Source organism: Coenobita brevimanus, chromosome 51 (genome assembly GCF_032717465.1).
Source record: "Coenobita brevimanus isolate Jiangsu-jjx chromosome 51, ASM3271746v2, whole genome shotgun sequence".
Lineage (NCBI taxonomy): Eukaryota > Metazoa > Arthropoda > Malacostraca > Decapoda > Coenobitidae > Coenobita > Coenobita brevimanus.
Genome location: NC_137004.1, coordinates 40,099,566 through 40,367,003, shown reverse-complemented (window position 1 = coordinate 40,367,003; position 267,438 = coordinate 40,099,566). Strand labels below are relative to the sequence as shown.

General features: G+C 41.6%; 1 protein-coding gene across 1 annotated transcript; it reads right to left on the bottom strand.

Moving 5' to 3' along the window:
- Positions 1–23,865: 23,865 nt before the first annotated feature.
- On the bottom strand, positions 23,866–165,906 carry LOC145400271 (uncharacterized). Its single transcript, XM_080272828.1, has 6 exons — positions 165,391–165,906; positions 56,318–56,466; positions 51,158–51,368; positions 36,738–36,898; positions 29,315–29,453; positions 23,866–25,196 (listed from the first exon to the last, which is right to left on the bottom strand). Exons 1-6 carry the CDS (start codon positions 165,479–165,481, stop codon positions 24,481–24,483), a joined length of 1,467 nt encoding a protein of 488 aa, XP_080128954.1. The 5' UTR covers positions 165,482–165,906; the 3' UTR covers positions 23,866–24,480.
- Positions 165,907–267,438: the final 101,532 nt, after the last annotated feature.

The window sequence follows — 267,438 nt, the reverse complement described above, 5'->3', positions numbered from 1 at the left end:
TTTTTTTTTTTTTGCTTATCATTTTTCCCTCCTCCCGTCTCATTCGCCTACACTTCTTCATTCCTTTCCACTTCTCTTACTCTTCCCATCCCATTCACCAGAGGTTCCTTTTTTTCATCTTTTTTACCTTTTCCTGTTCCTCGTCCCATTCCTTCCTTTCCCTCCCTCCCCGCCTGTATTACTCACAGGCAGTCTTTCCGTCAGTCCCGTGTTAATAAAGTAATAAACATTCGATCCTTAACTATTCCTGTTTTCTTCACAGTTTATGTCCATTTCTCTTCCCCTTCCGATCCCATCCACTTACTGATTTTTGTTCTTTGCCATATTTCTTTCCTTTTTCCCATCCCCTCTTTCCTCTCCCTCCCGAAGCCTCACCCTGGCTCCCAGACAGTGTTTCCGTCAGTGCCTCCTTAACACATCAGCCACCTCATTACCAATTCATTAACTCCTCTTTTTCTTTCCCCGTCACACCTGTCGACTTCCATCTTCACCCCATCCAGAGTTGGGCTGTAAATATTCCACTGTGGTATCAGGCTTTTAGAGGAACCGTAGTTATAAAGTCTCTTAATTCCGTGTTTAACTCTTGATGCAGTTGTCTTCACTTATACATTAACCAAACACATTTCAGACAAATATAGTGAATATGGAAGAGCCAGCATAAAAAGTACGATTTGTGATTGTGGTTAACTTTTATGAATATTTGTATAATGTAAAAATTGGATACGGTCTTTTATAAATAGGTACGACCCCAGGATCCCGGCTGACAAACGTTCCTCTCACAGCGACTGGGAAACATTTACCGCGACCCCGGGCTGGCTTAAAACGTTTCCGATAACACACATTGAATCTCAGTTTAAGTTTTATTGAAGAGGATGGAGGTCGTGGCGTATTTCATGGCCTGAGTGGCCTGTGGGAGATATAGTGGGTTTATTTGGCTTTGTGATACACGAGGGATAAGAACATGGGATTGGCTTACAAATACTTCCGGGATTTGGATGCCTTACGAACATTAACCCAATAAATTCCCTTATATGAATGTATGTTATGTGCTGAATTATTTTAGTGTAAAGAGAATTGTTGATGTCATATATCATTGGTAAGGATTATTTTGTTGGATATTTTAGCTTTTAAGGAGAGTGATGTAAATTAATCCTGTCATGGTCAAGACAACTCTAGTGTTCTGTTAGTTTCATCACCAGGTAATTTTTTGCGGCTGAGTCATTGCTGCCTAACATGTATTAATATTCTCACCAGTAACCATCACACGGTCGGAACAGTTCTAGTATTCCATTCTAGCCATCACGTGACGATTTTAGAAATGCTGAATGAGTCATAGGAGCTAGGAGTATTGATATGGTGTAGTGTGAGAGATTGTATTACAGTGGGAATAGGGTAGATTGTGTGCAGGTTATATTTGTGTTGGTTAAAGTATAGAGCTTTGTGATACATTTAAGTGGCAGGGTAAGCTTGTGTCTCTCTGGCAAGGGAAGGGTTTGCCAGATTACATTCAGAGTGATTATGCATGTTTATAGACTCAACACGCAATTGTACAACCATAGCACGTTTGCAAAAACATATAATATATAGTCTCAAAACCCGTAAGTAATAACATCTCATATATAGAAACAAATATGCAGAACCAAAGCAGGTCTACAAGCACATCACGTACAGGACTCACACCTCAGCACGTACAGACACACATCCGCATGCATGAAGCTGCCAACACTAGCTATCCCTGGACCAGTGTGTGTTCTCGCCAGCAGCTTTTTTTTTTCTTCTCCTGTGGGTTCAGGGATGCCGTTGTCTCCCTCTTCCCTGCTCTTCCCCCTCTCTGCTCTCCCTCCATTCCCCCTTCCTCTTCTTCCAATCTTCCCCTTTCCCTCCCTACTCGCCACTCCTCCTTCCCTCCCTCTGCATCCTTCCCCTGTCCTTCCTCCCTCAACTCCCCCATCTTCTTCCTATTGCGTCTTCCCCCCCTCCCCTACCCTTATCCCCCATGGTCTCCCCTTCAACCCTCCCACTCCCTCCTCCACCCGTCCTTTCTTACTCCCTCCAGTACTCTCCAATTCCTCCACCTTCCCTCCCACACAGGCATACTTCACCTCACCTCAAGGGTGTCTTCCAGTTTTTTGCGTTTTTTCATCGCTGACGTTTACGCTTTTGTTCATGCTTTGTTTTGTGCTGTTTTTGCGTCAGGGTCTTCATGAAGTTTATATGACGTAAAAAGCTTGCGTGAAGGATTGGTAATGGTCATGGTAATTTAGCACGTGCAGAGGGAGCTATAAAAGATTAAATAAGTGATAAATAGATTGATAAATAGAGTGTCATGATATAATTAACATCTTCATTACGTGGCTTTTTCTGGAGTTGAATAAAATCGTCCGTCGATATAAGAATAAATTGATGCCGTGATTTTGTGAATAAGGTTAAGGGAGAAATTGTTAATAATTCGTAAAATCGTAAAATATAAGTTGGTATGGTAATTGGGATAGATTGTTGTTCTAATCCGTTCGTTCACCTGTCCTGGATAAATCGTCTAGCATTGGCAAGAATAATATCCTTTCCTCTATCAACCCACCCACTCCCATAGCGGTATTCGGAATAAATAATGCACACCTGGTTCTAAATGGGGTAATATTGAGCGGCTGACAGTACCGTATGGAAAGGGTACGAGACCTGTAGCGTATAGGCGAGGGTGTTGAGTGTTGTCAGAAGGGAGGAGGTTTGAGGGTAATTGAGTGTGTGTGGGCAGGGGGTGAGGTTGGAGGGTGAGTGGGTGTGAGGGCAGGGGGAGTGAGGGAGGGTGGGTGGTGAGTGGGTGTGTGGGCGGGGGGAGTGTGATTTATTGTATTGCCGGAATGAATAGTGGTGTGATGATCGTGATGGAGGGCAGTGGGCGTGGTGATGGCGTAGATTGCAGATATGTGGACCGGGAATTGATATTATTTCATTTGCATACAACTAGCCCAATAAATTGAGTTCACGGTAATAGATCGTGACGCTGAAACATGTGAGTGAGTAGAGATATGAAGACAAGAAAACTGTGCCATGAAAAAGTACAAGAGTGTGTACGGAGAAGAAACAAGCTAAAAGGAGGTTGGAGTGAGAAGGAAGAAAGCTGTTTTCATTTATATATTTTGTTTCTTTAAATACCATTCGGTCAAAGCTGCAGCATTAGGAACCGATGTCGTAGAAAACCAAGGAGGAATGGGTAAGTAGAGCAAGTTAATATTAAATGGTGAAAAAATAACGAAAATAACTTGGTGAAACATTGTATATTTTCTCTGCTCCAGTTACCTCTCCTTCCTGCACATCGAGTCCTCCCCCCCCCCCTCATCTAGTTTAACCTAACTTAATCTGACCAAACCTACCGCACTCTAACATAACCTTACCTGATCCACCTTACCCGACCTACCTTACCCTACCCTAAGCTACCCTACCCTACCCTACCAACCCTACCCTACCCTACCCTACCCTGCCCAGCCCAGCCCCCAGAATACACCCTGTGTCAGATCTGTAAAATCATCACGGGGCCGAACCTGTAGCATTCATCGTCGTGGGATCAGTCGTGCTCAGAGAGACAATTTAGGTTTCCAATTTCCTTTACTGCGAGGCGAATCTGGCCAAAGTACCAGTGATATCGGGCCACAAGTCGAGTCCCCACCGGCCCCATGAATCTGTGTAGTGGACTTAACCTTTGATGGGATGTAAATTTAGGATATATACATTGATTTACTGTCCAGGCTAAATACATGAAAGGGCTGTCATAGTTATGACTTATGTAATGTTATTATTGTGAATATATTCATGACGTGTCCGTAGGTCGTGTGGAAGACCAGTCAACTCAGTGTTTTGACGATATTTAAATAATTATATTGTTCCCATCACAAGGCTAGGAATGAATCTGAGGTATTTCAGATTAGCAGCTGCATTTACGAGTATTCACTGTGTATTGGCGGCTGTTGATGAAGGAGTGGTCAGGCATGCTATCGTCATTTACCTGCGTGAGAAAATATTAACCCCTTCACTAGGATAACGAAACAGTTGGGTATATTCTCGCTAACAATGCCGGTGGGTAATCGAGTGATCACAAAAACGCACTATATTTCACAGCTGTAAGGTGAATGCAGAGCCACAACCTTCTGTATCGCTTCATCATTTTCTCTGCTGGCTGGTGGAAATGAGCCAATCAGGCAGGGTCACTGAAGGAGAAGGAGCCAATCAGGCCACACACTCCGGCAAGCGTCTCACGTGCTCTAATGATCCTCTGTGTGTTCTGTTTGCCTGGCGATGCCGACGGGCCCTTTCCTGGTCAGCAATTTTTTTTTTTTTTTTTTTTTTTTTTTTTTTTTTATGGACGTAATCCTCTTTCCTCTAGGTCTGAACTTAATTTCTTCTCAAGGTTTACTTAAGGCCTGAATATATATATATATATATATATATATATATATATATATATATATATATATATATATATATATATATATTTTTTTTTTTTATTTATTTTTTTTTTTTTTGAAGGAATCTGTTCGATTCTTCCTTTTCCCTTCTGTGTTCTTGTGAGGTCTGGTGTTGATCTTTCCATTTTCTTTTTCTGAAATTTATCTTTTCTTTCTTTCCCAACGGAGTCTGGATTTCATTTCTCGTGTATTTTTTGACAACCCCTAGTTCACGGACGTGTATGTGAACCACACACACACACACACACACACACACACACAAATCAGGTAGAATAATGACAGACAAAGATATTACCGGTGATCAGCACAGAGCCAACTGGAAAGCGACTAACACAGTCACGGTTCATCTCACCGGCCTTGCTCTTGCCTTGATATCTTCCATCCCTCTGATGGACTGTAATTCTTTCACTATTTTCTTTCCTTTAAAACAAATCCCCTATTCCTGCCCTTCACACGTTAATACATTGTCCCTCCAAGGTGTGGCACAAAGTGAATAGAATGGTTTAGTGGAAGCAAGAGTAAAATGTAAGCACGTCATCATAATATAAATGTTATAAGTCCCGGCAACATTTATAATACATTTGTTGAAACTCCATATTAGGAAGTACAGTACAAGACAGTGTATCTTTGTTCTCTTACGTATGTGTCATGTTAACCACATTAAAATATACTAAGCTGAAAACCATTTCAGGTACTCCTCATACTTTACTTTGTAAAAAGTCATTAAAGTTTTGTTTTATTTTAATTGTACTCCCCTCACTCTAGGGAACACCCCAGAGCCAAGAGTACACAAGAGAGAGAGAGAGAGAGAGAGAGAGAGAGAGAGAGAGAGAGAGAGAGAGAGTACATACACGTAAAGAGAGGCAGAGCCGTATTCAGATTGACTTGGGAGCCTTCTTAACAGTTACTCTTCAGCAATTGACTTTACTTATTACAGTTGAACCTGGGGTGTATTTTTCATCATACAATTACAGTCTCCTGATGATTTTATTCAGCTGTGGATTTTTTTTTTTTTTTTTTTCTGGATGGTTTCTTTCAAGCGATTACTATTTTCTTATATCTCACTAATCCAAATTATGCTGATATTAGAAAGGTATAGATAAAATACAAGTGGATATAAAGGTGTAATGCTCAAAGTAAGTTGCGAAGGAAGAGTTGCTAAGTAAATTAACACAACATACGGTCCTCCGCGTGTACTGAGGCCCACGAGGCAGACAGGCAGGCGAGTAGGCAGGCAAACAAACAGACAGACAGGCAAGCAGGCAGGAAGGCAGGTACTCTCTTTGATGTAAGCAGGTCAGCGTTAATAATGTTTTCAGCCTCACAGCGTTTATTCTACAGCATATATGAACTCCTCATTGTTCCCTGGCATTAAGTGTACTGTGTGATGGAGGACACGGACTCGAGTTCTGATGATATAAGTAAGGCATATATTACACACATACAAATCAACCCATCCAGTCCTGAATTAATGATGTTTTACCCTCACACTGTGTAGTCCTGAGCCGTACTTTGGCCTTCCAGTTATGCCCTTCAGTTTGGGTGGAGAATTGAGCTAGTGTGTGTGTGTGTGTGTGTGTGTGTGTGTGTGCGGGAAATGTTAAATTCCAGAAACAAAATGTTTCCTCACTACGGGCAGTACTGTTTGGCGGCGGTAAAATAGAACTGGAGAATGTGTAGAACGCGATGAGGTTTAGTATATTTTTGCTGCCTCCAGACAGTTGTAGATTTGGAGGGACGATTTGTAATGATGGGATTAGAAGCTGTCTCCTTCAACTCTTTCATAGGTTGATTTCACTCTTGAATATGAGCAAAATCATTTCAAGGTAACAAAATTAATATCATCAAAATGAAGGAGTTAATACCTGGAGCATAATATTTCCAGGCCGTGAAAAATGCTCACTGTTTTGTTCTTACGAGCTTCTGGTGTTTGTATTTAGCGTAAGAATGGCGTGTCGTCCTCACAGGTCAATGGTGCCTTTATGCTACCGGCCCTACCTAATTATCACACTGCTCTACTAATTATAAACCTTAAGGATTTTTTTTTTCTTGAGGGGGTATGCTTTGTTGGGTGTTGCTTAGGTTCTTTAGTGTCCCTCTTTTGTCTGCTTTCCCTTGTCCATTTTGTATCTTCAGTCTTTGTGAGAAGCTTTACGAGAAGATATACTTTTTTCCCACCTTAGTGTCCTCGTATTCCATCGCCGCTTCTAGTAGCTATTTTTTTCAAGTGTGTGTGTGTGTGTGTACGAGTATGTTGATTTTGTGCTTCTTTCCTGTTTCCTGTTTGAAGATAACACAATTTTCTTTCCCCTTTGCACCGAGCCTGTACCCAGGAGCAGGGAAGACGAGACAAAGGTAAATAGTGAGGGTGGTAAATGAGGTTGTGGTGTTGTAAAGTAGTGATGTTGGGTGAATAGTGTTGTGATGTGTGCTTGAGTTGATGAGCTGTGGTGAGGTGAGGTTGTGACATGTAATGATGATTGAGGTGGAGTTGGTATCTGCCTGAAGTGACAGGTGATGTTGTGGTGAGGTGGTGCAGTATGAGATGGTGAAGCAGTCTGTAGTGATGAGTGAGTGGGGTTGTAGTGTGTTTGTAAGGTGATGAGCTGTGGTGTGGTGAAGTGATGAGTTACGATGTGGTGAGGTTGTGAAGTGGTGAGTGGTTGAGAGTGGTGATGGTGGATGAGTGAGGTTGTGGTGTATAATTGAAACGATGAGAGGTGATAGTGCTTAATGATGGATGTGGTACTTACTTGAAGTGGTGAGGTAGTGAACTAATGAGACGGTAGAATAATGAAGCATAGTGGTGGGTGAGGTAGGTGTGATATTTCCTAGAAGTGTTGTGTGGTGAGTAGCGTGGTTGATGGGGGAAAATAGCTAGGTGATGAAGTAATGAGAGGTGATGGTGCTTGGTGGTGGGTATGGTGTGATCTTGGGGTGATGAGTGATGAGTTTGAGAGTGCTTGAAGTGATGGGTAATGGTATAGTGAAGTGAGGTGGTGACTGATGGTGTGATGAAATGATGAGTTGTGATGTATTGAAAATGGTGGAAGAGCTGGTGAGTGATGAACACTGAAGTGGTGAATGCTTGATGTAATGTAGTGATTAGGTGTGTGTTGAGTAATAGAGAGAGAGAGAGAGAGAGAGAGATTGGTTCCCCCTCACAGAATAGACAGCCTTTTGTACTGAAAGTTTATGCATCCAATTTGTTTTATTTGCGCCGTATCTGAAGTAACGAATGTATTTCTCATTTTGCTCCAGGTAATCAAAGTTGGAATGGACGAGATAGACTTTCAGTGCAGCTGAGAAATAGAAATACAACTATCCAGTTTCTGCCCGTGTGTGTGTGTGTGTGTGTGTGTGTGTGTGTGTGTGTGTTATACTATTAGGATTTTGTAGGTTTGTTTCTTTGATTCATAATTTGCAGTCATATTTTGCATTTAATAATCTACTGGGAGTATATAATAGTTTACAAACGCTAACTGTTTATTAATCAGTTCTGTATAGCAAAGATATTTATTTCCCGTCCTCTGGTTTCACTTTAAGGGCACACTGCAGCAGCGGGATACATCATCGCATCATAATTTCCTTGTCCCGGGCAATAACTGGGGGTCAGGAGTCGAGTTGTGGTGGTGGGGCGAGTGAAGGTCCAGGTTTCGTATTTATCAAGAATCGTAACCATTTCAATCCGATGACTTACTTTGAATTACGTTTTTGTAACCCTGAGTCGATTACATTCTGCAAAAAGTGGGAGGTCAAGTTCTGAAGGGGTCAGTAGAGACTGTTTCAAACCCCGTCACTGCCAGTATTGTCTCTGAAGCAGGGGATAAAAATCGTCTGGAGCTAACATGAATAAGTAAATAAAAAAAATGCCTCATCATTATCGACCAGACTCTTATCAGAAAGTTTCCTTTTTCGTAGTTCTTATATTCGCTCTTGTTTGGTTATGAATTGCGTGGCCGCTGTATGAGTGAAGACAAAGCATAACAAGCAGTAAGGCTCAGGAAAGTTATTGAATGAGGAACCAAACTCAAGACACGCCCAGAATAACGAGGCCGAGTCACGAACACCCGTCACGCACCCATCCCGACCCAGCGACTCGACCTGACCCATGTTCCCGTGTTCTGACCCGTGTTACCAGAATAGTCCGTTGCAGCCGTAGTATACTGCTACTGAATTTATTTCTTCTATTTTCCCGAACCACACCTGATGACCTGACGCGACCTGACCTGCCCTGTTCTGACCTGACCTGCCTGCCCTGCCCAGCCCTGACTTGACTTGCCGTCTTCTCCTCACCATCCCATGATCTGATCTCATATCTTCTTTCTATACACCTATATTTTCCAACCTCAAATACGCTTCTAGCAACCCGATCCGACCCGACCCTCATCATTCCCTATCCTTCCATGTTTCGACCTCACTTTCATTCAAATACCTCATTACACCTGTCCCTGATCCCAGATTTGTCTGTATTATGATCCTGAGTATTAATTTTCCTATCCAGACGTAATTTCATTCCCGTCCTGCATTTCATTCCTGCTAAAACCTCAAATATTTATGCCTTGAGCCCCTGAAGTTTGTGTATTATTTTTTTTTTTTTTCTGTCCTAAAATCACGAGCGAATTTACTCGAAGCCTGTAAAGTTAGTATGTTTGTTTTTACCTTTTCTGTTACAACCCTGCACATTTCCATCTTTAGCCTATGAACATTGTGTATGTATTTTTACCATGATTCTCGCTGTTTGCTGTTAGTGGCCTTCTTCGTTACGCTGCAGCAAATCACGTCCTTTATCAGTCAGTTATTTTACCCTGCTTAGTCCTACATTTATCCACGCTTCGCCCATGTTACTACAAATAATCCTGCAAAGCAACCCAGACTACGGTCTTCTATCCCATCGTGTAATATTAGGCTGGTCAGTCCTTAGGCAGGTGTTATTTAAGCTGTGTGGCATTGTGACCTGCACAGCCACTGCCAGTATAGCGTGACCTGGGGCCGTATTTGACCTGCCCTGTGCCTGTACATTTGACCTTGACCCGACTACCAATTGACGCTCAGTTTAGCCTCATACGAACTCTGCTGTATTAGTTCTTGACTTTTCTGTACAGTTGATCTTCTCTTGCCTGCCTAACTTATGACAGTCAGGCTAACCTCAGTGGACCGTGCTGTATATTTTCTTGAACAGTATAATTGACTTTCTCTGGTCTTTGTCAAACTGTCAGTATTGAAGTAAAGGAGTGGGTTGTACAGTCAGGGACAAAAGTTCATCTACAGTTGCACTGCGTCTGCTTCCCACGTAGCGAAAGTCCGTTATTTTCCATCCTAAACAATCATATCACACCTTTGGGCAGAGAAGCACCAGTTCTTATCAATTGAAGTCTCACTTCAAGTACCAGAACTTCTTTTTTATCAAGAACCATTGCTTTAATCATATCTGCAGTTCCTTTCACAACACGGCGCTCACAGATATCAACAAATCCCTGCACCTGCCTGCAAAACTCATATTATTAGAGAAAAACACAACATCATTTACATAGATCATATTCGAGTGTGAGATGTGAGATGCCTTCCCCATTCATTACTATCCCCACCTCCCCCTCCAAAACTGGGGATTTATATTGTGATTTTACATCTTGCTAGGAGACGGCAACATGGCCATGATCTTCCTGAGAACCTCCCTCCTTCAGCCATAGTGATGTCTGAGTATTAGGGCTGTGTTGTGAGTGGCACAGGAGGTTTAGTAACATCATGTCTTAGCGATTTATCTTTCACATTCCACGTCATTATCCTCTTGTATGTTGTAGATGCCAACTGTGTCGATATTAAATCGACATAAATAAGATGAGAAAATTTTTACATACCATAGATAAAATAAATCGCTATGGAAGAGGTAACACGAAGCCTTGTATGCCACCGAGAACACAATAATTTTTACCAACAATTTCCCCTTATATTTGCCGGTAAGATTCCGTTTTGTGTGGAGGAAGTGAAGGGCAGGGTCAACAAGGGGGCAGGCGAGAGAGTTCCCCGTAATTCCACGTCGCTCCTCCACATCCTTTTACAGCGTCCGTGTTGACTTACCCGTAATGGTTTTCACCTGCACACTCCCTCGGTCCCTGGGGGTATATTATGACGGGGGGAAAGTCAGGGGGGGGATATTTAGGGTACGTGGCAGGGTGGTTATAGGTGTGTGTGTGTGTGTGTGTGTGTGTGTGTGTGTGTGTGTGTGTGTGTGTTCTGGTTATGAAATAGTACGTGTGTGTTAACTAGATCAAGAAATATAAATAGATATAAATAAGCTGCTTGTCTTCACCAGCTTTAAAACACGTGGATACTTTGTAAACTCAGCGTAAGTTTCTATCACAACCCACTCAGTCCAGTTGCATGGAACACATTAAACTTCTGACCCATTAAATCAGGTGCTTATACCACAAAACGATGTTTTTTTTTTTTTTCCTTAAAAGATCTACACCTGCGTCCCCTACTTCGAAATCCTTTACGACGCTGAACAAAATTATAGGGAAATGGCAAGAGTAAAATGGAATGACGTCATTGTATTACCTCAACCCCTTCGCTAGAATTACTTTTTTTTTTTTCTTGTTACGAAAGACGTTTTCGAACTGTAGGGGTTAGATACAGTCATCATTAACCTTCACAATACTCTAAATCTTTCTTAAGGTCTACAAAATCGTCTGCAGTTAAGTAGAATAAATTGTATTGAGACACCAAAAGGCTGAAGGCGTTAAACTGGTTAACTTCTATCAAAGGATTCTCTTGAAGAGTGCCGCCAGGCACTTGACAGCTTGATAAAATATTAAAATAAAACACTTGGACAGAACAAAATTATTCCTGGTAATAATTAACTATTCTGAAGACTTGTGTATCGCAGAAAATGGCCAAGATATTTTATACGACCCAAGCCTTCTTTTCCGGCATGAAATTTAAGAGGATAAGCAAGAAGTGGGCGGGGTTCACGGGAACCTGAGTGAGCCCGATGAATGACAGATCCAAGTGCGATTCCTGGAAAAACCCTCGTGACCCAGGGAATGCTGGGTGTTGAATGGAAGCCCTTGAATAGCCTAGGTCGTATTTATCAAGAATTTTAATATACTGTATTTATTGGATGAAAAGTCTGCCCTAGTTAAATTTTCGATTTGGTTTTCGTATTGCGTCATGTTAATATTCACCTTAATTGGTTGTTTTTGCCAGCTCTTTGGTGAAGACAAAGGTATTTACAAGCAGTCTTAAGCTTAGGAGTGTTTATAAGTACACCACAAACCTCAGCTGACAGGATAAAGTGAACTTGGCGACCCAGTGAATTCTGGTATTTCCTTCTTTACTTCTATTTTCATCCTTGTTGCTAGGGTTTTGCATCAGTCATTTGTTTTGTATATTCGTAAGCGTTAACCCGTTCATGCTCGCGTCTTCTTTAGTATTTTATGCCAGCGAGCGCCAGACGATTTTATTCAGCTGAGTGACCTATAGGAGACTGGTTGATAGTGCTGTTACCATTAACCTGTTCATGGTACATTTTCAGCAAGCGCCAGACGATTTTATTCAACTGAAAGTGAAACCAAGAAGCCTGAGAGTGTTAACAGTTATGGGATTTACCCCGAACACTTCCAGCTTTATCGGGACAACATTTATTCCCGCCAGAAGTTGCTGTTTCACGTGGCCATTGCAATACTTAGATCGGCACAGAGATAAAGACATTCTCGTTCCGGATAAGCTTGCCAGTTGCACCAGAGAGAAGAATCACCGAAGTAAATGCAGAAGCAGAAAAAACTGTCCAGAGGCAGAGAAATTCACACAAATATACCACCAAAACGCGACGGTAAGTGTTCATTAACTGTGTGTGTGTGTGTGTGTGTGTGTGTGTGTGTGTGTGTGTGTGTGTGTGTGTGTGTGTTTTGGTAAAGAGGCTATATTTCTGAGATACATAGGGCGAGGTAAAAAAAGGGACTGTAGCAAGCAGTTATTAACAGTAACACAACACCGAGACGTGAGGGGGAAATGCTCCTCTAACTACGGATGTTTGCGTCTTGGAAGAAAGTTAGTGAGGGTGTTAAGGGCAGTAACGAGGCTGGAATATTTAGCCTCAGCGCTGCAGTGGTCATTCCCGCTGCCGTATCGTTGGCGTTAGTACTGGGGGTGGGGGGGAGGCGCTGGTACTGCCCACGCTGTTTTAATGCGGGGAAATAGAGGCGATGCATTTATTTACCTTTCCAAAAGTTATGGAAAACATTTGCTGGTACCTGTATATACGCAGTGTGTCCAGGCATCACGAAGTAACGCATCTTGGCATTCTCTCTCTCTCTCTCTCTCTCTCTCCTGGAGAGATGACGCTTTTATTCGCTTGAAGCCTTTGATTGTTTTTTTTTTTTTTTTCACTGGGGGGGAGGGTTAAGAAATCAATTTGGCATCACTTATACAGCTGCCGTTTATTTCTTCATCGTGCTAGTGGCTATCAAAGCTGCTGTTGTTATAGTGCCGGAAAATACCACACCAGAGACTGTATGTAACTTATATAAGGTTAAGCCATTTGATTCCATGACGTGTTTTTAAAGTACAGTATTATACTATCCAGACAAATTTATTCATTTTTGGAGGCACTGTATGAACATTAGGGGTTAGACGTAGCTCTCATTTATACCTTCATTTATAAGCAGAGATAACACACACATCTATAGTTTCCTCTTTACCTCGTGAATGGAACTTCTGACTCGGAGAAAAAGTTGTTGCAGTTAGCATTATACAGTTGCTCTGGCCTGGGATGAAGAAATAGCGAAGTTAATTAACCTGTATACGAAATTTAACCTGCCCTTGACCCTGAAAAATAAGTATATGAATAAATAAATGAAAATAAAATCTGCATTCATTATTTAACTCCTTCATCCTGAAAAAGTAAATATGTTAAGAATTATTCTGCATACAAAATTTAACCCTTCCACTTTCCCTCTACAAAAAGTAAAAATAAAAATAGCTAAATATAACCTGCTTGCGAAACTTCACCCCGTGCTGAACCTCAAATATAAATGTCATTATCCCGTGCATCACAGTCTTCGTCAACAGGGTGGTTTACTTAGCAAGCTTGTTAGTGAGCCTCTCTGATGTAGTTGCCAACCCGGACCCACACAAACACCACGCTGCACACACACACACACACACACACACACACACACACACACACACACACACACACACACACACACACACACACACACACACACACACACACACACACACACACACACACACACACACACACACACACACACACACAACCTTGCTACCCACCAGATTTCCCCAAAGACTTCCATGTGTGCAGTCCTTTGAGACGCCATGTGTGCTGTGAGGCTGGCTCGTCAGGCACTGTGGAAATTTTTACTGCAGTTTATTTAGAAGGACAGGTGTGTGTTATTTTTTGTTTTTTTAGATAATTAGTCACGTAAAGTTAAAGGAGCATTGGTGTTTGCATATTAATTGGTTGTTTGGGATCCATTTCCTTATTTGTATTAAGGATTGCGTTTTTGTAAACATTTGCTATGAATACTTATGATAAATATATAAAGGCTATTCGATGAATAATATCATTCTACACTCTGAGAATTGAGCGTCTTCCTTAGGTTTGGTGAATACATGGATGAAAATCCGACCCTTGCGAGATACGTGGTAGTTCAGCGTAGACTACTGGGGACGTTCGGTATATCCTTCGTTAACTCCTTCACTGCAGATCATCTCTTAAGTTGACTGAAAATCGTCTAATGCTAGCAATATACCTCACCCGGCTGAAGTTGTTAATTTATGTGCACAACATATTCCATGCTGCAACGAGATATGCCATAATTATCTTGAGAAACTGCACAATACTGTGTTTAAAGTTATAGTGATCGTGCATTGTGGTGCAAACAAGGCAGTAAAGCTGGCTGGTAACTGCCGGTATGTCAGCAGAGGGTGGGAGGGTAGGTGAAGCAGGGGATGGGAGAGAGAACTGCTGCCAGGAGGAGGTGATGTTGTATGGGATGCTCCTATTACCTCTTCATAGATACTGAACCCACCGATGCCTGTCCTGGGGACTCCTACAACCACTCATACACCCCCACTAATAATTATGTTCTTTTCACGGACACTAATACTTCATGTCCTGTCTCTACTCTCACAGATACTTATCGTGTCCCAATACCCAGACAGACATACAGATACTTGTCCCGAGTAGCGATACACCTACACAGACATTTGTCTTGTCCCTGCAGCAACATACTGTACATAACATACTTCAAACAAATAAATGGAAGTTGAGCTGTTGGGATTAGGTGATGTTGTTTAGGGACCTCCTACATCAGCACCCTCACAGGTAGTTGTTCTGTCTCTAAACCCACACGTATTTATCTTGCCCCAAACACGACAATATAATACCGTCAGTAGGAGACACCCTTCCGGACTCGGGAAAATTCGTCTGGATGCAGCAAGAATTTATTAAGTACATTACATCGTCGTGGATTAAAGGAGTTAAAGCTGAAACTTCGGCCGACACGTTACCCTGACCATGAGTTGGGGTCATGCAATGGATCATGAAGCCTAAACCTTTACCTTACCTTACCTTACCTGTCTTAACTTACCAATGAATCTTGAATTTGTTAATACCAAGATAAAAAATGTCATTGCATTGAGGCGTTTGAAGACCACACATTGGCCGCCTAACCCCGGCCCTGAGTGGGGGACATGCAGTGGTCCGTGAAGGCCCCGGCGGTGGGACGTAAGGGGGTAAATATCGGCGGGAGTTGGCTGTTGACAGAGTGTGGTCGGTGGCTTCACCTCAAAGTGGCCCTGCCGGCGATGGCCCATTTTGTGGCCGGCAGCGGGGAGGACACAGACGCGGAAGGTTAAATAAAACGACCGTCTGTGACGTAATATCCTGAATGATTAAGGTTTTTGTTCCTTTATTAGTACAAAAAGTGATGTGCACAGCTATTTCGTTAGCCGGATCGTCTGATAATTTTTCAAAATGACCAGGGGAGTCGGGAAATTTCGGTGGCCTTGTACTCCTGTGAGAGAAGATATCGTATTGTCACACCGCTACAGAAGGTGAAGTGCACATTTATCAGTCTCTTACATATGATGATGTAATATTACGTGATATCTGAGAGAATTGTGACCTGTACGCGACCTTGTATGGCCCTGATATAAAATATACTCCCAGCGCTTCATATCCTTCGTTATGTTAACATCAGCACGGGTTGAAAAACTGTGACGGAAAATATTTTGTCGTTGCAGCCCGGCCCGACGACTGATACGATTTAGTAAACGTAACCTGATGACACACTCCATCACGGCCCATCAAGGTACTGCAATATTTATACTGAAGACTGCTGTGTCGGTATATCGACCCCCTGGCAGCGGAAAATAATACGTTCGGGGACTAAAGTTCGCCTCTTATTTCAATTCTTCTGCAGCACAGTTCTGTCTGCTGGCTAATATTAAAAAACAAGAGAGGGTTGGTATGTTTCCCTTCCATAGATAAGATGCATCAGGGAGGAAAGTGATTGACCTGTCCCAAGTGTGAAGTAGACTCACTGGAATAGTGGGCCAACTGTCTCCCAAACTGTGCAGCAAATGTGTTATCGAATCTACCACCCAACGTTGAACATTGTGCAGTTACGGAAGGTAATATCGCTCCAATTTTTTGTGAGCATTAAAGAAACTCATACACAATATTATCAGGTTTGTTGGCTTCCGAATATCGCATCACTTGCATTTTTTTTTTTTAAGCTGTTCTCTGTCTCGTTATCATTAAATGTACTAATCAATACTTACTGTATATCCGGAACGGTACGTTAACATTCTTATGTTAAACCCGTGCAGTACGGTGAAGTGTTTTCTTATATTGTTGCTGCCGCCAGACGATGTTATTCAGATTAAGGGAGAGATCGTGTAGTGAAAGGGTTAATGAAAGTTATCTTCAGCGGCTCAGCATACGGTTTGATACTTCTATTCAGTCGGACACAAGCTCGTCTTCCATTCCTGTGCAGTGTGCACCTACTTCACACATTTGGCATGTCTGTGACTCTTCCCTGACACATCATAGCAACGAAAATCATTATGGACAGAGAAACACGACAAGTCTCTCTCAGTTTCCTGAATATTAGTCGCAGAGGAAGTTGGAAGCAGAATAAGTAAAATATTAGGTGAACTTTAGCGCCTTCGTGTACCCATCGCTAATCCATCAGTGTAATTGGCCGCACGCAAACAGTAGTAATTGAATGTGTCGCCATTTGTTGGTATGGGAGGCAGGCAGATATAAAAACACTGGTGTACCCTCACGCAGAGTCTGAACCTCCAGACTAACGGGCGTATTTTTAAAACTTAAATCTCGAAAGGGAACAATACATCTAATTTTTGAGGGTCATTTTTAGGACGCCTGTGCAGGACCTTCGTCATACTTGCAAGAATATGTAAGATTATCAAGGATCGTGAAGTTACATACTGTACCTTCTTACACACACACACACACACGGTTCTGCTGACATAGGGAAGTATTATAGGTGTCAAAAAAGGTCTCGTAGCACCTAACTCTGAGCGATTTGTTTACTTAGGCATATTATTTTGCGTGGATACTAGAAATCTATAAATAGCAAAAGAGAATGCTGGTGTAAAATGCATAATAAATCACTAAGAATACTGTACATACTACCAAAAATCCACCGTCAAGAGTTCCCCATCCTTGGTCGGTCTGGGTACATCATTATTCGTCTGTCCCTGCCACCATCCATCCCTCTGAAAAATTTACCGTCCCCTCTGTTTCTTTCCCCCCCCCCCCCGCTTTTCTTTTCTTTTAGAGTGCCATGAATTGATTATATGAAAGATATCCTACCCACTTATTGACACTATGCTTTTGTTGAAGATGAAACAGTTTTGACCCCACTTGGACCCTTTCTTGTTAACGTTGCAATAGCTGAATAAAATCGTCAGGCGGCGGCAGGACTGAAACATTAAAAACTTCATCTTATTGCAGGGATTTCAAATATCTCTGGGTCAGATCAATATCATGCACATATTCGCTCATAAACCCGTTTATCAAAACATTGTACATACTGCAGTAAAAATAAATGAGGATCCATATTTATCTTTTGTTATGAGATGAAAAATTGCTTCATTAATTTAGGATGTGATGGATATCTTTATTTCTAACCTAATATATATAACCTAACTGTGTGCGTAGGCTAAAAATCACAGCTTTTAATGAAGCCTATTGGAAGCGTTGTTTTTTATTGAACGAATACTATTTCCATGTTCAATTATTTTTGTATTATGAAGGTCAGTAGGAACAGGATTAATACGTATTATATGAAACTAATAAACTCGTGTGATGGTCGCGACTTGTGTAGTGTTCTATTCCAGCAAACACCAGACGATTTTGTGTACCTAAGAGTGAGTCCCTGGTGCCACAGAAGGTTAATACTGGTACTATGATGGTGCCACAGAAGGTTAATACTGGTACTATGATGGTGCCACAGAAGGTTATTACTGGTACTATGATGGTGCCACAGAAGGTTATTACTGGTACCATGATGTGCCACAGAAGGTTATTACTGGTACCATGATGGTGCCACAGAAGGTTAATACTGGTACCGTTAGCTCTGTCAGTGTCAGGACACCTCTAATATTATGCCATCGAACCCCAGGCGATTTTATTCAGCTGAGAGCGAGTCACTATTAATTATTTCATGAAGGGAACAACTCATAGTCATTTACTTCAACGCCTGGTTATTTATTCAGTCGGGAAAAAGTCATACGAGTCTAAAATGATTAATTATAGCTTGTTCATTTCTGAAATGAGATCTGTATTAACTGAATGAATTTACTGGCCTTTTAGTGGATATTTTATTTACGTTATTAATCTACCTGGTAATTCATGTGATTAATAACTTACCTTAGCTCACATATTATCAACACTGATGCCAAAAAACTAGGATCAGTGTTGGCAAGTTCTTAGAATTCCTTACATAAGATATTCATCTCAGAAATAAGACCAGTCTCTGGGTAAGAATTTAAATGAAGCAGCTGTATAGCAACGACGGGTCTTCATAATTCTATTAGAATAACTTAATTTTATTAATTTAAATTTTTCTCTTTCACATCACCAAGGATTTTTTTCCTCTTCACACTTTTTGATGTGTTTATTTAATTTTCAAGGCAAAATGTAATAATATTAGGTGGGAGAAAATTTCGTAATGACTAGCCTGTCAAAGGTAATGAAATCTGTTAAATGCAAGTACTTTGCTCATTTTGGTTATTTCAAATATATCATCCTGCAGACACCTGACACCCACCTCTACCCAGGGGACTCTGGACAGTCACGGCAAATTCTGATAAAAATGAAATGCGTTATTCCCTTCTTTACTTTTTTTTTTTTTTTTTTCTCATTTTAAGCACTCCACTTCCAGACGATTTGATTCCACTTAGGAACGCCCCCAAGTAATGGAGGGTTTCCTGAAGGGTGTTTGTAACCCCTGTAATCGGAGAAGTCTGTCCCAGGCTGAACAATTTTGTTTGGAGACAACACAATTAAGAGACCAATGTTTTACTCCTAGTGTGAAGGAGTTGGAGATAGTATACAGTGATTAGTTTGTTTTACTCCTAGTGTGAAGGGGTTGGAGATAGTATACAGTGATTAGTTTGTTTTACTCCTAGTGTGAAGGGGTTGGAGGTAGTATGCAGTGATTAGTTTGTTTTACTCCTAGTGTGAAGGGGTTGGAGGTAGTATGCAGTGATTAGTTTGTTTTACTCCTAGTGTGAAGGAGTTGGTGATAGTATACAGTGATTAGTTTGTTTTACTCCTAGTGTGAAGGGGTTGGAGATAGTATACAGAGATCATTTTGTTTTCACCTGATGGAACTGGCCCATACAGACAACGTGAATACAGTCATGCTTGCAGGAAATTCGATGAACGTTCCTCATGACATCAGATCGACCATCCAGTATGACTACACATGATAATCAACTCAGCTTCATATGATTCGTGACCTTGGTCGGGATAAAACATGCATTGCCTTGTCACATGGATACAACTTATTGTGGATGCAACTTACCGTACAGTCTGTTGCAAAAAGTCCTCTGTTTTGACCTCTTCGCTGACTAGGAAAGCTAATAATGGCTTGGTATATTTTTCTGCCCATGATTTTTTTTTTTTTTTTTTTTTTTTTTTTTTTTTTTTTTAAATAGTAAGATCCATTGGGAGGACAGTGCCACTGGACATGCCCTAAGTGTTAGGTAGACGCAGTGGAATGGTGGGCATAGTGTTATCACAGACTACAAGAGTAACCAAACCAGAGGAACGGGAATGAGTCAAACTTCACTATTTTGGCGTATCCCATTTATTATAAACAGTTCTTTTATATATACAAAACATATAATTCATAATATAGTGAACATTTCTTTTTTTTCTTCAACCTTTGCGGTGTACAGACCTATTTTACTTACTGCTGGGGAATCGCTCGCTTACCCTGTCAGCAAAGAAGAAGGATAACTATGGCCACGTACACGCTTTGGTCAGGGATTTCGTAGCACTTTTCCCTTAGCGATTTACTTTTGGTTATTTCACCTTGATATTGGCTTGTATGCTACTTAGGTCTGTTAAATTTCGGAAAAAAGTACTTTAGTTAAAAGCATTAACACGTAAGGTAGGAAGTAATTATGTCGTCCTAGGATGGGCATGATAGGCTGCAGTAACTTAAAGGGGTAACGAGGTGTTAAGTAGGAAATAAATCGCCAGGGAATAAGTGCTAGGAATCCTGTCAGGTCAAGGAGAACACGTGGCACTGCGTGTGACTGTGGTGCTCTGTTGCATCTATACACCGGGTCCTTCGGCACACCATACATATATATACACACAATTATACATACAGCTTTTGGTAATCAACAGCGGTTTCTTGAGGTGACATGGGTTCCTACGTGAGGCTATGGGAGGAGGAGCAGGAATGAGCGTATGGTATAGCGCCGTATTCTGCCTGGCATACATCCCTTCGCAACACCTCTTCCTTAGCGATTTATTTTGTATATTATACCATGTCATTCTCTGGTATGTTATTTATGCAGTTGTAATATCAAGACAGTTTGTATCTGTAACGCACAAGAGGATATTGATGTGTAATGTACAGAATGAGTCGCCGAGGAAAAGGTGTTAGGGAATTTCCAGAGCCACTTAGAATACAGCCATTAGTCTTGTATCCCCTGCCACGGTGACGATTATTTTATTGTATTCTTGTTCTGCTTACGATTTTATTCAGCTTGGGAGTGGTGGAGGGGTTATAGGAGAGGCTTTTAGAGGTGGGGGGTTATAGGAGAGGCTTTTGGAGGTGGAGGGGTTAGATACGGCCTTCATTACCTCTGTGGAAACCTTTGTATTGAAGAAACCGTCTCCAGTAACCCCTTTGTAACCTTATTCACTCTGTAAGCTGAATATTAACCTCTGAAAATACCAAGAAAACAAGAAACACGTCATCGGATGGAAGGGGTGATTTGTTGGGCCATTTTTGGGAAGAGAATTAATATTGAGGTGAGAAGAGATCCATTGATTCTTTGATTTTGATATGACCTCGTTTATAAAGCACTACTTCAGTCCCTTCACCGCGAGGACATGTTGTGTGGGGTTAAGTCTTGCTGCCTCCGGACGATTTTATCTGGTTTCGGGCCATGTCCTTTAGTGAAGGGGTTAATGAAGGCTGTAACCAAGCCCTCCAGGTTGAAAAGTCTCTTGAGGTGAACAAAATCTTCTGTAAATAGTAATTGTATTGAAGGGGTTTATCGAGTATCTAGAAGATCATAGGACAACTTTTTAAGTGCCAGGATACAATTTCTACTCTGTTTATGCTGTTGAAAGACGATTTTATTCAGCTTAATGTTTATACCTCCTCCAGGTCAATGTCTTCCCCAGTCTGAATAAAATCGTCCTTTGGTAACAAAAATAAAGTATAAACGACGTTACCGTACTGAGGGCGTTAGCCACTTCACTCCGATGATTTGTTATGTATTGCATTACTCTGACAACCTGAAGATTCTGTTTAGCGTCTGAGCGTCTCATCGAACTGGAGGGGTTAGTGACAGCCTTCATTAACCCCGCCACTCCCAGCGTCCATTCTTAATCTGAAGGAAATTCTTTGGTGTCTGCAAGATTAACATAAAACATGAGTCATAGTAGCTATTGAAGGTGTTAATAATTACCTTTACTTTGCATGTAAGGTACTACTTGAGCATTACATTTTAACTAATGTGAGTTCTGTTTTTACACTTATATTAACAGATTTACATGGTTTTCATTTTGGTTGGTGAACAGTCATAACCACTGCATCCTATGGTTGTAATTTCCTCATACATTTATTATAGAAACAGGAAACATAACAAAATGCTTCTACATGAACATATACTTTCCAGGTACTAATATATATTTGTTATGTATCTACAGAGAAAGTATTTTATTGTGGCTTAGCAAAGGATCCGATAACTTTGTCACGAGTTAGTACATCCATGGTTTTTAACATTTATTTTGGGCCTAGACAGGAAAGTATTTATCAGCAGGGAACATATTTTTCAGAACAGGAAAGAATACATCTTCATCAGCAGGAAAGTAACAGGTTTATCAGCAGAAAAGTAACATTTCATCAACGGGAAGTAACATTTGTACCAGCATGGATGTAACATTTCAATAAGCAGGACAGGAGCATATGCTTATTCGGAGGAAAGTAACATATTCTTTGCAGAAAAAAAGTAGTATTAGTATAAGCAAGTAAGTAACTTATTACAAGCGCCCAGACATGTTCATTTCGGTAAAGCATTGAGATTGGTGGGTGTGGAGGAGATGTTCGTTACCAAGAGGAGTGATGTCTGATTCAGCGCTGTGCAGATGTAAAATGCGGACATAAATACTCATCCACTTCATAACGATAAATAACGATACAGTGAACAGTGATTTCCAAACCCAATAATGGGATCGTCGGAGACCAATAAACTTATTATTATCATGTCGTATGGTAATATTTCAGGCATAAAGTGGATCGATATTATTGTCCGTAACTGTACATAGTAAACGATGTCGTTATACTGAAAATCAGAGTGGAAATAAAAGCGAACACAAAGCGACGCATGACATGACTCACGGTTGTGTAGAATGTAGGAATGGTTAGACATATGATTAAGCTCGTCTTGTGAGAAAGTTGCTTATTATAGCAAGTAGACCTGTAGTACTGGGCATGTATAAATGAAGAACATTACAGTCTAACATAGAATGATATCATTTATTAACATCTCATGAATATCACATGATATATATTTGCTAAACTTGCACCAGTTTCCTATAAACATAAAACATTTTCCTCATGGTCCATCATGATCGTTTTCAGTGGCTGTGGGAAGTGTTGTTTTATGGCCGTATTAATAAAACTGAGTACACAAAGGTGTATCCAGCCCTCTTATTTTTGACGGTTATGAATGGAACACCTGTAATTGTTAGATTTGATATGCCTACATCCCACATTACAGAATGTAGTCAGGAAAGATACATAAGGATTAGCCATGTTGTATCATTATCACAAGGCTTGTCCACACCTTGCCACTCACTGTGTTAATAATACGGCTTTCAGTCTCTTCAGTTGGACTCTTAGGCTCACTTGTTTACAGTGGCAAGTTACTGATTCCCCAAATAGGGTGGGAAGAGGAGATTTTCAGCACACCTCTATTTATTGTTCAGAATGTTCAAGTTGTTCCTGTATACCTCAAGAAACGAATGCCAGTATTTAAACATCTATGTAGTCTACACAGAAAGCTGAATAACAAGTGCCTTTTATATATTATTACCTCACACTTTGACCTCCGAGAGAAAATAGTAATTATATTTGTACACTGAACACAGAATTACTTAACTTATTTGGTTAAATACTTGACGAAACATTGAATCAGAACGGAACACTCAAGAGCCATGTGTGTTGCCATGACACCTTGCACTTCCTGAATTTCATCCACACCTTTGCATTGTCTTATATTTCATCTGCACTGTGAACACAGAGTTGCGAAAGTGTTGAGGGAAATTATTTAATACATGCACAGGTTCAGTGTGAGATAGCAGTTTCAGCTTGGCTTTCCTTGCCATAAATTTTCAAACACTGCTGTGAATATCGCTATATTTCTAAAAATGTTCTCTTTTTAAGTTCAGTGAAGATATGCCAGCAAAATATGGAATTTTCGTTTTCCAAGTTGTTTGACGAATATTCCAGATTTACTTTCAACAACACACACTGTCACATATTCCCATGTTCAGTCTCAACGGATGGGATTGGTTGGGATTGGATAATATCTGAAATACTATCTGTAGGTATTACTTTAGCTAGTCTTACTCTTGTTTAGAGATTGATCCGAGAGCACAAAGAGAAGTGGATTTCTGCTTGTCGGTCCTGTACTAGAGATGCGAGTTGTTTGAAGACAAGCCGATGAGTTTATTGATCCCTGGGTCATTCTAGATGCATAACAGGCCAGACTCCGGTACTCAGGTCAACACACAAGACTTGGCTTTCAGTTTCTCGGTTATACTTCCAATGACATAGAACACTCATTCGTATACATGTTTCTAGATAGTTTGGAAATGAAAGTAACGCAAACTAAAATAATTATGGTTCATCTCTAAACACATATAATCAATCATTAACACTGGAGCAATATTCTGGAGCAGTTTCAGTTCGGTTTTCGAGGACACAGGCTTTGTTAAGTAAAAACGAAGCTGGAAAGTTTATTTGGATTTACACCAAGAAATGGAATTCTATACATGAGCTGTGTAGCCGTACCAGGGCGTCAGACTTGTTCGACTTGGGCGTGAGTTTTACAAAGGTCTACAAAACAACACTTGTCATTCTTTAATCAATGCTATGCTACTAGGGAACGATATTTTTGTACAACTCTATCTGTACACATAAAAAAATCATATACTTATGTACAGAATATTTACACCAGTGGCTAGGAGACGACGCAGCCCAACTGATCACCGTTGTCTGGCCAACAACTCCCTCAGTTCCAGGCTGTGAGGAGTTTTGATCTGCGTCACGGAAGAAGCTGCTTGTGTCTGCTGAGAAGTGGTGGTGGGGAGGACGCCAAGTAAACAGGATCGCAGGGCCTCGGACGTGATTCCAGAACCAGTTTTGTTCTTTTCCATGCAGACCAGATTTTCAGCTTCATTCTTGGCTTCTTCAACAGCGTCGTTTGGCTTTACTAAGTAAATTAAGGATAGACTGTGCCCGTCCAGGGTCAACTGAGCTTTATTCAGATACCTCAGAAGGCTTAACTCCCAGGGGCGGCCGCCATCGTGAAGCACAGTTTGTCGCAGTTCATCCTCGTCCTTGTCGTCTAGGTGAAGCGCATCAATGTTAACAAGCTGCCATAGAAGCTCAACAACCTTTTGATTATCATGATCGGCAAAGAAAGTAGCGGAGGGGAGAAAGCGGCCAGAAAGCAAAGGCCAAGAAAATTCCGCACTTGGGATGACGTGCGAAGGTGCGTGAGTTGGCGTGCATTTATGATTTGGTGTGCACTTATGCGTTGGCGTGCATTTATCATCAGCGTTTGTGGTAGCCTGGTCGTGGTTGCCGAGGGACAGGCTCCAGACCAACACACACACCAGCAGGGCCAGGGTGAGGCTCAGCCCCGACTCCGGTGAACTGGCTCCGTTTCTCTCGCCCTGCAGACCCGCTGGGTGCTTCTCTGTGGAGGAAAAGAATCGGATGAAGCACAGATAAACACATCAGTGAATTAGACAACATGGGTTTATCCTGTGTCGTGGTTACCACAATGCCGTGATTTGTTCAGGTGCAACAATTGTACCCACATTTGGAAGAACTGTCTGTTGAGGTTATGTAACAATTGTGGTTCAACTTGGGACCCTCTTCAGGTAAGTCTGGCCGAAGCTGTTACGTCACTCTAGTAAACAACTTTTCCAGTTGTCGGTATTATTCATTAAGGGATCTGTTCTCGATTACACCGTTCACCTCGATAACATCTTTCTCAGTTTTATTCCTGTTTTCTCTGAGCGATTTCACTGTGCTTAAAAGTGAATTTCTGAAGTGGCATTAGATGTAGCTTTCGATCACTTCTCCTTTACCAGGATGCTCTGCCAAGTTCATTAATAACATCGGTTGATTACCGAAAGAACCTATAAAATACCAAACTGTAATGAACGGGTTAAAAATATCCCTTGTAGCTGTTTTTAATTATCTGGTCTGCACAATGTAATTTTGTTTTGTTTTTTTCAGTTAGCCATTCATAATCTACATGCTTTAATCCATCACCTCAGGACTATTTCCCACTGACATCTCGACTGGTAAATTAACATCGGGTCAGGAATAAAAGAATAAGAAAGTATTAACCCGCTCTATGCAGAAATAAACTGGTTAGGAAGAGTGTGGAAACCAGCAGTGCGTACGGGAATTGGGCTGGTCATAATATTGGCCATCCACATTGCGTACATTATCTAGCCCTAATTTTCCCGAGCATTAGGAGTTGGATGTCAGTTAAAATACTTTGTGGCGGTAATGATCCCTTCCAATGATGCCTTTGCCAGTAATGAAGAGAATGAACTCTTTGTAATACGAATATGCTGTATCCCCTGCCCGTATACCTCGCTCTGTCAGGATATTCACACGTGTATACCTACCTACCTCCCACCTTACCTACGCACCTACCTACCTGCATTACCTGTCTACCTACGTACCTACAGACCTGCCTATCTACTACCTTCATACCTGCCTACTTACCTTCCTACCTTCCCTACCTACCAGTTTACCCATGTAACTTACCTACCTACCACAGTATATACTTTACCTGCCTTCCTGCCTTATCTACGTACCTTATTTCCCACGTACCTACCTACCTTCTTGCCAGCCTACCTCCCTACCGTCCAACCCATCTACCAACCTACTGCGTTACTTTCCTCCCTCCCTCCCTCCCTCTCTACCTACCTACCTGACTATTTACCTACCTTACCTACCTCCCAGCTACCTACTACTGTACCTACCTACATATCTAACCCACCTTCCACTTAACATGTCCACATACCAAGCGTAGACTGCTTTGAACATGTACTACCTATTGTATTTCAAATGAGATCTGACCCTTTTATTTACAGAGGAGATTCAATTCCCGTGATACTCGATGCTTAGCACACACAGAACCGTTACGAAAATACCAGTTAATTATCTTTGTGGGTGTGGAATGTAATCCATCCATTTGGAGAAGAATACCGAAATTCTACCTGGCCCTGAGAGCGTCGGAGTCCTGTATTACCCCGATGAAAGAGGGATATTAGTATTTGTGTGGCCTTTCATTAGATATTACCCAGATCAAAGAGGGATATCAGTATTATTATGGCCTTTCATCAGATGCGCCCACCAAATGTCAGCCCGGCATTTAGCACTGCCATATTTAGAGCGATAATGCTTTCCTTCATTTGACTTACTACTAAAATAATAGCATCTTAATGTAAATATAAATACACCTGACCCAACACAGGTGACTGACTGTACACCCGTGACTGCCTGCACACCTGTCCATTCCTCCTCCAAGCGATGGAAATGCCAGCCCGTACCCATTTTTGCCAACACGTGGAAATTGTCGTGAGTGAGGCAGAATGCAATTACGCAAATGATGTTTGTGTTGATCACCGTTGTCTGTCTGTCTGTCTCTCTCTCTCTGGAAGCTGGCTTTATGCGTGGTGATGGTGCTGATGGCGTTTGCGCTTTTACGTTGAATGTGTGTGTTGGAGGATTGTGATGTGTGATGTGTGAAGGTGATGTTTTTGGCATGTCCTTTGAATATGGCTGTGTGTGTTGAAGGGTTGTGATTTTATGTTGAGTAATTTGTGAGCTGATAATAACAGAAAAGTGCAGATGCTGATAGTAGGTGTGTGATAAGTACGAATTATGTAGGCAGTAGAAAGCAGGTGCATGAGGTAAAATACAAGTACTACTGTATAACCAGATACACCAGTATACCCAGACATGAATGTATATGCAAAAGTATGTGTGAGGTAAACACGAATTTTTATACCGGTAGGCAAGAAGTGCTAGTGTATATGCAGTCACGTAATATTATGCATTTGATGAGCACGAATTTAATGCATTGAAGGGAAAGTATGCTATATGCACATATACGTATCTGCGCTACAGATAGACATGAATTTATACTCGTATAGCCAGTAAAAGAAAAACATTGGTATGCAATTGCTGCCCAGTGCATTCTTGTTTGCACAGACACCCAGTTCATAAAAGATAACCACTTGATTTACTGATGGATAAAGGAGAAAAGTTCTGTGAGAAGAAAGAGAACCAAAAGTGACTTTGGAGATTAAAGGCAAAGGCGGAGGAAGACTTGAAGGCACCTGAGCACGAACAGAATGAATGATAAGATGGGTTCGCGGAAGAAATGAAGTCTGGACGAAGTAAATGTGACTGAAGTGAACAATAAAATTGAAAATTGTTGGCACAAAAGGTGGAGTGCATGAAGTGCTTTTCGACATTACTGTATATAAATGCAGTGATATACTGAAATCAACTGAACACCGAGAAAAGAGAAAATTAACCCCTTCAGTATTGTTCATGGTTTCATTGTGGGTCGGAGAGAGCGAATTTCCAGACGATTTTACTTAAGAGACTCTTTTTCCAACTAAATATATCGGCTATGGCGTTCATTAAGCCCTTCTGTAAGGGGAACAGTTTTTAAGCTGAATAAAGTAGTCTGGAAAAAGGAAGAATGAACTACACAGACGTCAGCAGATTCAGTGAGTAAAAAAAATGTTACTTCCGTAACACCTTCAATCCGTTTGTTTTTCTCCTTAGCTACGAGGTATATATCATAGGACAGGCCAGTTTGTATGTGAATTAAACAAAAAGTGAAATTCAAGAAATTATATAAGTAATAGATGTCCCACGAAACAAAGTTAACATTTTAACCTTACAGAACTTTTCACATCAGTTTTCCTCATCCCTCCTTTCCCTTTCATGCATTCCTTGTTTACCTCTTAACCAGAATTGCACATCATCCTCATTATGTAAATCTACAGTATTATGCTAATGTTTTTGACGCTGGCTGGAATGATATCCTGGCGTAGCTTTTTATCTATGCAAATGCGTTCCCAGGAGTTTACAACAGTGGGGTCAGCGGAGGGATACAGCCAGGGTCAAAAGTACGCCTGCTATGCCATTGTGTCCACTTTACATTTAGTACGTCCGGTACTTTCCTCCTGACGCACAAACTCAGAAGAGCAGCCAAGGGTAAAGAAACATTCAAAATCTCTCTCGGCTTAGAAATATTAATTATCAGAGGAAAGTGAGAAGTAGAAAAGGTTAAATAATAGGCAGTGATGAAGAGACCCAGGTTTACAAGGAAAGGATATAAGACGGAAGATGCGAGCTTATTGGGAGTGTAAAAAGAGAGTAGAAAGTTCTATGGAGTAATTTGATTGAGAAGAAACATTGTGTAATTTCCTGTCAGTGAAGGGTTACTGTAGGTCGACTGATGTAAATGAGGTGAATAGTTGCAGGAAATGAAAGTGTGTGTAATTTCCTACCCGGTAAGGCATACTCTAGAGCGTTCAATGTACCGGAAGTGAAGCATATGTATTGGCAGGAAATGAAAGCGGGCATTACTGCTATAAGAGGATGCCTTGAACATACAGTAGTGAGACATTGTAAAGTGCTACAAGTGAGGAAGATGCTGAAAATATTACTACTACAACATCACGAAGCATTGGATGAAAAAGTAAATGAAGAAGTACAAGTCTACATTAAACAGAGTGTCTGTCGTTTAATATATACAAGTGAACTCACCATTAAGTACGTGGAGAGTGACGGATGCGGCGTGCAGGTTGGATGGCATGCACGTATAGTTGCCACTCTGCTCCTGCTTCACCTTGTGGATGGTCAGGGTGGACTTCATCGCCTCCACGTCGTTTTGGTTCACCGTCACCTGCACACAGATTCATAGTTTACCTTGACGAGAAAAATAGTGACACAACAAGAGACACAGTAAAATATGAACCTAAGCCATGTCATTTTTGGCCTACCGTCACCTGCAAGTAAATCGAAATTACTAAAACACTAAGTAGAGCCATGAGCCACTTCAGTCCGGTTCACCGTCACCTGCAAGAGATGAGGTACAGAAAAGAGGAAACCTAGACAATGCCGATTCAGGTTTCCCATCACTTGCGCAAAACTGAAAGTACCTGGACCTGAATAATAGGAACAGTGAAGTAGAACCGTGGATCATATTTTACAGGTTCGCCTCCGCTTGCTTAAGATGAAAATATTTTAACGTGAAAATACAGGAGAACAGATATCTGTTCCATAACATTTCTGTTTCACTGTCACTTGCATATTACAGTGAGGTGAAAAACAGAAATTGGTAAACGAAGTATGACTCTGAAGATATCGGAAGTTGTCATAACCCCCTCAACCCTTAAAATGTTATATGTGTTTTATTCTTGCCATATCTCCTGGCGGTTTTATTCTTCTTAAGAGATACTTCTGGAACCGGAGGGATTAAAGACAGTCTTCCCTAATCCTTTCAGTACGAGAAGTCTTTCCTAAGCTGAATAAAATCGCTCGGAGATAGGAAGAATAAGCAAAATATAACATAACCGAACTGATGTGGTAAAGCAGCAACAGCTAAGGACAGACTGGCAAAACTATAACCTTTTGAGAGAAGCGTCCTACCTGCCCTGGTCTGCCTGGCCGGGGGAAAGAAACACTACCGGGAAAAACAAGTGGATCGACTAACACAAAGTTGTACCGTGGACTGAATATGCAATGAGCCGAGCCAGAGTGTTTTTTAACGATGCCTAAACTAACATTAACACAAACTACCAGACTATAGCCACGGTATGCAGATGAATGGAGGCGTGTTTTGTGTTGGTTAAAAAATGAAAACCACGTAATGATATACCACACCAGCCATTTATACCTTGTCAGTTTACTAGTGCATGATGCCTTGTGCCGTATAATTAAATGGCTGATATTCAGGAGATAACATTTTGATGGTCTCAGCTGTGAAGGTAGATTTCATTATGCTGGAAACTTATTTTCTGGTTGGAAGGAAGAAGGTAATGGTTTTCATGGTAGTATGAAAAGTGGAAGAAGAATAAACATCCAGAAGGGGGATAAGGGTAAATATAGGGGATAGGGCGAAGAGTTAATGAAGGGAATAGGGTAATGTGAAGGAAGAAGGTGGTGGTTTCAGCGTATAGAATGGGTAAGCAAGGTAAGAATAAACAGGGGGAGGGGAGTAAACACAGGAAAGAAGTTAAAGGTGGTGTAGAGTATGAGGTGGAGGAGTGTAATGTATTCTGAGTGTCGTGTGCTGTAATTCTATCCCCACCAGCCACCCGCCCTGACACCCGCCTCTATATTGCCACTGGGGTCTGGCCTCGCTCCTATTTACAGTTTTTTCTTGGCTCCTTTTCTGACATATCTTGGCGGCTTTCTTTGTCGTGTGTGTGGTGGTCTGTGTGTTACGTATTGTGTAGTGTATGTGTGTGTGTGTGTGTGTGTGTGTGTGTGTGTGGGTGTTCCATACTCTTGTGTTTTTTATTACATATGTGTATCTGAAATACCTTCTCCTTACCACTTTCAGTGTTTTCAGTCTTTGAATTTGATAAGAACTGTGCATTCAGATACTGAACAGGACCATACTAAAATGTAGAATCCAACTGTCTTTCACCAGTCATTGTGTTAAACCTGGTATGGCTGCATCAGCTTTATTCCCAGTGGAAAATACTGTAGGGTTGGGGTAATGGAGTGATGGATGGACACCTGCCAGTCAGGTTCGAACAGGTGGGGTAAATGCAGCTAAAAGACGAAGGTATAAGTTTATGGCCATAGGTCTGATATTAAGATTTACAGTTGGACGTAAAATGACTATGTATTTGTTTACTATCCAAGCCTTTATTGTTTCATCATAAGCACAGGTGGGGGGGGGGGCGGCAGGGCTGTTCAGTTCATACATTAGAGGTTAGAATTCCTAATAACCTGTACCTGAGTGTCATTATGTGAGTAATAAACACTATCCATCTCTTGGATTGAAACCCTTACAAGACATACTCTTGGAGCTTGTTAACCTACTAGACCACCAGGCGTCAGTTTATTTATATGGTTACCATCCAGCTTCGAAAAACGTTATTTAGGTTATAGGAAGCCATTAGGCTTAGCACTCAGTGTAGAGTTATCTGACGGCAGCACTACATAAAATGACTGGGTGGTGGGCGCCCCACCTGCCATGGTTATTATGTGTTCCGTATATATTCCACTTTAAAAGATTGAGTAAGAATTTTTAAAAGTTGTTCTTTCTAGGCAAGTTAACTTAAAGATTGAGTAAGATTTTTTTTTCAGTTGTTCTTTCTAGGCAAGTTAACTTGACCCTACCACTGTACACCACGACCCCAACTCTCTCCCTCTCACCCTCTCTTACATGCACCTCGTTATCCTCCCTTCTGCCTCACCTCACCATTCCCTTCTAATTTTTTTTCCCCCTCGTGCCTTTTTCCTTGCCTTGGCCCTCCCCTGCTTGGGCATTACTTCTCACTTTACACCGTCTTTTACTGCGATACTCTCTGTCCTGTTAATGTCTGTTTTCAGATCCCGGTGCTGCTGGTGTCATTTGGGCAAGGGGAGGAGAGGGAGAGGAGGGAGGGGAGAAATGGGAGGTATTAGAGTGAAAGGGAAAGGGGAAGAAAGGAGGGAAGGTAGGGTAGGACTGGGAATATGGTGAGAGGGAAGGAGAGAGGACGAAGGAAAAGAGAGAAACAGGATGGGATTGCAGAGATACTGGAAAGGAGGAAGAAGAAGGACGAGGAGAAAGAGGAAAGGAAGGGAAGGAGGGTGGGAAGGAAAAGGAACGGGGAGAGGGAAAGGAAGGGGAAACAGGAAAGGAAAGAAAGGGAGGACAGAAATGGAAAGGGAAAGGGGAGGAAAGGGGAGGGAGGAAGGGGAATGTAAGGATTATGATGATGAGGAAGATACTGTTTCACGTATTGATTGTGTACGCGTATAAATGTTGCGAACCGAAAAACAGTTGCGAAAGGAATGTAATCGCTTTACCCTAAACATTCCTGACCTTTTTTTCGCCAAAACAACGCACCTGAGGCAGCCATTCCTCAGGCAGATTTATGTCTCCATTACTCCAGGGGTTTGGCCCATTAATCACCTCAGCCCTAGGACGTATTATTCCACTGTGTTCTTGCTTCCTTCAGACGATTTTATCCAAATTAGCAAGACAAATTAAGCTGTGAATGGGATAATTGTGACAGTTTCTCACCCAGTCACTACAAATGGTCTCTTTAAAGCTAAAATGATAATAATAATAATAATAATCTGGAGGCAGCAGGCAAGCATATAGCATAAAAAGAGGTCATCGTAGTGAAAGTGTAGGCGACCACTGGCCTAAGCAAAAGACGTCTTTATGACGGGCTGCTGTGAAACCATTAATTCCTTAAATCCAGTATCGTATTTTATATTTTATCTTGATATTAGGCCTACCAGACCTTTAGAACTGGAGGAGTTAGATATAGCCATAATAAAGTCCTTCATTACTAGAGATGGATAAAACCTTCGTCTGTTGGTCGTGTGAGTACAGTGAAAAAAAAAAAAATCTGCAGCCAAAATGAGAGATTTCTTTTTCATTATTAGAGATGAGTAAAATCATTGAATAAAATCGTCTGTTGGTAGTGTGATTAAAATATTAGTAAGGCACCTTTATTACCGGCTGGTGTGAAACCATTACTATCGCCTCTAATGCCCGGTGTATTAAAGGCTAAAGTGTGGGGTGCGAGGCTGTAATCCCCCCACCCCGCCTTAATCACCATAATCACATAAGAAAGTAGAATTTATCGGTTCTCACAATAAAATCTCTCGCCTAATTACACGTCAGACTGGGACGGCGATGACAGAGTGGGCGAGATTTGAATTTCTACGTATTTTCTCAAATATTACCCTTTGCTCCTTCAATACTGTCACTTCCTTGTTAAATGTGTGTTGTGTTACCGCGAGATTATTTTATGCAACTCAGGATATATCTTTCGTAGTAACTGATGTAATTTAGTTTTATATTTGCCACCGCTTGATGATTTTATCCAGCTTCTATAATATATTATCCAATGAAGGGCTTGATATCCATTTATTATGTAAAGTCAACATCATGTTCGTACAGCTGCCACACACGAATGACGTTTTAGTAAAGAAAACTCGTATTTTTCACTTGTGTATCAAGAAACAGTTTACTAATAGCGTAACATCTCCGTGTGTGTGTGTGTGTGTGTGTGTGTGTGTGTAGGCAAGATCATGCTACATCCTTAGCAGTGGATGTATATAGATAATGTATATTGTCATAAACACTCTCGTAACTGTGTATACATTCCTGGCTTTATGTGTGTGCTAAAGTTTATGTTGGCAAATACACAGGCAGCTGGAGTGCCTTTAATAATGTTAGTGCCAGGAACCCTACCCAGCAAAATATATTACGGCACAACTGTACTTTAAGCACAGTGTTGTTGTGTAAAATGTAATTCATGTGAGTAAGAGTTTTTATGTGTTGAAGAGGAGGAAGACCATCAGAAAAGTCAGAGCTGTAGGAAATCTGTTAGGAAGAAGAGAAAATTATAGCAACTAACGTTAATATCGCGGTCATTCAGATATTGAAGTTAAGATTGGACTATGTTTAAAGACAGATGCTCTTGAACTACGTGTTATAAAACGACTGCAAAGTGAGACGATGTACATGAGGAAAATAATAGTCGGTTTATTTTTACCTGACGGAACTGGGCCATAACGACTACAGGAATATTAAATCGTGGTTGCTTGAGTGCATGAGATTTGATGTGTCGTAAATTTTTAGGTAAGAATGAGTCCCCATGGTTACTTATCAGATCGACCCCCCCAGTCTGGGCACAACGGATGAATACCTCTGTTAGGGTAGAAAAATCACGCTTTAGTGTAAAGACCGGGCCTGCCTAACAACCCTTATCGAGCTGGGACGTCATGCCAAGACTTCAAAATCTGACGCAGTTCATTTTTGAAGATAGTTACGGACAAATCACTTTTTCAAAACCATATATTACAATACCAGCTTTATATTAGTTTTAGTTGAACAGCATGAAAAAAACAACAACGTATTATACAGATAATACAGGAAGAGTATTTCTCTATTTCCGCTTCCTGGTCAGAACTGTTTTATTCAGGAATATTGCCAGAAAAAAATTAAATGTAATGTAGCTTTATTATTTTTTCTTTAATGTCATGTCCATCGGCAAAACAGAATCATTTAAAAAGTGGAGTTCTACCTTGGACATTACATACAAATGGTACAGTCTGATCCTGTACAAAAAACTGTTAGATAATAGAGTTCCTCCTGGAAGTTGCCGGAAATATACCGTCCGCGGTACGATGAATTTTAATTAAAAGGACTGATAGACAGACATGCGCTATCGACCTGACCGCTGCAGGGTTAATTCACAAGCAGGTGTTGTGAAATACCAGTGAGAACCGAGAAAGTAATCTCAGAGCCCGAGTAGGACACCAAGACGCCAGTGAAAGATCAGTCACCATGACAACAAAGGCCCAGAGGTCATTAGCTCCCGCCACCCTTAGCCCCACCGTCCTCCACCTTTTATTCGTTGCTCTGACCCGCCGCCATGTTCTTAGTGGCACAGCAGACTCCGTAACACATCTTCCGCAGCGACTTAGTCTTCGTATTACATATAGATAGTCTTATATGTTTTCCGTATTTTCTAGCATCGACGTAGTTTACCTTAGTAACGTACAAGAGGATCAAAAAGCGAAATATGCAAAATAAATCGCAGAGGAAAACATGTTCCGAAGTCTCATACCACCTAGAATACAGCCCATTAGCTCCCGTCCCTCATCCCTGGTGCCTTCCCGCCGTGATGTGTGTGTCTGAGTGGGCCGGCACGCTGGCTTATGTCCGCTCGTAAGGATCAACGAGAAATGTCGGGAGGAAACTACGGCAAGGGCAGGCGTGAGGGGGAATGGAGGTGGAGGTGAAAGTTGGAGAGGCATAGGAAATACCGGTACATTAATAGTTAAGGTAAGAGGACAATTAAGTCTGGTATGGAAAGTCTGGGATAATGGCAGTGCTAAGTTATGACAAAATTAACTAAACTATTCACATGGGGCAGTATATACACTGCAAACTAGAATGCCGCCAGTATGGAGAAAATCCGTCCACTCCCGGCAGATTACTTAACCATAGACATATCCAATATCGACAAAGGTACAATAATGACTTAATTAAATCTGGACTTTATAAAACTTAAATCTCAAATAGACTGGCACACAGACTCAAGGACGTGACCGGAATTATACGGACGGTAATGACAGAGCCATTAAATTAAAGCCATAGTAATTTAGACTGCACCTATTTTGCTGTGAATAAAATGTTGCTTACTACTTCAGCTTGCCGTTATTATTCATCTGTTTTTCTCAGCACAGCTCTAAAATGTTGCCCTTTATTTCATTTATAACCATTATTATTCATTTATATATGTCCACGAAGCTTTGTGCAGATCTTTATTTCGCCTCACGCCCGTGGTACATTCACCTCCCCATCTCCCATTATTATTTTTATTTCTCTTCCATCCATTATTCTTTATTTAATTCTCGCTACCCTCCCCTGTCAGGACGCTCTCCATACATCATTCCGGATCCTGACACCCCAGCCTCATTCCTCATCCTAAAAATAAATATTCCTGTCCAGTCTCCCCTAGCCTCTTCCTTCCTTCTCTTCCTCCCTATGTGTTCCGTCCTTTACTGTGGTATTGTATTTTCCTAATCATAGTCATTATCTTATCGTATTAATTTTTTTGGCAATTAGCTTTGTTGGTGTATCTTCTTTGTATTGTTTATTTCTTCCTTAGTATGTGTCTCCAGTGAATGTTATTCTCCTCTTCAACATCGCATCTTATATTTATAAGTCAAGCTTTGTTAATGTTTTTATGTATAATCAGTGTTGTTAATTCATTTCCAATACGTCCATCCCAGTAGATAAATTGATTAGTGTCGTCTTTCTCCTCCCCTTTTTGTGCCAGTTAGTCAGTTCATTCGTTTTCTGCTCTACATCAGTCTATTTATCTTCGTCTACAATACCAACCATAAGCCTCAATCACATCCCCTACCATATTCAACCCCTGCCCCTCTTCCTATATGCTCACCATCTCTCCAGACATCATCATCATTCATCACTCACCAGCAGGTTAGGATCGAGCCTGTCCATGACCCTCTTGTCCTCGTGGTACCAGAAGATGTAGTCAGGCAGCTGTACAACGTTGGTGATCTGGCAGTCCACCCTCACCGTGCTGCCCGCCTTCACGTACCTGTCCCCCACTGGCACGATCATCACCTTGGGTACTGGGCAAGGGGGACAGAGAGGGAGGGGGGTGAATTATGAGTTGTGTTTGTTGAGTTATTGTATCTGTGAATAGTTAATGTGTTTTGGGTTATTCATGGTAGGAGCATAATGCAGAAAATTATGTGGTGACAGACACACCGGTATGATCACCTTGGAAACTGGTCAGGGGAGAAGAAGAAAGAATGAGGGGTTTAAATGGTTTACTGAGTGAAGAAGAAGGCTTTAAACTGCATAACACTTTCGTTTAGGAACAGTATATACCTTGGGAATTATTTAGGTTATATGAGGGGAAGGGGTGGATAGAGAATTTAGATGATTTACAGGGTTTACAAGTATGATTAGTTAATAGCTCAAACACTGGCAGGATAATTGCCTTGGGAACCGTGTAGGGCAGAGAGAGAGAGAGAGAGAGAGAGAGAGAGAGTTAATTGTTATTGGGATATACTGGTTTACTGAGTGAATTAAATATACTATTGTGTTTTAAATACATACCGGTAGCCATTCACATCACACACACACACACACACACACACACACACACACACACTGGGAATCATTAAAGGTGACAGAGAGAAGTGAAAAGAAATTACGGTTTTGGTATAACTTAGATTTTGTACTTATGATTTTTTTAAATTCATTAACCAGTGAAAAAGAGTATTGCCTCTCTCTCTCTCTCTCTCTCTCTCTCTCTCTCTCTCTCTCTCTCTCTCTCTCTCTCTTTCTGTCGATAATTTATATACCCAGTTGACTGCATAGGGAAGGGGATGAAAATTGATGATGGCTGGTGACGTCGGCATATTATAAATTCCAGAGATGTACCTATTAAATAACTAACGAGCCTTAAAGTGGCGAGAATGATTAATGGAGGAATTATGCAGTCTGTCTCCGCTTCCTACCCACACTACGACGGTGCTTATTTTTATTTTTGCTTCTGCCAGACGATTTTATTCAGCTTTGGAGAGCACCGCAGTAATGAAGGGGCGCATCAAACCCGTCGAGGTTGTGGAGCCCCTCTTTAGATGAATAAAATCTTCAGGTAATAACAACAGCTGAAGGGGTTGGAAGAAATCTCCCGTAAGCTGAATAAAAATATCAGGTTATACCAAAATTAAAATACAAAAGACGTGATAACGGTGAAGGGATGTGTAGTAAATATGATTAAAGAAGGTATTATAACTGACTGGGCTGCTGCCAACACAATTACCGCGTGGGGGCCTGTTAAGGAGGCAGAAATGAGGAGGATACACGGTGTTAATGAGATGATGATACCTTTTTAATTCAGCTAAGGTAAGGTTAATTAACGCCTGTATGATGCCATAACACCTGACTCCTTCACTACGGTCAGATGTATTTCGTGATACGCTCAAAGGATTTTTTTTTTTTTTTTTTTTTTTTTTTTTTTTTTTGACACTCGGTCGGACATATGGATTTAAAAGTTACTATTAACGACGGATACCATGTTGGCGAGTAAATACAGTGTACGTGAGAATGTGTGAATGAGTAAGCAAAGGATCGAGAAAGGTAGGGAGTGAAACAGAATAACAGATACGGAGCCGGCTAATATGTTGCAGAGTAAATTCTGTGTTTGTTAGGGTGAGTAACTGCGTGAATAAAAAGTGAGAGAGTGAGAGTGAGTGAATAAGTAATCGAGGGAGCAAGTAGAATAAAGAGGGAGGGAATGAAGGAGAATGGATTTAGATGGAATCGGAAATCCTTTAGTCGGGTAAATTGAGAATATGTGCTAAGCTATATTTGACGAGGACCCTCCATCTGGTAACATCATCACCAGGGAAGGAGGGAGGACGCAGAGCCGGAGCCAACAGATAATGGACGGCCAGAGTGATACTGTATGCTGGTACGATTAATATTATTTGGATGTTAAAATGTAATTATTACGAGGAAACGAAAATTCCCATGATAAAAGTATGAGCTTGGGAAATAGAGGTGGTTGAAACTTGTTTGATATAAACTGTAAAACACTAATGACACTTGCTGCAAAGAGCAACAAATGTAAAGAAAGAAAAACGTGAGCAGCGAAAGAGCAAGATTGATGACTAAAATCGGGGGAGTGAAGGTCTGAAATCGGCTTGAGTATGCAATATGTCTTAGGTCGAGTGTAATGGAAAAATAAAGATAGGCAGTAAGACAAGATTGGTGTATGGAATAACACAGGCTTTACTTAGGACTTGGAGAATCGGTAAAGAGAGAAAAATACTCAGTCATGAATAATATTAAGACCTGCAGTAAATGTGTCTTAATGTGTGAAGTTGCTGTATAATTTTCAGAACTCTTAAATCATGCATATTTTTCAAATGGAAAGAGGTGTGACATCGCGGAGAAGTACTATTGATTTTGACAGTCGTACAGTTCAAGAACGAGGCATTTGTCTGCCTGAAATATACACTACAAACTTGAATATGTGTTGGATCGCGATATTCCCTCGCTGGTGGACCCAAATGTGGCCAATAAATCAACGTTTCTTCATTGCATCCATTACCTTTGGCTAGTACTGGCGTTGGTGATATTCAGGCCGCACACAGCAGTCAGGCGAGCGAGCCATACAAATAGGTATTAGACGGAGTGTTTCTGGGATCGTGGGAACTACTTGGAGATCTGTTTGTGAACTCTCTTAACCTTCAGATGACTACAGAATCTTTATTATTTTTATTACTGCCTCTTGATCCTGTTTAGCTTACGAGTGGGTTATCATCGTCAGAGGGATAAAATAATGTCTTCATTAACCCTTTAAGGACGTACCAGGCCATTTTTTTCTGGTTGTGAATAGCCTGTCGCCGTCCAGGGATTAACTATTACGATGAACATCTACACATCAGTCTGGTATTATCACGACTCACTTATTATGACCTAATTTTATACTTGAATATTCCTTTCATTTTGATTGTGAAGTGTCTTGAAGATGTATGATTGAAGATGAAATGTGTGAACAAGCATTTTTGTGCACTCCCTAATGTTCAGCAAGTATGAGGGGATAAATATAAACAAAACATTGAAGCACAGCTTAATCTTTAGACGACGACAGGCCATTTCTAAGCAAACCAAACTAGTGTGGCAAGAGTAACACGGATTTCTGTCGCTCTGAAAGGGTTACGCACAAGAAAGTTCATGCATATGGGACTCTGATGTAGGTAGAGACGATCTTGCGGGAGTCAGAGTTTTCACACAGCACTCACACGCAAGGCTGCTGAACACTGGCATTACTGGCAAAGAATCTGTGTCAGGTGTGTGGTGCTGGGATTGATGAGCTCCATTGGTAGCGGTACTTTACATCCCCTCCTCCGGTTTTGGTTTTGTTTCTTGTTTTTTATTCCGTTTCCATTTTAAGATATCTTGCTGCTTTGGCCTATACTTTTTCGGTGATATTCATTCCAGTTCTTTATGTCATTAATGTTGCTTTGGCCTCAAGTTTTGCTGTTAGGCAATTTTTTTTTTTTTTATCCTGTTTGGGCTAAGCTTTTGTTGCAGAGGCAGTGAATTTTTCATTGTTAACCAGTTGGACACAAGAAGTCGCTACGAACCAGGTTAGAATAATTTTAAGGTATTAAGAATATTCTAAAGGAAAGTCAAGAATTAAAGACAAATAGATATACAGACATAAAAAAGAATTAGGCCACCACAGCGGTCGACATCAGAAAACAGGTACTGAATGTGATCGTGTGGAGGCAGCAAGAGTTAAACCCAGCAGACGTCACCGTACTGAAGGGTAAAAAAAAAATTACCTGTTTCAAGTCCTTAATATTTGTCGACATCCAAAAACAGAGCATCAGCACAACTCAGTGAAGCACAGTTGGCTTCCGGGAAACTCCACCTCCTCATATATATTCCGTGTCCGGCTTACAGCGAGGGGGACTAAAGGCGGGAGGCTTTCATGACGCTTTTTATTAAATTGTGGAATAGTCTCGCATATAAATTTACCTGAATCCAGACGATAAGTTTGGATTTAATATTTGAATAACGAGACGCAGGATTTTCTCCCTCTCTTCTCGCTAAATTTTGGTCGTAATTTTTTCCCGTAAAGGATAATAATTCTGTCACATTCGTATCCCTCCGGAACACTGAAAATTGGACAGACTTTTGCTGAGGGTAGGAGTTCTAGAGGTGTACAGATTTCCAACCTGAAAGAATTGGCAGGTGTTAGTCAGTTGGTGTAGTTGATGGATAGAAATGTACAAGACAAGAGAGCGATTGAGAGTAGGTTGTTGGCAGTGGTGGGTAGATCAAGAAGAGTAGATGATCTAATAAATGTGTTGGTCAGACCGATGACCTACTGTATATTTTATTCTTGCATACCTCCAGACGCTTGAATTAAATTTAACTTGAACCGCTTGAAATTCAGATTTTTAAATACAGTATAATCATCTGTCGGTAACACAAATAAAAACAGGAAATAACGTCCTCGATCTGAAATGGCTGACTTCCTGGTGACCCTTTAGTATTTTTTCTACCTCCAGCCGTGTTGTTAACGTTAGAGAATCATTAGTTACGACGAGGTTAGAAACAGCTTAACCCTTTGATGGCCAGATTTCCAGGAAGTAGAATAAGCTCGTCTTGAAGCAGCAAGAAAATAAGATAATACGCCTTTCTAGTGTAGGGGTTAATTAAGAAAATAGGAAAATATTATACGTCCTTGTAGTGTAGGGGTTAATTAAGAAAACAATCAGATAATACGTCCTTGTAGTGTAGGGGTTAATTAAGAAAAGAATCGGATAATGCGTCCTTGTAGTGTAGGGGTTAATTATTCTTGAGAGCAGGGGTGATAAACGACTTAGGTAGTAACCCGTCTTGCCATGCCAAGCCTCACCTCTCCCACCCGCCCATACATCTGCATAAAATAGTACTTTCTAAGGATAACTAGTTCTCCCGAGCACGAATGATTAACGACTTGGCTACATACTCCTCTCTAAAATCCAGGTCCCCCCCCCCTCTCTCTCTCTCTCTCTCTCTCTCTCTCTCTCTCTCTCTCAGTACAGATATTTGGCTGGAATAGAAACTTTTAATATACAATTTTCTCAAAAGTAATATCGATGTACACCGGTAACCTCTCCTATAAAGCCCTCCTCGTCTCCATTTTTTTGGATAGTAAAGCAGCTCTTAATGATATGGTCCTTTGTTCTCAAAAGCAACAGTATCATTCTTCATTCTTAAGTATATTTGCACCAAAGTGTACATTTCGGTGAAGACTGACACGCACACAAACATGGCCAACGCGACACTTTTCGTTAAACGTGCACTACCCTTCTTACGAGCACCCCTTCCATTCTCGTACTTTTCCGGCATGGGGAAGAGTTAATTCTGGCTCTCACTTCCCTCCGATAAGGTGGCCCGGTCCTGCAGGGGAGACTCACTGATGCAGATATAGCTTCTTTAATTATACATGATAGACCAAAACAAAGATGAAAACCAAATTTGCTGGTAAACTAAAATAATTTGCTATTTACTTTTCATTTTAACTCCTACTTTCCACAGTGATGGAGCTGTTAATTCATTTCCCTCATTCTCACCTTCACGCTTACGAATTCGTCCCTTTCCCCTCCCCCCAACATTCTCACCCTCGCCTTCAGTAACCCCTCCGTTCATTCTCTCCCTTCCCTCTCCCAGCCTCAGTTTCCGAGCCTACATCCAGGAGCAGGCCAGAGCATATGTAAATTTGGGTAGCCTGGCACTAACCTCATCACTCTCTGTCGGACGAACTCTGCACTGGGCGCTGCGGGAATAAGTGTGTCACGGGCTCACTACCCACTATTACTGCTCACTCTGCTGGCTTTAACCATTCCACTGCCAGAGTCGCCGTTTAACTATATACAAGCGTCTAGCGGTGCCAGACATATAGGACATTAATTTACTGTACTAAATCTTAACTATAACTGTTCCATGTCTAATGTGGTTTATACTTGCTGCTTCCAGACCCTGATATTCAGGTTAGGAGAGTACCCTACAAGTGAAGAGATAATGCTGTTCCAAATTCCTCCAGTTCGATAATTCTCTCCTAAGCATAATACTGTAGAATCGTCTGGAGTTAGTAACAAAAATAAGTAAATATATAGGAAATTCGTCATCGTAATTAAGTATAAAATTTTACCATATTTTTGTCGCATTTAGTGACAAAATACCTCAATGTAAATTCATGTCAGGAAACTCTGACGTGTAATGTCGCCAGGAGACGCTTGATGGTTGGTATGAAACGAGACATTAAAGTGAATTATGTGTGGGAGGATGTGCCGTGTGTTGATGCTTTGTTTGTATTTATGGTGGTTCACAATTGACGAATTTCTGTTAACCTTGTACATTTTGCTGATTTCAACTTATCCTTTTTGATTTCTGAAGGGAATAATTTGGCTTAGTGGTTAGAATGCCCTAGTCGAATTGACGGCCTTGACACCGTGTAGGTTCGATCCCCAGGAGGTGACAGGAGGAGATTTTCCTGTTATGTGACATCATTAAGGGAAATGGCTGACAATCCACTCGTAAATGTACGGAATCTCATTGACCTGGTCTTGGGCTTCTACACCTCGAAGACGGTCATACGATTTTTATATTTTAAGAATTATTAACGAAATTATAAATACAAACCACAAACTTTTTGCACCTGAGTCGACTGACTTTAATGCTCGTGGAAGTGAGCGTATAGAAGTGAACATATTTTAATTTTGTTTTGTCGTTGTCAACCAATCTCTCTCTCTCTCCGCACCCTCTTTCCCCTCCCCCACCCAACCCCTTCTCGCAAACACACTCTCTCACCTTCCCACCCTTTCTCCCCTGTGATTTCGGCACCATCTCTCATTTGTGCATTACCGGTGAAGGAAGGGGGAGGGGGCGACCGACATAAAGTTGAGGAGAGTTGGAAGCATAAAACTGGGAGAGAGGGACATAAAACTGAGCCAGGCGAGGGTACGGTGTGCTGTAGCTCTTTGAGCACGAAACCACCCAAGACCATTCAATCTTCGGGGAAACAACACCTACAGGATAAAGTAACATGAAGAAGTTCAGTGATATCCTAAGTGATCAGCATATAATACAACACTTACCAGGAATAAGATTTAAAAGGGTCACAAACGAGCGATATACGGTAGTGCTTAATCAAGAACCGGTAGGGTAGTATCAAAGGACATTTTGTAGGACGGTATTCTTCGTCTGGTATCAGGATGTTTAGCGTGGAATGTGCACATATGCCATTGTTATCGAGGAAATGACAGATATCCCCTTCAACTTGAGGACGACATTTATATCGGTAGCTGCACTAAGACAGCCCAGGCTTTTCCCTGTAAATATTAACCCCTTCTATACACAGTGCTAGTTCGAAAGGACTCACAAAGGCTGGATAAAATAGCTAGTTGGTGGCTAAAACTGAGAAAAAGCCTTTGTCGCGTTGAAAGTCTAATCTTTATTTCCATCAGAGTATGCATGTAAGTTGCTTCAATATTGCCAAAAATCTCTCCAACTGATTCTCTATACCGGTAGTTTGTTGTACTGCCTGTAAGATACTTTATTTTTTTCCCCTTAGTAAATGCAGGTCAGACGGGAAAAAGTGAACCTAAAAGCATTACACGAAATCCTTTTACTTTTATATTTAAAATCTTTGCGGTGATATATATTGCACAGGGATTACAGTATTTGTGCTTTTGTTTAATCTCCCAAAATTTCCTTCTCCAGCGATTTTGTTTTGAGTTTAATAACATTCATGGAGCGTACCAAAATGATTTTATACAAGGATCACAATGTGGTATTGTTTTATTTTTCATGAACTTCCTCCCCGAAGCGACTGTGTTTTGGGTCTAATAAAATTCACAACACCTTTTCTCAGGCCAAGTAAGTAGACAAGTTGTGTAGAAAACAGCTAAGACTGCAACAATATACACGGAGAAAGGCCAAGGCAGAATGTTAACTCGGATATTGTGTTGCATCCTTATCGTATTATTAAGGACAGCAATTCCCATTATCAGGTGCTAATCGTACAATTCCTTCCATTAGCGATTATTCATTGATACGTAATTCACACGACTACTTTTTCTTCCTACAGGTAAGCTGCCTCTTGGGTCCTGTATTGTTGCCGAGCCTGGTGCCACAGTGGGTAAGTGCCAGTCCCATTCCTCCTGGGTGAAGTCCTGTGGCTGTCTTTCGTGGGTGGTGTCCGTTGGCTGTCTCTCTCGTGCATACACTTTTCCTTCTCTCCTATCAGACTAAATTACCTTTATGGCGGCTCCGTGTGTGTGTCGCCACGTTAGTATTGGCCTTCATCAACTTTCATACCGTGTCCGCCATTACGTTTTTATCCAGACTATTCCGTAATTTAATCACTTAATGGGAAGAAGGAGGGGGGGAAAAAAAATCATTTCCGAGCGTCAGTATTGGACATTGGACCCTTTTATGGGACCGTATTTATAAACTTTCCTAAGACCAAGTTGTGAATGATATTGCTGTGACCGTGTTTATAAAGCCTATCAACTTGAATTTGTGTATTATATTGATTGTATTGTATGTGCTGTTGTCTTCACTCATTCGGCCAGCACTGACATCAGTGAATATTAAAGTGCCAGAATACGAAAAACAAAGCTTTTCAGCCATGGACACTTCTCGTGAAAATTGGTTACGATCCTTTATAATTCCGTGAATACGGAGGGAAGTTTTAATGTCCACCTGGTATGCATTATATTAAATTGATAACATAAGAAAATCAAAAGGACCTCTGAGTTAACTGTTATGTTGACCTGTTTATCGTCAAAATTGGCCACTACATTGTAACTAAGGCTTCATGAATATCCTGAAAGTTTTTTTTATTGGCCATTGGGTGTTCATTATGATACTGTTACGGCTTGGCGGCCATGTTGGTGGTGTGGCTCGTGTGTCCAGCTTATTACTTCCCTCACTCTCGTGTGTGTGATGGCCGCCTGCCGTCTTCCTTTTGCTTTTACTGCCCTCGCGACTGACCCCAAGTGACGCTACTTGAGTTTCTGACGGTGGGAGAGGGGATGGTGGAGGAGGAAGGAGGAGGGCGAGAGGAGAAGCAAGGTGGGGTAGGGAGAGGAGAGGGAAGGTTGAAGGAAGGGGGAACGGGGGACAAGTAGGGAGGAAAGGGGGAAGGGGAGGGGGAGGGAGGGAGGGAGGGAGGGTTGAGGCGTGGAATGGGCCATTTATTCGTTGTAAGTCCTCTACTAGAGAGAGGCATAAAGTCCACCTGCTCTGGCGGCAAGTCATGCGAGGTTTAGAGGGAAGTGGATCAATGAAGGGTAACTTATAAATTCCATTCTAAGTGCGTCATATAAACTGACTTACTGAAGATACGAAATTTATAAATTGACTAATAAGCGCATCCAGAAGGACCAACGTAATTTCCATACCCAATTACCCACTTAATAAAAAATAAATTCTAAGTTGAGCCCAATTGCCCTGAAGTTGTACCAAACTAAAATTATTTGGAGGCGATAAAAGCAACTTAGTAGAAGACATCATCTTACTGATAGAACTGAAGAGGTTGAAACACACACACACACACACACACACACACACACACGTCATACCATAGTCGAAAGTTTCAGAATATTTGCAGTTTTACCACAGAAAGCCTCAAAAACTTCAGTAATGCTCGGCGCCTCACATATTCGTGCACTAATTTTACGACGTGGCTATTTTCGTGTGTCCAATCACTTCCTCACACGAACTACACTTTCTCTCTCTCTCTCTCTCTCTCTCTCTCTCTCTCTCTCTCTCTCTCTCTCGTCGTTTTACATTTATGCCTTTTTTTTTTTTTTCTGGTGCCGCGACCATTGATTCCGGTAGTTATTGTGTTTAAAGCTTTGTGTGTGTGTGTGTGTGTGTGTGTGTGTGTGTGTGTGTGTGTGTGTGTTATGATTACTTATGTTTTGCCAACTTTTTAGTATGTCTGTCTGTTGTGTATTGGATGGAGGATATGTGTACACGTATATAGATAGATAGATGGATAGATTGATTGATAGGTACAAACACACACACACACACACACACACACACACACACACACACACACACACACACACACACACACACACGAAAGTCAAATGGGGACAAAGTTAATGAAGGCTGGAAACTTGACCTAGTTTCCTTATTGGGAGTTACATAGAAAACGTCCAGGTTGTCCTTACCTGGGGCTAATTAGTTTGTCATCTGAGTGCAGGTGGGTAGTGCAGGTAAGGCAGGGAAGACTTAGGGGGTGGGAATGGGAGGTAGAGGGTGGGATGCTGGAGGGGGAGGGAAGTGGACTGAGTTTAAAGGGGAACTTCCTCTTTCTCTCGTCTCTCTCTGCTTCCCTCTCTGTGCTTGTGTCCCTTAGTGTTGTGCATGAGAGAGACAGACAGACAGAGAGAGAGAATAACGACATGGGGAGTGTAGTGCAATGAGAATTAATAATGTGCAGGGAGAAGGGAACATGTGCAGGGGTGGAACAAATGTTTATATGTAAAGTTGCAGGAGCAGAATCGATGTGAGTGCCATGTAAAAGATATGAGGGAGAAAAGTAAATATGCGGAATGGAAGAAGAATATGTTGACAATGAAGGAGAATGAGAGAATAACAATGATGAAGAATTATGAGAAGCCAGAAGAGAAAATATGAATTATAAGGTGAGGGAGAAATACCTTTGTTGCATGTTCCGTGTTCCTGTATTCCTTATCAATCAATTATTTTTATATATGACACGGAATTATTTATTGGTACAGTACATAACTTCTCCAGACTTATTCATTATAAAATCGCAAAAACTTTACCACGGTCTTTTTTTCTTTTTTCTTTTTTTTTGGGGGGGTAACTTCATACAATTTTATTCAGCTTAGGAAAGTTGTTTCGGACTGCATGAATTGAATATATGCATAATTAACTTGAATAAAAACATCTCGAGGTAGCAACAATAAGGGGAAAAAATGAGCGTCACCGTACCCAAGAGGCTAAGATGTACTGTAATAAGAAAAATGAATATACAATGACTAAGTGCTTTGGAGTAACCTTAGCAACGGGAAGAGTCCATGAAATAATAGAGGAAATTGTGGGGTGGTAAGAGACAGGAGAGAGTGGGATTAGAGATGACAGGGGATGAAGAAGGGATGAAAGGGCCAGAGATCTGAGGGGATGGGAGGGGAGGATAAGGGAGAGAGGAGGAAGACTGGGCAGGAGAGACGAATGAGGTTAGAGGGATGGGGATAAAGGAAAAAAGACTTAGATGGAGAGAACCAAGAAGATGAAAGACGAAACGATTAATTACATCTTATTGCCTCTTCTTTTATTACCCTTCACCATCTATATTTTCACCAGGAGCTTCGGGGCCTCTGGCTAGGTTACTCAGACGTTATTTTTAAGGCGAGGAACGAGTCGCTCTTGCGTGAGTGGCAGTGTGTGTGCCTTGTGGAAGAGTAGTTAAGTTTGTTTCAAGTATATTATTTTAACTCCTGAACGACGATGGGTTTTTAAAAATTCAGGTTACCGTAAGACAGTTGTGCTTAATTAGGAAGGATCTTTATTAGTGAAGGGGTTAATGAAGGCTGTATCATTCTCTCCTAATTGATACACGTGCCCTCAACTAAATGGTTTTGTCAGGGGATGACAAGAATTAAGAAGACGTCATCGGATTGAAGGGGTTTAATCTCACGTTGTTCCGGGCTCTTGTTTCATTTTCAGTCGATCAGGTAATCTTAATTGGTGCCCAGAAACTGATTTAGTGGACTGGTGAGTGGTGAAGAGAGAGGCAGCGTGGATGTGAGATAGTGGGAGGAGGGAGTTAAGACGGATACGACTGAGATAAGAACCGAAGAAAGAGTTACAGAGCATAAAGGCATCGAGCGGAGAGAGAGAGAGAGAGAGAGAGAGAAAACGGAAAGGAAATTGGTGAGAGATGAGCAGAGAAATAATGAAGAAAGGTGGCGGACGAGGAGAAAGCTGGGAAAAGTGAACAAAGACATGAAAAGAATTTAAGAATATGTTGGAAGAAAATGTGAAGAGTGTAGCGAGAAAAGTGAGCCAAAAGACTGGGGTGGAAGACAGGTGAGAGACAGGACAAAAGCCTGTGAGGTGAGAGAGGCCCCAGCATATTATTAAGTATAATAAAAATAATTGGAATGGAAATAAGAATAAACGTAGTAGGAATAAGGACAAAAATAATAATGATACTTGTTATATAGGTATTGTAATTATAAGAAAAACAGGAGAAAATAATGATAATAAAAAGTATAAGAATGATAAAGACACAATAAGCGCAATAATAAGATCTGAATAACAACACAATAACAACAGCATCAGTAATAATAATAATAATAATAATAATAATAATAATAATGATAATAATAAAAATAATAAATGATAATGATAATGTGTTACAAAGGTTGTATGAGGAGTCTCAGGGCGGAAGTTGAATTATTCAGAGACAGTGTTACGTCAAAGTTGGGGGAAAGATGAGGAGGAAAGAGAGGCTGTTTAACTAGGGGTAGAGAGAGAGAGAGAGGGAGAGAGAGAGATGTGAGGAGGAGGAAGTATACTGGAGGTCAACCTCATTGGTGTGAGAGGGATGAGAGGTGGGGCATGGTAGTGTGCTGAATGGGGGAGAGGGATGGAAAGGGAACGGAGATGAAGAAGAATGGAGTGTACAGGTTAATGTGAGGGAAGAAAGCGAAGGATGAGAGGTGAAGAGAGGTATGAGAGGAGACGAAGGATGGGAATACGTTGGAGGTGTTTGGGGTGAGGTGGGTGTGAGTGGGGTGGTAGGGTGTAGGGTTGTGTGGGGAAATATGATTATGGTGTTAGGCGGGAGTAGGGTGACGAGGATAGTGTGAGAGGAATGAGTGAAGGTTCAGGAAGGTATAAAAGAGAAATAGGAATGATGAATGGTGTGTGTGGTGGTAGTAGTGTTGGTGGTGGTGGTGTAGGGGGTGCATGGGGGAAGAGGGGTGTGAGGAGGGGGGAACGGTGTGAGTAGACAGAGTAATGTGAGAGGGAAGGAGGGATGGGGTGCAGGGTGATGTGAAGGAGTTGGTATGAGAGGAGGGGTGAGAAGGGATGTGTGGTGGTGTGAGAGGGGTTCTGTTGGGGAGCACTTGGGAAGGGAGGGGGAGGGAAGCAGCATCAGTGGGAGGTAATGTAGTCCATACGCGTGTTCTCATCCCGCTGTTTTGTCCACATGACATTAAAAAAACATTTTACCCTTTCTTTCTACGCGCATTTCCTTTCTGGTTAAATTTTGCATTTTTATGCTCTTTATAGTCTATCTCAATATATTTAGTGCAGACCCTCGTGTATGTGTAGCGACCTTACAGCCGAGGAAAGCGTATTGCAAGCCGGAATCGTTAATATTTTTTTTAGTGTTCAGCAACGTAAATGAATCGTAGCACTGCATTCTAAGTTGTAAACAAAGTGTTGTGGTCTCCGGTAAGCAGACGTACATAATATTAGCCACCCCGCCATCGGAGTAACATTTTTCGTATAAGTTCCGGACGTAAATGAGTCGCGCCGTTGTATTCCCAGCGTGTTTTGGCCGAAGGTAAATACTAGCGGTGAAAAACTCAGGTGGGCCGGCAGTCAGTTTAATTGGCTCACAGACGTGTAAAAAACAGGTGCGGGAATTAAAGTGTGGTAAGTACATAGCCTCTGATGCCATCCATTAAGCCATCGTCGTGTGGAGAAAATGACGAGGACAGTATTCCGCCGCCGCGTTGTGTGGCCGCCAAAACTGCGCCATGAAAAATATTACCACATCAGTAACTGTAAAAGTTTGGTGCTGGCTGCTCCACCTCACTACCAGTAAATTACCAGAGAACACACACACACACACACACACACACACACACACACACACACACACACACACACACACACACACACACACACACACACACACACACACACACACACACACACACACACACACACACACACACACACACACACACACACACACACACACACACACACACACACACACACACACACACACACACACACACACACACACACACACACACACACACACACACACACACACACACACACACACACACACACACACACACACACACACACACACACACACACACACACACACACACACACACACACACACACACACACACACACACACACACACACACACACACACACACACACACACACACACACACACACACACACACACACACACACACACACACACACACACACACACACACAACAGAATTAATCCCCTTTCCAAACATCATTTAGAAACGCCAACTAAAATCATTTCAACTCACTGACGACTCTCAGGCTGAAGAGTTGGCTCATCTTGGGTTCAGTTGACACTTGGCACTCGTACTCTCCTGCGTCTCTCTCCTGCACGTACTTGATCACCAGGCTCCAGGTCTCCGTGGCCGTGGAGTAGTGGGATTCGAACCTCTCGTCCCCCACGAAGGTGTACCGGTCCACCGTGAGGATATCCGCATCACGTACCCTCACCCACGACACCTGACGGAGAGAGAGAGACGAGTGAGAGATTGGGAGAGGGAGTAGAGAGAGGGAGAGAATGGGAAAAGTAGTAGAGAGACGGAGAGAATGGGGAGAGAACATGAGGAGAGATTGGTGAGAGGGAGGGGTGAGAGAATGAAGAATAGAGACAAAACTGAGAGAGAGAGAGAGAGAGAGAGAGAGAGAGAGAGAGAGAGAGTTGGGAAAAATAGGAGAAATGTTGTGAAATGGACGTAGTTTCAAAGGATGAGGGAAAAATGAGAAACCAATGAGAGGGGAGGGAGGGAGCTAATGAAAGAGATGAAGGGGAATGAATGAAGGCGCAGTAGCAGGTGCAGATTAAGATGGGGAGAAATATAAGTGAGCAAGACACGAGGGAGATATTAGGGACAATGCTGGACGAGAAAGAATTAAATTAGATGAGGGAGACATAGATAGGACGAAATAACGACGAAAGGAGTGGAAGTTGGCTAAGGAAGATGAGATATTCGCCATTTTTTACTGTATTATTATTATTATTATTATTATTATTATTAATTGGTCGTCGTCGTCGTAGTAGTAGTACTAGAAGTAGAAGTAGTTGTAGTAGTAGTAGTAGTAGTAGTATCTGATTCCGGTACAGTGAATTTAATATATTGATACGAAGGGGTGAAGGACGAGGAAACAGACAAAGTAAGGACGAAAGGAGGTGGGAGAGGCAGTAATGCAAGATGAGATGCAGGCCATTATCATATCGGATGCCGGTACACTGAAACTAAGACCATGAACAAAGGGTATGAACGAAAATATTGGAAGACGCAGTAAGGAACAAGGGAATGGAAGTGGTTGTTGGAGATGAGATGAAAGGCATTATTATAATTGTTGTTGTTGTTGTTGTTGTTGTTTTTGCTATTTAGTATTAGTATTTTTATTATTATTGTTGTTGATACTGGAGGCGTTGCAACTGTGATCGAGTCCGTTTTTATGGTCGTGAAAGGTGAGATAGAGGGTAAGAGGAAAGGAAGAGACGTTCGTGGAAAGCGAACAGAAATAAAAAGATGGGAAAAAGATGTTTGTAGGAGGCAAGTGAAGGGAATAGAGGTAATGAAGAGATCGTCATGACAGTGGGAGTTAAGGTCAAGATGAGAGGGAGATTTTGAAAGATGAAACTAAGCGTAAGAGGTAAAAAGGTATGCGTACAAGATGTGACAATGATTTAAGGCACAGAAAAAGTGTTTGTTGAAGACAAATGAAGGGATGACAGAGATAAGGGCAGTGTAAAATATGTTTGTAGAAGGGGTGACTGCGACTGGGGGTACAGGAAAAGGTGTTTGCAGAAAACAAGGGAAGGGATGACGAAGATTTAGGGGTACAGCGATTGGTGTTTGTAGAAGGCAAGTGAAGGGAATAGGGGTAATAAAGAGATGTTCTTGGAAAAGGGTGATACAGACCATAATGATCTCAGGTGCTGTGGGGGACTTGTTACTGCCACAAAGAGCGAGCTGGCAGAGGAGGAAAGTCTTGTTATCCCACCGTAATAACACGGCCAAACTCGGAAAGTGGGGCTGTGTTGTCCGTACTGCGTGACTTTGTTGTCTGTCTGTTTTTGTTGACGGTAAAGAAAGCTGTGGACTTGGTGCTTGTTATTGGTTTTATTTTCCCTGTGTTAACGTTTTTGATATTAAATCTTTCCTTAAAAGATATAAAGATTACCATGCGTTGCATTCATATACATTGCACCTTGGGACAACGTGTGTAATTATATGCAACAATATAGAATTATTTTTTTTTTATGATCATGGAAAGAAAGGCGGGAGAGGTGACAGGACTTTCCTTACCGATAGTACACTGCTCAATACGTCCATCATTATTAGATTCATGATAATAAAGATGCTCGTAAATCAAGCTGCTCTATTCCACGAAAAACATTGAACGATAAATTGAAACAGTACATGGAAGCCTCGTGTCATATTTCATTCTAAAATCTGTTACGTAAATGTTTTAGCAGTATTACAAATCTCCCTAGCTCGGTAACTTTTATTTCTATTGTTATTTCTACCAAAAGACTTTTTTTTTTTTCCTTCGCTTAGTATATACCTTCACCTGTTTTCCCTCGGGGTGAAGGGGTGAGGCCGTCAAAACAAGTCGTGGAAGCAGTTTTTTGCCTCCCACTACAGCTCAAGCGGCGAAGGAACACGAGCAACCAAGGACAAACAGTCATAAAAATCCTTTCACTCTTTCTCTCCCACATTGAAGCATCCTTTTTTGAAAGACGTGGGGTCATCTTCTGAAACACACACACACACACACACACACACACACACACACACACACACACACACACACACACACACACACACACACCTTTTCTCCCGAGGAATACAAATAGACTCGTTCTTCTTCCTCTTCCAAACACCCCACACAACACCTCGGCGTCTTCAGTAGTGCCGGGGCTCCTTGGGACTCACACTGGGACGTCTTGAGAGCAAACACGGCGCCTCATAAACACGGTGAAGCGCCTCCACCTTCAAAAACAAACTTATTCCTTAAAACACTCCTTCCCTTTCTTTTCAACACGTTCGCCTCCTTCCGTTGCCCTTACACACACACACACACACACACACACACACACCTTCCCCGGCACATTGTTCTTCTCCTTTCCTGCCTCTTTCTTCTTCTTTTCCTTTCCTTAGCGCCCCTTTGTGCTCTCATTTCCTTCTCCCGTTCAGTGTATCCTCTTAAGGCGTCTTTCTTCTTATATTTGTGAGCTAGTAAACAACGTATTTACTGGCATGTAAGAAACACACACACACACACACACACACACACACACACACACACACCTTCCCCGGCACATTGTTCTTCTCCTTTCCTGCCTCTTTCTTCTTCTTTTCCTTTCCTTAGCGCCCCTTTGTGCTCTCATTTCCTCCTCCCGTTCAGTGTATCCTCTTAAGGCGTCTTTCTTCTTATATTTGTGAGCTAGTAAACAACATATTTACTGGCTTGTAAGAAACACACACACACACACACACACACACACACACACACACACACACACACACACACACACACACACACACAGATTGAGTATTTAAGAAAGGGGGCATATAATAGTCTAATTTAAATATTCCGTGATTTTATGATACACACAAGCAACAGCGGGTTTAATATAGTGTGTAACGGAGAGCAGTAACACGGGGGGCGAAGGAGACCGTATGATAAAAATAATTTTTTTTTATATGCCCCCGGAGGTAAATTTTATGTTTTAAAATACTTTGATGCTAATGAGCTCAACCAAGAATATAAATCAGCTTTGTAAATCAGCTCTGTGTAAGTCTGGTAATTCGTTACTAATGGCCTCTTCCTCTTACGTAACTGCTGCTTTTTCTTCATAATCATACAAACTTTGTGAAATATTAGAGGCACTTTGTGAAGGACCTATATTTCAGTACTTCCCTCTTGCGCCAGTGGGTGTATATATTTAGTCTTTTGGTGTTTACAGTTATGATCGTTGTATATATATCTTAATTCCTGTGATATATGATTTCATCCTAAAATTTCCTCTTTATACGGCGACTTAAGTAGCCTACTGGTATTTTTGGCAGCATTATGCCCACTGCGTATGCCTTTAATGTAGTTTTTATTGTTACATGATTTAGTTTTTATTGTAGCGTGCCCTTCCAGTTATAATCTTAATGCATTCCAGAACACCAGTATTTAGTTCATTCTTTTGTAGCGTTATATTTCCCGTGTTGACACAAAAGAATCTTAACCAACTTAGCGACGCAACGAATGGTAAAGACGCTCGCCTGGCCTTGACGCTAAATTCTCTTGCTCATTTCGGTAACATACACTCACCTAAGAATGTCTGTGGCTCTGGTAACTTTTTACCGGCGAGGTACGTACAGAAAAGTCTATAAGTAAGGTATCAGTTCTAGTCAAAGATACGATGGATTACGGACCGACTTATCCAACTAAGGTATCTATTTTTGGTCAAAGATAAGATGGATTACGTACCGACCTATCCAACTAAGGTATCAATTCTCTGAGTCAAAGATAAGGTGGGTTACAATATCTGCCATGTGAGTCAAGGATAGGGTGGGCCACGATATCTGTCATGTGAGTCAAAGATAAGGTGTCATACGTACCGAGAACAGGAAACTTTTGGATTTAGATTATGCAGATGATATAGTTTTGATTTGTGATGGGCCAGAAGAGATGCAGAGAGTGTTGGACTGTTTGGTGAGTGAAGGTCGCAAGGTGGGTTTGGTTATTAATTGTGGAAAAACTGAAATAATCAGTATGAATATGGAAAATGCGCAGGAATGTGTAATTGGAGGTATGGTTGTAAAGCAAGTTGATAGGTTTAAATATTTAGGTACTTATTTAGCCAAGGATGGTTCTTTGAACCTTGAATTCGAGGAAAGGTTAAAGAAGGCTAATCAGGCAATGGGAATGCTTAAAAATATTTGGAATAATAACAATTTCTCTGTGCATACAAAAATCAAACTTTATAAGGTAATGGTTAGGAGTATCTTAATTTATGGACACGAGTCTTGGTACAGCACAGTGACTATGGAAAATAAATTCTTGGTGTTTGAAAATAAAGCACTTAGAAGAATATTAGGAGTTAAGTGGTGGGAAAGGATACCAAATAATAGAATTAGAGAAATAACGGGAGTGCAGCCGATCGATGAATATGTTAGATTCTCACGATGGAAGTGGCTAGGACATGTGTATAGAAGACAGGGAATAGTACGAGGTACACCAGGGTGGGTGGCACTTGGTAGGAGAGGTAGAGGAAGGCCAAAAGAGACGTGGGTGAGGACAATGAGACGGGAAGCTGGAGATGAGTGTTGGGGAGATCTTGAGGAGTTAGCACAAGATAGGATGTGGTGGTGTGAGTTCATCGAGGCCCTATGCATCCCCGAGGGTGCCACAGGAAATGATTGATTGATTGATTGACGTACCGACTTGTCCCCCAGCTGTCGCACGGTGCACGGAAGTTTTGCCTCGTCGCCCACGTGTGCCGTCATATTTCGGGGCGTGAGGGGGTCGAAGTAGGGCCCGGTGTACAGCCCCGTGATGCTCGCCTCGGGGTCATACGCACCACAGACACCTGCAATAGACACACAAACATAATTACATACAACGTACACCATGGGCAAAAATAAAAGTACTATGTTAGATAAAAAGAGTTATATATAAAGAGCTACCCAGTATGTGTGTTTGTGTGTGTGTGTGTGTGTGTGTGTGTGTGTGTGTGTGTGCTTTTGCTTTAAGATTTTAATTGTCATATTTTAATACATGTGGCCTCAGTATCGTTAAGGGCACTTTTTTGTGTGAGAGGGGAGGACAGTCGACGTCTTCAGTGATTCATGGCACCTATCAGTGGAACCTCAGCATCAGATATCTGGTATAAGTTCTTGTTTACATGAATTTCCATAAAATTAAATCTTCTACCATAATAATTAAATCTACCATAAGCTCAGAGTCGGACACACACACACACACACACACACACACACACACACACACACACACACACACACACACACAAAATGTAAATACGAAGCTCCTTGTTCTCGGCCAGAACTTGGCCTGCGAGATCAACATATTTGGGTACCTCAGGCATCTGTTGAGCCAGTAAAATCCTCCGACGTTCTCCGAAATAAAATTTAAAGGGAAGGTTAAAATCATCAACCTAGGAAACTAAAATTCCGTCCGTGGCAGAAACCGTAGATGGCCTGTATTCAGTGTGTCAAGTTGTCATGCGTGTCAGGTGAGAAGCAAGTGGCACATACGCTTTAGGCGGCTGGCAGTACTAGGGTGTACGCGAGACTGGGTGTTCCTTCCTATCGAACCCCTGAATTCTCTAAAATAATAAACGGAGCTTGGTTTTGAAGATTATAAAAAAAAAAATCTAGAGTTGACCAAAAACGTTGAAGAAGCAGTTGAAATGAAAATAAAAGAAGGTTGATTTTTCTTTAGACTACACCCAGCGACTGAAAACCACAAAGAACACAGAGAGAACAAAAAGAAAAAGGTGGAAAGCGGATGAAACGCCGCCGCCCTTGACTTCAGAGGCAAAACATTCAGGACAAGTCGAGGACGCTGTGGATGTACAGACGAGGGAGGGGAGGGAGAGGGGAAGTGAAGGACGGTGAGGGGATGGATGAGGAGGGAAGGGGAAGCCGTAGAAGGAAGAGGTGAAAAAGTAGAGTGCCGGTCGTAAAAAGGAGAGACTGGGAAGGAGAGGGGAGGTGGGGACGTGAAGGACCATGTGCGGAAATGAGGAAGATGATGGAGGAAGAGATGAGGATGGGGATGAATAGTGGAATGGTGAAAAGATAGATAGGAAAACGGGATTGTTCAAAAAAAATAATGATAATGATTGATAAAGAAGAGAGCAAGTGAAGGAGGGTGGGGAGAGATGAGGAAGGGGGAGAAAGAAGAGGGGAGTGGGAGTAATAAGAAAGGTGAAATTACAGTAAGTGAAGGAAGGAATTAGAAAAGGAATGGTGGAATAATGGTTAATAAACGATGAGAGAAGAGTTAAAGGATAGTGAGAGGAGATGAGGAAGGGGCTAGAAGGATAGAGAGGGAGGGGAAAGATGAAATAGTAGGAAGGAGGATGCGAAAGAAACTAGAGAAAAATGTTTGAGACTGGACACTACACGAGAGAGAGAGAGAGAGAGAGAGAGAGAGAGAGAGAGAGAGGGTGATTAAGGAGAAGAGTGGAAGTGAAGGACAGTGAGGGGAGGGATTGAAGAGGGAACTAAGGGAAAAAGTTTGGAGAGAGAAAGGGGAAGAAACGATAAAAAGGGCAAGATTGGACATAAGAGAGGAAGAGGGAAAGAAGTGGTGAAGAAGAGGGGAGGAGATTACGAGAGAGGAGAGACGGGAAAGGAAGATGGAGGAGAGATGGGGAAGGGGAAAGACACAGTGGGAAAAAGGGGAGGAAAGGGAGATTGGGAAGAGATGTAGGAGAGGATAGAAGAGAATAAGAGAGAAAAAGGTGGAAGACAGGAGAGAAGTGGAGAGCAGAGGAGACGAAATTTTTAAGTTAAACACGAGAGGAGTTGTAATAGTAGTAGTAGTAGTAGCAGCAGGAGGAGGAGGAAAGAGCGTAAGTGAACCAGTAAACACCAAAGGAACATGAGGAAGAGGGGGAAGGTGGCTAGAAAAAGAAGTATGAGAGGAGGCGAGTGGAGAGGAATTGAAGGACAGGAAACATGATTAGATATGAGTGATAACTATGAGGTATAAGGAGGAAGGTGAAGTGACGTACGAGGGAGTATGAAGTATGAGGAGTGTATGAAGCGGTATGATGAGGAAGATTGGATAATGTATGAGTTATGAGGAGGAAGGTTAAATGAGGTACCGGGTATGAGGAAGGTATGAAGTGGTATGAAGTATGAAGGGAGAGTGAATGATGTATGAGATATGAGGCGGAAGATTAAATGAGGTACGAGAATATTTATGAGTTATAAGGAGAAGCTTATAAAGAGAAAATTAGGGAGGGGAAGGAGACTGACTGAACCCGGACAGAAAAAGATGTATAGGGAAGAGGGGGAGAGTGAAATTAAATTAGAAGTATATTGAAGACGAGAGATTTGGAGATGAAAAATAAGATAGCTTTAGTGAAGAAATATGATATGAAAAAATAAATGAACGAGATGAGGAGAGGGAAAAGGAAACGAAAAGAGAAATGAAGATGGAAGAACAGAGATAGGAGAGGAGAAGGAGAAGACGGGAGAGCAGGGAAAAATAAGGAAAAGAAGTCAAGGGAAAGGAAAGGTGGAAGAAAACGACAGACCAAGGTACAAGAAAACACGGAAGAAGGGAAGAAAAGAGAGTGTAAAAACAAAGGACAACTTAATAGCACTCAGGGAGCACATACCTTCGCCAATGCCATTGCCATTAAAAAGGATCCGAATCTGGATCCGCCCCCAAATTTAATCAGTTCTTTCTTGGCTCATGTCCCACCCTTCCACAAAATTTCATTGAAATTCATTTGGAATTTTTGGAAATATTGTGCGGGATGATCCGGATCCGGATCCGCCCCAAAATTTAATAACTTCTTCCATGGCCCATGGCCCACCCTTCCAAAAAAATTCATTTAAATTCATTGAGAACTTTTGGATATATCGTCTAAACAAACAGACAGACAATCATATGTGAATACATAACCTCCTCCAACTTCTCTGGCGGAGGTAACAAAAGAAACGTGGAACAGCAGACAGGAGACATGCCGAAGAATGAGGGAAAAACAGCGAGAGAGAGAGAGAGAGAGAGAGAGAGAGAGAGAAAGAGAGGGAGGTGGACGACATGAATAAGTAAAAAAGAAAAAATAAAGACGACAAAAATGAAAAGAAGGAAGAAGACGGGGGAAAAAAAAAAATGGAGGGGACGTTCAGCCATCCTCTGTGCGTTTTTCCGAGCAGAAATATTTGGACAAAGAAAATGGGACAAGGAAAGAAGGAAGAGAGCGAGGGATGAAGACAGCGATATGAATGGAGGAACCCGGAATGAAGAGTGGACGGGACAGTTACCCATGACGGTTTCCATGTCACTATTTGGAGGCGAGGTTGATTGTGTGTGTGTGTGTGTGTGTGAGAGAGAGAGAGAGAGAGAGAGAGAGAGAGGGAGGGAGAACTTTGAGCACGAGGACTTTTTTCATTTTATACTTCCCAGTACCTGGCAGTTCCATCCATATGACTGTCAAGGGATTAATGAATCTTAATCTGACTCCTCCAGGTTAAAAAATTTCTTTATGCTAAATAAGATAATGTGGCAGCAGCAAATATTAAAAAAATGGAATATGTCCTCGGGTGGAAGGAATTGGAAATAAGGATCGTCAATAATAATCGTAAATTTTATCATACAGTAATTTATGTATAAGACAAACTGCCTCTATACAAAATTTCTGGTTACCTGCGCCAGCGAAAGTTGGAAGAGGCTATGTATTTACACCTGTTTGCCCGATAGTCGAGAAAATATTTAACAAAAATTATATTGATGGACTTAGGGAATTTTGTGGATATGTGGGTCATTTAGGTGGTGATCTGAGGTGTTTGATGCAGGCGTTGGTGGAGTTAAGCGCCTTCTGATTGCTCTCTTTCTTGGTCTGTCTGTTCTACCTTTGTGTTCATTTCAAGACCAGGTTGGTGTGAGGGAGTGGAAACTCTCTTTAGAAAGTGAAAATTAGATGCTATTTATAGACTTCCCCGAGCTGAGGTTGTGAAGGAGAGTGCGTGTTTATATCCCATTTCTTTCAATTTCCAAACGAGGTTGAGGGGGAAAAAAAATCTCTTCGACTGCTTTTCGCGTTAATATATCTTTTTTTTTTTCTTTTTTTCACTTTTTTTTTTTCTACCAGACGACTTTATTTAGCTTTGTGATGTCCCTTAATGTTAGAGAGGACTGATGAAGGTTGAGTCTGACAATTTCCATTACGAGAATTTTCCCCAAACTTTAGAAAGATCGTCTGAAGGTGGGAAGAATATATTGAAAAAGGTCAGTCATGGGGGAAATATTTAAAAACTGAGACTTGAAAACCACACTGGTAGATTGTCAAAAGAAATCGTAGAAGAAATGTAAGAAAATAGTCAGTTACGTGAATAAAGAAAATGCACAACAAACACGAGATGTGAAATTGCTGGAAACGAAGTGATATCAGGAAGGAAGGGAGAGAGAGAGAGAGAGAGAGAGAGAAGCATGCAAGTGAGAGGTAAGAAATTCAGAGAAAAATAGAGGTGGAAAATCCAACAGGCAAAATGAATGGAGCAGAAAAATAAAGTGGAGGGAAAGAATACGAGGCGCTGAGAGAGAGAGAGAGAGAGAGAGAGAGAGAGAGAGAGAGAGAGAGAGAGAGAGAGAGAGAGAGAGAGGAGGGGGAGGGGGGAGTGTGAGTGCAGCATCGCTCAATAGATGGCGTGGAGGCGGTGTGGGAGCGGCCAGGACTCCACTCACCAGGCACTGCTTCCAAGGGTGACAAAATTAAATGATCTAAGTGGCACTGCAGTTTTGTGTGTGTGAGTGTGTGTGTGTGAAAGAGAGAGAGAGAGAGAGAGAGAATTCCATGGTAATTCATAATCTTCTTTAGTTGTGTACCAAAAAAAAAAAAAATTTAATCTAAATGCACGAGGAAATAATTTATAAACATATGTACTAGTAGGGAGAGAGGCATACATTTCAGTAAGCGCAGTATCACAAAACTAATACTTCATAAAAGCCAGATCGTAACATTGGCACAAATATTTCATCACGTATAGTAGCGAGGCTCATGATTGATTCTGCACCTGTTAATAATTACCAAGGCTCATGATAGATTCTGCACCTGTTAATAATTACCAAGGTGTGTAGTCTTCCCAGCAAAACTCATATTTTTTCAGGCGTATCAGGTTCACAATTCTTTCACTTAAATTTACTTGCTGTCTTACTCAGACATTTTCCTTCCTGATCTAAGGAGAAAATAATGACTGCCTTTGACTATATATATATATATATATATATATATATATATATATATATATATATATATATATATATATATATATATATATATATATATATATATATATATATATATATATATATATATTACTCGAGCATAAATACTGTTTTTTTGAGATATGTGATATTATTATTATTATTACCTCCGCCAAGGAGGTTATGTTTTTTCCGGCGTTGGTTTGTTTTGCAGGATTACTAAAAAAGTTATGAACGGATTTTGCTGAAATTTTTTTTTAGAGGGGTAGGGTATGGCCCAAGGAACAATCCATTAGATCTGGTGATGATCCGGATCATCATCCGAATCCAGGAATTTTTTAAAGGATTCTAAACCATTGCCGGATGGTGGCAATTTCAACATCGTTGCTTGTGACTCGATAAATAATACCTCCAGTGCTTACACTTCAGCCTTGGCAGAGGTTTGCAGTCTCGGATTGCTCTTGTCGAAGATGTTTTAGTTGCCCTTGGGGAGTACTGGATGAGCACCTACATTCTTAAACATATATTTAAAGAAGTGTTCAATATTTATGATTTTGCACATGACTGTTCACTTTAATATCAGAATTATATATATATATATATATATATATATATATATATATATATATATATATATATATATATATATATATATATATACAGAGAGAGAGAGAGAGAGAGAAGCATTCAGGTGAGAGGTAAAAAACAAAAAAAATAGAAAAATGGAGGAGGAAAATACAAACAAGGGAAGATGGAAGGCGATGAAAAAAAAAAAATAGTCGAGGGAAAGAAAACGAAAGTGAAATAGAGAGAGAGAGAGAGAGAGAGAGAGAAACAGCAAAGGAAAATAAAGTAGGGAGAGAGAAGGGTGAAGGAAGGAAAGAGAGGATTTAAGAAAAACGGGTAGAGATAGGAAGTAGGGAGAGGGGAGAGATGATAAAGGAGAAGGAGGGAAAAATGTGGAGGGAAGAGAATGGTAGGAGGGAGGAAAGAGGGATGGGGATTGTGTGGGGAAGAGGAGGGAGGATTATGTGTTTGATAGACGGGGTAAGTGAACCATAAAAGAAGGATAAAACGTAACGAGAGAGAGAGAGAGAGAGAGAGAGAGAGAGTGAGTTTCAGTCTACACACACACACACACACACAAATTTTTCAACAAACTTTTTCAATACTATATGGCTTCAATTTTATTACCGATATTTTTAGCCGCCCCCCTCTCTCTCTCTCTCTCTCTCTCTCTCTCTCTCTCTCTCTCTCGAAACTTTAATTTTCACTTGGCTTCCTCCATTCTTCCTCCACTCCTTTCCGCTTCCCTGTTCGTTCCTCTCGCCAACTTCCTTCTTTCTGCCATGTATTTCTTAGCTTTTCCTTCCTCTTACTTTTCTCCTTCTCTTTCTTCTTCATGTTTTTTTTTTTTTTTTTCAGTTTTCTCGTCTCTGCAATCTCATTTTTGTTTTCACGTTTTTCTCTCTCTCGCTTTCTCCACGCATCATTTTCATCGTTAACTTAATTTTCTTCTCTCGCACCATCTCTCACCTTTTTTCATGTTCTGCTATTTTCCTCCTTCCTCTCCACTATCTTTTTTTTTTTTTTTTGCTCGTTTTTTCCTTCTCTCTCTTCTCCATCTCATTTTCTGGTTCTTTCACTTTTCCACTTCTCTAGGTCCATCTCGCCATTTCCTTGACCTCTCGTCTCTCTCTCTCTCTCTCTCTCTCTCTCTCTTCCTCCTCCTCCTCCTCCTCCTCCTCGAGAGAGGGAGAGAGAAGGGCTTTGACATCCTCGACACCTTGGGGATCTGGGACCTTGATTGAGGCGGTTCTGCGTCTTTGACCTTCAACAGTGCTTGGAGAGAGAGAGAGAGAGAGAGAGAGAGAGCGGTCGAAGTCGCCATATTTCATCAGGTCCATTGGGTTGCAGCAGGAGCAGCAGCAGCAACAGCAACAACAACAACAACAACAAGAAATATATGAACGTTCATTACATTACTATATTAATTGTATGGGTAGAGGTCCATAGCTTCAAAATTCTTTCCTGAACACACACGAGAGAAAACACACACACACACACACACACACACACACACACACACACACACACACACACACACACACACACACACACACACACACACACACACACACACACACACACACACACACACACACACACACACACACACACAACCAAGTAAACCAGGGGTGTAGAAATAAGACAGAAAAAAAAAAAAACACTACCCAGACGCTAACAACAACTATACAAACCCTAACTACAGCAATAACTTTATTTTCACTGTCACCATCTGTATCTTCTTAACCCAACCTAATCTTTGCCCAGTAACCACCCTATTAAAAAAAAAGATTGTATCATGACCTGTTTACAATATTCACATTAGACCTGAACACAGTCATTTGGGAATAGAATTGAATATAAAAGACATCCTTGGGCTACAGAGGCTCCCAGTTGTACAGACAGACAGAAGTTCGCCTACTATTCCACTGCATCAAATTTACACCGTGGGCATGTCCGTCACTTTCCTCCCTGACGTATCGTAACAAAAGGAAATCATATATACGTCTAGAATCATACCAAGCCTCTCTTAGCTTGAGTATGTAAAGAAAAAACGAAGTTAGGGATAGAAGAGTTGAAATATTAGGCAAACTTTCATCCACGGCTGTACAAGGCCTGCATACGACATCGGAATTGCTTTGTGAAGGAGAGAGAAGGGAAGGGAGAGCCTGAAGAGTCAAATCTAGAGGAAACTGGAGGAAAGAGAGAGAAAGGAAATTGCCATGGCTGGAGTGGAAAGCGAGGAGAGAAGGAGGGAAGTGGAGGGAAAAATGAAGAAGAGAGAGAGACGAAAGAGCAGAATGCAATCGGTGAGTAAGGGAGGAAGGAAAATGAAGGGCATGGAGGTGGAGAGGACGAAAATGTGCAGGGAATGGAGGAAATATGAGAGAAGAGAAAAAATAAGAGGGAGAGGACGAATTGTGTGTGCGCGTGTGTGTCTGTGTCTGTGTGTGTGTGTGTGTCTGTGTCTGTGTGTGTGTGTCTGTGTAAGTATTTTTTTTTAACTCACTTCATCGGCTGTGGCAGTTGGTCTTTCTTTCTTTTTTTTCTTTTTTTTTCTTTTTTTTTTCAGTTTTTCATCAACTCCGTCTTCCCATCGGCCTTTCCCCCTCGCACCATTTCCTCTCCCTCTCCCAATAACTTGCTTCTTTATCACCAATTTCTCTCTTGCCGGCAGTTTTTTCTGCCCCATTTGCCATATTTTCCCTCTCTCTCTCTCTCTCTCTCTCTCTCTCTCTCTCTCTCTCTCTCTCTCTCTCTCTCTCTCTCTCTCTCTCTCTCTCTCTCTCTCAGCACCACGAGAGGTCTCCAGTAGCCAGAATAAAAGCGTCTGATGGTACTAAGAATTTATCTGTATGTCAAGAAGACTTCTGTCATCTGAAAAACTCACATACTCACAAAAGACGCTTAAAGACTCACATACAAAAACTCTACCCAGAAAATACTCGCAAAGACTTATATATTCACTATATCTCACATGCTCAGAAAACTCAGAGAGACTCACAAAAGATCACGAACACTCCCGGAACACTCTCCATCCCCTCCCCCCCTCCAAAGAAAAAAAAAATAAGTCGTCTTCCCACTTTAGATGATTCATTCCCTTTCCATGCTCTTCCATCCCCTTCCATCCTCATCCGTATCCCTTCCAGCCTTTCCCCTTCCAACCCCATCCACTCCACTCACACCCTACGTTTCCATCCTCTCACACTTTTCCAAGCCCCATTTGCCGTGGTATGGAGCCGTGACAGGCCCATCCACCTATCCTTCCTACTCTCATTCGCTTTTCCCTTCCCTTTTTTTGCTATTTCAATTTCAATATGCGTTTCCATCATCTCGCACTTTTCCAGCCTCCATTTGCCCTGGTATGGAGCAGTGACAGACCCATCTACCTATCCATCCTACTCTGTCTCGCTCATATCACCCTCCTCTCTTCCACTTTACGCTTCCATTAGTACCTTCATTAGTAGCTTATGTGAGCCACTCAGGAGCCTGGGATGGTGCCAGGGTAGCTTAAGCTGTAATATACATTACACTTACTATGGCCTGCAGGTTGTCGTGTGCGGATTATTTAAAGTTGATTTCGTAAAGTTGGAAAATTAATTGATATCTAGTTTATGCTAGACCATCCCCTTTTTTATGTACTTTAGAATAAAAAAATAAAAAAAAAAACGAGGGAATCTTGCCTTAACAGGAAGATGACAACTAAAAAAGAATTCAGTAACAAAATCTCTGTGGTCATTGGTTAAATCGAACTACACTTGTCCATCAACTGAGCTGAAAGGGTGACGGATTTTTATCAGGTTTAGAACAAATGCATTGTAGTTAATCATTGCTACCACAGAGTTAGGAAAGATGAAGACTGTCCCTAACCCCTCCAATTCGATGTCTCACCTCTTCTGAATAAAATCGTCAGTAGGTTGCAATAATAAATTTGGAAAACTCGAGTGGAAGGGACCTGTGTCGCCTTAGGAGTGCCATGGAGAGTCCAGGAGCAAACACTCAAATTTTCCTGGCCGCTCAGAAGTTTAGAAAAATTGTGTTTCAATTTGCTGCCCGGTGCAGGCAGTCACGGTGCTCGACGTGTGGACTTTCAAGTGTATTTATCTTTTTTTTTTTTTTTTAACCTCCCAACAAAACTTTTGTATCATGCAGAAAATTTAAATGTTTGTGAGCTGGCGGTAGATAGATAAATAAGATATACACCGTAGATATTTTATTCACTTGTTATTCACTTAGTCAAACTTTTTTTCTTTTCCTGTCCCGAAAAGTCAGGTATATCCTACAGAGAATATTCATTGTATTTGTAAGCTACCGTAGTTTTCATTTTACTTTGTTATTTTTTTTCCTTCGTGTTCGTACAAGTCAATTAAAACATGTTATCCTTAAAAGAGTATATATTACAACAACAACAACAACCTTACTTCCTTTTGTGGGGTACACACATCAATTTAATACCGACGAATCTTGCTGCAGGAACATACAGGACGTTTAATTTGTTGAGAAGTAAAAAATACATCGCTTAGAGCAAGAGGCGGTACAAACTATACGGAGCCAGCTAGAAATTTGGACCCCAGGTGTGCGATATTTTCTTTCAATGTCTACATGTACCCAACATCTGTATATAGGTGACCAGATTTTCAGTGCTGAGTTAAAGCTATAAGTCACTGAGGAAAATGGTCCCGGGAATTACAGAGCGGAGTACAGCCACGTGCTATCGATTTCTCTCGCCCTGCCTCATGTTTAATGCAAAGTAACTCCCTCAGGCACCATTAACTCTCTTAGGCTCCATTGACATAGTGTTGGCTGAGTAGAATCGTCTCACGTTAGGCAGAATAGAGGAGTAGAGTTGTTTCGACCGTGACAGGGTTTTGGTCATAGTTGTATCACTGAGACTTTTATGACTCACTGTTAAAATCGTCTGTTGTTAGCTGTAATAGAGGACTAGAGTTGTTTCGACCATGTTAGTGTTGGCAAATGATGAACGTTAATTAGCTTGCAAGGGTAATATGAGTGACTTTGTTTGCTTTACACGTCAAAGCAATTTACTGCGTTACCTGCTTGCTCAAAGTCAGATCCTTAGAGCAGAGAGAAACACGCACACACACACACACACACACACACACACACACACACACACACACACACACACACACACACACACACACACACACACACACACACACACACACACACACACACACACACACACACACACACACACACACACACACACACACACACACACACACACACACACACACACACACACACACACACACACACACACACACACACACACACACACACACACACACACACACACACACACACACACACACACACACACACACACACACACACACACACACACACACACACACACACACACACACACACACACACACACACACACACACACACACACACACACACACACATACACACACACACACACACACACACACACACACACTCGTCGCTCCCCAAAGTTTACACTCACCAAAGTAAAAAGATCTTTCATATTTCCTCCGCTCGAGTTTCTTATTTGCCTCGGCGTATTTGTGTGTAGGGAAGCGTGGGCGACTCTCAAAAGGAGACGTTCCCTGCTATTTCACGGGGAAGAACGAGGAAGGATTATTTCGTTTTTATTCCATTTACCTACGGACGATTTTATTCACGACGATTTATTTTCCAGTGCAATGGGTTTTTTTCTGATATATTCTTGGTGTACGGGGCTATTTTATTTTATTTTTTTTTTTACTGAAGAGGTAAGATACAACCTTCATTAACCTCTTCATTCAGAGATGATTCCTGTGCTGAATGTAATGGTCTGGTCGTAGGGAGAGAGAGAGAGAGAGAGAGAGAGAGTCACGACATCGAAGTGAAGGGTAAAAATGAAAAAAGTCGCCACGGTATGTATGGGGTGAACTAAAGAGGGAGGCGAAGGGATAGAGTATTGTATAACCCTCTAGACGGAGACCAGCCACCCCTTGGAGAAATTGGTTTTCGCTCCAGTAGACTGTGACCTTCATATCACAGCTTGATGTACAGTTGGCCGCAGAGTAACCTGGGACAGCATCAGTGTGTAGTTGTAGTCTAGGATTTTGTACCCCTGACAGCTTTGACTTAATCACATGTTTGTTGGTGACACGGACATGAGTGAAAGCAGGTGTCAGATGTTAGTTGTAATGACCAAGTACCTGTGATGCATGAACGTACGAAATTGTTGCTAGACGTCCACTTCACACAGACGTTGTCCCAGGTTCATGTGTGGCCAGCTGTACATTATGGTCGGTAGTTATTGGTTGAACTGAAAATAAGGTTGCTGTGTCAAGGTTTCCAGTAGCAGTAGCACCAAGAGATGGACAGTCAAACACACCGACGGACACACACACACACAGACAGGCAGACGCACATGCAAGCAGAGACAAAGACACACAAAAAGGCAAACAGATATAGAGGCAGACACAGACACACAAACAGACAACTAGGCACAGAGAAAAACACAGCAATGAAAAAAAAATTACATACCCCTAAGCAAGTGGCATAGTGGGATATAAAGGAAAACGAAAAAAGTCAGGAAACATCATACAATTAGCAATGAAACGGCTTAGAATGGCAAGTTAGCAAGGTATGAACAGAATAGCAGGGGAAAAAATAAAACTGGATAGAAATGCAAAGAAATACACAGCTAGCTTTATGTATGCCTAGAATTCTACTATACGAAGAGAAGAGCGCAAGGACTGAAATATACACGAGAAAGAGGCGAGGAGAGAGGCAGACTACGAGGAAGAGAAAAAGACTGAGACGAGCAACAGCAGCAAGTTGGAAGGAGAGGAAAGAGTGGAATGTGACAGGACGTGTTTCCGAGAGAGAGAGAGAGAGAGAGAGATGTGGGAAATGGGCGGAAGGCATGGTGAGCGAATGTCATGAAATAGAATTGATTGTGTGGACCGAGAAGGGGGAAAGAGCCGGCCAGAGGATTGGGATGACCGTGGGTGTAAGGGATTGGAGGTTGTTGGGGGAGAAAATGAAAGAAGCAGGGTGGACTGCGTGGAGGTGGGTGGTAGGAGGTTGATGCTTGTGTGGGGGTGGGGGGAATTAAGAGGGTGAAGGGGAAGAGAGGCTTATATGTGTGGGAGGGGAGGGTTTATGCATGTGTAGAGGTGAGGATGTGTGTGTAAGGGGAGTGAGTGTGTGTGGGGATGGTGTTAGAGGGAGTTTGTGTAGGGGTGATTGTGGGTATTAGATTCTGTGTGTGTGTGTGTGTGTGTGTGTGTGTGTGTGTGTGTGTGTGTGTGTGTGTTTATGGAGGGTGAGAGTGTTACTGCAGTGGCTGATCACTTTATAATTACATCAACACATACTCTGTATCTATTAACTCACTAATTCATTTCATATAATTCAGCATCCTACGTCTCCCTGCACTAAATAAAGGAGGAAGTTTCCTATCCAGGTCAGAGGTTAACACACACACACACACACACACACACACACACACACACACACACACACACACACACACAGCAGCGAGGGCGGTGTATCGTGTCGTGTTACAAGAGGCAGTACAGAAGCACTGGGGGAGGGGGAGGGGGATGTAAATCGCACCCGTACAACCAGACGTCTTACACGCAGCATGGTACTCTGATATATTGATGGTTCTGTCGTCAGAGTTGATATCGTCGATTTGGGTGGGAGTTGTGAGTGGTAATATTTTGTGTGTGTGTGTGTGTGTGTGTGTGTGTGTGTGTGTGTGTGTGTGTGTGTGTGTAAGTGTGTGTGTGTGTGTTGAGGGGGACGGGAACCACACCCGTGCACCCAACAATGGCGTATTTCAGTACACACGCTACAATACCCCGGCAAATTGTTGGTGCTATCGGTGGGATTAATCGCACTCCTCCCTGCTCGGTGTTGTGCTGTGCTGAGTTGTGCTGTGTTTTGCTGTACTGTGTTGTGCTGTGTTTTGCTGTACTGTGTTGTGCTGTGCTATGCTGTGTTGTGTTGTGTCATGTTGTGTATAGTGGTGCACGCACAAAACTCGCTCAGTCTTTCCGGGTATTGATGTTTACTCTCGTCGGTTGGCGGAAGTTCAGGGTCAGGTGGTCGAAGGTTGGACTGCCACTCGAAAGAACGCGAGATCGGTCACAGGCTAGGACAAGGAACTCTTTGGGGATCTAGATTTCTTGAGTTCTTAGTCGTAGAAGTTTCCCGGTGGCAAATAAAATCATGCTTAAGTCAGAGGAAGGTATAAAAGTCGTCATATAAAGTTGGAGGTTATAACAGTTAGTATTGTTAAGCAAGACTCACCATCATGTCATACAACTTTCCTGCAGTTACAAACCCATACCAGTCCTGAATGAGATAGCCTTGGCATATATTCAGCATGAACGGTGGGTATCAGTGCCCAAGTAGTGACATGTGAAGGTATGTGACGCCATCTTTGCTGCGTAGGAAGATTGCAAGATCCTGATGGGGAAGGGGGAGGGAAGAGAAGGAAGGAGGGAGCACGGTCCCTGTGGGGGAAGGGGGAGGGAAGAGAAGGAAGGAGGGAGCAAGGTCCTGGTGGAGGAGGGAGAGGGAAGAGAAGGAAGGAGGGAGCAAGGTCCTGGTGAAGGAGAGAGAGAGGGAAGAGAAGAAAGGAAGGAGCAAGGTGCTGGTGGAAGAGGGAGAGGGAAGAGAAGGAGCGAGGGAGGATTGTGGGGTGCCTCCTCTCCTGTCCCGGGTGTGTCAGTGTCTCCTGAATTAGCGGACTCAGCGGGGTGGTGATATCAGGGGTCGGCCGCCACCAAATTGCAGCGGGGAATGGAACGATTAAAAGCAATTCCATGGCGGCGGGAGAGACACGGCCTGGAGATGTATCGGTGGGGATTTTTGTGGGATAACTTTTATTTTTATTCTTGTAGCCGACTGACTTTTATTTAGCTTTATAATGGTGTTTGGTAGCTGACGAGAGGTGAATTCAATCGTCCTTAAGGAGAAAGAATATATACCCCAAAATGTTATCGTAATGAAATTATTAATTACTGCACTTCGATGTCCTTTACTTTGTTTTTATTACTACAAGGCGATTTTATTCAACCTGTTTTTTTTTTTTTTTTTTTTTTTTTTTTTTTTTTTTGAATGGAAGATATCTGTAATCTGATGTATAGATTTTGTAACTTGTTTTTTCCCTCCTCTGTTCATCTGTTAAAAAAAAAGGGGGGGGGATTCCAAAGTTCAATAGTATCGTTGGAAGGCAGCAAGACTTAAAATAAAATTGCATCTGGGAATATCTTGAATTTGTGAGTGGATGGTGTGCGCCCCCATTTACCACACTGTTACCAGGGTACAGAATATATTGCACCTTGCCATCAGCACCCTAAACACACACACACACACACACACACACACACACACACACACACACACACACACACACACACACACACACACACACACACACACACACACACACACACATGTCGTCCATCGTTACCTTCCTTTCACCGCTCATGACCCTCTCATCATACGCTTTCAGGGAGCACGATTTTTCAATTCTAAAGGGGGGTCCCACACTGCACCGTCCTTTGGGTCCAAAAATTTCTGGACATATAAACAAACACGGAGACATTTGTACAATATTAGTGCAGATGTATGCCCACGCACGCGCACATACACACACAAATACATGCATCCCACTTCACCACACCACACCACACCACACACCCCCACACACACACGGACAACATGCACACTGGTAAATGCCATGGGGTACAAATAAACAGAGGCACGCACACGCACGCAGACTAATAATAGTGCCTGCTTCCCATGCATATTCAGGGAGGCGTCTCGGTAAACTACATGCAGTCTCACACGACGAAGGGAACCTGTGTTTTTACCTCGGGAACCCGTGTTTTTATGGTCCCCCCTCTGTCACCAAACGCTAATCGCCATCCCCCCGTCCCCTATCCTTCCCACCCCTTCTTCCCCTCACCCCGCTTCTTTCCCCACCCCTTCCCCCTCACCCCACTTCTTATCCACCCCTTCCCCTTCACCCTACTTCTTTCCCACCCATTCGCCCTCACCCCACTTCTCTCACACCCATATCCCTGTCACCCTTTTTCCCGTCCCTTCCCCCTCACCCCACTACTCTCCCACCCCCTCAGCTTTCTCCTTTCCCACCCCACCACCCACACACCCTCCCCTAACATGGTAAATACTGGACGTTTCCTATTTTTACTTCTATCAGTTAGGGGACGTCCTTTTTTATTTAGTTATTTTTGTCGTCATTCAGAAGGTACATGGCAACTCTTAATCTCTATACGACCAGAACTTTTCCTAAGCTGGCAAAATAGTCTGTTAAAAGCAAAACCAAAATAGCCCTGGTTTCAGTCGTCGTTTAGCTAGTTAACCCTTTCAATTCGATTTCTTTTTTTTAATTTATCCTTGCTGCTACCAAACGATTTTATTCCGCTTTGGAGAGAGTTTTCGAGCTGGAGTAGTTAGATACAGCCTTCAGTAACCCTTTCAGTGCTACAGATCCGTCCAAAGCGTAAGAAAATTGTCTGGAGATACCAAGAAGTATAAAAAACAACACTCAGACGGAAAGATCTTATCATTGTGTCCCCTACTGTGGCAGGTAATACACACTCCCTCTTTTTCACACGCATTCTATCTGATTCGTCCCATCATACACGAAGGTATCCTGGCACGAAACTACCTAAGTGAACTTGTTTGTATGGTCTTATCGTAGTTATGGGGTGCTGTGTTTCCTTTACGATGTTTGTTCTTGTGTGCTTTTTTTTCCTGTTTTGCAATGTTGTACCCACTTGCATGTTAGGAGAAATTCTTGAAAGGAGGATTATTTGAAGGAAGGAGTTTGAGTTTTCCTACTTCATGCCGTTCCTTTCTCTCTCTCGTTCCTCTTTCGGCCCATCTTGTAAGTTGGAGAAGGGATGAGACTTAAGAGTAAAATGTCCCTTGGTAGTTTACCTGTTTTTGTGTTTTGCCTTTCTTTGTGTTTGGATCCTGCCTCATTTCTTCTAGGTGCAAAATACTAGGAGGAAGATGACAACAACGACGACGACGATGATGATGATGATGATGATGATGATGACGGTACCCTTGTTGCAGAGAGTCAGTGGAAGTTAATTTTCTCCTGTTGATGAGCGACCACGCCAGAGAGGAGTGCTTGAAAGAGGGACATGGAGGTGGGGGAACGGGGGGGGGGAAGAGAAAATGAAAGGAGAGAAGGGGAGGGGAGAGGATGGGGAACGGAGGAGAGAGGAGGGGAACGGAGGGATGTAAAGAGGAGGGGAGAGGGGAAGTGAGGAGAGAAAGGGGGAATGGGAGAGGATAGTAGTTGGTGTGAATGGAGATGGGGCACGGGATCTGAGAAGGGCGCGGATGGAGAGGATGTAAGGAGGGAAGGGGAATGGAGGGGAGGGGAGGGGGGAGTGTCTCGTGTGACTGTGGCTGTTTACTCCGACATGCGAGGCTTGATGAATTCGCCGTGGGGACTCATTTATTCATGGCTTCTTACTCTGTGTTTTCCTGCTCCTGACTTTACTTATTAGGTTATGGCTCTCCATTGCTTATGACTGTTGTTTATTTCGACTTTGCTTTTCTTATGGCCAGCTTCATTTCCGCGTTTGTGACTTTCCTTTTCTGATGACCTTCTTTAATTCAACCTTTGTTTCTTACCTTTGATTCAAAATTTTTCTTTTGTTTTCCTGATTCTGACGTTATAAAGGGCCCTTGTTCGCCTCTAAATGTGTATCGCATTTTATGTTCTACAGCAATGAACCTTACACCTTCAGCCCGAGGACGTCATTTTTACTTTTATCCTCATTGTTACCAGACTAATAATAATAATAAAAATAATAATAATAATAATAATAATAATAATAAAATCAGATAATGGCAGCAACAGGTATAATAAAAAATAACAACAGACTAACAACAGACAAATCAATAACAGCAAATAATAATAATAATATTAATAATAATAACAATAAAGTAAACATATATTTTGGTTATTTCCTGCTCGTCCTCTTTCAATATACTGTCTGCCTCATTTCACCTTTAACAACAACGTACCCAATGCCCAGAGAAGTTTATTGAAATCCCTTGTAGAGCTGCCGTCAGGGTTAATACATGGATGAAATTGAGAGAGAGAGAGAGAGAGAGAGAGAGAGAAATGTGTTATCGCCGCCCTCCCATACTCTCTCTCTCTCTCTCTCTTAATGGTGGGTGTGGGTGACGAAGGAGTTCCCAGCTGGCTTATTGTCCTCCTTTATAACCACACTTGACCCCGCCCTAACGCCACATGCTCTCTCTCTCTCTCTCTCTCTCTCTCTCTCTCTCTCTCTCTCTCTCTCTCACACACACACACACACACACACACACACACACACACACACACACACACACACACACACACACACACACACACTCGCTGGTGCAGTGGTAACGTTCTCGCTTGCCAACTGGTGGACGGGAGTTCGCGCCTCACTCAGGTTGCGAAAAGTTTCACTGATGAAGTGGGTGGTTACTGTCCCCCTTGAGCAAGGGGATGGGTGTGTGTGTGTGAAGGTCACAGCCTTGCCCTTAGATCGGACTATACGAGCTCTCAGCTCCCTTCCGGGAGGGTAAAAGCTGACTATCACGACCATCAAGTGATCCTGACCCACCCGGTGAATTACACACGCATACACACACACATTTAATCCACTCAGTCACTTTCCTCTCTCTTAACCCCTTGAGCCATCATCATTATCATCATCATCATCATTTCAGTTTTTATACTACTACTACTACTATTACTACTACTACTACTATTATTATTATTATTATTATTATTATTATTATTATTATTGGTACTACTGCAGACGATTTTAATAAACTTATGAAGACGTAACGAGGTGGGGGGGTTAGAGCTAATTTCATAATCTTCTTCACTACAAGAGAGCTTTTTTTCAGTTGACTAAAACCATTTGAAGATGACAGTAATAGCAGAAAATACGTCGTTGTCTTGAACTGGTTAAATAGGCATTGCTCACTCTCATTGCATTAAACTCTACGGAAAGAAAACTAATACCACACGCACACACTGATTTTGGCCCATTGGAGTAAGACACTACTACTTGAGCTTGAGTTTCTGATGTTCAGCCATATTTTACATACTTATCCCCCTTACATGAAGTTTTTGATGTTGGATGTTTTTCTTTGACGTTAGACATCATCAGATATCATGATAGAGGATTCCCAGTGCTTAGTAAAATAATATGGCTGGAAGTACAGTAAAATAGAAGACATCTTTCTGAAGGGGTTAAACAGATACGGTACTCCCTCAACAGCCAACGACCCTCCGTCCATATCAGAATAGTCGCGTTTTTCCTGAGTCAACAAAGTATCTGTTTTATATCATGTATTTCGTGTAACCCCATATCTTTCTTCTGATCGCATGTCTCTCCTCTTACTCCTTCTCATACATATGCATATTTTATCGTTTCCATTTATCATATATGGTTGTAAATTTTGGACACGTAGAGCAGTCATAAAATCTCCCTGCTTCCCTATTCTCTTTCAGACCGACTTATTCAGCACCATAAAATTTACTCCCGTTGAATGCCATGGCTGTCAGAACTTCGACTGCCCCACTCAAAGTTTGCCTCTGTCGCTTTTCTTTTATTCCTGAAACCTAACACCCACTTTACAATGTGTGTGTGTGTGTGTGTGTGTGTGTGTGTGTGTGTGTGTGTGTGTGTGTGTGTGTGTGTTTTACTTCCCCCTCACAGTTGTTGACTTACGCTCACTCCCCAGTGTGTCATTTTCCTTTCACATTCATAGCCCAGACACTGACATGCTAATATTTTCGCCACTTTCCCTTCAGATTCGTTGCCTCACATTTACATCCCCAAACATTCGTCACCTCAACACCCATAGTCCCAAAATCACAGTACAACATTTTCATCACCCATATTCACTTCTCATTCGTAGCCTCCCTCACACAGTTTCATTCTAATGTTTTCATCACTTTCTTTCATCACTTTCCCCTCACATTCGAAGCCCCGCACCCACTGTTCAACACTTTAGTCACTTTCCCCTCATATTCCTTGCCCCAATTCACTGCTCCTACTTCCTCTTGCCGTTCCCTTACACTCGTAACTCTACCCTCGCAGCAAGGACGCAAACCTAATGTACCGTCCCCTCCCCATATATTCTCCATTACCATACCAGCTCAGCCCGTTCAACCGGACCCATAAACTTGTGTCCTCTTTGTACTATCGCGTCATATCACCAACTCTATATCCCTCTCACGTTTCCTCTGTCCCTACCATTACACTCAAATACACTGTGTCCCTTCGTAGTCACTCTTCCTCCTTTTGCACTTAATATACATGCATCTACCCTTGCCCTGAACTCCCATACACTCTGTCTGCTACCCTTTCATTCTCCTTTACATACCGTACACATCCACACTCTGTACCTATACATTCATATACAATCTGTTCTAAATCTTACTGTCACTTTCAGCCCTTACACTCACACTCTTTAACCCATCCTCTTCACTTATGTTCTGTTACTGCACTCACGTACTCTGCCTCTGCTGTACAGTCACACTCCCTGCTCCTATCCATACACTCATACTAAATGCTGGTATCCTCACACTGACATACTGAACGCTCGCCGTCAGTATACGGCACTTATATCCTTCCCCCTCTCTCTCTCTTTCTCACTCTCTTGCCTTCCCACGCACTCGTATACCCTCTCAGTTTTGTTACAAGGACATCTCTCTCTCTCTCTCTCTCTCTCTCTCTCTCTCTCTCTCTCTCTCTCTCTCTCTCTCTCTCTCACACACACACACACACACACACACACACACACACACACACACACACGCAATTAACTCAATTACACACAGACTTATCTGGTTTCTCCGTCTACACTCACACACACATAATTCCCCTCGCTCTCAGTCCTACACATCTGCTCAGCCCACACCCACGCCAATTCTGCCACTCATACAGACGCATCCAGTTTTATTATCTTTCCTTTTACCCTCACTTACTGTTGTTGTCATAGCGTTTTCTTTTATCACTTTGTATTATAAACGTATATTCTTACATAAACACGGAGAACAAAAAACACCTCTTTTTGTTTATATAATAACAACATTACATTAGGAAGGAGAGCAACAATCCCCTAATTTTGCATGAAATATTAACAACGTGTCTTTGTGCACTAGGGTAGAGAGAGAGAGAGAGAGAGAGAGAGAGGGAGCAAAAACCTCCTCACGTAATATAATACCATGTCATCATCTTACATCAGCAGAGAGGGCAAAATCCTCGTCTTTTTATACAGTTTAATTCGCCAACAACAGAACAAGAGAATGTAACACTAGAGGATGTGTTCTGTTTGACATTGGAGACCGTAACGCATTTTCTTCAGCGATTTATTTTGTATATGACATCTTTTTACCATCCCTTGAGGTAACTGTGTCGATTTTAGGAATATGTAAATACCATAAAATAAAAAAAGTACGTCGTGGTATCATCGTCGTCATCACCATAATAATAATCATCGTCATCGTCGTCACCAAGACCAATTTGTGCAACCTAAAGATGCAGAGAGAAAGAGAGAGAGTCCAAAAAGCAAGGATGAGAATATATATGCAAAATAGCAGAAAAACACACGTCGCAGCTTCCAGTGCCTCTTAAAACACGGCCCTTGCTTTGTTAAATGCTACCAACGTTGACGACTACAGGGGAGAGTGATGAAGCTGGTAAATAGTCGTGCAAATGCAAGGTGACACGGGCAATTGCTGTGTTAAGTGCTCTTATGCAAATGCCCCGTGTACCAGGGAGACTTTACCATATATATCCAGTTATGTAAATGTTGGGGGGATGACAGGCAAACACGGGATTCTCATGTTTTCGTTGAGAGAGAAAGAGAGAGAGAGAGAGAATTTCCTTTGTGTGTGTATAGATATGTGCACTGTAAGGGAGAATGCTTCTATCTGTGTGTGTGTGTGTGTGTGTGTGTGTGTGTGTGTGTGTGTGTGTGTGTGTGTGTGTGTGTGTGTGTGTGTGTGCCCAACCTTACACCCATTTCAGTCATACAGTTTTTCATACGCTATAACCCTGGAATCCGCGTCCCCTTTCCTTCCTTAATTGAACTTTAATCGGAGAGAGAGAGAGAGAGAGAGAGAGAGAGAGAGAGAGAGAGAGAGAGAGAGAACATATCCACTTCTCAGTATTTAACGCTTGCCTCATGAGAACAACTTTATATTTACGGTAGATAGGTAGATCGATCCGTAGATAGATGAAGAGAGATGACAGAATAGATAGCCAATGACAGGAGACGAGACTGTATTAATTTAGTAATTAGATATAGCCTTCATTAACTTTTACATCTCTCTCTCTCTCTCTCTCTCTCTCTCTCTCTCTCTCTCTCTCTCTCTCTCTCTCTCTCTCTCTCTCTCTCTCTCTCTCATCCAGTCTTTATAGAGAACCACCACTCTCCTCAATAAAGACTCGCTGCTGATCGTCCATAATTAAGTCGCTATGGGTTTAATATTAGAGGTGAGGCAGGTTAAGCCAAGAAATGCCTCTTTATATCGGTCAAGAGGCTGTATTTTGCCGTAATTCTCCCATATCTCCTCAATTTATGGACTCAGGCGAAAGGCAAAGACAGCTTAATATCTTGCGCTTACCTGGTTGCCTTTTTTGTGAATCTTTTTTTGATTATCGAAGGGTGAGGATGAAATATAAGATGATGTTTTTTTGCTAAGGAGTTATTTGCCGTTACTTTTTCATCTTTGTGTGTTTATAAATTTCTTTGTCGTAGGTTATTGTTGATAAATTTCTTTGTAATACGGAAAATTTTCCTTTTATTTTGTTTGTGGTTTCCATTTACTGTTTTTTGTTACCTTTGAATAGAAGTTTTGAATTATACGGGATTTTGTTTAAACTATGAGGGAAGGATATAGCCTAAATCAACTTTTAGAGTGTAGGTGAATAACAGGTATTCAATTGTCATCTGAAGATAGCAAGAAAAGAAGACAAAACACATCTTTGGGGTGAACTGCTTAATGCCTCAAAAAAAAAAAAAAAAAAAAAAAAAAAATCTTTAACTCCTTGGCCACTAGAGTTAAATAAAGTCGTAGAATAAATCTTTTGAAAGTAGGAATAAAAAAAATTACCTCGTATGAGTGAAGTTAATATCTCAAGAAACTCACTTTCTCCACCTGCTCACTCTAAGCAGTTTTCCACACCACTATCCCCTTGTCTTCTTCAATCCCTCATCCTCTCGCAATATCCCCGGCGTCTTTTTTTCTCGTGATCTGTCTTGGCATGATCGCGTTACTTCCTCTTGCGGGACCAATTTCTTAATGGCGTGGTATGTTGGACCCACTTTGCACTTCCTTTATACGTACATACCTAGTTCGCCCCTGTCTGGAGTACAAATCATAAATGTAGAAGTAACACATTATTTACAGCACGTCTAATCAGGATGGAGGCTCTTCTCTCCGACTCCCGTATCTCTTCCCAGCAGCGTTGCATCACTCTCACTACAGTCGCTACTACATTGGACACAGTTCTTGTAAAACTCCCTGCCTCTATGTTTTCTTTACCATAATTGAGAAACTACGTTCACTTTTGTAACTCTCCAGCACAAGAGTTGGCTGGTATTCTCAGCAGCGTGTACACAAAGAAAGGTCAACTCTGGAGCTGTCTTCCTCAGTCTGTCATCTCTCATGTCTTCCATCCAGTTGTTTACAAAGTTTCTAGTCGTCTGGAAAATAGTGAATATTGAGCGTGATTTTCTTTAGTTGAACACTCTTTGGATGGTGGGAAATTTAGAGGCGATCCGAGAAGGAAATGTAATAAATGCTGATTTCCCCCCCCTTTTTTTGTTTTTTGTTTTTTTTTTTAGAAATATTTTGCTAGGTAACATTTTCCCTTCAATGAGTCGTTTAATGGGAGAATTTGAGGAGATAAAAGAAAAATCCATACATCGTGTAAATCAAGAGGATTTTAATCGCAAGGAAGTCCGTTTTAATACCGAATTTTAGCATCAACAAACTTGGGCAAGAGAACTTCATAGTGCATCGCGGGGCTAACCACTCACTCCAAAAGATTTTCTCTACTCCTTTGTTGAACCCTGCTTTGTGGCCTCTTCCCTCTCTCTCCTGTATACTTCCACTCTGCCTTTCATCAACAAAGCGTTCCTTCTCGACGCTGCCTCATGCATCGCTTTCGTCGACAGTTTTCTCTCCTCCTCCTCCTGCCTTGCTTTCGTCAACAGTTTTCGCTTCGTCCTCGTGTCGTACTTTCGTCAGCAGGTTCATTCGTCCATCTGGCGTTTTTTCGTCAACGGTTTCGCCCCTCCTCCTTCCGAGCTTTCAGCAGTTTTTGTCCGTCTTCGTCCGTTGTTGAACAGAGAGGCTCTGGGGCAGGAAGCACTCAGGGTATCAAGGGAGCTCTTTGAACAAGCCACTTGAGGTGTGCGCAAAGTCCGGCCACAATGTAAGCATAATGGTCCACTGCGTCGACTTCACACTTGGTGCTGGAGGGGGGGGGGGATTCCTTCGCTTGGTGGCACAGGTATAACTCCTGCTCGGTTACGCAAACGTCCCTTGGCTCCCTCCCTGTCTTTCAGAAAGGAGGCTAGTGGACTGGGAAAGGGCAGTTTCAGCCTGCATTCCACTGGGTTCACGTTCAGATGAGCCCGGGGAAACAAAAACAGCACTGGCTTCATATTTGGGGTAGGCCTACTGCCTGTCACTTTCCTCCCTAACGCATCATATCGAAGAGAACCATCTGTTTGCAGAGACATACACCAACCCCATCACTGCTTCACAATTAATGCTTGTCCTTCACCTTCCTCGCTGACGCTTCATATCAGGGAGGATCATCTATGGACAGAGTAACATAACAAGCCTGTCTCAGCTTAGGAATCTTAACAATCAGATGGGTAAGATACTGGGCGAACTTTTTTCCCCACTTGTATATCTTGGTCTCAATCCTTGCCAGAAATTGAGGAAAGACGTTGTGATTCAGCGTCGGTAAGCATCTTACTATAAAGTCAGTTTTGCACACATACCTACTGGACACACACACACACACACACACACACACACACACACACACACACACACACACACACACACACACACACACACACACACTGGGATATGCTAGTAGATTGTTTCTAACTCACTACATGAACTCTCTTCTAAGCTGAATAAAATCGTCTGGCTGCAGCACAGACGATCTACACAAGACATGAAGGTACTGAATGGGCTAAGCATCAGGGTTGAGGTGTAAGACGAGACGTGAGACGAGACGCAAGCATTTATTCAATTTAAAGTCACATTCAGACGTCTGGAGAGGTTGACGTCTACAGGCGGGTCCTCCTTGCTCTTCATTTGCATACCGTAATCGAACTTTTTCTTCATGTCTGGAGCGGCCGTTTTTAATTAATTCCGAGCATAAAAAGGGAAAATGAGATCCGGTTATCCTGCGGGAGGGGAAATACTTAATATACATAGAGAGAATATTGAAGTGCGTAGGAGTAGGAGCGTGTATTTCATCGTTTTTTTTTTTTTTTTTCGTATTTCCTGCAAGAGAAATATTAATTGCTTATATATACAGCACGTTTAAAAGACGTAACTAGGGAACATCTTAGAGTGCTTAAGGAATGGGAACGCATATTTCAAGGGTTTACTTATTTTCTGCGGGAGAAATCAATCAATCCATCTTTATCAGGCTGTCTTTTGTCTGTTCTGTCTTTTAACTGTCCGTCTCTGTCTGTCTGTCTGTCCGTCTATCAGTCTGTCTAGCTACACATCTATCTACCTGTGTGTATCTATCTATCGGTATCTATCAGTCTAACAATACAAATAAATGGCAAAATTATCGTAATCCCCAAAATTCTAAACAGTTTCCTTACCCAGCCGTTCCTCTCAAGGAGCCTGGGCTGACAAGTGACAAAGCAACCAATTTCTGGCCTTCTCAACCCTGCCTGCCTCTCCCTGCACCGCCCCTGCCCTCCGCCTCCTCTCCTATGCATTGCCTTCCCCTGGCTTTGTGCTTCTACCTGCCTCGCCATTTCTTTTCCTGCTTTTTGCCCGCCTAACCTCTTGCCTCTTGTTTCTCTTTGGTCTTCCTCCTGTTTTTCTCTGTGGCCTCTTGTGTGTTTCTTTACAGTCTTCTTCCGTTTCCTGCATCGCTGTCCTCCGGTTTTCTCTCTTTCCTCCATGACCCTCCGTTTCCTTCATAGCCTTTCTCCGTTTCTTCCACGCCCCCTCCGCTTCCTCCAGGGCTTTCCAAATCCTCCCTCTGTCTCCGTTCTGCCCGTGCCTCCGTCTCATTAACCTTGACTCCCAAAACTTTCACAGTGGACAAAGGAGAGAGACCACAAGTTAAGCGTCCCATCGTCCCCTTGGAGACAGACACGGAACCTTGACTTTTTTTCTTTTTTTTTGTATATTATTGTATTTTTGCCTTTTTGAGACGAGTAGATTTAGTTTAGGAGAGATTTTTGTATATTTGGAGTTAGATATAGAATCCTTTAATTTCCTTATTTTTTTATTCTTGCTTTTTTTCAGACGATAATTTATAAATTATTTATTTGATAGGTTAGATGTAAAATTCATTAACTCCTTCACGACAAGAAATCTTTCCAAAGTTGAATATAATCATCCCTTTACATATTTTCTCTATGTTTTATTCTTGTTTTTACTGCGCGATTATAGTGATTTTAGATTTTTTTTTTTCATTGGTGAGGTTAGATACAGAATGCATTAAATACTTCAGGACATGAAATTTTTCCTAAGATAATCATCAATCAATAGTAAGAAGAAAGTGAAGTATGTCATCGAACTGAAGAGGTTAAAGTTTACTCCACCACCTTTTTTTCTCTCTTTCCCTTCCTACCTCTCCTTTCCATTTTTCTTTTTCCTTCCTGTTACCAATATTTTTTTTTTTAATCCCAGACACCTTAAAATATTATCTGTGTGTCCCGTCGTACCATATTCATAATCAGATGAATTACATTATTTCGAAATTATATACATCACATTAATAAACATGGATGTATTATAAATTATTATTTTTAATTTACGCGTACCCGGTGTAAAAATTTAATATAAAGAGATGTAAATGCTCACTAATGGAATTAACTTAACTCGGGGAATGTGATCGATAAAATGTAAGAATTAATTTGGACATTTTTAGCGGTTCGGTGCATTTTTTATTTATTTATTTATGTATTTTTTTCCCAATGGTTCTGTTAACTCTTACCTCTTTGTGGTGCTGTCCTATCACGCTTATTTATATGTTTGGCAAAAATCCTGAACACTTGGGAAATGAGCAATTATGCCCTCGTGTGTTTGATGTCGATGCAGAGAGAGAGAGAGAGAGAGAGACGGCAGTGAAAAAAATGAAATATTGGCGTGCGGTGAGAGAGAGAGAGAGAGAGAGAGAGAGAGAGAGAGAGAGAGAGGCCACAGTGAAAAATTGAAATATTAGCCTGCGGATATTAAGCTTTTGGGGATGTAAAGTGATAGGTATTTTCTCGACAACAAAGCCTGGAAACGATGCCGGTGAATTACTGAGTCTTAAAATAATGATGTATAAACACGGGCGAGGGGAAATATTTCGCCAGCCTACGGCAAATAGACGAATTTTTCTTCAGTTTACCCAAATCGTGCGGGTGGGAAGGAGGAGGGAGTGGAGGGGGGAAAGGTAGCAAGAAAAGAGGTGGAAGGGAGGAGAGAGAGAGAGAGAGAGAGAGAGAGAGAGAGAGGGGCAGGCAGGCAGGCAATAAGTGAGATGGAAAGGGAGGCTTAGAGGACAACAAGAGAAGTGACAGGCAGAAGGAGGGGAAATAAGAAAGATGGAAGGGATCAAGATGAGACAAGAGAGAGGGCAATAAGAGAGGTGGAAGGGGTGTGTGGAGACTAGAAGAGAAGTGGAAGAAGTGGAAGGGGGGTCATGGGGGGTCGATAAGAGAGGAAGCAAGGGGGGCGTGTGTGTTTGCTGAGGGATGTGTGTGTGTGGTAGCTGGGAGGAATATTTGCACTTATTATACTTCGGGTTTGTGGCAAGAATGCAGGGCTGGATTTATCACTGGGGTACTCGACTTGTAAGTGAAGTAGAATTAAGTATGTTTTGAGCTGTTTTATGCTGTTTTTTAAGAGAGATTTTGGTGTATTTTAAACTATTATGAGCCGCTTGTTATTGAAGGAGAATTTAATGTAGTACGAGCTTTTATATGCCGTTTATTGAGAGAGATTTTTGCGTATTCTAAGCTGTTACGGGGTATTTACGTTTTCATACTGACGAGGAATTTAGTGATTTATAAACTGGTTTCGGGTGTTTATTGAGAAAGATGAAAGCAAAGTTTAAACTGTTATATCCAATTTTGTTTTCTCTGATGCGGAAAGGAATCATATTTGTTTTGTGATGCAAGTGTTACATAAATTAACCCCCTGAATCCGAGTGACGTCCTTTCCAGTTTATTCTTGCTTCTACCAGACGATTTTATTCAGTTTAGGAAAGGATTCTCGTACTGAAGGGGTTTACAAAGGCTTCATCTAACCCCTCTTGTTCGAAATGTTTAAAATCGTCAGGTGATAACGGGAAAATTATGATACCAAATTCAGAGTTAAAATAGGATGATGAAATAATATCTGAATCAGCATCTCGTCTAACAAAGAAATATCGTCAGAGGAAAAATAAAAATCTGCATGAAAAAACAAGAGGCCGTGTGTTCAAGAAATCTCGAGGGGAAAAAATAAGAGAGACTGTGTGCATGAAACCTCGACAGAGAAGATAAAAACAGTGTGCAAGAAATATGAAATTCAAAGAGCCTGTGTGCAAGAAATAAAATAAAAGAGCCTGTATTCAAGAAATCTCAGCAAAGGAAAAATGGAAGAGCTTGTGTGCAGTCTTTATTTATTCTGTAAATCACTCCAATTCCGCAGTTACTGACCATTTTATTCTTCCCCTCGCCCCTCTCTTTGCCTCCAAATAATCCTTTCCATATTGACTTTTCCAAACTCTCCCATTGCCCTAAGAGTTTCCCCTTCCTCTACTCAAACCCATTTCCCAACTTGCCAGCGCCCCTTATTTGTTTTTCCAGCCTCCCTCCTTGCCTCCCCCTGCTTCTCCCTGCCTAACCCTGCCTATCTGCTTCACCATACCTCTCCCTGACTCCCCCTGCCTCTACCTACCTCATTGCCTCAACCTGCCTCATTTTCTCACTCCGCCTCTCCCTCCCTCGACCTACCTGTTCGTGCCTTCGTGTTAACTAGCCACTTCGTCCTCTCTCTCTCAGCCTCTGTATTTGTACTTCTGAAGGATCTTAAGAACAAAATGACGTCATCGGATTGAATGGATCAGTATCGACACGGTTTGTATCAGTGCCTTATGAGAGGACGATTGATGTGTGTTAGTGGAAGTTAAGTCGCTGAGGAAAAGGCGTGACGATACCTCCGAAACCAGCTAGAAATACGGGCATTGGTGACACTGGTACTCCTTCCCTCTGCAAGGCTCGTATACTTCCCCCATTCTCTGTCTCATTCCTTTCTCAGTTCTCATTTTTGTCGCTTCCCATCCACAGTATTTCACCAGTTTGATTTCGTCCCCATCCCAGCTCGTCGTTTTTTCACCAGGTCGCATTTTTGTTCCCTCGCCTCAGTGTCATTTCTTCTTGAATCGTCATTTTTTATTATTATTATTGCTATTATTATTATTATTATTATTATTATTATTATATTATTATTTTGCAGAGACCCTTTCATACCATATCGCAACTTATGCTTCGATTTTGTCTCTATTTCCTTTACATTTTTTTTTTTCGTACGGACATACACTCTACCTCTTACGCCCTATTCATTTGTGTTCTTCTTATTTCTTTCTGAGGGTCCATTTTTGCCACGTTTACTGTATTTTGCCGTTTTCAGTTCCTCACCTTTACAATTGCCTCTTTTCACCGAACCTCGCAGTGTCATTTCACACACGCGCACACCCTATTTATATTGTCCTTCTCTCCCATTCGTTCCTTTCTGAGTGTTCATTTTTGCAGCTACCCTTTCATTGCTTATTGTATTTTGTCCTTTACCTTCGTCCCCATCCTCTTTTATTTTTTCTTCCTCACCAGATTCCATAATGTTACTTGCAGCACTCACCCTAGCTCGTAAATCCAGCTCATTTCTGCCACCCTGGCTTATTGCTTTCTGGGTCTTCATTTTTGCCTCTTCCTTTCCGCTGTACGCTGCAGTTTTGAGTTCGGTTTCATCCCCATTGCCCTTTGTCACCAGATTCAATAACAGTACTTCAAGGACAACCATTACCTCTTTGGTCTAGCTTATTTCTGCCTCCCTGTCTCCTTCCTTTTTTAGTCTTTATTTTTCTTCAACCTTTGCTCTGTATTTTGCCCTCTCAAATTCATCTCCATCACCATTGTTCTTTGTCACCAGCCTCCATAATATTATATCACACGCGCGCACCTTCCTTCCAGTGCCTTACTCATTTCTGGCTCATTTCCATCTGAGTCTTCATTTCCGCCGCTACTCTTTCATAGCACATTGTATTTTGTCCTTTCAACTCCTTCCTCATGTTCCTCCTTTTCACCAACCTTCATGATATTTCAGCCACTCACCCTTTCTCTTACACCCTCTTTATTTCTACTCTCCCTTCCCTTTAGTTTTTGTCGATACTTTTTCATGCCACTAATCCAACCCAATTTTCCCTTTTCACTAGCCTCCATAATGTTAATTCGAGCGTCCTTCTCACTCCTGTCTTTCTGTAGTGTTCATCTGTGCCGCTATCTTTTCGCTGCATTTGGTCGTTTAAGTTTGTCCTGATCCCAATTATTTTCCTTTTTCATTAGATTACACACACACACACACACACACACACACACACACACACACACACACACACACACACACACACACACACACACACACACACAAAATATCCCCTCTCTCAGTCTCTGCCTCCCTGCCTTTGTACTGTCTCCTCCTCTCCCTCCCTCCCTCCGTCCCTCCCTCCTTTCTCCCTGTCCCTCGTTCTCAGCACCTAAGCCTCCTAAGTCTGCCCACTATCACCTCTGACCACACCTCCTCAGCCCCGCCCTCACCTCCTAAATAACACCCCCAAGACGTACGCCTCTCGTGGATTAGGTCTGCTTCTGAGAGGGTCGCTCCAGAGGGGGTCATTACGGAGGTCAGTTCGGGTCGTCAGGTCAAGAGGTTAGGAGAGTGTAGGGTCATTTCGGCGACCAAGTTAGGTGAAGTAAGGTCAACAGAAGGGGGAATTTATATAGGGTAAAATGGTGGTCAGTGGCAGTAAAGGTCATTTCGGTAGTCAGATCAGTATGCAGAGGGTTGGGGACTTTTATTTGGGGTCACGTGGTGGTTAAGAGAAGTTGTAAGGTCATTTCGGCTGTCAGGTTGGGTCAAGTGGGTGGGGGTCGTGGAATGTTATGTCAGGCTTACATTTGTGGTCAATTGGTGATCGTGGGGTCAATTCGGTGTCAAATAATTTTAAGTTAGGTCAAGAGAGGTCAAAGGGGGAGGGGGGTATGGGATATAATATGAGGCTGCTTACATTTTAGGCCAAGTGTTGCTCAAGGGGTTATGTCTATGGTCAAGTAATTTCAAGTTTGGTCGAGAGAGGTCATAGGTTGGGTGATGAGATGTAAATATGGGTTATATATGTGAGGTCAAGTGGTGATTAGGGAAATTATTGGGTCATCTCGGTGGTTAGGTTAGGTCATGTGAAGTTAAGAAGTGAGGAGTGGGCCCTGGGGTTGTATTACTTGTATTGAAATCTAAGCGTATGTATAAAATTACTTCCTTGTTTGTATGTACGTTTGTCTTCAATCATACACTACTAGATATTTCACAGGCAAATTGCAGTGTACGGATACGAAAAAAAAGGTAATAATATATATTTTCAGTGTTACGGTATATTGTCTATCCTGTATTTTGCTTATTATCCTTTACAAATACGGTACGACCTCAACAGTGTTATGTGGGGCCTACGTTTGGGATCAGTTGGTCGTCAGGGAAGTTGTGGGGTCATTTCCGTGGCCAATTGGAGGTTAAGGAGGGGCGAGGGGGTCGTGTAGTGTTATGTGGGGTGTATGTTTGGGATCAAGTGGTGGTCAGGGAACTTATGTTTAGAGTTAGTTGGGTGCGAAGGGGACGAACGGACTGGATTGGAACTGAGATGATTGTGGTACGTGTGTGTGTGTGTGTGTGTGTGTGTGTGTGTGTGTGTGTGTGTGTGTGTGTTTTGCTTTCGGAGGTTGTAGGGGTCCGGTTCAGCCTTCATGAACACCGTCAATAGTAGAGGTCCTTTTTTAAAATGAATAGAACCATATGGAAATATTTAAAAAAAAAGAAAAAAAAAAGAGAGGTTTGAAGGCGTTGGGTGTACAGAGGACTGACTGACTCGAGTTCTTTCTTATACCCCTTCATCCTGAGGACGTAGTTCCTATTACCAGTATATGTGTATTACCCACAGATTTTTTTCTTCCCTTTAGTTAGGGGAGGTGTCTGGTACTGATGGAAGCTAATCAAGGGTATTTCTAACACTCGAACCTAGCAGCTCTCCCTTAACCCGCCCCGTCCCGACGACGTATGGGTACGTCACCACGATTTGCATTTGCCAGTCCCGGCGACGTACCAGTACGTCGTGCAATTGCAATGTGCATAATTTCGACAATTTTCAAATTTCGCGCTTGATTTGCGGTACGTACCCTCGCCTGACCTTCCCCTACCTGCCACCAGGCGGGGACACTCGGCGACCCCGCGCGACCCGCGCTAGCCCGCCGCTCGTCCACTCACCTGGTAGCCACGGTCCTGCTCAGACATGGCTAAGAGAGGTCTCTCAGAGAGCGAAATTCAAGTCGCCCTGGACACCTTTACCGGCGACAGTGATTCCCCACTGGATGACGAGGAGATGGACAAAGATTATGTGCAGCCAGATGAGGAAGAAACCACCAGCAGTGACGAGGAAGTTCCGTCACCAAGGAAACGGCAGTACGTGACTTACCGTGCTGCTAGAGAGGGGCAGGAGGCAAAGAAGGCACGTGGTATGTCATATCCCTATCCCCAGCGTGCCTTGGAAGCCGAATTCGAGGTCGAGGACGAGGACGAGGACGAGGACGGAGACGTGGGACGTGCTGCCACGTGGTATGGGCGGGAGGTGATTACGCATCGTGGCCCAGAGCGCACACCACGTCGTCTAAGCAGGTATGGGCCAAGCATTCTGTTTGGGGCGGTAGGAAGTGAAGTGGAGGGAGTGGGGAGTGAAATGGACATTCCTGGGATTAGGGAAAGTGAGAGTGAGGTGGGTGAGTCATTGCTCTCCCTACGCAGTGTGAGGCGGCAGAGTGGATCACGTGGGCCAGTGCGGGTGCGTTCCTTATCACGTGGGGTTGTGAGGGAGGGGGAAGGTGGGGAGGAACCACTCCAAAGCACGTCTTATGCTCCCCAATATCCCCTAACACGTGGTCGAGCAAGGTTGCGTGAGAGAGCACGTGGTGTGGTAATGGAGGGGGAAGGTGGGGAGGAACCACTCCCCAGCACGTCTTCTGCTCCCCAATATCAAACTATTTCATCCCCACAGCCCCCTAATGTTCCTCAAGGCCGTAAGGGTAAGGGAAAGGGAAAGGGTAAAGGCAGAGGGAAGAGGAGTGACAGTGGGGAAGCCCTCCGTACTCCTTCTCCCCAACCTCCCCCAACCAGGATCTCCTCCCCACCCAGACGAAGGCGGTGATGGGGACGAGGGATTTGTGTCGTGGGATTGGGAGGATGGGAGTGATTTTTCTCCCCTCATTCACCCCTTCACTGAGCAGGGGCGATCTGGCTGCATTGCACCAGGTATTCACTGTAATTCAAGCAGGTTGGATTTTTTCCACCTGTTTTTCAGTGAGGCCTTCGTTGATCAGATCGTGCTTCAAACAAACCTGTTTGCAAGCGGCCAGCGGCTAGAAAGTGAAAGATTGGGAAGAAGGAGTAGGCATTCAATGATTTATGATTACCCTGTCTCCATTCCAGAAATGTTCTTATTTTTTGCCCTTGTCCTTTTGATGGGTATAATAAGAAAAATAGAATTCCTGCTTACTGGACTAGGGACCCTGTTATGTTTACCCCCATATTTGGTCAAGTGATGAGCCGTAATCGGTTTCAACAAATTCTAAGTCGCCTCCATTTTTATGATGCTAATGACCCTGCAAATACAAACAACACGGACAAAATGAGGCGAATTAGGCTGGTCTTTGATCACCTCAGGCAAACCTTTCGATCCTCATTCTATCCCTATAGAGATCTCGTCATAGACGAGAGTCTCGTGTTGTGGAGAGGCAATATTTCATTCAGACAGTATATACCCAGCAAAAGGCACCGTTTTGGGTTCAAGATCTTTGTTATGTGTGACTGTAGGACTGGATACGTGCAAGACATAGTCTTGTACACCGGTGCACAGACAGACATAATAGAAGATCGAAGTATAGGACTTTCTGGAGCAGTGGTAAAGACGATGATACAAGACTACCTTCATCGTGGTCACGTTCTCTACCTCGACAACTGGTACACTAGCCCTCTTCTCGCTCGTTATCTTCACAGACATGAAACGGGAGTATGTGGAACTGTAAAGGTGAACCGGCGTCACATGGTCAAGGTAGGGCGGAAACTTGCAAGGAGTGAGGTTGTCTTCTTCAAAGCAAACAACATCCTTGCAACAATGTGGAACCACAACAGAGAAGTAAGCCTCTTGTCCACGGTTCACCGCCCCTTGATGCACCGTACTGATTCTGTTGATTACCATAGCGAGAGCAGGCGTCGTGTTTGGAAACCTGAATGTGTCATGGACTATAATATAAACATGCGCCTCGTGGACCAGTCAGACTCCATGATATCGACGGTAGAGTGTGCCAGGACCACGATGAAGTGGTATAAGAAACTGTTCTTTCACTTGCTAGATATCACTGCTCTGAATTGCCACCACCTTCACGCCATGACCACAGGAGTTCAGGAAACCTTTGAAGGGTTTGTGAGGGAGCTCACACGAGAAATCTTTGCAAAATATGCGGTTGAAAGGCCCCAACAGCGCCCCCGCACTGCCCCTATTACCCACACTCCCCAGAGAATATCCGCCCGCCATTTCCCCACTCCTATCCCGCCCCAGCCCAACAGACCTAGGCCCCAGCGCAGGTGTCACGTGTGCAGTAATTCCCAGGTGCGACTCACGACACAGAGGAAGGACACCCGCTATGAGTGCGTGCAGTGTGACGTGGGTCTGTGTATTCACCCATGTTTTAGTGAATACCACACGTTGCTGCAATTTTAGCATGGTGTGATTGCGAAAGGACGCAGAAATTATGATGTAAATGCGACAGACAGACGCTCTGTGAAAAAATCAGTCATGTGGATCGCCAAATATTAGTATAAAGTGCCTACGGGTAGAACATAAGTGCAAACATTGGGTGTAAGTATATAAATCTGCCCTAAGTTGAAACTTACATAGAGAGGGTTGTTTGATGCGATATTCTGTCGCTCAGTGCAATAAATACGGCCCCTTATTATATATTTTCTATTATGTGACATTCTTACTGGTATAATATAAGTTCAAATTATTGTATATGATGATGTATTTCCTAAGTCAAATATTCATAGCGTGTCTATAAAGATAAGATTTCCTGACGCCTAGTCGAATGAATAAGGCACGTATTAGTCAAAATAAAAGTCAGCAAGTGATAAAGTGAATAATTAGTATATAAGTGTGTGCGTGAATTAGTATATAAGTGTGTGAGTATTATGTATGACGTAACATTCCTTGCGAGGGTATTTTCAGGCGATATTCTCACGCTCACTTGAATAAATAATGGCAGTAAGTATGTACAGTGCATTGGAGGTGTAAACGTGTGTAATGTAAGTGGCAAAATATAATTGGAGTGAATAAATAAAGTAGATGATGAAACACGAGTGTTTGAGATCGTGGTTGCTACATGAATAGGCGCTAGCATATCGCTAAATGCCCTCGTAATGAATGAAAATAATTGAAAACCTTCACAGTGGTGGGGGAAAGGTTCTATGTAAATGGGAAAATAATTAGAAAGTGATAAAACAATTTGGTATGTTGAAATACGAGACATAGCGAGTGCGCTTACTAAGCTGATGTGCGCTAAACTTATGCTGCATGTCATCAAAATGAATGAAAACATCTGAAATCACTTACAAACAGTTGTAATTAGTAAATTGTCATTGAAACAGAAGTATACAAGTAGAAAAATGATCGGTAGACTCATAACAGAAAATTAGCAGATAGCATGATACGACTCGGACCTAACTCGCTATGCTCGCGCGATGGTACAATGCTTATTTTTCCTATATATGTGTCTGAAATCCATTATATTGTTACTGTTATTGTTTATTAGTACAAATTCAATAAATGTAGAGGTGTTGTGTGTTGTTTGTCCCATTACTCCTTACCATAGAAAACGTTTACGCATATCCAGCCCATTACAGAATACGATACCTGCGGGGGGAAACCGCACCTGTATAGACCACTTATAGACTGCAGAGACAACTTTCTTCAAGATTTTCCATAGTTTCTCGACCTAAGCGGAAGTTTCATAAGAAAAAATTTTTTTCCAAAAAGGCTCGGGACTGGGGGATGTCATAGGTGCGGAAAGGCTCGGGACGTGACGGGTTAAACTAAATATAAACGTGTAAAGCACAAGAGGAACAATCAGACCATTCCATCACATTGAACATTATCTCAGGTGACTAACATGACCTAAACGATGCCTGAATAAAATAATTAAGTACGTCTACGGCAGGGAAAAGGTTACACTGATCAAACTATGGTGATATACTCTGTTTGTTTCCACCTGGCGAAGATCCCAAACCCTTCCATATCAGCTGGTGGCCATAATACAGTCAGTTCGGAGGGTGTATGTGACCAGCAACCAGGGAGACTCATTACTGCCTTACATGTAGCTCGGTCTCCTGGAATTTCAAGCAACAACTACTGTGTATTCATGTTGCAAGAGTTGTCCAGTTCCGTCAGATGAGAACAGACCGAGGATAGTGGTTGCTTGCGTAGTAGGGTTGGTCAAGTAGCTATAAAGTGTACAGTCAAATGACATCTCTGACTATATGCGTGTTGCTGTGTTTACATGAGAGGGGCTTCTGGTGAGTCCTGTTTTATTATGCCGAAGAGAAAAAAAAAAGGAAGGAAGAAAGAAAGAGAAAAAAGAAAGAACGAAGGAGTGTCTGGGAACATTCGGTTGTCCTCAGTTGCATCTTAATAAAATAATGATAGAAGTAAATAACGTTATATTAAGTAAACAAAAAATTAACATCGGTTCGCCTGTATGTGATTATCTTCCTCAGTAGAGTTCTTCTCGGTACTCTGAGGAGTATGGCAGTACAGGCTCCCCCCCCCCCCAATTTTCGATAACGCTGTATCAATTTGCTGATAAACAGGAAGTAAACGAAATATTTTGTGTGCATATGACTCTTCAGCATGAGAGAGAGAGAGAGAGAGAGAGTACCGTTTTAGAATTAAGAATAGTAAAATATTTCTGATTGAAGTATGACAGCCTGTTGGAAACTGTGAAATATTGACGGCTTAAAGTTGAACTGTCCCGCATCATGTGAGGGGAGTGAATTGACTCGGCCCTGTCTGTCGATACCGATGGCTGTTGCATATTTCCGTATTGAATGCAATGTGAGTATCGCGTGCTTAGTTTTCTCTCGCAAGTTATCACTTTTTAAGCTATTTACCCGAAGCTCTAACCGTAGCAGATTAACTTAACCTAGTCAGATCAAAGTAAACCGGGTCAAGCACTAAACCTGACCTAAACCTTTAATAATAGTCTAACCTAACCTAATCCGACTTAACATAGTCTAATCCTAACAGACTAACACCAAACCAAGCATAACCCTAACAGACTCACCTATTCTAATCTCACCTAACTTAATCCAATTTAATCTAGCCTAATCCTAATAGACTAAAACCACACAAACGAAGCTAACAGACTAACCTAACCTAATCTAACATAACCAGCCTAATCGTGGGAGCTAACCTGCCTAACATAGACTTCCGTTGAAAAGAAATGTGGAGAAATCGACAACCATTTGTATTTTTCTTTTCTTTTATTGTTATTATTATTATTATTATTATTATTATTTTTGGCAGGTGTGATGTATGCTAAATCCCTGGGGCTCTCGGAAACAGCCATGAATTTCCCTCTCCTGGTCTCCCCTCCATGCTAAAACTTTCATACATCAAAGCAAGGGGAAGGAAAGTACATGCTGTTCTGTGTGTGTGTGTGTGTGTGTGTGTGTGTGTGTGAGAGAGAGAGAGAGAGAGAAAGAGAAGAATATTGTACGTCCTTAACACAGTCAATTATAAACTCCTATTATCATAACAGACTAACTTTACCTCCGCTTTCCGACGTATAACTCAAAAGACTAAGATCAAAGCTGTCCGGGAAAATGGAAAGGTGTGACTTGCCTCTGTTACCTGCTGTTCTAATTAGCGCGTCACCTGCCATTTCATCTTCCTTTGGTGGAGAAAGAGAGAGAGAGAGAGAGAGTCGGTTCTCATAATGACCCTCTAATTAGATGAAGGAATTGTTACTGGGTGCCTCTAATTGGGGTCAAAGGTTGGCCTAATATTTCTATGGTTCTTGTCACTTTCCGTTTCAGGTTAATTTTCTTGCGGTGGAAGACGTTTGCTATGTTTCTGACCATATATGATTTTTTTTTTTTATGCGTCAGGATGGAAAGTGACAGATTAATATTACAACGGTTCTGATTCTCGCTTTACCTTACTGGCTAATATTCTGTCGTGGAAGACGTTTGTTATGTTTCTGCCCATATGTGATTTATTTTTTTATTATTATTATTTTTTTTTATGCGTCAGGGTGGAAAGTGACTGACATCCCCCAAGTGTGGAGTAGACGCAGTGGATTTCATGGCAAGCTTTAGTGTCTGTATATCACTACGTAATGTTTCATAAAGGATGTTGGTACTCCGGTGATGCTGTGTCAGTGAACAGCGTAAATAAACAAAAAGTTGAAGTAAATGCTCAGAGTACAACAGAAAGTAGTGATCGTGTGTGTGTATACGCATATAGAAGGTTTAGATACATGCTCATAAAACAATAAACCAATCACACACACACACACACACACACACACACACACACACACACACACACACACGTTCGTCCTCTGCTCATGCTCCTCTGCCATTACCATTACAGGGAATCACCACCATCATTCCACCTCCCCACCAGAATCACATCACCTACTCCCATTCGCCCATGATCCACCCATCCCTTCCATCACATCCCTCTCCCGTCGTCCCATTTCCAGTCATTGCTTACACTCCTCACTGCTCAGGCCAGAAACAAATAATGGCAGCGATTTGTAGCGGTCTTCTTTACATTTCCTATCATCTTTTCTTCCATGATCCATCCATCCCATTTCAGTCTCCTCCCTTCCACATCGCCAGTCACTGTTCAAGCCAGAGATAAACTGGTGTATTGATTTTTCTAGTTAGTACGTGCCTTTCTTCTTTCAATCACCTATCTCATCCATTTTCCAATGATCCATCTCACCCTTTCCCTCACCCACCTCCATTTCTCTGCGTGGCTTACATCCTTCTTCGTCCAAGCCAGAGACAAGCAGATAGTGTGGCTCAAATGCGTGTGTCTTTCTTCCCATGTACCATCATCTTTTTCTCCCCTGATCCACCCATCCTTTCCATCATACACTACTCTCATTTCCACTTATTTCTTTCATCCGTCACTTTTAAAACCACAAACAAGTAGTGGTACAGAATGTTTCTTTTTACTCGATGAGAAAGCCGTCTCCCTTCAGTTCAGATATCGTTTTCAGCTCAGATGGTGGTCGAGTGCAATCATATTGGTGGGTAGCCACATTGGAGAGTCAGTTTTAGTAACCAAGGACAGTCATTTTTAGCTCAAACTAAGGTTCAAAGAATATTATGCCAGTTCTCTTCCGTGAAAACAAAACACCTATACTACCCTATCCAGTAAAATACTTGTTTTTGTCACAGAACAGAGATTCATCAAATTTACCATGCATCCACGACTTCAGTATTCAGGTTGTGAGAATGGGTTAGTTGCGTCAGATGAAAAAAGACCGATGCCAGTGTCTTCTCTTTCGTCTCCCATCATATCTTTGATCCCCTGATTTCCCCTATCCGTTCATCCCGCATCACTTCCCACCCCTATTTCCAGTCATTGCCCACATCCCTGAGAGAGAGAGAGAGAGAAAGCACAGAAACTCGAATACAAAATGAGAATGTTATTTAAATGAAGATGGACAGGTCAAAATGAGTTCAGCTTGGAAGGCTAAGGAGCTGAGAGACAGAGACGTGGATGAATAGATAGATAAACAGATAGACAGACAGATGGACAGATATAAACAGATGTACAGGTAGATATACATCGATAAATAGATGTATACATAGATGATTGGTGTATTGATAAGCAGAAAGGTGCATGGGTACAGACAGACAGACAAATAGAATAAAGAGGAGGAGAGAGACAAGCTTTAGTTCCCTCGGTAATACGTACTTGTTCTTTCCGTACATAACCTTTAAGCATGGGAAACAGAGCCACTCCTGGTCCCACTGCCACACTTCCTACCCCTTGTGTTTCTCTCTCTCTCTCTCTCTCTGTTTACCGTTTTTTAATTATCCCTGTCCTTGCTCCACTTCTCCCCACATTTCATTTTCTCTTCCATATATTTTCCTCATTCCTACTTCTGTTTCCAGCATTTTCCCCCACTTTTTTTATCTTTACTTTTTCGTCCATTTTCGGTCTTATTTTTCCTCATTTCGCTTCATCTTCCTCCAATCCCTTCCCATTTTTTTTTTTACCACATTTTTGGCTCTACTCCTCTTTCCCCTTTTCTACGTCGTTTTCCCCTCCTCCCTCTGTTTTTTTTTCTTTTCCGCTCCATTTAATAACTCTTTCCCTTCTCTTCTTTTGCTGTTTCCCTTCTCTTTTCCTGTTGACACTCTGCCCGATTTAATGTCCCGTCTCTTCACATTTTGCTTCACTTCCAATCCTGCCTCTCCCTTTTTCAGTTTAATAATTTCTTCTTTCATTCGTCTCTTTTTTTTGCCATTTTTATTAATTTTTACCTCTCTTCTTGCTTATTTATATTGTCCTATTCCCTGTTTCTCCACTTCGTCTATTTCCACTCTTATCGTTTGTTATTTCGTCATTTGTTTTTCTATCCTTCTCCCCCTCTCTCTCCTCCTTCTTTCCATCATCATCATCATCATCATCATCCCTCTTTTTATTCTATTTCTTCTTTGCTTCCTATATAACTTCCTTTTTCCCCTCATCTGCTCTCCCTATTTCCTTTATCCTCTCTTAATCCGTTACCCTTCTCTCTCTCTCCCCCCATCCCTCCCACTTACAATCTCTTCCTCCACCATTTCCTCTCTTTTCCTCCCTTCCGCAGAATTTCCTCCTCCCTCCCCCTCTCCTTCCCTTCCCTCAGTATCCCCCTTACCTCTTTCCTCCACTCTCACCCCCCTTTCAAGCCCCCCCTCTTGCATTCCATCCTCCATTCCCTTCCTTCCCATCTCCTTCCTTCCCTCATTCTCCCCACCACCGTTCCTTCCCTCTCCTTTCATGGCCCCGTCCTCCCTCCTTCTTCCCCCTTCCCTCTCTCATTTCCCCCTCTATTTAACCCCTCTATCTCCCTTCTCTCCCTCGTTCCCCTCCTCTCCTCCCCCCAAATACCCCTTCCTCCAATCTCTACCTCACATCCCCTCTCTTCCTCCTCCTCCCACCTACCTCCCATCTCAGCTCCCCCCTGCACTCCCCGTTCACATCCCAGACCATCCCAACCTCAAGTCCAATTAGCAATAACAATCATATTCCCTTTGTCTTCCTCTCAACAATCCTCTTCCTCCTCCTCCTCCTCTTACGCCTCCCTTTCTCCTTCTCCTCTTACCCTTCCTCCTCCTCCTCCTCCTCAGCGCCATCTTGAGATACCCACGCATTAAAGCAGCTCCGCATATCCAAGTGTTTCAACCACAAGCTTGAGTGAAGATCGGTTTGAAAGTGAATCAGATAAGTGTATAAGAGTCGTAGACATATTTCCCCCGTGTAAAGTATTTAAATAGATTTCATGTAAAAGTTTTAGAGCGGGTTAAAGGTGTAAAGCGTTCGCGTGTTCCTTTGTTTACATATACCGCCACCCTCCACTTCGTATTCCTGCCCTTTCTCGCCGTTATTTCTGGTCTCAGACATATTATAGTTTATTTTCCCGCAGATCAAGGTCAGTTAGAACGATATCTAACAAACAGATTATCTTTTCTCACTAGTACAGTAAATGGTGTAGTGAACCGAAAGTGTATTTACCTACCAGCTCTCTTTGTTTTTGTTCCCACTGTCATCCTTGTACGTCTTACTTTAAAGTCTAACGTAACAAATACTAACTAAGTTGCTTGCTAGTTTAGTGCAAGTGAATAGCATTGTCTTCTGTATAGAGTAACAACTGTGTGGTTGATGTTACACCAGTGAAATAGTTTTTGCACTACAAACCATTGTCCACTGAGTGAAGCTAGGTGTTTATTTTGATTTCTCCCCAACATTCCATTGTTATTTTCTTTTTTCCCTTTTCTCCCAGTGAATCAGTTTATGGTGTACTTCCACAATACATGGTAAGCTAGATCATACCATAGCAAGTAAATTTTCTTTACATTTTACACAGTTCATGGTAAGTTAGGTTGGACCATAGGAAGCAGATTTTCTACTGTTTTTACACTGGTAAAAGAATTCATGTAGGTTGGCTTGTGCTACAGCAGGTGGATTTTCTATTCTTTTTATACTGTTAAAGGAAGATAGTATACAAAAAGTAAGTGAATCTCCCTAAAAATTCAATTTTTCATTAATAGAGTAAATTGTCCATTTTTAACAACATCCCTTAACCAGTTGTATATTATTTTTATTTTCAGTTGTTCACTGAGAGAAGCTAGGTTTTTATTTTGATTTTTTCCCCAACATTCCATTGTTATTTTTGTTTTGTTTTTGTTTTTCCTTTTTCTCCAGTGAATCAGTGTATGGTGTATTTCCACAATTCATGGTAAGCTAGATCATACCCTAGCAAGTAGATTCCCTTTTCATTTTACACAGTTCATGTTAAGGTAGGTTGTACCATAGCAAGCAGATTTTCTGTTCCTCTTACACTGGTAAAAGAATCCATGTAGGTTGGATTGTGCCATAGCAGGTAGATTTTCTATTCTTTTTATACTGGTAAAGGAAGATAATATATAAAAAGTAAGTGAACCTCCCTAGAAATTCAATATCTCATATATAGAGTAAATTGACCATTTGTAACAACATCCATTAACCAGTTGTATACTATTTTTTATTTGTGTGGGATTGTGGAAATACTGCTGCAAAATGCCATCTACCCTAAAGGCCTGCCAGGAGTGTACTGGTCGCTTTGCGGCTCAGTATTTTTCAAATTACTTTTCGACGCCTGTGTGCAAACTATGCATCTTGAGAAAAGATCTAGAAAATGGTTTAGCTGAATCGCAGAGAAATTACAGGGAACTCAAGGCAGAGTTTGAGACACTGAAAGAGTTTGTAGTGGCAAATGTAGGAGTCAGCAACAGCACTCGAGAAGGAAGAAGCGTACAAACCGAGCTCGTACAAGCCCCCGCCCATCAGGCAGTCACAAATAATAGTGTATCAGTATCTTCCTCACCCAGCGATTCAGTACGTTCCTCGCCAAGCGAAGTCCCCTTTACTATGGTAAGAAATGGCGCAAAACCCGGAAAAGATTCGAGGAAGCATCTTCCCATAACTACGTATAATCGCTACCAGATCCTTGCCGAAGCGGTAAATGAGACAGAAGAAACAAGGCTTATTGGGGACTCTATTGTACGCAGTCAGCTGGAGGAATTTTGTGGACGTGCCCCCATCAGCAGAAAGAGGTACTGTTTTCCAGGAGGTGGACTAAGTGATATCACAGAAGCCTGCGATGAGGTCACAAAAGACGCAAATGATCAAACTCTATACGTTATCCATGTTGGTACAAATGATCTGAAGCGCAGTAGATCAGAGGAATTGCTAGCAAAGTATCATGAAATGATCAAACGATTCAAAACTAAGTCCACAAATGTGATAATATCTGGTATACTCCCAAGGATCAAGGCAGAAAATAGTTTCTATGATAAGGCCTTCAGCACAAATAACCGGCTCAAATCTCTCTGCACGCAAGAGGAGTCGACTTTGTCAATCTGTGGGACCAGTTTTATGAGCAACATACTTTATTCCAGAAAGATGGTCTCCATTTGAACTCAGTAGGAGCGGCACGGCTAGGTAGACTTCTACACGATAATGTTGCCCTCTTCAGATCAAAAAACGCGGCACGTCCAGGAACAGTAACCTTAACGTAAATACCCACAAAGTCAGATCACCAACTGTTCGGAACGGAATTAGAGTCTGCTATGCTAACGCACGTAGTCTACGTAACAAGTTTGAGGATTTAGAATCTCTAATTTACCTAGAAAATTATGACATCATTGGCATCACAGAGTCCTGGATTAACACATCTGACCGTGACTTTCTAGCGGAATACTCACTAACAGGGTACAATATTTTCAGCTGTGAGCGACCACATCGAGCTGGTGGCGGTGTTTTACTATATGTGAAAACTAGTCTCCATCCCCTTGTGCTATCCAAACCCAGTATTACCAACATAGATGCCAGTTATGTTCAGCTAAGTATTAATTCACACAAAATAAATATATGTCTCATCTATCGTCCGCCAGCACAGTCAACTGAGACAGATGAAAAACTTTATGATCAAATTGCGGAAATTTGTTGTCAAGAGGATAGCGTAATTTTTGGAGACTTTAATCTACCGGTAACAAAGTGGGGTGAACCACTGACAGCACACTCAGGACAAGAGCTTTATACGAATCTTCAGGAAAGCGCCCTTTCCCAACACGTAGAATACCCAACGAGAGGAAACAATATCCTAGACATCATCTTGACTACAAATGATAACCTAGTCAACAACGTTGAAATAGGACCTGAGTTTAGTTCCAGTGATCATCGAACTATACAGTTTAATATTACTACTGAAAAAGTAAAAGAAACGGAGAGCAAAGAAAAGGTCCCAGATTATCGTAGAGCTAATTTCAACAGGCTCAGAGCGCTACTTGCAACTGCAGATTGGAATCAAATGTCTGAAACCGATAACATAAACCAAGCATGGGAAATATTCACCGAAAAATTTAATGAAGTGGTAAAGTCATGTGTGCCACTACGTAACAGACGTCCAGCTGGAAATAGTAAACCAAAGTGGTGGTCCAGTGAAATAAAAAGTAACTTAATAGCCAAAAAACAGGCATACCATAAATATAAAGCTACACAAAATAATGATGATAAATTACAATACGATAATCTACGCCGCACATCGAAAAGACTTATTAAACAAAGCAAAAGAGCACTGGAGATCCACATTGCTAATACGTGCAAATCAAATCCTAAAGAATTTTACAGTTACATTAGAAAGAAAAAAGTTATGACTACATCAATAGGTCCTCTAGAAACAAACAATGGCAGACACACTGAAAATGAGGTCGAAATGGCAAACATTCTTAACGATTACTTTGCGTCTGTTTTTACAGTAGAAAACACCACCAGAAACCTACTGTTACCCACAAACCAAGCAAATAGCACAGTCCTTAGTAACTATGCTATCCATAATAATGATATCCTTTCAGCCATAAATAGTACGGACATAAACAAAACCCCTGGCCCCGATAAAATATCACCGAGAATTCTCAAAGAAGCAAAACATGAGTTACTGCTGCCACTCTCTGTCTTATTCAATAAATCATTAAGTACTGGGAAAGTTCCACGCGAATGGAAACTAGCAAATGTAACACCAATTTTCAAAAAGGAAATGAGTCGCACCCAGGAAATTACAGACCAATCAGCTTAACATCAGTAGTGTGCAAGTTAATGGAAAAAATCATAAGAGATAAAATAGTTAATTATCTAGAAGAAAATAATATAATTAAAGACTCGCAACATGGATTCAGACATCGTCGTTCATGCTTAACTAACTTACTGGACTTCTTCCATGATGTTTACAAATCATACGATGACTCAAGAGCAGTAGATATAATTTACCTCGACTTTCAGAAAGCATTTGACACTGTCCCTCACAAGTGTCTCATGAGAAAAATAGAAGCACATGGAATAAAAGGAAAGACGCTAAAATGGTTACAAGACTGGCTGTCAGACCGAAAACAGCGAGTTGTGATAAACGGAAAGGAATCCAAATGGCGTAATGTGATCAGCGGCGTTCCCCAAGGCTCAGTACTTGGACCGATACTTTTTATTATCTATATAAATGACATTGATGAGGGTCTAAATTGTAAAGTATCCAAATTTGCAGATGATACTAAAATAACCAGTAAAGTCACTTCAAAATTACAGTGGCAGCAGTTACAAAATGACCTTAATACTTTAGCAAGCTGGGCAGAAAAATGGCAAATGAAATTCAACCCAGAAAAATGTAAAGTACTTCATATTGGAAGTAACAATGTCCATGCAAATTACAAAATGAACAATATTCAGTTATCAAGTACAGACAGTGAAAAGGATCTTGGTGTGATAATATCAAATGACCTAAAACCAAGCAAGCAGTGTACCGATGCGGTAAAAATTGCAAACAAGCTAGTGGGTTTTATTGGAAGAACTTTCGAGTTTAAATCGGAAAAAGTCATACTTGCCTTGTACAACTCGCTAGTGCGCCCCCATCTTGAGTATTGTGTGCAATTCTGGTCTCCGTACTACAGAAAGGACATTGAAAAATTAGAGAAAATTCGGAGAAGAATCACAAAAATGGTACCACGACTTAGAAACAAACCATATGAGGAACGCCTTGAAGAACTTAAATTATTTAGCCTAACGAAGCGCAGGTTAAGAGGGGACCTTATTGAAGTTTTCAAGATCATGAAGGGATATGACAACTTAGACATGAATAAATATTTTGATATAGACCGGTCGAGTCAAACCAGAAGTAATGGCTGCAAAATCATGGGAAAACGATTCCAATCCCACGAAGCAAAATACTTCTTCTTTAACAGAGTTGTAAATATCTGGAACAGATTACCCTCAGATACCGTGAACAGTATCTCAATTGAGACATTCAAAAACAAATTAGACAAGTATTTGCATGAAAATCCTCAGCTGACTCTTTTTCTGTCCGAATAACTTGCTTTTATAGCTACGGTACATGTAAGTTCATGCCCCCTTAGTCTACAAGACACCCCGTAAACAATGTACCCGTACATAGTGTTGCGTCACGATATTATACATTTCCAATTTATTCGGTGCAAACAAAGCAATATAAGCACAGATTAGGATCTGCACAGATAACCCTGAGTTAACGGTCACTACTCTTACTTTCGACCTGTGATGGGCTGTGGATCACTGAGGGTCCCTGTTAGTCAAGTGACCACCATCGGGATTTTTTTAATGTACCAGGGGTCACTGCTTCAGGATGAAACTTGTGTACTTGTCTCACATGGGAGAGTTCCTTGTCTCAGTGGAGTGAACGGAGCTGTTGCCTGATTGACTGCTGCCTACCTAAAAAGCGCCAGGAAGGTTGCCGCACCACCCCTAAACATCCACTCTGTGCATTGCACATCCACACTGTGCACTGTGCAGTCCCCTTTTATCTGAGACACCCGTCCTATATACTTTTCAGTCTCCCCAGCGCAAAGAAAGCAATATAAGCACAGATTAGAGCTGCACAGATAACCCTGAGTTAACGGTCACTACTCTTACTTTCGACCTGTGATGGGCTGTGGATCACTGAGGGTCCCTGTTAGTCAAGTGACCACCATCGGGATTTTTAATGTACCAGGGGTCACTGCTTCAGGATGAAACTTGTGTACTTGTCCCACATGGGAGAGTTCCTTGTCTCAGTGGAGCAAACGGAGCTAGGGCCTGATTGACTGCTGCCTACCTTAAAAGCGCCAGGCAAGGCTGCTGCACCACCCCTAAACATCCACACTGTGCAGTGCGTAGCTTCCACGTTATGTCCACAGACTTCCCATTAACTCAATGTAACTGGTTTATAATGTCATGCCGTAACTATTATTTTATTTGTTTACTTTCTCTTTCAGGTTACTCTATCGGGTAGCTTATAGATAAAGTATTATAGAATGTGACTTTTCCTTTCCAATGTTTCCTATAAAATTTCCATGTCAGTTTTTCCATGCTGCATGGTGGTTTTTCTCACTTTTTCCTGGAGGGTTTGGTGGTGGGGGGAGCCTTCTTGCTTTCCTATCCTTATCCTTCAACATGTAGAGTTAGATCTTGTAGTCATAGTTTTCTCTAACAAGCAGCCTCGAAAGGACCATAAGGTCTGTTGCTGTTTGCTTTCCTGTGTAATCCTCCTCCCTCGAATGCATCACCCTTTCTTCCACCTCACATCCCTTCCTCCAACATCATTAATCCATGTCACTCTCCTGGCGCTCTCTCTCTCTCTCTCTCTCTCTCTCTCTCTCTCTCTCTCACGATTTTTCATGTTTATTTTCATTCTCAGTCTTTTCCGTGCTGTTAACTTTCCTTGGCAAAGTCTCTCTCTCTCTCTCTCTCTCTCTCTCTCTCTCTCTCTCACGATTTTTCATGTTTGTTTTCGTTTCTCAGTCTTTTCCGTTCCGTTAACTTCAGTTGGAAAAGTCTCTCTCTCTCTCTCTCTCTCTCTCTCTCTCTCTCTCTCTCTCTCTCTCTCTCTCTCTCTCTCTCTCTCTCAGGTTTTATGCCAAGACTGTACTTAAGGGCATGCTCGTAAAACTGAGAACTGCTCTAAGGAGGGATACGTTGAATATCATTCTCTTATCACATGCAGACACGCACATGATCTTTAAGGATAAGCACGCACGCACACGCATTCAGGAACGCGCATGCATACACACGTACACACGTACATAATGTTTTTCATTATGCATATATTCCTACAAGTGTACATATACAATCATATGCAGTTGCGCATGCATACACACACACACACACACACACACACACTTGATTCACACCAGACATTACCTACTTAAACTTTTTTAAGACATACGTACACGGTTAGGCACACACACAAATAAACGTACAAACACACACATAGCACTTAGAGACATAGAGACATGCTGTACATTCGCTCTCACCCCCGACACACACTTATCCGCAAACGAGTATCTGTGCCAGTAAACATTTATATTTTTTATACATATTTGTTAAGGTTTTGTGATATTGGCTTTTCTGAATGATAACACTGTGTAAGGCCTTGGTATATTACACCTAACATCCCTCTCACCCTGGAATATACGCCCAACTTACACCCATTACCCCCTCATCCCTAAGCCCCTGAACCCTGTCACCCTTGAACCCCATAAGCGCCTCCCCTTCCCCCTTCCCTGTAGCAAGCGCTGCAGCACTGTCAGCTAGGAACGACCTGGCCCTCACTCACACACACACTCATGCCTGGTACACCGCGGGGTCGATGCGGCTCATGGCGATATCACTGTCAGGTCACACTACCACCTCCCACTCCACCCCTGCAGCTGTGTGACCCCCAGCCTCCTCCATCTCCCTCAAGCAGCTGCCTCTCCTATCACTCCACCACAAACTATCTTCTGACCCCAACCCCCTTCATGGTCTTCCCTCATTCCAACAATACCTCTCCTTTGTCCTCATCAGAACGTACTCTCCAATACGGTTCTCTTCATTTCCCTCATCATCTCCCTTACCCATCAGCTTTTTCATTTTCGACCCCCACTTTCTCTACTCCCCTTCCTCCTTTTTCCCTCAGTACAGTCTCCTCACATCTCTCCTTTTCCCGTCTTCTCCACTCTCCCTCTCTTCTTCTCTGCCCCACTCTCCATCACCTCGCACATTTCCTGCCCATCACTCCTCTCTCTCTATGGCCTCTAGCTTAGAAATTACCATGGCTTGCAAAAATTTACCGTCCCAATTTTTCCCACAGCCGCACACAATGGCAGAGAGTAAAAAAAAAAAAAAAAGGAAAGGAAAGAAAAGGAAAAAGAAAGAAAATTCACGGGTATAGTCTGACAAATCTAAACATAGGGTTTGGGTGGAGTCACCCCCTCCCTACACTATTGCCATGTTTCCTAACCCTACGATGTATAACGCCTTTGGTTTGTGTAGTAGGAATGATACATAAACATAACTCATACTAATATAACTGTAATGAAAGTGCTGACATGTATCAAGGAAGAATAAAACTATTCTGCATACTATATTATACGATAATAGAGAAACGTGGCATAAAAATTTGCCAGTGTTGCTCTAAAAATATTCTAATTATTATTTACTTCCCCAACACTTCTAACATTGCTAATTAATTTAGCAAGTATAATTGCAAGAAAATTTGAAGGGATAAAAGTGGGAAGAGGCGATCCTTTCATAATTAAAATAAATATATCAAACAGCTCTGGGGTGGCAGCACTCACGCGACACGTGTTTGTGTGTACGCTATGGGAGGTCACCAACCCCCTACAGGATTTAGGCCTATTGGGGAAACCTCTATAAAAAAAACGCGCCGTGACTTTTACCTCAAGAGTGGTGCGGAAATAAAGTCAAAATTATAATCCATACATAAAAATGGAAGTAAAAAACCATGGATGACACATAACAAAATCTAGCGAGAGAGAGAGAGAGAGAGAGAAATAATAATAATAATAATAATAATAATAAAACTTTATTTCCACTAAACAGTGGGTATTCTTATACCCATATACACAATATAATACAAGTTGATACATATGGTGGAGAATAGTGACAGAGAGGTAAATGGTTTAAAAGGTGTGGGGAAACTTAGGTTAAAAATAGATCAATTAAGGGATTTAGGAACGAAGGCAGTGGGATGGATTAAGACAGATGGGATTGTAAGATTAGGGAGTTTGAGCAATAGGGTAGAATGTATGCTCTCAATAAAAGTATAGCAATTATCAACGGCTAATTATTATACAGGTGTTGATGGTGGGGGTCTATATTTATAGGAGGTGTTGGTGGTGGAGGTATAGCGGGTGTTGTTGATGGGGGTGTTGTTGGGTGTATGGGTATGGGGGGTGTTGGTGGCAGGGGTATAGGGGGTATTAGAAAAACGGAGATCACAAGAGGGAAACAGTGTCAAGGTCATCGCTGATGGAGAGGTCAGCTCGGAAACGTGGCAACAGTGCAGGGAGGGGGTGACTCCACCAAAACCCTACGTTTAGATTTGTCAGACTATAGGCTGTAATGCGACTGCTTTTATGGCTCTAAGACTTGACATATCTGGATGTGAAGCACAGGGGGTTTTGTGTGTGTGTGTGTGTGTGTGTGTGTGTGTGTGTGTGTGTGTGTGTGAGAGAGAGAGAGAGAATTAGCTTATAGATAGGTAGGTAAGCTGGTATTTAGTAGATGGACTGGTGGGTAGATAAGTAAGTGGACAGGATGGTAGTAGGTTCGTAGGATGGTAAATAGGTCGCTCCACTTTCACTCCCTTTCCTTATGGTAGGTAGGTAGAACGATTGTTACATAAGGAAGGTTTATTGGTAAGTAGGTATGCAGGCAAGACGGTAAGTAGGATTTCGTACTCTCCGGATAAAAATGGCCATGTGGTAACTAATGGGCGGTCACTTACAGTATAGTATGATGGTTGGTAGATATTTCGTTTGGTAGGTAGATTAGTAAGTAGGTAGGAGGGTAGGTAGGATTTTGTATTTCCAAAATGAAACTCGTGTGGTCGACTGGAAGTATGATGGTAGGTAAATATTATGTTTGGTAGGTAGGTAGGAAGGTAAGTAGGTAGGACGGTAGGTAGGATTTTGTATTCCCTAGACGAGACTCCCCGTGTTGCGACATATGGGTGTTCGATTTTGATGTATGTGGCCATCGTCTGGGCGTATGGAGATTTATATGAGGATTAGCATAGAAATGGGCATGAGGCGTCGGGATTTACATAGGGCATAAGCGGCCTGTTATGGGATTACCACAAGAATAATCACTGGACGAGGGATTACAGGGGATTTACGAAGGACAAAGGAGAGAGGGCCTGGTGTGATTTATTGCCTACCATCTGTCCTGTGAGAATTAATTAAAGTGTTGTATTTGAGGGATAAGACTACCATAATTTCTGGCTCATATTGTGATGATATGATTGTCGTTTATAAATTCTGAAAGCGACCTAACTAGAATTCGACCACTTCACTACGATGCCGCATTATTTTGAGCTGTTCTTGCTACAGCCAGTTTATTCTGCTTCAGGGGTAATTTTTTGTAGAGAGCCTTCGTCTTTGCTAACCTTGTCTTATTTTAGTAGCTTAGTCACACTTATGGTTACCTACTGTAGTTATCCTCTCTCTTTTTTTATATTCTTATGTGTTTAGTGTTTACTGTTATTTTATATATATATTTTTGGAGACGCCTTACTAAAATTTCAGTATCATTTTACTAACTGCTCTTTTCATTTGGGATTAGTATTGTACGTATGAGCTATTGTCGCCGCTTACAATATTCTCAAGTTTTGAAATATACAGAAATAAAAGGACAACAAAAAGAAGGAACAGATGCGTTAATACAGTATTTACAAACATCTGATCCATTAATGCGAGAAAAGAGACACTTGGAAAAATGGAAGGGGAGGGGCGTGAAAGCTATTGTTATGGGCGTGTGAGGAGGAGGACAGTCAGACAAAAGGTGATTGATGAGAGAGAGAGAGAGAGAGAGAGAATTACTTTTTTCCTCTCTCTCTCTCTCTCTCGACGACAGGGCAGAGACACACACACCATCATCCAGGGCCTAATGACTTCAGTCTTATCAGCCAGAGTAGACCAGCCAGCCAGCCCATCCTCATCAGGCCTCCCTTTCCTCCGTCTTCTCTCCATTTCCCTCGCACTGTCTCTCCTCCCTCCCTCTATCCTCAAACCATTCCCTCCCTGCCTCCCTCACTCCCTCTTTTCCTTCCCTTCATCCCTCCCTCTCTCCTTCATTCCCTCCTTCCTCCTTTCCCCACTTCCTACCATTGTTACTTCCTTCTTCCTTCTTCCTCCCTCTTTCATTTCCCCTCCTATAGTGCCTCTCTCTACCCTGATCTTTTCTCCTCCCCCCTCCACTTTTTTCCATTTCCTTCCTGTTGCCTCTCTCTCTCTCTCTCTCTCTCTCTCTCTCTCTCTCTCTCTCTCACCACCCCTCCAATTTTCCCTAACTGTCTCTCTATTATCAGCTGTCATCATCATCACTAATCATCTCCACTTTTCTCAACGCCTTTGTATAATTGCTGTTTTGTCAGTCTTGTTTTGAGTCATGTAATATAGTTTTCTCTTGCCTCAGTTTTTCATTGCCAAAAAAAAAAAAAAATCAATTTGTCAGTCATATTTTCTGTCGGCACCTATTTACTTCAAACTTTTTTTATGGTTCCTTGTTAAATCTAAGTTTTTCTTGTTACATATTTATCCTGGGACACTTCTTCCCTGACTGATTAAATTTTCACTCGTTATAATCTTATTCTCAACTACATAAACTTCCTTCTCATCAAGGGCGGTATTTGCGTCGGTCAAGGAAACTCCCTAGCACCTCTTCCTTAGCGATTTATTTTGGGTTACGGCTTGTTGGTATTAATATGTATGCTATTTATGTTGAGTATGGTGATATTTGAATGCTTTAATGAAACAGAAGAGGATAGGTAGGAATAATTAGCAAAATAAATCACTTAGGAAGAGTAGGAAGAGGTGTTAGGGAGCTTCCTTAACCGACGAGACTATGGCCCTTATTCACGTTGGTTCAGGAATCACCCTAACACCTTTTCCAAAGCGATTTGTTTTGCTTATTACACTTTACTGTCCTATTCTGAGTTACGTAAATCCTTCAGACATTACCATACTCTGCTTAAATAACGTAATGAAAGGATATCAACCAGCTATATCTAAAAATAAATCGGTAAGGAATAGGTGATAGGAAGCTTACTATTCGACGGGAATGCTGGTTCAAGGCTTATATATATTTCTTCCCTTATTACCACACCTCTCTGATGGCTTCCAAATACCTATCGACATTCAAGCCCCTTTTCCAATCTCCTCCCCATCCACTTAATCCTCCTCACCCATGATTAACCTTCCAGCGTCCCCTCCAGCCCATCTCTCTGACCCTTTCACTGCGATGACGTGCTAATGTAGTATTTTCTGGCTGCCTCAAGACGATTTTTTCAGCTTATACGAGACTTGTAATATTGAAGGGGACAGTGCAGGATGCCATATACAGTATCTAATTCCTTTAATACATTTTTTCCGAAGCTAGATAATAATAATAATAATAATAATAATAATAATAATAATAATAATAATAACAACAACCTGGAGACATAGGAGTAAACTAAAAACGGCGTCATTATTTTGTACGGGTGAATTCTCTCTCTCTCTCTCTCTCTCTCTCTCTCTCTCTCTCTCTCTCTCTCTCCTTCCCTTCCCTTCCTCCATCCCACCCCTTCGACCCTATATATATAAACGGATTTAGCTTATCGCCAGAAACATCGGCTGACCGTAAGATAGGCCAGGGTAGGAGGGCCCATCTCTATCCAATTATACAGGGATGCGGCTCTGTCACCATCGCGTCTCTCCAAGGGCATTAAAAGATCCAGTTTAGATTCAATTGGGCGTCGGAGCCTCTCATTTGGATTAGCATCTTAATGGAATGTCGAGGTGAATATGCCCGACGTTAAGGAGGAGGCCTGGGGTAGGCGTAGGGATGGTACTTTGGATATGTGAGGATAGAACGATGAATATGACTTAAAATTTTCACCAACTTTAAATATTTGAGGATAGAAGTGAATATGACTATACCATTTTCTTCACTTTAACTTGGCCCTGATTTTCTTCCTTCTGCCAACTATTTTCTCGTAGCTCATTTGCATATAAAAAAAAGAAAAGAAAAACAATACTGTGGCTCTACATCCTTTCCATAGCACTCCCTCGTAACTAACATCATATTCTAGTGTAAATATCCTGTTTGAACTCAGCAGTCGAGATGGAGAGATGGCAATTTTAGGCCAAGTTAGAGTGAGAAGGGTATAACAGTAAAGATTGTATCAGGAAAAGACGTGTGAGTGGAACTGTGAGAGAAAATCTGTTTATACTCTTCAGATGTGTATTGTGATAGGCGGGATGGTGAGTTGGTTCATGCATTTTGATCCTTACCCTCTCCAGACGGTTTTTTTAAGCTTTCGAGAGAGATTTTTTTACAGACTAGAGTTATAAAATGACTCCATAAACCGTCTCACAGGCATTTACTGTGTTTCTCCCATGCTGAATAAAATCGCCTCAAGTTGGCAGAAATAAAGTAACTCATCGGATTGAAAGTGTTAGCCCGTATTTGTGTGTGTGTGTGTGTGTGTGTGTGTGTGTGTGTGTGTGGAGCCAAATCAAGGTATTTAAGCTTAGATCCTCCTAGTAGTTAAAGAGTATTGAAGGCTATATCGAAACCAGTTCTTGCAGACTGTTAAAGTCTCCCCAGACTCATTATCATCTTAATCATCAAATCATTTTTGGTTAACGAGAATAAGATAAAATAAACGATACTGTTCTGAATATTTTAACACAATAGCCCCCATTGTCACTCAGCATATTCATAGTAAGTATACCATTCTCTCTCTCTCTCTCTCTCTCTCTCTCTCTCTCTCTCTCTCTCTCTCTCTCTCTCTCTCTCTCTCTCTCTCTCTCAGACCTCCAATTTCCGTGTGTATTGACTTTTTTTCTTTTTCCCCTTCCTCCCTAGGCTACAACTTCCATTGCCTTTCTGTCAGTAGTGCAATTTGCTCTCTGCTTTATTTCCCTCGACGTTTGTTTCCTAAGCTTCCCCTTCCCCGTCTCTCTTCCATCAATGTCCATCTCTCCCTGATTGTGTGTTATGTGTTTGTGAACGCTTCTTTGTGTTGCAGGGCCCTCTCTCTCGTCCCACCCCTGTGTGTGTGTGTGTGTGTGTTTGTGTGTGTGTGTGTGTGTGTGTGTGTGTGTGTGTGTGTGTTTTGCGAAATTATTACTTCCTTATCAGTGGGTGTTTTTGAGTTTGGTTAGGTTAATTTCTCTCTCTCTCTCTCTCTCACTCTCTCTCTCTCTCTCTTTTTTTTTTTTTCTGTAATTTCACGAAAATATCCATCTGTTTTTCCTTCAGCATCTGCCTCTGTCTATCCATCAATCAGTTTTTTCTGTTTGTATCCTTGTCATTTCCTTTCTTCCCTCAGATAAGCAGTAGCCTATATCTGTCCACAGTCATTCACTCCAGTCATCCTTTTCTGTCCCTCTCAAACCCTTCTTCGCCATGTCATTCTCCCATCGCCTTGTCAGGAGCAGCGGGGCAATACTCGGTTTAAGCCCACCAATAATACGCTATGGCATTGCGTTCATACGATTTGATTGGCAGTTGTTTTAGGTCGAGGGTTGTTTTACACTGATAGGCAGGTAGGTAGGTAAGTAGGCAGGTAGGTAGGTGGGTGGATGGGTGGCTTGGAAGATCGGTAGATATGTAGAGATAGATTACTTAATAGATTTATAGACAGCCTGACTGGGAGACTGATAAGTAGATAAAGATAGATATAGTGATGATGAAGATATAGAAAGATTACTGTATTGATAGGTCAATAGATAGCCTGCCTGGTAAACAGAAGATATAGATAGATTTATGGATAGTTTATAGATAGATGTATGGATTGCCCGACTGGTAGACAGATAGACACAATAGATACACTCAGCCAGTATGACGGGCAGGTGTACGCTCCTCTCTTGTTTAAATAACGAGTTTGCGAGATTGTGGCAGATGATTGGTTTTACAGTTTTCATATAGGTTGATAGAAAGACAGACAGATTGACAGACAGGCACAAATAGATACGGTAGATAGGTAGATTGATACGAGTAGATAAACAGATGGATAGGCAGGTACTTGTAGATAGGTAGAAAAATAGGCAGATATATAATTCGATAGTTAGTTCGGTGGATAGGTATTGAAACGTACGTACATACATACATACATATATACATACATACAGATCAGTAGTAGATAGGTAGAGTTGAACAGATAGATAGATAGATGGGTGGGTGGGTGGATAGATAGATAGCTCCAGGTGAGTATGATGGACAGGTGAGGTTCGTTTCTTTTGTTTTCATGTGGAGTACGGGGGACACGAGAGAGATTGTGGCCGATAATTGCTTGTGTAATCTTCACGAGTGCTGGAGAGGGGCGCCTTCACGTGGTGGCACTGATATAATTATTGCTGTAGTTACAATATTTTCAGCATTATTTATTTACTTATTTTTGACATCATTCTTTGCTTTAGGTATGCTGTTATTACCATGATTTGGGGAGGGGTATTTTTTTCATAATTGCAGGTATATTTTTCTTTTCCTTTTTTTTTTTGGTTTTAGGTTAATTGTGGTAATCAATGTCCTGTGTGTTTTGTAAGGTCATCATTTTTCTCTAGATATTATAGTTTCTTTGACCATTTTAATTGTGTACGTCTGCTGCATATACATCCATTATTTTTTCCCTTGTTATTTTTTTTTTTTTACTTTTTTTTTTTTTTTTTACCATACGTCATCCAGTCGCAAGGTAAGAAAAGAGGTCTGGATGATGATGATGATGATGATGATGATGATGATGATGATAATGATGATGATGATGATGACTAATATACAATTTCCTTTTTTTCCAGGTAAGAGGAAACTTCAAAAGATTGGGTGGGATGTTGGGAAGGATAAGGAAATATGGACGTCGTTTTTTGTGTCTTCGAAAGGTATATACTGTCTCGCTTTGTATTTTTTTTTTCTATGTTTTCCATGTTTTTCTGTGTTTTTATCTTATTTCGAGCAAGGTGTGTGTGTATGTGTGTGTGTGTGCATGTATGTGTGTGTGTGTGTGTGTGTGTGTGTGTGTGTGTGTGTGTGAGAGAGAGAGAGAGAGAGACCTATGGAACTGGAAATTGTGTTCGCTTTTTCATCAGGTTTAAAGCTTCCGTCTGCCCACCCAACCGGGGATTAGGAGGGATGTGACCGTGGAGGTCTCTCTCTCTCTCTCTCTCTCTCTCCCCCTCCTCACCCTTCCTCCTTTGCCCCCACCCTTTTCCCTTCCCCCACATCCCTCTCAAGCCCCTCTCGCCCTGTCCCTCCTCTCTGTTCCCTCTTCCTCCATTTCTCTCTCCAGTCCCTTCACACTCTCCCACCCTATAGCCCTCTCAAACGCCCACTCTCTCCCGCACTCACCCTTCTCTTCCTCACTCCCTGCCCCTCACTCTCCAGGTTCCTCTCCCTCCCTCTCAAGGCCCCTCTCCTCCTCCCTCTCAACGCCCCTTTCCCCCTCCCTTCTCAGGCTTTCGCTACCTGGCTCAACCAACCGAGTAACAGATAGCAGGTTTTTTCTATGCAAATGGACCTCGTGATTGGCTGCCTGGACACTGGTACTCCCCATCCCATCCCATCTCCCCCATCCACTCCCCTCCTTTCCATCCCCTCTCCTTTCTCGTCTCAGTCTCTCTCTTCTTTCTCTCCGCTCCCCTCTCGTCTTCCTCTCTGCTTCCCTCTCTTCTCCATCTCCTCTTTTCCTCTCCTCTCATTTTTTCTCCCCTCTGTTCCCCACTTCCCTCTCTGTTGTTCCCGTTTCATATGTCATCCTTCATCTCATCCCAACCCTTTCAATTTCCTCCCTATCCCTGCATCCCATGTCATCCCATCCCTTAGCCCTCTTTCTTCATTCTTTTTTTTTTCTGGACTTCCTTTCCTGTCTCCTTCACTTCTCGTCAGTTTCCAAACTCTTCCTTCTCCTCACTCCTTTTTAGCCTCCGTTTTTTTGTCTTATTCTTTTCCGCTTCCCTTCCTTTTCCTCAGCCTCCCTTTCCATCTCATTATTTCCTCCAGTGTTCACCATATCCTCCTCCTCCTCCTCCTCCTCAAGTCCCTTCTTCACCTCTCTTTCTTCCTCGTATCTTAAAATCCCTCCCTCCCATTCGCCTCTCCATTTCTGTCGTCTGCTCCCATTCTAGCCCCTCTCATCCCTTCAATCTCCAATCCTCGTCACTTGTGCTCTCCTCCATTCCATCCCTAACTTCTTCCCTCCCACTCCCCCTCCTCTCTCTCTCTCTCTCTCTCTCTCTCTCTCTCTCTCTCTCGTCAGTGTTCTTCCAGTTTCCATTTCACATTTTCTTTTCTTTCGTTCGCTCCCCTCAAAACATTTTCTAACTTTTCTCCAGTTCTTTATTTCCTCCCACTTTTTGTTTCTTTCTCTCTCCTCTGTTTTTCATCTTACATTTTTCCCACCTTCGTGAAATTCCTCACATTTTTATTCTTCTTATTTTACCTTTTTTGTGCATCTTTTCTTTATGTTCTGCTTGTTCCTTCTTTCCATCTAAATCTCTTCTCTTACTCTTCTTCATTACTGTTATCTCTCTTCATCCTATTCGTCAGTCCTTTTTAGTTTCTCCCTCAATGCCTTCTTTCATTTTCTACTTTTTTCCATTTTCTTTTTCGTCCAACATACCGTTTTGTCCACCCTGTTTTCTTTTTCCTTTCTTTTACTCTCTTCCCCGATTCTTTGTAGTCTTTGTTTTTATTTCTCTTATTCTTTCTGTTCTTATTTCTCAGAGTCTTTCTGTTATTTCTTTTCTTGTTCATATTTCTCTTCGTCGATTTGTTCTTATTCTCTGTTTTTTTTTCTTCCTGTTTTTATTTCACTCCCTCCTTTTACGTCCTCGTTCATTATTACTTTCTCCATATCTTCTTCTAATATTGTGCAATTCATTTGATATTTATTTCTAGGCTGCTCTTACTCCCATTCTCCCTATTTTCCTATTTATGTTCCTATTACACCTTCTCGTCCATACCTGTCTACATTTTAAACTTTTTTCTTCTACATCATTTATTATTTATTGTCCTGTTCTCTGATTTTTTTTCTTTAAATTTATATATATAGTTTGCATTACACTTGTTCATGACTTTTTTTGGTCATCTCTATTTTTTCTTTATTTATTGCGTTATTAGTTAGCATTTCTCTTTCTCTCTCTCTCTCGTGTTCAACCTCCTCAGTTAACCCATTAGTACCCTGTCATCCCTTTTTCCTCCTCCATTCCATGCCTTTCCCCTCGCTTACTTCCCCCCTCTCTTTCCCCTCGTCCCTCTTGACTCACTTCCCCTCGCTTTCACTGCCCCATTCTCTCTCAATATCCTCACTTTTCCTCCCTCGCTTGTCCTCCTGAAGTACCAATCTCTCTCTCTCTCTCTCTCTCTCTCTCGAATTCTTTTTTACCCCTTCCTGTCGCTGTCTTTCGCTTTTTTCACTTTCCCTAGACTTACAGATTTTTTTTTTTTGCGTCTTTTTTTTTTTTTTTTTCCTCAGGCAACATTCCCAACTTTCGTGTTTCTCGTCTTTCCTCCATCTCACTTCCTCTCTTGCTTTCCAGAACTCTTTCCTCTCTGCTTCTTCCTCACCGTTATCATTCTCTCTCTCTCTCTCTCTCTCTCTCTCTCTCTCTCTCTCTCTCTCTCTCCCCCATATCATTACATTTCCTTCCACCTCCCGATTCCATCCGTTTTCCTCTCTTTTCATCCATATTCGTTCCTTCCCTCAGTATCTCTCCTCAGCCAGCCTTTAGCCGTCTCCTCGTCTCTGTCCCTTCATCCTCCTCTTGATCACAGTCTTCCACTCATCCACCTGTCCTTCACATCTCCTTCACTCCCAGTCTCCTCACGTCATCGTTTTTCGCCTTCCGCCTCTTTTCCACCTCTTCAACACCCCATTCCTTCTCTTTTCCAGCGCTTCGCCTGCCTTCCCTTTCCCAACTTTGCTCCTCACCCTCTCCTTTCTCCTTCCATCCTCTCTTCCCAAGTTCTTCACCCATCCATCTTATGTTTCTCGTCTCCCCACTTCTTAATCTCATCCTTCCTCCTTCTTCTTTGTCAACACTCAACAACTTGTCTCTCTCAGCTTCTTCGTCTATACCCCTCTTATTTTCCACCTCCTCCGCATCCTTCTTCACACCTCTCTGTATTTTCTTCCTCATCTTACTCGTTCCTACTCTGTCTTGTTACATTTTCGTCGTTCCCCCTCCTTCTTTTCCCCCTTCTCACCTCTTTAGCGCATCATTTCTCCTCACCTCTACGTCCCCTCCACTCATTTTCCTCTTGCCACCTCTCCGTTCCCCTCCTTCCCTTCTCAGCTTTAGTGAATCCATCAAATCCTCGTCTTCTCACTGCGCCCCATATCATCGTCTTCCTCTTCCTTTCCCCTCCTCTCACATCCCACCTTAACTCATTCTTTCAGTCTTTTCTCTCATACCTCTCTCTCCGCTCCTCTCCCTCCCTCCTTTCTCTACCTCCCTCCCTCCCTTCCTCCCTCGTCTCTTCTCCTCCATTAGAGTTGAGCCTGATAACCGGCTGATCGTCCTACTCTCCCCGTGGACCTGATTTGCTAAGGAGTGTCGCCCATCAGTGTGTGTGTGTGTGTGAGAGAGAGAGAGGGGGGGGGGAAGGCATCATCACACCCCTCGCCTACCATCCCATCATTAAGTGTGGCGAGATTGTGAGAGGCCTCGGGATGCCAGCGTAATCTGATGCGTACGACTTAATTTGATTGCTTCGTACCTGCATTGTTTCGTACCTGGGAGACGCGTAAGATTTTTTTTTTAGCCTGATTGCTTCGTACCTGGGAGACGCAGATTTTTTTCATTCTTTTCTTTTCTTTTTTTAGTTCATATTTTAAAGCTGAAAATATTTAGCTGGTTTAATTTTCAAGTGTATATTATTTTGCTGCCCAAATTTTTGAATATGAACATAATTTCATTCATATTTTTTGACTTCAAGATGGGAAACGTTTCTTGATTTTATTCCTTAATTAGGGCACGATTTTTTTTTTCTTTTTTTAGTGTGATTTTGATATAGCAAGCTTAATAAGATTGTAAAAAGACCCGGGAATGCTTATCATTGTTTTTTATGTGGGAGATTTAAGGATTTTTTTTTAAGCTGGTATTTTTTCTGGTGTTTTTCGTGGATGAGATTTTATTGCCATGAGTTTAACGAGATCGTGAAAGTCCTCAGTAAAGCTTAATTAATTTGATGCGTCAGACTTTATTTGATTGATTTTTACCTGCGAGATTATAAGAGATTTTATTTTCATGTTTTTTATACTTTAGAGCTGATAATTTTCGCAGTTATGATTGTTGCGTTGATAGAGTTGTTAGAGAGAGAGAGAGAGAGAGACTGGATTCTGCTAATGGAGCCCGCCAGAAGAATGGGATAACAGGGACGATAAACGAGAATGCAAGATTATCCCTAGACTTCTGAAGGAGACGATGAAGGAGGAGAGGAGGAGGAGGAAGAGGTGGTAATTTTCCCTTGCTATCACGCATTCACTTTCTTTTCCTTTCCCTCCTCTCTCTCTCTCTCTCTCTCTCTCTCTCTCTCTCTCTCTCTATTATTATTATTATTATTATTGTGTATTTCGTTCTATGTACCACCAGACGATTTTATTCAGCTTAGGAGAGACCACTTAAGTGACGGGCTTAGAAATAATCCTCATTATCACCTTCACTTTTTTATACCCCTCCTTAAGCTTAATTAAATCGTCTGAAGCCAGCAAACACACACACACACACACACACACACACACACACACACACACACACACACACACACACACACACGAAATCGGATTGAGGGAAGAAAACGGAAACCATTTTTTTTTTTTTTTTTTTTTTTTTTTTTTTTTCCCCCTTGATTCTGTGACTCTATTTGACTCCCCCCGATTCCTTTCTCTGCCTCTATTCTCTTTCCGGGTTCTGTTGCTCCACCATTTTTGGCCAGTTTCTTTTTTTTCTCCTGACTGCTGCTCCGTTTTAGTCCGAAATGTTCTCAGTTTTTTTTCACTCACTTGATTCTACCAGCCTGTGTGTGTGTGTGTGTGTGTGTGTGTGTGTGTGTGTGTGTGTGTGTGTGTGTGTGTGTGTGTGTGTGTGTCGCCCAGCACTATGGATTTCACAGTTTTCATTTACTTTTATATCTCTTCGTTTTTGTGCCATTCATATCTGATTTTCACTTCCTGGGTCTTACTGATTGGCCAAAACAGTTCTTCGTTATTGCTCACCTTTGCATGAGAAACAGAAATTTATTTGTGTAATCCATCCTTGTGTAATAGGAGAAATATATGCCACTAAGATCTGTATTATGTTCCCTTCTTCGTTTTTATGTTTGTTCACACACACACACACACACACACACACACACACACACACACACACACACACACACACACACACACACACACACACACACACACACACACACACTCTCTCTCTCTCTCTCTCTCTCTCTCTCTCTCTCTCTCTCTCTCTCTCATTATATCACACACGGGGCGAGTAAATGATGTTGACGCTGCCTCAATTATAATTTTTCTCCTCTTGTTAGGGGCCACGCAATTAACCTGTTTCTAGAGTAATGAGAGTGTCCTTACCTGCTACCATGGAGACGGCAGAGCACTTAATAGATTTATTGTAGCAGCTTCTAACATGGCATAGCACAACATAACATGGCTTTACCCATCCAGCCTAACCTTACCTAGCCTTAGTTAATCTAGCGCCTAACCTGACGTATTTTAATCCAGTCTGTCAACCTAACTTAACCTAACCTGATCTAACCCAGTCTAATCTAAACTGCCCTCATTCAAGCAATACTAACCTATCCTAAGCTAACCTAACCTAACTTACCGTTACCTGAGAACCCAACATAACAGCGTAACGTAATTTCATCCGGCTTTGACGTGATGAGTGTATCGTTCCTTCATACCTTGGAAACAGCTTAGGAATTTATAAGGTAGACCTAGGTTAAGAGCTGTCGTTTCCTGTTATATTGGAGACAGCCTAGGAATTTACAGGGTTAATTTAGGTAAACAGAGCTGTCAGTCATTATGCAGCCCTCTCTAGCTTACTTTGTCGTCATCAGCCTGACCTGTTTTTCCCACCTAATTTACGTGAATCAGCCCAAGAATATGCTGGGAGGCTCTATATTAGCAGGGGTATTTTATGGAACTATGATACCCACTAAGGTTAGCGTCTAAGTACATGAATGCTCAGTACAGTAGCTGTCCATGTGTATTCATTTAAGACGTGGCAAGCTAGCGTCTTGGTTAATCTCTTAAGAGGAGTTCTTTACAATTATACTAAACAACGAAATTTCACCAGATAATTGGTTTATGGGAGGAAGAAATAGAACAGACAAAATAATGTAAATGAATCTGAGTGTATATTTTCATCCCCAAGCTAATATACCGCACTGTTTTTACTCTTTACCTAGTCCAATTTTCCTCCTTATGAAGCTTATTTCATGCAGCTCAGTGGCAGAAAAAGATAATCCTACGGCTCTTCATCCTTTCCACACCACTTCTTCGTAACTAGCATCATATTCTAGCGTTAGGCTCTCGCTACAACTCAGTATTCAAGATAGAGAGACTGCAGTTTTAGGCCAAGTTCCAGTAAAAAGCTAAAGCCAGACACAAAAGGTCGCCTACCATAGCACTGCGTTTTCTTCACACTTTGGGAATGTTCGTCGGTTTCCTCCCTAACTCATCAATCAGGGCGCTTCATCTAGGGCAGTGAAACTTACCAAGCGTATCTCTGAGCTTAGAAATGTTAGCCAGCAAAGCAAAACAAGAAGCAGAAATTATAAAATAATAGACTAAATTCATTCCTTGACTCTACATATCAAGTTTCTCTCTCACGTTATAAATATTAGCCAATAAAGCAAAAGCAAGACGCAGAAACGGTGAAATATTATACCAGATTTAGTCCTCGACTCTGTGTGTGCCAGATTTCCAGCATATTATTCATCCAGGCAATGCCACATGGACGGGAAATTATTTTAATAAACGTACCCAGATGCAGCCCCGGCCAAATCGATTACGTGCATTGATTTTTATCTCGACATCACAGGCAGGAAGTGGCGGCGTGCAAAGGTCACATGGCAGGTCTTATTACGTTACCGTCACTGGTTCCGTAAAATGTGGTGGCAGTTCACGCGTAATTGATGGCACGATAGTATGCAGCGAGAGACTCATATTCACACGCTAAAATGACTATCACCGGGGGGTTAATGGTGGAGAGGTGGAAGCCATACTTTGACCTAAAATTGGGGAGAAGTTGACCTAAATCTAGGTGGAACTTGACCTAAATATGGGGGGAACTTGGCCTGAAATGAGGAGAACTTGACCTAAAATTGGGGAGAACTTGACCTATAATTGGGAAGAACTTAGCCAGAAATTGGGGAGAATTTGACTTAATATTGGGGGGAACTAAGCCTAAATTTGGGGAGAACTTGACCTAAAATTCGGAGAACCTGACCAAAAATTGGGGAGATCGTTCCCTAAAATTGGTATCTCGCCATCGTGAATGTTCAGCCGTAACAAGAGATTAATACTAGAATACGGTACTAATAATGAAGAAGTGTTGTGGAAAGGATGTAGAGTCACCGAGCTACGGAAAATAAGCTGCAAAAGGACGAAGATCAGTTTTATAGTGTATATTTTGTTTCTGCTGTCTCCATACGCTTTCATTCAATATGGAAATGTCCCCAGGTTTTGAAAAGATTAAAGAAGGCTATACATAACCCCTCCAGTTCGAAAATTTCCCATCACTCAGAATAAGCTCGTGTGGAAAGAGCAGCAATTAACGTAGAAAGACACCACCATATAAATTAAACGAATCTCTCTCTCTCTCTCTCTCTCTCTCTCTCTAACTGAAAATATCTCTTGATTGACATTTCCTGCCCGAGGGACGCGCCAATTTTACTGGGGTAATAACATGTTTTTATTTCATCAACTGATACTCTATTTTTTCCATTCATTTTTTCAGCGTATCTAAATGTTTTATTTGAAAGAGGGAGGACATAGAATTTTTGCGAATGGATATTTTTTCATTTAAAAAGCGTTGACATAGGCTTTTTTACCCTTTTCTTTTTCGTTCTTTTTTCCAAAGGCGAGTTCAATAACCTAATTATTATAATAATGAATTCATTAAATGCACGGGGAATAATTTGGTGCCGGACCCAGAACAGTTTCGATTTTTTTTTTTTTTTTTTTTTTTTTTTTTTTTTTTGAGGTTCAATAGTCATTCCACGGATGCCAAGTCGAATTTGCTGCATAATACCGGTGCTCCCTTATTACGAATGCAATAAGGCGATAATTACTGCGTTAATGGCTTTAGAAGAGACGGGTGGGTGAAAGCTCGCGTGTAATAATGGAGAGTTGGTAGATGGGAAGGAGAAGAGAAGGGAAGAGAGGTGGTAGGGGAATGGAAGGAAATGGGAACGAGAGGAACGGTAGGAAGGAAAGAAAAGTGAAGGGGAGAGAAGGGATGGGAAAGGAAAGAGAAGGGATGGGAAGGGAAAGGAAGGGAACGGTACGGGATGGATATCAGAATAGGTGGGAATGGAAGGGGATAGGGAAGAAAAAGGAGGGGGAAGAGGAAAGAAGGAATAAGACACGGGAAAGAATTACACAATAGATAGAAGAGAATGGAAAGAGAGGGGCGGGAGGGAAGGAGGAAAGATTATAGATATGAAGAGAAGGATAGGGAAAGGAGAAAATAGGCAAGAGGGAAGGAAGGTGAAAAAGAGGTAAAGGAAAAAGAAGAGACTACATTGTGAAATCTTGTAAGTAATAACTAATGTAAATTATAGCAATGGTAATAACAATGTAGGAAGCGATGAAGACAATGCCATTAAGTTCTGTATTTCGTAGTTATAATATTTTATCGTTTTGGCAACGACAGTCTTTTGCAATCCGTACAGTTCGAGCATTTTTTTGAAGAGATGTGTATATTTTTATCGAGCTGTCTATATCTTTGTCAGTCTATCTCCTTGTCTGCATTTTTATCTATGTCTCTATGTATGTATGTATCTATTTATCTACTGTATATCTATCTATCTATCTATTTGTCTCCATCCCCATATCGATCTATGTATCTATCTATCTATCTATCTATCTATCTATCTATATATATATATATATATATATATATATATATATATATATATATATATATATATATATATATATGCTATCTCTGCGTCCGTCAGCCTCAGCTTATTGCGTACCATATCTCGCTAACTATGTATTTCTGTCTACATCCATCCACCCATCCAGGTCTCTCTCTCTCTCTCTCTCTCTCTCTCTCTCTCTCTCTCTCTCTCTCTCTCTCCACAAATGAAGACTTTACCTTTCCAGCGCAGTAGAGATAATTTCGCCAGACATCTGATGACATACCTGCAAATAATAAACAAACACATTAATGTCTTATAATTCCTTGCCATCAAAATAAATGAGGTAACATTAAATATAATGAGGCCGTGGCAGGAACTAGATATATCGGTACAGTTTTCTTAATGTAAATGTACGCTCGTATGTTTGCTAATTACACATCTAATTAGCGTAAATAACAGTGTGTGTGTTGTTCAGGATTGCAGCAGTGCCTTATTATCCATGTAATTAAATGGAGATGTTTATTGTTTGGTAATTATCCTCTCTCTCTCTCTCTCTCTCTCTCAGTACTGACTCATTTTCAGGTGAGAATTAGAATTGGGATGATGTTGATGATGATGATATGTTAAGCGCATTACACCTAATATTCTTTGACACAGGTATATTATTAAAGCAAACTGTGTTCATAATAACAGTTCTGAATAACATGGAATGAACAGCAGGGTTCAGTATGCAAAATAGATCACTCAGGTAGAAACGCTACGTAATCTTTAACAGTATGAAGTGTTCTCGTAGATTAAGAAGGCTCCCTCACACCATATTTACCAGTATTTTTCAGCATATGACACGCTGTTATTTTCGTCATTGATATTTATGCAATTTATATCCGAATTTTCAAAGAACGATAAGGTGTGATATACCAATTGATAAAGGAGTTAAGGAAGAGTTGCCAAAAGCCTGTTCAGACGAGGAGAATTAAGTCTTTTGTGGGAAGGACTAGGGCGTGTTATTTATGTCTCCCCTCTACAAGGACAGCGTAATAGCAGGGTTGTTGTGGGAATAGGATAATTGCCGCCTCTACAAGACATATTACCCTTAGGCTACTGTTGTGTGAAGGTGAGTTTGTCGCCATGTGTACTGTTGCCTCGTATACTTTAATTCCTTGTGTAGAGACGGTTTTAGTCAGCTTGAGTTATTATTATTATTATTATTATTATTAGTAGTAGTAGTAGTAGTAGTTGTTGTTGTTGTTGTTGTTGTTGTTGTAATGGTATAAGGGATTTAAATATCAGAGCTAAAAAGGTTAATAGTAAGATGTTAATGCTGTCAGGCGATATTAATCACTCTGAACTGAAGTGAATCATCTGGTGTTAGCTGGTATGAAACGCTAGAGAAGACATGACCATTAGTGCGTTAAATGCCAGAGCTGCCCCAACCATGAAGGGGCTAATGGTTACGGTATTAACACTCTCAGACTGCTATGAGTTCGGCTAAAATAAATTGCTTGGTACTAGCTCACATGAAATCCTTAAGAAGATATGACCGTGAAAAAGTTGAAGTCTTGACATGTGAGTTTACTTTTTGCTCCGAGTAATTTTGTCAAGTTCATGCGCCCTGAGGTAACTTCTATTTTGTGTGTGTGTGTGTGTGTGTGTGTGTGTGTCCTCGAGTTAAAATAGACATTATACTCGTTTTATATTCTTAATCTTTCCCTTTTTTTTTTTTTTTTTACGAGTCAAAGTGGCCATTATACTCGTTTCATGTTCTCTTCTTGTCTTTGCTAATCTTTGTTTGTGCTGGTTCTGAGTTAATGTGTCGGGGTCAGGTGCGCTAAAGGAAGTCTTGGATGACATGTGTTTGGAGCAGCAGCTTTTTTGGAGTTAAAAATTAAATGTGTAATTATTGTTATATTTATTCCTAATTTTGATGTAAAGAAAAATGATTCAGATTGTAATATTGGAGTTTAGAATTAAACATAATAGTATTGTTACTTTAAATGCAAATTATCATGCTGTAAAATATTCAAATGATATTGTAATATTGAAGTTAAAAATGAAAGAGCTTACTATTTTTATTTTTAAAATTAAATGCGATATATAATAAAGGTATTCATATGATGTGATGTTATTTTGAAAGAGTAGGTTATAGCATAAATATAAAACACTGATAATAGAGAGAATTAAAAAAGTTATTGCATACTTAGCATTAAGTTTCTTATGACTCCGACAGCTGATTAAAGCGTCTAAGGTTAACTAGAATTTAACAGTAGAGTTGCCCCGATCATTAGAGAAATAAAAGAACAACTACTTTATGTAAGCATTACTGATTAACATGTGTAAGTGCTTGATGATGGCGATTTAGTAATGTTTGACAAGCACCATACACATCGACTCATTTTTTTCCATTCAGGCGATGCTTCAGTTTCCATTTTTTTTTTTTTTTAACAGTGCCACTAATATAATGAACGCATATATTATTTTGAATTTTCCGTATATGACAGTTCATCCATCCTGCTACGCGGTTCTAATAATTATGTATTAAGTATTCATGTTAAAATATTTGTGAAAATATACTAGGGAAATGTTACCTCACCTTTCAGAGAATAATAATAATAATAATAATAATTATCATAATAATGCAGTTTTGGTTTTATCGCTACAGAGACGAACGATTACAGGTGCAAATACTACCTGACACACACACACACACACACACACACACACACACACACACACACACACACACACACACACACACACACACACACACACACACACACACCTGCAGACCATAAGTCAGACATAATGAACTCTCTTTCTGCAGCACCACAACAATATGGTCTTAATTAAGGTGGTGGCGCGAAAGAAAGCAGAATACGACTTGCCTCTCTCTCTCTCTCTCTCTCTCTCTCTCTCTCTCTCTCTCTCACACACACACACACACACACACACACACACACACACACACACACACACACACACACACACATTTATTTTATACACACAGATATGTATATAGACAGATAGATATACTGATACATAAATAGATATAGCGTGTATTTGTGCGAGCGCGTGTGTGTGTGAAATAATTTTTATCCTTCCCGCAAAAAATGTATCACTCCCTTCACAATCCCGCCACGCCAGCAACTCTTGTAGCCATAAAGCTGACCCGCATCCCATAAACTGCCGTGAAAACCCGAGGAGTAAACAGTGATGAGCTGAGTGGGACGTGATGTAGGGGAATTAGAGCCCCGAGTTATGGTAATGAAGGCCAGTTATTAGGTGGATTAGACTAGGAAGGGTGAGGAAGGGGAGGTTCATCTTTGGAGAGAGAGAGAGAGAGAGAGAGAGAGAGAGAGAGAGAGAGAGAGGATATATTTATGTTTTGTAAGGGGAAAGATTATTATAGAAGGTAGTTAGAGGTAGGAATTATGGTAATGTTGAGCTGTTACGGGGTGGATTAAAAGTAGAGAGAGAGAGAGGAGATATTCATGTTTTGTAAGTGAAAAAATATTTGTAGGGAATTAGAGGTAGGAATTATGGTAATGCTGAGCTGTTATGGGGTGGATTAAAAGGAGAGAGAGAGAGAGAGAGAGAGAGAGAGAGAGAGAGAGAGAGAGAATATATTCATGTTTTGTAAGTGAAAAAATATTTATAAGGGAATTAGAGGTGGAAATTATGGTAATGTTGGGCTGTTATGGGTTGGATTAAAAGTAGAGGGTGGAGGGAAGTCCATGTTAGGGAGAGAGAGAGAGAGAGAGAGAAATTGAACATAAGTAAAAAAATATATATAGTTTTTCAGAAAAATGGCAGCGAGGGGAAAAATGAATAGAATAAGAAATATGAGATGGGAGAAGGAAGTAAGAGAGAGAGAAACCGGGAGAGTGGAGGAGATATATGAGGTGAGAGAGATAGTGGCAGGTGAGAAAAGAGTCCTTGGGGAGGGGAAAGTGAAATGTGGAAAGTAAGAGTGAGAGTTGTGGCGTTGAGGAGATATGAGTTTGATAGGGGTGAGGAGGATGAGAAATATTTACCCCTTTGGTATTATGAGATCTTTTATCCTTTTATCCTGGTCAATATCATGAGATTTTTTATTATTTTAATTTCTCTTCATTAATTGCGTCATGGCTGTTTGTGCCCCCCACTGGACCCTTTGTGGTGTATAGACTTATTGTAGTCTCTTCAGTCGGACTTAGATTTAGTGTCTTGTATAATAATAATAATAATAATAATAATAAGAGTAATAATAATAAATTGACACCACCAGATGATGCTATTTAGAGAGCCCACTAGTAAGAGCTGTACCTAATCCCACCCATGTAAAAAATCTATCCGAAGCTGACCATTCAGTTAGAAATACTGTAGTAGAGAAGAAGTTTATTAAGACTTTTTGTAACCACTTAACCTCTCCAGTTCGATAAAGTCTGCCCTAAGATGTGCTAGTCGTCTCCTGTGTATCGATCTATTAAATATTTTGTTCTTAATGCCGCTAGAAATAGTGTGAATGGGGATGACTTTAAGGCCGAAATATTAATGTTTTCAGGTTTGTGAGGTACTGTATTTTTTTTTAGTTCATTCATGCTACTTTCAGACGGTTTTATTCAGCTGAGGAGGGATCGGTTTCGAGAAGCTAGATATACCTTTAATTAGGGTGAATAAAAAGGTTTCATGAAATTGTCTGCAGCAAGTTGAGGAGCAGCGTACTCGTATGTATCCTCTGCATGTGTGTGTGTGTAGGGGGGGGGGAGGCTTCATTTTACCCTCGGCAGATGAGATTCAGGAACACTCAAGCTCCACTCCTGTCTCTGGTCGTCTCAGCTTCACATCACTCAGGTCACACAGCTCATCTCCCACAAGAATAACTCAAAACTACTTAAATACGATGACCTAACTACTTCACTACGATGACCTCTTTCCTACTAGGGGGCTCTGAGTATAGCAGCATTGTCTAGTAGTACGAAGAGTAAAATTAGAAGCACGTGTATGTCAGTGAGTGGAAGGGCTAATTTTATTCCTGCCACACTTAGGCTATTATATTCAAACTTAGACCTCTTGTACCAAAAGGGTTAATCAAGGCTATAGTTAACCCCTTCAGCTCGGAAACCCTTCTTAGCTGGATGAAATTGTCTGGAGATAACAAAATATAGCCCTCTTAAAAAATAAATAAATAAATAAATAATAAGAAAATTGTCTTACTGAAGGCCTCACATTCCCCACCACTCACCCAAGTAGCCATCCTCGTCCCTGGTAAACCTCTTAACGACACAAACTTCCCCCTAACTCTGGCTAATAAGGAACAGTGGCACCGACGAACGGCCAGGTGTTATAGATTTGTAGGATTGTAGTTGAGGAGGGTCTGGGGTAAGCCTTTCATTAGTATGACATTTTTATATTTTATTGTTACGTACAGACGATTTTATTCAGCTTTGAAGAGGCGTTTCGAAATGGAGGAGGTTGTCTTTATTCCACCTTCCCCCCCCCCCATTACTATAGATCTGAAGATGATTAAAATCGTCTGGAGGCAGTGAGAATAAACTATGAAAACGGTAATCGGAGGAAGTTAAATCCATTAATACTAAAGGGCAAATGGCCCCTGACCTTTTATTTTTAGCCCTACATACGTTATCCTCTGTATACTGGACATTGTCTCTCTGTATATGGTTTTATCCAGCTACTCTTTCTTGACACGTGGACCGATTTTGATGAAACCTTGCAGGAACACTCCCTAGGGCCTCAGATTTTGTTGAAAGTATTTTGGTTTAAAAAAAAAAATCAAATTATTTTATTAGAGAAATTATTACATTTACCTCTCAATATATATATATATATATATATATATATATATATATATATATATATATATATATATATATATTTTTTTGAAGCTAAGTCCATTGTCTTCGAGACTTACCACATACCTGTTTATTCATACATATTACCTCAAAGTTCGAATAATAAACAAATGGTGACGGACCAAACAAACGTAGGCCGCCTTAAGTGAGTTATGAAAAAAAAAAAAAAATCTTGCCTTTTTAGCTCTACATGCACCAGCTCCATTATGGTCAAAGGCTAAATGGTAGACCTTTAATTTGTAGCCCAACCTGTGTGAGTTCCATTATTGTTAAAGACTAAACCGGGCCTGACCTTTAATTTTTAGTCCTACATGAGTTGTTTGTGTAGTGATTTTTATCCCCTATTAACCTTTTCGACACGATGGCCTCGAGTTAGTCTATTGATGCTAAATCCAGACGACTATTTTGTTTATTTATTTATTCACTTATTTTGAACTTAGAAAAGACCTCGTATTCAGCGTTGTCATCCCTAACGAGAACGGAATATAAAAAGACGATTTATTTCATCTTAAGACCTCTCGTACTGAAAGAGTAAAGGAAGACTATCTAACCCCTTCGTTCCCTAATCTCCGGTACGCTGAATAAAATCGCTGGTACGTATAAAGATTAACATATATTAGACTGAAGGGAGCAAACTTAACATCATCAGTGCAGGGATTCATGAAGGGCATGTCTAAGCAGAGAATTTCATTTTTAAATCCAGCTTTCGACGGACGATTTTATTCAGCTGAAAAATTTTCCAAAGTCAGTGGTTTAACCTTCCGAGTCATGGACAGTCTATTTCCATTATATTTTTCCATCTCCGGACTATTTTATTCAGCTGAGAATAGACTTTTAGAATTGATGGTTTAGGTATAGTCTTCCTTTACTCCTTACGTTGAAGAAAATAATAAGGATGTGCCAGAAATAAATGAAAAAAAAAACCACAGCGTTGGTTTTACGGACAAGAGCACAACAAACCAAGCCAAATCGCCAACGATATGGAATAGCTGGTGTGCGTTGTTGTGTATTATCTCTCTATGCGATGTACCGGTGTTTTGATGCTTACTGTATTCTTGGTAGTGAGTCGTGAAGGGGCTACTGCATATCTTGACCCGTCCTGTTCGTAAAATGTCGTAAAATCATCTGGACATAGGAGAGAGAGAGAGACAGAGACAGAGACAGAGATTAATAATTTCACCACATTGTCTTTATAACTTTCATTCTTAATATAGTCACACGATTTTAGAGGACGGCTTAGATACCGATATCTGAAGTGCACTGTAGTCTTACTAGCACCATTTTCTTTGCGTTTTATTGTGCTTATTACATTTTGGTGTTCTCTCATGTACGTATTTTTATAGGTGAAGTTTGCATCAGTAACATTAATGGGGATATTCAGGTCTAAGTACCGGAATAAATCGCTAAGAAAAAGGTGCTAAGAAGCCTTTTATGCCACGTACAACACGGCCCAGGGTGCGCCAAAACAAAGCCGAGTCGCCATTGGAAACGAACAGCGGCGCGATCGTACATTAAGAACGGGGAAGCAATTTTGGGCCAACGGCATAAAAGTCGGCAGTAAAAAGCCGAGTTTATGAAGCGTAATTGAATCCAGGCCAGTGTCAGTGCTATCGCTTCCTGCATTTCAATACCACGCTCTTGGGTTCGGACGCCTGATGGCCTAGTGGGTTACGGCGCTCCCAAGTTGATGTGACCTATAATGGTTTGGTGTCTTGAGGGTGTACTGCTTAAACAATGATATTCAGGTTCGAGCAACTGGCCTTTCATGCCTTAAGTGTCTGGTGTCAGTAGCCTAGCCCCGAGCCCCTACGCTTCTTAAAGGGAAAGAAAATAGACTGAAAAAGTAGACCAGTCACTGAAGGAGATAAAATCCTAAGCTGGCATTGATCCAGGTGGGAATCTCGTATCGCGGTCTAATGGGTCTGCACTTGCCCAGTCCATCTGCATTTGCCGTACCATTCGGGGCTGCTTGCGCCACATTCATCTTAGTTTAGTGGATCTACCCCCACTCCACATTCAGACAAGTGGATCTGCGTCCACTCCACATGCAGCTTAGTGGATCTGCGCCCGCTCCACACGCATCTTGGTGGGTTTGTATTCGATTCACATTAAGGTACTCGCATTGCATTCACCTTAGTGGATCTCTCTGGCTTTACATCTAGTTCAGTCGGCGTGCGTGTACTCCACATTTACCCTAATGAGTCTTTCCTCACTTCACATTCAATATAGTGGATCTGTGTTCACTCCACATTCAGCGTAGTGGATCTGCCTTCATTCCTCATTCAGCATAGTGGATCTGCGCTCGCTCCACATTCATCTGACTAAATCTACACAGACTCCACATCCAACTGACTAGATCTGCGCCCGCTCCACATTCACCTGCTCTGGAGAGGGACACTGGGGTGGAAATTGCAAACGGTGGGTGATGTGGTTTGGCGGTGCAAGGGACGTAACTCGTTTTCATGGCTCCGACTCGATGCACACCGCCATATCGACCCACCGTGGGGTAATGGAGGTAATTTATAGCAGGGCGTTCTTGCAAAATGCATTTCCCTTGTATCCCACTTACTTTTGATTACCCGCCTGTGTTTGTGCAGCCAGGGACACTTAACGAAAGTAAACACAAATATTATGGGTGAATGAAAATTGGGAAAGAATAGCATTACACACACACACACACACACACACACACACACACACACACACACACACACACACACACACACACACATGGTTCTCGTATCTCACTCGTAACGACGTGCATGTATGTATTTGTTTCGTCAAGGGTCCTGACGAAAATTTTAAGAATCATAATATTTGGGTAAATTAAAGTTGAAAGATACGATATCATGTAACAGAAAGCAAATAAAACCATTACGGGTGAACTGAAGTGGGAAATATATAGCTTTCTTACGTAAAATAATGGTAATGGAAAATCAATAGTATCCCTTTCTGGCCTAGGGAAGAGGAAGAATTCTGAATAGACACCCGCAATCCAGATCAGTGAAGCTGCAGGAGTCCACACTATGTCCATGGCAAGCTCTATATGATTACAAAAATCCCTGTCACCGCTTGGATTAAAATAATTGCACGTTTACCCGTAGTGTAATAATCTTTGACCTCTACTACCATGCCACCGAGGCGTCAGGATGTTAATTAATATAAAACATTGTCTATATCGTCATGATGAGGGACTGTTAAGGACATAATGAGTAGACTGATTTGTTACATAACGATATTCAACGAGACAATGAGCAAAGATTTTTAAATCCCAGTAATATACTTTTCGGAGATCACCAGACTCTTCAGAATAGTGTGTAAGTGTTTCATGATTGTTAAGCTAAAAATGGATCGATATTCTTGTCTGCAACCGTACAGTCAAGGTATCCCGTGCTGCGCTGGCGAATCGACTTCCGAGTACGTGCGGTCATCTTGTTCCGGGTAACCAAGACTGCCAGCAGTTTACGTAAACCTGCAGCAACACTGAGACCCTGACGCATTAGCTGCAGGCACGCAGAGCAACATGCAATGAAATTCTCCCCGTCAAATTTTAACTTCTTGTAGCCGTTTTCTCGTTGATATCTGGAACATCGTAGTACATCCTTAGTAGTGGCTTATTTTTCCACCTTAAGTCGTTTTCTCTTTTGTATGGTACTTCCGCATGACATAGTGTTTTAGAGGGACGCCTTCACGTGGTGGGACTGATATAAATAGGCTTCTCCACTGCCCTATCATACAGCATCTAACCATTTCCTTTTTACACCTCGAAAAGGGAGTTATGGGCAACTTTAAACTGCAGTCCACCGGGTTCGTGTCCGCATGAGGTTAAGTTTACTGTGCAAAATAAATCCCCGACGAAGAGACGTCGCAAAATCCCCTAAGGAAATGTGGATTATGTAAATGCAGGCAAAATGGCAGCGGTGCACCTCTTGCCATCAGAAATTACTCCCCAGTCAGAAATTGCCCTGGGTCAGCACCAAGGAGGGTGTTACGGCCGCCTTGCGTGTCTGCCCGGGTCGGCGACTCAGCAGACCACAGGCAGGCGTGAAAGGCAGATCAATAGTGGGAGTCGTCTGTTTGGCCCTAAGAGGACGTTGGCCGCGTGTTTGATGTGTAATGTTAGGTGATGCGCGCGCGCGCGCGCGCGCGCACACACACACACACACACACACACACACACACACACACACACACACACACACACACACACACACACACACACACACACACACACACACACACACACACACACACACACACACACACACACACACACACACACACAAAACACCACCTTCTCATCCTCCACTTCTCGGTATGCAAACTCATTAAATTTGCGACAGTATCTTCCGTGAATTTATATCATTAGAGTAAAGCAATTTTCCACAGCAGTCCTCGGGAAGTCAACGGAGGGGAAGGCAATATCTCCTTGGACAGCAGGACAGGGAAAGAAGCTTACGTATTTTGAACTTCTTGGATGAGTATTTTGTGAAAGCAAGTTAACCCTTTCAGTGTCATGACGTATTTTTTTTTTTTTTTACCATCACTTGATTTTTTAAGCTTAGAAAGGTGCGTTGTATTAAGGGATTGGTCTATGAAGGCAGTATCTAAATACTTACAAATAGATTAATAAATAGATAATAATGCGTAAATGTTCTGAGCTGCGTGGATATGTTTCTGAAAGCACACTGACCCGTTCAGTGCGGTGACTCTTGCCTGACATTTTATTATTCTCTCAAATTTAATAAAACCATCATAAGCTAGCTAGATTAAAATTTAAAAAAAAAATTCTCCCCAAGGATATTATTATGTTTATTTTTTTTGCTGTATTCTAGCAGATTTACTCATCGTAGGATAAACTTTTCGAACCTAATGATACTACTGAGGACTCAAGCTGAATGCTGTAAAGTAAGAGCAAGAACAAACGACAAAAAAACTTCATGGCGTTGAAAGGATTTAAATAAAGCAAATGTCACAAGTTTTTCCTTTCTCCACTTCTGACATTGTATACAAATATATGACCGTGACCGACGCAACCAAAAAAATCAAATCCTACTTAGAATGGAGTATACTGTATATGTTAGTGGTAGTTATTCGTGCACCTACCAGACTTTTTATAACACGGGAACACCATGGTAGTGAAAGTTCAGTCGAAGCTTTGTCCGTCACAGTACAAAAAGTCTCACCCGAAGGAAATCGTACGGAGATAACAAGAAAAAGGTACCGTCTTAAGGTTGAAAATTAATACAATAATGTGTGGATCTCTCTCTCTCTCTCTCTCTCTCTCTCTCTCTCTCTCTCTCTCTCTCTCTCTCTCTCTCTAACCAAACACAGACTTATTATTACCACAGCAGGCAAAGAAGAAAGCGACTGTAAACTGGAGAGTAGGTCATTAGAGAGATCATAAATTACCCTGTGCGTGTGTAAGACGATAGGCAAACAGACACCTCATTAAAGTTTTATTCTCTGCTTTGTTATCATCATCTTGAGAATGCCAAGGATTTTCGGAGGTCTTAAGCAGTATATCTTGGCCATGGCTTTTTAGAAATGTATCAGAACTTTGATTATGAGAGGGCCTTCTTGATGTAAATAATAAAAAGTATATATATGGATGGTGGTAGCGAGATTTAACTACAAGAGTCATAAGTAGCTATGTTGTTTGACTTTGCCTCTAGTGTTGGCGAAGGATTTTTTTTTTTTTTTTTTTTAATATGCTTTTTCGTTTTTAACTCCCCTGGTCTTTTAACTTCTTCAGTTCAGTGATGTCTTTCATATTCGTGCTTCCCAAAGACGATTTTATTTGGTAGAGATTTTAGAGGTGGAAGGGTTTGATATAGCTTTCGCTACTACACATTCTTCCTGACCTGGGTAAAAACTGTTTGTGGCAGCAACAAGGGCAAATAAAAAACACACTGATTCAAGGCTGACCCTTTAACTACGGCGGGTTAATTTGGAGTGAGTAAAATTGTTTGGTGTGAATTGGAGTATAATGCAGATATTATAATTCAAGGCCAAGATGATAACAGGAAACGTTTTTGTTTTTTATTTATTATTTCTTCCGTGGTAGAATTCTCTGAGCTTGATTTAATACTCTAACGTTACCCGGAAAACAGAGCAGGGAATAATACTCGTAAAGGTAAGATTAATGTGTCACGTAGATGTATAACTTTTTTTTTTTTTTTTTTTCATTCAGAGTCCCGCAAGAATATAGAATGCATGTCCTGAATTACATTATTGTCATCCTTCCGTGTTTTTAGCCTATAATGTTTGAAAAGAAATGTGTCCTGATATCTGAAAACGAATGGATCCGTAGTTTTGTCCTTGCGTTTGTCAGATTTTCTTGGGAAGGAATAACTTTTGCGGGCCTTATCCTGTGCCACTACATTTACTGCATAAAAATACCAGTCATTGTACCACTCTACAGACTGATTGACCATAATTTCTTGTAGTTTGTATCTAAGTGCATACTATATTTATTTTGGCTAACCTTTCCTTTTTTTCTTTTTTAAGCTCTAATTTGTTAATTGCTGCAAGAAGACTAAATTTTTTCATTGCACTGTCATAGTTATTAAGAAATCAAGTACACGTAATTTAGTCCAAATGTTAGTAATTTAGCTACAAGTAATTCATGCAAAACAGTACAAAATATTAATGAATTAGGTACGAGCAGAGTTAGACACGTGTAATTTATGCCAAAAATTAATAACCAAGGAACGAGAAATATTAATAACTTGGCACATGTAATTTATGCCAGATATTAATAACTTAGATACGAGTCATTTATACCAAGTATTAATAGCTTAAGTACCATTAATTTATGCCAAAAATTAATAACGTAACTACGAGAAATTTTTCCCAAATATTAAGAAACTAGGTATGAATAATTTTTGCCAGATATTAATTACTTAGCTACGAGTAATTTTTGCCAGCTAAATTCAGGCTATTAAAATCAGCTTACACAAAACCGCCACAGCTAAAGCTTTAATGATATCTAATGTCATGTATTAGGAGCCACGCCACGGCAGCCAGTGGGAGAGCTGCGCGGAACACCTCTTCTTTAGCGATTTATTTTTGGATATGGCAGGCTAATAACCTTTCATGTGTAATTTATGCAGATTATGGTGATACTGGATTTAAATGACGTAGGAGGATAGTAAGGCTTAATAAGCAAAAATAAATCACTTACGGAGAGGTGCTAGGAAACCTCCTTACCCAGCGAGAATACGAACCTTGCTGTCTTCACATAATAAGCAAAATGAATCACTTAAGGAGAGGTGTTACGGGGCGTCCTTACCCGGAAAAAAAAAAAAAAAAAAAAAGTTTTGATTTAATGAGCAAAATAAATCACTGAGGGAGAGGTGTTGGGGAGTCTCCTTACCCGACTAGACTACGAGCATTACTGTCTTCACGCCGGCAGGAGACAACCCCCCCCCCCTCGCGCTAGAGACTGTTAAATCCAGGTTATGTTCCGGGGAAGGTGGTACGGGTCTCAGTTTACGAGCATACTAAGATTTCCGTTCCACACGTACGGTTGCCTTGAGGTGCTGGGTAAAGTCTAGAGCCTGAATTCATGTCAGTTGAGGCTCCCTAACACCTTTTCGTAAGCGATTTATTGTATTATACCTTCCTGTCCTATTCTGTGCTATATAAATCCTTCCAATATCGCCATACTCTGCTTAAATAATGTACAAAAGGATATTAACCAGACATAATCTAAAGTAAATTGTTGAGAAAGAGGTGTTAAGGTCTCTCTCTCTCTCTCTCTCTCTCTCTCTCTCTCTCTCTCTCTCTCTCTCACGTGTGTGTGTGTGTGATGCCTCCATGACTCTCTTGATATGTCACATCCCTTCTTACCTTCCCTGTAGAGTTTCATCCTCCCCATAATTCTTATCTTCTTATCCTCTTCCAGATTTTCTCTTTTCCTCCCACATTTTTCATCTTCGCCTTACACACACACACACACACACACACACACACACACACACACACACACACACACACACACACACACACACACACACACACACACACACACACCAAAACCACAGATTCTTTTGCCATTTCACTGGACGATTTTTTTTTTTTTTAATCCGTTTGGCATTTCGGTTTTATCTTGTGGATATTTCTGTGTCTGCTGGAATGGTCATATTTTTCTTTAGTAACGATTTTATTTCTCTTCTCGTTTATTTATAGCAATACATCAAGATTATCTCTGTTATATTTGTTCTTCTATTCTTTTCATACCTGTTTTTTCCAACGTATGAGTTTAATTTTGTCTTTTAGTAGTAGTATTAATATATATTAGACCCAGCTTTCTTCTTTCCTCCGTGTTCTCTTTCGTCTTTCAACTTTCCTTACCAAGTTCCCTAGTTTTCATTCTCTCTTTTTTTTTTTTTTCCAGCTTCCTATTTTTCTTTACTTCCTTTCTTTTATACATTTCTTTTTTCTTTGTCCTCGTTTCCTTTCTGCCTCCAGGTCATCTCGTCTCCTCATTTTCCGAAGCAGTTTCAACAATCCAAGTTGACTCAGTTTCTGCCTCCTGGTTCCTCGAGTTCTGAAGTCTATTTCTCTCTTTCCCTCTCTCTTGGCCCGAGTTCACCAATGTCTTGTCTCTCTGTCTTTCTCTTTCGCCTTTATCGTCGTAAATATATCGTGTTCCTCTTTCCCCTTTTCTTGGTTTGGCTGGGTGATAAATTTTATTCTGTCGCATTTTTCTCCGTAGCTTGCTAGAATTATGCATATATATATATATATATATATATATATATATATATATATATATATATATATATATATATCTTTGGGGAAGGGGTTTCTTCCTTCCCACTCGTTTATTCTGTTTGCGAAAATAATTTCAGTTCATTCTGTCAGGATAATTTTTTCTTGTTTTCTGGATAATAACTTGTTCATCCTTAGCTTTCGTCTTTGTGGTGTCTCGGTAAAAATTGTTGTTAATTTTTCGTTTTTCTCCCTTTTGTCTGTCTGAAGAGTAACTCGTGCTCGCGTTCATCCTGTCAGAATAATAGCCTGTTATCGATCATCCTGTCAGAATAATGACTCATGTTCTTCTTCATCTTACCAGAATAATAACTGGTTCTCGTTCGTCCTGTCAGAATAACTTTTTTTTTTTTTCCATCCGTCTCTCCATAGTCTGTCAGATAGTTTATCACCAGCTTTCGGTTTTCCCTCAGCGGTCTGCTAGAATTATAACTTTCTCTCGTCCTGTCAGAATAATAAGTTTTGTTCGTTCTCCGTTTTCCTCTCCGTACTCTGCCAGAATAATAAACTTTCGTAACGACGGGGAAATGCGTCCGAAGTACCCAAGTCTTGAGGAATAAAGAAGTTTTGGCCATCGAGGCTTCAGATAAAATTAGGTTACCGAGAGCCGAGTTTTAGCCTTGTCCTAAAATAATTCCCCCGAGATGTTCAGCTGGCCTCACGTAAACCTGGGATAGCATCAGTATGTGTCAGAGGTCTAGCATTTAGTACACTTGACACCCTGGACACAAATACATGCTTGTTGGTGGCACTGGCATGAATGAACGGAGGTGTCAAACATTAGTTGAAATGACCAGGTAACTATGACGCATGAATGTCGGGAATTGTAGATAGACCCCAGCTTCATACAGGCACAGTCCCAGGTTCATGTGTTGCTGACTGTATTTTGTAGTTTACTCCAAATTAGGTACGGAAGCTGGAAATGTTCTGGTCGTCCCGGAATTTTATAACAGAACTACTTTTACTCTGGAGTAACCTGGCCTGAAATTGCCTTCTCTCCATATTGAATACAGAATCGTAGCAAGTGATTAACTCTGAAATACGATGCTAGTCACAAAGAAGTGGAATGGAAAGGATTTAGAGCCATATTATTGTCTGTGTGAGCCACATGAAAGGGAGTTGCAGGTGGAGAAAAATATGGGCCAAGTTAAGGTAAAATGACTATAACTTGCTGTGTGGGTTTGATTGATGCTCCTGTATCCAGTCTTTAGGTCTTCTTTTTTGTAGTTTTATTTTGGTTCTGCAAATTAGTAATAAGGAAAGTATAGAGAAACAGACTTAACGGGTCATTTCACGTTCGTGGTTGACTAAAATATTTGCCAAAGCAGAGTATGGTGTTCAGTATTGTCCGTTTTATCTTTCAGTATTTTATTGGACATTAAGGATTTAAGTATTATTCTCTCTCTCTCTCTCTCTCTCTCTCTCTCTCTGTGGAATTTGCTTTTTCTTCCACTCTATACCATTCCATAATGATGTTTTCAAATGTCATGGCCATTTACGTACAGTATATAAAGGACATTTAGCTAGCGTGGATCGGCTGTGTGTGTGTGTGTGTGTGTGTGTGTGTGTGTGTGTGTGTGTGTCATTAATGGTTGTGGTGGTCGTCGTTATATGATAATGTTGGTGACAATGGTTGTGCCTTTGGTAGAGGTGGTGGTGGTGGTGGTGATGGTAATTGGTTTATTGGTGGCGGTGGTGGTGGGGAGGCGGAGGGAAGGCATCTTTATTGTATCTTCATCGATTTCCCCGAGTGGCAGTGTCGCATTTGCTCGTCAACATAGACAAATCGCCTGTTTTCTCAAATTACAGTCCTTCATGGTAGGTGATAAAGGGCGTATATCAAGTTTAAAATTGGTATTGTTCAGTCTGGAGTAAAAGTTGGCCTGTTATTCCACTGCATCTTCGCCTGTGTTCTCGTCGGAACTTCTTTTCCTAAGCGATTTATTTTGCTTATTAAACCTTACTGTCCCACTTTGTTATGAAAATCCTTCAGCCCGCCATACTCTGCATAAATAACGGTCAGTAGGATATTAGCCAGCCATATCCAGAAATAAATCGCTAAGGAAGAGGTGCTAGGGAGCCTTCTTTTCCGACGAGAATACGGGCCCTGCTTCACACATTGGGCATTTGCGTCCCGTTCCTCCCTGTGACGCATCCTATCAAAGAGAATCGTCTACCGTACGTCCAGAGGTGCATGCAAAGCGTCTTTCACACTTGGAATATTACCCAGCAGAGGAAAGTGAGAAAAAAAGACGTTCATGCCAAGCCTCTCTTACCCTAGGAATATTACCCAGCAGAGGAAACCGAGAAAAGAAAAAAAAAAAAAAAGTGAAATATGACGATATTTTCCCCTCGACTCTATCCCAACCTTGAATAGCGTATCGTGCAAGAGGTTCATAAGTCACAGCTGGAGTAAGGGTGAGAAAAAATCTAACCACACTCCCAGGTAAAATTAATGTTTATACTTTTACAGTCACTATTAATCACAAGAGAAAACCCTTCCTGACATGAATACAAGACTATCATAAAAATATAAATGAGTGTTCGTGGACAGTTTCATCACACTGTCTAGGAAGAAATATGTTTATGCTTTTACAATCGCTGTTAATCACTAAAGAAAACACACCCTGACTTTGGATACTGATCTACGTGATAAAAAATTAATAGGTAGATAAATGAAGGTAAAATAAAAAATGAATTATTAAATGAACTCATGGACAGTTTCACTTCGGTCTGTAAAATGATGCGAGCAAAGACTATTACATTAATCAAATAAAACGCTGCAGCCAAGGTTAGTCCGGTTCACTCTAAACCCATACAGGGAACCCAAAGTCAGACGTGGGTTCTATCAGGCGTAGTGACTGGAAGGAAGGTGGTGATTTAGTTGGTAAATTGGGAGGCGGAACTGCTGCGTGGACTTGAGAGAAGGAATATTTTAGAGGAAATCGGGGAGCGGGGAAAAGAATGATAGGGACGAAGAAAAATCATATGTATATAGTAGTGAAATATGAAATAATGAATGTTAGAGAGACGAAGAGAAGTTAAACAGCAAATAGAGACACGAAGAAAAACTGTAAATGATAAAATAATGAGAGAATGATAAATAGTAGTTAGAGAGAGACGAGAAGAGAAACAAATAGAAGAGAATAAATTGTAGTGACAGTGTGGGAAAGGACCTGAAGATGTAGTTATTATCGACACATTTTTTTTTTTTTTTTTCGAACCGAAGGAGGTATTTATAGCCTTTAGTAACTCTTCGAATAAGATGATTTCTCCTTAAGATTAAATAAAATCACCTGGAGGCAGCAGTTTTCTCATGCTAGTGTTAACCAGTGATCTTAGTTTTATTTTTTCCTCTGCCTCCGAACTCAAGGCTTGTCATCAAACGCAGTGTGTCCAAGCGGCCTGAAATGATAAATATATAGTACGGCTAGGGAACTGGCAAGAGATCGAGTTGGCTGGATGAATGTTGTGAGAAGTGCATTGTGGTACCTCTTTGTAACGTGACAGCGTCCGGATTGACTCCGTCGGATACGGGTATGTAAAGCTACAGAATGAGGTGAATGTTTTTGGCGTATCAGGTAGAGCTAGGATTCCGGGGGCTTGAATGATGAGTGAATGGAAGCGTGGTCCATTGGACTGGGCGAACTCGGGCTGTCTGGACGTGCTACTCCTCACCCTGCCTTAGGGTGGGAAAGGAGTTCCGGATGGTTATGATGATGATGATGACATATTGTGTGTGTGTGTGTGTGTGTGTGTGTGTATTCAGACATCCATTAAAATCAAAGGGCTCTAACTGAATTCTGATTCAGATTACCTGATAGCGTGTTTCGCGTTAATGGCTTTCATCCTCCATTTACTCAGCAATATATATTTATGGTTTTAATAACGAATACAAATGTGTCCCAGCCCGCATCGTTACCAGGAGTGAAAATACACTCCAAATATTCATAACGCAAGAGAGGGATGAAACAACACATGGGCAAATTCGACATCCAACTCTCACAGAAAAAAAAAGTTTTCTTGTAAGCCTGAGATGCTCCTATCCGTCAGCACACATGCATAAACTTTTGTCTCAGGCGGGGCTGTGGTAAAGTTGGCGAAACTCTGCGAGCAACACAAAGGCACACTCACTGTACTCTGTCAACGTAGTCTAAAATTGTCATTCTTCCATCATGAACAGGCTGACTCCGGCGGTTCCTGAGGAGCGCTGACACACTACCAAGCTTCATCGAGGCTGGAGTGAGGCGTATACACAAGGGGACAGACCATCTAATCTTTACCTCGCTGAGCTAAGAACCCTTGCAGGTCTTCCACCACAGCGCTTCTTGATCTGTACACGACAGGTCAGAGCTGACTTCCCTAGACTAGCAGCGCAGCCAGAGCGGGACTCTATTTCGGTTCACTTGAACTGGTAGGTGAGTGGTCTTCCAACCGAGCCACCAGGGAGGATAATGATGATGATGGGCGACGGGGATGATTGATGATGACGATGACGGAGGATACTGGTGATGATGGTGACATATTCGTCACTATGATGGTAGGAAATAGAACCAGCATTTATCAGCGATGTACCCGCCCCAATTTCCGACTATCCTGGAGAATATCCTTTTAAATATAAAGATGTCGAACAGTCCTTGTTTGGTGGGATCTTTTACCAACGATTTACATGCCTGACCAACTCCTATTTTTACGTAGCGTCTCAGCTCGTTTTCGGACTGCGTCAACATCACCTTTACACATTCCCCTGCCATCCCGGTGAATAGTTTGCTGCCGAAGGAACTGACTATCTTACCATTCTCTTCGGCAATCAAACCTTCCACCATCTTCGTTATGGCCCAGGCACTCCCACGGCTAACGGTTAGGTACACCATGCCCAGCGCCAACCCCAATTTGAGCACCATTATGAAACGTTCCCGCTGCCTGGGCAGCTTAGCGGTCAACTGTCCTACTGTAACGCCTACGAGCGTGCTCACTGCCCTTCCCACTGTCTCCCCCCAGCCAGTACCTAGCCCTGGAGCAGCCCAGGCTAGGAAACTGTCTGTACTAGCCCACACAAGGCGGCCCAGACCCTCTCCAATTACTGTAGCTACTATAGGAGGGACCACAATGGGAAGAAACTCCCACAGCAGGCCCCCTTGAGGCCACCCTTCCACAATGGGAGTGGGTGAGTTGGATTTTTCCTCACTAGAAGGGGGAATGGTAGATGAAGTGCCCCTGTCTCCGCCATCTACAGCTAAAGACGAGACATGCAGATCTTCAGCCGTAGATCGGGAGGCAGTGACATCCCCGTCTACGTGTCCTACAGGTAGTTTGACTCTATTTTCCTATCCTACAGAGTAAGAGGCCTTGTCACTCCAGGCACCGTCCCCTGTAGATCGAAGGGTAGCAGTGTCTCGCTTACCTGTAGGAAGCGAGGCGCCCTCTTCTGCGTGAGGGACAGGGGCGGCCTCTAGTAAAGGTGAGGGCATCGGAGAAGGCGCTGAAGGGGGCGCTGAGGTGGGGGCTGAAGCATCTAGTCTATATGCAAGTCTATTAGTGTAGGTGTAAGTTGGTGAAGTGGAGGTGAAGGTAAAGTAGGACGAGGTGGAGGCACGCGAGAACGAAGTAGAGGCAGAGGTAGGGAACACCCACCTCGTCACTCTCCCCCCCACCCTCCTCCACGCCTTACTCACATTCATCCTCATCCACATCCACACACGTCTGGCGATGAGGGAGGCCACTTTGAACTTTTTTTAAATTTGAATTTCAATATTTCTTATTTCCCCAACCCGATTCTCCCACCTTATTGCCGGACAGCAGGTCTTCATTTGGCGTGATAATCCGGTTTGTGGCTGTCCTCCCCTCATGGCTGGGAGTAGATGAACAGAACTGTGACTTGCGAGTGTACAGTGTTAAAATATTTGTTCGGCAGTGATGACTGAGTACAGTCAAGACAAATTCTACCAAAATAAATGACTATAAAGAAAATGACAGTTTTATGGTCCTCGGGAGAACACATTAAGTAACCTTTACTGTTCTCTTCAGCCTGAGGACGTAATTTTTTGTAGTTCCTGTTGCTAACAGATTTTTTTTTTCGACGTAGGAGAGCTCCTTAGTGGTGAAGGCGTTAATGAAGGCGGTATCTATCCCTTCCAGTTCGAAAATCTCTCCTACGTTGACTGAAATCGTCTGAAAACAGCAAGGAAGAGTGGAAGGACGTCATCGCTTTGCAAGAGTAGATGAAAACTAGACAAGAATTTCACTTCGTACAAGGTAGAGAGATAAGATTCTGGGAAAACGTGGTGTGTCTTGGTATTCTGTTGTTACTTGCTGGGTAGGGGAAGGAATGGGTAGAGGTATTGTGTCGAGGTCGCTTCCCTGTACATCCAGATTACCTATGATCGTAATGAAACCGGAATTGGGTGTCACTTTCGGCCCAGCTAGCTATGCAAACCTCTGCTGTTAACCCTGCCAGTTAGCACCTCACCTCACCTAAAGGCACCTGAGTAACCAAGAACTCGCTTTCCCAGATTAGTTTCCCCCCAGACTTCAACCTACAGCAGTTCAGGTACAATTGTTAAAGATTTCTTGTGAATGGAGACACCTACACAGTAATCTGCTGTAAGGATTTATTTTTTATTTAATTTGTTGTTCATTCCTCTTCATTTTCCATTAAAAAGCATAAAACATCTCCCTCTAATAGTGTATTTACGCGAGCATGGGGACTCCAGGTGAAGGACGATAACTCATCCATGGAAGTCGATTCACACCCAGTCATTACCCAGTTGTAAGTTTGCTTTTGCAGGAAGGAATAGTGCATATTATCTTCCCACTTCTTTCGTTATGTTCTTCCTGCAGAAAATAGATTTAGTTACGACAGCGAATGCACTGTAAACTTATAATATTTGTGAATTAACCCACAGATGACAGGCCTGTATCAGTCACGCGTTTGTTTAAAAGACAAGGGAGAAATTATGTGCTGGTGAAACTTGATAATGGAGAGCCAGCGTCGCTTGCATCGAATCAACACGCCATCTGTTTCCACCAAGGCTTTTACAGCGCCTGGCTCAACACAATAGTTGACTCAGTGTTATGACTTCCACTTGTAAACTTCGTGCTTGTGATGGCGGGCGGGCAGGACATGCACAGCTAACATCAAAGCAAGACGGAGGGGGCTAAAATTGCATACCCAGGAAACTCGGGAGGTCGCACAGGCTGGAGTTTACCTTTGAGAAAGTCTAAAGAACAAGAAGTCTGAAGTTCAAAATGTACGAGGAAACTAGGAAGAGGGAAGAAGCACTGTCGTTGTGTGTGTGTGTGTGTGTGTGTGTGTGTGTGTGTGTGTGTGTGTGTGTGTGTGTGTGTGTGTGTGTGTGTGTGTGTGTGTGTGGTTCTTTATTCTGAAACTTTCCTTTATGGTACGTGAACTGCGGCTTCTCACAACGCTTTGCCCGGTAGTTTTTGTCAGTTTGTGAAGCCTTTTGTTCCTTCTCTTGTGTCTTTTCTCCTCCTCGTAGTTCTTAAAAGTTTTTGTTTGGTTTGTGTGTTTCATTTCGCCCAAGCTCTCGGTCCCCCCCACCTCTCTCTCTCTCTCTCATTGTATTCTTACCATGGTCCCAACTCTAAACTTTTCTCTCTGAGTTTCCAGTGTGTGTGTGTGTGTGTGTGTGTGTGTGTGTGTGTGTGTGTGTGTGTGTGTGTGTGTGTGTGTGTGTGTGTGTGTGTGTGTGTGTGTGTGTGTGTCTTTCCTCCCACTCACTTCCCTTTCAGTTTACACAATCTTGGGTCTTTGTTCTTACTGGACGGTCTTCATTTCCTCTCCTCTTTGTCTGATCTTATCAAGTGCCTCTCTGTCTATTTATTTATCTATCTGTCTGGTTGGTTGTCTGTCTATATATCTATCTGTCTGTATGTGTGCCTGCCAGCCTCTATATCAGTATATTTGTGTTTTAGATATCTATGTATGTTTGTATCTGTATTTGTCCGTCAGACTCTTTGTTTGTCTGTCTGTCTGTATCTGTGGACGTATTTTTGTGTATGTATGTATGTATCTCTGTATGAACCTAAATCCATCTGTCTGTTCATATACCCATATATCCGCCTATCTATCTGTAGGCTATCTACTCTCCATCTATCTATACCTATCTGTCCGTCGTCCAATTATTTATTACGGGTACACCATCAGGAGCTTAGGGGCCTGGGGATAGCCAATTTATTCCATACATTGAAGGCGAGCGTGACCAGTCTCTCTTCCCCGAACAGTAAATTTGTAAGCAGTAAAACCCAACCATCCCTCGACCGTATACCTTTTGGGCTACATCTGATTGGAGCTTCTTAAGCCATTGGTCTATCAGGTGAATGTTTGATAAATTATATGGTTACCACCCAATGTAGTGGATGGTGGCGTGGGCTATAAGAAATTGTTTGGTTTATCGCTCGGTGTAAAGTCACTTAAAGATGGCACTACATCAGGTGAATGGATGGTGGGTACCTTTACCACTATAAATTTCACGTTAATCTCTTATGTCCTACTTCCAGTTTTCTTTATACACAGCTGATCCTTCCCTCTCCTCTTCTTTCACCATTCTCTCTCTCTCTCTCTCTCTCTCTCTCTCTCTCTGTCGCTGACAGTTGATTCTTCCCTTTCCTTTTCCTTCATCTTTTTTTCTTTCATGTGCCTCTCCTGTCTCCAGCTGTCATTTTTCTTCTTACCCAGCAAATCCCCTCCTCTCCTTTTCCTTTCACGGCCCGGGCTATCTTCCATCTAGGCCTGATCATCCCGAGATTAATCGATTCTCTCCAGCCTCCTCCACTCCTTTCTCTTTTATCTGCCTCCCTGGTGCTGGAGAGGGCGCCTTCAGTAGATGGCACCAACATATATCGGTGGTGGAACTGCCTGGTTATACACATGCCCCCTCAAACACACTCCCTATCCCCCGAAAGTAGAATGGTGAGCTTCAGGAGGACAGTTTCAACCAACAGTCGACTGGGTTCACATTCAGATGAACCTGGTACTAAACGACCACAATATCCCACTTCCCCACAAGTCACTCTTCCTCCCACACATCGTCATAGGCTCTACTTCTTGTGCTATTATTATTACTTTTCTTTTAACACTCGCAGGCGTCCGTCACTACCTCTCAGCTGAGTAAAATCGTCTACCAGAATAGCATACAAGAGTTATCCTGACCATAAGACGGTTATTGATGAGTTTGACTTTCAGGCTCCTATAGCTCAATCTAAACTGAGAGAAATCGTCTGGGGGAGCTGAAATATAAGCCTAGAGAATGAGCGACCATGAATAGGTGGATTTTTAGAAAGCATCCTAATGTTGGCATACGTCCGTGTTCTTGTCAGGTAAGAAAGAGCCCTAACACCTTTTCCTAAGTGATTTGTTTTGCACTCTGAGCTGAATGAAATCGTCTGGGGTAGGTAGAATATATCCCGAGAGAGAGAGAGAGAGTCTTCCGGTTCCTCAGGTTTCATGTGTATCCCTGTGTGTGTGTGTGTGTGTGTGTGTGTGTGTGAGAGAGAGAGAGAGAGAGAATCCCCCAGTGAGTCAGTTCAGCAGCCTTATCTCGCTCTTCAATTTCCATCAGTGTAATCCTTGTTTGTCTTCGTTACACAACCCATAGTAACTTGCCCCACATTCTCTTCTAGTCAGTCTCTACGCCTTCCCTTCCACCGTGCCCCACCCTTCATCATGTCTTCACGGATGTCTTCCTCTGTTCTTAGTTTCATTTCTCTTCATTTACTTTCTACAGTTTTGTCATTACTTCTCGGAAAGAGTATTTGCTCTTTTGTTTTTTATTTCGTTTCATTCATTTCCATCTAATTTTCTCATTACTGCTCAAAAATATATATATGTTGTATTTGTATATTTTTCATTTCTCTTCATTTATAATTTGATTTCTCATTACTTCTTGAAAATATGTATGTTCTTTTCTTGTTTTCATTTTTTTCATATTTTTCCATTTAGTGTTGTCATTACTTTTCAAAATTGTCTTCTTTTTCACCTCTACTTCTTAATTAACATTCTTTCTTGTTCTTATTTCTGTTTAAACGTATTATTCTCTATCTTACTACTTGTCAAAGAAAAGGAAACTTATATTCTTCGGTCTTTTCAAACGATCTTTCTCTTTCTTGCATCATTTTTATCAGTCATTCATCCTAACCACTCCACCCAAGATTGTCAAAACTTGTCCCTTATCCTTCTGCATTATATTTTCTCCATATTCCTTTTCAGATATAGTTTCTACAGTCTTCTGTCTGTATATATCGTTTTTTTTTTTTTTTTTTTTTTTTTTTATATAACCTCTACCCTCCTGATCTAACCTTTCACCATCTGTTTCAGTCTCAGTCAACTTGCCCATTTACCCTGCACATGACTGCTCCACTGTTATCTTTTTTTTCTTTCTTTCCAAACCTTCGTTCTCATCTTTCCACCTTACCCCCTTTCAACCTCTTATCGTTCATCATTTATCTACATCCATCTCCATCCCACTCGACAACCGACCCCTCCCCACCTCTATCTATCTCTCTCCCAGTCGACGGCCCTCTCTCCCATCCTCCAAGGTCTCCCAAATTCTATTCTCCATCCATCCTGACCCGTGTCATACCATCACCTCGCAAAGTGAATTACAGTACTTCAAAGAACCTTTTTACCCTCCGCTTCACTCTTCCCTTTTCTACGAAGACTCTGACTGTAACTTTGATACTAGTACAGTGCGTAGGTCTGCAATGGCGTAGTTATAGAAAAAAAAAATCTTGGTTACAGCATATAGATAACTCAAATACAGACTCATAGCAGTTGTAACGTTTGTGAAATATTATGTTAAGGTCGCTCATCTTAAAATCGACTGTCTTCATGGATCTTATTGTGATAGAGTTAAAACAATAGCTTTATATTATGTCAAAGCCAGTTTTATCATTACAGTATTTTTTTTTACCAGGGAATAAGAGTATCACACGTTGGATATTGAGTAATTATACGTGAAAGCATTGTGAATCTGATGTAGAAATTAATGAGTTTTGGTGGCAAGAGACTATTATCTGGCCAATATCCCATAGTAATTATTAACAGGCGCAGAGTGAATCATGAGCCTCGCTGTTATGGATGTTAAATGATTGCGTCCAGTGCTACAGTTTAGCTTTTATATAGATAGTGGTATTTTGATAATATATTTACTGAGGTGTGTGTGTGTGTGTGTGTGTGTGTGTGTGTGTGTGTGTGTGTGTGTGTGTGTGTGTGTGTGTGTGTGTGTGTGTGTGTGTGTGTGCGCGCATAAAACAAGGGCCTGAATATGAATCCTGGTTACCCTTGGCACAGCTCTCTCTCTCTTTCTCCACACACACACACACACACACACACACACACACACACACACAACTGTAATTACATTCAGATCATTTAGCTGAGACCCTGTGAGAAGTGGCTGTGAATGAGAGTCTCCAGGCGCTCCCACGCCACCACCACGCCATCTGTTGAGCGACGCTGGCACTCACACCTCACCCTCACCCTCTACCCACCTCGCTCTCTCTCTCTCTCTCTCTCTCTCTCTCTCTCTCTCTCGACCATATATATACAAATTTTTCTTCTTTCGACTTGATTATATTTTTCAAGATTAGTTATAGGTGTGTTCCTTACTTGCACGGACTTGCAGCTCTTGTTAGTGTCGCTTTACGAATGAGAGAGAGAGAGAGAGAATTTGTGTTTATTGATTTCAATAAGTGGGTATAATTCATCCATTTGGTAATTATTCATAGGACCTAAATGATGACACTTAGAACACGATCATTTCAAAGACATGGCCAGAAAGCCCATCATCACCATTATCATCATCATCATCATCATCATCATTATTATTGTCGTCATCCCAACTCTACCAGCCACGTAAAAATGGAGTCAAAAATTCGTCAGAAAATCCTCTATCCTAATTTAAAGGCTGTAAATATGAGTAGTGTGAGTGTTGTGTGTAAAGGGTGTAAAAAAGTGAATATTCTGTCACCAAACACACTACCATTATTTTGAAGCGATGAGTGTGAGTTACGTTAAGGGTGGTTGGCAGGCAGAGAAAAGAGAGACCATCACATAGCCCACTAACTAGATACTATGCCCTTTTTAATGTAACTTGGCCTAAAATTGCCGTCTCTGCATCTTGAATACTTAGTTGTAACAAGAGATTAACAATGGAACATGTTGCTATCGTTGTCCACCACAGACCAGCGTAAAAAAGCTGCTAAAGGATGGAAATCTGGACCACGTTAGAGTAAAACCAATGTAGCTTCGTAACTGACAAAGCACAACGAGAACCTGCTAAAGAATGACCACTAATTTTCAAGCTGGACTGTAATCTCGCTTCGATACTCTTCAATCCCAGAAGTAAGTAACGATTAGCTATTGGCTGCAGCTGTATTTATCACTCACTCCTGCACCATTTATCGAACTACGGAAAACATTACAAAAATAACGTCGCGTGAGGATGCCTGTAAAAGTTGATACCGGTAATCTGTAGTACCCATCCTGGTGTGTTAGAGCCCATGTCATGAGCAGAAACGAAAGGATGCAAACAAATTCATGCATATCTTGGGTCATGGTACCAGAGTCCCCTTAAAAGGTCGAGCCACACGTATCGCAGTACAGTACGTCGTGACTTTTTTGTTTCTTATAGTCAGTTTGTGAAATATATGTAATTTACTTTACACGAGTAACAAAAACTAAAATTTACTAGCCTCTTGATCACGTATTTAAAACAGTATACCCAGGAAGGATTCATATCTTTCCACAATCCACCAACATATATCCCTCTCCCCTCCCCCCTCTGTCGAACCCTAAGAGCCGACACCTTCGACTCCCCCCACCCCTCCCATCTTGGTCGATACGTCAAGACGGTGGGCAAACACCTACACCCTCCCCGACACCCTCCCCAACACTACACAGGCAGGCAGGGATCTGAATATTAACTAAGCATCGAGTTTGCATCACGCACGACAGTCTTTGCCCTCGTGTTGTTTATTTATGTATTTATTGTGTGTGTGTGTGTGTGTGTGTGTGTGTGTGTGTGTGTGTGTGTGTGTGTGTGTGTGTGTGTGTGTGTGTGTGAAGTACAAAATTCTTTGGGGGTTCTGTTAAACGATGGCATTCCTGTCTGGGATCCCTTTCACTAAGAGGACGTAATTTTCAAAGTCTTTTATGTATCCTGTTTTATTTTTAGCTCAAGGAGAACTTTTTCGGACTTCTACACCATAAGGGGGCTCTCAAGCAATTTTGCCTTAGCGATTTAGTATGAACATTACACTTCATTATTCACTTCTGTATTGCTTAGCTCGCGAAATTAATTGCATACGTACTGTACCGGTAGCATACAAGAGAATAACACCGTGCAATATCAGTAAATGAACTGGCGAGGAAGAAGTGCAACCAGACCCTCCTATCCCTCGTTAACAGGTACTGCCCATGATCTAATAAGTGTCTGTGTAATGAAGGGACAAGATAATCTGATAACGTTGATAGCGCACAGGATACGGAACCGGCAAGGCATTCCGTTAATGGGAATAGCACGTTGGATGGAGAAAGGACGAGAAGTTGATAACGACACGAATATTAACTTTTTTGATACGAGAACAACAAATTAATATCGGATATGGGAAGATAAGCATAGTTTGGTGTTAATAATAATAATAATAATAATAATAATAATACACTCTCGCTGTAGGACGAACAACATTTACTTAGTGACGGGAGAGAAACCCGTGACAAGAAAGGAAGAACATAATACAAAGACGTGAAAAATAACAGCGTGGAGGATTTTACATCATATATAGTTGACCGCAAAAATAAACGAATAAATATATAAATAAAAAAAACATGCAATATGGCACAAGCAAGATATTCAGATAACGTCAGTAACACGGTGTATATACGAGACCAGCAGGATGTACTGATGACAAAAATAACCCGTTACATATGAATAAAACGAAATTATTCTGACGACGTGAGTAAAAGCAGACTGTCTGATATATAATGTCTAAGTAGAATAGCGAGTTAAATATTGAAGGACTAACAATATAATGACGGTGATAACAAGCTGGATATAGAGAGAACAGCAGTATCCTCGAATGATGGGAAGAACGAGAACTCGGTGGACTACAGGCCAGAATTGTACTTCCTCTGCAGTCTTTCATCCTCTTCTCGTGGGATAGGAAGGAGACTGAGGGACGTTTATATATACGGCAGCTCCACCGCCTCGTCCTGTCGGTGCCACCACATAAAGAAACCCCTTTCCAGCACCGAGGGAGTGATACCACGGTAGATATGTGCTGGACAGCTGATTATAAGTACATACATAATAACAAGTTGGATATGGGATAAAATAACAGGTTTTACATTAGAACAACATACTATAACGACGCCTGCAATTTGTCGGATATGAAAAGAACAGCAGTATATTCTAACATCCGGAATAATAACACAGTTGGACAAAGGGAAAAGTGGTCTGCCGGCTGAAATTATTACATGGCGAGAAATTAATTTTGGTGGTGCTGTCAAGAGCGATTTGGCGACGTGACGCAGTGACCGGTGGCGTGTAGGTGGCCGATGGTGAGATATCTTCTGACATTTAACACCACTCTCTTTTAAAATATTGGTCTTGTACAGCCATGAGCAAAAGTTTGGCGACACTTCTCTGCTAGTTTTGACAGTGACATTTTACACACTTGGTTCGAAAATATTAGCCATGTACAGTAATGCGCAAAAGTTAGGCGACACTTCTCACCTACCTTTGTCAGTGACATTTTACACCACTTTTATAATATAGGTCTTGTACAGCAATGAGCAAAAGTGTGGCGACACTTCTCTGCTAGCTGTGGAAGATGTTACATTCGTTATTATTTATGTGAAATGAGTATAAGGCAAACAGCAGAGGAGTATAAGAAGAAATGATACTCTGCCGTTTGGGGAGGAATGAGAAATATGGAAGGCAGGACACAGTATTGACAGGATTGTAAGAGAATTTTTTGCTCATGGTTGTACATTTCCCAAACAGATGACAGACGTAGGATATATTTTTAAATTAACTGTAATCCATTTATTTTTCATACAAGTAGATGAATACACAGTTACACACAAAGCCATAAGGTGTAGTGGTGCTGAGAGGGACAGTTTACACAGTGGTATCGGTATAACCATGTCATTGTTCAAATATCCCTGTGCTGCTCCCCCCTATTCCCCAAATCTGGGATTGTCGACTGCAGGAAAGAGGCAGCTTCAGCCTTCAGTCCACCCGGTACAGGTCCAAATGTGCTTAGGGTCACAACACAACAACAACACCGTAACTAGGTCGATCTTCTTTGTCCCTAGGTACACAAATAAGTACCAGTCTCCACTCCTGTTCAATCACCTCAATTCCACGGGTCTTGATTGTCGAGGCAAGAGCAAAACCGGTGTTGGGCCACTTTCACTACCTTTCTGTGTAATTCATTGGCCCTTCACTTGCTCTGCTCTGGTATGGAAATGCTTCGTGAATAACGGCACAGTTTGGAGGTTGTTGTTGCAGCGATTGAGGGGCTGAAAAGAATGTCAGGCGAAAATAGACCTGTTTCAGTGAGAGTAGAGGAGAATCCGCTTGTTAGAGTGATTGCAGAAGAAATTAGGCTTGTTGGAGTGTGATCAAAGGACAGTAGGCTTTTTAGAGTTATAGCAGAAGAAAATTGGCTTGTTGGAGTGAGAGTAGAGGAAAATAGGCTCATTAAAGTGAGAGCTTGGGGTCGTATTCTAATTGCCATTGGAGATCTCGTAACAGTTCTTCTCTAGCGATTTATTCTGCACGTTAAACCTCAATATCGCCCGTGTGCGATGTTGATGCAAGATCGATAGTAAAACAGTATAAATAACCTTGCTGATTTAGAAGTTCGTCACAAATCTTCGTCAGCGATTTATTTTGTTTATTACACCTCATCCTTTTGTATGTTGTTGATGCAAACTCTGTCAGTATTAAAGCGATGTAAAAAAAATTATAAGAGAATGTTAAGATGTATAAGCGAAATAAATCGCTAAAGGAGAGGCGTAAAGGAGACCTCAGCACCACATGCAGTGCGACCCTAATGGATTAATGAGGGTGCAGAATGTCTTGTCTTTTTTGTGTCGAGTAATTATTGAGGTGAATATTTAACTTTATTTTCTTCACACACACACACACACACACACACACACACACACACACACACACACACACACACACACACACACACACACACACACACACGTTTATGTAAGACTTTTGTTCCCTTGGTGTATTGTGATGCATTGTTATGTGTGAGTTTGACGGATAACTCGAGTATTTTTGGTATATTTGTGCTTGTGTGTTGACTGTGTATTGAGTTATGGTGTGGAATATTAAGGCACGATATGACTAGAATATTTATGGTGTATATATGGATTCTCTGTGTCCTTGGGCTATTTCTGTTGGCCTTGGACTTCTTGGTGATTGGTTTATTATTGGTTTCTGTGAGTCTTCTTGAGGTCGTTGTTCTGTGATTCTGTACCCTTTGATTCTGTGGTTATATTTTGTCGTGATATTTAACATGTTAGAGTCTCCTTCCTTCCCCCTCCCCCATCTCTCTCTCTCTCTCTCTCCTTAACGAGTATTAAGCCATCTCAGGGGTCTTTATGGGATTTAAGCAGCTAATCCCCAATCACCTTGTCAGCATACGCCCATCGATAGCGATTTTCGAGGCGCATTTTTCATTCTCAGTTTTGATGGTGGATTAAATGACACACAGGCCTGCATTCTCGTCGATTCAGGAAGCCCGTAACACCTTTTCCTTAGCGATTTATTTTGTGTATTGCATCTTGCTGTCCTCTTCTGTGTTACATAAATCCTTCCAATAACGCCATACTCTGCACAGATAACGTACAAAAAGGTATTAATCACCCATATCCAGAAATAAATCGTTAAGAGAGAGGTATTAGGGAGCTTCCTTTACCAACGAGAATACGGACTATAAATACAGGTTAATGAAGATCAGTGTTGCATGAGAGATGATTGTGCAATAATTCATAGCCTAGATGCAACTGGATTTTTTTTTTTTTATAGGAGCACGTATTGTAGGCTTGAGTTTGGTGTTTGTATGGTTTTTGTGTTTATCTGTAAGTAAATATTAAATGGGGAAAAGAGAATTTTTTTTTTTATGTTTTCTCAGCACTACTGGTACGATTTTCTGATATGCATAACATCGCGTAATGTTAACAGTAATCAAATCGTGTAATGTTAATTGTAATATAAGATAAATTACGTATATCAGGGCCAGGGTTATATTTCCATCTTCTGTCAAGCTTATATTTCTTTCGAATCTAGTGACAAGCTTATATATCTTTCTGATCTAGTGCTGAGCTTTTAATTCAGTGCCAAGCTTTTATTTCTTTCTAATCCAGTGCCAGGCTTATAGTTCTTTCTAATTCAGTGACTCCAATCCTGTTAATCCAACAAATTAACGCGTCACAATAGGCCCATCAGACTACGAATGGATAATTAACTTGGGCAATATACGAATGTCTGTTTTTTAATTTACTCTTTTGCTTTATTTAGTTCAGTAGGGCAGTGGTTGATGAAGACTGTCTAAACCTTAAAGTCTGAAAAGTCTCTGCTATCTGTCTATCTGTCTATAGCCAGACGTATGGGATGGCTGTAAACAAAACGCCTCCATGTCGCCTAGTCCCCTGCCATTTCGCTGCCCTCGATTTCTGTATTTGCCAAGTCTCTGCTAAAGTGACATAAAAAAATCGTCTTAAGGTAGAGGGAATAACACAAAGAGCACCATCGTAGTGAAGGGGCTAAGCTTAAGTCGTAGCCAAATCTGTCGAGGACTAGGCTTAATTCCAGATAAGCTGTCGACACCGTAGCAGTTTCTGCAGTAGACTAACTCCTCTCACTCGAACCATCAGTCTACGTGTGAATGGCTCCGATCATACGTATAATTGCATCAAGGGTTGGTGTAGCTGATATCGCCATGGCCTTTCTCACTTCTAGTCAGTCTCATTTTAGCACTTCCTCCATTCCTTCCTTTTCGCTTTGCCTAACCCGTTTAGTGTGGTGACATTTATTTTATCTACTTATACATTTGCAGTTGCTACACATAAATTTTTGGTATACTCTGTTCACTTTGACTTGGTCTAAAAATGTCACGCCACCATCTTGAATGCTGGAGGTGTAGTAAGGGATTAACTCTAGAATATGGTGCTAGTCACGAACAAGTGCAATGGGAAGATTGTAGAGCCGTAGCATTGTCCTTTTCTGCCACTCAACTCACTAAGCTTCAAAAAGACGAAAGTATGGACCAGGTTGAAGTGACTGACCTATACCACCAACTGATTTTGTTTATAATAAGAGTCCACCATTTAGTGAAAGGGTTGTCAGTAATAATAATAGGAAGAGGATGAAGATAATAATAAAAATAATAATAAGAAGAAGAAATAATAATAATAATAATAATACCGGTAATAATAATAATAATAATAATAATAATAATAATAATAATAATAAATACTGCCTCTTGTGGAATCGAACTGACGCCCAAGATTAAAACAGAAAAATCGTCAACGTACCGAAAGTGTAAATTAGGATGCTCCAATTCTGTAATCTGTAAATAATAGTCTCGCTAAAAATATCATCCACCATATTTCCAGGTTTCCAATATCTTATACTTGTGTCTTAAGATTTAATTAAGGCCTTGGCATCTCCTCGCGTGACCAAAGCCGAATTTATGATAATGACCAAGGAGATTCTGCCTTTTAATTTTACTGTCCGGTATTATGCTTCTCTCCCTTTTCGTCACGTTGGCTTAAAATTTGTCTTGTATTTTTAGGTAACCGGCCAAGAGTAAAATTAGAGGAGCATAACACGCCAGGGATGAAAATTATGTGAGAAACTTTGCTTATTATTACTATTTTGTTTATTTTCCAAGCACAGTACTACTACTACTACTACTACTACTACTACTACTACCAGCACCACCACCACCACCACCATTACTATTGTTATTTTTTTTCCCCCCAGTTGAGTACGTAGGCTACTATAATGAGCCGTATTGTAGGTGGCCAAACGAGACATCATATAACGATATCCTTGGCGATTTTTCTTCAATCTTGCACACTTTCTTCAATTTATATTTATACTATACTATATATGTTAAATATTGGCATAGTTTGCGATAATGGCATATAGGAGGATTATTAATTAGTGACGTGCAAAGTAAACAGCTTAAGAAGATATGCTCCTGGAAAATAATTAAGGTGTGAAGTGCAAAATAAGTCGCTTACAAGGATGTGCTAGGAGAAGGTAATTAAGGTGTGAAGAGCAATATCAGTAGCTAAGGATAATGTGCCACGAGAAGATTATGAATATGTGAGATGCAAAAAAAAAAAAAAAAAAAAGAAGAAGAAGCTGAAGAAGATATGTTACGAAGAGATAATTAAGGTGTGAAATACAGAATAATTCGCTTAAGAAGATATGCAACGAGAAGATTTGTGTGAAGTACAAAATAAATAGTTTAAGAAGATATGCAACGAGGAGACATGTATTAAGTGCGGACTGTTTAAGATTGCTAAGATGTGAAGAGGAAAATAAATAGCTTAAGAAGATATCCTACGAGAAGAATATTTAGGTGTGAAATGCAAAATAAGTAGCTTAGGAACATGTGCTACTCCTCCTACTGAATGTCAAAGACTGTCCGGTCCCAGGTGTTTATCTTAAAGGCGAATTATGTGGTGTGGGAAGTAAGTGGAGTTGTTACTTGAAAATACCTGTAATTTACTCAGGTGTGGCATTATGGGGTAGTAAATTGTGAAAGGTGAAGTACCGTAATAGCTCTAGATACACAAAAACGCGTACACACACACACACACACACACACACACACACACACACACACACACACACACACACACACACACACACACACACACACACACACACACACACACACACACACACACACACACACACACAAAACTTTACTGCGGTATATATTTCTGTGCGTTACCGTTTTCCAATACTTCTCCAGGTATTGTCTCCTACTTTCTTGAAAAATTTGAAAGACCTCTCATTTCGAAGGGGTTAATGGAGGCCAAATTTAACCCCACCAGCTCGTAAAGTCTCTCCTAAGCTGAATAAAATCGTCTGGTATTTTCAGGAATAAACTTCAACCCACAGCAGTTCAGGTCCAATTGTTATAGATTTCTTTTATGGACAGTGAAAACGCTTAATTTTGGTTTATTGGATTTTTTTTTTCCTTCTCTGTTCATCTTCTATAAAATAACAACAATAATCATCATCATCATCATCATAGTAATAATTAATAAAATATAAATGACTGGGTAGCAGGGAGAAATGGAAGGTTTGACAAGACAGCACAACAGATGGGAAATATTTATTTGTTGCTCTCTCTCTCTCTCTCTCTCTCTCTCTCTCTCTCTCTCTCTCTCTCTCTCTCTCTCTCTCTCTCTCTCTCACACACACACACACACACACACACACACACACACACACACACAGTCTTAATCGCTAATATAGCCATCACGTTGACAGGAAAAAAAAAAAAGAGAGAGAGGGAGAGAGAGAAAAGGAAGTTGTTAATGAGTGACCTCAAACAAGTTCCAAATCACCAGTAAAGGTCAGTGCTGCATGCCTCAAAGATTACTCGATCGTGTTTTAGTTCATCCACCATTTAGGGATGTACAGAGAGAGAGAGAGAGAGAGAGAGAGAGAGAAATAAACATCTTTCCAAAGTTTGACGAACTCATAGCGGAAAAGTCGAACCATTTGAAGCTTGAATTAGTAGAGACTGGATTTTCTCTTTATTTCGTCGGTTGTAAATTTTTTTTCGGACGGAGGTGGGAAGATAATTTTTTCTTCCTTTGACTCCATAGTATTCTCATAGGTTATCAAGATACACCTTAATATCGACTTAGTTTGCATCAGTAAAACACGAGAGGATAGGCCTGCCAAGATGGTTTAAGCACAAATTTACTGGCGAGAAAGAGATGTTACAAAATAGTCGTATTTTCGTTCGTCTGTGGGACTTTGTGGCGATGTGTCTTATGTGGAAGCATCTCGAGAAGCGGCCCTGTCCATCTCTTTCACTAACGATTTTCGGAAACAAGGTTCTTCATTCCCGTAGACTTAAGCGCCATACAGTGAAGCCACACTACACCACATAGCACACCATACCACCCTCTCATACCGCACCACACCACACCAGAGCATTAACCAAAATGCCCTGAAGTTCCAGCATATACTCGTTTTTATTTGTTCATATTACACCTTTTAATATTCTCCAAGTTTTTTTTTTACATCTTAACATTTCCGCTGTTACCGACGCACTTTTATTCAGGCTCACGGCAGACAGGATCGATCAAAAGCAGGCCTACAATTCCCTGCTGTATCTGTCAGTGGAAGGTGTTAGGCTGGATGAAAGACTTATATGATAACAATATGAAGCACCGTATGAGATATAGCAATGGAATCTGTTTGATGTACAGGAGGAAGGTGTTACGCGCAGTACATTTATGTGATAGAAGTACGGAGAACAAGTCAGAGAAGCACGAGATGTAAGAACGTTCTGTAATGGCGAATAGGATGGCGTTACATGAAATAGCTACATTAATATGACAGCATTATGAAGCACACAACAAAACGGTATGAATTGTAACGTTCAAGATGATGTTACGTGAATTTCCTGCATTTATTTGATACGGTAACAATATGAATGAAGAACACAACAAAAGAGTATGAAATGTCAGGATACTCTCTGGTGTTCATGAGAGAAGTGTGTTAATGAAATACGAGTTTATTTTATGAAGTATACGCAAAATATGAGATGTAAGGCAACTCTCTGACCTTTGGTGTGGCGAGGAATGTGAAATACGGAGGGCAGGACACAATGCCGACGCGGGATTGTTGGCGTGTTTTTGCCGGCGAATTTTTGCTTTTGAAAGGACATTATGTAGCTCAGTGCTCTGCCTTGAGCTTGACCTCTCCATTCCGGTATTTTTTATTTCTTATTCTTGCCACCATCCTACATCTCTTCTCGCCGGTTATGAAGGCTTTCTAGCATCTCTTCCTTAGCGATTTGTTTTTTAATATGGCTGGGTAATATCCTTCTGCACGTTATCCATGCAGAATATGGCGATATTAAAATAATTTGTAATAAGGAGTTGGACAGCACGGTATAATAAGCAGAACAAGTTGCTTAGATGAAGGTGTTAGGAAGCTTCCCTAGCGAACGAAAATAGTTTTTTTTTTTTTTTTTTTTTTATAGATACAAAAGCGAACATAAATATCGATTTACTTCATAGCGATAAATAACGAAAAAGTGAGCAGTGATTTTCGTAGCACAGTATTGCAGTCTGAGGAGAGTCTCAGAATATTGTATACAAGATTCATATTTATTGGACTAAAAAGTTAATTGATATTCCTTTCCACGGCTGTATATGAGATATTTTCGGTGCTTTTTTTTTTTCTTTTTTTCAACCACAAGACGATTTTTATTGAACTTAAGAAGATACATCTCATTTTTTTGTCTTCATCTTAATCTCTCTTTTTTTTTTTTTTTCTTTTTTTTCTTAGTGGTTATTCTTGCTTCCACTAGACGACTATTATTCTGCTAAAGGTGATCTTATAATAGTAAAGGGGCTAACGAAGTGTGCATCTCACCCACCCCTCCATTATAATTATTTTTTAACAGAAGAACAGAGGAAGGAAAAATAAATTATAATCCACACACCAGATTACAGGTGTCCTCCATGCATGAAGACTCTGTAACAGCTTGAAAGTCCATAAACTAAGAGAGAGAGAGAGAGAGAAAGAACTATCAGGCGGTAGAATGATTTGTGCAAGACGTCACAACATCGAAGGGGCTAACTTTCACCTCGTTAGAGTAAGCTCAGTAGTTTATGCTCGCTAATGCCCAACAATTTATTAAACCCAGAAAGTTTTCACGCATCTTTTGTTTTGATCACTCCACTGGCGATGACATACATTACAATCTGTTATTTCTACCACCGGGCTGTTTAACCTATTCTCATTTCCTAAGGATTTTATACAGACTGGGATAGACGTTTTCGAACTGAGATGGTTAGAAAAGGCCCTAATAAACTCTTTAGGATACAAGAGATTTTTCCCCAAGTTGAGCAAATGTCGTCTGGCGGCAGCAAGAAATAGTTAAGAAGTATGTCACCCGGAGTTAAGGGGTTAATTTTACCTCAAGAGACACTTTTCGAACCGGAAGAGTAAGGTACATTCTTCATTAACTCCTTGGCGTCTCTTATGAGGATCTTTTAGTAGGTCGGAATGAAGAGAAAAATAAAAAATAAAAATACTTCATCTGTATGGTCGGAATGAAAAATAACTTCTTCACTGCAAAGGTCAGAATTAAAAAAAAAAAAAAAAAAACACACTACATTTTTTTTTCTTGCTACATCCAGACGATTTTATTCTGCTTAGGAGAGACTGCCATGGAGTTAGCAAACTGGACTATCCCCATCCCTGCAAGAGAATACTCTTTTAATAAACAAAATCGTATGGTGGTTGTCTTAATACGTTTACATAGGCGTCATCGGATCCTTAGTGATGTTAGTAGAAGCATACTGGATTAATTCCTTTTACTACAATGGCTTCATCCTTCGCTGCGACAGATAATTTCTTCACTGCGACAGATTCTTCCTTTACTACGGCAGATTCTTCCTTCACTGCGACGGAGGAATGGTATATGGATTATTATTATTTTTTTTTTCCTTCCTCTGTTCATCTTCTGGTAGAAAAATATATTTCTTTAAGGAACATAAAATCGTTAGCCGTGACAAGAGTAAATTTAGAAATAAAATAGTAGCAGCAATATATTTACGCAGACATCATGCTACTGGTCTCACTGTCTTGGCGTTAAAAGCAGCGTGCAGTGGCCTCATCACCACCAGAGGGACTTTCTTAGATGATAAAGTAGGTGATTGATAGCAAGAATAAATTAACTTAGACGTCACTGAAGTCACGGGTAGTTTCGTTCTTATTTTATCCTTGCCTTATACAGACGATTTCATTCAGCTTCAAAGGGTTGCCTGGCAGTAAAGGAGCAGTTATAAGCCTGTCTTAACACCCTGACTTTGAGAACCCCTTCACTGAGGTAAGAAGAAGGAGAAGAAAAAGACGAAGTAGAAGAAAAGTCTGATGCCTTGGTAGCGGATGAAAATGTGAGTCGTCATCGCATTACAAGAGTATTAGAAAAAAACAAAAAAAAAAAAACAGGCCTGGAATATGTAAAAGTTGTTGGGGACTCGAGGGGAAAAAAAGTCTCTCCTAAGCTGACTAAAATCGTCTCCAGATCGTTTCATTTCGTTTCTTAAGGCACCAGGATGCTTGTATACATTGACCGTGGGCTCCTAATGGCAGCTCCCCACGCCGCTCAATCTATGGCAGCCTTCCTGTTCATAGCAAGAGCAAATTATATCGTAAATCGTCATCATGATGCAATAAACCTCTTCACCCACGAGATAGTTATGTTCGTCTTAATAGAGACTTTAAGGGCTGGAGGAGTTTAATACAGCCTTCATTAACATGTTCATTACAAGTCTCCATAGCTTATTAAATTCATTTGGAGGTAATAAAAGTGAAATAAATTAATTAATATACCATTGGATTAATGGGGGCTTTAATATCGTGGTCTTAACAGGGTTCGATTTTTTTTTTTTTCATGCTACCTCCACACAGTCTTAATTCAGGTGAGAGAAATTCATCCATAAAGGAGTTTAAACTGACATCTTAACACTGCCATGGTAGAACGTAGATTGTCTATTCGTCCTAACTCCAGGCCATCCTATTAAACTGAGAAAACCCTGATCCCCCCAAAAGGTTCAAACTGTGTCACCTTATCACTGCAGTGGTTTAGTGGAGGGGGTTAATTTCGTAAACCACACTATTTTTTCCAACTCCACATGATTTCCTTTTTTTTTTTTTTTTTTTTTTTTTTTTTTTTTTTTACAGAAAAACCCCTAGGCATCAGACTAGTTCAAAGTTTAAACCTTATCAGTGGTGAAGCTAGGTACTTAATCCCTTCAGCACAATAACGTAATTTTCATTTTAATCAAGACACTACCAGACGATTTGCTTTCAACTTAAAGAAGGGATCTGTAGTAGTGAGGAAGTGACTTAAGGCGATACCTGCTCCCTCCAGTTCGAACAGCCTCCTTAAGCGGAATAAAAACGCTGGGAGGAAGAAAGAATAACTGCAAAGAGACGTCACCGAATTGCAGGTCGTAAATCTCGCCAACTCCAGATATATTTACTCATGATATGCCGCACGCAACAAATGGTTCAAAATAACCCGCTATTTTCAGGTACCTCAGTAAACAAGTTCATATGGTATTGATATGGACTAGAACTTAGCTTGACTGTAGTTTGTCGTAAAATATGAAAAATAATGATCTTTGCATTGAGTTGTTTTGATTTTGTCTTTAATATACCGCAGAACATGAGCAGAAATAATGTTCTTGGCACTGAGAAGTTTTAGCCATTATGGACTTTTTCTTGGAATTTTTGTGGAGTAAAAGTTGCAATAATGAAATCTTTGAAAATACAGTAAATTAATCGGCAGAGAGCTAAGTTAAGGTTTTATAGATTTGAGGTAAGGTATGTAGTTGAGAAGACGGGTAGGTGGTAACTCTCGTGGTCTTGTGGTAACTCATGGCCTTGTGGTAATTCTTGGTTCTGTAGTAACTCTTGGTCTTGTGGTAACTCTTGGTCTTGTGGTAACTCTTGGTCTTGTGGTAACTATTGGCCTTGTGGTAACTCTTGGCCTTGTGGTAATTCATGGTCTTGTAGTAACTCATGGTCTTGCAGTAACTCTCATGGTCTTGTAGTAACTCATGGTAACTCTCATAGTCTAGTATTCATTTCCAGGTAACGCCAAACGATCGAAGTCAGCTGAATGTGTAATAGTTGCTTCACTGTTACTATTGCCACCATTAAATTCTCGTAGCCTGTTCTAGTTTTCTGTTCTAGCTGAGACACAGACTAAATTATTCATCAGGGTCGAGTTAGGAGACCTTGAGGTAATGCTGTTACCAAATTAAGCCATTTCGTGGTCGGGACAACTCTATTATTTCATTCCTATTAACGATGGACGATTTTATTCAGCTGAGAGTGGATCATAGAAACCTGAGTGTTAATAAATGTGCGATAACTGATTTACTGGTATGGGACTTGTTGCGTCTGACCCCTACATAGTGTATATGTGGACGTCTGTAATATTGCCACTAAATTGTATAATATTAGTTTGTACTTATTTAAAAGATACAGATGAATTCACTCACGGTCGACAAACTCTGCTATTTTAGCTGACGCCAGACGATTTTATTCAGCTGAGTGAGTCAAAGCGGCCAGTGTTAATATATTGTGGGGGAAAAAAAATGTAATAATGGAATTGATTAATCTTATCTTGAGAAATTTACAGCGAGAGACAGAAGTTTGCCTAATACTTCACGTCTACTACAACTACTCACTTTCCTCCGCTGGTTAATAATCCTAAGCAGCGAGAGGCCTGGTATGTTTCTCTGCCCAATAGATAATTCTCTGATAGTGATACATCAGGGAGGAAAATAACTAAATACCCACAATGTGTAATAGACGCAGTGGAAAGAGTGTTACCTGACGATGATTCACATCCCCTATCAGCTCAGTTGATGGCCAAGTGTAGTCAGACTGTAGGATCGATCTGAATAGTAACCAAGGAGACTTACTGCTGCCTCATAACTAAGGGTCATCGAATTTCATGCAACCACCCACGACTTGTTGAAATTATAGGAGTGGCCCAGTTTTGTCAAGTAAGAGCAAATCAACTATAGGAAGCAGACTTTTGACCCAGACTGTACATAGGACTCGATTTATTACCCAATACATAACGGCCTTTCTGATCGATCTCTTAAACGTTTTGATATATGAAATGAAAAAATACATCTCGCCCAATCTTTTCCCGTCAGGAGCGTAGGCACCCGAGGCTAGGCATGGACCAAACGTTATCCCGTGTGTCGTTATGTGAGCGATAAACCCCAGACTCCCCTCAACGCACATCCTTATTGGCCACATAAAAACTTGTATAAAAAATAAAGCTCCCAAAAGAGAATACTCGCACGGAAGGTCTCTGAAGGTCAATGCAGGCGGCAGGTGAAATATGTCAAATGTATCCCCTAGAAGAAATTAATGAGGCGAGGAAAGTAGTGGGTCAACCTACCTGTGAGGAGCAGGAAGGAGACGTGAAGGAGGCCCGGCATCTTCGGTATATATCCAGGTCGCATTGTGGCGGTAATCCTCTTCCCGGTCATTTGACACTGAGAATCGCTCGAGTGTTTTTTCCCCCACTGATTCTTTATTAATCTTGGGTTTACTTTATATCTCTAGAATATTGGTTCCTCATCGTTTCCCAAGTCAGCCAGACGTATGTTCCCGCTTTATCACCTTACCGTGCTTCAAAATTAGCTCTTATTTTTCTATAGGTTATGTATCCTTTTTAATTTATATGTATTTATTACAACACTACCTTCCAGTAAACGAGTATTCTTTAATTTCTATCCAAAAGTAAATTAACCAGCAAGTTTTTGACAACGCCGAGGCGATTGCGGCACTAGAAATTAATTAATCCACCTGTGCGATGTCCAGATTTGCTTTCAAGTCCCCGTAAGTTAGCGGGAGGGTGCTTGGGAGAGCCTCCGAGCCGAGAGCAAAGCGACAACACGTCCACCTTCGACGGAGAGCGTAGCCCGACTGGCACCTCACTGGAAGATCGAGCCTCTGGTGAATCCCTGGCAAGTCTGGATGAGGAGGAGATGCCAGCGATCCCGGTCATGCATTTCCTTTCGAGTATATATCCCTTCTCGTATTTCATGATCGAGAGAGGAAGTTAATCAGTGACGGAAATGAACACGGAGAGCTCAGCAGGTAGAGTAATCTGCCCATCGAGAGGATTGTGCGCTTGATCAATAATTCTCCTGCCTCTGGACCCGCACTGGTCGCCCCTGCGCATGTGTGCCATCCTTTCGGCGCTGCAGCCCACAAGGAGGAGAATCAATGTGTTTTTCTTTTGCGGGGGTTGCACTCGTCCATAGCGGAACTTCCTGAGAGAAACTCCTGGTAATGGTGGAAAAGAGCTAGAAAAAGAGCTTGTATCCTAGGGTTAAAGGGGGAGAGGGTAGTTAGGGAAGAGGGGAAAGGGGAGCTCAGTGGATAAGGCTGGTGACACGACAAGAAAATGTTGAGGAGAGAGAAGTGAGGGTCGTTTTCTAAGTGTCTTTGGAGATGTCGTAGCCTATTATTCTTGGCGATTTATTCTGCACATTATATTTTGGTATTATCTTGCGTGATGATGGAATCTGCCGATATTTAAGCAAAATATCTGTAGAAGCAATTGATATTAAAACGAAATAAATAACATGGAGGAGAATGTTACGGTGCAGTAAGCAAAATGAGTCACTAAGGAAGAAGTGCTACGACGCCATATATGTCACTTGTAATACGGCCCAGCTATGGAAGGAGGGAAATGAGTTTTAAGTTGATAATGCTGGTGGCACGACGTGGAAAAGGGTTGAGTTAGACGTGAGACAAGCCAGATAACTTCCTTGCCAAAGAACTTCGCCAAAAAGATAGAAGAAAGCGAATAGAAAACCTTTATGTAAACTACAGTCCAATTATGTATTTTGTAGTTTATTCTTAGTACTTTAAGATGGCTTCTAGTAATGAAGGGGTTAATGAAGGCTGTACCTTCGTTGGTTCGAAAACTCTTACCTTAGCTGAATAAAATTACTGGATTTGGCAAGATTATAATGAATAACGTTCCCGAGCTGAAGGAATGTACTCTTTCAGTCTGATGATGTATTTATTATCCTTTTTACATCGATATATTTCACATTTTTAACATAAGGAAGAAGATTAATGCACTTTTGCAGAAATGTACCAGTAAGGAAAAGGTGTTGGGGAGCCTCTTAAACAACGAGAATACGGGTCAGAGAGAGAGAGAGAGAGAGAGAGAGAGAGAGAGAGAGAGAGAGAGACCAAAGAGCTCTCGTACAAAAAACACACCCACAGTAATGAGACGCATTTATTTGGTTGCACCGCGGACAGACTAGAATGCCAGGATACCGTGCTGTATATATGAATATAAGTGTGATAGCCAACGTATTACAAACATAGGATGCTACAGGTGGAAGGATGTGAAAATTATGGTTACTGATAATATATATATATATATATATATATATATATATATATATATATATATATATATATACTGTATATATAGATATATATATATATATATATATATATATATGTATATAATATATTTATATATATATATATAGGCCTATATACAGTATATATAAAATGTGTGTGTGTGTGTGTGTGTGTGTGTGTGTGTGTGTGTGTGTGTGTGTGTGTGTCCTCCAGAGTTACTTTTATCTAGGAAAACGAACTTTTGCGCAGATTTAAATCTCCATCCCTATTATGTTCTGGGACGGGTGGGTCTCCCTCTGCACCCTGATGGAGAGGGTGGAAGCCAGCGGGCTTCCTCCTTGCATCTAGGTTTACAGCAAAACCACGACAAGGCTTACTGAAGCAGGTGGAAAAGTGATGTAGGTGGGTGGGCGGTGTAGGTGAGTGGGTGATGTAGATGAGAGTAGTATGGCTGATGGATGGTGTAGGTGGAGGGTGGTGTAGGTAGGTTGGTGGTTAGGTGGGATGGTGGTGTGTGTGAATAAAAAGAATAACATTACAAAAGAATGTGTAGGGATGTAATAGGAGGAAGATGAGGAATTCGATCAGTTTCTTACCTCGGTAAACGAAATTTTGCAGAGACCGACCTCCATCCCAGCCAGGTTTTAGGCAAAATGGTACTAGTGAAGATCCGTCTCTATATTGAACCGGGGGCAAAAGGGGTCGCAGCCACTCCTCCCAAATTCTAAGTTTATTATTAACATGACAGAGGTTATTGGTGTAGGTAGTGTAGGTGAGGGGTGGTTTAATTAAGTGGGTGAGTGGCGTAGGCGGGGTTGTGGTGTAGGTGGGTAGGGGTATGAGTAAGTGATATAGATGAGAGAGTGGTGCAGGTGGATGGATGGTACAGGTGAGTGTGGTGTAGGTGGGAGGGGGGCGTAGATGGGCAGTGCCGGTAGCTTTTTACCCTGACAACGCCGGGTACCTATGCTAGTGTTGAATTAACCTGGTAAGGGAGATTTGCCAGGGAGCCTCTTTAACTGAACAAAAAATATTGTAAAAGGAACACAGTACAAGGTCCACCGTATCTCTAGCATAGGGGTGCAAAGAACTGAAGCTCGATTTTTCTCCCAGTTCGAATATAAGAAATAAATATCGTCCGAACCCCGAATCAGGAATTTTCCCGTGGAGCGAAGAGGAGCCCCAAATTTTTAGAGGCATAAAGTTGGCGCTGTGATGGTCGGGTCGCGGACACATATCTCTTTGATGCCCTGTGCTTGAGCCCTGACGTATATTCCCGGCGCTCCCACGGTGCCCACGGGTAATATTGCAACAGATAACCACTCGGGCATAATAGCTTCACGCGATCTTGGAATACTTCAAGCAGGGTACGGTAGAAACTTTACCTGCATGCGGAGGGTAGAAAAGAAAGATTAAACGTATAAAGGATTTAGTTTTTCCTGATGTAGATTATATTAAAAATTTTGAGTGAAGGACGCGATAGATAGAATAGCCTACGTGTTCTTGGTAGATTGTTTGTGTAGTGGTAAAATAAAGGTTAAAGCGCGTGTGTGTGTGTGTGTGTTCGTGTTCGCCAACCGCCCTCTGCTAGCATTGTGATTTGCCTGCCATGTGTGTCCTTCATTCTCAGGCTTTTTTTGTCGTGTTGTAATGGTATCACATAAAAATAGTTCATGTAGCACCTTCCATTGTCTCAATCGATGGAGAAGTGTCAGAGAACTTTTGCTCATGGTTGTGCGCTCCTGTGTAATGGTTTCAGCTGGTTCCCTGTCCTTACCCTTGGCTGAAGGAAGTCGTAGCCAGGGTTTGACACGGAACGAAGACCTGTTTTTGGTGATTTAGAACTTTTTTTTCTCCTTTTTGTTTCTTCGTTTCTCTTTTTTTCTTTTTTATTTGTTTTCTCATTTTTTGTTTTTGTTTTTTGTATTTTTCTTTTTTTTCTTTTTTCTTTTTTCCCGTTCTTTTTTCCGCGAGTAACAATGTTATCTTGAACTCTCCCTCGTGTAGCCTAAGCTTCGGAATACGTTATCACCTTAACCCCTTGAATCCGGTGACGTGTAGATTTTTAGTGGTTAAGTCTTGGCTCAGTCCAGACGGTTTTATTCATCTGTAGGAGAGCCTCTGGTACTGAATGGGTTAACCTGAACTACGTCTAACCCCTCCCCCATGAAAAGTCCCACCTCCACTAAAAAATATCGTCTGAAGTTAGCAAGAATATACTGAAAAATACGTCAAATCTTCGCTCGGTCTGAAACTTGGATGCGATTTCTCTCCAGCATGGGATAGGATGAGAGGATAGTAGTAGTAGTAGTTGCAACCCCAGGCTTATCTGGATGTGAACCCGGTGAACTGCAGCCTGAAATTGCCCTATTCCTGTAGTTTACCGTCCTCCTTTCGGGGTATAGGGAGAGAGATTTTAGGGACGTTTACTTAACCACACAGCAGGGCAGCTTGGTTATATCGGTGCCACCACGTGAAGGCGTCCATCTCCGGCACCTAGGAATAGGGGGTGAACAGGAACTTTATCTCACGAGTGTTCACAACAGCCGAATGAAAGTGAAGCGTAAGTTGAACTCTGACTTTTTGTGGAAACAGGTACATTTTTTTTTCCCTCTTTTTTTTTTCCCCCCCCCTGACGGACGTGTGAAGGTCAGGTCCACAGTCATATGCAGTCAGATACGAAAGTCCAATCTCCTTTCCTGCCTCTTTCATCGCCGGATTATTTATGGATGCTTTTGAATATGATATGATGGACTGAAATGCATACTGTCGCTCTTGTGTGGGCGATGTTTTTTGTTTCCTTTTTTACAGTATGTCTCATCCAGGTATCCAAAAATCCAACAGTGGGAAAAAAGAGACAGGTACAGGACACAGATTTTAATATTTGTGTTGTTTCGTCCCAGTATTATGAGGATTTTTTTTTTTTTTTTTTGTCCTTATTTCACAGTTTTACCTACCCAGCGGCCGAGTAATTTGAATATCAGGTTTCGCGGATAGAAGACCGAGAATTATGAATGACGAACGAAAAGGTCAGGGAATTTCTTTTATCTTACTGGAGTGGTTCGATCTAGCATTATATATATATTTTTTTCCGTCGTCGTTTTCTAGGTTTTATGTCCCAGTGCGCAAGTAAGCTGTTGAAAAGTAAGTTACATTTTGCTTTTCACGGCCAGATATTTTGTATTTCGTACCTTAATGAGTGATAAAACTGTGAATAGCTGAACCTTCCTCATTCCCACTGTTTGGCTAGTGATGTTCATATAATATAGTAATTTCATATAATATTCCGGTATTTTTCTGGGCATAAATACAAACATTTTCGTATATCAGCCTCTCAGAAGCACCAACTCGTAAGAAATTCAACCCCAAACCTGATTTTAACCATTTGTGTTTTAATTGGAGACTCTTCTCGAGCGAAAAATAAGCTTGACTACCTCTGGCTTGGCTCATCTTGAATTTGGCTCTCTGGTATTTTGTTTTTATTTTTTCTTGGAGGGAACAGTCTTGCGGGCCTTTAGCTCCTTCCTCCTTGCATTAAAGAGAAAAAAACACCATCCAAACACCGAGTTGTGTAGTAGTTTTATTTGCCTGTAATTGTACGTTCTAGCGCTATAATGTTTTTTTTTTTTTTCAGTTTTATGTACCCAGTGGCCGCGTAAATGTTGAAATGTAATTAAAATTTGGCTTTCGTGATACAAGCATACTCTCGGAATTTTAAATGAGAGACATGAAGGTCAGAGAAACCTGGAGAAAGTGAGCTGTTCTGAGGCGAAAAATGTTCATCTCTTTCATCTTGTTTTTATGTACCCAATGACCGACCCAGTGTTGAAATGTAATATGAATTTTTTTCTTTTTTCTTTCTTCGTCTTTTTTTTTTTTCTTTACCAAACCCAGGATTGTGATATTAGAACGTAATATGAACTTTCTTTTTATCTTGCTTTCCTCCCCCCCCCCAAACCAAGGATTATAACTAACGATTTTTTTTTTTTTTAATGCGTCTGACTTTGGGCATGGGTTTGGCAGTCCATTCCCTGAGACCCAACAGCCCTATTACGTACCAAACACCTCCACATGTCACCACTTCAGCGCTAATCCGTACCGTTCATATTAAATACATGCAAGGGCAGTCTCATACAGGACCGGTGTATTAGTATTAGCGGGGGCGTTTTTAAGACGTGTTGATGAGTCTTGTGGTAGATCAGTAAAGTCTATTTTAAACGAAATTCAAATTCTTTAACTCTTCCGGAAATCGAACCCCCGCCCACTAGGACAGCAAATCACCTCCGTACCAACTTAGCCACCACATCGCCCGGATATACTTTGGTCAGATATATTGTAGAAAGTGGTGCGTTCTCGTATTATGACTGTTTCTTTTTTTCTCACAATCTGATTTACCCAAAGGCGAAGAAATATTCAGGTGTAGCGTGGATTTTGGCTTCGTGGGAAAATCAGCGTAAATTTTTTGATCGGGTTCGATATCATGGTAGTCGATTTCATTTTCCTTTTTTACCCAGTGGTGGAATATAAGCTGAAAAAGAAATCTGGCTTTGTGTGTGTGTGTGTGTGTGTGTGTGTGTGTGTGTGTGTGTGTGTGTGTGTGTGTGTGTGTGTGTGTGTGTGTGTGTGATGGAAAAAGATTCAGGTATTTCTGATTGAGGAACAGTCATTTATCCTCTAGTGGGCGGTAGTCAGTTACAGGATTAATTCTCTCTCTCTCTCTCTCTCTCTCTCTCTCTCTCTCTCTCTCTCTCTCTCTCTCTCTCTCTCTCTCTCTCTCTCTCTCTCATGCATAAAGTGCTGAAGAAGTGATGTTGAAACGTTCTTTAAATGTTACTATTCTCTGGATTACAAACTCAGAATTTTGAGTGGGAAATGTGGAGGTTAAAAATTCTGTAGAGAGTGGTGGTCTGTTGCACGATTTTTCTTTTTTCTGTGTGTGTGTGTGTGTGTGTGTGTATGTGTGTGTGTGTGTGTGTGTGTGTGTGTGTGTGTGTGTGTGTGTGTGTGTGTGTGTGTGTGTGTGTGTGTACCTGGTGGCCACTTACGCTTGAAACATAATTTACATTTTGGTTTTCGTGGTATAACCAGACCCAGAATTTTGAATGCGGTTAGGTATCCTGTAGAATGTAGTGTTTCTCTCTCTTTCTCTCTCTCTCACACACACACACACACACACACACACACACACACACACACACACAACTTGACCTAAAACTGTCCACTTTCTACCTTGAATGCAGACGTGTAACAAGAGATTAACAGTAGAACATGATACTGGTCACGAAGAAGTGCAGTGGAAAGGATGCAGAACCGTAATATTGTCTTACTTTACCACTGAGCTACGTCAAATAAGATGGAACGAAATTCTAAGCCAAGTGAAAGTGAAATAACTATAGATTTTTTTTTTATCAGGCCTGCGACTACATATATTTTAAAAGTATAATTTAGATTTTGGTTTTCATTTCAATAAGAAGATTTTGGATTTTGAGTCAGGGACAAGGTAGGAGGTCAGATAGTCATGATACAAATGGGGGTTGTATGAATGAGGGTTTGCATGAGACAGGCGAGCAGACAGATAAGATAAGAAGGGGACGACATGGAATTTATAGGCAAGGGATGTATTGGTCAAGATAAACGCGGAGGGAGTCAAGGACGAGTTGACACAAGAGAGCTGATAAGCCGAGTCAGATGGAGTCCGGCTTAGGGTGTTTTGGGGAAGGATAACGTCAGCTTTAGACTCCTTCATTTCGAGGGTTTTTCTTGAACTGAAGGAAGTCGTCTTGTGGTGGAAAGAAAGAAGCTACTAAGACGTCATTTCACTTGAGAGGGTAATCTAGTGGCAGAAAATGGGGCACCTGTGATTATTTGAGTCGTTGGAAGGCAAGAAGGATGATAAAAAGAGAAGGCAGGAAATGATAGAAGCCAGGAGTGTATTGGTGTAGATATCAGTGGACGGAATCAAGGGCAGATCCACGTAGAAATACGTAGGGGAAAAGCGTGAAAGATGTTCGGGGAAGAGATCAGTGTTCACGAGATGCAAAGGTTAAATTACTTGGCACTGCTTTGCTACGGTTGGCTGAGTACAATCGCTCGTGTGTGTGTGTGTGTGTGTGTGTGTGTGTGTGTGTGTGTGTGTGTGTGTGTGTGTGTGTGTGTGTATGTATGTGTGTGTGTGTGTGTCCATTACCACATTTCCTACATCACTTCCTACTAACTACACCCAAGGGACCAGTGCTTCGTCACGTCTCTCAATTCACTTTTCACCTGTTTGCTTTCCTTCTCCCCTTCCCTTCCATTCAATGCTCCACCACCTCTCTCTCTCTCTCTCTCTCTCTCTCTCTCTCACACACACACACACACACACACACACACACACACACTCAGAGAGAGAAAGAGAGAGAGAGAAACACGTATACACTGAGAACTTTACCCACAAAAGCTTGGACACAGCTGAACGCTCGGCCTATGAAGCTGAGCTCACCCGGGACACAGAAAACACACACACAAAGCTGAGACTACGATCGTTAAGCCTCGAAGAGTTGGATTCTAAGAGTGTTGTTTTGGATTTCCCGTAACACCTCTTCCTTAGTGATTTATTTTCCACGTGACACTTCAATATGCTCATTTATGTGAGTGAGGCAAAATATATTGATATCAAAGCAACGTAAATAACACAAAGATGAGTGTTAGGGTGGAAAATGAATTGCCAAGAAAAGTGTGCTACGAAAGCTCCTGTGTCACGTAAAGGAAGGACCAAAGTATAGACTCACAGATCCATTCCGTAAGTGTCAGCACCTGGATCAAACCAATCGCCAACACCCTTGACATTTACCTTGAAGTGCCACCACGTGAAGGCGTCCCGCTTCAGCACGCCCTCTAAGTGTCACCCACGGCATCAAAGGTAACGCTAACACCTTTGACATTTCCCTGGAAGTGCCACCACGTGAAGGCGCCCCACTCTCAGATCCAAAGTTCTTTCTGACCCTGGAGGCATTTCCTTCGAGTGGCCCCAACAACATGTTTTGGTTCAGCTCACACCCAGGAGTTTTTCGCCGGGTTTTTATCGGCTTGCCTCGTGGTTCGGCTAGGGTTCTCTTGGACGAAAGGAAAACGGCAGGTTCTTTTGATGCTGAGAGAGAGAGAGAGAGAGAGAGAGAGAGAGAGAGAGAGAGAGAGAGAGAGAGAGAGAGAGAGTTTGTGTCCTCGTTACTATTGCGTTTGAATGATTGAATATCGGCATGAGAGTTGAGTGGGAGCTGTGGTGTGTGTGTGTGTGTGTGTGTGTGTGTGTGTGTGTGTGTGTGTGTGTGTGTGTGTGTGTGTGTGTTGTGCTTTTTATATGCATTTACAAAGCTCTACCCATATCAACACTCAAGCTTCTATGACTTAATTGGCCATATTAAATAGCACAGTACATCATTAGCAAGAATACAAGACCGATGTAGAGTTATCCCGACCATCAAAGGGTTCAGTACTCCCCCATCTTCCCTTAAACCCATTGACTCATTTCCCTTTCCTCTTCCTCCCCCTCCCCCTCCTGACCTTCCCCTTCCTCCCCCTCCAGTGGCCTACTCCACTTGTCACAGTTCCCACGGTCACTAAGGTTGTGTGGTGTTTGTGTATACTGTCCCTTTTGGGGAGAGAGAGAGAGAGAGAGAGAGAGAGAGAGAGAGAGAGAGGGGGGTGCTACTGTGTGAAAGTGTCCGCATTTGTGTTTGTGTGGTATGTAACTCTGTATTTCTGTGCATGTCTTTGTACGTGTGTGTGTGTGTGTGTGTGTGTGTGTGTGTGTGTGTGTGTGTGTGTGTGTGTGTGTGTGTGTGTGAAAGAGAGAGAGAGAGAGAGAGACGGCAGACAGGCAAGCATGTAGACAAATACAGACAGAAAATAGAAGAGTGACAGAGAGAATAAATGCTTCTATACTGTCATACCACAAAATAAGGGCACACCGCACTCCATTCTTGCTATCCACTCAGCCTGGACTCATTATTCATGTACCGGTACTGGCGTTGTCTGCGCGGATAATGCAATGCCGGAAATGCCGACTTTGGGATACCTCTGTGTGTGTGTTGGCAGCGAGAAATAATTTAAGCCTCACAATCTTGAATCTCCACACTGACTGCTGAAATGGAAGGGATGTATTTCAAGTATTGTCCGTCAGATTATTGTGTATTTTAGCGTCATATTCTACTGCCTTCCCTCAGATTATCATGTATTCTAGCCTCATACTCTTGTCGTCAGAATTTACTCGTTCCTCATACTGGCGAGTTCGATTGAGAAAAGGATGTCTGGAGAAAGAGTAATGCTTGGGAAACTTGAGCTGTTGTGATGGCCGTGTTTGTGCGTGTGTGATTGAATTTGTATGTCGTCATTGGAACTTACAGATTGCAAACATATGCGAGTATGTAAAAGAATAATTTTAATATCTCGATAAAAGTTTGTAGTTAATGGCCAAGGTGGAAATCTACGGCACCAACACTTCAATTTTACTACATCTGCCTGAAAATATTGAACGTACTGTGACTACGAAACTGAACAGAATTGGACTTTTTATCCCAGAGGCCTTGTGACTAAGAATTATCAAAGACATATACAGTATAAAGTACAAATGTGTGTGTGTGTGTGTGTGTGTGTGTGTGTGTGTGTGTGTGTGTGTGTGTGTGTGTGTGTGTTTATTTTTCTCTGCATGCCAAGATACAAAGCAAGCTGGTAACGACGGATAACTCCAGAATGCCATTTTTCATTTATTTTAATAATGCAGTTTTCAAAGCTTTGGAAAATGTAGAGAAATCCAAAACACAAGTAAATTCAGAAAGCTGTGATTTTCTTTTCTTTTTTTCACATAATTTTCTGGACGTATGAAAATAGGTGGAAAACATTATATCCACAATGGTTTAATACACCAGTAATTTCCCAATCCATTTCTAAGCACATCAGAATCTATGTAAGGACATCAACCCCTGACATTTTTCACCTTTGCAGGAAATGATGAAATGTCAGAGGGTGTGGCCGCAGTTTTTTTTTTTTTTTTTTTTTTTTTTTTTGGGGGGGGGTGCCTTAATCTTATCAATTTTCCAACCTTATCAGTTTTCCTCACCCTCGTTGATTATCACTGGATGTGCAAATGTGTAGGATTTTTTTATTTGCATGTAACACCATGTGTATATAAAAACACGTACAGTTCTGTGTAATGTAAATAATGTATTAGTTCCGACCATGACATTAATTCCAGCCGTGAGATGAGTTCCGACCGTGAGATTAGTACCGGCCGAGAGATTAGTTCCGACCTCGAGATAAGTTCCGGACGTGAGATTAGTTCCGACTGTGAGACTAGCTAAGGCTGTGAGATTAGTTCCAACCGTGAGATTAGTTCCGACCACGAGATTAGTTTGGGATTAGTGCCGTCATCGACATAGTTCCGACCGTGAGATTATTCCCTTCATCGATACTCTTAATGCCACTGTTCTTAACTCTGCTTTCATTCCTACCCCATTACGGCGGGGATGCAGCACCCCCGTGTAGCTACGCACCCTCACTCCTCTCCTGTCCAGCTCCAGTGCCAGAGTCAGCCGGTACTCCCAGCCCTTCATGTATAATATTGTTTAGCGTTGGAACTGTATTTTTCAGTTTGTCTCTCTCTTACTGCCTCTGATCTGCCTGTTGAGTGTAGCATAACCAGGCATCTCAGAATAAACAGATATTTAATTTGGCTTTGTTTCTTGTTAATTTTTACCGTAAAGAACGCGTCTTGCAGGCTCTCAGTTTTAGATTTAGCAGGCTTTTAGTTTTAAATTCTTTCTTCTGTGTCTAAATACATAAAATCGGCAAGAAAATAATTGTGCGATAGTGTTTCTTACGTAAGGTGAAAACAGTATATGAGAGAATCCCTACGATTGTAAAGAAATATACTGGTAAGGAAGATGTGCCAGAAACGGTCTCAGGCCAGTAAGAACGAAGAATACGCCCTTGAGTGAGTGGAAACTAGCAGATTTAGATGAGTTAGTGCTTCAGGTGGGTCTATCCTTAGATGGAGTGCTGGGAGTTGTTAGGACACTCCCTTTGATGTTACCTGGATACGTGTGCTGAATACGAACGCTGGGTGTGTGTGTGTGTTTGAGAGAGAGAGAGAGAGGGAGGGAGGATTAATGGGGGGCGTCGCACCCTCACCTGGGGCACCACTTGATATGTTAACGTAAACCGGAAGCGAAGGTGGCTAGTGGCGAGAGGAGACTGGCTAACAGATTCGAGAGGAGGGTTGGGGGGATGAGAGTGTGGGGATGGGGAGATGAGTGTGGGGAGAAGATAGGTGTGTGGGGATCGGAAAATGAGTGTGTGGGGGAGGAGGGTGTCAGCTTGAAATAGTGTGGCGTGAGTAGGAAATAGAATACTAGAGTTGCCCCGACGATGAGAGGCTTACAATTTTGGGAGGGGATTGGAGTGATGACAGCGAAAGAGGATGAACTGGGAATAGAACTGGTGGCAGTATAGAAGAATCTCTCTCTCTCTCTCTCTCTCTCTCTCTCTCTCTCTCTCTCTCTCTCTCTCTCTCTCTCCTCCCTTTTTACTTCTTTTTTGTGTTGTACTCTTCACATCTTCCCTTTATTTTCCTATTTCTTTTATATTAATTTTTTTTCTTGGTTTCGTGTACTGTCCTTTCCTATTTTTTTTGTTTCATCTTTTCTTATCTTTTCGCATTATCTTCCCCATTTTCCTTTCTTTATAAATATCTCACCCTTTTTCTTTCGTTCCTCTTATTTCATTTTTCTTTTCTTTTTCATTTCTCTTCTGACTGACCCCACCCCCAAAAAACCATGTCAGTCCCCGGCACACCAAACCACATCAGAATATATATGTTGTCTCTCTCACTCCTTTTCTTTTCTCACGTACCTCCTTTTCCTACTCTTTTTCTTGGCATTTCTTCTCTTCTTTTTTCATCTCTTCTCTTCTCTTCCTTTCTGTCATTTCCCATAGTCTGTATCCCCTTTTTTTTCGTCCACTTTTTCTTTTTTTAACTTTTACACGACATTTCTCTGTCATTCCCATTTCTGTCGAGTCCTTTTCTCTCATTTCTTCTACCATTCTTTACTTTTTGCTCTTCTGTTTTCTTCTCTCGTCTCTTCCTCTCTTCTCTTCTCATTTCTCCTCCCTTCTCATCTTCTCTTTTTTCCTCCCATCTCATCTTCTCTTTTCCCTTCTCCTCTCCTCTCCTCTCCTCTTCCCTTTTCTCCTCTTTTTCTCTTCACTTCTCGTCTCCTCTTCTCTTCCCTCTTCTTCTCCCCTCTCCTCTCCTCACCACTCCTCCTTTCTTCTCTTTTCTCCTCTCTCTTTTCATCTCTCTTCCGCTTTGCTCTCCTTTCCCCTCCTCTTCTCATATTTTTCTCTTCTCTTCCCCTCTCTTCCCTACCTCAACCTCTTCCGCCTCGCCACGTCAGCGTCACCACAACCTTGTCTGGATGTATTTACCCTCCATCGTCTGTCACTCTAGCTCTCACCTTTCTCATCCTCCTTTTCTTATTTCTTTTTCTTTTCGTATCTTCTCTTGCCTTCTCTTCTTCCTATCTCCTCACTTCTATTTTCCTTTTCTCCTTCTTATGCCCTTCCTTTTTTCTTTTTTTCCTGCGATTCCCCCATTTATCTTCTTGTTTTTTCCTCCTCTCCTCTGTTTTCATTTACCGTCTTTTCAGTTTTATCTTTTTATCCTCTTCTCTCTTCCTCTCTCCTTCTCTGTCTTCCTCTCACCTCTTCTCTCTTCTTCTCTCCTCCTCTCTCTCTTCTCTCTTCTTCTCTCTTCTCTTTTCTACCTCGACCTCTCCCGACAGTCAACGTCACCGCGTCACCACAAACCATGTCAGATCTTATTTACCTTCCGTCGTCTCTCTCTCTCTCTCTCTCTCTCTCTCTCTCTGTTCTTTCTTTCTCCTCTCTTTTTTCTCTCGTCTTTGCTTTTTCTCCTTTTTTTCCGACTCTCTCTCTTGTTTGTTCATCCCCCTTCTTTCTTTCCTCTTGTCTTTCTTTTCCTCCTTTCTTTCAGTTTTTCCCTCTCTCCGTTTCTTTTTTCTCTTCTTTTATATTGTCTTTTCTTTATCTCTTTCCGTTTTTCATTTTTATTTTTTGTTCCTCCGTCTTTCTCTTTTCTCTTCATCAGGTGGCCTCGTTCACTTGTCCTCCTTGTTTCCTTAATACAAACCATGTGGTATTTACTGTATCTTTCAATCTTACTCTGTCACTCTTATCTTCTTTTCCTCTCCTCTCCTCTCCTCTCTTCTCTCCGTTCCTCTTCTCTCTTCTTCTTTTCTTTATTGTCTCCCCATCTTTTTTGTGATGTCTTCTAATATCTTTTATTTCCTTTCCTGTTCTTTTCCCTTCTCTTTTCTATTCTTAGTCTCTTCTCTCCTTTCATGCCTACTACCTCCATATCTCCTCTTCCCCTTACCTAGCTCCTCTCCTCTCCTCTCCTTTCTCGTTTCGTCTCCTTTCCTCTCCTCTCTTCTCCTTTCCTCACCTTTCCTCTCCCCTCTCTTTCCAGGCATCACAGTCTGACCTCCCACATCAGCGCATCACCCCACACATTCACCCTTCGTCACTAGGGCCTCATTTCCATAAACTCTTCCTCGGCAAACTACATTTTCCGGGCGACTCCCACCACAACACAGGCTGGGTCGAGTTGGGGTCATTTGTGGCAATTATGGAGGCAGTGTGGTTTAATTGAGCTAGGGACAGGACGGCGGGAGAGGTGAGGGGGGATATAAGTTGAAAGGTGGGCGGCGTGATGGTGGGGACAGGTGACATGGAGGCGATTGGGTTGTGGCCATCCCCACCTGGATTATCATGTGACCAAAGATAGATAGATAACAAATAGACAGACAGATTAAACAGTTCGAAATGGGTAGTTAGATAGATAGACAGGTAGTTAAAGATAGATAGAAGGAAGATATCTCACCCACCTGACGGACCTCTCGCTCCTTTGCAACATACTTTCCATCTTTCAGTGGCAGAAAAAGACAATACGACGGCCCTACGTTCTTGAAGGTGGGTCGTGTTGGGTGTCATTTGTGTCAATTATGGCGACACTGTTTTAATTGAGCCAGGTACAGGACGGCGGGAATGACCTGTAATGATGTGCTAATTACTCTGCTTGTGTTAATGATAGGGGAGTCTGTGTGTATAATCATCATGGTGGGGACTGGTGACTTTGTGGAGATGGATTTCTGGGAAGTGTTTCTCTCTCTCTCTCTCTCTCAAGTGGTGGTGGTGCTGTTGATAGAGCTCTGAGTCTGAACACAGTGAAGCTTATGGTCGAGGGTTCGAGTACTAGAGAGAGCCGGAGATTTTTATATCTTGTAAGACTCTGCCAGGGACGTAGGTTGGACACTTACCCTTAAATATTCCTGACTAAGGGAGCCTAGCCTAGGACCCCTACTCTCTGCAGGGGAGAATATGGGAATGACATTTTTTTTCTTTATATTTCTGTGCGTTTTTGTTTTGTGCGGAGGACAAGCTGACGAAATGAAATATTGAGCTTAAATTCATTGATGAGAGTGTAGTGTAACTGTGTATATTAAAAAGGAATATAAAGATATGTGTAAAATCGAGATGAAGCTAAGGCTGTGAAGATGTAGAGTAGATAGAGTTACAAAGATGTGTATGTGGCTGGAGCATAAATATATCCATAAGGAAATGTTGGGTGGTAGAGAGACACAGGTTAGAGCTTGATTTCTTTATTTTCTCCAACATTTCGGGCTATACAGAACCCATCTTGTGAGGGTTTGGTTCTGTGTGACTCGAAATGTTAGGGAAAAAAAGCATTCAAACACTAACCTGTCTCTTCCACCCAACACTTCTACTCGTCACACTGGATCATCTACATATCCATAAGGTTTTGGTGTAGAGGAGAGAGGACTGTGGTGCAAATGGAAGTGTCTGTGGTATACTGAAGGAACAGATACCAACGTGCAAAGGATGGGGATGATGCTGTGTTGAAGAGAAGAATGTGGTGCAATGGAGAGGATGAGATTAACAATAATAATCATAATAGTGGCGGTGGTAGTAATAGCAGCAGCAGCAGTAGTAGTAGTAGTATGCTGTTCATAATAATAATAATAATAATAATAATGATAATGGTAACTCAGGAACAAGAAGGATTATATAAGGGAAAGACAAAGGTATAAACGAAATAACATGTAAATGAACGCTTACGGAAAGTCTAATTATGCGATCAGCTTAAGAAAAGGAAGGAAGAAGGGTGAGGAGGAGGAGAAAGGAAGAAAGAAAAAAGAAAGACAGAAGGGAGGAAGATTATACGACGAGGAAAAAAAAAGGAAAATAAAGAGGAGAAAAGAAGGGATTGTAGGAGGAAGAAGAGGATAATAAGTGGAGGAGGATGGGGAGGGCAATAAGAGCCCCCCCCAAAAAAAAAAAAAAAAAAAAAAATGAGACAAGCAGGAGGCAATTGATAAGAAAAAAAGCAAGAGGAGGAGGAGGAGGATAATAAGAGGAGGAAGAGGAGGAGGATAATAAGAGGAGGAAGAGGAGGAGAAAAATAGGAGCAAGAGGAAGAGAATAAGAGGTAATAAGTAAAGCCTACAGACGGTAATAATGGCGAAGATTGGATGAGCATAAAGGTAATCATATGAATATGTTATGAGACTGGGAGGAGGAGCAGGAGGAGGAGGAGGAGGAAGGATGAAGAAAGATAATTTTAGTGTTATAGATGAAACAGACTTTACGCTCCTTTGTGGTGGTTCTGCCTTAGAACTAGGGTGATGATGATGATGTGATGATGGTGATGATGTGATGATAATGATGTAGTTGGAGTGTAGTGTTTTTGTAAATTGTGTGTGTGTGTGTGTGTGTGTGTGTGTGTGTGTGTGTGTGTAGTTAGACAAGTTTAATGAAAAAATACTCAATCGTAATGTACAGGGTTCAAAATGGCGTAAGAAAGTAAGTAATTAGTAAGAAAGTAAGTGAAGAAAAAAAAGAAAAGAAAGAGAGAGACGACGGTTCGAGGTTGGGAAGAAATGTGAAGGCAGTGGAGATGGAGAGAGGCGTTCTAAAGAGGCCAGGAGACGTATGAGAGAGAGAGAGAGAGTTAGGGGAGGCAGAAAATAAAGAGAATAATAAATAATAGAAAAAAAGAGAGAAGCAGACAGAAGTAACGAGTGTGAAAGACAAACGGGAAGAGTGAGAGAAGAAGATAGGCGGAGAGAGAGAGAGAGAGAGAGAGAGAGAGAGAGACTAATGAAGAAACATGATTGACGTCTTCAGAAATCTGAGTTTACACCCTGCGACCCCGGAAGGAACCTCGCCATTTGATACACAGTGAGAGAGAGAGAGAGAGAGAGAGAGAGAGAGAGAGCGTTATAGTAGTGAGGTGGAACAAAAAAATAATCGAAAAACTAAAGAGTGAGTGTAAGTGGAAATCTGAGAGAGAGGGAGAGAGAGAGAATGGGGGGGGGGGATTTTGGGCGGAGCGTCTAGTGATTAGTTGGAGGTTTAATAAAAGCCGAAAGCTAAAGAGGAAATGTTAAGTGGAGAGAGAGAGAGTAGGGGGGGAGGTGTTTTGGGGAGGTCCCTCTCCCCTCCAGCCCTCTCTCTCCTCCTGTTTCCCCACCTATATCCCCTCCTCCTCCTCTCTCCCCTCTGTCGTTGTGTAAGTCACCTAATCTTCGTATGTGTGTACCTTGAGAACCGCTCGGCCTTGAACGTATTTGACCTCAGAACTCTCTATAGTAGTCCCTATAGTGGGTGTATTAGTACAGTAATCCCTATAATGGATATGCTAATACAGTAATCCTAATAATGGGAATATTAATCCACAAAATTTATCGTTCTGACAACGGACACCCACTACCAGGCTGAATAAAATCTTCTGTTCGTTGCAAGACTGATTAGTTGAGATTTTTCTTGTTATACTGTTGACGAGAAGAGAGTAATTCTATTACTAGTAGTAGTAGTAGTAATAGTGCAGTAGAAGTAGTGGTAATTACAATCCTTGGCTCATCTGAACGTGAACACGATGGACTGGGAACAAAAGTTGCCCCTCTTCTGCAGTCCACCCTCCTCCTTTCAGGGGATAGGCAGGGGCTTGAGGGACGTTTGTACAACCGGGCAGCTGCACCGCCCGGTCATATCAACGCCACCACATGAAGGCTTCCCTCGCCAGCTAATAAATTGAATATAATCATCAGACAATAACAAGCGTTTAGATATTAAGACTTTTCTCATCGTTAAAAGGTATTGTAGACTCTTCCCGAACCTTTGACGTCAAGAGGGCACTTCTGAGGTGAATGAGTTAGTCTTCCAATAACAAGAATTATATTTGGTATCATTCCTGTTAATATTTGAGGATTTTATTGAAAGGTCACACTGCCAGAACGCGGAAGTGTGGAGTTTAGCCCCACTGACGTTGTTACATTGATAATGTTTGTGTGTGTGTGTGTGTGTGTGTGTGTGTGTGTGTGTGAGAGAGAGAGAGAGAGAGAGAGAATCCATGACTCTGAAACTTCCTATGTTAATTTCCGACGTATTAATCGTGTTGTTTCAGTTTCATGGCGTGCGTTCTCCCGGGAAAGTGGGTTGATCTTTTAATTCCTTCAATCCGATGACCTTATTACTTTTTTCGTGCTACCTACAGACGATTTTATTTAGCTAAGGGAGGGAAATCAGGTTGTAAAGGTGTTAGTGGAGTCTGTTTGTAACCTTGGTACTACGATTGATCTTCGAAAAATCTTATAATCGTCTTGAAGGAGCTAGATATAGTTAAGAAATTCGTCAGTGGAGTGAAGGAAGTAAAATTATACCTCTGTCACTCTAACTCTGTCTAAAATTGCCCTATCTCCATTTTGAATCCCGAGTTGTAGGAAGAGATTGACACTAAAATGTGATGTTAGTTTTAAGAAAGTGTGAATCCGTAACAGTGTCTCTTTCTGCCATTGAGCTACGTGAAAAAAGCAGCAGAAGGACTAAAATCTGGGCCAAGTTAAGGTGTACTGCCACTAAGCTGCGTGAAATAAGCTGCAGAAAGGCGAAAATCTGGGCCAAGTTAAGCTGAGGAGAATATGGTAGGGTCAAACAGTGTCATTTGGATCAATCACCCCCTGTTTACTCTCTCCCCCCTGCATTCCATCATCCCCCCAATTAAGTGCATTCGATGTCAGTGAATTTGTGTGTGCAATCAAATTAGCATCCATTACAAGAGGTTAGCAATTATTTAGGTAAGGTCAGTCACCCTGGCTTACTCTCCATCCTCTCCAGCCCATCTCTTCCTGATTTTAATGCATTACATATATTGTTAAGAGTTTATGTACGCGGAAGCTGGCATTCTTTGAAACAGGACAGTTGGTTCACATTGTAGGAGTAAGATCAGTAACCCCGGTTTTTCAGTCTCTCTCTCTCTCTCTCTCTCTCTCTCTCTCTCTCTCTCTCAGCGTTAGACCCATTCAGTACGATGACAGATTTTGCTTTTATTCCTACTGTGTCCAGACTGTTTATTCATAGTAGGCAAGACATTCTAAACTGCAGGGGTTAGAAATAGCCTTCATTAACCCTTACACTAATAGGGTGCTTCTCTTATTAAAATTGTCTGGGGATGTACCGGTAATAAAATTATAATTGGTTTGTCTTCATCTGACATAACTAGGCCACTCCCAGAACGAATCCTGTGTCGTGGTTGCATGATATTCGAGAACCCTATTTATATGGTAGGAATGAGTCTCCTTGGTTACTACTCAAAATCAACCTTCCAGTCTAACTACACTTGGCCATCAACTGAGCTGAAAGAGGTTAGGGATCTTTAGCATGCTAGAGTAAGCGACCTATAGTAGTAGTAGTAGTAGTTGCAATCCCAGGCTCATCAAAATGTGAACCCAGTGGACTGCAGGCTAAAGTTATCCTTCTGTAATCAACCATCCTTCTTTGTGGGGACTGGAATGGAACTGAGGGACCTGTGTATGACCAGGTAGCGAACTCACCCTATCATATCGGTCCCACCACGTGAAGGCGTCCCCCTCCTGGATCACACATGACCAAGTCGATAATTGTAAGGACTAAATGCAGTAATCAAACATCCAGCACAGCGAGAGCAGGAAGTAAGATCCATTTGCAGCTGAGGGTTAGGTGAGGGTGCAGTTAATGGACAGGTGGACGATGTTAGGTTAAGTTAGTCAGGTGTGGGATGGGCCAGGTTTAGTCAGGTTAGGTTAGTTTAGTTTAGGTTAGGTTAGGTTCAGTCGGATTGGATTGGGTTGGGTTGGGTTAATACAGCATTGATAGGCAAATGAACGAAATTAGGTCAGGATGGGTTGAGTTGAGTTAGGCTGGACTAGGTTAGCTTAGGTCAAGTTAGGTAAGTTTAGATTATTTTACATTTGGTTGGATTGGGCTGGGTTAGGTTAGGTTAGGTTAGGTTAGATACTAAGTTAGGAGCTTCATTGATTGGCAGGTGAACGAGGCAAGGAGAGGAGGAAGTGCAGGCAAATGACAGGATATTGGTCAGTATCAGCCCGGGGAGGAACTGAACGCCAGCCAGACGAATTGACGGAAGGGGAGTAAATGTATAAGAGGGGAGACGAAAGAGGGAATGAGAGGGAGAAAGTGAGGAGGCAGAGAAAACAGAAGAGGGCAAGAAACTAGTTCGTGAGAGAGAGAGAGAGAGAGAGAGAGAGATTATAACTGTGAGAAGAAGTGAGAGTGAGTGAATGGGGTGTTAAGGGATAAGAGAAGGTAAGAAACATGGGGACTAACTTTAAGTATAGATCAAAAGGCAGACCAGTCGATGGAAAGACAGGGGGAAAGAGCTGAGTGAGTGAGAGGCGAGACGAAGGACGGAGAAAGAAGGCATGAGAGGGAGAAAATGGAGAGGTAAAGGAAACAGGTAAAATAATTAAATGCGTAAAGCTGTTAAGACGAGATAAGACGGACTGAAAGAAAGGGAAGAAGGATTAGATGAACGAGATTGGGGATGAGAGAGAGAGAGAGAACCGGAAAGTTAAGGAAAAGAGAAGGTAAGAAATTGGATGGGAAAATGCGAGAGTAGGACAGGAAAAGGAGATGGGCGAGAAGGGAAAGAAAGCATTTAAATGAATGGGGAGAGGGAGAAGGGAGAAAATGGGAAAGTGAAGGAAAAGAGAAGATAAATAACTGGGTGAGAAAATATGAGAGTAGGAAAAGAAAGGGGGATAGGCGAGAAGGGGAGGATAGGAAAATTAATGGGGACAAGGATGAAAGAGGGATAAAGACCAAGGCAAAGAAACCTCGTCCATAGGATAATTGGACGGAAGCAGAGAAGTGGAACAGGAAAGGGGTCTGCTAAGGGGAAGAGGGATTGGGAGAGGATGAAAGGAATAAGGTAGGAGGTGAAAGTAGGCTAAAACGGGGAGCTACAGGAAGAGAGGACGAGGAGAGAAACTCGTCTGGAGGGGAGCAAGAAAGAGGGATAGACGAGGGGAAGGGAGGGGGTGTAGATAAAGGACTAATTGAATGAGAAGGATGGCAAAAGAAGAAGAAAAGGGAAAAATCGGGGAAAAGGGGACGATACCAAAAAAAAAAAAAAAAAAAAAAAAAAAGTCCACATATAGAACAAATGAACTGGACAAACGAAGAACGATCAAAAGCGCTCATAGAACACAACTACCCCGGACCCGAGCCTTGACCTTGAATTGTGACTTTGACTTTCGATGGATCGGCACCAAAATCGATTCAGTTCTTCCTATTCTCACACGCAAAGTTTGTGTAAAGTTTGGTTCAAATCGGATCGGAGATTCACGAGATAACTCCATCCTCTGAAGTATGGCCTCGATCGGTGACCTTAACCTTTGATTAATCTGTACCAGTTTTTATTTCATATCGGGTCAAGCATTCATGAAATATTTTTTTTTTTACTACAGATACACATTCATTACATACATTCATGCATATTTATACCCTACTCATACATATATACATACACAGGATACACTCTTTCGCAGATGCTATACTTTCGGCGTCGCTAAAAAGATGGAAATAAAATTCAGTGACGGGAGAAGGATAAGATGGGGAGATGCAAGAAAAACGAGACAAGAAAACCTCGGCCGTGTACAGCAGAATTTGATGGGAAGGAAGGGGTTGCAAGAGGAAGAAGAGATTAAATGAAAGAATGAATGAAAGGGGAACTGAAAGGGCGAATAAATTGGGGGCTAGAGGAAAAGAGGGCATGACAAGAACGCTCGCCCATAACTGAAGTGGGTGGGGAGTGGGCGAAGAACGGGATATACAAAGAAGAAAGAGAGAGAAAATCCCATTTGTATACAGTATAATTGGATGGGAAGGAGGGGTAGCATCTTTGTCAGGGCCGAATAATCAGCCACTCAGTTCCGCGCGGGTTATCATCAAGAGGAAGAGGAGTTAAGGGAGGGGAGGGAAGGGAGGAGAGGGAGCAGGGGCAAGGAGAGAGGCGGGAGGGAGGAGACGGATGGAGGGAGGGGAAAATACAAAAAATTACAATGCCAAGCAAACAGCAACATTCTTACCGGTCATTAAAGGCTGTTTCAGGCAAGGTTGTAAGTAACATAACAATGCCATGTGTGACAGACAAGGAAAAGGGGAGAATGGAGAGGTGGGAAGGGGAGAGATGGTTGGGTAAGGGGAGAAGTGGAAGAAGGGGGAGAGAGGATGGCCAGGAGGGGGAGAATATAAAGTTGGAAGAGGGAGAATGGAGAGGTGAGAGGGGGGTGGTGGGCAGAGAGGAATGAAGGCGAGGAGGGGGAGATGGTTAATGCAACTTTTATATCTCACTCTAATTGGCCAGATTACCCAAGATTTTTATGCCAGACCATCAAGACACCAGGAGTCTAATTGAAATCAACACGAGATTCGCGGTAATTCCGTGTCGTTAGTGGCCCCTCCTGACTCTGTAATCCAGCCCACTTGTAATTGTTTCCACCCGTGTTATATTTTTGTCCAGGTATTAATTACAGGGCATAGATTGTGACCCGCACTTGAGGTTTGGAATTTAGTCTGAAATTTTGCTCTTGCTGAGATTTTGCGATGGAAGGGGAGGTCGTAAGGGGAAGAGCGTGATTTTAATTAAGCCCTTGAATCCTGTAACTTATTTTCGTAGTTAATTTTGCTGCCTTCAGACGATTTTATTAAGATTATTAGAGGCTATTTGAGGGGTTAGATATAGCCTTTACAAAATACTTTAATCTTCGAACATTATTATTATTCTTGGCTACCACTAGACAGGTATTTTCAGCTAAGCATTTTTTTTTCCCGCGTTAGGGCGTTAGATATTGCCTTTTCCTCCCCCCCTTTCAAGAATTCTAAACCCTTCATAAGCATGAGTAAAATCGCCTGGAAGTAACAAGAATAAACTAGAAAAAATCATTAGAGTGAAGGGGTTGAAGGTATAGTTTGTGTCCCGCTCATATATGGTATAGAATAGTAGTAGTAGTAGTAGTAATGGTGGTAGTAGAACAACCTCGATCTATGGCTGACCAGACCCGTCATCCGCAGGCAAGCAATCGCTCTCTGATATATAGTCTTCCTGCGGTTATGCTCGGGTATGACGAAAGAAGTGGAGGTCTAAAGGCGGAGAAAGGGCTGGTTTTTCTTAAGCACATCAGTCCAGTAACCTCTTTTATATTTTACTCTCCTTATTAGACGATTTTATTCAGCTTAAGGGAGCTTTTTCAAACTGGAGAGGTTAGACAAAGCTTCATTAGCCCCTTCAGCTTTGGAGGTCTTTTATAAACTTAATGAAATCGTCTGGAGGCAGCAAGAATATACAAAATCACACGTTACATGACTCACTGGGTTAATGAAAGGTGTGTCATAACCTGTCATTTTCGACATTCTACCCTTAGGCTAATTAATGTGTAGGTAGCAGGAAAAAAAAATAAATACGTCGTAGGATTCAGGGACTCTCAGTAGACCCCTAATGAGACAGATGATTAGTAAGCTTGAGTATCCGCGCCACAACGCCACTATCTTTGCGCAAATTAAAGGTGTAATGGTGATGGAGAATATTTGCTGACATTAAGAAGGGACCTCTCTGTCTTTAGTTTCCTGCACAGTAATTGAGGACAGTTAAGAGTTATTTAGATCCGTCACAAATAATATTCCATTACCATAACCTCATATTTAGTCATCATCATCATTATCATCTTCATCTTCCTCATCATCATCATTATCATCATCATCATCATCATCATCCCAGCCTTAATTTCTCAACATAGATACTCGAACAGCATGGGGTAGGATCCAGAAATATCCAGTCCAGTCATTTATTGCCTTAGCAGGAGCGTAGGGACCCTGGGCTAGGCTTCTTAATCCTGACAATTAAGGTGAGAGTGATCTGCCACACGCCCCTGAGTGGTTACTGTATGTCAGACTAAACCACAACCTTCCCTTGGATGTAAACTCTTATGGATCACAATGAGTCGGAGTGCTATAACTGATCACGCGTCCATTTGGTTATATGGTTACCACCTAGCGTAGGAAATGTTTTCTGGGCTACAAGAAACCATATGGATTTTCACTCATTGTAGAGTCATCTGGAGGTAGCACTACATCAGGTGTATGGATAGTGTGTGCCCCAACTTATAACAGTTAGATAGAACTAAACCACTCCCACAACTTGCAGTACTAAGTTATGGTTGCAATCATTCAGTGAGCCTTGCTTATAAGGTAGGGTTTTGTCATCTTAATTCCTAACTTTAATTAATTTTAAGTAGGCGGAGATTTTTGTCCCTTTTGCAGCTTACTTCCCTCATAAAAGAGCTTATCATTGTTTCTGTAGCACTGCTTTGTGATTAATACCGTGTTCTAGTGATAATCTTTTGTTACAACTCAGTATTCAAGATGGAGAGATGACAGTTTCTACCCTTAGTTACGTGAATCAGGTATAGTCAAATCAACCCTTCAGTCTGACAGCATTGGACCATCAATTGAGCGTAAAGGGAATATGGATCTTTGTCAGGTTACAGCATACGCAGTGAGGCGATAATACGTTCTTGAACTGTCTACTGCATATCTTCGTCAGTCGCATTCTGTATCATTTCCTCCTCAGCTCTCCAGTTTATTAATCCTGTTCCTTCCCCGCCACTCGCCATCTTGCTTCACCGCTCCTTAGCTTCACCCTTGGCTTTAAATCTCTCTCCAATACCGGCGCCGAGCAAATGAAGATGAGAAGGGGACAGGCAAGACGGAAAAGGGAGATTAGCAAGCAGAAGAGGGAGGCTAGAGAGAGTGAGAGCAAGATTAAAAGCAGGGAGGAAGGGAGAGGAGAGGAAAGATCACGCCGCCTTGAGGGGAAAACTTAGAACCTTCCGTTACCCTCGCTCGCTCAGGTTATTAGTGGGGATCTGATAGTGAGAGGCGGAAAGGAAAGACATATTCACTTGATAATATTCCTGAGAAAACTGGGTGATGATGAGAATGTATATTGCGCGTACTTACATAGCTCTAGGAACTACGTGTATCGCTGTGTGTGTGTGTGTGTGTGTGTGTGTGTGTGTGTGTGTGTGTGTGTGTGTAGTTTCCTGCAAGGACTGTGTGAAGCCTACTCAGATAGTGGAAGATGTTGCCACATATTGATTATTACTTTAGGAAGTTGTATAACAAACTTGTGACGAGCTTGTATCTTGTTCATGACACACACACACACACACACACACACACACACACACAGGTAAGAGTGAACAGAGGAGTGAATAAGCTGTTAAGTGAGAGGAAGATGTCTGAGTGAACACAAAAACAACAGTAAAAGGGGTTGAGAAAATGCAGTGAGAAATCGAAATAAAAAACACAAATATTGCTGGCAGGAACAAGGAGAGCAGACAGAGGTAGCAGGTAGGCAAAGAAGCAGGCGAAAACAAGGAAGGAAACGGAAGTAAGAGACAGTCAGGGGGAAAGAAGAGAACAGGAGAGGAAGGCTGACAGGCACGCAAACAGGCAGACAGGAAGGCAGACGGACAGACAAAGCAGGCGAAGGCAAGCAAGGGAAGACGATAGAAGATGTAGGCAGACAGGTGGTGAGAAGAAAAAAGGAGAGGCAGGCAGACAGGGAGGCAGGCAGGCAGAGTAAGGCAAGGAAGCGAGAGAAACGCCATGAAGTACGAGAATGGGACGCCTTCTCCTTTACCCATCCCAGGACCACTCGGCATATCCTCCTCCACACCACCACCACCAGCCTTATTATTGAGCCAACTTTTTTCTCCCCTAGTTCTCTCTCTATTATTTCAGACCCAGACACAAGAGAACGGGTTGAGTGGATGTTCCCCGACACAAAACCCCCTCAAACAAAATCTGGCTTTGCATAATATCGTTTTTTTTTTTTTCCCTGGCTTTTTTTTTTTTTTTCCTCTCTCTCCGGGAGAGTCGTCATCAGCCCCCGCATACATTCCCAGGACACGGCCAAAAACGGCTGCTTCGGCCCGGCTCTAAGACTGGCTCGACTATTTTACGTAAGCGCATCATTAATTCCGCAGCGGAAAGAGAGAGAGAGAGAGAGAGAGAGAGAGAGAGAGAGGGAGGCTCCTATTCGCCCTCTGTCCCAGTGGAGTACCAGCGAGAATTGTCTTAACGTATTCAGGCTTTAGTAATGTATAGAAAAATGAAATTTGTATAATGGAATTTGGAGTACTCTTGTTTTTTTTTTTTTTCTTTTAAGAGGCGCCTACCATCCACTCACTTGATGCCATGTTACCATCAGGTGTCTCTATACTGAGTGGCAAGCCATTTTTTTTTTTTTTTTATCACTGATCACTTTCACCTTAAATATCAATACCAAATTGCTTAACCCAGGGTCCTCACGCTTCGGATCTCGCAGTAAAGGATTAGATTAAATTACCCAGCTCTCCTGATTAAGTTGATAGTTGGCGGGTTTACTTCATCTGGCATGAAATGTTAACCACACCTTTAAAGAAAAATGCAAGAAAAAAGAAGATTGTTAATTGTTATGTCCGTGGGTTAGATCAGGATTCCGGGGGTTTGAATGGTGAGTGAATGAGTGTCAGGCCCATTTTATTCCACAGGCTAATTCTCTTTCTTTCGCGCATTCTCGTTCCTTGTTTAGACCCTGCCTCACCCCACCCTTAGCTGTGAAAAAGAAGCCATGATGATGATAATGATGAAAGACTATCTCTCACTTCAGTAATCGTTTGAAATATGTGATGATGATGATGATGATGATGATGATGATAATGATGAACGACTATTATTGTCATCTGAAATGCAGGCAGTATCTTGACAAGGTATTACAGTTCGTTTATGGATCCCACTTGTCTGGCACAGGAGTCCGCCTGGCTTTATGAAAAATATTTGCATGCAGAATTTCGGCTCTCACAGACAAGCAGACCTGGGCCTAATTTAACAGAGGCTGACGTCCCATGGTATATTGTACACGTACAAGGTAAGGCTGTAAGAGGGAAGAACTGCATGTCTTTTTCACATGTATGCAATTAATACAGTGGGGCCTCTTTGTATGCAGCCCTTTTTTGCATTTTCTGTAAGACCTTATTCACACACACACACACACACACACACACACACACACACACACACACACACACACACACACACACAGACGAAGACCTCGTTATGCATTACCCTTTAGCCTTTAGTCATGCCCAAACCATCCCAATCTACCCTTTCTTATCCCAACACTAATACATTCAAGTTCCTTCCTTCCTCTCATCTTCATTCGCAACCCTAACCTCCTAGGCCTCTCATGCGCAGAATAAATCGTTAGGAATATTCGTCACGAGTCTCCAGAATTCGCCCAGAACACGACGGACGACGAGGAAAGAGATAAGAGGTGATAACGCAGGGTCACTCACCTCCGCCAGTAAGATTAAATTCCAGGGCAGCATACCTGGGTCCGAGCGGCCTGCAAATTAACGCAATGGTGTCGAGTCGCGTTAGGTGTCACACGGGCGCTGGGTGTCACAAGGGAAGTTCAGAGCTTTGGTATTTCACTCGTATGACCCAGGGGGGAAAATGTAGTGACTTAGTTCTTTCAGTCCCTATTGTGGATTACGGGGGAAGTTTTTTGGAATGTTGAGTGGGTTTAGGTAGGTCTGGTTAATTAGTAATGATTGGGACAGCTGACCTCTCTCTCTCTCTCTCTCTCTCTCTCTCTCTCTCTCAGATTGATCATTTCCCCTGTCTAATGTTAGTCTTTTCAGACTAAGTGTTCTTTTTTTTTATTATTGTTACATTCTGCGTGACGCGAAATGATTTTGGACTGGATAATGCCAGGTTAATATATTATGCTTAGAAACTCAGAGAGAGAGAGAGAGCGTTAAACTGTCTGAGTGGTGCAAGAATGAATTTATTAAACTATCGTCAAATTGAAAAGAAAATACAACCATGATGTATTTGGTACTCCTATTGCTTGTGTGTGTGTGTGTGTGTGTGTGTGTGTGTGGAGGGGGGGATAACTAATATCAGGAGTGAAATAATGGGCTCAATAAATTACAAGAGGAGCTACAGCAAAGTGCCGTGGCCTGCTCACGAGGGATGCATAATAAAACACCGGGCAGGTAATAAGCTCCTTCCCTCCACACACACACACACACACACACACACACACACACACACACACACACACACACACACACACACACACACACACACACACACACACACACACACACACACACACACACACACACACACACACACACACACACGAAACACCATTTTAAGCCCAGTAAAATTTGTTCTTGTTACGGTATCTTATCAGTAATTCACTGTCAGAGGATTTCATGCTTATCTTTTTCCTCCTGTCTAAAGGTATTAATGAGCTACTTGGAAGCGTTCAATGCAACACTTCATTCTCAGGCTCTTATGACTCACTAAGCTGAATAAAATCGTCTGGCATCAGGTAGGGAATAGCACTAGAGTTCTGCCAGCGAATAGAGGGTTAATGAGCCTCTCTCCCCTCCAGTGTCTCAGAGAAAACTTTTTTGCTCAGTATAGTGGTGTGTTTTTCCTCGCTTTGTCCAGTATAACGGTGTGTTTTTCCTCCCAGACAAACGGCAGTAAAACGAACATATTTGTGTTTGTCAGATCTTAAAGGAGACTTAGTATGAGGAGCCTTTACCCCATCAGCCCAATGACGTCAATTATTTTGTACTTGCTATCTCCTTACAAGCAGCGATAAATTCAGTGTTAAGTATGTGTTCTATTTATTTGTTTATTTATTATTTATTTATAGGTTATCATCCTTTGGTTATTGAAGGCTCTTTATAAACCTCTCGTTTGGCTAGAAAATGCTATCTAATACTAAAAAAATGCTATCTGATACAAAGAAAATGCTATCTGATACAAAGAAAATGCTATCTGATACTAAGAAAATGCTGTCTGATACTAGGAAAATGCTATCTAATACTAAGACAGTGCTGTTTAGTACTAAGAAAATGCTATCTGAAACAAAGAAAATGCTATCTGTTACTAAGAAAATGCTATCTGATACTCAAAAAATGCTATTGCTAAGAAAATGCAGGTACAAAGAAAATGCTGATACCAATAAAATGCTGATACTAACTAAAATTGAGATTGCAAGGATACAAAAACGCGTTGCATGATACATAAAACGTGTTGCATGACTGAGGAATAAAAAATGTATTGCTTGAGAGAGGCCTCGTTGATTTATGTCCTGAACGGCGCTAATGAATCAACAAATATTTCACTTAATATTATTCAGATCATCGTCACGTTATCCACTTCTCCCGGAAACACATAAGCCGTCTTTATGGCCGGCGTAAAAGAATAATTTTTGTTTTTCAGATTGCTTATTGAAGTCTAATTAGGAGTCTCTATTATTTACTTCGTCTGTCTTTACTTTGGAATCATATCACTTACTGTGTTGGTGAGCTATACATAGATGATTTTATTCATCTTAGTGGTTTTTTATTCTTACAATACAAGAATTTGATTTGTGTGTGTGTGTGTGTGTGTGCGTGTGTGTGTGTGTGTGTGCGTGTGTGTGTGTGCGTGCGTGTGTGCGCGCGCGCTACAGTGGTTAGATGTGTATCCTTTATTCCTTCAGATCTTAAGAAAAAATCCGGGTGTATAATAAAAAAAAAAAAACGGATTAAAGGTGTCGAAAATAATGTCTGGAGGTAACATGAGAACGAGGAAAAAATGAAATTGTTATCCAGACTGTCGCCATCTTGCCCACAAATACACGACTAACATTATTTTTTATGACCATCGTAAACAGTAATTTTTGGTTTGGAATCTCTTATTTGCCTTGTTTATCTTTATGTGGCTTTCTCTTCTATTTCTCAAGCTATTTTTGACTGTAAGAAATTCGTGTTAGACTTAGTTATTCTCTCCCTATGTTTTCTTTACATTTTTCACCTTTTTTAATGGGGATTTTATTTCTTTATTTTGACTAATTTTTGGTTTCCTGAATGTGTGTTAGTCTCAGGTATTCACTTTGTTTCATAATATTATTTCCATTGATGAAATAAATTGGGTATGGTGAATACATATCATTAATCCCATTTTTTCTCATTTTGTGTGTTAATAATGATTTTATTTACCGGTAGTAATTTTACTTTGATGAATGTACATTAGCCTCAGTATTTCGCTTCCTGAATTTTAATATGATTTTTTTGGTAATTGTAGCTTGCTGAATAAATATTGGCGTCAGCTGTTCACCTAAATTTTATTATGATTTGTATATATTAATTTTAGTTTGAATTATATATTACCCTCAGTTATTCCCCTCGTAAATGTTAATATGATTTCTTTTTCATTTATCCTCAGGTGTCTCCCACTGGGCCAAGGGTCGAGGCAGGGTGAGTGTTGACCCAAATACTTTCGGAAATTATTTAGGGCGCTACATTCATGGATACTGTAGTTTTTATAGTGTGCAATCTGTTTGTTTAATAAAATAATCACTTTTTTCTGTAAACACATATCGCCATTCCGTTTTATGTCCCGTAGTTGCGTTTGTTGACACGAAGAGACATTTTTACCTCAGTACATCGAGTTGTTCAGAAGTGTTGGACTAGTTATTGATATGCGAGGGAAAAGTTTAGATTTTCTTTCTTCGGTTTTTTTTTTGTGATCTGCGTATCATTTGTTAAACATACTAATATCCATGAATGTAGGGGATGTTCAGAAATATCTTAAGTGTCTTTTGTAGGTTTATCATGCACATTTTCTTGCCCATCAGGATCAGTCAATTCATTCCTGTTACATAATTTAATCATACATAGGCATTTGGTACATGATAATTACATTTGTACTTATGTAATATATGCTGTATAGTAGGTGAATGTGGAAGTTTACTCGTAGTTTTGTAATCGTATATCCAGCAGTAGCAGATGGAAATAATAACGCGTGTGGTGGTTGAGCTGTCACTTCCTGTATTGATTCATGGGACTGCAAACTGAAGAAGCTGGAAAATGGGGTGGAAAGCAGAAATATATTGTTACCGGCACCTTTTAGAGAGGTATATGGGAGAGGGGAATGTGAGTTGGGGGGAGGGCGACATGGAGGTGATTTGTTTGTGGTCACCCCTTACGATATAAGGCGTCTGGCTATAGGCAGGTAGATAGACGTAAAAAAATATATATACTTACGTCAATAGGATAGATATTAGGAAATCAAGATACATTTTAGGATGCTTATTTATCTTTCCCTAATGAAGGCTTTTGGTAATTAAGATTGTTATATAAAAACTGCAAAAGGTAATTAAGGCTGCCGTAACGAAATGGTCAGATATATGTATGAAAAAAATTCGTTATTAAAAAAAAAAAAATCGCTTCTGTGGCCGTGTGAACAGTTTTGTCATCGAAAGTGAAGATTGGGTTACATGTGTGTGTGTGTGTGTGTGTTCGAACACGTGAGTGCTTTTTTTATGAAAATGTACTGTACTTTTTTTTTTTTCTGATGCGTTGTACCGCTGACACAAACTGGGGTGAGAATGATAATGCATGGCGTGAATAATGATGCAGTATGAACCAAGCCAGGCCAATGTGTGTGTAACCCGTAGATTGTCGTCCTTCATTTACCTTACTTTAATGTATGCTGTACTACTTGCAAAGACCGGACAAGAGCCTGATAGACTAGTGCTGAGTTTTGTTGATGTCTGTGACCGTCGTGCCTTGAGAGTAAACGTAGAGAAGGGTAAAGTGATGGTTATTGAGAGAGAAGGTGACTCCCAGTGTGATTTTACAGTGAATGGAGAGAGACTGGAATTGATGAGAGAGTTCAAATGCCTGGGTACATTGATAGAAAAGACAGCAAAATGTGTAAAGGAAGTGGAAAGTAGAGTGACACTAGGAAGGAAAGGAGCTGGTGTTATGAAAACCTTGATGTGAATCAGAGGCTTGAGTGTTGCAGTTGCGTGACTTAAATGAAGGAGTGTTAGTGCCAGCTTTAAAGTACGGGTGTGAGACTATGGTGTGGCATGAAAGTGAAAAGTCAAGAGTAAGAGCTGTGGAGATTGCACTGTTGAGGAATATACTGCATGTGGAGTACAGAGAGCGGATGGGATACAGAATAATGTGATTCGTGAAAGATGCTGAGTGAGGAAGTCTGTGGACACCAGAATAGAAGAGAGTACTGAGATATGGTCGTGTGGAGAGAACAAATGACTATAGAGTGGTGGAAAAGGTATATCTGAGCGAATTTGAAGGAGGGAGGAGGCGAGATAGGCCAAGAAGAAAGTAGAGAGATATGGTAGATGAGTGTGTGAGGAAGAGAGGTATGGAAGTTGGTGAGGCTAGGGAACTGACAAGAGATCGAGTTCGCCTCATGAATTTTGTACGGGGAAACTCATGACCAGGGATTTGGCACCCCTTTTTAGCATGGTATCGTTCGGGTTGACTCTGTCGGATAGGTATATGTGAAGCTACAGTACGTGGTGAAACCTTTTGGCCTATCAGATTGAGCCAGGATCATTCATCCTTGAAAGATGAGTGAATGGACGCCTGGCCCATTGAACTGGGCAATCTTTGGCTGTGTGGACGCTGCTACTGCTCACCCCGCCCAGGGGTGGGAAAGGAGGTCCGGATGATGATGATGATGATGATAGGTCTTTTCCTGCCTTCAGACTCATGTGTTGTAGGTTGGACGGTATTCTAATTCTCGTCGGTTAAGGAAGCTCCCTAACACCTTTTCTTAGGCGATTTATCCTTGCCGTCCTCTTCTGTGTACTTAATTCTAATATCCCCATATTCTGCATTAATAATGTACAAAACGATATTAGCCAATCATATCCAAAAATAAATCGGTAAGGAAGAGGCATTAGGGAGCTTCCTTATCCGACAGGAATACGGGTTCTAGCGTCTCAGGTAATAAGTCGTCATGCAGGTGATAAATGAGACGATATAAATTGCGAAAGGAAAATAAACAGTGAATTATCTGGTGTAAGTGTACATGTCATTAATTAAGAGGGTGGAATGAGAGACAAGTGTGGTGATGAACGAGAGGGAGGGAGGGAAGGAGAGAGAAAGGTAGAGAGAGATGGAGGAGGAGGAGGAAAGTAGGTGGGGAGAGAGAAAGGACAGGGAAAGAGGAAGGGATGGAGGAAAAGTAGGAGGAGAGAGAGGAGGAAAGGAAGGTGGGGATGGATGAAGGGAGGGAGTAAAGGATCGGGAGAAGGAGGAAGGGAAGGAGGGAGGACGAAAGAGTGAGAGGAGAGAAAGGAAGGGAGAGAGGGAGGGAAGGCGAAGAGGGAGGGAAGGGGGGGAGAAAGAAAGAAAGGAATAAGAGGAAAGGGAGGCAGAGAGGGAGAACGAGAGTACCAAGGAGTACAGGACGGTCAGGAGGGAGAGACGGAGCGAGAAGGAAAGGAAGGGAAAGGGGGAAGGAGGGAGAAAGGAGAAGGAAGGGAGAGAGGGGGCAGAAGAAGAAGAGAAATGAGGGGAGAGGAGTATGGAGGGAGGGAGAGGGGAGAGTGAGTAATGACAGCGAGGTAAACGTGAGCACATAATCAACATGCCCCATAATTCTCTGAGCCGCGAACTTTGCGTTGAGAAAAGAACAAGAGATGGATGTGTGAGTGTAATAACAGACTTCAATTAAGGATTACGGAGTGCCTGGGGGTCGTATTTACAAAAGATCTTAACAAATTATTCGCTGATTCGCAAGAGGCTAAGCGTGTGAGAGCAAGGCGTGCTTAACTTGGTGTTCGGGATAACTTTTAAATAATCCTTTGCTCCACTTAAACTACCAGTCCTATAGCCCCTGTTTTCACAAGATATATTCCCATGGCCACCTCCAGTCCCCCACCAAAATTCCAGATCATTCGACCCATTTCTTTTTCCCCCACACCGATTTCCTTACCCTGTCCACCTACCCTCGACAGTTTCATTTGTGTGTGTGTGTGTGTGTGCGTGCGTGCGTGCGTGCGTGCGTGTGTGTGTGTGTGTGTGTGTGTGTGTGTGTGTATGTGTGTGTGTGTGTGTGTGTGAGAGATCACTGCACTCGGATCACAAATTTTACAGCACCCCTTTCCCCTGCCCCAGCCTCACCGCCTACCAGCACTCAAGCCCATCCCACCCAGTCCCTTGCCTGCCACGTAATTTTTATTTCTCTCTCTTCCTCCGCATTTCCCCGTGTCATGACGAGACGCAGGCCACACGGTCGACGAGTGCGCTTCTTTCCATAACATTTAACTATCATGTCTTCTCTCTTTGTGTTTTTTCCCTGTATGTTTTTAACTTTAGCATTAATAGTATTTTGGTTGTAATGTTTGTTAACCGTTTGAGTGAAGAAATAATACAAAAAAGCACACTTGTTTATTACGCTTACTTACGACGCTTACTGATTACGTTGGGTAGGTATTCTTTGTGGCATAGGAAAAGCCGTTTCGCCTCCTCCTTAGCGATTTATTCTGCTTACTACATCTCAGTCTCCTTCAGTATGCCATGAATGTAGTCTATATCGTTAAGAAAATGATATAGATAGAATAGAAAGTTGAAATAGGATATGCAAAATAAATCGCCGAGCAAGAAGTGCTACGAAGCCTCCATGTCAGTATATGTTACAAAGGCTCGGCGATTAAGGAAGCTCCCTAACACCTTCTCCTGAGCGATTTATTTTGCATATTACAACTTAAAGTCCTATTCTGTGTAATAGAAGTCCTTCAAACACCGCCATACTCTACATTAAATAATGTACTAAGGGATATTAAGCAGTCTGCATAAGTTGCATACAGAAGGATATTAACGAACAATATCCAAAAATAAATCGCGATGGAAGAGGTCATAGAGAGCCTTACCCGACGGGAATACGAGCCTCATTGTTAAGAAAGTTTATAAATAGAGAGCTTTTGGGTGTGTAATTTAGCTGGTTATAAAGACTGCCTCGTGTACCCAAGGAATGAAGATGTATGGAGGGTAAATTGCTTAACTGCGTCAGCCCCAAGACGTATATTTCTAAGGTAATAAGAAGACTGCTGTTATGAATCGATTCTAATGAGTCTAATCAGTCTTCTTATCAGCCTTTGGTTCTTTCTTCCTTGCATGAAAAATTCAAATAAATCTAATTCAGTCGGTCTAGTCAGAGTAATCTAATCAGTCATTTCTAATCAGCAAAATCATTTTAATATTATCAATCTATCACCTTAATTTTAAAAATGGAATCAGTAATCTAAGTCGATAAAAAATGACGTCTGTTTCTAAGTAAATTAAGTGCCATGACGTCCATTTCTAAGTTAATTATGTGCTCTGACGTCTATTTCTGTTAATTAAGTGCCATGACGTCTAAGTTAATTAAGTACCATGACGTCTATTTTTAAGTTAATTAGTGCCATGACGTCTGTTTCTAAGTTAATTATGTGCTCTGACGTGTATTTCTAAGTTAATTAAGTGCCATGACGTCTATTTCTAAGTGAATTAAGTGCCATGACGTCTGTTTCTAAGTTAAGTGCCATGACATTTTCTGAGTATTTCCTCATTTGTTGTGTTCGGACGCCTTTTTCAGTTTATGCAAGACTTCTCGTACTCAAGGGGTTAATGTCTCTCTCTCTCTCTCTCTCTCTCTCTCTCTCTTTCTCTCTCTCTGGAAAGAAAAGGGAAAGGGAAGGAAAAGGGAAGGAAGGAGAAAGAGTATGGGAGGGAAGGTAGAGGAAGGGAAGGAAAGCTGAATAAAATCGTATGTAGATAACAAAAATATAATAACAATAATGATAATCATCATCATCATCATCATCATCATCATCATCATCATCATAACTAATAAATAAGTTACTAGACAGAACGGGATTATTATTATTATTATTATTACAAACGACAACCATCTCATAACACTTTACATCCTCATAATTCACTGTCCTATCAGACATCCCGTTTTCTTTTATAATGATGGGGAACCTGTCCATTAATCACTATGGTAAGGAGCGTACCCAGAAATATATAGATATCCCATTAGTCTTTGATGAGGGCGTATCCAGTGCTTGTTTTGCTCTCGTTCTCCCCCTCCCCTCGTCTCTCTCTCTCTCTCTCTCTCTCTCTCTCTCTCTCTCTCTCTCTGTCTCTCTCTCTCTCTCTCGTGTGTGTATTTTACTTTCATTGATTGCATGGTTGTTAACTTATTTCATGAAGTAACCTAAATTGTCTGCGCTCCCCACACCAGCAGGTTGGGCCGTTCGCGCAACACACAATATCGAAGGCTGCAATCTACGGACCATTTACTCAGCGCAGATGTTTGGTGCCAAGTTCATATCCTTGTCTGGCAGTATCTTTGCGTTGTGGGGACGGCTCAGGCTGCTGGTGTGGGCGTGGGTGCGGCAGTGGGAGTAGAAAATGAATCTGTGATGCAGGTTAGACACTAATAAAACTGACCAGAAAACTCCAGGCGGAGTGACAAAGTAGCGTCGTATAGGGAGCAGCGTGTACATAATGTTACTTTAAACCAGTGGACACTATAGCGACCCTTATATATATCAGTAGGGTCTCTGATGGACACTAGAATCTTTATAGAATAGATCTGTACCTTCGAGCCTTCACTCTGACCCAGACTATTTATGATAGTGCGTATAAATGAAAGAATAACATGAAAATGTTAATACAGCTTTGTGTATATTACTGCTTGTTGATATATTTACTGAATCATTTCGAGAATAAAGAAAGGCATCTCGTACAAATACTTATATTCAGTACGAAGTGTTATTGCATTTTGCGTAATGTGTAAAATAAGTGATAGAGGTATTTCTGTGTTCCTAAAAGGCCAATGTTTACGTCCGTCCACCTGGCAGGTTTGTGGAAAAGAACCATCGCACCAGCTCTCTTGGTCAACACTGATTCTACCTTACGGTGCCTTAGTAATTTATATCTGTATTACTTATCTTGTTATACGCTTACTGTAATATTCATGTAGTTGTGAACTGAGTAGAAATCATGTTATTCGCGGAATTAGGAAGAACGTTGGCCAAGGATTGTACGTTTGGCAGCCCTGTTGGTTAAGTGCGAATCATGTAGGTGTGTGCCCTTGAACGCGTTGTCAATTTACGTTGGTTTTTGTAGGCTTAGGCGCAGCGGAGACAATCACAGCACACCAGCAGCAAAAGTAAGTATCAGAGATTCCTTACAGTAGGCCAGTTGCGTCGACAGTGACGTATTGTAGGAGTATGGATGATTTGTTATCCCATCAGGGTGTGCCAGCAGATCCCGTGGAGACATCTGGCAGGTGGTTGCCATGGTAACTCTCCCCCCCCCAGTTCATTTCCCATTTTCTGTGATAGGCCGTAGTTTAAAGGCACGTCCACACGATCATAGGGCATTGTGGTGTTGGAGTATGGTATTGAGATGGCGTGGAGAATGATGGTGTAGCCATGATGAAATACAACATCGTCCTTGCTGGTATAAATCCAGTATTTTAAGAGTGTTTCGTCTCAATGCGTCGAAGCTCCGTAGCGCGCTCTCGGACACCGCTGCCCACTGATCACGGACGGGCCTTCAGAAAGTGGAATTTGGACGCACGTGTCAGTATTTGCATCTTTATGGGTTTTATCTCTCAACATTATTTCCAATTGGTTTAGGCTACGTGATGGATTGATGCATTTGCTTGAATAATTGTTAATTGGTTAGGGATTATTGGTAGTCCAGTGAAGGAATTTTTGTATACACCAAAATCATAGGCGAAGTGGTATTATTTTCTTGTAATAGAAACACGATATGTATTTAGCAAGTTATTTGCTCCTTTACCCGTTTGTTAAGTTTTGTCTTAATTATATATATATATATATATATATATATATATATATATATATATATATATATACACATACATTTACGTTTTTTATATATACTAATTTGTTTATACATACCATACAACCCTAGTATCATACACTTAACAATGAACATGGAGCTGCGATCGTTTTGTGTTTCCAGTAACTGATGCATGAGCCTCAAGTTTAGGGTTTGACCTTAGGACATGCGGACTTTAAAGTGGATTTTGGCAGTATGTCCTCTCACATGCTTGCGTATATACCTACCCTCTCGCTTCTCCCGATGACATGGCTTATTCACACACACACACACACACACACACACACACACACACACACACACACACACACACAAGCCATGACAGAACTTAGACTTTCAAATATATCACTTTGCTTCGAGATATCCCTTCTCCATTCGTACTTTGCCAGCATGGAAAAGGGTTATTTCTGGCTATCACTCACCCTCCTGTCGTGCAGTGAGCCTCATATGTGTTGATGACATACAGATTATTGCCTTGTCATCAACTGTTCTTTTCATTATTTTCCTTTGCGTTTCTTTCCTCGGGTATTTTCCCTTCGGCTCTCATTATCCTGTTTCCTCCTTTCTTTCACCTCCATTCTCTCTCAGACTAATTTTCATTTTGTGATTCATTTTCTCTGATGGATTTTTTAATTTGTCCTTGTTCATTAATTATCACGGTGATTCTCTTCCTCCTCCTCCTCCTCCTCCTCTTTGTTCACCTTTTTCTTTCCATCTCGTCATCCATGCGCCGTCCTCCTCCTCGTCCTCCTCCTCCTCCTCCTCATCATCATCATCATCATCCGTTTAACAGTTCCACTGTGTCTTTTCATCACACTACTGAAGCTTGTGAATTTTCAAATTCAGCTTTCTTGTTTCTATACTGGATAGTAGAAAACTCGTAACTTTATACAGGAAATACATGTTTATTGCTCACGTAATGCCGCTCAGGGATGTGTAACTGGTCGTCTTTGCCTTGAAGGTATGGACTGAATTTCCAGTCATGGGCCATTACACTCCTCTAACATACTCGATGCTTTTGATTGGTTTTATTCAGCTCATGAGAACGTGATTCGCTAAGCCTTTCACACCGGGAGGGATTCCTAAGTTCAATGAGATCGTCAGAAAACACCAAGAACAAACGACTTCCTATTGTCTTTTCTCGCAAACGATTACACTTTAAACACCTAATTCATTCTGGGCGAGAAGACGATTATTTCAACCACCAGACGATTTTGTTCAGCTTCAGATAGGCTTTCCGAACTGGTGGGATTAGCTACAGCCTTCAGTAACCCTTTCATCCGTAAATTGCTCCCCCAAGCTGAATAAAATCGTCTAGAATGAGTAAGAACTATTTACTTCTGATTAATCTTTCCGGCAGGTGATTACATTCTAAACAGGTATTTAATTCTCAGCGAGGGGACTTGATCGGGCCGCCGCGGGATGCCGTTTGAATTTTGGTCATTAAAATGCAAATTAAAGCAATCAACATGAAACCTCTGAATATATATACACTGCCTGAACACTGATATCCCCGCCGCCAGATTTGATGTATAATTTGATGGGAGTGAACTGTCGAACATTCTGTCAGATGGAGGGGTGTATAGTGTGTGTGTGTTTCAGCTAGAGGGATGTATAGTGTGTGTGTGTGTGTGTGTGTGTGAGAGAGAGAGAGAGAGAGAGAGAGAGAGCAAGAGAGAGAGAGAGTGTTTGAACTGGTTAGGTATGTCATCATTAACCTCTTCACTGCCAGAAATCTTAAATCTTTCCCCCCTCATACAAGAGATCTATCCTAAGTTGAATAAAATAATTGGTGGCCGCATTGATAAGATTAGAAAATATTATCAGACTGAAGAGATTAACTGTCTGTGGATAACAAAAATAAAGTGTAAAAGAATTCATCATCATAATTGGGTTTAAGTGCATGTGTGTATCAGTGAGGCTTTTACGTTTATATAATGGAGTTTATGTAGGTGGCCGGCCCGTCAGAATGCAATATTGTGGAAACCATACATGTTTTAGTGGACAAAATTGTTTCCTGTTTGCTGATGGATCTCTGTTTATGTTGGCTTTACTTCAAATGTAAATATTCTGTGAAAAGGTGAATTCACACACACACACACACACACACACACACACACACACACACACACACACACACACACACACACACACACACTGGATCAAAGCGTATAAATCAGACCACTGTCCATTTACACACACACACACACACACACACACATAAAATAGTACCGTATCAGTATACAGTAGACAGAATACTTCATACAGCAAATAAGAAAAAAATGCCCATGTATAACTTTACCGCATCTAATATAGATTTTGATACTGCATTATTATTTTTCGAGTGTTTTGGGAAAAGATGTATTGGAGAACAATGTTAGGAGAGAATATGTGATGGATATTAAGTAGGGTTCCTCCAGGCCTACTAGTCGTCTCCTCACTCCTCATCCTTCCATTCTGTTGCCCTTCCTTTTTGGTAAACTTCCTTCCTGCCTTCCTTCCTTCCTTCCTGTCTCTCTCTCACACCCAGATCCTTCTCTTACCCTTTCCCTCACATCACTTTTCTTCAATTTCCAGCTCATCAGCCTACACTTCTCTCGTCCCCTGTTCGTCGTTTTGCATATCCCTCCTCTCTTTCTTACAGCACGCATTCCTTCCAGTCTCCCTCATTCTACCTATCTTCACTCTCCTACACTATACCCTTGTTCACTCTTCCTCGCCTAACACATGTTTATTTCCTCTTCATTTTTCTACACTACGCAACTTCTATTTATTCTTCATCACGCTACTGATCATTTCTTCACTTTCACTTACTCTACACACCACCGCATTATTTAACACATTTCTTCCTCAGTCAGTATTATTATTTTTTCCATTCTCCTTCATACTGAACATATCTCTTCTTATTCAGTTTACACATTCTTCAGCTTTTCTATCCCTGTCTTTAGCTGGTAGAGTTTTATTAGTTATAACCTTCCTTATACCTTTGTACTCCATTGTGCTCTCTAATTCTACCCATCTTCTGTCTTCCTTCGTTTGCACATTTCTCCCTCACTCTTTCTCACTCTCTGTATCTCCCCTCCATTCTCCCTCATTCCCAAAATCTCATCTCTTCTTCACCTCACGTTTTTCCGCACTACTTCTTCGCAGTGCATAATCCCCCTATACTTTCCATCACTCTGTACGTCTTCTCTCTGTCCATTTTTCCTCCAGTACATATATCTCTTCTCTATCATTTTTTCCATCACTGTATACGTCTCCTCTCCATCCTTCATCCCTGGCCTCATCTATTGTACCCTCCGTCCTTCATGCCGCGCCATAAAATCACCATCTCATATCTGTCTTCATCCTCTGTAAGTCCCCGTCCGTGTACGCTTATTCTCTCAGGTTTTCCGTCTCTCTCTCTCTCTCTCTCTCTCTCTCTCTGTCACCCTATCCCCCTGTCATGCACCCTTCTCATCCTCCTCTGCATACCAGCTTATTCCGTCAATCACCCTACACCTCCTCTCTCCCATCCTTTCATCAGATTTAGTCCTTCCACCCTTCATCGTCCCACCTCCACTTCACTCTTCCACCTCCACTCTCCACGTTTATCCTTCACGCTTATTCACTCCACACGTCTCACATTTATACTCTCTCTCTCTCTCTCTCTCTCTCCTTCCATCTCCTTTATTATCCTGCCGTATAGAAATCACCCCACCATTACTTTTCACTCAGTCCATTTCACTCTCATTTGTTACGCTTCTCTCATTCTAGATATCACCCCATCACTCTTATTACATACCCACTCACTCTCATTCACTCTACATATTTCTCCTTCACTTTACAAATCCTAGCTTCACTCTCATTCACTATACATCTTCACACTAACTATACACATCCATGCTTCACTGTCACTACACAACACATTTCTCTTTCACCTCGACACAGCATTCCTTCGCGCTCTTTACTGCGTACAGCATTCTCGCCCACTCTTCACTCATTCACTACATCTTTCTCCCTCACTTTACACATTCATGATTCACACTACGTAATTTTCACCTCTATTCATTGCCCCTCCGCTTTCATCACTGCGTGTATCATTGTCTCCCATTTCTCTTACGGTTTCTTTCACTCTCTCTCACCTTAATTGCTTCTTATGAGTCTGTCTTAACTCCTGTCAACCTCCTACTAAACTACTTTATTTTGTTTACTTCCCTTGTACCCGTGTTTGCATTAGCCACCTCCCGTCGTACCCTATGCACTTTGTATACTCACACACACACACACACACACACACACACACACACACACACACACACACACACACACACACACACACACACACACACACACACACACACACACACACACACACACACGCCAGAAGCGACATATTCACCAGAGGGTAAAATCGTGAATCTTGATGAGTGAATTTTACATCCCCCCCCTCTCTCTCTCTCTCTCTCTCTCTCTCTCTCTCTCTCTCTCTCTCTCTCTCTCTCCATCCATCCATCCATCCATCCATCCATCTCTTCCCCTCCCCCCTCTTTCTTCTCTCTCTCACCATCAGTCTCCTCCCCTCTTCTATTTCCATAATCCTACTCTTTGTTCTTCTCTTTTGCTCTTATCCTCTTTCTCTCTTCTTTGGCTTCTTTCTCTTTCTTGTCCCTCTCCTCCCCTCCTATGCTCTCTTTCTCTTTTTTTTTTCTTTCACTCTTTTTCTCGCCTGTCCCCTCTTCTTCCCCTCTCTGTGATCTCTTATCCTTCTTTTTCTCCTCTTTTTCGTCTCTTTTGGTTATAATCTCGCCCACCGCAAAATTTTCGCTCCCCTGTTTCTTTCGCTTCTTTTGATTTTTTCCATCTCTTTTCCATACTGTGTCTTCCCACGAATGCTCCCAGTGTGTCTTATTCTTCCCTGATTCTTCCCTCTCTTTACGTTTCTTGTATAGGGAATTCTTTTTTTATTATTATTCTTGCCCCTGCCAGATGATTTTACTGTTTTTAGAGGAGCCCCATATAGTGAAAGGATAAATGAAGACTGTCACATAACCCTTACATTTTGAAAAACCTCTCCAATGCTTTATATACTCGTAATTGTCGGGCGGTAGCAAGAATCAGCTAAGAAATTACGTTACCATTTTCAAGATGTTGATATTTTTCCCTGTAACCTTTTGGCCTTCATATCAGTTTTTTTTTTTTTCTATTGCATCTTTTTCCCCACTTCCTGTCTTGCCACAGTCGATTGGCCTCTTCCCTTCATGTCTCTCCATCCACTCACACTTTCCTCCCTCCCTTCGCTTCATCCACAGGCACTTTCTTCCAGTTCTTTCTTCCATCTACAACTTTCTTCCTCTTCTGTCTTCCATATACTGACACTTTCCTCCCTTTGTTTCCTCAGTCCACTGGCACCTTTCTCCCTTTCCCTTGTCCATCAACTGACGCTTTCCTCTTTTCGTCTCCTCCCCCACTGGCGCTTTCCTCCCTTTGTGTCCTCCTTTCACTGACACACACTCAGCCATTTCTCAAGCCCCCTTTCACTCACCCTTTCTGCTCCATCAATTTGTCTCCCTCTCACGTGGTTTCCCTATTATTCTCTTCTCCTTTCATCTCATTTCCTTTAATTTTTTTATTTTAATTTCCTTCTAATCTCTCTTGTTCTCTCTTATCGTCTCTTTATCTCCTCATTCCACTCCCTCTTTTCATCTCTCTCAATTTCCTCCATCTACTCGCCATTCTTGTCTCTTTCCCCATCAGGTCATCCCTCTCATTTTCCCCCCATTTCTTTTTTTCATATTCATGGATCATTATTTCTTCCTTTTCACTTCTTATATTTCCTCCCTACTTACATTTCCCTGTCCAACTTTCAACCTCGATTTTCCTGCCATTCTTTTTATCCCCTTTCTTCCTCTTTTATCCTCTACTCTTCATAGTTTTTATTGACTCACCTTCCCCTTTATCCTCTTTCCTTTTTCACCTTCGATCCTCTCATCTTTTCTTCCCATATTTTCTTTTCTTTTTTTTCTTCTGTTATGTTACCTTTTTTCTTGACCCTCTTTTTTTTCTTTTTCTTTTATGGTCTTCCCTCTCACCATTAGTTCCTTCCCCTTACCACAGCTTTTTCTCCCCCTCCTATCACCACCAATTTCCTCCCTATCAAGCGCTTTCCTTCTCTCTCTCTCTCTCTCTCTCTCTCTCTCAAATAAAGCCTTCTAAAGTTATAATAAAAATAAAATAGTTATCCTGAAATGGCTAACTTCAGAGTCAGTCATCGATATTTATGTATATCTTTCCTCTCTTTATTTTTGGTTATTTCTCACTCTTCTCTCTTTATTTTTACCTCTTTTTCCTGTTTTTTTTTTTTACTCACTTCTCTCTCTCCCTTCCTCTCTTTTTACGTTTTTTTTTTTTTTTTTTCTTTTTTTTTTTTTGCCTCCCTCTCTCTCCCTCTCTTTTTACCTTCCCTCTTTTGACTTCTCTTTCGCTGCTCTTTATTTTTACATTTTTCTTTCTCCTCCTTCCGGATTTCTTTCATTTTCTTGTTTTTTTTTACTTCTCCTTCATTCTTTCGCTTGTCTACAAACATTTCCTTTCCTTGTCTTTTCTTTTTTTCTCATTTATTTTTCATTGTCAGCAGTCTCCTTCCTTCCTTCCTTCCTTCCATCCTTCCTTCCCTCCCAACCTTCCTTCCTTCATTCCCTCCCTCCTTCCTTCCTTCCTTCCTCCTAACCTTCCTTCCTTTCTCCTTTCCTTAGGCTGAGTTTTCCCCGTTTCCTCTCCTCTGCATTTTCCTTTATTTCCTCTTCGCCTGTTTCTTCCTCTTCATCCCTAGTTTAATTATTTTTTTTACGACCGATTTTTGACCTTTGATTTTACACATTTGATCCTTCCTGTGCCCCATCTCTCTCTCTCTCTCTCTCTCTCTCTCTCTCTCTCTCTCTCTCTCTCTCTCTCTCTCTCTCTCTCACACACACACACACACACACACACACACACACACATACACACACAGATAGATATGTAGATAGATATCCGTCAGTCTATCTCGTCCCATTTCCCCCTCTTCCGTCTTGTCTGGTTTTTCATCCTGTCGCTTTCCTACAAATTTTCTTTCCTCTCTCTCTCTCTCTCTCTCTCTCTCTCTCTCCCCTGACGAGCCATCACGTATGGTAATTATATTCCGAGGTAACTCTAGGGAGAAGAGGGGAGAGGAGACGAAGAAGAGGGGAGAAAAGCGGTGACGAGAGGAGTGAAGGAGTGGGGAAGTACAAGGGAGAAGAGAAAGAAAAGGGAGAAGAGAGGTGACGAGAGGAAGAAAGAAGGAGGGAGAAGAAAGTTGACAAGAGGAGGAAGAGGAGGAGGAGGAGACAAGAGAGGTAAGGAGAGGAAGAGGGAAAGAGACGAGAGAAGGGAAGGGAGGGAGAAGAGAGATGACGAGGAGAGGAGAAGAGGCGATAAGGTGAGGAGGGAAGGAAAGGAGAAGAGAGGTGAGGAGAAAAAGATGGCAAGAGAGAGGAGAGGTGAAGAGATGAGGAAGGGAGAGAAGAAGAGAGGAAGAAGCGAGGAGATGAGAGAGAAAATGGGGAAGGGAGGAGGTAAAAGAGAGAAGAGAGCTGACGAGAGGAGAAGAGGAGGAGATGAGAGGTGAGACGGAGAGGAAGGATGAAGAAGGGAAATGGAGAAGAGAAGGGAGCAGTAGGATGAAGAAAGAATGTTAGGGAAGAGAGTTGAAGAGGAGAAAGACAAGGGAGAGGAGAATGGGGGGATTGCTTAAGTTGAGAGGAGAAGGAGGGAGAAGAAAAGGCCAAAAAAATTTGGAGGAAGAAGAAAGAGGGAAGAGAAGTGGAAGGGAGACGAAGAACGAAAGCTGAGATGGGAGAAGGAAGAGAGTAGGAGAATGAGGAGAAGAATGAAGAGAGACTTACGGAAGGAATGAGAGGAGTGAAGAAGAGAGAGATAGAGAGAGAGAGGGAAGGGAAAAGAGGAAAGGAAAGGACGAAGGGGAAAGAACGGAAAAAAGACATGAGAAGGAGAGGGAAAGAGAGAAGAGGAGAAGAGAGAGTAAAAGAGAAGGGGTGGAATATTAGTAGGTAAAAGTGAAGGAGACTAGAAATGATGGACGAGAAAAGAGAGGAAATGACAGGAGAGGAGAGGAAAATAAGGAATAAGAAAGGGGAGGGTGAGAGACGAAGCGTGAAATGGGAAGGAAGAGAAAGAGAGAGAGAGAGAGAGGGAGAGGCGAAATGACGAGAAAGGGAGGGGAAAGAGTAAAATGAAAGTGAACGGGAAGAGAAAGGAGAAAAAAAAATGAGAACTTGGAGAGAGAGAGAGAGAGAGAGTGAAAATCAAATGTTAAGTACAAAGAGAACTAAACAGTTGACAAATAACGTGAGAGAAGAAGTAGTTTGCAAACAGAGGGAGGGGAGAGAAGAGAAAAAGATGATAGGGAAGGCAGGAGAAGTGAGAAGAAAAATGAAGAGGGGAGGGGCAAGGGTGCAGATGATGATGGAGAGAGAGAGAGAGAGAGAGAGAGAGAGAGAGAGAGAGAGAGAGAGAGAGAATTTAGAGGACGGAAGGGTGGAGGAGGAGAAAATGGAGGGAGAGAGGGGAGAATGCGTAAAGGAAAAATGGCTGTGGAATGTGTTAGAGAGAGAGAGAGAGAGAGAGAGAGAGAGAGAGAATACAAGGCTTTCTGAAAATATTACAGGCAACACTTCTTCACCTGGCTGGGATCATGGAGTACGGACCCTATGATCCCAGGTAGGTAAAATGGTGTTACCTGTAATAATATCAAAAAGGCTTGTATTACACTAATTTCAAAAACAGAGAGAGAGAGAGAGAGAGAGAGAGAGAGAGAGAGAGAGAACACCTAGATAGAGCACCTGAACAAAGAGAAATAATTACCGTACCTAATTGCATCAGAATCACTCAATGTCCATCTGTTGAAAGTGACACCTAGACACTTAAGGACGCCGAGCCGCACATAAATAATCCCTCTGTGGCATCCCAACTTTAGTATGAAGGCGAAAGAATGAGGAAGTGGGACTGCTCTGTGGTTAAGTAAATAGATTAAGTTTGACAGGGGAAAGGGGGTGAAAGAAACGGGAGGATAGGGTATTGAGTAAGGTGTGTGTGTGTGTGTGTGAGAGAGAGAGAGAGAGAGAGAGAGAGAGAGAGAGAGTAATAAAACTCAGGCAAAGACGAAAGTGCAAGATTGAGCAAAAATACGAGAGCAAGGGGAGACTTGATGAGGGGGAAAAAACTTATGAACTAAGAGGAAAGTGAAAGAAGAAAAGAAAAAGAGGGAAAAAGAGGACTAATTAAAGATTAAGTAAAAAAGAGGACGAGGAAGAGGAAATCCGGCCAGCATAACGAAGTGGAGGAATCAAGAGTTAGTAAGAGGAGGAAAAAAAATAAAGAAAGAAGGAGCCTGAAGGAGTAATAATTAACAGAGATGAAAGAGAAATTAGAGAAAGAGATGAAAGAAAATTAGAGAAAGAGCGTTTATAATGGACCGTGGAAAATTTAATATGCATAAAGTTAATGAGTGGGGAAGGTTTATTAAGCAAGGAGGGAGAGAGACTTTTTTTTTTTTTTCTTGTCCTTTGTAGAAGTATTTATGATTTTATGAATGTAAGTTGGTTTTCCTGCACTTGTGTCTGTATCCGTCAGACCCTAGCTATGTGGTTATGAAATGGGGATATGATGATGATGATAGCTAATGATGATGATAATCTAACATACTCATAACCTCTCCTATAACAGCTGACTTCTGAATGACTAAGAAATTTTTGTTTGCCTATCTTTGTATTCCTTTGAAATAATTTAAATCATTGGAAGGACTGTAATGATGATGATAATGATGGTGAACTTGCAACTGCTGGTGCTGCTGCTGATGATGATGATGATGGTAATTCTGTCGTAGTTATAGCCATTTTCTTTAACAAACGGACTCAAGATGACCAAGATATTTGTTTGCTTGATTTCTTAGTAATCTTCTGTAACACTAAAGATCTGTAATCAATATGCACCTCTCACTTCCCACTCCTTACCCTCAGGCCTCTCTCACATGTAGGCTACTCGTTGCTCTGTGTGTTTATGCTGCTTGGCTTTCATGCTTGCTTATTTTGAAAGAAATTATTTCATATATTTCTTTAGATAAAAGCCTGAAATGTTGACATGAAAAAGATTGATTATTATGGTATTATTATTATTATTATTATTATTATTATTATTATTATTATTTTGCTAAGTACCTCGTTTGTTGTACAGCCGAATAACAGTACGAATATATATAATGTGGTTATACTTCCGTTTATGCGTGGAAATATTACGTAATTATTGAGCCCCATTTTGAGTGATAGTGAAAAGTATCCAACAGAGTGCTAAGTATATTGTCAGAGGTATGGTATTTTTCAGTTAATATTTTACTTTGACGTCGCAAGAAGTTGAGTATATGACATCTCCACCTGCTTACATGCCTCTTGTTTTTCCTATCCTTGTTTTTTAATTTCTTAGCAACAAAACTTAAGATATTCGAATGTATGTCGGATATTCTTCCCGAGTTGATGTTTGACTGTTTTACCGTCATTGAAATTACACACACACACACACACACACACACACAGACACACACACACACACACACACACGTATATAATGCAAACATAATTCTCCTTGCCTCACCTTAACATACACTGCCCAGCTCAATCTCTTCCTCCGTGTAATTCCTTCCGTCCATCACAGAATCCCTCACTCACCTCATTCTTCCTGTCTCATTCACCTTCTTGCTCATACACGCCAACTCACCGCCCGCTCTCACATATTACACCGAATTATTCTCTCTCTCTCTCTCTCTCTCTCTCTCTCTCTCTCTCTCTCTCTCTCTCAGTTGATATGTTTGTACCTATGTCTTTGCATGTTTGTCCGTTTATATGTTTAATCTCCATCTATCCATCTGTCTATCTGTCTGTCTATCTACCTACCTATCTCTGTCTCTCTCTGTCTCTGTCATACCTCATTTCTTTCGTAGATGCTCCATAACCCTTCGAATCTCACAAGAATCTCTCTCACCGGCCATTAATATTGAGGGAGTTTATGAAGAGGGGCGTTTATTCCAACATTTACCCGGAAACGGGCCGGTTCCGATAGCCAAATGCGCCGGGGATCGAACCTGGGGCCTGAAAAGCTACGAGAGAGAGAGAGAGAGAGAGAGAGAGAGAGAGAGAGAGAGAGAATTATCTATACAGTCGTGAGTACAAACGCATAGATCACCTTGCACATTAACACAACGCCTTGCCATCGAATTTTAACAAATCTCTCTCTCTCTCTCTCTCTCTCTCTCTCTCTCTCAAACACACACACACACACACACACACACACACACACACACACACACACACACACACACACACACACACACACACACACACAGGCCACGAGCGAACAATAAATCCCTATCATTACAAAACTGCCTCCCGTGAACGTCAGCCAGGTTGAGTGCGTGTGTGGGTGGGTGGTGAGTGCGTGTGGGTGTATGTTTTGCGTGCGTATGTGGGTAAGTGAACATTTTGAGAGTGGGGTGATGAATATTTGAGTGTATGTATGTTTGGATGGACAGGGTAATTGTGTGTGTGTGTGTGTGTGTGTGGCAAGGATCTATGAGTGCACGTGAGTATTTGCGTGAGTGGACGAGTGACTGATCAGTATTTTAGCATAAGCGGCTAGTCAGACATAATAGCTTTTTCGATAGTGCTATCAGTGTTTAATCTCAGGTATATTAATCCTTACCTGCGCCATACAAGCTTACAACCAGCCTAAAGGGTCACATTTACGAATATTAACTCCAGGTCGTATTACGGAGCAGTGCGTTTACGGCTCGGCGGAGAGTTGCAAAAGCGGAGCGTAAGCGTTGAAAGGGCGTTGAAAGTGGGAATATTTACGTATTTATTTGTTAGTATTTTTTGGCCCGATTTTAGCGTATTTAATAAGGGGTGTCCAGGTTGGGTCATATATAATACCCATCTTTCATTCCGCGTGACGATTTTTTGTGTGGTGCGGGGACGGTTCAGTCAGCTTTATCAGTGTCTCTCCTGCATCATCTATTCACTTCCTCCTCCCACCCCACACCAGCAGACTCAGCCGTCCGCGCCACACATTAAGCTGCCTCCCGGTGAAATATCTAGTGGAGTGCCATGCATGACCCACCCCATATATAGTTCATTCATCTTGTGTGGAACTTTCGTCTTTTTGCAGCTAACGTCTCTTACCGGTACATCAGTTGAGAATGAGATAATACTACGGCTCTACATCTTTTCTGTAGCGCTTCTTTGTGACTAGCATCGTGTTCTTTGCCAATCTTTTGTTATAGCTGAGTATTCAGGGAGAGAGATTTTATTTTAATGTCTGGTTACAGTGAACAGAGAATACTTATTTCTGTTTTTATTATTTATTTTTTTTTTTACTGTCATTATGAGAGTAGGTCTTCCTTTTATATTTTGCTTCATCCGCCGCCATATGAGAGAGGAAAGTTCGTGTCATTCTTTTCCGTGCGATTTAATTTGCGTATTACTCTAACATTTTATCTTTTTTCAGTTGCAATGTAATTTGCTTCAGCAGCGTACAGAAGGATAACACGATGTACGGTAATAAGCAAAATTAAGCGCTGAGGAAGAAGATTTACGAATCTCCAAAGCGACTAGAAATACGGACCCTAATGTTCTGGGTTTCCTTGAATTAACAAAAAGGCCTCCGCGACACCGTAAGAGATCAGAGGACGACCTTAATAGATTTCCAGGTCGATATGCCGATGCCCTGTCGTGTGGTCGTGAGCTTTGGGGTCGTTATACTACACGCGAGGGTCGTGGGGAGGGAGGTTACAGACATACAAATGTTTTCCTACAATTCTACTGCGTCTTCGTCTACTTTAAGGATAGGTTCGCCTGCAATTCTTCTGCATGTCTTTTAGGGACAATTTCGATTACTATTTCACTGCGTCGTCTTTAGGGACAAAACTTCGCTTACAGTTCTTCTTCGTCTACTTTAGGGACAAAAGTTCGTTTACTATCCCACTACATCAACTCTACTCTTCAGGCCTGTCCTTCAATTTCCTCCCTGACGCGTATGAAAGAGAATTATTAATGGGTAGAAAAATACACCAAGCCTCTCTAAGTTTTTTATTATCAGCCTGCAGAGAGAAGTGAGAAATAGATGAAGGGATATTCTAGGCGAACTTTTGTCCCTGATTTTACATGAAGTGGGGTCGAGGGGTAGTGTTGTGTTCAGTAATCCTTTTACACGTCCCAGGCACCAAACCAAGGAAGCAATTGTATACCTCTTCAATCAGCTTGAATATTAATGACTCTTAGCATGTTTGCTTGAGGTTTCGACACAGTTTGAAGGCAGCGCAAATGAACTATTGACCGCAAGTAAACATAGAATGAGGTCGGAGGTGAGAGTGGGGTCAGGAGAGGTCACAGTTGTAGTGGGATGAAGGAAATATCTGTAGGGTCAGGCGGGGTTATAGGAAATGGGGTCAGGGAGATGGTTGGGTCATGGGGAGGGGGTGGTGTTAGAGGGGTGGAGGTGTAAGGAAAGTAGGCTTAGTAGGGTGCAGATGATAGTGGGGTTGGTGGTAGGTGAAGGCAAATGATATGGTTAGGGATGGTTATAGGAAGTAGGAGATGGTGGGGTCGGGAGTGGAGGGAGATGAGTCTAGAGGTGGGGGGGGTCAGGGGGTGGAGAGTTTCAAAGAAGTAGGCTCAGTGGTATTGGAATGTTACTAAAATTGGTATTGGTGTAAGGTAAAGGCTGTGGAAGACTCAGGGAGGGTGATAGAAGTGGAATCAGGGGGTGGTGGGATTAGGAAAGTACCTTGCTGGTGTTGAGGTGGTAAAGGCTAGTGTAAGTAGTGGGTTCTGTTATATGGTCAGAGAGGGTAATAGGAAGTGGGTTCAGGGGTAGGTTTGGTCTGGAGGGTCAAGGTGTTGCGAGGTCAGAGTATATTACAAGTAAAAGTGACCCACTGTGACAGATTAAGACGAAAAGGAGACAGCTGCAAGAGCCGACTACTGGACCGTGAAGAGTGCAAAAAAATGGGGTAAAACTGATCCGGTATGACTGATGAAAGGGTAGAGACAAGTGCAAGAGTCGACTACAAAGCAGTGAATGTGGTAAAAGTGACCTGGTATAGCAGATAGAGGGTTAAAGGAGACAGGTGCAAGAACTGACTCCTTTAACACTGAAGCGACTGCAAGCACCCGATCACGCAAGCTCACTCTCACACGCCACGCCCGCATGTCAGGGAAAGAAGCGCACATGCAAGCTCATCAAGGGCTGCGGTCATGCATATGGAAACACGGTTAAGTACAGGGCTTCATGCACGTAAAGTACCACAAACGGCCTCTTGGTCTGAACGCATGGGATATCTTTCATGTCTACGTTATCATTACATTTAATTTTTACTGTATCCTCGAGCGAGATGCACATAAATGAGGGAACGTCTGATTTAAAATGTAGCGATCACATCTTACTACACACACACACACACACACACACACACACACACACACACACACACACACACACACACACACACACACACACACACACACACACACACACACACACAGCAATTAAGTTTCAGTGATCTTACTTCCTACATTTGGTGTGAATATATTATTATTATTATTATTATTATTATTTTGTATTGTTAATGTGAATAGGAATTCATCCAGCATGTGACTGACAGTTCTGAAAATATATATACTTTTAGTGTAAGTTCAAGACCCACTTGTAAATACAGCCCACCTTAATGTATCAGAAGTATTAGAAAAGGCAAAGCGAAGAGTAGCACTTCCTTGGTTGAACAGAATATTGATTAATGTAGTTAGGGTGTATGTATGAAGGCAGACTAGTCTCGACAGCCCCATTCATAAGCACAGTGGATGAAATTTTGTTATAGAGTGTGTGGGTTTAAGTACAGACCCCGTGACGTGCAAGACGAGCGGAATTATGTGTAATATTCATAAGTTACTGCTCAACTTATCTGTCTGGCGCAGGTCGTAGTGTGCAGTCTTCCGTGCTGTCGTTTTCTCTAGGTCGTTTCCTGTGCCGTTCATAGAGATTAAGCGTCTCTCTTATCTGTTTACTGTTATCGGACGCTGAAACAGGTGGATTGATTCTCTCTCTCTCTCTCTCTCTCTCTCTCTCTCTCTCTCTCTCTCTCACACACACACACACACACACACACACACACACACACACACACACACACACACACACACACACACACACACACACACACACACACACACACACAACCTTTATCATTCCCCAAATATATTAGCCATAAAATATTTAAAAAGATCCCAGTCCAATTTTTTGCTCCTTTAAAGACGACCTGGAAAGAATATAAGGAAGAAAGGTTGTAGGCCACGCTAACGATCTTTCAATAATGGCTTTTATATAGTAAGGTAGGGTAGTTGTATTTTATTAGGTAAGCTTTATTTTTAATCTTATTATTATATTTCGTAAGTCTGCCAGTTCTAATGTTTCTCATTTTATCAATTTTTGATAATTTAATAGGGTTTCAGTTTTAAGTTTCATCAGAAATATTGTAACTTTTTCCTTTCACCAACAGTTACATTATTTTTTCTCACTAAAATGACAAAGTCTGTCTCTCTCTCTCTGTCTCATTCCATCCCCTTTCCTTGTCCCCTCATCTCCCGTCTTTTGTTGCCTTCCTCTCCCCTCTTCTTCCCTCGCCCACTCTTTCCGTCCTCTCCTTTTTTTTTTTTTTTTTTTTTTATCCTACCCCTCCCCTCCCGGTCCTCTCCAACTCTCCTTATCACACCTCTCCTCTCCTCTCCTCTCCGTTCTTCTCCTCACCTGCCTTGTCGGATATCGCCTCCTCTCCCATCCTCTCCTCCCATCCTCTCCTGGTCACAGTTTCCCCTCCTTTCTCCACGCTATCCCATCTCTTCCATCCCATAACTTCCTGTCGTATCCCAATCCGTCCAGTCTCATCCCATCCCATCCCATCCTCTCACCTCCCATTCTCTCCCATCCTCTCTCTTCCACTCCCAATCCCTACCCATCTTCTCCCTTCCCATCCTCTTACCATCCCCTTCCTTCCTATCCTCACCCTTTCCATCCTCCTTCCTGTCCTCTCCCTTCCCATCCTGTTCCTTCCTATCCTTTCCCTTCCCATCCTGCTTCTTCCTATCCTCTCCCATCCCATCCTCCTAATATCCTTTCATTCCCATCCTCCTCCTATCCTCTCACCAATCATCTTCCTTCCAGTCCACTACCTTCTTATCCTCTCCCTTTCCATCCTCTTCTTTCTAATTCTCTCCCTTTTCATCCTCTCTCTTCCTGTCCTCTCCCTTCCCATCTTCCCTTGCCCTTCCTTGTCTTCCCCTTCTCTCCCCTCTCCCCTCCTGGTCTCCCTATTGTCCGGCTCTCAGTCCTCACTTCTCATCCATTTTCCTCTTAACTACCGTCTCTCCTCCCTCCCCCCACCCCTATCCCTCTCTCCCGCACCCCTCCTCCTTCCCCTACCTCTCCTCTTTCTCCCAACCTCTCCCTTTCTCCCCCCACCTCTTCTCCACCATTCTCCCACCACTTCTCCCTCCTCCCCACCTTTCTTTCTTCAGTTCTCTTCCTCTCACAAACCCTCCTCTCCCCCTCCCCTCTCTGTCTGTCTGTCTGTCTGTCTGTCTGTCTGTCTCTCTCTCTCTCTCTCTCTCTCTCTCTCTCTCTCTTCCTTGTCTCTCCAGCCCCTCCCTTACCGTCTCTTTAATTCACTTCCTCTTTTTCCTACCTCTTTTCCTGCAAGCCTTATTTTCCATGTCTTGCCTTCTAACTCCTCCCTCCCTGTTTCAGTATCCTCAGGTTTTCTTTCTCCTCCTTTACTTATTCAGGATTATTTCTTTCCTTAAATTTTTGTTGCTTATCCAGTGTTTATATTTATCACTCTTTCTTTACCTTTTCTTTTATTCTACTTTGTTTTTACCTCTTTTGTGGTACTTTTCTTTATTTTTTCTTTATTTTCTATCCCTTATATCCTGTTTCCGTTTGTTTATGTTATTGTTACGTGCATTTTTTTTTTTTTTCGTATTGTCCTTCTCGGCATTTTCATTATAGCTCAGTTTTTACGAGTTACCCTTCTTTTCCTTTACCTACAGTCAGTTATTTTGCACTCCATTACTATCCTATTTAGCATTTCTTCTGTTTTCTATTGCTTCCCTGACACCATTTTCGTTTCATCTCAGTTTCGCTGTTGCCTCACTTCATAATTTACTACAGAAATATTTATACATGTTTCCGTAGTTATGTCTTTGTTATTTATTTATTTATTTTTAAAGATTTTGTTACCCTTCCTTTATACTGTTAAGGTTTCAACTCTTCATTCCCTCACTCATCCTTGCATCTGTTATTGTCATTTATAATAATTTTCTTGTATCACCATCCTTCTCATTCCAGCACTCTCCTCCCCTCTCTCCCCTCCATCACTTCTTTTCTGTCCCCTCATCGTCCGCTCTTCCCCTCTCCCCTCCGTCTCCCCTCTTTTTTAATTCACTTCCCCTTGCGTCCATCCTGTTTCTCATATAACCTTACTTTACTGATTTTCTCTCTCTCTCTCTCTCTCTCTCTCTCTCTCTCTCTCTCTCTCTCTCTCGTTTTTTTTTTTTTTTTGTAAACTCTCTGAATAGCTACAGCTTAATATCTATATCTATCTATATGTCTGTCTGTATTTTGCATTTCTGTCATATATTGATAGATAGATAGATAGGTATAGATATATAAAACTTGTCACTTTATATTCCTTTCCTCCTCCTGTTTCATTCCTTTCAGTCTTTCCAGTCCTAATTCCCTCTCTTCATCCATTTACCCTCCATTTCTCTCTCGTCATTCTCCTTTCCTTTCCCGCTCCCTCCCCTCCTCTCCACCCCAACCCCCTCACTTTCTATTCTCCCCACTCTCCGATGCTTCCTTCCACCACTCTCCCCCTCTTCCCTTCCTTCCCTCTCTCTGATACTTCCTTCCGCCACCCCCTCCCCCCTTCCCTTTAACCAGGAGAAATATCTTGTTATCTTTCCTCCCGTCACATTACACCGTCGTCGTCTCCGCCCCAAAGAGAGACAAAAAATATATATAATAGGGGCCAAAAAAGTAACCTCAGTCCAATTTACTGCATTTTCGCTTTTAAGACCGACCCGTAAAAGCTTCAGCTCTAAATGGAGGGAACAATTACCTCCCTCCCTCCCTCTCCTTCCCTCCCTATCCCTCCCTCCCTCCCCTTCCCCCCCTCCGTCTTTCCCCTCCCTCCCTCCCTCCGTCCTCTCCTTTTTCAATCTCTTTCTCCCTCTCTCGTTTCTTTCCTCATTACGGTTCCTTCTCCTTTCTCAGCTATACTCCCTTCCTCCCTCCTTCCCTCTCCTTTTCGCATCTCTTTCTTCTTCGTCCTCATTTCTTTCGTTATATTTTTTTCTTTCCTTTCACTCTCTTCCTCTTTCCTTTCCCCCATTCATGCTCTCCTTTTTTACCTTTCATTCTTCTTTCATTTCTTCTTTCCAGATTCTTACTTACTTTCTTCGCTTCCGCCTTCCTCCGTCCTCTTTTTCCCGTCTTTACTAATTCTTTCGTCTTTTTCCTTTTTCTCAATCTAGTTTTACTCCTTTCTTCGATCCACCTTCTCTTTTTGTCTCTCTTTTTCTCTCTCACCTTCTTCTCTCTCTTTCCCTGCCTTCCTTCGTCCCCTCTTTTCTCTCTCTTTTCTCCTCCTCCGTGTCTCTTAGTTCTCATATTTTTCCTTCGCTGTTTCCATCAGATATTTCTCCCTTATCCTCTCATTTTCTCCCTCCCTTCCCTCCCTCCCTCGGTTCCTTTCTTTCTTTCTCCCTCGTTTGCTCTCTCTTTCTCCTCATTTACCCTCCTCCTCCTTCATCTTTTTTCACCTCACTCTTTCATTTCTTCTCTTTATCCTCTCGTTCTCTCCCTTTCCCTCTCTCCCTCCAGCCCTTCCATTCTCTCTTTCTCCCTCATTTCCTCTCTCCTTTTTTATCTGCCTCTCTGTCTCCCTCTATCCCATATTTTCTTTCTTTCTTCATTTCTATCCCTTCATTTCCTTTCATTCTCTTCCTCTTAATTTCCATAGGGTACCTCTTATCCTCACCCCATTCTCTCTCTCTCTCTCTCTCTCTCTCTCTCTCTCTCTCTCTCTCTCTCTCTCTCTCAGATTTATTTCCTCCAGTCTTGTTATGTGTTTTCGTCCCTTCTGTGTCTTACTTAACCTTCCTCCGTTTGCAGTCTTTTCACCGTCCTCCTCCTTTTTCTGATTTTATTTTCTTGATTTTATTTTCTCTGCTCTTTCTTGCAACACACACACACACACACACACACACACACACACACACACACACACACACACACACACACACACACACACACACACACACACACACACACACACACAACATCTCTCTCTCTCTCTCTCTCTCTCTCTCTCTCTCCCTCCCTCCCTGTTTCCCTCTTCACAAAACCATCCAGGTCCCCCCCTTCCACTTGTACCATTTGTTTTCCCCTCGTCCCACACTCGCTCTCTCTACTTACCCTTCGTTCTCCCTATTCGTTCACCGCCTCTCCTCCTCCTGCCCCATTCTCTTCCTCTTTGTGTCCTCTCTTTTTTATCTTCCTCCCTTCCCGCTACACAACTATGAGTACTTCCTCCCTCTACTCGATGGCGCTCTCTCTCTCTCTCTCTCTCTCTAAACCAGCGTTATCTCCTGTAGTCTTATTCTCTTATTCCTGTTTTCGATTCGCTCTGTGCTTGTCAACTAGTCCCTTTTTTCTCACTTTTTTTTTCTTTTAGGGAGGGTACTTGATAATATGACAGTGTAAATAAATTACCTTTTAGTCCATTTCCATTACATGGTGTCCCTTCGTGAGTTTTTTTTTTTTTTTTTTAATAGAATGTTTCCAACGTTACCAGCAGTGAGTTTCATCTTGCTCAATAAAATAATCTGGCAGTTTTCATAATTAATTCGTGACTGCATTTTAGTGACTGTTAGTAAAGTGCAAACGAAAGCAGAACAGTTACTGCCCGTACTAGCTGGGAATTTGGCACACTCGTACTTTATAATTGAACGACGAGAGGCTCCGCGTGATAAGTAAATTCATCTGACATCAGCCATAGTAAAGTACGTTCAGTAGCCAATCGTCGTCTAGGGTTGGGTAAAAATGGAGAACAGTAGCAGTGCAGACGGTTGAGATTCCCTTTAAAATGCCAGAATATGCTGGAAAAATAAATTTCTTCATTTATAAGCATATGGTAATAACCTCAAATACTCTCTTAACATTTTATCTGCTGAGAATTGGGCATGGATGTCTAGAAATTTTTTGACTTAAGGATGGCCTTAATAATAATTATGTAGTGTTGGCATAGAACTGATTTCATGGTCCCTTACTCTAATTATATGTGTTATTTTTATACGATATACCTAACAATTACATTTATCTCACATTATGTTAGTATGGAGCACCCCAATCTAGCTACAATATATTCTGATACTGATACATTACACTCGTTGCCTGGGTGCAAGTGTATATTTCGTTACCTCAATACTGTCGTCAATTTTACGTCGCTCTACATAACGCTATACGGTTTAAATCAGTTTATGGGAGAATCAGGGAAATGGTTGGAAACAGGCTTCGTTAATCCATTCGACAAGGTGACATCATTTATAGTTAACACCGGCCACCGTCATGCGATTATAGCCAGCTTAGTAAAGACCTGTGTTAACGAACCGGTTAATGAGTTCGTATATGTGTGTGTGAGGATTAAGTATGTGTTGAACCCTTCCCATCAAACGGGTGTGAGTGCGTCGACATAAGCACAGAGACACCAACTCGCCACACCACACCGAACCTCACCACACTGAACCACACCACACCACATCACACTGATACCACGCCACAGCACACCACATCACACTGAATCAAACCCCACAGCATTCCACCACGTCACACCACAGCAACCCTCCTCACCCTACCCCACCCTACCACATCACGCCACACCACACATCACACCACGCCACACCACATCACATCTCACTGTACCCCACCCCACCCAACCACACCACACCACACCACACCACACCACACCACACCACACCACACCACACCACACCACACCCAGCCCCATCCACCCCACCCCAGCACAGCACAGCACAGCACACCACTGAACGGCTTCATTATCACAGGATTTGTACTCGTTTGCGGGCAGTCCGGCAAATCATATAATCCCGCACCAGATTAGCATCATTAAATAGCATCGCTGCCTAAAAGAATTTCTCCCGGGTTATTATTACCTCACACCATGTCCTGAAAATTAATTAGGAGTGACTGGTACAAAATATATAAAGTAGGTTTCTCTCTCTCTCTCTCTCTCTCTCTCTCTCTCTCTCTCTCTCTCTCTCTCTCTCTCTCTCAGAACAGTCACAGTATATTTAATATCCATATCTCACGTTTACTCATTAGCCATACCCTGTTAGTCTTGTGTTCTATTGATTTTTCTCCATTAAATTTTCACCAAGAACAGGAAGGAAGTGCAGTCCAAATATAAGCATTTGCAAGATCCTGAATCGTTGAATTATAGGCAGTAGATTTATGGTAAAGATAATGATAAGAAAGATCAAGACGGCATTGGTAAAGATACTGATAAGAAAGGTGAAGGCACTGGTAAAAATACTGATAAGGAGGATGAAAAAGGCACTGGACAAGATCTGATAAGGAAGATGAAGCACTGGGAAGATGCTGATAAGAAAGATGAAGGAACTGGTAACATTATTGATTAGAAAGATGAAAAAGACACCAGATGCTGATAAAGATGAAGGCACAGGTAAAGGTACAGATTAGAGAGATGATGAAAGCGCTGGTAAAGATACTAATAAAGACGAAGAAGATTCTGGCTGTGCTGAGGGGCAGGGCATGATACCTGATAGTCATCCTAATCCTTTGTCTGGTGAACAAAATCGTCTGCTTTAGCCATCTTAATCCCTAGTCTGCTGAACAAAATCGTCTGCTTTAGCCATTTTAATCCCTAGTCTGCTGAACAAAATCATCTGCTTTAGCCATTTTAATCCCTAGTCTGCTGAACAAAATCATCTGCTTTAGCCATTTTAATCCCTAGTCTGCTGAACAATATCATCTGCTTTAGCCATCTTAATCCCTAGTCTGCTGAACAAAATCGTATACTTTAGCCATCTTAATCCCTTGTTTGCTGAACAAAATCGTCCTCTTTACCCATCTTAATCCCTAGGCTTCTGAACAAAATCATCCGCTTTAGCCATCTTAAATCCTGTGCAGAACAAACTCGTCCGCCGTAAGCTGCAACGGAAAGTGAAATTCTCCAGCTTTTGACAAAATCGTTAATGGTGATAGTTTTTTTCTTTTTTTTTTGATGCCCTGGATTTTTCGTAAGCTCCGTAAAGTCGTTTTAAGTTGACCTAAAGTTAATACAGAGTTAGTAATTTCCAGCTCCAGATTTGCTACAGCGGCCAGATTTTACTTGGTGTGGAAATAATTGTGAGTTAAGCAGAATGAATAATTATCTACTAAGAAGAGTAGCTGCATCAAACCTCGTCAGTCAGAGGATGATGATGATGATGATGATGATGATGATGATGATGATTTATTGTGTCTCCAATTTCGAGAAGGTCAGCTGGTTGTAAAGGGGCTAATAGACTGTCTCTAACTCCCACACTATAAAAAGAACGACATTGGAGAAAGTAAAATAAGTAAATAAATAAATAGATGGATAAATAAATAAGCTAAAAATAGACACATATTCAGACTGAAGAGCTCAAAATCTTCGGAAATGCATCATAAGCTCACGCCTTTATTCTTTCTCCCACTTTTGCTTTTTTTTTCTTTCAACAATATGCCGTTTCTTTTCACGTCAGTCGTAAATCGAAATGAGATTTGGAATTTCAAACCCGATCTGAAAGGAAGCATTTTTTTTGAGCGAGTCCTGCAGAATGATATACTGCCTACAGCCATGAGGAAAAGTTCGCTGACAATTCTCGGTCGGGTGTGGCGATGGAAGGTGTTATATGAATTCTTTGATGTGATGGCAATATAAAGCACGCAGCAAAATATGAGAAGCAAGGATACTCTGCGTCGTTTGCGAGGGAATGAAATATGGAATCGGGACACGGGACTAACAGAGGAATTGTTGAACTTTTTGCTCACGCCTGTATGATTCTGCTGGTGCATTATGGTCGCCTCAGTTCTATTTATTTTTTTATTTTTTATTTTTTGTGTACGACTTTGCAGGACACATACAAGGTGGTCCATTGTTCACCCTTTTCCTCGAGCTTTAGAATATTCGTGTGTTTCGGGAGCGGCTCAGTGGACGTTACCTGTGTCAACCGTGGAGCATCTCTAGTAATGGCCTTGTCAGTCAGTCACATCTTAGTGATTTTTACTATGTTTACCAGCAAGATTATTCATTCTAGTGAAGCCTCATAGGGTACATCACTGTCTCCCTAAGGATTCTCAAAACCAAGTATGCTAATATCTTCTTATATTTGGCATTCATAATGGGGAGAAGATCATTTTAGACGCGGTTCAAGGGGAGAGAATATATCGAACTATCATGACCAATATTGTTAAATTTCAGATATTTGGACCCGGCCATAGTACGTACATGCAGAAATAGCATATGTTTGAAATTGTGTTTTTCTTGCTGTGTATACAATTCATTATTTTCCTCTGTATCCTGACCCCTCTTTCCGTTGTTATCTTTCATTTCCCTCCTTGTCTTTTTGTGTTTGTTATATATTTTCCCTGCACACCCTTTCCATCCTCTCGTTCCATCGTCAAAGATCCCCCTCCCTCCTCCGTCATATAGCCCCCCCCCCTCTCTCTCTCTCTCTCTCTCTGTCATCTGTTTATCTGTCTGTCTATCTATGTCTATCTTTTTTATTTCATTCCCCTTCTCTGGTATCCAAAGTGACTAGATAAAGTAGCCTTGAACTATTGCACAATATCAGAGTCTGGGAATTAGAGATAACTCACAAACTTTAGAAAGGGCGAGAGCTGAACAATGTAGGAAGGTTCTGGACAGTCACTGAATTATGTTGGGATCCTAAACAGAGGGTGATTTCGATAGGTAACTTGGAATAGGTGATGAGATTAAGGAAGGTGTAATGCGTGGGTTGGAAGTAAATTGGTAGGAGAATCGCACAGTGGATGTCTGTAATGGAAAGGCGTTCTCTCTCACAGCATTAGAGTACTTGCTTGTGTTCATGGAAGGTGAGAGAGAGAGAGAGAGAGAGAGAGAGATACAAGAGCAGCTAGAGGAATGAAGATTGGATTATCAGCCTACCATTTAGGCTAACCTAATATTAAATATCAGTGTAGAGGGAAACGAAAAATTGACATAGTTCTTAGAGTGAAGTTGCAGCTTGATCATGTGTCGTTGCAGAGCGGTACAGCCAGATACAAAAATTCTCGCTCCCTGTACAGCCAGATACAATAGTTCGTTCTCCCCATAGCCAGAATCAAAAGTTCGTTCTCTCTTCCTCTCCTGTATTTCGTTGCTGGATACATAGATGCTTGAGTGAGACCGAGAGGACCCAGGTGCATATTATCATCCACTGTGGATCATAATTATTCACCTCATTCCATTACATCACATCCAGGTGTTTCTTAATCCGGCTATGAAAGTGAGACAGAAGAGACGAACGTACTTAAATGTTTGACTGTACAGGTAGTTTCTTGAATATCGCTCCACTTTTTGGTCAGAGAATTTCAGAACTCTTACGCAGTATTAAGAAAAGTCTGTTGGGTTTCGAAGATGACATCACGTAAGTTTCAAAAATCATTGTTCACCATCTTGCTATTTATCGTTCGGCGGTGGATCGATATAAGAGTCCTCAGTAGCACGTCTGCCGCAAGGGTCTCATAAAAAGGATAGTATTACCTCGTTCACTGTGATGACTATTTTTGCTGTCTTGAAGAAAATTTGTATAGAATTCAGGAAAGACTTTCTGAATTAATGTGCCATAAGTACTGTTCAGTAATTCCTTCAGTACATTAGGTTGATTCATAAGTAATGTTGCTCGCTTTCTTCAACTTTTTATTATTATTATTTTCTATTCCTAATTTTTTTTTTTCGACATGTCCACTTCTACTACTTCCCTCTCCCCTCTACTACTTCCCTCTCCCCTCTTTAATTTTTAACAGTTTCTCCTCCCATTTACTAATTTCCTCCTTGTTCCTTCCTTCCATTCTTCATAGTTATTCCCTCCTTTCCCACAGCTTCCTCTCCAGCCCCCCCTCCATTCTTTCTTTCCTTCCTTCCTTCCTTCAAACTCTATTCCTCCTTCCCTTCCTTCACTCTCTATCCCTCTTTTTCCTTACTTCACCCCTTCTGTCTCCTTTCCATCCTTCCCTTCTTATATAATCTAATTTTTTCCATTCTTCTTTACTTCCCTCCTTCCTCCTTCCCTCACCACCGTTCCTGCCCCTCCTCCCGTTTATAATCCCTCCCGTGGCCTCTCCATCACCTCACCTGTGGTTACCTACTATTACCTCTCTCTCTCTCTCTCTCTCTCTCTCTCTCTCTCTCACACACACACACACACACACACACACACACACACACACACACACACACACACACACACACACACACACACACACACACACACACAATACCTCATCCCTCTTTTCTTTCATCCCCAGTCATGTCAAACCCAACCTATTTCTTAAATCCAATTAAAGGCCACAGGAATTCCACTTCCTCTTCCCTTCACTACTGGCTCAAAGTCGAAATACCAAACATGGATGATTAACAGGTAACTTGGTGTCATTTAGTGTCAAGGTGTCACTGTACTAGATGGACTTTTGTGTCATTTGGTGCGAGTTGCTTCTCTGATTAATTCATTTTTCTCCGTCCTGCCTGCTGTCTCCTGTCTCTCTCCTGTCTCTGTCTTGTCACTCACAGGGCTAGTTTCTCTCTCTCTCTCATATTAAAGTTGGAAAGATGTAAGCAGTAATGAAACCAGCAAGAGATACAGTGAGAGGAAATAGTAGATAAGAAATGCTAAGCAGAGTAAGAAATTGGAGAAATTATGAAGAAAAAAAAAAGAGGAAGTGGCTTCTTTAAGGCGAGAGAGGAAGAAGGCAAGGAAGAGGAACAGAGATAAAGGCAAGAGGAAGAGGAGAGAGGGAGATGAAAGGAAGGAAAGGGAGTAAAATATGCGGCTGATGTTGTTGGTTGGGGAAGAGGAGATGGTGTGTGTGTGTGTGTGTGTGTGTGTGTGTGTGTGTGAGAGAGAGAGAGAGAGAGAGAGAGAGAGAGAGAGAGAGAGAGAGCATCCAGATGTAAATATCATCCAAATTTAGTAGTCGTATGATTTTTTTTTATTCATCCTTTGTGTATGTGTGTGTGTGTGTGTGTGTGTGTGTGTGTGTGTGTGTGTGTGTGTGTGTGTGTGTGTGTGTGCATACTTTAAAGATGCACTGCGAAAGAGACCATAGGATGCAGAAGCGTTTCTAAGACACAGGAGGATTTATTGGTAACGTCTTCTTTTACTTTAAGAAGAACAAGGTCATGAAATCTTTTTGGGATTTCTCCCTTTTTTTTTTTTTCTAATCCTCATATATGTCAACTGAAATATATCGGGGGAAGCGCCATTTTTCTTGTTCCTTATTTTTTTATCCTCCAATGTTAACTCTGAATATATTGGTTGATTTTGTGAATGTCAGGGAGGCGAGATATGAAGGTAAATGGAGATGAGAGTAAACCTGGATGTTGAGAGAGAAGGTGACTTGGCAGGGTGATGTGTTGGTGTATGGAGAGAGGCTGATAGAGGTGGAAGAGTTTAAGTAATGAGAGAGAGAGAGAGAGAGAGAGAGAATGGGAAGAAGTGCAAGGGAGAAAGAGAGAGAAAAAGAAGACTTGCATGAGGGTAGGATGGAGGAGGAGGGGAGAGAGTGATAAAGCATAAGAGAAAGAGATATGTGATAAGAGGAGGAGGGGAAGGAGGAGGATAGTTCATGTGTCGTAAGAGATTGCAGTTTGAGTGTGTGTGTGTGTGAGAGAGAGAGAGAGAGAGAGAGAGAGAGAGAGAGAGAGAGAGAGAGAGAGAGAGAGGTAAAGAGGCAGAGACGAAAAAGGAGGAGGTGTAAATTGAATTGAGAGGTGGGGAGAAAGGAAGAAAAGAGAGGAGGAGGATTAAGAGATAAAAGAGGGCAGAGAGGAGTGATTGAAGGGGAGAGGAGGACGGAAATAAGGAACTGGAAAAAATGAGAATATGGGAAGGAGGGAATGAAAGAAATAAACAGACACAAAGAAAGATAATAAAGATAAAAAGGAAGGATGGTAGAAACTAGAATTACGTAAAGTTAAAAGGGATATAGAAAGATGTCATCGTTAAATTATAGACAGGGAAGAGAAGGATTAATAGGATAGTATGAGAAATAAAGCAACAGTAATGAGAGGATGATACGGAAGATGTGATGGATAGGGAATAGATAGAATAAAGTAAACAAATTTGGACGGATGGCATAAAATTAAACGAAGTAGGAAGAACAATGGAGGAAATGAAGAGGAGATCGTAGATAACAAAAAGAAGAAGGGAGGAGAGTATGAAACGATGATAAAAAGGGAGACTGTAATGAGAATGAGAGAGGAACGGAAGAAGGAATTATGGGAAGACGGAAGTGGCAGACGAGGAGGGAAGGGAAGGAAGACAAATGATGAGGCAGATTAAGGAGAACAATGATTGATAAAAGAGGGAAATGTTGGACGAGGGAGACGTGAAAATGGGTTTATTTTTATTGGAAGTTGAGACGAAAGAACGAACAGAAAAGAAAGTGATGATGAAGGTAAGAGGAAGAATGGATAAGTGAAACAGGGGGAGGGGGGGCAAGCAGATATAAGCAGTGGGGAAGGATTAAATAGGTTGAAGGACTTATTGGACTAATGATGTGAAAGAAAAAAAGTTTAATAGCTGCAGGAGAGATTGAAAAATAATAAGTATGAAAACAAACACTTGGCAAAAAGATAGTAAGAAATCATAGACACACAAATAGGTAAGTAAACGCAGGTGGGAAAAAATGAAATCTAACAGTGGTTTTGAAACAGGAGCAAAATAATCAGAAAAAAATTAACAAAGGGAAGAGTATGTGTATATAATTAAAGCAGAAAGTCAGCATTATTTGTTTCATATTTCAGAGAATCTGTTAAAGGAGAGAATAAAAATACGAAGAAGAAAGAGAAAAAGCAAAATTATGACTAGGCAATTCATAATAATAAAAAAAAATCGTGAAGACACGTGTAGCAGCAAATTATAACTTCATATAATTAAATAGTCTGATAAATATAGTAGTCTTTTTCAGCCTTGCATCATGTGGAATTGCGTTTCTTTCCTCCGCTCAAAGTTCATGAGGACAAACCGGCTTCCACATTTTTTTACCGAGAAAAATATGTGAGAAAAATGCCGCTTCCACGAACGCATAAACAACACTAGACTCGCAATACGTATTAGGTAAAAAGCCATTAGCAGTATTACATGTCAGTGTTATTATCAAACAGAACTCACTGGAAGCAAAATACTTGCAATTAGGGAAGTGGAATTGGTATGTTTTAACGTGTTCAGTAAGATAATATTTCTTTTTAATTTATTCTAGCTAATATCAAATCAATTTTATTAGAGACAAGAGGATATGACACGCTTTTATTCTTCTGATCATCCCATAGTTATTATTATTATTATTATTATTATGATTATTATTATTATTATTACTGTATTTTTTTCGTGCTGCAGTCCCAGTCTCCTTTGAATGTGAACCCTGTGGATTGGAGGCTGAAACATCCCTTTTTCGCCATCCACCATCCTCCGTTTGGGGGATAGGGAGGGAACTGAGGGATGTTTGTATAACCTAGCAGGTCCACCACCCGTTCATTTCGGTGCCACCACATGAAGGCGTCCCTCTCCGCCACCCGTAGTGCAAGAAATTATCCTCACTCACCTGTGCAGCTTTCATTTTCTCACTCACCCTTGTCTTGGCCCATAGTTCTGACATTTTGGTTCATCTTCACCATGTTTCTTTTTCTGTCTATTCCGCATTTATAATTTATCGACTCATTAACTCTTCCTTCTGCCTCCGCCACCCTCTTCCTCCCCCTCCTCCTCCTCCTCCTCCTTTCATTGTACTGCATTCTCTCTCTCTCTCTCTCTCTCTCTCTCTCTCTCTCTCTCTCACACCCCTTCTGTTTATTCACCCTTCATACATTCTCCATACCTCTTTTCATCCTCCCTTATTCAACGTTTCTCCATTCTTTATCCTTTTCCACTTTCTGTTTTTGCATTTTTCAATTTTTCATTTTTTACCTATTCACTAGACTTCTCAGGTCCTTTGACAATCTGCAACTCATATGTACCCTCCCTTTCTCTTTCTTTATACTGTGCACTCCTCTTTCCTGTATATTTTAAGCTTGCATAATTGTTTTTAGGTCGCCACAGTTCAATGGAGACTTGCTTTATATTCTTTCATTTCCACAGTTTCTTCCCCCATTTTTCCTTCTTCTTTCTTCCATGCTTTAATTCCTTCTGCTTCCTTAGATTCCTCCCTTCTTTCTTGCTTCTTCAAAACGCTTTACAATATGGTGCTCTTTCTTCAATTCCTCAAACTTAGTACAGTGATTATTTACGGAAATACTATCAGACTTCGCCAATCCTTACTGTGTTTTTCTTGTCGCTGCCCTTCTTCCTTCAGTCCATTCTTCTTCATTACCTTTTCTTTAATCACTTATTGTCTTTATGCTGCTGCTTTTCCTTCCACTTTCATACACAGCCCTGCTATTTTTTTCCTTTTCATCATCTCTCCTCTTTCCTTCATTTCCCCACTCTCTCTTCCCTTAATACGATGCCCTTATCCTATAATTTTCTCTTTCCCCTTATACGATCCGTTTTTTTTCTTCTTCACGTATACGATCCTACATTTTTGTTTTTTCATTTCCCATTAGAAGACCCCACCATCCTACAATTTTTTTTTCATTTCCCATTATAAGACACCATTATTTTTCCTCCTTATATCTCCCCCCTGTCTTTTCTCCCCTTATCCGATCCCCTTATTTTTTCCTTTATCTGATCCCCTTATTTTTCCTCTCCCCAGCTTTTTTCCCCCACTACCCTTGCTCCAATTTTCCCCTCCATTCCCCCAACACTTTCTTTCCTCCTCCTTCCCTCCTCTGCTCTTCCCATAAATACTCTCTATAATATTTTTTTTCCTTTCTTCCTCGCACCCCCTTTCATCCCTCTGTACTACCATGGTTTTCTTCATCGTGGTTTTGCAAATTTATCTTTCTGTTCATTATTATGCTACCTAATATGTTGCTTCTGCTTTTTTCACTTTTATGCTCTCTCTCTCTCTCTCTCTCTCTCTCTCTCTCTCTCTCTCTCTCTCTCTCTCTCTCTCTCTCTCTCATATCTGTTACCTCAGTTTCACCTTTACCCCTTTTCCGTCCATCCTTCCTTCCCCCTCACTAATTTTTCCCTTCCATTCCCTCCAGTTTCCTCTTTTCTTCCAGTTTCTTTCTCCCTCCCTTCCCTCCACCCTCCTGCACTTCCCATAAAACACCCTTGCTAATATTTTTCCCTCCTGTCCCCTCTTCTCCTTTATCCCTCTACACCAACATTCATTTCCTCCTTCATGGTATTTCATTTACCTCTCTCTTTCCATCATTACTCTGCCTAGTTTGTTGCCTATTATTCTGCTCCTTCCACTTTTCACACATTTACTTTCGCTTCTCACTTTCTTCATATCTCCTGTTATCTCCATTTTCGCTCTCTCTCTCTCTCTCTCTCTCTCTCTATCAATTTCTCCTCCACGTCCTCCAAAAAATCTTCCTCGCTCCACAATTCCTTCCTCTCTCCTTCCCTCCCTGCGCCTCCATAAATACCCATGCTTATATTTTTCCAGTCTCCCTCATCCCCTTCTTCCTTCTCCACGACCACCATTTCTTCCATCTAAAAATTACAGTTCCCTCTTTTCTTTAACTATTACCGCATTTCACTTTTTATTTTTTTTTTTTACTCCTAATTTTTCTCATTCAACTTTCACACAGATCTATACCTGTCTCTTTTTTCTCCATCTCTTTATTTTACCTCCATTCTCCCTTTGCCTCTCTTCCACTCTTTTCTCTCGCCCTCCTTACTTATTTTGTCTTCCATATCCTCGACAGTTTCTTATTCCCCCCCCCTCCGTCTCTCTCTCTCTCTCTCTCTCTCTCTCTCTCTCTCCCCATAAATACCCCTTGTAACATTTTTCCCCGTCCTGACTCCTTCAAATCCTATAACTCCTGCACAGCCAAAATTTCCATCATCCTAGTATTAAAACTCCCATCTGTTATTCTGTCACGGATTTTATTTTTGTTTTTATTTTATTTAGTTTTTGCTGCTTTTGGCTTTTGTCAGTCCCATCTATATTGAAGCCTTATTATTCCTGTTCTTTTCCTTTGTCTTCCCCACGTTTGTTATTCTCCACTGTTTCCTCGGTACTAGTAATGCAATTCCGTTCCATCATTACGATGCCATGGTTTGTCTGTAGTTTTGCTGCATTTTAATTCTCTGTTATAAATCATGGAAATAACTCTACCAATTGTCATTATCCTTTATCCTTCCTTTCATTTTTAGTCTACAGCCACTTCACCTTCTACTGTCCTTGGTGGGTGAGCATTTGAAATCTATACCTTATTTTGAGATGTTTTTGCTGCCTTCATAGGACTTTTTGTAACTATGGAAAGCGATCCTCTTCAGCTTCTAATATTTCAGTCCCTCTCCTCATTTCCTCCTCATTGCTCCTCCATATTTCATCTCCATTTCTCTCATATATATCTCAGTCCCTCTCCTCATTTTCTTCCAATTTCACCTTCTCAGTATTTCATCTCCAGTTCTCCTATCTCGCATCTTCTTTCTTCCTTGATTTTTCCATGCTTATTTTTCTTTCTCCTTCTTATCCCATTTCTTTCGTCCCCCTCATTCATTCTCCCTCAGTCCCTCCATCGTCTCACCACCACACCATCACCACCACAACATCTGCTTCATCATAACCCGTGTGATGTCCATGGCTAACAACAAATCTGTGGCCCAAATTTTATCAGCGAATGGGATGAGTGTGTTATACAAAGAGACCCATTCATTCCAAGTTCTTTTCAGTAGAAAGATGATTTTTTTTTTTTTTATTACGCACCTGGTGGTATAGTGGTTAGAATGTCCCAGGTGGTGAGACGGCCTTTGCCAAGAGGTGACTTTTTTTTTTTTTTTTTTATCAGGTAATGCCATCAGGGAAGTAGGCTGGTCATATACCCTTAATTTGTAATGGTGTCCGCTAACCAGGCCGAGGATCCTACTCCTGGAAATGGGTAAAATGGGGTTTGTTGTTACCTTTTCAACCATTGCCCATCTTATTTCTGCCCTTCGTCCTATCTGGCAGTTGTTGTTGGTGGTGGTGGTGTTGGTTGTGGTGGTGGTTGTGGTGGTGGTGGTGGTGTTGCTGTTGTCGCTGTTATTGTTTTTGTTGTGGCCCCAGGCTCATCTTCAAACGTCGACCTGGTGGACTGTATACCTAAGTTCTTCCCTTGAAAGGCACTTACCCTTCTGTCTAACCAGGCAGTACAGCAGCCTAGTTTTAGTATCGCCACGTGAAGGCCTCTTCTTCCAGCACCTCCCCAATCCTCCCTTGCCTCTCTTCCCCTCCCTTCCCCTCCCCTACCAGGCTGATTATGTGAAAATGGGGTGGAATAGAACCCAGTTAATGCATTTATTCAGTACGCCATTTTTGGGGATTATCTCGAAATGCATCACGTAATATCAACAGGGCTATCCCATTCGGTACACCCGGGCGATAAAACTCGGCATCATGAACGTATTCGCGGCCATTCACCGTGATTAATGGCGTGAGTGGTGAAAAATATATGTGACTGATGCACTGTGGAGGATTGGCAAAGATGTGATGGGCTGTGAATGAGTGACTGGTATGTGAAGTAATGGTGAGTTGGAAATGTTTGTTACAGTGAAAACAGGGTATTTGAAGTTGTCATATTAACCCTTTTTGTTTCTGTGTCTCTCTTTGTCTGTGTCTGTCTGTCCGTTTCTCTCAGTGTCTGTATGCCCATCTCCCCAACCTTCGTTTCTCTCTCTCTCTCTCTCTCTCTCTCTCTCTCTCTCAGAACCATTCACTAAAGAAATAAAATATAAATCCGTTCATATTTTCTTATGCATGAAATAGATTTTTCTGGTACATCTATAAAATAAATATCCTTTTCCTGAGAGAGAGAGAGAGAGAGAGAGAGAGAGAAATTTACGTTGAAAACAAATGTCAGGGTATTATTATTGTACTCTAAAAACTCCACGTACCTAACTGAGAAGGGAAATACAGGATAATACAGCACTTCAGGAAATTGTTTACTACGCTGGATTGTAAGTATATAGGCCACACGTGTACGCCTGGTGGTTTAGTAGGTTAATGTGCTCCAATCTGATGCCATCCATAAGGGGTAAGAACGTCAGATGGAAAGTAATAATAATAATAATAATAATAATAATAATAATAATAATAATGATGTTACAGGCACAATAAGAAATCTGTAAAAAGAATGTCAAGTTTAAAGGCGTAAAAACTACATTAAAATATAGTTATAAAGAACGTAAAAGCACTAAAACGTCCAAATTTGTGTGAAAAAAGAACACTGTATAATTGAAGAGTAAACGAACATTAAAATAATAATTTCACAAAGAACGTCCATATTAAAGATAGATAAGAACGTCAAAACAAAAGTACTCTGAAAAGAACGTTTTGTGTAGAAAAGAATAACTATCACATTTGGAGGAATTGAAGACAGAAATATCAAAATGAAAGAAATGAAACGAGCATCACGCAGAAAAAATAAAGCTGTGAACATCACTAAAATAATGTAAAAAGATCGTCGTAATGTAAAATAGTGACGTCAGTGGATGTCCTGATGTCCCGTATACGTGGGTTTGACATTAAGAGTTAGAATCAAGGATAGAAATGATAAGGTTAATTGAGGTGCGTAAATAATGTGCAGTTTTTTACGAGTAAGTCACAGAGATGATGAAGGTTGTCATAAGTGATTCTCTCTCTCTCTCTCTCACACACACACACACACACACACACACACACACACACACACACACACACACACACACACACACACACACACACACACACACACACACACACACACACACACACACACACACACACACACACACACACACACACACACACACACACACACACACACACACACACACACACACAATTTCACTTTCAATACAACACAAATTACAGCCAGACACAAAAGTAAAGCAAAGCAAAGTAAATCCAGAACACTTCCTGAATATCAGAGTAGCATTTCTGAAGCGCCCTTGTTAATGACGAACGAGATGAACTTCTAGCAAACAAGTCATGACGATTGCCTGGTTGATTGGCTGGATATCCCATTGAGAGAGAGAGAGAGAGAGAGAGAGAGAGAGAGAGAGAAAGAGAGAGAGAGAGAGATGAGGGAAGGGGATTGGTGCGTTAGTTTACCTGACCTTTACCTGCCGTTGATAATTATTTGCATGATAATGAATGAAGGTGTAGGTAGGCTGTGTATATATGTATGTGTTCGAGAGAGAGAGAGAGAGAGAGAGAATGAGATTTTTTTTGTTCTTGCGTGCGTGTGTAATTTTAAGCAACGCAACGATATAAAAAAAAAATGTTCAGATGTCCCCCTTTCCCCCCTCGTCCTGCCCCCAGCCTCACCTCGTTTCACCGCGACTCAACACCTATCACTTCCCTGTCAATAGGTAAGGGAAACGTCGAGAGGATTGCCCACTTAGCAAATCGCCTACGGCTCCCTCCACTTCCCCTTCTACAGCTCTTACTTAATCTGAGCTTGCCGTCACCACCTCCTTCCTCGTCCCTGCTTCACCTTCGCCACCATCTTCACCACCACCAACAACACTCACTCTGCCATTATTCTTTTTTCTTTTCACCATCATTCCTCAGCATCACTTTCTTCAAATCCATCCTGTTCCCTACATAAACATATATAATCTCTGTGAACCTTAAAGGATTTTCTTCAACTAAAAGGTAGCCATAGAAGCCTGAGTATTAAAAGAAATATAAATCTAGCTCGAGGCAGAATACTAGGTAGTCCGTTCCCATAGACCCAGAATTTCTCCAACGTCCTCTTTCAGCAGCCTGATAGGGACGCTTTTCAAGGATTACCTCAGGTTGGCCAGAGTTTCACAGTTCAGATTTCTACGGATGAAAAGCGTTTATATTGGAAAGGTAAAAGAAATTCTGATCGTGATTGCAAATGGATACGAAACATGCATCAAGCTCGGTATATACTAGATCGTCTCTTGCTTGAGGCCCACAGAGTAACCACAGATTTTTCGCATTTTAAAATTTCTCTGGATGAAAAACCTATATGGGGAAAAGGGAAAAAATTATATAGATAGTGGAAAATATGCCTTCTGTTTGTGATGTAAGATAAATATATTTTGATCGTGACTGCAAATGGAGCCATCGATTTTTTTTCTTTTTGGGGGGAAATAATGTTGGAAAGGGTTGCATCACACACACACACACACACACACACGCACTCACGCACACACACACACACACACACACACACACACACACACACACACACACACACACACACACACACACACACACACACACATCTTTACTCTCACTCACTCTTGCTCACTCACTCACACTGCCCACACCAATCATCCCACCTAATCACTGCATTCCACTGCTAAGCGATTAACCCTTCCGTTCCCACCATAGAGGATGGTTCCCACTATCCCCCCTCCCCTCCTTTCCCTCTCTCTCTCTCTCTTCACCAGAGCCCATTCACCATTTAACAGCAATTCCAAAAAACGCAAAAAAAAAAAAAAAAAATACCGCTCCTGCCTTTTTCACGCTCGCCTCCCTTTGTGCTCTCATCACTCCAAAGCTTTTACAAATAGGAACTACTGCTGAATTTTCTGCATTCCTTTGACCTTTAATTGGGAATGAAAAATGAGGAAGGGAGAAAAAAAGGAAGTGCTAGAGTTTTAAGTTCTTTTTCACACACACACACACACACACACACACACACACACACACACACACACACACACACACACACACACACACACACACACACACACACACACACACACACACACACACACACACACACACTCTCTCTCTCTCTCTCTCTCTCTCTCTCTCTCTCTCTCTCTCTGGAATTCCAGATCTGTCACACTTTGCATTGACACTTGACACACTTCCATCACATCCGCTATTTAGTTAGACCTTTCAGTTAAATTACGCGTTTATTTCTTCACATCACAAACTTTAATTCAGTTTAGGAGACAAATTTTAAACTTTAGGGTTTAAATGAAGGCTTTATTTACCCAGTCACTACGAGAGGCCCTTCCTGTGGTGAATAAAAATCGTTTGGTGGCAGTAAAAAGAATTTGGTAAACATATCCCTTGTCCTAGAAAGTCATGCGGTACAAAGAAGACTTTATTTATTTATTTTTCCTTTACCTGGGTCGTCAGGGGCAGGTATAAGAGTGCTGCGTGTGCCTGATTTCTTCTTTTATAACGTTGTTCTGCTTGGAGAAAGTTTTGAATGAAACTATCGGAACGTCCTTACGAACCAGCCTACATAGTCTATCTTCACAGAGTGCATTACCCATACCCCACTACCAACCATCATCCCAGCCGTTCTCGTCCTTTCCTCTCCACTACCCCCCCATATCTGTCTCCCTCTCGACATCCAGCTTATAAATCAGTGACTTGTACCTTCTCCTCGTCAACGCCGGCATCACATACCATGCATTTTCACAGGGTGTACTCGCTACACCCTGCGTCACCACCATCTCACTCCATCAAATCCACACCTCTTCTTCCGCTGTTTTTTTTCTGCACATTACACCACATTATCCACTTTTACGTGTTTTGGCCATTTCTTTGTCTTCGTCGCCATGCGCTGTTTCAGGACAAGTGCCTGTGTAAGCGCAGCTAGCGAAAGTGCATGTAAAGACATTTTCCCGTGTGGGTATATTTCTTTCGTTTTTGACCAGTTCACTGCACTATGAAATGAAAACACTAATACTGACAGGATCCATCACTGTGGCGCTTCTGTCACCCACCTAGCCATTGTCAACACTCAGCTGGTGTGATTTATATGGCCATTATCTCCACACTTTGATAGGGACCCATTTGCATTAAGTCTCCCGTAAAAAAAATTAAGTGTTAAGAGTTTACAATGGCTCCATAGGTGACTGATGCACCACAGTGGCCTAGTTTCAGTCACCATTTAGAATTGGTCGTATTGTTGTTGTCTTACCAGATTTCTTAACAACTCCTCCTCAGCGAATTGCTTTGCTAGTTACGCCTGAGTATCTTATTTTATGGTATTAAAGGAAACTACGTTGGTAATAAAAAGGAATGAACAACAAAAGAAAGTTTTATATATGTATGTAAATGAATAGTAAGTCTTTAAGTAGGAGGTAATGTGAAGCCTATGCCAGGGAGATTATGGGTCCGTCTCTCTCTTCCCCATCCCTTTCCACCGCCACATCCGGCTACACGTGCTGTACTCTATTTTCACTAGAATATCTAAGTCCTCATCCACACTATCTCGGCCTCCGCTCCCCCTCTCTCCACATCCAGCTACATTTCTCCTTTACCTCCAAGTCCCCCCCCCCCCTCTTCCACGTAGCACCCAGCCTCTTTACGCCCCCTAACCTTACGTGCCGCGTTTGAATATAAGCTCCTGGATGAAGAATGATTTAAAAAAAAAAAATCACTATGTTTATGGGAGTAACGATCCAGCAAGAGGACGTCGTATTATTTATTTTTATTCTTTTATATATTTATTCATTCATTGCCATGTACAGGCGATTGTACTAAATTTGGGGCAGTCATTTCGAACTGGAGGGTTCGATATAACCCCTTCATTAATGGAGGTCCTTCCTAAGCTGCATTAATTCGTCTAGGGAGGAAAAAATAGAGGAGAAAAAACGTCACTACATCCAGAAGGTTTAAATATTGTCCCCTACCCCCACCCCCGAAAACAAGAAAAAAAATTGTCGTCCGGTGGTAGTAGTCGAAATTTTTCTTAGCTAAATAAAGAGTAGTCCCGTAGGAAGAAGGAAATAAACTAAGGCAGACGTTAAAGACCGCCAAAGGGTTCAGCATGGCCCTCCCCGCTGTGAACTTTGGGATGTTTGGCCAGGGAATGAACAGCACACATGCACGCGATGTCTGCACGGGGGTGGGCTGGACTGGGGGCGTAGTTGTGGCTACTTGCTTGTTCTTGTGGCCTTAATTGTGCAGTTACCCCTCTTTTCCTTTCTTTTTTTCTTTATTATTTTCTTTCTTTCTTTTTCTTTTACGCAAGGCTTCCAGCGGGCATTCCAGTTACCCCTCTTTTCCTTTCTTTTTTTCTTTATTATTTTCTTTCTTTTTTTTCTTTTACGCAAGGCTTCCAGCGGGCATTACGTTATCTTTCCTACGCTTCGTGCTTAGGCGAATCTTAGAACGTACACACGTACACCTGTATACACACATACATATACACATGCATCGTCACACTGCCTTGATAAACGCACATACTGTACACATAGACGACATGCACACAGGTTCTCTTCATGTCTTTACATACATGCAGACATTCGCATCCTCTCCCACTTCACAGACATTCATATTCTCTCTCTCTCTCTCTCTCTCTCTCTCTCTCTCTCTCTCTCTCCACAAACACATGCCTTAGGTGCAGCTCAATTATATTTGCATATCTGTGTGGGAAGCATCAAGACCTTCTCATTTCCCAATCATTTCTTACAAAGCATTTCCGTTTGGTTAGTGGCAGTTATCCTGGCTGTGGTGATGTTTTATAATCTGTTCTTGCTGTCTCCTGGCGATTTATTCAGCTCAGGAGTGAAATTTCAAGGTATAGGTGTTAGATTAAGCATTTGTTTAACCCTTCGTCGCTAGAGGTCCTTCCTGAACTGAATAAAATCGTCAGGAATTAGCAAGATTAAGAAAAAATAAGTCATTACTGTTGTTGTTGAGAAACTTCGATGCGTGTGGTCGACCAGACCCATCAACCGCAGATAAACAGTCAACCCTGCAGGGCCGTTCCGTGCAGTCAACTGCTGTTCCCCCTTAAATCGTATAGTAGGTTAATTAAATGTCTAGTTGATCTCCCATAAAAGTCATACATCAGTAATAGGTTGATTGATCTTCTGGGTAATCTGCCGTTAAGATCATACAACAGCAAGAGGTTAATTAATCCCCCTGGTTAATCTGCCTTACAGATCAAGGAATAATAATAGATTAATTAATCTACCATACAGGTCGTTCAATAGGTTAATTAATCCTCTGGTTATCTACCATACAGATCAGACAACAACAATAGGTTAATTAATCCTCTGGCTAATCTACCGTACAGATCATACAACAATATCGCCAGGTAGGCCAGGTGAGGCGAGCCGGTGCCGCCCCTCCCACCCCAACTAATTAAACAGAGTGCCTGGGGATGGGCCAGGCTGTGGGACTTGCTCTTCATCAGCCTCCACCCTTAATCGCTTCGGCACGAGGGCGCTATTTTATTATTTTTATTCGTGTTGACCTCAAACAGTTTATCCTTAGTCCACAGACTGACACTTAGCTGAACTTGTGCTTATTAAGGGAACTCTTCTTATAAATAAGTGAATAAATAAACGCACTATCAAATGTAAGCTGACGTTAGAACCTCTTCAGTACGCTGACTCCTTGTGTAATGTATTCATGCAATCTCCGGCCAATTTTGTTTAGAGTATTAGAGATCCTTCGGAGAGTTTAGTTGTAGCCTGAACTCCTCTATAGCTGAGTATCCCCCACGCTTCATGAAATCGTGTGAAGGTACGAATAGAATGAAAAAATACGTTCTCGAAATGAAGAGTTAAACAAGCATACACAGCAGCAGTAAAAAACGATCCACAGACGAACACTCCGTTTACCGTGTGCTTATTTTGGGTTTGCTCATTAAGTGCGGTGGGCGTCCAAACAGGCAGTGCTGGTGTGTTTGTCTTGTGTATATGTATGCATGTGGGACCCCAGCCTTTCCTTGCCGACCCGATCTGCCCGTTCCATCCACTCTTCCTGTTCCAAACCACCTTTTCCATTTTCTTCCACCTTCCCTGTCCAAAACCATCCTTTCCATCCACCTTACCTGACGTACCCCCACCCTTTTTCATCTGCCTATCCTTTCCCATTATTGTCTTCCTCTCCACCCACCTTACCTAACCTAATCCACCCTTTTCATCCACATTAACTGACTCAATCTACCCTTTCCATCCACCTTACCTGACTTTATCCACTCTTTCCATCTGTTATATCCGTCTCTGTCTACTTGTTTTTTTCCAACCCATGCTACCCTTTCCATCCACTTTACCTGATCCACTCTTTGTAAATTGATCGACTGCCTTAAAGATCATCGGGGATTCAATATTTATAAATACTAACTCTTCTTTCCATCCAGCTTGCCGCCATGCCCTTTCCATCCACAAAATTGACAAAACCTTTTCATCCAGACCATTCTCGGTCCTGTTTCTGTCCACAGTAACTGACCCACTCTTTCCTTCCACATTATTGCTACACCCACCCTTTCCATCCACATTACCTGCTCCGCCTTTCCTCCATCCACTCTTTCCACCCACGTTACCTGTTCCATCTTTACTCAACCGACTCGTTCCATCCACATTACCTGTTCCACCTGCCCTTGCACCTTACCTGATCCAACTTGCCCACTGCTTATACACCTAACCCAGTTTCTAAACCTCATTTCCACTTCTCACCCTCCCCACATCATTGCCTTTCTGGTCTCGCTAATCATATCTTTCCCTGACACAGTGGTTATTCACTTCCTTTGACGTCAGCTTACCTCATCCATCCTTGCCCAACCCACCTTCCTAAGATCCCACCCAATCTTGTCTGGTCTCATACTCGCATTTAGCCTCATTACTCCCCTCCCATCGCTCAGTGGCTCCAAATTTTGCATGGTTGTACAAACGTCCCTCACTTCCATCCCTGTCCCTCGAAAGGAGATGGTGTACTTCGGAGGACACCACAGCCTACAGTCCACCGTTGACGTTCAAATTATCCTCGGGCCATAACTGCAACCAGTGCAGCAATTTTCCATTTTAACATGACTACCTCCGGATTTCCGCGATTTTATCCAGCTGTAATAGATTTAGCAGTGTTGTAATCTGTCCTCAGCTGAATGAATCATTTGGTGATGGCAAGAATAAACTATATTTTATTTCGTTCGTTCTCACTTGTCAAGATTTGTAAATTTTTTTGCAGTTCAGTCGATGGCCGAGTGTAGTTAGATTGGAGGGTTGCATTATATAGTAACTACGGAGACTCATCCCTGCCTCATACCTAAGAGTCATGCAGCTGTTATTTAGTAGCCAGTTGTGAGTGGTCCAGTTCCTTCAGGTAAAAATATACCGACTATAATAGATCGTCGGACTGAAGAGGTTTAGTTCATCTTCCTCATTCCACAGCGTCATTCGTTTTCCTCAACCCGTATCATCCTTCATAGTTCATCCCAGAACTCTCCTTTCCCCTTTCCATCTTTTGTGTCCGCCCTTCCACGATCTAATCCACTCTCGTCCCATTCTTGACAAGCCACACCCAGCCCCAGCCCACAAAACCACACCCAACCCAACGCATTCCAAGCCATCCAAGCCAGTCTATCCCACCAAGCCACACTCAAACCACACCCAACCCAACCCCATCCCTCCAAACCACGCCCAACCCAACCCCGTCCCACAGAATGACACCTAACCCAACCCCATCCCACTAAACCACACCCAACCCAACCCCTATACACCAAACTAATCCCAAATTTCATGTTTCTATCGCAGTCAGTCTCACTTCTTTCTCTTCCAGTTCTATCAAACTACACCCTACCCATCTGACCCTACCCATCTGACCGGCCCACACCCAAACCTCACCTCCCCATCCCATTCATCGCAGTCCTTCCTTTTTCAACCCCAACCTCACCCAAGCCAATCCATCCCAAGCTATACCCAACCTCATGCGACCAACCCACATCCATTCCCCGTCTTTCCATTCCAGTATATTTTCAGTCTTTCCTCTCTCAGACCAGCTTTCCCTCGAGAGACGAATGTACATTTCAAACAGCTTAGACTGAAGAGAAAAATTATGCTTCTGGTAGGTAGGCTGTGGTCTCTCTCACTCTCTCTCTCTCTCTCTCTCTCTCACACACACACACACACACACACACACACACACACACACACACACACACACACACACACACACACACACACACACACACACACACACACACACACACACAGCAAGAGAGAGAGAGAGAGAGAGAGAGAGAGAGAGAGTATTGACCAACATAAAAAGCGGCATCACAGACACTAAAACCCTCCCAAACCAACCCGACATCATACTCCACGCCAAACTACGCTACCCACATCAAGAGCAAGGTTGGAACACACTCAGGTACAGAGGAGCATAAGTAAACACGGATTCTTTTACACCTCCCACACGAATTTCCTGAACTTTGAGAGAGAGAGAGAGAGAGAGAGAGAGAGAGAGAGAGAGAGAGAGAGAGAGAGAGAGAGAGAATATTTTTAACCTATGAAACATCCACGCACAGTGTATACAACTGCAATTCCGACGCAGTTTATTTTATTTTATTTTTTTTTCAAGTAACAGTCTCTGAATAATAGCCTACATAGTCCGCTCCCTGAAACCCAGTCGTTCTCTAGATTGATACAGATGACGTTACATATCTTCAAGTGGGGTGAGGTCCTTCGTGGAGACCTCGACTAAGGGGATTGAGTAGAAAATTGGGTGGACTTAAGGATAACACATTGACTCCGATGACATATCTCTTATATTCTATTTGCCACATTATGATTTTTTGTGAACTTAAGAGAGCACCTTAAAATAATAATAATAATAATAATAATAATAATAGAGCTAACAAAGGATATAAGCAACGCCTCCAGTCTAGAAATTCTCTCCTTTGTCGAGTAGTCAAATGGGGATAGCAAGGGTAAACATAAACGTACCCTGAGTGATGGGGTTAAGCGAGAGTATACAGTAAAAGCGACCGCTGGGGTGAGTGGTGTATTGCTCTGTAAATCAGCACAACACAGGCACAAGGAACACATACACAGACGTATACTTACACTCTTAAGAATACATATACAAGCAATACTCATGCACCTACATACACAAAACAGACATGAAAACGCCCCCTGGCAGAGTGAATGTGTTATTCTATCCACACACACACACACACACACACACACACACACACACACACACACACACACACACACACACACACACACACACACACACACACACACACACACCATACCTAAGATACAAATAAACAGACCTGGAGACCCCTCGGCAGAGTAAGCTGAGTGGTATAGAGGGGTTCAAAAGTCTGCGCAATTTCTGCTTCGAATTTTTTTACATTCCTCTGCTGACTAGTTTTCGTAAGGTAAGAGAGGCTTCGTATGTTTCACTGCTCATAGGTGATTCTCTTTTGTATGATGCATCAGGTAGGAAAATGAGAGACATCCATCATTGTATAATAATGTGGAATAGTAGTCAAACTTTTGTCACTGTCTACTCATAGCTCTCCACGTGTCGAGCTCCGAGGCAATGATGTTGTTTACCTTGCCTCACCTTGTGCTGTAATTAACCCTTCACCTGTGTTACTGAGAGAGAGAGAGAGAGAGAGAGAGAGAGAGAGACTTGTGTAAGACAGATTGTTATAATGTACTGCGTAAGTTTTCAAAATATTTTTTTTTTTGGCCTAATGAAAGGAGTAGATGCAACTCTGATCTCTGGACAAATAAGTTCATCATTGTCGGTTGTTGCTGGTTCACGGATTTTCACAGTTCGTGGAGGGAAGTGCAGGAGAGACGACAGGACTTTTAATGTCGACTGCAGTGTCCTGTATTCATTTTTTTTTTTTTTTTTTCATGTAACGGATCGGGGTCACCTCCAAAACTTGAATGCTATGTCGGAGTTGCATGATATTCGATGAGCCGTTAGTAATGAGGTAGCGATGAATGTCTTTGTATATTTGCCAAGTAGACTCTTCAATCTGCACTTCACTTAGCCATCGTCTGAGCAGAATGAGGTTAGGGATCTTGGTCAGGTTAGAACAAGCGTGCTCTATAAAGTTTTGTAAATGAGGGTGTATTTTTAACATTTGATCTGTTATTATTCAGGACACTGTGGAAACGAAACATACACAAAAAATAATGCCAGTGTGTGTGTGTGTGTGTGTGTGTGTGTGTGTGTGTGTGTGTGTGTGTGTGTGTGTGTGTGTATGCGCAGTAACCGTAAAAGAGCTTGTATAATATCTGTCAACATGGTGACGCTCTTATCAGCCTTAAACTTCTGCACCGACTTTTTCCACGCTTCACTTAACTCCACTAGACGACTGAGAGATGATGGGAAAGTTTCGGTTTGTTACTTCCACAAACCTGTCTGATTACATGTACATATTTATAAGCCGCCTCGTACCTCACCGGGCAGGCATAGCATGATGAAAGAACTTTGTGTGACAGGTTGTGGAGAGAGTTTTTTTTTTTTCCCCATTTCTGACGTGATACTAAACTACTTGGGGAAAGTGTACTGGAAGACTTCACAAGCCGCATCCCCCCCTGAGCATATATTAGCAAGGTTTGTTAAAAAGAGACACACCTTTTCAATCAAACTGTATTTTGTATCATATACTTTTCTCCAGATTATCATGTTTTCACACGGTAATAAGAGGAGTCGAAACTGAAATGAGCTGTTACAATATAATTTCTATTTGATACTCTAAATAAGGTTTTCTCAGAAGCGTCATCGAAGCTAGGTTTTGTGGAGATAAATATTTTGAATGCGGTTAGAATAATGTTGATTGCAATTATCTTATTTCAGATGCATTTTAAACGACCTGAGCAACAACACATCGAATATTTTACAATGTTGACTCATAGTACCTACCATCTATCTATCCATCCATATCTATCTGTTTATCTGTCTTTACACACACACACACACACACACACACACACACACACACACACACACACACACACACACACACACACACACACACACACACACACACACACACACACACACACACACACACACACACACACACACACACACACACACACACACACACACACACACACACACACACACACACACACACACACACACACACACACACACACACACACACACACACACACACACACACACACACACACACACACACACACACACACACACACACACACACACACACACCACCCTACCGTATGTGTGAAAGTAACATATTTATGACTCAAGCTAAACAAAACGTTCCCGCATAATTCGCCGTGTATTCCTTTGTTGTTCCTCCGTGATTTCCGTGCTGTCGGTGCCTCTGCCCGTCCCATCTTTGCCACAACAAGGCTAATCCGACACTGTAATGCTCGGTGATTCCTTTAATTCTCGGGCTGCACCGTCGACCGCCCTGTAATCCTCGCGGTTGGAGCCAAATGCACCTTCGCTCCCATGAACTCTGCCCAGGAACATTCACATCCTTGATCTTTTGTGCCAGAAATGTGCTGTCTGACTTGTTGTTCATTACTAGTATGTATTTCCCAACTCGTGCCACCATCCCTGCCCCTGTTTCACATTTTTTTTCCCCTGTCTTCCTACCCCTTCTTGTGTTCGCTTTCTCCTTCTATACGTCTCCTTCAGAACGTTATTTTATTCCCGTTTCACTCCCTTTCCGTGCTGCCTGTTTATTGGTTTATTACTAACGTACTTCTTCTTTACTTAGCCTCCTCCCCGCCTCCCTTTCACTGCATTATTATTCTTCTCTCTCCTTCCTTGTGATATGTGGATTGTCGTTCTGTCTCATCCCATTTCTAACTGCATCTTTTTCTTTTTTCGTCCCGTGTCTTTTCCGTCCTCAATCCTGTTCATCGTCTACCTTTGCCGAATATTTCCTCGTCCCTTGTCTTCTGTCTCACTTCTTTTCTACTTCCGCCTTACCTGCTTTCGGTTTTCTAATATGTTCCTTCCCCACTTACGTTTTTAATTTTGTCTTATACCGTCTTTCCATTTGTTTGCTCCTATCTCATTAATTTTTGTAACTCTGCTTTACCTCTTGCACGTTCCTTGCATTTTCATTCCTATTTCTCGATACTAACTCTACCATACTGCTTTTTTCCTAGTCTCATACATTCCCGTAACATATTCACCTTTCTGATTCTTCGTGTCTTTTCTTCTCTCAGTCCCTTTTGTAACTCATGCTTTCCGCTTCTCTCCTGGCCTCTGTATTCTTGTGCTTCTCACGATTGTAATTCTGCCCTGTCTTCTTCCTCGTCTCCTGTAATCTTCAGCCTCATCCAATTTTTTAACACTGTCTTATGCTTTTTCTCCTCCTGTCGTCTATATTCTGATATGCCGAGTAAAATCATTAACCCTTCTTCATTAGCTTCCCTGGTGATCTGTTTAGCAATGTACAGCTTAATATGCTTTGTAAATATCTAATTAATTTACGTAATGTCCAAGAGAATTTTAACCTGCTATGTCCCGAAATAACTCAGACGTATTCACAGTGTAAACGGTAAAGTATTTTAATAATCGAGTCATGTCAGATGTTATTTTCGTCCTTTATGTGTGATTCAGCTTTCTGGTGTGTGGTTGTGTGTTATACCGTGAACAAAATTTTAACATTAAGGGAAAGTTTCTTCTGTGAGGAAAAGCTAGCTAGATATCCTCAGTGGACATGATATTAAGGTAGGTTTATGCATTCTCTCTCTCTCTCTCTCTCTCTCTCTCTCTCTCTCTCTCTCAGCGTTTATATATTGCCTGTCTCTAGTGTCTGATATAGGTGGAGTAAAAAAAAAAAAACTAAATATATACATAAAGAATAACCAGCCATTAATGCCCCTACTCATTAACGACCCCTCCTCCTAGAACAGTTCCCATCATGTCCCTCCACAAATAGCCCACTAAATTTAATCAATAGATAATGTAATTCCCTGTCAGTTTCCATTGCGTCACATCGTCTCTGCTGGGCCCTATTTCACACACACACACACACACACACACACACACACACACACACACACACACACACACACACACACACACACACACACACACACACACACACACACACACACACACACACACACACACACACACACACACACACACACCAGCGAACTCGGAGCCAGGCCAAATTTACTCCAAGATGCCGTATGTGCGTGTGTGAGAAAATGAGAGGGATGATCACACATTACGGTGAAATGGAAGGTAGTGCTGTGATTTTATTTTACCTTGAGAGTCACCACACACACACACACACACACACACACACACACACACACACACACACACACACACACACACACACACACACACACACACACACACACAAACTAACTATATGCTTAAGCCTTACATTCACCCCTCATCCATACTTCTTTTCCTCCCTAATCGCTCTGAATATTTCCCCTTATGCCACAGTACAATAACGCTTAACATACGGTCAGGCAATGGAAACCGGATCCGTAGTTGCGTACATAACATAATCCGGATTGCCGCTTGCGTTGAGGGCGTAAATCCAGGTTCGTTATGGTGGAGAGCCGATGGGAATAGTTTGTGGTCGTGTGTGAGGGGAGTCGTGATGGGGGAGGTCGTTGTTTTATCGCGGTGTTGCAGGTGGTCGTGTGTGGGGGTGTGTGTATGTGTTGTGTGACAGTTTCTACTATAATTTTGTGGGTAGGATCCTGTGTTATTGCTCTACTTGATGTTCCTTATGCTGCTCTGTTCTCTCTTCTTCTGACATGTGGTTGTTTAGAGTTTGGTGTTAATAATTTTGCTATGCTGTTTTTTGTTTTGCTGCGGGACTTTGAGTGGTATAGTTATCTTACTTTAATTTGGCCTAGATTTTATTATTTTTTTTTTTAGCATATTTCATGTAGCTCACTGGGTGAATAAGACCCTCCTGTTTCTCCACGCCCTTTCCACGTTTCACCATAGTCTAGCATTAATTTCTTACTACAGGTCAGCATTCAGGATTGAGAGATGACAATTTTAGGCCAAGTTAGAGTAAAACGTGTATAGCAGCGTGTGTTGGTACTGTTGGATAGAGTTGCCCTCTCTTCTGGTGGTTGTTAGGTCGTGTTTTTTGGTGTGATTAAATATGTTTCTTTAGTGTTCATCCTGTTGCTACGATCTTACTTGCTCCGTTGTTATTATGTTTGGTTGTCAAGCGATGTTCCTTCCTCGTTATATCACGGATGTGGTGTTGGTGAGCAGTTGGTATGTCGTTATTCGCTTTGATGGAGGCAATGTGAGTTCTGGTTGTTGCTTTTTTAGGGGGAGGAGGAGGGGGGGAGTATTTGTAGCCTAGTTCCTGTTTTTTTTTTTTTTTTCTTTTTTTATGGAAGTTGTATATCATCAGTTGTTATTCATTTGTGTTTCGAGAATCAGCCTCTCTTTAGATAGAAATAATGCATAATGATTCACACATGTACTCTACCTTTACCCACACCCAGCAAGCAAGTAACAGTACCTATAAAACAAAAACAAAATTCTGTTTTTTGCATTAATATATGAGGATGATAAGCAATGAGTCTTTCAGGCCACGGTGTAAGACCACAAGAAAACTCCGCTAGTGGCAATCTAAGCCGTCTGTGAGCGCGAAATGAAAGTCAGGTAAACTCTTCGTGGTGTAATATATATGTATTCAAGCCGAGACCATGAAACTCAGAGTTGCACGGAGGAGAAACCTTGTTAATGAAGCAGATAAGGCTCTGCATCTTCTTTACCCGCAAAAACACATCAGATGAACAAACAGAACTGAATAGACCACGCGAAAAAGCCTTGTGACCCGGTCTGGTACATTTATTCTAACTTTTAAAGGATTCATCCAGGGGTTTAATCGTAACTGGGTGATTGTAAGGTTGACAGTGACACTAAGGCACAAGTTTTTTGAAAGGAGATAACGAAGAACCTTATCATTATATTTTTTTACAGTACTATAAGCCAGTCAGCTGCAAGAGGGTGGGAGTATCTTCCCTTGGAAACTGAAAACTGACAATCATTTTCACCTTAATGACAGGTGTGTGGGGCATTACCTGTAGTCACTCATAATTAGGAAGGTGATGTGCGTAGGAAACTGGACAAGACCATAATTCTCCCATCAGTCTCGGTGGAATACTGATCTAAAGGGTTGTGAAGATGTGATTTGTGTTATATTCACTGACTTATTGTGTGTGTGTGTGTGTGTGTGTGTGTGTGTGTGTGTGTGTGTGTGTGTTTTAATCTGTAATAAATTTGGTTAGGCACATTGTAGATCTTTTCTGTGACTGTAGTACACTTAAAGTACGGATTTAGGACATTTACTTCTGGTCACAGTGTAGTAGCTTCCGTGCCATAAGATTGAAAGCACACGTTTGAAATAAGCAGCAACATCTACGAGTGAGGAGAGGGAGAAGGAGACCAAGGATGAGGTGGAGGGATGGGATGGAGAGGTATAATGATTGGAGATGAAGGAAGGGCAGTCTGATGGTGGAAAACAGGAGCACACAGGGTATTAGTTCATGGCCGCCTCCCGGAATAAGAGGTCTGGCGATAGGTGAATCCGGGGAACGTTTACGGAATGCTTAACTACCCTTATGCTTTTAATAATTCTTAGGTGTTTTAGCATATTGACAGCCTCGGTATTATTAGTTTATTTCAGAGTTTGCTGTTCCTGAAGTACTGGATTATAGTCAGTCGTTTCAAGCATTATTGTTTTAACTCTAACACTCAATTAATTTTTTTGCCCAGCACAAAATTATACAAAATATATAATTGTTTGTAGTACTGTTTTTCAGGAAGTTACGTGGATAGTTTAGTAACAATCCCGTTTGATGAATGATGTGTGGCGATGAATTTATTATGTTGCAATTATAGAGGACGTGTTAAACTCCCACTCACCAACCAATAGTACAATAATCTGCTTGTATTTAGGATGGAGTGCAGGAAAAAGACGCTTTCATGTGGTGACACCGATATAGCTGGGCGGTGGAGCTGACTGGTAATACAAACGTCCCTCAACTCCCTCCCTATTCCCCAAAAGGAGGATGGTGGGCTGAGAGGGTGGGGCAACGTTAGCCTGCAGTCCACTGGGTTCACATTCAGATGGTTTTATTCAGCTTGACGGTTTCACCCCGATGACGTTTTTCATTGCTACTGTCAGACGATTTTATTCAGCTTCTGGGAAAATTTTCTAATTGGAGTGGTTATAGGCCTGTATTCTCGTCGATTAAGGAGGCTCCCTAACACCGCTTCCTAACCGATTTATTTAGCTTATTACACCTTAGAGTTTCTTGGTAAATAAATCCTTCTAATATCGCCATGTTTTGCGTAAATAATGTACAAAACGATATTAACTATCCATATCGAGAAATAAATCACTAAGGAGGAGGCGCTAGGCAGCTTCCTTAACAACGAGAACACGGCCCATTGTCTTGATTAATCTCTTCACTGCTGGAGATTCTTCCTGTGTTAAATCGCACGGTGATAATAAGAAAATGTTTTTTAAATATTATCAAATTGAAGGAGTAAGTAAGATATCTTTTAACGAAGAGTCTGTTGAAGGTTATATCTAACTTCTCTCGTTCAGTAATTCATAAACTGAATAAAAGCCTGTAAAAATAGTAAATAAGTATGTGTTCGGGATGAAGAAGGGAGTTAATTTCTTCACTACGAACCGGAGAAGAGACAGGGAGAAGACAATTTTAGAGAGATGAGTAAAAGAGAAATATGCAGAAAGACCATAATAAAAGGAGGGGATAAAAATAGCTGAAAAATTAGCCAGTTAGAGGATAAAAATAGCACGCGTCAAATGAGAAACCAGTTGAGTTCCGAACGTAATTGAAAAATAAAATATAAAAGAGGGAAGAAGAAGCGAAGGAACAGAAAAACGTCTCAGAAGAGGAAGAAGGAGGCGGAGAGATAAAAATGCGTTTAACCTTTTCTCTAAGATGGCTTCATTTATATTTTACTCTTTGTCAACCTTTAAGCTGTGTATTTTTCTTATTTCTTTTTTAATCTTGAAGGATCGAGTTGTGAAAATGAATGACTGTGTTACTCCCTTCACTGCGATTATTTCTGTTTTATTCTCTTCACGCACAGATGATTTCTTTTACAGCTTAGGAAATGGTTATGAATACTGTCTACTCATCTCTTCAGCACACACACACACACACACACACACACACACACACACACACACACACACACACACACACACACACTCAACACACACACACACATTCCACCCAGAGAAAGCCAAACACGAACATGCATACATCATTCGCCCAAAATGCATATATAGCCACTCATGCATACCGTACACGTAATATCACGAAATATCTACCTCTCAGGAAAAAAGACACAAAACCCTACCCTAACATAAGGCTACATTCTTTTCGCTTACCCGTTTCAGTATTTTTTTTACAGGCGATTTTTCAGCTTACAGAGAGTGCCGTGGTAGTAAAGCGGTCAGTGAGGGTTGTTTTTTAGTCCCTTAGTTTGAGATGTCGCTCCAACTGAATAAAATAATGTGACGTTGGCAAGTATAGAATGTGTTAACGGTATCGTTCTTAAAGAAATGAGCCTCTAGAATCCGGTGAAGTCATCTAAGTTTACTCCTGCTGCTTCCAGTCGATTTTATTTAAACTTTGAGACCTCACAGTGAAAGGGATAGAAGCATATATTAAACTACTGTACGCCTTCAAGTGATGGCACCGATATAACCATGCGCATCCACTGCCTGGTTATACAAACGTCCCTCACCTCACTCCCTATCCCCCGAAAGGAAGATGGTGGACTGCAGGAGGGGGACTGCTTCAGCCTGTAGTCCACCTGGTTCACCTTTCAGATGAACCTGGGGACAGCAACAACTACGACTACCACTATTACCATAAACAATTTCCCTCAACCTAAGTGCGATAGTCAGGTAGTTGAAAGAATAAAACAGACATCAAATCATCGTACTGAAGTAATTAATGTAGGTTTGCTATTTTGTAAGAAATCGGCATGCAGCTTTCAAATATCGATATTCATGTTTGTTGGTCATACTTTCATAGTGAATTAATGTATGTTTGCGTGTATTGTATTGGCAAGCGGTGTTCAGTATAATACACTCTCATATTGAATTATTTAATGAATGTTTGCTTCCTTTTTTTTTTTTTTTTTTTTAAATCTGGAAGAAGTTTTTAGTATTCATGTTCGTGAGGCCCACCCTCATACTGAATAAATTAACGTATGCTTTTTTCCCCCCTCTTCATAGTGAATTGATGTAGGCTTCCTTTTTTTTCGGGAAGAAGTATTTATGTTGTCAGCACTCTCACGCGAAGCCGCAATTTCAGCCTGGTAATAGGGCAGGAGCGTTTCCGGGCAGGTGAAGGGAGCACAATGGTTGGGTTCCTGGACCAGATTTATGACATATTATCCCTTCTCGCCATCATCTGTCAGCTGGGTGGCAGGGAGGCATTAACCCTTTAAGTCCGATGACGTGTTTAAGGTTCTATCGTTCCTGGCCTCCGACGGTTTTGTTGGGATTTACTGTGAAGGGGTTAATCGTTCGTGGCCTCAGACTGTTTTGTTGGACTTCGGATATACTCTGATGGGGTTAATCGCTCGTGGCCTCAGACTGTTTTGTTGGGATTTACTGTGAAGGGGTTAATCGTTCCTGGCCCCAGACGGTTTTATTGAACTTGGGATTTACTGTGAAGGGGTTAATGAAGACGTTTGAGCACCCCACCCCCGTTCGAAGGATCAATTCTGAACTGAGTAAAAACGCCAGAAAATAGCGTGACATTTAATTTTATATTGCTTCAGACAGACGATCTTATTGACCTTGGAAAATACCTTCGACGGTGGAGGGGATGATGAAGGCTTTTATTTCCATCCCCCCCTCGTTCGAAAAGAAAATCGTCTGTGAGATAATAATAAAAATACGTCAAGATTCAGGGGGTTAACCACTTCACTCCAATGATGTACTGAATTTCCCTGCAGCCAGCGATTCTGTTGCCCATATTCTCGTCGGTTAAGGAAGCTTCCTAACACCTGTTCCTTAGCGATTTATTTTTGGATATGGCTAGTTAATATGCTATTGTACCTTTTGTATGCGTAGTATGGTGATTTTAGAAAGGTTTATGTAATACAGCAGAGGACAGAAAGGTGTAATAAAGAAAATAAATAGCTTAGGAAAAGGTGTTGGGGAGCTTTCTCAACCGGCGGGGCTCCTATGACTCACTCGACCGAAAAAAGTGTTAAATAATTTGTTACAATTTCGGCATTCGGGATGGAGAGAGGCTAATTTTAGGCCAAGACTTATGGGTTAGAAAGCTCCGTAACACCTTTTCCTTAGCAACATACTTTGCCTAGTGCACCGAACTGCCCATCACCGTCGTATTTACGTCTTCCTAATATCGCCATAGTTCGCATGGATAACGAAGGGATCCTAACCAGCCATATCCAAAAATAACTCGCCAAGGAAGAGATCATAGGAAGCTTCCGTTCCCAACGAGTATGCGGATGAAAAGAGCAGTGTTCCCTCCTGACTTCGGTAGTCTGCTGTAACGTAAACAGAATAGAGAAAATCCTTTAACGTAAATAAAATACAAAGAAAAACCTTTAACTTAAATAAAAAACAGAAAATCCTTTGACATATAAAATAACAAAATCCTTTAGTGTAAATAAAACACAGAAAATCCTTTTACGTAAATAAAAGAAAAAAATCCGTAAATTTAAATAAGAAACAAAATCCTTTAAATTTAAATAAAATACAGAAAATCCTTTAACGTAAATAAAGAACAAAAAATCCTTTAAAGTAAATGAAATCCTTAAATGTAAATAAAATGGAGAAAATCCGTTTAACCTTAATAAAATAGAGAAAATCCTTTAACGCAAATAAAATACAGAGAAAACCCTTGAAACGAAGATGCCCCAGCCTTCAGGGGATTCAGTATAATCTAACAGCAATTTTCCTTTTTAATAATTTGCGAGGGGGGAGTGACAGCAGAAATATGAGGCCGGACGAACATTTATTACAACGCTGGGAAAGACGAGCCTAAATCATCGCCGCTGACGGACGTAACTTTAATATTGCTGGTCGGAATTCGGCCCCCGCCATGCATCACACCGCTGGGAGTTATAATAAAAGGGTTAAAGTGCTTGCTGCTTCTACCCTCATTCAGAATCCCTGTGAGAAATGAAAATAAACAGAGGGCGTTTTTTTTTTTTTTTTTTTTTTAAGGGAGGTTATGATTATTAATTTTGTCTGTCAGTTTGTGTTTTTTTCTATCTGTCTTTCGTTCTTTTTCTTTCTGTCTATCTACCTGTCTATCAGTATTGTATTATTATTTCACTATATAGCAATTACACATAGTCCATAGCAGCGTAGAAAATTGTTCAGTCTTTACTTTCCAACTGGTACTGAAATTGAATGGACGAGTATTATTGTGTGTAGGTGGCATTGATGACGCACTGGCTTGCTCTTTTGTGGGCTCTGCTGACATCACCACCACGACCTTCAAATGCTCTGATATGCTCGTCTCTGCCAGCCTGTCTCATTAGAACTATGAAGAAAAGATCACCTGACACTTGAGCTTCTATGACTCATCTCCAGCCGAATGAAATCGTCTGGTTTTAGCTAATATAGTGGGGTTGACATGGATATTGAGCTTGAGTAGTGTTGTCTTGTGGGTGACTGTTATTACTCTCGTCTCTTATTTACTCTCAGTAATATCACCTGGTGTTAACTATACTACTAGAGTGATCCTGGTCATGAGAGAGGTATTAGGGGCAGTATTACCACTCTCAGACACTAATAACACTTAGCTAACTTTAAATGGAATAACCTGCTGGAGCTTTCCCGGTAATGAAAGAGTTACATCTAGTTATAGCCATTAAATATACCTACCTACCCAGTGAACAGGGCTGAGAGGAAGCTTTGGATTAGCTGGGATTAGATAGCAGATTTTTTCTGAGCATTAGTAAGTTAGGTCTATTATTCCCGGACTGAGAGAGCTTGGAAGCGTAACCATTATATCAGCTGGAATTCAGTAGTAGAGTTGTTGCGATCGTGAGGGAGTTATGTCTGTTTATAAACACGAAATCTGCCTACATACTCAGTGACCCGGCCTGAGAGACACTCGATGCCCGACTGGTGTAAGTGTACTCAAAAAGACTGGAGGGCCCGCCTTACCCAGCCCAGCTAAGCCCAACCCAGCCCAGCCACCCCCCTCCCCATGCCACCCGGTCAAATAACACAGGTGGGCCAATATTTGAGGATAGACTCAGGCTACGGTACTCATTGCCAGCGATACCGGAGTGAAGCACCGTGTCGAGAGGAGTATTTTTACGGGGGAATATTTGTCGAGTCCGTGAGAATATTAGTATTAGTGTAGGATATATGTTGAGCTGGCGAGAATATTGGTATCAGTGTGGAATATTTGTCGAGCTGGTAAGAATATTAGTATCAGTGTTGAATATTTGTTTAGCGGGTGAGAACATTAGTATCAATGTAGAGTATTTGTTGACCTGGTGGGAATAATAGTATCAGTGTAGAATAGTTATGAAGCCAGTGAAATAAGCAGTGCAGTCATCATATAATAATTGTTGAGGCAATAAATGAAATCGTATCATCATTTTGCAGTATTTGCTGCACCAAAGAGTATGCAGTTTCAATCTGTTATGTTGCTTCGTTGCATTTGCAAATTCTTTTGTGATATGAACTACTTTGGTGGAAATACTTTATGGTAGAATATATTTGGAGTATATGTTGCAAACATGAAGGCAAAGTATATGACTATCAGTGTGATGATTCTCTGTTGCTTCGTTGCACAGTGAAAAGTATAAAAATTTCCTTCACATCTACTTTAATCTTGTTCATACGATAGTCTCATTCGTTTTGCCTTTAGAGTCAGACGCATATTTTATTTATTAACTTAATTATCATTATATATCTTAGGAAGGGTCTCATAGTTTCTTTGGAGATTGCTTGTAACATTTTCACAGCGATGAATCGCTGTTGAAGAAAAAAAAAAAAAGTGGCAGAAGCAAAATATATTAAAAAAAGGATGTCATTTAAGTGAAGGGGTGAAGTGTACCTTCGCAGATTTTATATATATATATATATATATATATATATATAGTATATATATTACGGAACCGCCCGCACGATTGCAATTTTTTTTTTATAGTATACTTTGTCTAATCTTTATTGTGACTTCCACGTGCGGCAAGTTATTACCTCAGGTTGGGAAACGTGATATTTCAGTTTTTTGTTCTCCTCTCTTTTTTTACATATATCTCCCATATCTGACAAAATTTTCCCCATGAATGTTGAAAAGAAAATTGCGTGTGTAGTGTTCGTGCCTAATTGCACCATTTGGCTTCAAATATCATGCAATTTGAGCAATGGGTATACAGCTGCACGCACAGTTATGGATATACAGCGTCACAGTTACGGTATTCAGCTTCACAGTTATGGGTATACAGCATCACAGTTATGAATATACAGCTTCACAGTTATGGGTATACAGCGTCACAGTTATGAGTATACAGCGTCACAGTTATGGATATACAGCTTCACACACATTTATACTGCCTATTTTTGCTATTTGTGGTCCCAGACTCAAAAGTGAACCCGGTGGACTACAGACTGAAATATCCCTCCTGCCATCCACCATCGTCCTTTCGGGAGGTAGGAGGGATTTGGGGGACGTATGATCAGGAGTAGAGCCGTCATTTATCGGTACCCCCTCGATATACGATACACAGCTATACTCACGATATACAGCTACACCCACGACACGCCCTCTGTATGTGATGCGTCATGCCACCCCGATATACGATACACAGCCACACCCTCATTCGATATACAGCTACACCCACGACACACCCTCTGTACGTGGTGTGTGTCGATATCAGTTGCACACGGGGATTTTGCCACTGAAAAAGAAAAGCCAATTTGGGAGCGCATATACATCAGTGCCGCGTGAGCCTAGGTGATGGAGGCCTGCTGATGCCTGCGTAGAGTCGTATACAAAAAAAAACGGAGGAAAACACATACATACATATAAAAGATCACACACACACACACACACACACACACACACACACACACACACACACACACACACACACACACACACACACACACACACACACACCGCCGAGTCTGCAGTACATTTGCGTTCAGTGGCTGCTGGTTGGACGGACGATGTGAGGAATTTGATGGACAAGGTGATTAATACGTGCACTCTCGTTCTCTGTGGACGGGCACGGTCGGGTGAGGGGGGAGAAGGGATGATGGTAGTTTATGGAAGTGGGGGGGGAAAGGGGTGATGATGGATGGGAGGAAAAGTGGGGAAAGGGAGGGTGGGAAGTGATTGAAGTGAGGAGAGGAGAAAGTGAGAGGACAGGACTATGGGAGGAACTGAAGTGTGTGTGTGTGTGTGTGTGTGTGTGTGTGTGTGTGTGTGTGTGTGTGTGTGTGTGTGTGTGTGTGTGTGTGTGTGTGAATGAGAGAGAGAGGAGAGAGAGAGAGAGAGAGAGAGAGAGAGGGGAGGTATGGTGATGGGGGGGGGATTTCTGGAAGGGAAGAGGGAGGATGGGGATGGCAGTGGGTGGGGAGCTTGGTGTAAGTGGGTTGGGTGTGGGTGAGAGGTGGGGGAGAACGGGGTGGTGGTGGAGGAGGGGAGTGAGTGACGGTAGGGGGGAGAGGAGAGGGGGAAGGGGAAGTTGAGAGGTCGTAGGGGAGATTGGGAGGGGGAGGGGGGATTGGAGGATTATTGTCGTCATATTGCCAGCCAACGCATGTACCGTGATACGAAAAGTTCACACAGTGGGCTTGAAAAACGGGGCTAAAATCGGTGCTCTGACTTGGCAATTGACCTTAATGGAGGAAAATAATGGAGAGAGAGAGAGAGAGAATCAAACACAAAGACACAGCTGGCGACAATAGACTTAGTTGGCCTTTGAACAACAGACTCTTTATATTCATTTTCAGTGACCTGCATCGTTCGCATATGTAGCACGTAGTCGGGTCGTCCTTGGTCACCTTGACGTCAATTTAATTTATGTACCGGTATTCATTCTACGGACATTCATTACTCACTCTTCTGTCATGCATGTATTCACTTTCCGGTCATTCAACTCTCACCTTTATATTCCTTTACTCTTATCTCACGCTCATGTCACACTAATGTTTTTCTTCTTCTAGTCTGAGCTCGCTTCATTTTCGTTAGTCTCATTTTCTTTCAGTTTTTGCTCAAGTTATTCTGCCCACTTTTCATCTTCCTTAAAAGATATATATATTCTTTAATCTGTGCCAACCTCACTTTCATTCTGATTTTTCTATGTTTTGCGTCCTCGCTCATATGTTTTCCTAAGTGCTCACATCACTTTCATCATTTTCAGCTGAACTTCCATACCCATTATTCTTTCATGTACTCTAAGCTCATTTCCTTTCTTTTCTCACTTTTCTTTCCAGGTTCATTTCTGTGTTCCATAATGCTCACCTCATTTCCATTTTTCCATCTTTATTTCCTTCGACACCCCTTTCGGTTTTCATCTATGCTCAGGTTCCGGGAAATGCAATAATACGTACACACTTTCTGACTGAAAGTTAATGAAATGGAAGGGCCTGGGTGATGTGCGAGTGATTGTGTGACCTAGATCTTTGTGTGTGATATGCTGCAATTTTTGTGCTCTCTCTCTCTCTCTCTCTCTCTCTCTCTCTCTCTCTCTCTCTCTCTCTCTCTCTCGTTACACGAAATTCGATATACCATGTTTATGAGGCACGAATGAGTCTCCTTGTTTAGGACTGTTGATCAAATCCACCCTAAAGTTTACCATGAACTAAGATGAAAGGGGTTAATGATCTTTGCCAGGTAGGAACGAACGCGCTATCCTAGAAATGCAATTATAAAACAAGACAGTATCCAGGTGAGACATTAAAAAGTGAAACCCAAGAATAAAGTGGCACACGAAATACCCAAATACACTCGCAGAGAAAACGTAAGTAAATAAATAAAAATAACTGTGAGACATTAAAACGTGAAACCCAAGAATAAGGTGATAGACGAAATGCCCACCAAAAAGTGAAGTAAAATGAATGAAACGTGCTTTAATATAAGGGAACACCGGAAGACGCACAGGCTGAGAAAATCCTTGCTGTTATCAGTGGCAGACGACGCAATAAAGTGTGGTATCAGGGCAAACAGCAGTAATAACCAGCATTAATTCCCTCACCCACCCACACCAGGACGAAAAACCAGGCAACACGCGACAGTTATGTGCGTGCGTGGTCCTTTGTACACAGCTGTAGTGTGCACGAAGACCGCCGTGCATGAGTGTTTTAAGATGCACGGATACCCACACGTACACTAACACACGGTTGATATCGCCGTCATATTGAAGGAGTTAAAGCACGCACACACACACACACACACACACACACACACACACACACACACACACACACACACACACACACACACACACACACACACACACACACACACACATGATGTATAGGCCTAAGCACACGCGGATTACTTTTTAAAACAATTGGCACTTTGGAGCAGCGCCTTTCATGCACCCATAAACTCTGAAAAACGTGGAAAGCTATATAACTAGATCTCGCCAATGTCATTCACAGCCAAAACAGGCACTTCTAAAGAACGCGCACAGTCATACACGGAAAATGGTTAATACACCTTTCAAACACAGAACACTCAAGCACTTATCCATGGCAGACACTTGTACATGCAAAACCGTGAACACATTTTTCAAAACACTCATGCACACCTAAGCGACACATTTTCATACACACACAACACCGAAAGCATGGAATCATATAGCTCCAGATCACCATACCTATATACACACACACATCACTCACGGACCCTTAGGCAAAACACTCACACATACATAGAACACTTGGGTAGTTTAATACAACACACTCATACACGCAGAATATGGAACGTTGTACAACCAGACTTCACCAAACCCATACACACACAGTACATTCACGCATCTCCAAACAACACAATCTCAACACACTCTCACATGCGCAGAGCACTCAGATATTTCACTATAACACGCTCTTATACTTGCAAATCGCTGAAAAACCTGGAACGTTACGGAATTCAACCTAGCCTGATCCATACACAAACATTCACGCACCTCTAAACAACACGCTTGCAGTACACGCACATGTTTCAATATAACACACTCTCATACACGCAGATGGCCGAAAAACATGGAGCGTTATAGAATCCAGCCTCGTCCAGCCCATACACACGCAAACACATTCACTGGGACGGGGTGGGAGTGGGGGTGGGGAAGCGACACTGACACCCAATAAAAACAACGTTGTCAACACATAAAACCTGACACAAACACGAGCACGGTGGAGGGGGAAACTTGGAAATAAACGATATGGCGGTAATTCGGCCGCGAGGAATCACGGGAATCTCATGGGTAAGCGAGGCGTTATCCAGATTGACTGTGAGGTGGTGTTGAATAGGGGACGCCTTCATGTGCTGGCACCGATATGATCAGGTTATCTTAACTGCCTGGTTATGCAAACGTCACGCAATTGCCTCCCTACCACCCCGAAAGGAGGATGGTGGTCTTCAGAAGGGCACCTTAAGTTTGCAGTCCACCGGGTTCACGTTTCAGATGAGTCTGATGCTACAACAACAGCAACAACAACAACAGCTGTGAAATCCTGAGTTAATTCCATCAATCATGTGACGTATTTTTCTCATAACAATTTTTATGTTTGCTATCCACACGATTTTAGTCTAAGAAAGAAATTATGGTAGTGGAAACAATAACGAAAATAATAACACCGTAAAAGAGAACGAAGTTGAGTATAAGTTACCTCACTGACGTACGCCAGTTGACATGGTACTTGTAAATTTAGTGACGGGAGAAATACGTAAAGGCCAAGTCTAAAAGCACTATAAACTTTACCATTGCACGACGGCACCACTCCTTAGGACGACAGTTTGCATAGAGAACGAAGCAGAAGTCGGAACACCCAACAGTTTTCTTAGCGTAAAATATAGGTTAGCTGATGGAAGCTCGAGTTAAACATGTTCTGCAGTATCGACTCCTATCCAGCATTTTATTTTTTTATTTATTTATTTTTTTTTTTTGGGGGGGTTAGGAGTAGTTTCGTGCGGTGATGACATTGATGAAGGCTATTTTCAACGACTCTCGAGTAGTGTTCTAAACTGAATAAAATCGCCAAGAGAGATTGGCTAGGAGAGTGTTTGTGAGTGAGATGGAGGGGAAGAGGGGAGTGAGGAGACCGAGGATGAGATGGGGTGATGGGGTGGAGAGGTATGTGAATGAGGTGGAGGGGGAGAGGGCAATGGGGAGACCGAGGATGAGATGGAGGGATGGGGTGAAGAGTTATGTAAGCGAGATGGAGGAGGAAGGGGGAGGCCGAGGACGAGATGGAGGGATGAGGTGGAGAGTTACATGAGTGAGAGGTTTGTGAGTTGGGAGAGGGTAGCTTGAGGGCGGACAGAATGACTTGGGGCGAATTCGTTTATGGCCACCCCTTCTGGGATTGAGATGAAAATTGGAATATAATCTACGTCACCGGGTTGAAGGGGTTAAATACGTGTTCAATAACCTCATCGCTTCGAGATTCAGTTTACATATATACTTGATTCTCACTGACTTAAGACACTTTTATTCTGCAGCAAGACACCCGACACAGTTTTCACTTTATATTTTTCACTGCGATTTTGGAGTTTAGAATTTTTTTATTTTTTTCACTGGCTGTAGATGATCACATTCTGCAGAGGAACCGTAAAAAAAAAAAAAAAAAGCCATTGCATTCCATATTCTGCGATAGTGAAGTAGAAGTATTTTATTCCATACTACATTTACTCTAACTTGGCCCAAATTTTCCATCCCTCCATCTCGAATGCTGAGTTGTGATCATAGATTAACAACAAAATATATATATATATATGGTCTCGAAGAAGTGTTATGAAAAGGATAATGAGTCGTAGTATTTTCTTTTTCTGCCACTGACCCGCGTGAAATAAGTGGCAAAAAGACAACAAATTGTGGACCAAGTTAGTGTAAAAAAGGTATAGGTTAACACGATTACTTTATTTGCCACAGGGAAACCACACTAATGAGTCGATTTAAGGTACGTTGTTCATAAATTATTCCCAGATTTGATATATTAAAAAAAAATATCACGGCAGCTTGTGACAGAGAGAAATTTAATGCATTCAGTACGAGAGGAGATTGTGTTAAAATCGTCTTAAATAAAATAGTCTAGAGGTGGGAAAGCAAAAATGACATTATATTAAGAAAGGTTAAAGACGGTCATTAAAATCCCTTCAGCACCAGATGGTGTTTTCTAAGCTTAATAAAACCGTCTGAAGTTAGTAAGAAAAATGAGACGTTCTTGTACTGAAAGGTTTGAATTGGTTTTATGGTATTCTGAAAAGAGAGAGAGAGAGAGCGAGAGAGAGAAAACCCATTAAGCAACTGGTATAAAAGCAAACAGAGCAGACCAACGAGGTAGAGAGAGAGAGAGAGAACCCATTAAGCAATTGATATAAAAGCAAGCAGAGCAGGCCAACGGGGTACCAGGTACTCAGTCATTCAATGCTATAACGAATGTGGCTTTCCAGATACGGCCAGTGACGCTACATTGGATGACAGTGACAAATTTCCCTCATGGTTTAGTCCAGATGGATGGAAATACCGATATCACTCAGATCCGCAATTCTGACTTCCCTTTCCACCGACCAAATTGTATAAATTAGTTCAGGCTTTATAACACACTAACATCGCAGTCTAAATTGGAGAGTCAGGTAAAGATCAAATACAGACAGGTATAAATATGTAAGCCTTCTGTACTAGCCTTGTCTTATTCTTGTAGTTTGGTCACTCTAGTAGGAATTTCTTACCATGGGTCAACTGGCCTACTGCAGCTATCCTCTCCTCATATTCTTATGCGACTCCAACTGTAAATATTAGTTCAAAATTAATAACACAGAAAACACAGTCTAATTTAGAAAAACCAGATAATGATCAAGGAATGGTGGATATGAGAGGCACCAGCAAAAATGAATAAATAAATAAATAGCTTGTGTGGATTGATGTGTTCTTAAGGTATCGTCAATATTCCGAAGGCGTGATTGATGTGTGAATTATTGTGTAGCCCATTTCACTGGCCGTTCTGTTGATATTGTTCTAATTTCTGTACTTTCTCTCCTGGATCGTACCTCACACATTTAGGTAGAAATAAGAGCTGGAGATGATAATGATGATGATAATTATGATTGATACAAGCATAAATCGTTTATTTCTTTTAAATATCCCAAAATTGATGTCCAGGGAGCTGAAAAAGTGTGGTTCAACTGTGGTCGAAGTGTAGGAGTGTTAATTTAATCCGAAAATCGACTAAACAGTTTTATACTTGTTCTTAAACGAAATAACTGTCGGGGTGTAAGGCTAATGTGAGAAAGTGGTATAGCGGATGAGTTCATGTGAGGGTATCTTAGAGGGAAGGTGTGTGTGTGTGTGTGTGTGTGTGAGAGAGAGAGAGAGAGAGAGAGACTCGGTTGGTAATGATGCCAACATTCCTAATCAAT

Bases quoted from the DNA above. Each gene is read 5' to 3' on its own strand.
- LOC145400271 (XM_080272828.1), bottom strand. From the start codon at position 165,481: ATGACCGGGAAGAGGATTACCGCCACAATGCGACCTGGATATATACCG. The intron at 56,467-165,390 runs GTAGGTTGACCC...TGTCTATTGCAG, and splicing joins CTCCTTCCTGCTCCTCACAG to GTGTCTGTGGTGCGTATGAC. The intron at 51,369-56,317 runs GTACGTCAATCA...TCTCTCCGTCAG, and splicing joins GACAGCTGGGGGACAAGTCG to GTGTCGTGGGTGAGGGTACG.